General features: G+C 39.4%; 1 protein-coding gene across 1 annotated transcript; it reads left to right on the forward strand.

The window, feature by feature from the left end:
• The first annotated feature begins 13,199 nt into the window (after positions 1-13,199).
• Positions 13,200-225,220, forward strand: LOC102684917 (zeta-sarcoglycan). The gene is made up of 8 exons (XM_006629983.3): positions 13,200-14,341; positions 131,802-131,996; positions 160,237-160,338; positions 183,199-183,286; positions 193,196-193,318; positions 194,604-194,676; positions 213,154-213,277; positions 219,782-225,220. Exons 1-8 carry the CDS (start codon positions 14,303-14,305, stop codon positions 219,971-219,973), a joined length of 936 nt encoding a protein of 311 aa, XP_006630046.2. The 5' UTR covers positions 13,200-14,302; the 3' UTR covers positions 219,974-225,220.
• The last annotated feature ends 63,138 nt before the right edge of the window (positions 225,221-288,358 follow it).

A 288,358-nucleotide genomic window follows, 5' to 3' on the forward strand; every position in this document is an offset into this window, starting at 1 on the left:
CCTATTACTTGTTCCTTTGCAGACTATGCATGCTGATGCAGCTCCCCACCTGAACTACTACAGTATATATACATCTTACACTATATACATATACTGTATGTACCACTAGTTCAGAAATTCTGGTGTGGAGGTTAATTACAGGAAAATATTACAATAGTAATATCACAGGCAGAGTATAGGGAACTCTGCCCAAATAACATTTTAGGCAGGTAACATGTCCCGTTTACTTGTATATCGAAGAGCAATAGAAGATTCCACTACTCAAATAAATGTCCATATTTTAAACAAGACCCTTTGTTTTGGGATTTCATATTTATTGTAATACTGAACAAACGTTTTTACTAAACACATTTATTTTCCTTATAATTTGTCTCCCTGAGTAAGCACACAGTCAGTTTAGCCACTGAACATCTCTGGGAATTCCCAGTTTAACAGCAGATTCAGACACCTGACTATAAACATCAATGAGTGAAGACCTGAATACATTGGTAATTGCTATTAATTGGTAGATTAACTGGTAATTAGCAAGGTAATAAAGCAAAAAAGGCTCAAATGAGAAACAGAACCTAGAAAATGAACAGCAGGAGATTATGAGAAAGTGTCACATATTGCTGATCAAGCCTGAACTTTTGAGGTTCGTGTGTAGAATTTATGCCCATAGAACAGCAAACAGTGAATGTTCAGAAGTTTATCAAGCTTGAGGTGGTATAATGGACTGAGGCTGGTTTGGGAATATTGCTCTTGGAAATCTCCTAAATAATTGAAAGAACACTGACAAATGACAAGCATCTTCATCATTTATTTGAAACAGCATATGTTCATACAGGGGGGTATTTTCCTAGATCAATTCAAGAGAGGCACCTTGTTCAAGGGTACAACACCAGGGTGGCACAACTGGGACCCTCAACCCTCCAGGTAATGTGCAAGCATGGTCTGACTCTGACCCTGACCCCTGCTCACAGGGCTGCTTAATGTAGGAGCTCAGCCAACTAGCGACAGACTAGCCTCCAAAACATGGTCAGGACACCTCAACCATCAACATCTGAATTCAATTCACTTAGGCTAAATTAGATGAGATCTATCACGCTGAAACAATTGAACACTGTCAGTGTGACTCTCAATTTTAAAATGCATGATAACAGTTATTTCTCACAACATTGCTAATGTGATACAGATGAGTCACTGTCGGCAACAAGGCAGGCTTGGCAGCTGTGTGCTGTGACTCTGATGAGTCAGTGCAGCACTATTTAAGGACTCTGAGGCTATGCCTCCGGTGGTATCTTGGGGTGGAGCCGATACTGTTGATGGTGTCTACTAAGGATGCCCCAGTTACGTTCTGCATCAGTGGTGCTCAACTCCAGTCCTGCGGGACCACAGTGTTTGCATGCTTTCCTCCCATTTCTTGTAGTCACCTAAATGAGCTGGACCCTATCTTAATGGGACTAATTTAACTCTTTCTAAGGGTGCAGGTCTGGATTTAATCAAGACCTAGGAAACCAGAAGGATTCCGGGCCTCAAGATCTGGGGACATGTGCCTATAATCTACGGGAGACTGGTTTGGAAACATTCCTGACCAATGTACAGTCAGGTATGGATATTCCTGCTTTAACGCAGCAACCTGGACACAGCAATCTGGAAAAATAAAACCACTTCCATGGGACACTTGGTGTTATCGGGTGTTATATGTGCCCTCTTAGCGTTATTATTTCAAGACCAGCTCCTCCAGTCCTCGGGGCTCATCATAAGGGTAAGATGTCGCGAGGCCCGCCTGGCACCAGTAAACCCTACGTCCGTCTCTTGAGGGCATAGGCCTCATCCCCGACACCTCCCGCTTCCTGAGCCCGGGGTCTGGAGGATCTCGCCCCGTCACCCCTGGACCTCCATGTTTTGTCTGTCCGTGTGCTCCCACCTCCCGGGGATTTTAACTTTGTCGCGTACCAGGATGGATTCCTTGTTGATGGACTCTCGGACTGTGTTTTGACCTGCCCTTGGACCCGTTTGGATTTGGATGCCGTTTTGTCTCCCCCATACACTGTCTCGGACTGTCACTATTATTTTGTGCACTATTAAACCCCTGTGTGTTCGCTTTTACCGTGCCTCCTGTTTTCTCCAGCTCTTACCACATCACATAGGGTCTTCTACAAGATCTGACACGGATTCCAGTCCGTGTTCGTGACACTAATAATGTTCCCAACCGTGTCACACCCTAGCACAGCAATCTGGGAAGAAAATTGCCAAGCTGGAATTGCTGAGAACATGCCACCTCAGGACCATATGGGGGTGAAGACCACATCGCAGACCAGTTAGAGGCACAATCTATTGGTCTTAAATAATTAATGTGCGGAGTAATTAAAAACTAATTCCACTGATGATGCTGATTTCATGTTGCGCTACTGTTTGCAGCTACAATACTGTTCTGCATGTTCTCCTCACCGTGCTACTGCATAAAGAAGCTACAGCAAAGGTACCATTAAAGAAAATAACATGTGCAATGAAATGAGCAGTCTGCAATTGCAAAGAGTCTTCTGTTGACAAAAGGCAGATGATTCCATTTAATTTATAGGTTTGTATTCGATACGCACGGAGTCATGTTATAATTGCTGGTTTGTGCACTTGCAGAGAGCAAATGACATTTCGTGAGCTGAGCATCCTTTTCTCGTTCGGAAGATTCGTAGTCGGCGATTAGGGATTCAGACTTGCTGTCTGATTTGAAACAAGGGATGGTTCCTCTGGATATCACCCAACAGTTTTCTTTCCTGATGTGATGATCAGATGAAACTCTGAAGCCTGCTTGCTTGGGGCCAATTTTAAAAGGCGACTTAAAATGTGAAGAGGGCAAGACTAGAATTACAATAAAAGCTTGAGATTCTGCTTCAGTAACTGTAATATAACACAATTATTACCATAAGTGTTCTACTGCTTAATAAATAGAAAAAAACTGTTGAAACCTGTATAATAACATTAAGCTAATAAGAGTACCATTATTTTTAATGTAATTAAATTAACTCCTTATGTAATGTAAATTAACTCCTTCACATTTCCTCCGGGCTGGGAGTTACATGGAAAACTAATACAAAAACTTAATTTTTTTATACTTTTATACTACTGTTATATAGTAGGTGGGAGTCAGTTTTGATAAATTCCTAACATGACGATTGCACAGAAAAATTTGATTTTGATAAATGATTTTTAAAAATATAATCAAACGTTAAAAAATATATTCTGTCTAAAAAGAGCATAGAATTGTGTATTGTAGAATCCACCTGTGAAATAACAACAGAAGAGTCCCAAGACGAAGTTACTGGGAAATATCCTGCAGAAGCAGGTTCAGTAACTGGTGTGGAACGTTAGGCACCGCTTTTCATTCCAGCTATGTTGGGCAGCAAGAGTGGGTCATACATCACCCGGTTAAAGATTTCTCCTGGGAAATCATGTCTTCAATGATATTTCTGTCTTTATTCAGTTTGGAGCAATGGCTTTTTTTTGTCTAATATAATACAAAACCTCGATACCTTCAAAGATGATGAAACTCTCAAAGAGAAAAGAGGAAAACTACTGCTGCTTCTGTCCCCTCTAACCGGTTTCAGGGTTTTCCCAGTATGCTAGTGAACATCAAGAGATGGCAATGGAGTCAAAGCTCATAAGATAAGTGAGAAATTATGGCAGTTTTGTAGATACCACACAGTACATGTGTGATCATGAATTAATAGCAAATGATTTGCTAAACATTTTTTGCTCTCCTTTGAGAACCAGTGATGTTGTCTTTAGGAGAACTTTAAAAATCTTTGAATATTAAAGGACACTTATCAAAGCTTTTTGCTACTGTCTAAAACTCAGCCCACATTGTCTTCATATACTGTAACACCTTAATTTTCAAAGCTGCTTTTAAGGGAAAATAGCTTATTTTTCCAAACCTACACTATGTTCTCTCCCACAGGATTTGCAGCTTTCAATATTTTCAGTTTGTTCTCTGACAATCCTGAGCAAATCTGCTGTATAGCAAAAATACTTTTTTCCCAAAACAAAGAAAAAACAGTTCTTTAGAATTCTATGGATACTGTACCTTGTGGACCTAGACACCAGGCTTGAGGATCAAGATGCAGAAAGCTGGGAAACAGCTCAGATACTCTGATGCTTTGATACCAGGGCTGGGAAGTCTTGGTCCCAGAGGACTGGTATGTCAGCAGGTTTTCCAGATCACTTCAAATTACCAGCAGCTGAAGATTTGGGAGACGCTATTAAACTGGTCTAGTTAATTAAGTGTTAATTAAGAATTCATTATTGTGGTAAGAATAATTTTGAGACGCATGAGCTCTGTGTTCTCTGGCATGGCTCTGGTGAAAGAGTATTAAATCAGACACAACAGGACAAACAAATATTTATTAACAGTAAGACTAAACTAAATGACACAAAAAGTAAAACATGAACATTATTATATTGACAAAACAAGGCATCTGAGAGGCCTTCATTCTTAAAACTCAGAAACCCAGAATGCTAACCATGTAATGTGAATTCCTATATAGTGCCCAAACAGGCAAGGAAGAGAAATACCCTGTGTCCCAAATTAAAAGAATAGGACTCAGCACTAAATCTTCCTTCTTATAACGTGGAAGCCCCAAAGCAAATCTGAAGCTATCTTCTAATTCAGAAATCATCACCAACTTGGAGAGAACGTCTTTAGCCAGAGGCTTCCCCAGTAAAGGAAATCAGAATGTCTTAAAATAAAGGACGACAAGCTCTCTTAAACAAGGTTCAAATTACTTATACCGCAGAATCTGGCCTCCAAGACTGATCAGAAGACGTTCCTCTCACCTGGTTCCATTCCCTTCCCTGTCTCCCTCTTGTACTCTCTGGAATTTACACTTATTTACTGTATGCCAAAAAATGTCCTGCACTTTAATACAGCATCTACAGGAGAAGAAGCTTTTGCTCTCTAATGCTGCCCTTGGCACCAGGAGGGTCTTAAGGGAGCCCATTATACACAGAGAGTCACACCTGCTCGGGCCACACTGATTCAAGCTAGCTGAAAACACAGACGCACACACGAGCTTTTTACGTCCGCTAATGCGTCTTGCTACAAACAAATATATGTAGAAAGTGATTGATAATCTTAATAGAAAACAATGGGTCGGGAGATGTCACCAATAACATTTACTCAACATCCAAGAGCCATGTGCTTTATCTTTCTAAAAGCATACATAAATGGAGTGATCAGATGCGATGATTATATTTTGAAAACTGCAGTCCATTACATGGATACATCAGTGGCCCTCTGCTCCCTGCTAGTCTGGCAGAAGGGTGTACCATCATGCTATACACATGCCATGTTTTACACATCGTAACAATAATCATGAGTCTTAAGTAACATTCAGTGGAATAAGAGTGCTGAACAGAAACCCAGGAAGAATCATGCTCATGAATGTTTCAGAGCTCCACTGGCTGTTGGCCTTCCCTGCGGTCCTGTTTCTGTTTGGTGACATGCGTCTCTAGATGAAGCTGCGTTTCATAAGACCTGACACTGAAATCATATATATTAAGTTAGGGCTGGACCAAACCGATCTCACCAAAGAAGAACTCTTATATTTGTCTTATAGCAATCATCTCCTTTATATCAGCGGAAGTCACAATGTGATTTGAAAGATACTCAATAACAGAATAAGACTACCACTGAGCCAGAGTCTACCTGACAGTTTATTATGAAAAGAGTCTGTTTCTATTGCAATTATATCCCTAAGGTTTATGTGAATTTAATACCTGTAAAAAATTAAATTACTTATTCATGAATCTTAGACAGAATCATTATAAATAATGCAACATAAACAAGGTTATACATTCACAATGAATACTGGCACATTCAATTAAGCTATTTAGGGTAATAATAAAGATACACTCAGGAGTCCATGGGAATTCCACTGGCTGGGGTAAGCTTGTTCTTACTGCAGTTACACAACAGGAAAAGTAATTGGCTGTGCTGGTCTTCTTGGATGAGTTCATCACCAGCCCACGTGTTCTGGGATTCTGTCCTCTTAAATCAGGTGTGCACTCTACAGTGCCTCATCACATATGTAGATTAGATTAAATAGATTCGAAAAGGAATAAAAAACACTCATTAATGGAAAAGATTTAATTGTTACACTATGTAACAACCAAGCAGTGACATGCACATACTGTACACATCAGTTGGACGATTTATCAATTTTACAAGGGTCCCCTTACATGGTCACAGTTTCTCCTAAGAACAGGCAGTCTCTATGGATTATGGGACTGCAAATATTAATTAGTACTACCATTTCCCAACACTAGAAACCAGAAAAGTCTAAACAGACTTCTAATTCCACTTTGCTTATATAGAGTCAACATTATCAGCCATGGACAGCTACTTTGCCTTACAGCTCTGACATTTACCATTTACTACAAATCCTTTATCTTTCCCTCTCTTTTAAGGAATTCAATACAAGGAGTGACAAATAAGCATTTTAATCATTGCTGTTGTTATTATTATATTAAGTTTACAAAATCCAGCTATTTTTTGGATTCATTTAAATATGGCTGTGCAAAGCACAGAAATCAGTTAAAAACTGCTCAAGAAAATATTTTTTACCTTATACTGTACACTGTATGTACAGCACAAGATAATAAAAAAACAAGTAATCTGTTGTTATTTATTAGATAATTGTCACTGAGTCAATATGCTTATTTTGTCAGTAATAACGTGCAGGTAGGTAAGTACGTTTTTCAGACCATAAAGGCCCATGGGGAATGGGGGGAAAGAGTCACCCCTTTTCTTGGCCATCTGACACTGGAGGTGGAGGTGATGTGGTCAGCACCACGCTCTGGCCGGCCTGTTACCCCCAGAAGGATTAACCCCCAGTCTGGTGCTCATGTGGAAAGCAGGCTGAGTGGACCTGGGAGCCGCCTGGAAGGAATCAGAGCTCCATCGCCTTCCCCTACCTGGGATTGAACCCGGGACATTCCAGTAATAAAGTGTGCTGACAATAAACACTTTCTGTGCAGAACACTGTGATGTGATGCCAAATATATCAGAGGGCTTCACTGGGCACTGCACTTGACTTGAGCTTGTGTCTCTCTTTCCTTCGAATCTTCATCTGGTTGATGAGATGTCTCTTTTCCTACAAAACCTGAAATAATGTGGTGCAGCACTTGTGTCCCGGGTTCAATTCTGGACCTGGGGTGCTGCTGTATCTGTGTGGAGTTTGTTCCACGTGGGTTTCCTCTGCGTGCTCCCGTGTCCTCCCACAGTCCACAGGCATGCTTGTAGGTTAGCTGGCTTCTTGGGAAATTGGGAAATTAGGGTGTGAGCACGCGTGTCTGTCTTTGTCAGCCCTGAGATGGACTGGCGTCCTGCCCAGGGTGTATCCTGCCTTACACTGGATGCTCGCTGGGAAAAGCTCCGGCTCTCCTGTGACACTGAAGTGGATAAAATGGTTAGAAAGTGGATGGAAGTGATGCTTACAGCAGTTCTAAAATGCAGGGCCAGAACCAGAAACTAATGCAGGGATTGATTTTGTGCCGCGTGCTCAGATGCATTGTGTGGGGGAATCCAAGGATTTCATTGTGTTAATGTGGATAATAGTGAGATGAGCAAGACACTCCTGTCAAGTTTATGTTGAATTACCACTTATGACAAGAACAGAACAGAAAACATCAGGGTGACACTGGAGACAAAGAGTAAGCACACCAAGTCTGAAATTAAGAGAGATTTGTTTATATACTGTAACAAGAATGATACTGTACGTTTCATGCAGAAACATGTAGTGAGGGAATTCTTACAGATGTATACTATAGTGCATTCCGGGACTCACATTCAGGAAAAAAAAGATTATACCAAAGAAGCAAAAGTTTTGTTTTAGTAAAACTATAAAACAGATTTAAATGACAAAACAGCGACAATGCCTGAAGTGCAATGCTTGAAGTAATGCATTTAAAAGTAAAAGTCGTCTGCACAGTTCTCATTCACCTGCATTTCTTTCAGCCCACCACTTAGGCCTTGGACACAATTGTTACTGAATGCACATTTTACAGTGATTTAATAAGAATGTGCTCTAGTCATGATAATTTCATACGCAAGCCCTTTTGCATGAATTTTTGATGAAGTTAAAGCAATGCCTCAGGGTGCATTGGCAATGAGCTGAAAATTAATCAAGTTAATAATGATAAATGAGAGGTACCACAGACACAAGGCAGAAATCTGAGGTTTGCACAGTCACAGATGTATTTTACCAAATACATTTGTTTTCGTTTTTTTGCAGAATATTTCCATGTAGAGATTTGACATCGATCCATCCATTGACATTTAATCTCTCCTGCTTAGTGCACTACAGGGTTACAGGTACCTAACACAGCAAAAATGAGCAGGACCACACCCTCGACACCAGTCCATCACAGGACAACACCCTGGACAGGACACCTGTCATTCACAGGACACAGGACAGGGCCACACCCCGGACAGGACACCAGTCCACCACCGGATACAAGACAGGACACACCATGGACAGGACACCAGTCCACCACCGGAAACAAGACAGGACACACCCTGGACAGGACACCAGTCCATCACAGGACACAGGACAGGGCCACACCCTGGACAGGACACCAGTCCATCACAAGACACAAGGCAGGACCACACCCCGGACAGGACACCAGTCCATCGCAGGACACAGGAAAGGACACGCCCTGGACAGGACACCAGACCATTACAAGCAAGACAATTTAGACATCAAAATACCATGTCTTTGGTCTGCTTTCCTGCCACAGTCCATCCAGTGAACCCAGAACATCCAGAGTCCACACAGAATGTCTCTGGCTGAGGAGTACACACCACCACATCACAGTACCTCCTGAGACCTGACACACTGGAATTGAAATGACCATCACTTCAGAATTACAAAGACTGGTCTACTGAGTTTTAATGCCATTTCCAAATGAAGGAACAGACTGAACAGTCCCAAGCCAGTGGAAGTTATATTCTGGAGCACTTGTGCGGTACATTGAACAGGAGATCCATTAATCTGATGGAATTAGATAGGAAAGCCACAAGACTTTGGAGATGATCCAAAGACTTGATCCAAGGTATTCCCAATAGTCCTCTGTCCAAAGAAAATTATTTTAATATGTATTATCCATATTATAGATTTATTCAGTGTAACAAATTCTTCAATTGTACCTACCTATCTAACATTGAATTTACATCCAAGTAAATTGATCAGACATTTAAGTACATACATACCTGATTAGGTTTCTAGTGAATTATCTAATTTAAGACCCAGAGATTGAACATTTGCTCCAGCAACTCTGCAGCAATTTCGGTGATGGGAAAGCTTCTACAGTCAACCTTGCTCTGTTAACTCTGGCAAGGAGAAAGGGTGATTTGAGCGCCCTCTGCTGGAGAGAAACAGTGCTTCACCTAGGTGATACAACAGCTGAAAAGTCAATGTCTCCTGTGTTCCTCAAAACGGCTAACAAAAGAGAGGTTATAAACAAGAGTAGGCTATTGAGGCCAACTAGCCTGTTTGCTAGTCAGTGGATAAGTGATCAGAGAATCTCATCCAGCTTTTTCTTAAAAGAAGCCAGGGTATATGCTTCAACAGCATGGCTGGGCAGCTTGTTACATGCTCTCACAACCCCTCGTGTGAAGAAGCGTCTTCCATTTTCAATTTCAAATACTCTTCCATGTTGTGTCCAGTTGTGTTCCCTGGTTTGTGTCCCATGATTTATTCTGGAGACCTCCCCTGGGGTTGACTTTGATTTTAAATGCCTGGATCAAAGTACGCCTTTTTTTAAATGAGTGGCACCAGCCTTCACAGTGCCAGGAGTGAGAGTTCGAGCCACCAGATGTTTGGAGTATTTCTGTCAGTCACAGTGCTGCTGCCCCTCTCCCTCAGAATCATAATGCCTTACAGGGCAGTTAGCACCAATTACTGGAGCAGTGCGTCTCTCACTGGCACCCAAGCAGAAATTCTCAGGTTCAAGCTTGTGAGCTCTGAGCCTCTGTGTCTCTGTCATGCCACTCCTGCATCCTTTTAATACTGCTGTGCACAACTGTGGATTTTAAAACTCAGCTTGGAAACCAGGTCCACTGTATTTGTGAGTAGCATACCTATATACTGAACACATTTGCAATCTTACAGAGATGTAAAATACAAAGCTTATTACTTGTCATTTATTTCTGCCTTAAAAGGCAAAGTAGCAGATGGTGTCTTTTGTTAAAGTAGGGGGCTGTGTCAGCGTGCATTGGCTGCAAGAGGAGCAAGTAAAGGTTAATTCTGAGGTGAAAATAAAAAAGGAGAAACAATGTTCAATGCTGACAGTGCATTAGTAACCTAATAACAAAGCTCAAACATGTTGAGGTGCGGTCTCCTCCTGCACCCCAAATTAGTGATCTTTCCTAGTCCAGTAACCAGTAGTCTCCAATATACAGAAGATCCCTATCCGGCAGTATAGTGACTCCAGAACCCAGTGCACAGACTCTTCCAAACAGCTGAACCTCTGGATGCCTTCCCAGAGTAGACACGTACAGTACGCAATGAAAAACATCAGCTATTTTTATGGCTTGTGTGTGTGTGTATATATTCTGATGATTGTGCTAAGCCACAGAAGAAATAGCTCAATTTAAGAGGTTAACCAGGTAACTGACCTCCGACATATCTGTGTAGAGTAAATGTGAAACTGAGTTTAAGAATTAACATGACCCACCAACCACTCAATAAAAAAAAAGTCACTAATTGATAGTAATTCTGGAATTTCTTCCTGAGTGACCATTTCATCTTTTAAATTACCTCCAGACTTTCTGCTCTATCTTCATTCTATTCTTGGAGTTTGGATCCCTTGGTAAATCTTGTTGCTATCCAGACAAGATTTGTGTTGCCATAGATACATTTCTGAGCAAATATGAAAAGATCAGGAACAAGCTTCAGGAAATGGACAAAACTGTATGGGAAATACTGTCCACAGCTGAAAATGGTCAATTTTCAGTCAAATTGAGCATAGAAGTCATGTTCATTTTGTCCTCCAACTCCTGCTGCTTTTCACTGGACATCTACTACCGCATGTTAATATACCAATGCAATTTATATCACGTATTTTCTTTCTTGCATCTATTGCTAATCATTCAGTTTTGCTTTGCAAGTTTCCAGCAGTGGGCTAAACACTTGCACTCTGTCTGAGGAGTGCAGCTCTCCCTGCCCCTGCTGGAGCCTCGAATCCGGAGGCTCATGGGCTCCAGCTCTCACAGCGCCACTCCCTAGCCAGGGGACAGCTCTGCCTCAGCAAAGACGAGATCCTCTGCTGCAGCAGAACTTGACACCGTCTAGATTTCAGTGCAGGAACTGAGCACAGTTACAATACATATGTACTGATTTCAGCCAAGTTCCTTCAGGTTACTTCCATCTGTGGTGGAACCCATCTGTCACGAAGGCGTTCTTTCCGACCCTATGCAGACGACACAATCCGGGGTAGAGCGAGGAAAACACAGGGAAAAGGGCATGCAGGGATCAGGAATGAAAACAGGGGGCGTGTCCATGGTGCGCTGGTGTTTGGGGGAGGTGTGGCCAAGGCAAACAGTCCAAAACTGAGTCCAATGGGGAATCTGAGGAAAGGCAAAATCCAGAACCAGGCAGTCCATCCAAGACAAACAGAATTAAAACTGGAACCGGTTAGGAACTGGCAGGAACAGGAACTTTAAAACCTTGACGGGACCAGGTGCTTCCAGGTCCCGGACTCGCCTGGTACGAAAACCAATACAGAGCCCGGAACAGAGTGAGCGTCCGGCCTTTATAGGACGGGGGCAGGAACCAGAGGCAGGTGCAGGGAATGAGTACTGAACAAGGAAGAGCTGGAGCGTCCTTGAGAGGAGGGGTTTACAATTGTGACACCATCTTTCCATATCAAAATGATTGCAACATAATTAAAAAGATCATGCCTGGAACTAAAGGAAAAAATTAAGGAAAATGCTATATGATTATATGTTCTTAAAAATGAAGTATGCGACCTTAAGGAAACTACTGCTGCTGTATTTTAGCATGGATGACTCTGTGCGACTACATCTGTGTGCACTTAAGAACAAACCCCCATCTGAAACCTTCCTCTTTAGCACAGTCTCAAATTTATGTAGTTTTCACAATGAGCAATGTTCCACTGCTTTCACTTAACGAAAGAAATAAAGATCTCCTGTTTTTCTTTTAGAAACGGCTACCATTAAAAAAAATAATGTAAAAGGTCCTACCATGTATATAAGTCACTTAGTGATTCACTTCTCTAGGTTTAATTCCATTTAGGAAAAAAAATGTTCCTTTGTACAACACTTAGTAAATTTTGGCAGAGATTTCTTTTTACGGGCCAATTCAAATGTAAACCTGTAGATTAAAACTTGAATAACTAAAGTAAAGTTTCCAAAAAGTAAAAAGATTAACTAAGCAGTATAATTGTAAAGCAGCAGTAAATCCAAGGTCTGACTGGTATCTTTTCTATGCAATGAGGAAAAATAAGAAGCTCTTGCAAGCCAGTAATGAACATTTTCATTTCATATGGCCACAGATTAAGACCTAACCAAGGCTAGTCAGCCTGAGCCCATTCCAGTTCGATCCATTGCACTTCGATACAACCAGACCCTTAATTGCTAAATTGATCATCCTAATAGTCAATTAAAACTAACTGTGCTGGTTCCAGCAAAACGGCGTGATTGTTTGAATCAGGGTGGCCCCAGGCCGAGTAACACTGCTCTGAAGAGAGGTGACGAGAAGAGTCCAGACGACTCTTCAGAGTCCTCACCTGTGCTTTGACTCCATCTGTTTTCCTCAGTCACTGCCATACAGTCTGCATTCAACAAATACTTTTGCAAATAGGCTGTTCGGGTTTTCTTTTTGTAAGAAAAAAAAATACCTGGCAGTTCAAAAACTGTGAACATCAATTAAATTTTCAAAGGTAACCCAAAGTCACAGCCAAGGAGCTCAGAACAGTTTCAAGCTCTGAGGATGTTTCAATACAAAAAAAATCGTGTGGTTATGAGTTAAATTAAGAGCCTAGGAGCACAGCTGGCATAATCTTTTTTTTTAAAAAAAAACCAATGCATTGGCCAACTGAGACCCTCAAAAGCAAACCTCAAGAACCACAAAAAAACAGAAAAATCTGCATGCAGTCTGAAAGTTAATAAAATTGGATACTGATGTCCCCTTGTCATGAATATAAACTGGCCAGCCCTAGAGCTCAGAGCTTACAGTAAAGGACAGCACGGGAACTGGAGAGCTTCAAACAAGACAACACCTGCTTAGGACCTGGGCACAAAATGCTTCATTTGTTGTCTTTAGCCAATAATTGGTTCAATGAAGTGGCTTAGACCTCATTTGCTACGAAACCCGAACGAACGAACACGGGACTCCAGGACTGGGGCTTCCCCGGCAGTCGGCTGGCAGCGTGCGCGCCTTCCTTCTCCGGAGTGAAGAGGCATCTTGATTAGCCGAGCAGCGGGCAATCAGCCTGCCACACAGCCGCACGGGGTCTGACCCGGCGTTAGGACCCAGGGGAGCAGCTGGTGAGCAAGGGCAGTTTGCTTTTGGAGAGCCGGAAAAAAATTTCTGTTTTGTGAGAAAGACGGTTGGAGCGGAGGCAGGCAGGCAGTCAGTCTCACCTGGTGGTGAATGACAGTACAACAAGACGGGGGAAAATCTCTGCGCCGCCAGAATTATCCACCTTCAACTCTCTCGGTATATTCTTCATGGGAGGAGAGAGTCCTTCCAGACTTTTATCGACACAACTACAGAATCCCACTTCATTGCCGAGGTAGTGCACAGGCGAGGGTTCTGCTCAGCAAGAGAAGCGAATTGATCATTGGCTTTGCCTGCAACTGATCAGAAATTGAAATGTTCTAATATATTAATGATCAGGATTCGGAAAGGCAGATATAACCGGCACCGGTATTCAGCCTCGACACATTTTTCTTAAATTTGCCGCATGAAGCTGTCCAAGACACTGGGTTTTCAGAGGATGCAGCAATTTGCTGGTCGCTAGCTCTTATATTTGCAGGAGACGACATGATCTCACATCGATGGAATTTGCTGGTTTAATTAGGCTGGCAAGCGATCTGGTTAACGGAGAGAACACCTGCCCATTCATAATTAAGAAGTTCAAGTGAATTGTTTTGGTTATTATTTTTAACCAGTGGAGGCGTGATCCGTGGGAATGACACTGAGAAAGGCTGCCGAGGGCTGGAGGACTGGGCTGAGTTCGGGTCGGAAACTACAAGTCTAGATTTTGCAACTTACTTACTTTATAATTCAATCTCCTCTTAATGGACCGATCAACATCCTTGGACATCGAAGCTCTGAAGGTAGGTACCGAAGACACTGAGTCTGAAATCGGGAAATGCACAGCAGAGCGTACTGTAAAGACAGTACAGTACATCGTATACATAGTTACAAACAGTCTACATACAGTATATCGTCTACGTGATTCGAGTGGGACTGCTGTCAGTTCCTAGTAGTTCTATCCTGTACGGGATGCAAACGATTACTGTGTTTTAGTCGAATAATGTGAGTGTTTTGGCTGTAGAACAGGATTGTATCAAACTTGGTTGGGATCCCGTTGAATACAACGTGTTCCTTTAATCTGCAACCATTTAAAACATTAAAAGGCGTTGCACAGTTGTTTATTTTTTTCTGAAGTTGGTCGATACCGCTGTCAAATGTGTGCTTGCGCAGCGCTGATCTTTTTTTTCTAAACGATTGCTTAAAAAAATGGTGATTGTCGTGTGTTGGGGGGTTTTCTGACCAAACGTGTTCTTTTCTTTTTTGCTAAAATAACCCGTTCATTAGTAATAGCAAATAAGCACTAATCAATAGTACAAGTACATACAGTAGTAAATACACAAGGTCGAAACAGAAAAGAAAGCAGGTCTTTTTTCAAGACCTACAGAGCATTGCTGTCAGGGTTAATTAAAAATACATAGAACGTTGCAAGTTTAAGTGCCGCTAATGAGGATATTAAGGATTGGTTTTGCTATTCCACGCACGGAATCCTTATGAAACAGATCAGTGGTGATGGAGAGCGCTCGTCCCGCGGTTTCTACAGATCCGCCGTGCCTTTGATCCCACTTCTCTTCCTTCTCAAATGTATATTGCATGCAGAATTTGCCTCCCAACTTCGACCGAAACAAGCTGTCTGCCCCCCCCTTTTTTAGCAGAGATAATGCGCTTTTTGTATGTTTTTTTTATGCTTACCTTTTCCTGACAAAATAGTATACAAATATCTGGTCGACGCATTAACCTTTTCGTTAACAAATAAGCACATATTGACTTGGGGTATGCCTTACTTTGGTTTAGGATGGATTTAATGCCTTCATTGTATAAATCTTCATTTTGTATCGGGTTGCTCGGAAAAAAAAAGGATATTGGAACAATGCCCGGTTTAAAGTTGTTTCATCACAGACGAACTAAGAGGTTTTTCGCTGTTCTCTACAGCTGGAAGTCAATTAAACTTAGACTTTGGGTGTAGTCTATTAATATCCACTCATCTTCGGAGGCATTTTAAATTCGAAGCTAACAGAATATGAATTCCACTTCATTAATTGTGGCGTTGTCTATTAAAGTACATCTCGGTCTTGATACAATGCATTTAAAATACTTGTACCCTCTAAAGACGATTACGGAACATACACATTACGTGCTTATTGCAATATATTTAGTTATGGTTTAATACATTTACTGTATATTTTCGTTTTAATTGCATTATTAGAAGCCATATTATACAGCAAAGGAGAAGTCAGATGCCTTGGTTCCTCGACATCAGTGATTTATTTAAAGCTGGTGGCTGAAAAGTTACGTCATTTTAATAACCGTTAAAGGACTTGGAATATTTTTAGCTTTTCTGTCAACACTGTTTAAAACATGGTGCTATAAGTAAAAATATTTTTTTGCACTCTGATACCAGTGGCTTTGCAGTATTGAGTATTTTATCACGGTAGAAATTTGATGATAAAATATCTAATTTTAAAAAAAATCACAAATTACATTGCAGAAATTAATATCGAATACCACGCAGGTGATGGTGACAATAATAAAGGAATTGCAAAGATTTTGTCTTTATCTGTTGAATATGAGAGACGAACAAAGTGGTTATGTTACAGCTAAACAACACAAAACCTATCTGAAGCAAGGCTTCTTCGTGAAGTGACACCACGACTGAAAACTGGACGTTCACCACAGACGGTGCGGTGCTTCACCTCAGTCTTGCGTTTTTCTGGATTTATTTCTGTCGCTGTTAAAATAAGGATATATCGCTGTTTATGATCTTGTAAAACTTCTAACGTTGTCGACAGTTTTACCTATTCGCCCCAGATCTCGTCCGGCTGGCTTGTCACAGGTATTGGTAGGCACGGTGTTTGCTGAGAGGAATAGAATTGTTATTGAGAAGCTCCGCCTGAGATTTGATACACGAACATCTGATTGATTACAAAGACACAATCCTCGGTGTGCATATTTTTCAAACATACAGTGTATGCAAAGAGGAAAAGACCTAACAGCTTGATGCAATGTATTTACTAATTTATATACAGTACCAGATATGTTCAATGTGAATAAAAAGGAAAATATTCATGTATCTACAGGTGGGATGTGTCTTTTGGACCAGTCTGCTTTATTAAGTTAAAGGTTCGCTTTTCATGGGCAACATCCGAAAACACAGCAACAGCATTAATGAAAGTAAAGTACCAGCACATTTTAGCTAGAGCCACCATTTTAATTGCACCTGGTAGGCAAATGGTTTATTGGGATTGGAAACAAAATACAGCACATACGCCTTGATACTGTAACGCAACGGGGGCTCGGGCGGGCGCCCTTGCCGCATCAGGTCGGCCCCTGCACCGTCCGGGGCTCGAACCCGGGACTTCCGCGTCTCTCTGCAGCGACCTAGCCCCGTGAGCCAAAGAGAGATCTCTCCACAGCCCAGTAGCTGTGGTCCTGCTATCACAGGGAAGGGCGGTGACGTCACCCGCTCTGGTACGCCGGCTCTTACACAGCGCCTGTCGGCCGTAAGCGTTACACTCTCCCCCGCTTAAATCGCCGTCCCCGGCGAAGGGCTATCCCATCCCACTTCTGACACCAATGTAACGCAACGGGGGCTCGGGCGGGCGCCCTTGCCGCATCAGGTCGGCCCCTGCACCGTCCGGGGCTCGAACCCGGGACTTCCGCGTCTCTCTGCAGCGACCTAGCCCCGTGAGCCAAAGAGAGATCTCTCCACAGCCCAGTAGCTGTGGTCCTGCTATCACAGGGAAGGGCGGTGACGTCACCCGCTCTGGTACGCCGGCTCTTACACAGCGCCTGTCGGCCGTAAGCGTTACAATACTCTCTCTATAGGTCACACAGACGTGCATGTTAAAGATGAAACAATTTCTGTATCATCTCGAAATCCTCACATCTCTTTTCCCATTAGAGCAGTGAAACTAGGTATTAGCAACATGCCAAGTCTGTAATTACATAATTCCTCAGGTGGTAAAAAAACATGCCCTTCATACACCGTTCATTAAGCACTTAATAGAATACTTATAAAAGCTGGTGATACATTTATTTTAGAAATTAATTTCCTTTATTCTGGAAAGACAGCCAGTATGCAAAATGCAACATATGACAAATGTTGGCTGGGATTTCTGGACCACAGCTGAGTTCATACTTTAGGAGAAGCTGAGAATGGCTTCCGTATGAGAAGACACATCACCAGCTGCAGGAATTTCCATGAGAGCTTTGAGCCACACATTCTGTAATTGAATCTGTAAAACAATTCAAACAATAGCCACTGCAAATCTATCCTAGAAAGGTACAGTACAATAGAACAATTACTATTCACTTACAGTACCACTTTCATAAGACATGTAAACCAGCTGTTAATGAGTTACCAAAGTTATAGGCAGTATTACTGTACATGCTCCTAAGCCCAGGTTAGCCTAAGGAGAATGCTTTGAATGTTTTTCTCATCAAAGACATTGAATGCCACTGCACTAACCATTCAAATTTAAAATCCCGAGCACCACCATCAAATTTATTAAGAGTGATCAGCTTTTTCTTACTGAGCTTATGATCCATTTTTCATCTGGTCCGATACCTGATCCTGCAAGGACTTGTGACAGCCATGTGGCACTGTTTCAGTGCAAGCTGTAAAAAACAAGATGTTACTGTATGTATCTGTTTTTCATTTTCACAGGAGGCTTTTCTTTACAATTTTATTTTTTTTCTCTGGAGTAGTTCATTGCCACATGCACTTGTGGATCCAGGGCTATCCTGAAACGTCTGTGTTATAACTTACTCAATTGGCATTTGGATAATGTCTTCCACAAGAGCATCTGGGTGTGGGTGTTGGCTTGGCCAGAGGTGCAAGCAGCAGCAGCAAAGGCTGAGAGAGGTAACCAGCAGTAAAGTTTGAGCAAAGATAAACTGATGCCTGCTGGCGTGTTTTTGTGATCCTTCTTTTTTTGAATGAAATCACAATCAAAATTCAACCCTTGTTTTCTTTCTTGACTGGGACGTTGTTATTGACCCTGAACGATGGGGGTCTAAAAGTAGAGCTTTCTTGGTGCAGGAATATCTGGTGTGGGAGAGGCAGTGTGCGGTTGAGTACTTCAGCATAAATTGAACCCTCTTGGCAGAGACTGTAAAGTCATATCGGTGTTATCTGTTCATCTTAAAACCACTTACAGCGCTCTCCCTGATCTAAAAAACTGTCATGATTTTACCAGAGATCCTGCGTTTGCACTGCTGCTCAATTAAATGCATGCTCACTGGCTTACAGATGTCCTAAGTGTTACTAGTACTCTTTATTAAACCAGTATACATAGTGGCCCTGAAACATTTAGTTCAAAATCTTACTGTGTTCTGATCTCATGACTTATCTCATAAGTTGGATGAAGTCTTTCAAGAACTCATGTGCTTAGAGTGATATCTGTTGCATAGAGAGAGAAATTTATGATAGTGGTCATCTAGGCTGTCAGTGAGAACAGTGGTGTGCATGTGGCACATTTCACATGTAAAGGTTTATTCCCTGCTGAAAAGAGAAGAAAAGAAACACAACGTTTCGGCTGTGGTGCCTTCTTCAAGTGTAAGAAAGAGAGGACTCCTCAAGAGAAGAGATGGCGGCTCCACAGCTGAAACGTTGTTTCTTTTCTTCTCTTTTCAGCAGGAATAAACCTTTACTTGTTCCTTTGCAGCCTACGCATGCTGACGCAGCTGCCTACTTGAAACGTGTCTCATACCTTACGTTAGAGGACATCTCAAATCCCTGTGTAATATTGATCTGTCCAGCAGCTATGTCATACTCTATGATGATGTGTACAATGATGTGCCATGGTGAGGTTTTAAGGTGTATTATGATTAAAACAAGTTCAGATACATTTACAATGACCCCAATGTAACTGAGTAGTTACTGCAGTCTGACTTAATTAATATTTGCACAGACTGTTATCTGTTAAGGTCCATGTGATCTCCTTTCATTTATGCTCCACAGTAAAACACCAAATACATAATGGGTTAAAATATTTTATTGAAGAATTTCAAAACAACAGTTGACCTGCGAGTACAGAGACCCCAGTTCACCGCCCTGTAAGGTATAGGGTTCTGTAAGGCTCTCAGATTACTTCTTAGTACATTTTCCAATTCATTAGCTCTGGGAGCCCAGAGGGTACTCGGATCACAATGTGTAGTTTCTTACGCTACAATAATAAATATGATTAATACATGTTTGCCGAGGAGCTGTCATGTAGAACGTGTCTTTGGATAGCCCGAAGCGAGTGTTTGAACTGAGGCGGTTGCACAGTGTGCGTTGGTTAAAGGGGGGGTTTAGACCAGAAGCTGGGAGAAGTTCACTTCTAAGATTTGATCATGGATTTTGTTAATGCTTATCTGGTGTAACACACCATCAGGGGAAGTAATATGATACAATGCTTGTATTATCTTTCAGTTATCATACAGGTACCACTACCCTGTCAGTGTGCTAGACTGATGCTGACTATAAGCCCTCTTCAAGTGCCTGAGTCATTTTTTATTCAGAGCTGCAGTTTGCTAGCAAATTTCGTCGAAAAGGCATGTTGAAATACTGCAGCTGAGATTTATCTGAGGACTCTGAGAAAGTGAACTGGACAGACGTCTGCCTTTCACTCTGGATGAGTGTTGGCCTTTCAAGATATTAACAGAGCAGCAGTATCGCAGTTGAGTTCGGGCGTAGTGGGATGAAATTGCCTGAATGAAATAAACAGATTTTGCAATTAATAAGTCCAGTGAGCAAATAGAATAATTTCTCAAGCCCTCGAAATGTACTCATTTTTTATCAACAGAGGATATCCCAGCAGTGTGATTGACAGGGCCCTTGCCCGAGCCAAAAACACCCCCCGGACCATCAACCCGATCAGGAACTCCCGCCGTAACAACCGCATTCCCTTGGTGCTTCCTTACCACCCTAACACACTTCCTATCCCCAGGACCATTAACCAGAATTTTTCCATCCTACAGGATGATCCCTCCATTGGGGCCCTCTTTTCTGATCGCCCTATCATCTCATATCGCCGACCACCTAATCTGCGTAACCTCCTTGTTCACAGCTCCCTTGACCGCCCTCAACAACCATCCACACCAGGCACTTTCCCTTGCAACAGAGCTCGCTGTATCACCTGCAAGTACACAGCCACCACCACACTCATTCAAGGCCCCTCAGGACAATTCCGGATCACCCAGACAGCATCTTGTACCTCCAGCAACCTTATTTACTGTATCTCTTGCAGTAAATGCCCAGCCATCTACATTGGAGAAACAGGAAGGAGACTCGGAGACCGCTTCAGAGAACACGTCAGGGCTGTGAAGATTAAAGATCTCTCCAAGCCCATTGTTTCTCATTTCACCTCTGAAGGCCACGACCACACTAATCTCTCCGTCTGTGTTCTCAAAGACGGTTTTCCGAACTCATACATCAGAAAGACCACCGAAACTAAAATTATTCTGCAGTTAGGATCACACATTCTCCCTTCCCTTAACGACAGATTACTGTTCTTTTAAATTTTCTCCATTCATTGGAAGTTTCATTTCACACCTCTCTGCACCCATTCTGACTTCACACCTCTTGATTGGCCTCTCTTTCTGTCCCCTGCTCCCGCCTCTCACTCCTCCTCCCTCCCAACCTTTGTTCTCCCGCTACTTTACCTTTGCCTACTGCCCTGTCTCTCTCACACCTGAAGAAGGCTCCACGGCCGAAACGTTGTGTTCTCTTTCTTCTTTTTTTCAGCATGGAATTAACCTATTACTTGTTCCTTTGCAGCCTACGCATGCTGACGCAGCTACCCACCTGAACTACTAATTTCTCATTTGCTTGTTCACCAGTTTATTTAGTAGATAAACTTAAAGGCAGTCTATTCATCACATACCTCAAGGGCTTGGGGAATTAGGGTAACTTCAGTGGGATAGCTCTCAATCAGTCTTGAGCCTTTTTCTTAAAGATTAATTCTGGCCAAAAGCAGGCAGTAAAGTAGCAGCACTGTGTGAATTGTCAGTCCAATCACGGAGGCCATGTGTTGCCCACTGAACCAGACCTATTGCCTGACCATCTCCGATTTTTCTAGAAAATCTCTTGTTGGTTTTCAGGTTGGTTCATCGCGTTCACATGTACTACTCCTAATTTTAAAAGCCATTTCCTCTAAGTTTTTGATTTAGCAATGGTCATCCAAAAGCAAAATGATCAGAGAGATCACCCTGGGTTTCACTGAGTTGGCGTGTGCAGTCCCTCCTTCAACCGGTAATACGCAGGGCTTACCAGAATATACTGTTGTTCTGGAAATGTTTGTGGTTCGCTACTTTTGCTTTCTTTCTGCTGGTTTGTCTGATAACTAGTAGACCATGAATATTGCTTCAATATTTGTTACATTGTTTAATGATGAGATGCAGTAAAGAAGCACTTAAACCCTTAAGATGATGCTTAACACATTCTCATGGGTTTCAAACTCTGTAGTCATCCCAGGAGACCAGCTGTTTCAATTTAGTTTCACCTGTTATGGTATTACTGGATAATTCTGCTGTAAGTAGCCTATTACATTCTGCATATCTTAATTTTTTTTTACATTGGTTACTAATTTTGCTTGCTTTTTTCCTTAATAAAACAGGATGCCTTAATGTGTAAATAAAGCTTATATCATGCTTTTCTTGTGTTGTTTTACACCAATCTATTCTTGTACATTTTTGTTGGTACTAACATCCACTGCATAACAAGCTTACTGCCACTGAGCTTTATTATAGCATTTCATGGTAAAGGAGCTTGCTAGCAAGCTGTCAAAACTGCATGCATTTCTAGTTTGCAATTTGTAGCTGGGTCAAAGTTTTGATTCAGGATTTAGTTTCACTAACAGTGAATAACTTTAACGTTCCTAAAGAGTACTATTTTTGCTTTCTCATTCAGGAATAAACAAGTGTAGCAGATATGCCTGTTCCATGGTGGAAGAATAATTAGACTGAAACCTCCTACAGTAATTCTTGTAAATGGAAATGGGTTGCATTTGTCATTTGCATCCAGTACAAGCCTCTGTGAAATGTGCTTTTCAATTTACTCTCCACAGTTTTGTCAAAATGTTATTTACTGAGCATCAAAAGAAACTTATTTATCCACATATGTTTTCAGAATAATAAATTTAAAGGATATTGTTTTTGGTGTCATTTTGATGAATCGATCATTCATGACTGTGTTACACTTGAATGATTTTTGTTGCATAAGCTTTAAATCGCGGATGAGATGATTTGACGTGTTGAATACCAAGCCCTGTGAAAATTAAGAAAAAAACCACAGAAAGGAACCAACATACAGTACCCTGATGTTCAAGAGAACAATGCTTCAGTACCATTGGTTTGTTGGTGCAGGAACAAGTCTGTGCTTTGTTGTTCACCATCTAGGAAGTTCGCAGTCAGCAGTTTCTATCTTGGAAACCAAACACAGTCATTGATCAAACACAGGCCTTAATCAAAGAGTTGCAACACTACATTAAGATCAATGGGGATGTTCAAGTGTGATGGTCTAGGCAGGACTGTCTGTCTGTGCACACCTCCACTTGCAGTGCTTGGTGTCAGCCTGACTGCATGACACTTCAGTCCATGGATCCAGTCCTGGGTCCTCACTGACAGCTCTTCCTGACAGGAGGACATTCCAGCAGGACAGCACAGGTCCTTCTAACAACAGCTTTCTTGGGAGATGAGAATATGGATGCCCTACTGGCCAGACTTGAGACTCGTTGAACGTTTTTGGGACCATCTGGGATGGTGATGATATCTAGGGCCCAGGGACCACTCAGCAGGTGTCTGACAGCTCCAGCCTTGAGTGGAGTGTAACTGAATCCCTCTTACGTGGCAGTTCCTCCTACTGAGTGCAAAGCTACTGTCTCGAATGTACTACCAGCAGTGCTTCCAGTGGCCAGACTTTCTCCTAGCCTGAGACTCTCACAGTTCGTTGTTCTAAAAAAAAAAAGACACCGACTTTTTGTAATACATCTGCATCATTTTTGCTTTGCTTGAATTTGCACAACATTTCGGTGAACTACCTCTTGGTTTTATTTGTGCTCAACATTTTTGGATAGTTGGTCAGGTAGCGTAATGTAATATACATTACAAACACACCCGTCTCTGACTGAAAAACCTTCACTTCCACATCCTAATGCAATATCTGGCTCTCGCTGGCTGACGGACTGTATAGCAGGCTGCAACTGTTCACTGTGAAAAGGAAACCCACACCGTTTCGATGAGGGCATCAATATCTTAATTTCTGGTTCAGATAAACCCACCCATCCGCATGCCACTTGCAATAGAAACTTTTGTTTTTAGAAAGCAAAGACGAAAGGTGGGCTTTTGGTTGGTATAGCACTTCTCTGCTGCAGTATTATGGTTTCTATTTCTAGGCACTGCCTGAGTCGAGGTCAGCTCTTCCTCCACAGACAGGAATACTAATTAGAACGCAGACCTCTTGCAGAGAGAGTACACACGCAGCAGATTCGGCTGTGAGTCCCAGTTTGGGAAGGTAGAAAGTAATTTAACAGATATTTTTCAATAAAATTATTTTGCTGTATGCGCTCTCCACATGGTTTGGCAATTCCAAAGTTGTGAGGAGGGGCTTCCAAACAAAAACAAACAGGATTTGAACACAGAAAGCCAGCTTTGTGGCTGGGATACAGTATGTTCACCGAAGGGTACAACAGAATGATTGGCCTGCAGAAAGACAGTACACCTCGTGTAAATCTCCAGCTCTCTTCACGGCCTTTCAGAACCGAGTGTGAAGCAGCTACAGTACTGTATATTTAATTCTTCACATAAAAAAGCCAAGGTTACCAATTCATGATTGGGAATTCTTCACAATATCCTCTTTTCCCCATCAGAGTCACGATCTAGCCTCCGGCGTGTGGACGGCACTAACACCCTGTGAAACCTCAGTAGAGACTTGTTGGCTGCAGCTCTTTCTTAAACCCCACACATCCAAAGCCACCAAAACACACAATGTGGATTAGACAGGCAGATCCGGAGACACTGGAGGTTACTACGCCTGAGGAGCCACTCGAACAGGACGCTTGCGACAGTCATGTTTGGAAGTAGCTCAGCCAATTAAGTTAGTAGAAATCCATTAGTAATTAAGTAATTAATAACTAACAGCCTCTGGACTGTTGCTTCCCTTGTTATTTTGTGGGGAAGAAAAAACAATGGAAAGGTGAAGAAAAACTTTTATAAAAAAAGTAACCTACTGTGAATATACCATCGCTAGTTTTGCTCTGGTCGTGTACTGTACTTACTGTACATGTTGAATGGAGTCAAGAAGCTAAATTACAATATTCTAAAATGGCCTTTTCCCCCCTCATGTTTAATCTTTTTCAGTTTGCAGGTAGACTCTAATGAACGCAGAGGGGAAAAAAAATCAATTGTGATATTTTGATGCTGTAGCATACTGAGCCAAAGAAAATTAATGAACACGTGTGAAAGCGCCACCACAGGGGAGCACTGGAAAAAACCCTAGCCAATGCAGAATTCATATTTAATGGATTGGTTTCATTCAATCCCTCTGCAATGGACTGCCCTTTACATCCATTTTGAATTCACTAATTTTAATTACACTGAAGAATCACGGCGAGGAGCTACAGGAAACGTATTGATGGTGCGTGTCAGATAATCCATTTATAATGTTTGTACTACAACAAGAGCATTTCTGGCAGCCTAACCATCGCTCCTGAGCTGTAGGTCTGTTCATACACTGTAATCCAGGCATAAAAATGAACATCAATGCCAGGTTAAATCTATAGCACTTGACATATCAGATGCTGTATTTAATGCCTTTGAGCTCTCAGGCTCCGCCTTCTACTGCATGTTGTCTGCTAGATAATGACACCACAGCTCTGCATTGATCAAGGGCTAAAAAAAGTCTAAGTTTGATAGGGTGGACAGTACTTTGGCAAAGGCTTTTCTTGGTTTTATGGCTGTCAAGGAAATGGAAATTTCATCAGAGGATGCAGCGACACCGCTCGTAGAACCATAATTTTATTAAGCAATAGAGCAAGTGGCCTCCGTAGACTGGCTCGATGACATATTTACATGAACTGTGAATATTATCTGCCTCATCTAAATTAATACTGAATAAAATACAGAGCTTAACTAGGCAGCGTTCTCTGCCAGTGGAATAGATCATCTCCCAATCATGTTCTCTCTCGAGCCGCTCGACGAGCGCAGGAAAACACAGGCAAGCGCCCCGGCAGTGCAGGCCGAGCAGGTCTCCCACATCCAGGCGCTCGCTGGATCTCGGGAATATAAACTGCGTTCTCTGAGCAGGTTTTCATTTGTCAGCCTTTATTGATAAAAAAGGTGTTTAAGAGAAATCTTCCACTCAGCTGGAAAGAAATGTTTAAAGTCGTAGCAATCCGATATCTATCCACTATCCTTTAAATAGTCGGTTGTTAATTAAGAATATGACACTAGCACATCGAAATATTATGCCAATATATTGTTAGAAATTATGTTTAAATTTCAGATAGCACCCCTCTACTTCAATCCAGTCTCAGTAGCAATGAAGACACTTAAATACTTCTCATGAATGCAGTCAAGACCACAGAAAAGGGATTATCAACATGCAGCACAGTCGGTGGACTGAAGCCTTTTAAATTTCTTACTACCTTAAATTGCCATATTTGCATAACAGTTGCATGAATGTTATTCAGAGAGTTTTCGTATGAAATATTTGCAGGTACTTTGAAACAGGTTAGTCCCCGGTCCTCATTGTTCTGTAGATTTCCCTGTTTGTAAAAAAATGTTTGAACATTTTAATCTGTAGTGACGGTGAGAGTATGCAGTGGTTCCTCTACTGAATATGTTGAACTTTCATTCCGGTTATGGGGAAACCCTAAAACACTTAATCAGTTTTTGCTACAAATTGAACAAGTTCCTAACCGTATAAGAAATAGAAAACTAAACCTGACAAAAATTGCATTCAGTTTTGCTGCTGATTCTTGATTGCTTAATAACCCTACTTTCAGTGACAGAACGTCCCTTTTCCTTGCTTAATTTCAAAAGTGTCCTACAATTTAGAGTGACATTATATCATATTGAAGTTGCTGTGTGGTGATTATATTTAGGATCAATATCAAAATCTGCTGGGGATTGGGGACCTTGTGGTATTTGTGTGTGAAGAGCACTCATCTGAATATCCTTATCTTGATAATACTTCTAATCATGGTTATAAGCCCTAGAAGGATTTATGCGAAAGTGATATTTTGTTCTTATATTTCATTCAGAAGATACAGTATCTAAATATGTAGTATGTTTTTGTCTCTTATGATTATGATAGTGTCCACTGATACTAGATTTGCTTAAGTTCCTGGATATAGGCAAAGCCTAAAGCTCACGTAGTGAATAATATAAAAATAGGATCTTGGGAGCTTTGATGAGTGTGAAACTTAAGACTTTGGGGCTTATTTGCATAAAGTGTCACTTGCATTCTTTCCTCTTGAGCTTTATTAGTGGAGTATTTCTTGGTGCGAACAAACGGATTAACTCTTTTGGGATGACTTTTATTTTCCCGTCTTTTAAATCAGTGATCCAGCCCTATATGTTTAAAAGCCAAGCTGCAAATGAATGATATTTCAGACTCCTTGCACGAAAAAGAGATCTGAAGTGTTTTTTTTTTTCCAATAGGGATGTCCCTGGCAAAAACAGATACATTCTATTGAAATGACCCGGAATGCAATATTATTTCGGTAACCCATGGCACTATCAATTTCTGTTATTGTTGTTGACTATATAAAGAATTTGCTTAGTTTATGTGCAGATTGGAAACATCCTTTCCGAATTTCCCTGTGGCTGAATAGGCATGGTGATTGATTGTTTTAATGACCTGCTGCACAGTCCACAGTGGATTCACCCCATCCAAAACAGTGTTGTGTTAATAGAAACTGCACATGGCTCCGAAAAACACTAAATCTTAATCAGGCCAGTAGAGCAAGTTTGGTGCTATTACGGCACAGGCTAGGATTTGCTTAAATCGAGAATATTTGGCAACATCTTAGTGGAGCTTTAAAGAAAATAGTTTTTCCCAAGACAGTCGTGTCACTTATTGCTGACAGCCGAATAGCGGATCCAATCGATTATAGCACCGCTCCGATCATTTGTTACAGAAAAAAAAATGTGGGAAAAAAGGGACAAATTTGATCTTCCTGGCTGGTATAGGAAGAATTGCACATTTAAAATTCAAATGGTGCATGATGCTGAAGTGACAGGGCTGATCTACCAAGAGAGGTGTATGTGTTGGCTTCTCTTCAGGGACAAAGAAGACATTGTACTGTATGTTTCAGAGTATAGATCACTTCCTCTTTTCCTCCTTTTAATGTAAAGCCGAATCTTCTTCTTCTTGGGTTGATGTTATTTAGAAATTGTGCATGAAGTTCACTTTTGTAGTTTTTTAGCTTCTGTATCACTATGACTTTTAAAAAAACTGTTACAGTTGTTTTTTTTAGATTGCAATCTGGAACCAAATGACTGTCACTCAGTGCTCTTGAGATATTTCATCTGACATGCAGTTTAGCTCATCTTGAGTTTTAAATACTCAGTGAAAATCATAAGTACATGAGAGCTGTTTCAGCAGCACCATTTGATTCCTAGACAGCTGCGCTCTGTGATGTCTTGAAAGCTCAAAAGAGGAAGAAATGCACACTCTTTTTTAGAATGATAATCATTAATTCTCGTAATTGTTACAAATCTGTTTATAAAACTGAAAAATTAATGTTTTTTTATATTACACCCCTAACCAGGCAGTCTTCTTATGAGGAGTTCTGTGAAAAGAAAATCACAGTATATCATTGGGAAAAGAGGCACATCAAGGCACATCAAGGCACAAGCCTGGTGTTTGCAGTTTGGATAGTAGTCAGGACCATATCTGTATGTTTAGTTAATGGGCAACATTAGTAATTATGTGTACCTGATGTCCTGCCTACTGGACTTTGTGGAAAGCACTTGCAACTGTTCAGCTAGGCTATAAATAGAGGACCATTTGGAAGTGATATAATTGCAACACGCAACATTTACTTTACAAAGATGTATAGAGATGTTTTCAGAATAGAACAATGCAAGCACTGCCCTACTTTAATTTCTCAGGAAATCCCGAGAGATAAGGTCAACCAACAGTATTTTTTAAAAGCCAAGAAACTGTCATGTCTTGAAATGCATTGAAATGAAAAAAAGACACAACTCTGGAAATTAATTAACTGATTTATTTATACTTCAAAGTGGCTCGCAGAACACAAACCTGGAAAACTGGAAAACTGCTGAGAATGTTGCAAGAATACTCATTAACCTCGTCACTTGTCTAGATCTAGAGGGCGCTCCTGCTCTGTCCTGTTCCTATTTTCCCTGTGCTTGACTCCTTCTTCCGGTGTGTCTTGTTGTCGTGGGCTTCATATTACCGGGTCTCCCTTTCCTCCTGGTTCGGCGTTGGGATCGGTTGTCGAGAGGCTCGCCTCACGTCTGCTCCGTGAGGGCTTGTCTTGTCCCTGACTCTGCCCGATGCCGTGAGCCCGGAGCGAATCCCCATGTTTGCTCCGTTCCTGCCGCTTCGCATCAGGTCCTCCCGTCTCGCCGGTCTCTCTCCACGGCTAGCCCCTGGCTTCCTTGACAGAATGCCGGGCCACACACTAGACCCAGAGAGCAGTTTTTTTTATTTTTGTTTCCTGTTTTTTATGATTTTTATTTTTCTCCTGGTTCCGGGCTTGCATGCCCCTTGCTCTTGTGTGTTGTTTGTTATGTGTTTTTTGTTCCCCTGTTTATTTTTGTTGTACATGCTCTTTTATGTGTTTTGTCTATTATTTTGTCTTGCTCCTCCGGAGCCCCGCCCGGCCCCCCCTTCCTCTACTCAATTAAGGTTTTTACCCTGGAGGAGGGGGTAGCTCTCAGTCGTGGACTCCCAGAGGTTTCCTTTCAGTTAAATGAGGTTTTTCCTCCCCTAGTCCTGTGCGGCTCAATAATTTTCGGGGCATCAGCAGCTGCCCTTGAAGAGTGCGTGAATTTCCAAGCCAGTGATGGGAGACACACTCTTGTGGGAGGAGCAGTCCTTTGGATGCGCCAGTAAACTGAGATCCTGATTACTTGGTCATGAAGAGCCCACGGCACTATGCACAAGCACTGTACAGTAGGTGTGTTAACCTTGGTAACTGCTTAATTTCCACTCTGGGCTTAGTCAGTCTAAATTTCCCACTCGGTTCAAATGGTGCAGTAATTTGTCACTTCTCTACCTGGTCATACTGTATATTGTGGATGCTGAATATCACCGTGGTGGAAACTGCATTTCAATGGTGTAAGTGAGCTTCCTCCCACCTGCAATGAGCTTTGGGAATCTTTCTGGATAAAAAAGTGCCTTATTCAATGCAAGAAATTATTACTTCTGTTATCTTTATGTATTATTGAAGCCTGTACCAAACATTCTGTAGTCTCTCTAGGCATTCTCCATGCAAGTCTCCTGCTTCATTAATTCCAACAAAACATTATTATACTGAAATGCTTCAATTTGCTAAATGTACTGCATGCAGTATATTCTGTATTCATCTATTCATTATTTTTACATGCTAAAATGCCTTTAAAAAAATCTACAGCTTTGCAGGGGAAATAAAATGTGGGGAAAGGAAAAAGGGGAGATTGTGTTTAAGTAGGCGTGTATTGACTACAGTAAACACCATTATATTCAAGTGTTTGACTGTGGTGTTATAATAAATGGATCCTGAGGTGGTTGTTACAGTAAGCAGGTTTTAATCTTTATTGTAACAAAGATAAAAATGATGCCTCTCGTTGCTGTCATAGTGGTCAAAACGCACAGTAGTACATCTGGAGTTGGATTAAAAAACGTCAAGGTGAATACTGTCGTTTAAAGGTCCAAGGAGACATGACCTTGTACATTGATGGTGTGCAACACTGCACACAGAGAAAAGCTAAAATACCTGTCAAAATAAAAATGGGAACTCTTTCAAATCCACAGATGAGAGTCCACACAAAATGTCATTTCATTTAATGTGTGTTGGAACCTCTTTGGGCTTCATCCTTTTAGGGTTTCTCATTTTGACTGTCTCACAGGCATTTGCCAGGCAGATCACTGGCTGTCAGCTAACATCTGACTTTTCTCCAGATGTGCTAAAACATCCACTACACAGTGTGCAAACTGATGTGATGGTAAAGGGCAGATGTTCTGGCATACCGCATGATATGCAGCAGTAATTGAAAAACTGTGCTGTTAGTGAGAAATACCTGACGGGTTGAAGGTGCTTTGGTGCCTCTGGTGCTGTCTCCTTTGCATTTTTGAGTTCTGACTGGAGCCATGAAGGACTAGAGCAATCTGGGCTTTCAGTTTGGTAAGTAGGTCTGGTGTTGTGCTCCTGCCCTTAACCCTAACCCCAGGAAATCTAGAGCAGGGAATTATTTCATTCAGTAAACCCCATCAATAAATTTAACAGAAGATAACCAAAGAAAGTGGCAGATTGTACATCTTTACTTGCTTTCCAGTCCTTGGATTATTTTTTACGTGACGTACTGTACCTTTTCCTCTTGCTTGTATTGTGCCTCAACAGATATAAGCACAGTCTCTTGAAACCCAGCTGGAATTGGGGGCTTTTACATAGTTGGCCTCCGTTTTCTTCTGGTCTTTTAGCCAGTGCATCTGAAAAGTCGCAATCCCAACTCCTGTCCATAATTTTCTTTAGTTTTTTTCTTGTTAAAGGATGTTAATGAGCCCATGTTCTAAATGCCTGGTGAACTGTTTAGAGCTCTGTGCACCAACCCCCATCTCTGTAAAATGGTGTCTCTTGGTTGAATGGTCTGATTAAATAACTCCTGCAAGCTTATGTAAAGCGTTCATGTTTCTGGAAGTCTAAAACCATAAAAAAATCATTCAAATGATTTGGACTGTCCTGCATATCCTGACTTGGCCCCTGTGGGCTCATTTCTCATCTTCCAAGTAACCGAGTTTACACGTGCCGGTGGGACCCTGGCAGAGAATTGTTGCAACGTTAAACTCTTCGTGGTTAAACTTTCCCTCATACTGCAAGAGTGACTAAATGGGAGCTTGTGCAGACGCCGTTGTAAGGTGGAAGAAAAGCAATGTCCACGCTATGCTGAACCTCATTACCTTCAGTTGCATGTGTGTGGATTACGAATGAGACAGTGTGTAGCAAAACACAGGCTGTGGGTTGTTTTTTTTATGATACTACCTGAATTAGCTGGCTTGCTCTTCCACTTTAACTTTTAGTTAGGCTGAGTTGGGTTGGGTCAGTAAACACTACAATAAGTTCCTACTGGATCTCTGTAACCGCTCATACAAATTACTTGAAGACCTCAGGCTGTGCAGATGTGAAGGCAATGAGAAATCCAGTCTCTGCTCATGGAGGGATTGCTCTCCAAGTTCTTCCTGTAGGTCGCCATTACCATGCATTATGGCAATCTGTTTATGAACCACCTTATGAAACACCTTGTCCTGTCTCCCAGATAAGATAAGATCACTTTATTGGCCCTATACAATTTCTTGTATTAGGAATTTGTCTTTTCACATACCCCAGCTTGCTCTCCATGAGACACACGTACGGGGAGAGAAGCTGGGGGTCAGAGCGCAGGGTCAGCCATTTATACGGCGCCCCTGGAGCAGCTGGGGTGAAGGGCCTTGCTCAGGGGCCCAACGGAGTAGGATTCCTCTGCCAGCTGCGGGATACAAACCAGCAACCTTCCAGCCACAAGGTGCAGATCCTGAGCCACAGAGCCTCCGCACTGCCTGGGCAACGTTGCAACGCATTGCTTCCCAGAACACATTGCAGGCGCGTATCTGTGAAAGTTTTGTCCTGCGACATAATTTCTATGACCATAATAACAGTCATGGTTAAAATCACAGCTCCTTTACTGCTGCCTCATCAGTACAAAGGAACTGGCAGATGTTTTTGGCTCATCTAATCAAATGAAAAAAAGTCTGGCAGTAGCCTTGCCTTAGTGTTTAACTGTTATTAAACCTGCAGTCTGTAGCAGCTGAAAAATTAAGCTTTTATTTTAATTAGATTGAATGAGGAGTCAGTTTCTTCGTGGTTTAATAATGGTTATGCTCTTTGTTTCATGTTCATATTTTGAAATTTGCCCTTTGTTTTTGTTTGTTCATGATGTTCTACACAAATCAACAGTAAAAGTGATCTGTCTGTTGTACTGCCTCTCGTTGAGGAATTTCATCATTCCCATCGATCCTGCCCCTCACATCTGTAGCTTTCTCATCTCTGGTGCTCGTCGGTGAGTAGTCGCATTGTTTTTTTTTATTTTTCACCTGTCGACAGCCCACGGTGAGTGGGCACTTCAATTTTTTACTTTGTTATGGAAGTAGGGCCTGATAACACAATGCAGTGCATGTCTGGAAATGATCTCCTGCAAAATAATAGAATTGTTTTTAGTGGAAGATGTGTTTCGTTCAATTGCTTTGGGTTCTGTATTCTGTGTTGGGTTAGTATTATCTCTCCATTTACTGTAGCACAAAACCTCTAAAAAGCAGAACGAGTGGATGATTTTGTTGACCACTGGGATTCTTCCGTATTTACATGTATTTGCCCTGCTTCAATGTGTGAGAGCGCAAGCCTTTTAAATAAAGCGAATAAGGAATGTGTGCAATGAACTGGCAACTCTTGTCTTCCTTAGGTCTGGCCAGGTGTGTATTTTGTTTCAGCATTTTGCAGCACCAGGGGATCTCTAAAGGGTACAGTACTGTATGTGCATAAACCAGGATGATCACAAATACATGTTTGAGGTGCCCACAGGGAGAATCACCTGTGCTATAAATTGCAATGTTAATATCTTCTGTTATATGGGTTGATTCTGATGGCGTTTGTACAGTAAGTGCACAGCTCCTAATTGGAAATGTGATTGCATGCTTGCTATGTAGAGGAGCTTTGTGTTCCTGAGAGAGCAGCAGCATTTCACACAATTACTGTCATGAGCTGGCCCACATCACAAACCAGAAAATGAGCTTTTTAAAAATAAAAAAGCTGCTTGTTACAAATAAGGCTTTCATGTGTTCTGTCAGAGTGTCATGCCCCCTGTGTTAAAGCTCGGCCACAGAGGGCTAAAATTTGATTTTCTCTGCAGATTTTTTGGCGAAATTAGATTGGATAAAATTCAGTTTCACAACTGTAGTAACTATGTTGACACTTTCTGACCAGGTTCAGCAGGAATATTGACTCCGGCTTCTTGTATTTGTGGATTGGTAAGTCTTACAGACAGAAATTCAGCAATGGTGCCAATTATAAACTGTACCTAATACTGTATACTCGTGAAACACAGGCTTGCACTCAAAACGAAATCGGTTTAAACTGGAAAAAAGGCAGGGCAACCAAAGCAGGGCACCACTAAAGATGAATTAAAATATAAGTATTACAATCTGAAAGTCAGTGGGTCTGTTCAGAATCTTTATATCTTAATATCTTCTTGACTGCTCATCCAGCAAATCTGCAGTTGGGTTGTTTCTCACATCCCAGGACTTTTCCAATAGAAAGATGGACGTTGTGGGCTCAGCGGCTCGCCCCGGTTCCCATGGCGATGAGCGAACGGGGGAGGGGGGGGCACAGTTATACAGCTGCACGGACTGGGGCCGCTGCTGTGAAACACCTCGGCAGTGGAAACCCGCCTGCTGAGTCCATGCCTACCCTCTCATCAGTACGTCATCGACCCGGCACACACACAGCAGAGTCAGAGGACATGATTTCCATGGCTGCATGGGGGCGAGAGCTTGGGTCAGGCCTGCAGAGGGAAATCTTTTCTTTTTTGATGCCACAGAAAGGGAAATGAATGCGAGAAAGCGGTTTATAAAACTCTTTTGAGAGCTCGACGAAAGTCGACATCAGCGGTCTCTAACCCTGGTCCTGGAGGGCTTCAGTCCAGTTAGTCTTATACAGTAGGTCACTCGTGTCTGAAGATTAGCATGCACCCGTGTGTTATTGATCGATTGAGGAAGTGATCTGTGCAGAGAACTCCGGTGCTTGAGCACCTGAAGGGCACTTGCACGTTTTTGGGTTTGGTCCCAAACGATCTCTTGATTAATTGACCAAACCTGCCGAGCTGGCCATGTGATGTGTGAAGGCCAGGCATCGATGCCGGCTGCTGCTGGTGTCCGAGCACACACCACGCCCTCCGTAGGCAGGGGGTGAGCCCACCATGCCAGAGGCCGCAGAGCGAAGCAGCAGAGTTTCACACGGTCTCGATTTGCACAGAGCACTGAGCCCGTTTTTGCTCCTCTGCAAAACAGAAGAGATTATGGAGACACACCAGCTCTCTAGGTCTTCGTCTTCACTGTAAATCCAATTCATTTTGATAACTTTTTCCTTTAAATCACGCTACTTGACGTGAAATTTCATTCACATTTGCTCGGCTACAGTCCCACTCTTCACACATTGGAGACCTGCTGGACTGGAGCTCTCCAGGACCAGGGTTAGAGATTTCTCTGCTGCCACCTAAAGTTGCTCCCTGTGCTCAGGGCTCTCCTGATGTTGAGCTAAATGATCCCTCTTTATTATTCACCATTTTACATTCTTAACGTGTATTGAGTTCAGTTTAATTCACCTTTAGTGGGTTAGCAAATGCAAATTGGTTCTGAATCATTTGACATTTCAGTATCCAAATGAAAAGAGCAAGAAATGTTGACCCACTCACACCTTCTGATATTGCTCATTGTTGTGCAACATGAATCACTATTTTAAGTCAATTTCCCTTGTGGAAAGTGTGACTGAAATATTAGTGATTGCTGATAAAATACCGCTTTTGCACGTCAAACAATACACAAAAGCAAACTGGGTACATAGTAGATTATGGTTCCTCTCTTTTTGCTAAAAATGGTTTTACATTTAAATTGCTCAGCTCTAAACTTTGGCAACACAATCAAGTCCTGTCACCTTTATCTGAACTCTGTTAATTCACCTGGAACATTATGTGCTACTTACTAGAGTGACTAGAGTTGAATTTTGAAAGATATTTCTGACACACAATTATAGTGTAATGAACGATGTTTATCATGAAGGTAGGAATTAACTGTCAAAAAAGGAGATAGAAGTGTAACCTCAGGTATTCTTGTAAGCGGTAATCTTGTGGTAATATTTTTTAATTGGGCATGGCTTGATGTAGTGTAGCAAAAAATGTGGATCACTTTAAATATATATCTTTATTTTGTATTTAAATCACACAGTTGTTTGTTTACCTGGTCCACACAGTATGTTTCAGAAAGATAGTGTATTAATTAATCAGAGACCACATCGCAGAACTGCTGCAGGGCAAGAATTTGGAAGGGGAAATGTAAAAAAACCAAAACAGGACGAAATAAATATGTTCCTTGTTATGTTGAAACGGTAGCACTACTAATGGGAATTTTCCTCCACATCTAGTGTGGAGTGAATGGGCATACAGTATACTATAGGTTCTTCAAAGGAAAAAAAGCATGATGCAGATCTCGCCGACAATGAGTGGCAGAGACAGGATTTCAGATCTCTCTTCACTGTGACAAGAAAGTGAAGGCTGCTGGAGATAGAGAGAGAACAGGGGTAGATGTCGCTGGGGCTGGCTCTCAGCTATACGTAAGTGTGAGAGGCATGGATAATACCATATATTCCTGAAAAAAAAACTCTACATGCTACCATTATGCACACATACATTATTACCCTTAACTACACGAGAGAGTGTTAAAGTTAAGTCTTCTTATACCAAAGTGAACAATTTTAAGTTGAAAGATTTTTAGCTTTTGTTGTCCAGAACAGGATCAGCTATTATGCCCTTTTAACCTAAATGCTTTTAGATTCTCTGCAAGTGCAAAAAATGGAAGAAAACTCTTTGAATAAAAACTATGAATACCTGGAATGTGTGCAAATATCTGTATCATAGAAATAAGATAATTTAAGAGAATAATAAAACTTCAAAAACCCAAACTGCCTATATAGAAATGTGTGTACTCTTTGGAACTAAGCCTACTTTTAAAAGAACCACCCCTCCATCATCAGAAGCCCATAAGAATTAATTAATTGCTTACACTTATGTAGCACTTTTACCTTATATAGCACTCAAAGCACTTTACAGGATCCCCTCCACCACCACCAGTGTGCAGCCTCATCTGGATGATGCGCCAGCAGCCATAGTCCACCAGTACGCTCCCCACACACCAGCTCTCACTGGGACAAGAGCAGAGTAATGAAGCCAGTTCAGAGATGGGGATTATTAGGAGGCCATGATTGGTAAAGGCCAGGGGGATATTTGGCCAGGACACTGGGATAACACCCTACTGTTTTCAAGAAACACCCTGGTCAGGGCCTCGGTTTTACATCTCCTCTGAAAGATGGGGCCTTTTTACAGCACAGTGTCCCCGTCACTATACTGGGGCATTAGGACCCACACAGACCTCAGGGTGAGCGCCCCCTACTGGCCCCACTAACACGTCTTCCAGGAGCAATCTTAGCTTTCCCAGGAGGTCCCCATCCAGGCTCACACCTGCTGAGCTTCAGTGGGCTGCCTGAGTTGCAGGGTGATATGGCTGCAAATGGTTGGAAATTATTGGTCCGAGGGTTTTATCCTATATTTTCTTGAAATTAGCCAGGGTATCTGGTTCAGCAACATGGGTTATTTATTGCTAATTGGACAGCTCAAAAATGTGGAGATCATTTTAGAAGACAAGCTTGTTTTATCATTATTTCTGTTGCTGTGTGCAACTAGAAAGGCTTGGCTAGTATATATATATATGTAATGCATAGACCATAGTCCCTTCTTCAGAAGAATTTCATTTCCAGGAGAAATAAAAAATATGCACAACTGCTTAAAATCAAAGAACAGTGATAAAGCCAATAAGACAAATGTAAAAAAATACAGCAGACAGGATGAAGTTGACTTAATTGAAAAATGCCTGTGGTTGAAAATTGGGACATTTTTTGCTTTCAACTGTAGTGATAGTTCAAGCAACATTCAAGTTCAAGTTTAATGTCACTATACTCATATTCAGGTACAGTATATGGTACAATGAAATGCTAACATGAAGTGACCATCCAGTTTAAAACAATCATCAATGAAGTTAAGAATACTCTACATATTTTTGTTTTTTCTTGTGTGTGTTGTGTAATGTGCAACACGGTATTGTACTGTAGGTGTTCTGTACATCAAAGAGCCCAGTTTGGCTACAAGCACAAAGCACTGTGCTTGAGCTGTACAGTATGTGATGCAAGAAGGTGATTGTGTGTGTAACTCTTCAAGGCTATTTAGACTCCAGCCAAGCCCTGTGTTCTTTTAGCGCCTTGGCTAATATTTCTCTCATCGATGATGACATTGACAGTGCCTTGTGTAATTCCATGCAGCTAGTGTTGGGAAACAGTGGCAGCACTTCTCTGGTATTGATGAATTGGGTACTCCGAGCAGCTTAACTGAGCAGATCCTAGCTGCAGTAGGAGGAATCCATTTTCCTTTCTTGTATTCTGCACCCGAGACCTGCATGGTTATGGCGGTCTTCAGTTTCACATTAAAACCTTTTCCCTAAATGCAAAATGACAGGTCAATGTGGCAGACAGAGTGAATATAAATTGTGCTGCTGATCTGCCTCCAATTCCTGGAGTTTCGCTGATCCAGCCTGAAAAATGTATCGTCTGTCAATCACTGGATGTCTTGTAAAACCATACTCATTAATAGACTTTTTATAATATTGTGAAATGCGAAAAGTAAAAGGTTCTGTGCATGTAAAGCATACCCCTGGTGTGAAAATGATGGGATCGCATCTGCAAAAAAGAGTTCTAAATTAAGCCATAAAGAAATGGCAGCAAGTTGTGTTGGTGTTGTACTGCTATTTAAGTGTTTTTGACTTAAATATCATCTTGCTGGTGATCTGAGCTGTACTTACTCTAGACCCTCTGCCATGCAGCCTCAGCTGTGCTCCCTTGCCTCGTGTTGCGCTTTACATTTCAATATTTAAGAATGATTCCCGTTCTATTTAATGGCAGGAAATAAGAAATCCTATAACTACTGATTCACTTATTTGCATTTTCTTTGTGGCTTAAGAAATAGAATATTAGAATTTTACTTTGAGATTGAGTAACAGCAGTTATGAGGGTCGTGTTTGTACAAAATGCTACATTTTAAACTGAGTTATTTATATTTAAAAAAAAAGACTTTTCTTTTTCCCAGGAATTTGACTGTTTCTGGATTTGAGATACGTGACTGAAATGTCAAGCAGTAGCTTGAGAAAGAGCCTTGACAGATTTGCACTGTGCTGTATATATCCGCTGCTGCCTGCCTTTCCGGTCACATACATAAAACAAGAATTTCAATTAAACACTTCAAGCCAGTATAAGAAGGGCAATTAGAAAATGCACATATCTGCAAAGAGAAAATCAGACCTATGAACATTAAGCAAGCAATTACAGATGCATTAGCATAAAACAAGTGTGTTAAATTAAATAATCCTATTATACATCACTTTGTTGAACGGAAAGTACGCGATTGGTGTACCAGGAGAGCCAAGGTCATGGGCATTAAGGGCCTGTTTCATCATGTGCCTTTGGGACGCATGTTTAACATCTTTGGGTAGCTGCATTATGCCATTAAAGTTAAAAGTTGTTTCTCTTGTCTTTGTCATTTTCACTGTTTCAGCTTTGAATATATCATTTGCATTTTGATGTTCATTCAGATTAAGCCACTGTCAATTTCATTCACTTCTCTTGGCTTTGAACCTATTCCTCTTTCAACTGTGGAGCCTTCTTGTGATGAAAGCCACCTCCAAGTACTTCACAGAGTCGGGATTCTGGGGGGCATCGGAACAGTATATACATTAGTTTAAGTGCTATATTATGAGAATTTCCAGAGCACAAGGTCTCTGTGTTATCTGTCCTGAGGTACAATGTTCTGGCGATGATGTGGAAATTCATAAAGCACGGCTGATCCTGACAAGCTTCTTTTTCTCACAGTAAAGCTGACTGAATCTAGTGCTCAGCCTTGACTGTCACTCTTTAAACTGCTGTTTACTGTTCACTGGCTAGACAACAATGCGGGAAGATCCCAGTTTTAATTTAAATGAAAGAAATTGCTTATAAAAAAGCTTTACAAAATTGGTGATTTTCCTCAGAGCAGAGATACCTGAGTCCTCTGAGCTCGAGGGTGACATACCTCACAAAGGCACGTTAATAAATATGAGAAGATATTCATTAAATATTCGGCCGCCAGTTCAAGTGGAAATGGTCATGTGGCTCCATTCCAAAGATGGCAGCCAAATACCTCTCCCTGGTCTTCTGGTTTAGTTGGTGATTGTGGTTAGTAAGCTTGGGTTTGGTCTCCGGCACGTACTGTACTGCCTTCCCTTGGAGGGCTTCAGCAGTATGAGTAAAACAACGTTTTACAGAGCTGTGACTGGTGCTGTGAGTCTGGTGCTCAGCCTTGACTGTTGCCCTTTAAATTGCTGTGGTCCACTGGCTAGGGAAAATTCTGAGAAGATCTTGGTTTTAATTTGAGTGTTAGAAATTGCTTACAAAAAGTGTATACACAGGGAATTAAGCCTACCATAAAGTCCCCAAGAACCTGTGCACGTTCCTTCTTCCATTGTGAGTTAGCTTTAATTTTTGTCTTGCTTGACGTTCCTGCTATTGAGATTCAGTGTTAGATCAAATCTGCATTATTAAGTCATGTTAAATAGAAACACTTGAGGGATTCTCAGACTTATTTAGCTCCAGCTTGTACTACCACTTTTTAGTGTGCATCTGACTGTGATTTTCATGGTGCACTCTGAGCCCAAACCTGTATTCAGCGCTGGTCAGACATGTGCATGGTCCTCTTCTCTCATCAGAAGGCTGCTGCTGGGTACGAATTGGGCAGTCATGAAAAATAAGACGGAAAAGCCACAAGAGACATTTGTTTTTAGAAACCTGGTATTGCCCATTTCATTTTGACATTGACTTTGTTAGTCACAAAGGTAAATGTCCAAAATCAGCATTGGCATCAAGGAGCTGTATATTCACATCGACTTAGTTGCTTAGAGCACTGAAACAATAAATGAATTGAATTGTTCTGCACATCTCATCTCATCTAAAATGATCTGGTTAAATAAAACAAGCTGGACATTTTTCCCACTTTCTTTTCCTAATTCCTTACAGTTTGTCAAAACATTTACAATTTGTCTCTATTATTGCACTGTTATTACCTGCTTAACCTGGCCTAGTCATGTGAATGCACTGTTTCAATACAATTGTTTTTGGATATGATAGGATCACCAGCATAATTTATAAGTTACCTAGGATGTGCTGGCGTTTTTTCTGACAGAAGTCCCTGGTGCTGAATTGCAGAGTAGTGTCATCTGTGCTAGATTTTTCTATCACTTACGAGAATTGTTTGATGTTTCCTCTTTAATCTTTCCACTAAAAGGCCCCGACTTGGGTCTGTTGTGCTTTCTTCTCATGAAGCATGCCAAAGTGTGTTCCCTCATACCATCTTCTAATACAGAAAGTACAGCAAGTAATTTTAGGAAATTCCAAGATAAGTGTAATGCATACACTTATGATGTGATGGAGGAGCATCTCAGTGGAAAACTTAAATGCATGAAGTTGGGACTTTTCCTGCACTCATTTACTCATGACAAGGATTTTGAGACTGAATGTGTTGATTTTCAAGAGCTTCCTTGAAAGAAAAACCTAAAAGTGAGTCATTGTCTTTATTCATCACATGTGAAAATCCCCATTCTTTTATATGACTACCAGGTTATCTAAGAACAGTCAAATGTCCTATTTTACAGACGCTGTGAACCAGTTTTATTTGCTCAGTGTCTCCATTCTTGAAAAATATGAAGCAAGTGAGCCTATAAATGAAAAGCTTTCTATTAGATTCAGATCCGCACAAGTGGCCATTTTAATTGGTCAAAATTAAAAGTAGACAAGTATGTTCTTATTACTTTGATTATTTTTTTTACCATAGCATTTAGATACTGAAAATGTAATTTCTGAGCCGGCTGGTTTGAAGTGAACTGCAGTGTGTAGTTTTCTCTTTCCGTATGGAAAAGGAGCTTTTTAGGCCTGTTTAACCGACCTTCAGACTAATATTCATGGTTTTTGTAGTTCCTTCTGAGATTATATTTTTGTTTCTAAACCTCAATCAAATCCTCAATATCCTTTGCTACTGTATATCATATTATTAACTTCTGAATCTTGTGCTACAGATGATAGTAAACCATGTGCTAAAGATGATATTAACCACAGTGTTATGTATTTTATCTTGAAATCAGTCACTTACTACCATACATGTATAATATAAATGAAAGTGAACACCAGATCAGTTCTGTAACAATCAGATTGCAGTTTTCTATGACCGAGATTGTTTTCTGTATGTTGTTCATGAGTTTTTGAAAAATAAAATTGCAGTAAAATATTAGCATGAGGTTATTCAATCAGATTGTGTTGTTGGGACTTAGTATGTTAGAGGATTGTTACCATCATCTGTCATACCCCTCAACACCCAAGTTAGTCCCGTTTCCCAGACTAGGCCCATTTCAGCAATTCAGTCACTCTGACCTTTGAAGTGTACAGCTTGGAAAGAATTATTGATGCAGAACATGTTGTAGTTGTAAGTTTTCACCTCTGCTATTTAAGGTCAGAAATTCATTTTTAAAAAAGTCCTTTGTGCGCCTGTGTAGCTCCAAAAGTGTCACAGGATGTGCCAGGTAAGACTCACTGAGCAACTAGAGAATGGGTCACTGTACTGTACGTAAACTTTACATTGCTTTAGAAGTAGTTAAGATGATAGTGATAGATGATGTTAAACGGCATAAAAGAATTATACATCAACGCACCAGAAAAATAGTCCAAATAGCCCTTTTTTTCTGGAAGCACAGGGATGAAATCTTGTAAGGTTGTTGTGATCTTTGTTGGCTGCATTTAGCTTGAGTTAGAATCTTTCAGTGTTCTCATTAAAAGCTTTTTCTGCTTCAGACCCTGCTTCATAATTTATTAAAGCAAATGAAATGGTGAAAATCATTCTGTAAAGAAAACAAGAATGCAGAGTGAAATGATGAAAAGTTTTTTTATTTCCATTTCTGTGACATTAACAAGGTTTTTCCATCAAAAGAACAGACATTAAATCTTCTGAAATTGATGTGAATATTTAAAGCTGATGGTTTTTGTTTATGGTTTTGTGCAGATTAAATTGCTGCTCTGGTAGCAGTAAGAACATATGGAAGAACGATGACATTTTACTAATGGACTTGATAACACTCTCATTTTTCAGAGTCCGAAACCGGATTTCTTTTCAAACTGGATTTTCTTTTAATAAATCATGTTATACCATCAAAAAAAACCCTGAAGAATAATTACATCGGTCTCAAGGGTAGATAATTACAAAGCACTGCAAGAGCTCTAAATGATAGCCTGAAAATGACTCTATATGCCTCTATAAAGTATGTTATTGTTTATTTATAGAGTCAATAATGTTTTTGATTATCTGACTGCAAAGTTTTTAGCAAAACTGTTTTTTAGAAGGGAGTGTGCTCTGATACTGTGGTGATGGATGGATAAACTCTCTTACAGTATGTCTACATGTTGTATAACATCCTTATTTCACAGAAACAGCACAACTGTATTATTACCTCAGTCCTGGTATAGGACATGATATGTACAGTATGCACAATAGTACTTGGACTGTATCTATAACATGCTACAAATCAATACAGTCTACAAAAGGGATCTTTAGTAATCAGGAAGAAGCAAAATCCACAGCACAAAGATTTTTATCTGAAGCACAACAACCTTAAACTTGGGGAAACATTTATGGCTTCAAAAATCGAAGCCTTTACATTCCTGCGTGTTTCATCTTTGAGAAGATGGTGATATGGTATCTGTGGTGGACAGTAAACATAGCACATTCGTTTTCACCTTTATAGCTTCTACTGCCTACTGTATTTTTCTACACCTCCTCCTTAGTTTTTAGGTGTCCAAAAGCATGAGACATTTGCTTAACTCCCCGACTCCTTTACCTGGCAGTAACGTTTGAATCCGTTTCTCTGTTTACAATAATACAGACATATTCTCAGTAAAGCTTGAATTTATAGTTTATAGTGTTTGCATTAATTCAGAATCTCCTACATTATTGGCTGTGTAGTATAATGCAGCATAGTAGCTCTGAATGTGGACACATCACCATTATGGTCACTTAAGGCTATGAGATAAGAACAGAGAAAAATGCTTTGTATGTAATGAGAGATTTAATATAGACTGGAGGCACACTTGCTCTTTAGCTGATGTGTACAGACTGTTTTTCCAACAACCTGTCTTTGCACATCTCCTTGCTCAGCACAATGCGATTTTATTGCCCCCACACCAGAAAGCCTTTGCGCCTCTCGCTTCAGATGGTTGAGATATACTGTAAGGTTATTTTATTGTACAAGTCCTGCTCAGGGGGAAAATTGCTATTTTTTGTCACCAGTGGATGCATGGCATGGTATTATAATCTGTAATGATGAGACACTGCTGGAGGCATAAGCATTCAGACACTATCATCTGCTGTACACTGGCTCTCTTGTGTAATCTCTAACATATCCTCTGAGAACTACCATGGCTGTCTCAGATAGCCACTGCGGTACACAGAATGAACTGGAAGAAGGGGCAACAACATTACTTGAATTATTATGATGAAGGTCAGCCGGGTCATCAGCTACCGCTGTTATCAGGACGGTCTCCAGCCTGCAGTATTGACTGCCGAGAGAGGACAGATGGGCAGTAACCCTAGACATCTTAATTAAATCTGAAGGAGCGTCTTGTGCCTGTGTGCACCAGCTTCATTTCCAGTAACACAGTTTCAGGTGTTGTTGCTGATACAGGGCTTGCTATTAAGGTTCATGCCATAGAAACATTTTCCACTAATAATTGGTCTGTCTTGTTTTGGTGAAAATGATTAGTTTCCCACTAAAAGACGGTGGTCATTTGATTTAAAACACTACGCGGCGCATTTGCAGACCCTGATTCGCACTAACCTTGAACTAGCTGATTGAGGTTAAGGTCCAGGAGAGCACAGCTGAAAGGTTTGTCAGCTCTCAAGCCCGTACAGTTCATCCGGGAATCCGGCTGCTGATGGAAAGCTGGCCAGTTTAATGTGCTTGCTTTCTCCTGGAGCAGGCATGGACTTGCATGGTTTTGGAATCTGATTTTGACAGGTCATTCCAATCAGGTTGCAAAGCCAAAATGTAACGTGTTACAGCCTGTAACTAGATCTACAAACCGATCACAAGGGGCTTCATACCCACTTGCTGCCTTGACCAGTGATCCAGGCCTTCTGTAGAAGAAACGTGCTTGTCCACTGCACCAGCAATCCACATCCCTGCAATGCATTCACCTCTGGTAACACAATAGATTAGATCTTCTGTAGAGAACATTTTCTGTGAATGAATTTGATTGATAGTAAAGCGCTGCTAGAACATGAAAGATGCTATATTGAAACAATGATTATTATTTACACTATATATATCAATTCAAATATATGGATGCAATACTTGTGGCACAGTCTCAGTCAGATTATGAAATAAAGGTTCATGAACAAAAGCAAGCAGAAAAATAATCTAAAAAGGGAATGAGTAGTAATCTATGAAAGAATTACAAAAAGCATCTTCTTAATAAAATAACCATATTAAATATTTATCTTTTTGTCTTTTAACTATGATTTGCTGGAGAGCAATCTCCGTGGAGTAATATAGTTTGCTTTCAGATGAGATTGACATTACTAGTTTAATTTATATAGCTCTGCAGTATGGACCGTCTTTTTCCAAAGACCCCATGGGTCTGAAATCTCGTAGAGTCCTTTAAGACTTGCAGTACTTGGTTCCAAAATACAGAACTTGTACAGTACCTGACTTAAAAATGTTAAGAAAGAACAACAGAAAGTGCTGCTGAAAAACATATTTGGGTCTGTAAAAGGTTACTGAGCTTAATACAACAAAATGTGTGCAGGTATTTTATCACACGTGTCACATTTGTAAGAGGCACTGTGAAAATCCCTAGTCTGCAGATTGCAAGATCAAACCACCTGCTGACTGTGGCCTGGAACCCCAGACTGTAGTGCAAACAGGACTGGGACTGGCCAGAAGTAGCAGATGGATTTTCATCTTGGCAGGCAAAAGCACCACTAGTGCAGAAGTCCTGGGAGTTGTTTGCTCTCTGATTGAGACCTAAATCCCATATGATTATATTTCTGCCCGCCAGACCCAAATAAATAACTGGCTTGTCTTTTTTCTCTAGACTTAGGCAGGGGTTTTGCGTCATAATGGTGAACAATATTAGGTGTACAAAATGAGTTATTAGCTTCTTTCAATTAGATCATACTTGGAGATTATACATGTGATGTTTGGTTTTTCTTCAGCCTGAGTTGGAAAAACCTGAATATCACGTACTTTGCTTAGTGAAAATAGATTCCATCATTCGATGATGACGCCCACTATATTGCTAGACCTAGACATACAGTATTCTGTCAATATGTGAAGAGGTAAAGTGTCATACTCTAATGGGTTATGCAACAACTAGTCAATTTATTAATTTTAGCAGTGGATCTCTATAGAGGTTTGACAGTCTCAAGGAGTTAAAAACCATCTGAACAAATGATAATGAATGGAAAAACAAACCTGCTTGCCGGGGTAGGATAACAGAGCTCCTCTGTTTTGGATGCACTTGTGTTTAAAAGTGCTTTACCTCATACCTTAGATTAGGTTGTAGGATGTTAGAGAGCCTTGTGAAGAAGGGTGATGTAGTCGTTGGAATGAAGACTGAAAGTTATTTTCACAAGCTCAGCTGTGGTCTGAAATCACTGAGTGGGTCAGGAAATAGCCACAGCCATCTAGCCTGCTGTATCAGTGCTGTGGTGGTTCCTTCACCATCGGGGATACTGCTGCTTATTACCAGGTTTTTAACACCACTGATGCCTTTTGAGAAAGGTAGCGGGAAATGGACCAAACTACAAAGCACAATTAACACGCGTGCATTGTGAAACACAGGATCCGAGCATCTCCCTCCTGTCTCTGGACCAGTACTGGGAGGTGTAACGGGTTGTGAATGAACGAAAGCTGTTCATTTTGCCACCTGCTTATTGATCCAGGAATGTCATCCCACCACCTCTTTTGAAGGATTCCAGGGAGTTGATGAGTGGGGGGCTGTAATAGTTGCATTTCATTGTTACCGCGAAAGAACAAAATGTGAAAAATAGAGGGAAAAACGAGGCAGTCGATGCTCCATGGGACCTGATTCCCAGGTGTAAAGGGTGGTATTTTCTGCCAGCGAGCTATGTTTGGAACCCCCGTAGTTTTGTTTATGTGACTGTCGGAATTTGATTACTGTATTCCTGCAGCTACATTAGTGGTTCCCATATAATCTGTTCCTTTCATGCATATGCAATGTGCTTCTGTTTAAGCTTGCACCCGGTGAATTATTTATCCATGTAGGGGCAGTGTGTACATCATTCAGCAAAGCAATCACCAGGAGAGTGGAAGCAGTAATGTCTATTATCCCCTGCTATAAAGCCATTCTCCTGATCGTACACCCATTATTCTTAATTCTGTGGAAGACTAAAAGCTCCTACTCCTGACTGCACAGTTGCTGCATTGCCTCAGCTGAGGATGATGTCTGGGGACAGCTGCAAGCTATAGAGCCTCAGGTAGTATATATCATTGGAGGTTACCAGCCTGTGGAAGCCTTGGAGAATTGGCATCCTACGAAGCAACATGCATATTAAAATGAAAGCTATTTTTGCTCATAGAAGAAATGCACTAGAAAGGCTCTCTGCTGAAGGTACCAGTGAACCTCACCTGCAATTAGAACCGCGCTTCCTGATTAAAACCAGCATGCGTGTTCACAGATGTTCAAATGCATCTTCCCCTCTGTTTTTTTTCGGGCGCGGACTGGCGCCTGAATGGCGTTCACAGACTTTGTGGTGATCAAACGGTCCAATCACCATAAAAAAAGTCATTCTCCCTTTCTTTCTGCAAAAAAGAAAAAACATGAATCAAAACAAAACGATTTCAGAAGCAACCTGATCAAATGCCCCCCTGGGTCCGCCAGCAGTGAATGATCCTGCCTGAGGGGTGTGGTTGGAGAGCTGTTGCTTGTGTGTACTCTGTAGCCATGGCCCCATGGACAGTGTTTAGCCTGTACATTGAGCAGGTCCAAGGCCTGCTACCGAGAGAGCTGCTACAGTGTGTAGAAAGACAGAAGGAAAACGCAGAATCTGGTTTTGGCAGTTGTTTTCTACAGTGTGTCTTATTGTCTATGTACATGCTACAAATCCATCATTTTCACTGGATTTTCCTCTAGTTTCCCAAGTTGTAGCTGTATTGATTGCTATTGCAGACAAGGTGTGCTGCCGTGCTATATGGTATTTTTTAGAGCTATATTTAACAGAGCCCGTCTATGCCGGTGTTTTTAAATTAATGTGAAGGTCCTCCTGATGATATATTAATACACTTTCACCATTTTATTTTTCTTAACATTAAAGCAGCTTTTAGATTGCACATTAATTAGCATGGTGAGCTATATTTGTACACTTGCCCTTGGTTATAATCAGTAAGACTTGCATTAAAACAAATAGCATTGTGTTATCTTTCAAAACGTTTATTTGAAAAACTATTTTGCTTTTGCTCATTGCTCAAATGGTTCTTAGAACATTCATTAGGTTTATTTAATTAAAAATAGCTCACAAAACATCACATTTATTTAGAGTTTTCTGGCCTTTGAATAATTAATTCTAGTAATTCATAAAGTGAACACTAGATTTATTCAGGTATTTCTATAACCAAGCCTGTTATAACTCTCACAACTTTTCCCCTTAATATGGGTTTCCATTAAACTTAATTAAAGAGATTCAGAGTTATAAAATATTGTGATTCATACAGGCTTTTAACTAAAAAACCCCTTTGTCATGGCATCCGAATAGTATGTTGTTGAGCCACTTTCACACAAGGTCTGCTAAAGAACCACTTAAGGGATATCGGAGAATATCTGTCATGTAACATAGTGCTACATCTTTGTGCTGAGATAATATCCTCATAACCTTTTCACAAAAAGATTCAAAGAGACCAGCCTGCTTGTGTCAAGAACTTCTCACAAGCAAAAGAAGTGGTAGTGCTTTGTAAGACTTCTGATATTGGTTATCGCAGTTGATATACAGAGAACGAGAGCAGCAGCTGGAGCTCCTGAGTCTTTGGCACGTCTTGTGTGCAGTTTGCATGTTTCCTCTATTTCTTACATGTGTTTTTATTCCTCTGGTTCCCTGAGCAATCTTGCAAGAAAAGGCAGAAAAAAAAAGAAAATGGCAACTTTCCCAGCTAGAGTGACCACAAAGAGGATAGTGGTCACTCTAGCTGGGAAAACATGAAAACATGGCTGATATTTGTTTTTCCTTGCTTTCAAGTCAGACGCTGCTGTATCAAAGGAAACTGAAATGTTAAGAGACATATTTGAGAACCAGCAATAATTGGGTGACTTGGCCCCCAGTGCCCTCTGTCCAGGCAAGGAGAAGGCAGAGAAGAATGACATTCTACCGTGACGGCATTGTTTGGAGACGAAGATTGTTTAGCTGGTGCCTGAAACAAGATGTACTGTGTACTGTATATACATAGAAGACGCATTTTTCCAAGACCTGTACTATTCGAATCTACAGGAAAGTGCTTTTCAGGTCAAGCGTTTGTTTTTCCACATTAAACTTTAGTTAAATGCATAGTGAGGCTAAACCTAAGTAACTGTAATTGAAAAAAAAAATGATTTTAGGAAGAAAGAGCTCTCCCTGTGACTGAGCAGTAACTCCTTTGAAACATGAATTTGGTAGGAAACCAGCATGGAGGTGGTCCATGTTTGGAGATGTCCACTACTGAATGTGCAATTCTGATTTGTACAAAAGGAGGAGCACTTCATTGTTTTGTTTTGAGGAGGTTAATGAATGCGGACTGTTCTAGAAATGTTTGAATAAGACCTTGTATTTACCCAAACATCTCCACTTGTTTGTAAGGTAGGTATTAACATACTGTGTGAAGCCACAGTTTGTAACAGATTTCGTATTGTCTTCACAAAATTGTGTGATTCATTCCTTCAAGTGATAACTTTGTTAGTGTGATTTGATGTTTTGTGCAACAGTGTTATAGCATCTGTGCTATTTATGTAAAAAAGGTCTATAAATTGAACCCATTAATATACTGTAATTGATGGTGTGTTATTTATTTTACAATTTGCCCATTACCCACTAAGTAGACTATGCAGTTTTCAGGACAGTCTGGATTCATTCCAGTCAAGCTAAAGCTCCGTAAAACAAATTACTCTAAGCTCATTGTCTAACTTTAAAAAAATACAACATTGAAAAATATGGCTAAAGCCACAAATGGCAATAATCTGGCATGTTGATGAAGAGATTGCCAGGACACACGTATTCTCTAAACCACAGTGCATAAAAATGCACGTCACCAAATCCTCTTCCCTTGCAGCTCTGTGCTTGGAATAATGTATGCCATTTTTCAAAATCTGGGCTGGTGGGTAATTGCAGATTTGACCATGTTCTCTGGAGTGTGCTTTACAGACTATATTGCAGTGCTTTCCGAAGGTACTTCAGATAGTTCTCTTTTAACCCCTTTTACCTAATTAAAGAATACAAGCAAATGTTTCAGGATGTGTTCCAGATCATTAAGCACGTTGCTGCGAATAATCATTAGGGATTCTGATGAATCCAAGAAGATGCACATGTTATTCATAGTTGCAGATGTGTCACAGCAGGCCGAGTTCCAATCTATTTCATCCCCGACGAGTTGGGTCAAGTTTGTCATGTCCAGTTCGAGATAAATGAGCACGGCAAAATCTGTTGAATTAAGGCTCTACAGTGTAGTGTAGTGTGAACGCATGCAATTCCCAGTTTAACTTATTTTGCATTTAATTTTTACACTGACGGTTTTATCGGGACCTAAGACCCTATATGGTGTGAGATATGAAAGTTTGCCAGTATTGTCCGTAACTGAGTCTGTTGGGCAGAAGTGTGCTGCATCTTGGAAGGATTGAAATGGTTCTCGAGGATCAATATTTCCACAGAGAGGCACCATTCTTCTGTTCGGTATATGTTTGCCTATTTTATGTCATTTATTGAACTAGGAAATTGCTTTTATTGTGTAAATTCATGTGTGGTGAAACGTGTGAAAAAGTGCTTCCACTTACTGTAACAGAGGTAATGTACAGGTGGGCAGTGTGTAAGCCTGGCTGATAAAATGGCTAGAGATAGTTGTCGCTATTATCTAATCAACAATATTGTAAATCCTGTTTTTTTACCAAACCATAACACCGTTCTGAAAAGTGGATAGTGTTTATTTAATTTGTGACTAAAGCAAATGATTGAAAACCATGGAATTTTACCATTGATTCCTGGCCATTGAATTCACCAACAGTAAACATTTTGGATGGGTTGTGTTGTTAACACTTTGTTTCAAACAATACAATTTTGTTGTTTTCAAATCCTTGTTTACCAATTACAATGGTTTGCGTTGTGTGAACACCCCTATGAGGTAATCACAACTCAGCATTTATACAGTATAGTAGCTGAGTCATGATTACCTCACAGGGCAGTTTTCTATGAAAAACAATGCTAGTTGTTAAACTCTAACCTCCATTCTAGTGTAATTTCTTAAATGCCGATATTCCCATTAACCTTAAATTTCCCTGTTCAAGTCTTTGGACCGCATGGTGCTCACCTGAACTAGCTTGGCAGCACCACTCTGAAATACTGATCCAGGAAACAGAAGATCCTTGCCTAGACTTGTGGTCTCTGTGATTTTAGCAGTAAAGGACTGTGATGTAGTTTTTCTTTAAAAAAGAGGAATGAACCTGATGAAGTGCTGTAATGCTACCTGCCTGCTGTCTAGTCTTTTTGTATCTACTGTATGTGCTTTCAAAATTATTGCAACTACTGTTGACTACTGTGGAGAGAGGTATTACATCAAGTACAAGCAACAACTTCTTATTTCAAATAATTGTCTGTTCCTCAGTGTATGGTTTAGCATACTGAAAAAGAAACACGCTTTACCACCTTATTTTAAAACTGACAGTACAGTGATTGTGCCCATTCACGACTTCAAACAATTATTTTCAAAGCAGAGTTGTAAGTTGATGATCTATTACCCTGGACATGGTCCTTGGACCTTTATCTTGTGCCTTATGCTTTTTGATAATTGCATCCTCCTTACAGTATAGTAGATGTAGTTAAATGAATTGACTGAAGTGGTGTACAATTGCATAAAGAGATTTAGGCTTTCTGTTACAATGTCATTAAAATGCTAATTATCTTTGTATAAACAACACAGAGAGGAAAGATTAGAGTTTCTGTCGAGCCAAATCAGCAGAACCTTTGCTGAAAAGTGCAACAAGGTGTTTTACATAACAGAGAAAGTCACCTACATATAAAAAAAATGCACACAGGGAATTCCTAATTAGCAATTGTTCTGTAGCTATAAAAAAGAAATGCTCTTCTAATTAATGTTATTGTCTTCGTGCATATAAATTAGTCCTATAGGACTAATTAAATGTTACTGCGCATTATTATAATTAAGTAATTTTTTGACATTTTTGATTAATTAAAAAAACTGCAAGAATAAAATAAATGAATGCTCTCTCCTGACACACTCTGTAGCTCCTCTACAGCTGGTAGGCTCAATGTGAGCATTACAGTGGCTGCAGGACCCAGTTGGGGAGTGGAACAGCTGGAACAGAAGAATTGTTGTACTGGGGACCATGAAGACAGGGACACATGAAGTGCAGGCTTAGTGCAGGCCTTGCGCAGACATTCATCCAGTCTCCTGTTGGACGTGACTGCTGTCCGTGGGCTGCATGATCTTCACGACCACTTGTGAGAAGTCAGGTGAGGCAGGGAGCTGGGTAAGGAAGGGACTTGAGCTGTTTGCACAAATGTGGACCCAGTGGAATTCACCACATGAAAAACGGTTAGTGTGCACGGGGGCACTGGGAGCTTCCCCTGGGACTTGAGACAGCACGCTGGTGCCAGTGGATATTCCATTGTAGCATTGCTCCTTTCTTGATCTAGCAGCAATGGCACTTACCCCCATGATCAAGCCATGCTGTGAACTTACTCTTGGAGGGCAAGATAATCTGGTCAGAACTGACTTCCCGGCGGTATTTTATTAGGGAATTCCAGTATTTTTATATAGCTTGCCATATTGGCACTAGGGGTAATGTGTTTCTCCTTCCATTAGTTACCAATTAGTACGTTTCTTCATGTTACTTAAGTGAGAGATCAGAAAAGGATAGTTTGTTGGCATTAGCTCAGCAGTCTTTTTCTGGTATTTCTCATGATTGCCAATATTTGACTGTTTTTTTTTGCAAATGTTCCACTATGTTTGGTGCAGGAAGAGATTTTCTATTTCTTCTCTACTAGCAACAGAGCTTTTTGCACTAGGTTTGAATCATGGAACGAATATTTTTTTACCACTTGATATTTTTGGTAATTTGTAATTCATATTGTATATGCAAGGAGGTAATTTAATTGTCATGAATTGATAAATCCAACCTTTTATTATTGAACCACAAGTAGATCGGGAATCAATTTGTTTTAGAAATAGATTATGACTTTAATATTAAAGGGTTCCATGCCGCTACTGTGTAGGTTTTTGTTCAAAAGCAGTAATTCCAGGTGTCAGGCTAGATGAGGAAAGCAGATCAGAGGCTGAGGGGACTTTGCCTGAAGGGAGAAGCCCAAGGAGCACCAATGGGCACAATTGCAAGAGGAATCTGACGCCTTGCTCTGCCTCCCAGGGTTAAAATGGTGGAAGTGAAGCTCGTCGTCTTCGGTGTGCTTATTAAAACAGGCAGGAGAAATTGGCATTTCCTGTTATTACTTGGGCCCAGATTGACAGAGGAGGAATAAAAAACGCGAAACGCGAAAGAGCCTGTGGTGGCAAAGTTTACACAGCGTAATGTGAAAGTGGTTTCCAGTTGGTATTTTCCCTTTCTGTAATTTAATGTGAAAATCTTTTTGTCTTGATATAAGCAAATTCAGTGTGCTTGCCTTTAGAGGTGGTGATCTTTGCTCAGAGCAAAGGCATGTTGATTGACCCTTCAGTGTCCTGCTGCTGGTTGTCTGTAGGACAGAAGTATTAAATGGATTGATTCACATGGATTTGCTGAATGGAGTTCTAAGCTGCATGTAAATAGAAGTGTGTAGACACTTTGACTCTTTGATTTTATTTCCAGGACTCTTCAGAACAAAAGTAAGTTCGTTTGCCATATAATTATTGCAGAAGTAATTATAAAAAGCATGTATAGTACATGGTAATTAAACAGGTAAGAGAAGTTTAAAAACCTTTCAGAAGAGTTTGATCATATGTGCAGTTCTTTTCTTTACAAAGCATTCTTAATGTTTTTCTTTGCTGTTTCTTTGAACATTAGATGACTATAAAATAATAGTCCCATCATCATTTTAAGAAGAAGCCTTTGAAAAGAGTGAATAGAAAGTCAGTTTCATTGATCCTAATGACCGAAGTGAAAACTAATTAGGATGAAATGCAATTGCACTGTTTGGTCACAGATTGTATCTGCAAAGAAAGCTAACAACATTATTTAACATTTTATTCATTTCATATTTCTCCTTAGGGAGCTTGGCCATGGATGATCTTTTGTGGTTTTCATAAAATATGAACTGTTTCACTTAAAGTAATTGACACATTTTTGTGAACAGATTTTCATGATTATAGTATAAAGTATTTGGTGTGTTTTTAATTACAGCTTTAGGCATTACCCTTTGCTGTGTTGTACAGTCTTTGCTAGCTTGCCTGATTGTTTCAGATACCACTTGAACTTGATTTCAGATCTCTCACGTGGAAAATCATAACATATATTAATTTCTTATTCCCCAGGTATGATTTATTCCCCAGGTATGATTTATGGAGTCATCTGCTGCTTTCTCTTTTCTGTGCTAGTGTCTGCCCTAATGTTTCAGCTGCTGTCTCTGTCAGCCCGGCTGAAATCACTCTACCGTTTGAACGTGTTGAGAAAACGAGAGAACTGATTGCATAAAGCTGCAAGCTCTGTCTAGTGGAACTGAGAGTGCCTGTAGTCAACCCCAGTAAGAGGAGATTAACTACAATTAATTAAGAAATATTTTGCTGTATGAGTAGATGGGTTTGCCTTTCCAAGAGCAAGGATTTTCAGAAAGACAGTGGCAGTGAAGAGGAACGCTGCGTCTTCACCCTCTGGCCCATCTCGTTTCCCTGCCTTCGTCATGTACAGTGGAGCTGGTCCCAGTTTTGATCCAGTGAGCAGTTCATTTTCATATCCATCATCGGACAAGTCACTTTGTGCTTGGTAAGGGCCGAGCCAGCTCATTCACGAGCAGAGGGCCGGAGCTGGGGCTACCAGCTGGCCTTGAAGAGTCTACGGAGCTCTCACAGTGCCTCCATATTTCAAAACGGATTAAAGTGAAGCACCTAGGGAAAACCCATGCCAGCCAGCCTGGGCCGACCATGCAAACTCCACACAGAAGGTGCCCCAGGCAGGAATCAAACTTTGGACCCCGGAGCTGTGAGGCAGCACCCAGGACCACCAAACTGTCACATACAGTAGCTCCCTATGTTTAAGAAATACATAGTGACCAGCAGGAATAATAGTTATTTGAAGAGAGCAGCCATTAAAGCCTTGCTGGAATCAGTTGGATAGTGTGTAGTTCGGCTCACTCTACCTGTGGCTTGGTCACCCAGAAGCAGACTCTCTCTGTGCTTTCCCAGCCCAGGTGCTGATGGTTATGTTTTTCGCGAGAGGCAGTTCTCTAGGCTCTCTCCTCTCGGCTTTAATTTGTAACTAGAAGAGAGTCGGTTTGTTGGGTCTGTTTCGTGCACGGGGCTACAGCGCTCCTGTTTTTGTCTTGCAGAGGCTCATGGGACCTAATTCATGCTGTTATTTCTTCTCCAAAAGAGTTGTCATTCGTATGCACTCTGAATGGTAAAATATCCGTAGGAATCTTCTACAACGTATGAGTTCTTGAAGTGTTCATCTGTTTGTGCAGCTGGGAGTTAGGGTGTCTCAGCTATTTATGATGATTAAAAATCATCTTGGTTGCACATGATGCATTTTACCTCCTTTCCAGATTACTTTTGCAGACTTTGCAGACATGAAGGCTATTCCATTTTTTTTTCTCACAGTTGATCAGAGACGCACAACTTTTTGTCATTAAAGTTATTAAAGTGTCTTGTATTCGTATTTGAACTAAGATCCCCCGATGTTGACCAGCTCCTGCCCTACAAATGCCCATGTGTGTGCTCAGCAATGTGCTCTGTCCTGTCAGCCGCTTCCTGCAAGAGGCACACCTGGCTGTCAGATGGAGGACTATTTGGCTGATGGACCAGTGTGTTCACAGTTTTTCAACCTTAACTGGGTTCTTCACCTCAATCAGCTGATGCCTGACTTAACTGGACCCATGTACTGTAACAGCTTCTCCCAGGTTTCCAGCTGCTGAAGAGACCTAGACTTCATCATCCCTCCAGGACAATACCCAGGCCACAGGTTATCCAAATCCGAGTCAGTAAGCCAGTCGGCCGGGAGTTGAGCCAGTTGCTGTATGTTTGGGCCATAAGGTTCGCTAGCTGAGGAAGAAAGCCAGTTCCTGAATTTTGATGCGCAATGTCCATTAACCCCCTTTCCTCCTGCATGGATATTCATTCCATACAGTAAGTGACATTAGCATTGACTAACCATGTTCTGTATTTCTGGTCTGATTCATCCAAAACGATGGGAGGGATTTGTCCTGCTCTTTCAAGGGTGTTTCACACAGTACCTTTTAAGAAAAAGGATAAACATGGTGGCAGGAGACATCCCTGTCTTATCCCACCTGATATGTGGGACCAGTGACTGAGCATGTCGTCCCCCCAGGCCTGTGGTTCTGGCATTGCTGTAGACAACTTTAATTGCTGTCATGGTAAGGAGTTTTGGTTTACAGTGCTGTATTACTTTTATGAAGCATCCTCTTTATGTTATCCTCAGTACCAAAGAGACCAGGACATCTGCCTCATCTTTTCTGTATCTTTTCTTTGTTTTCTTGGAAGCTCGTGAAATGAAGATGAGTAAGTCTTGCTGTCCTGACTGTGGCTGTCCAATTAGGGCAGCTGTGTGCGGTGCAGTGGTGTGTGTCAGAGCAGAGATCCACACTGAAGGGAGTCAGGATGGACTAAATGAGTTTGCTCTCCAGACTGGAGCAGAACTGCAGCAGCATCTGAAAATGTGAAAAAAACAGCAAAAGTAAAACCAAATATATTGTAATTCTGAGTCATTTTTTTTCTGGTCCTTAAACTTAAAAATGCACTGTATAAAATACAGTGTTTTCAGAATTTTGATTTGAGAGTTTCCATCCCCAAAAAGGGTGGAAATGGAAAAGGATACGTTTTTGCCTTTTACAGAGAAGGCTTACAGATATCACATTTTCCACCATTTGCGGTTCAGACCATATTCATTATTGGTAAGCATATACTATTACAGGGAATATCACAGGTGGGTACACATGGTAGTTGACATTGTACGCAAGATCATTGACCCAAAATGTTCCCTGTTAAAATGCCTTGTAAGATGTGTGATTGGGAGTACAACCCTATGTTTTGGGTGTCCAAGTGGCCAGCTGGCAGTACCTTAGTCAGGGGGAATGATTGTTCTCAGTGAGGAAGCTGTAATAATGCTGTAATAGTCCCAGAGGTGGTCGATGAGACGGATTCTCAAAACAATCCTCTGCTTGGCATTGTAGTTCTGGTGCGTATTAATGCCTTTTGGTCCACAGGTTGGTGTTCCTCAGAATCCATGCAAAGCCTCAGACCTCATGTGTGCAGCTGTCAGAGGGTGAACAGCATTTCTTATCAAACTAAATAACAAGGATAAACCTTATAAATATATAAATGACAGAAATGTAGCTCTTGTATAACTTTATTACGGGTAACTAAAAGCATGGAATTAACTTAATGTATAGCTGGTAGTCCATGGGTCCCTCCTTCTCATCCAACTCCCCCAGGACGACGCACCTGGCATCCTGCTCCACGCACCCAACCCCAGAGGCGTGTATTAAAAGTGGCTTCCCTGCTCTGTCTCTTGTTAGCAGTAGGAGTCAGGGAAGAGTGATCTTTGCCATTGCATGCCTTCGTGCCATTATGTTATCTTCTCTCACACCGTACTCTACCTCGATGTACACAGCAGTCCTTTTTTTGTCAGGGGACAAACGAACTAGACACCAAACAATGGGAAAAGTGATCGGGAAGTGTGTTTAAAATAGAACAGTAGGCACTTTTTACTGAAGTACTGTGGGAGTCTGGAAGAAGCTGCCCATCCATGCTGTCTTAAAAGTAGCAATGATACCAGCTTTGACATGGTGAGATAAAATCCTTGGATCAATTATTTACTAGAAACCAAATACCCTGGATAAGGATGAGCTCTCTCTTCTTGTTTATTCCATTATATTATTCTGAATTTTATTCAAGTGCAGTGCGTAATAGTAATCCATCTACCAGCTGTTAAAAATCCAACTGCAGTCAAGCCAACTGTCTGAAGCCAGGCTTTGACTGCAGCTTAATGCCATTCTCTCACCAGCTAGCTTTGACTGGGCAGAATCCACTATTACAGAAATACTGCTTCAATTAAACATGCATTTTAATGTAAGTCAATATTTAGAATGACTGTTTGTATTTGTATCCAGAGTATTAACAATTGCAATTCAAAGCAGCATAGAAATATTCTAATTGATTCTCTCATCAAGAGCAGTAGATCTGTGAAAAGGAAAGACCATCGACTCTGAAGGTCAGATGCTGGGTGTTACACAGCAGAAAAATAAAAACACAAGCTTCTCTCAAAGGAAAGGCATTAAAGGCTTCAAAGAATATATTCATCTTCGCTACATTATCTGATTACTCCATATGCATATAATTTCATATCATAATTGTTTTATGTAACAACTTGTAAATGTGTATTTAATGCTGTTTATTATTATTTAAAACTTGAAAATACCAACTATTTCATTTCTTTACACCTTGGTTTTTTACTCCACCAATTCTTAACCAGAAGGTAAGAGATCACAAGTGAAAGGCATCTTAGTCATTGGGTTGCTAGTACACTATGGATCCAAAGATCTTGTCCAAATATTTCCTTCACCTCTGCTTCCCCTACAAGCCTTGCTTCAACACTTGCAGAGCTCAAGACCTTTTCCAAAGCAAGGACTCTCAAACTGCTGCAAACAGGACAGCTTGGACGAACAGGTAGTCCTTGAAGTCGATTTCGTGGGAAGTCGAAAATCGCGATCGCCTGTATCGTGATACTACGACCACACGGATGCGAAAAAAATTAATCATGCATAAATGCTACATTGTGTAATACGGCTTTGATATATCTTTCACTAATTTTACACTTTACTCATGGTAAAATAATGCAAAGTAGAAATTATAAAATGAAATACACTAAAAGTAATCAATAATTCCATTTTCACTATTGTGTTCACTTTGATTTCTAAATCTATTGTCTTTCGCTTTGGTTTTTCCACCACCAGAACACTCAACAACCCAAACAATATCATGCGGCAGCACGGGGTCGCGCAGGCTGATGATGTCATCAATGTTAGACGTGCTACGATCAAAGGCCGGCGAGCGAAAATAATACACATTACTGTACAGTAATACGATTAAGGGGACGGCCGACGTAAGTGCGAGTGGTCGTTAAGTCGCATACTGTACGTTGTAAATCGAGGTCTACGTGTAATAATAATTCCTTACACATAAATAGTGCAATTCTAGACACTCCACTCAAAGGCTTCACAGGTAATGGGGATCCCCTCCACCACCACCAATGTGCAGCCCCACCTGGATGATGTGACAGTAGCCATAGTGTGCCAGTACGCTCCCCACACACCAGCTTACACATGGGCTGATGAGGAAAGAGGCTGTATGTTTAAAGACCGCAGACTGGAGGCAGGGGGTCATTGTTGGTCAAAGATCCCAGGCAATCTGAACGTGCTTTCTGCCCACTCAGTTGTGTCAGCTCCTGTAATGGCCACAGATTTTCAATCACAGACGTAATTGAGAAGCAATTATTTTAGTCATTAAGTGAAATACTGGGTATTATTGTAAAAAAGGTTTGGGATTCTATTTATAGACAACATAATTTGTTGTAACAGCAGAGTCATAAGCTGTCCCATAAGAAATACAGCACAGTAGTGTTAATGTTTGTACTTGACCCATTATCTGTGCAGTAATTAATGATTCTGTTATCGTGCGTGGACTCCTGCTAAGGGTTCTTACTGGATCTACTTTTTGAGTTACTTAATGAGAATTTCCCCATTGATGAACTGAATTATGCACTATGGTACATTTCACTGTATGTATTTTCACTGTATGCAGTTTTTATCGGTGATAATTGAATATGGGGGCATACACCATTAATTTAACAATGGTCATTAATTTAGAAATACATTCCCTTAGGGGTCTTACTTGAGTTTTATGTGTTTCCTATGTTTATCATCAGGGGTGTTTTTCCTACAGTACTTGCATATTGATATATTTAAAAGAACTACATTATTTTCACTTTATTTAAGCAGGTGTCAAATTTGAAGTTTCTCTCAGGTGAAATGTACAATATACAGTACACTACAAAATCTAATGTTTACAGTACAAAGTACTGTATATAATACTCTAGGTTGTATAATATGGGCTTCAGGAAAATAAACTTTTCTCTTTTTTTAAAAAGGTGGATACAGTAAGTAGCTTAAAATTGAAGTATGTTTTATACAATTTGGGAATATACAGTAGTTCTCAGCACTGATTTAATTGTTTGGTGGCACATTGTGAAAAGGTACTATATTAACTTTCTTGAGATATGTTCTTGGATTTTGATCAGCTCAACCCCTCAGGTCCTGGTTTGGGCTGTTGTACTCGTTCGGTGTATTAAATTTAAAAACATGAAATTCCTGTTTTTTTGTGCGGCCCATGGACGAGGATCTCCCTGTACCTTACAGCAATCAGCAGTGGTGTGCAGGTTGTCAATCACAGGCTTTATTCCTTATTGTAAGCATTCCTCCTTTACATTTCTCCAAAAGAAATAAAAACAGGACAAAACTGGAATTACAATAAAATACTGTCATTCATGTTGTTTAGTATCCACTTCAGTATTTTTCATTTTGTAGTATCAATTTCCTTTTAGGAAAAATCCATTGCTTTGTACATAATGTACATGATTGGGTCAGTCAATGGCTCTTGTTTCTTGCCTCTGAAAATAATACAAAATAATATGGACTATTGTCTGTTTTAATTACAAGTTGTGCTTCACCATTTACAAAACCCTTGTCATTGCAAAACTACAAGTGTAATTAATAACGGTCTGAGCATTGCTGCTAAATCTAAGATGAATAAAAATATCTGTGAATGTCTGGGCTCAGCTCTTCCTACTCTGCAGGATTTTTTTTACCATTTTGTAGCTGTGCTTCTGAGCACATTTTATGTTTATTCTATTATTTTACCTATCAGAGGATGCTCTAACCTCCATGCAGAGCAAAGCTCACGATGAGTGTAAGAAAAGGCTGTCAGCACAGGGCTGCTGACACTACTTTTTATTGCCTGAGAAATGTTAGCAGTGGTCTAGGTTTGTTGGTAACATCTTTTGGTGGTACTCTATTTTTCAGTTTGCAATCCACAACAAGCTTCAAAGTGCAACTTTAGCAAGGGAATCATGAAACTTGGTTACTTGGTTCCCTGCTTTAGGTTCCTGCAGTTATGCAATGAATGTCCGTCCTGAGAAGTTAAAGTTCTGCCAGGCCATGGGGGGGGGCTCCCTTGTTGCTTGGCAGTGGCCACAATTGCATTTCAATGGCGATGCCTTTCTCTTTCATCTCCATTAGACCTTGGGTATCGGCGGTGGGAACAACGTGGCGTCTGAGTCTTGCGAGCCCGGCCTAAGACTGGACTGTGTAGAACTGGCTTTCTCAAGCCAGTGCATTTTTTTTAGCCCCTTCCCAGTGCAAGGTCTTGTTCAGGACCTGTGCTGCACTCGCTTCAGAACCTCCGGGTTTCTGTCCTGCGGCAGTGAGATTTCTCCAGCAGGCAATGGACAAGAAACCCAGGCTTGGCTTGTGTGAGTCATTGAGCCGTGGGGTGTTAAGAGCTTATCAGGATCTCTCATGCATGCAGAGGCACATTATTCTTATTCACTTTTTTTAACGAGTTCTGCCTTGACCTTTATTCATAGGTGCCTTACTTGTTCCATATCTTTTCCAGACCCTGCTAGAGTTTAGGTGCCCATACTGTATGCCAGTCTGTGCTTTTCACTGACCCGTTGAACACTTTGCTGTCCTGCTGGTAAAAATAAATGGCTCTGTTTTCAAAAGCAGGGTTAACTTCCTTCTTACTTCTTACTTCCTTGCACTTCTCATCTGACTTCACTGTACTCCAGGGGGTGCAAAAGTCCTGCTAATCTTTTGTTATCTTTGACAACTTTGTGCGCCTCATATATAGTCTGGGCCATTGTGGAAGGAAGTAGTTTTGTTGTCCACAAGATCTCGGTGGCTTGGATGGAACCTCTTTGATACTGTTAGTGTGACAGCATTAGAACACAAGGGTATTGATAGGGGGCTAACATTGGGGTGTGTCTTGAAACTGTGGATGAAAAACAGTGGATTAGCATGATGTTATTATGATGTCAGAACAACGCTGTTTTAAGACCACAGATACCTAGAAAGCCTTGTATCACGGTACAGTTTTGTAATGAGCTATGGAGGGATTTGTTTTGTGAGTGTGTGAATTGGTTTGTGATAAGAGCAAAGATGTTGTGCAACAGCGATCAATCTGTGAACAAATATCATGGAGGGCAGCAAGATGAAAAAATACACAGTGGTTCTTGGGCCTTTTGATATTGATCAACGTGAACAATGTGGTGCGAGAGGCTTTTGAACAGCACAACATACAGTACCACGTGAGGAGTGCCTTTTCCACATGTCACCAAAGCAATGGCAAGTTCTATTAAGACAAGGGAACTGGGACCCTGCACACAGTGGACTTCAGCAGACAGGCAGGCTGCACAGCTGTGAGCATGATGTTGATATGAAGGTCTAGAGACTTCACTGAAAGACGTAACGACCGGGTGTGGGTTTCGATGGGGGTCCTGCTTGGCCCCAGTCCCAAAGGGTGGAGCCCGCTGTGCTGTCAGAGCTGTTCTGCTGCCTGTCTTCCCCAGGCTCAGTTTCAATGGGCTCCGAGCGTGCGTCCTGAAGCCACAGGCAGTGCCGGGTGTACTCTTACAGTACTTTCATGTGCTTGGAACATTTCCTAGTCTTCTGATGTATTGCATGTACCGGTCATCCTGTATAAACTGAGCCATTGAATCCATCCATTTTCTAAGCCCATCATCCTACTCGGGGTCACAGGCAACTGGCACCCGGCAGGGTACACTACACCCTGATGAATGTATTTAATTAGGACTGGTTATTATCGTTAACCATACTGGAGACTGGTTATTATCGTTAACCATACTGGAGACTGGTTATTATCGTTAACCATACTGCAGACTGGTTATTATCATTAACCATACTGGAGACAGGTTAATATCGTTAACCATACTGCAGACTGGTTATTATCATTAACCATACTGGAGACTGGTTATTATCGTCAGCCATACTGGAGACTGATCATTATCGTCAACCATACTACTGGAGACTGCTCATTATCATTAACCATACTGGAGACTGGTTATTATTGTTAACCATACTGGAGACTGGTCATTATCGTTAACCATACTGGAGACTGGTTATTATTGTTAACCATACTGGGGTCTGGTCATTATCGTTAACCATACTGGAGACTGGTTATTATTGTTAACCATACTGGAGACTGGTCATTATCGTTAACCATACTGGAGACTGGTTATTATTGTTAACCATACTGGAGACTGGTTCTTATCATTAACCAGAAATAGACCTATTGTAATTAATCAAAGATTCCTGTGTGTGCTTTTTTTACTATGAAAACCTCGGACTCTAATTGCATGAGTAACAAAATATTGTATGTTGCGCCTTGGAACGGGTGAAAGCTATTGGCAGATGAATCAGTGCCAGGCTGGCACCAGAGTTTGCTCAGTGATTACACTCATTCTACCGCTTGTGATGTGAGCTCAAGGGGACCCGCAGAGCACACATGGTTTTCAGGACAAAAGTGTGGAAAATCCCACTTCAAAACACAGCTAAAACTGGCACTTTATTAACCCTGATAACTCCATCTGTAGACATCAAGCGAATTCAGCTGAAATTGTGAAGTCTTGTGCAGTACCAGGTTGAGGGATGAAAAGTATTGTTCAATTTGTAAAATACCAGACTGTTCCGGTAAAGGCGTGTCAACTTATGTAGAGATGAAATAGATACTGGTGCTGAGTGGAACTGGAAGTATTTTAGACATGCATGGATCACAGCAGGAGCAAAGATCCTGACTGTTATAAAGAAGGGAGAAATGTGGTTCTGTCTCAGGAATATGGGCAGTAGAATTTATTGGTGGAGCCCACAGATCTAGTCGAAAGACCTTGGGCACAGTGAATCTGTAAAAATACAAAGGTGGCTCTGTGAGTTCCTTATCCTGTTTGTGCCTATTTCAAAGTTACATTTATATGGTACTGTAGCTTTCCACTTTTCAAGATCTGACTTGTACATTCTCTTTTCAAAGAAGATGACCTAAAAATAAATGTCACACTGAGTAAAATTACTGGCAGTTGAAAGTGGTTCATGCTGTGAAAATTGAACAACCTGTAACGGTGGCTTCGAGCCAGTTAGACTTTGGGTGGGTTTTCTTCAGCAGAGCACACGACACAGCGGTCTGCAGGCTCTCCCAGCAATTACTCTCACTTCCCAGACACGGGCTTGTTTTTAAGAGCTAATGGACACCTTCCTAAAGAACAGAAGGCCAGAGAGGTGAAATATCACACCTCCATCACAACTTTGATATTTTTCTATTCCTCACATGCCTTTTTTCAAGGGCACTCACTACATGCATTGCTTGAAGGAGAAAAAAGTAATTTTTTATGAGGGTATAGTAAAAAATAAAATACCATGTTCACAACATGACACCAGTATTTTAAATCAATAGGCTGTATTTTTACTTATACTGCCAATTGATATTTTATTTTTTTTATATTTTGTCAAATTATTTCTTATTTTCGATTCTTGTTGGCATGCATGAATATGATAAATTTCTTCACCATTTTTTACCTTTTCTTATGCTTTCACATAATTATTGTTTCTGTGTTGTACATTCTGTTTCTATACTTGTTACTTTTCCTTCATTGCTTTACATTGAATGAACTGCACAGGGTATCAGGCATGCAGCCAAGTGCTGGGACTTCTGGGATACCCTGCTTACTGTTGTTGGGCTTTTGGGGTCTCTGTGTTGGTGCTGGAAAACACCCTTGTGTTGTTGGGCTCCATGCTATGTACTGTACATCACTTCTTTTGATGATGTGTACCTAATCCATCTAGGATCTGACTGGTGAAACACATCACTTGGAAGCTGGCATTCTGTTACTCACAAACACAAAAAGCCCTGTGAGAGAGAAACCTGATGCAAGACACAGGGATATATAGAATATGTAACCTGAGCCAACTGCATGAGTTGTTTTGATCTACCAGACGCTAGATATTATATCTGGTATTACTATATTTGAAGGATGTCAATGATACTGTTTCCAAGACAGGAGCTCTAGAATAGTTTGGGATAATTCAGGGCCCATTAATTCACAGGTCACACTCCTAATTTGATTTTTGTAAGGACCTTGCAGATACTTTTCCTGTTACAGCACAAATTCACAAAGCCTTATTAGTCACATTTTGCACCTGTCCTAGTCATAAATATGAACCAAAAAAAAGATGCAACCAATCTTCATGTGTAGTGCCTCTTCACAAAAGATTATCAGTTGCACTGTTGGTACTTTATATAAATACTGTTGGCCTTTTGAGCAGGTTTCACACTTTCATTGTTTTAATTGAAGGTTTTTTTTAATTAAGCAATACATTTCCCCTTCAGCCAGAAGCTAAAAAGTAGTGGGTACAGTTGTGATACAGATTTGCCCTGATCTAGTTGATCCTATTGCTTCACTTTCGTTTTCACAACGGGGGACTCTCTCTCATTCCTAGGGCCAGGAAGAGCAGACTTCTTGGCTTGATTTTCGGTTTTTACATTTAGATTTTGGTTTTGGAAGGGTCATTGCAGTACAACCTCAGCGAGCTGTTGTTCCCAAGGAACATTTCTGACGCTATTGACGGGGTGCAGACCACTCCCACCCCAGTGCTGCCATGCGTGTTAAATTGAGGGTGTTGGAGTAATATCGCAGGGTGACACAATAGTGCTCCCCAGCCCCACGCCTGTATTTGAGAGCAATGCAGCCCATTAGTGAGCAGAAAGAGAGTGATGTGACTTGTGTTCTAGCAGTAGATTCTGTCTTCAACCATTTCCATAACAGGCCTGAGTGTGCGAATTCCTTAAAATCCAAAAGGTTTGTGAATGAAGTAGAATTACAGCTGTTCTTTAAATTGTTCAGAAAATTGAATTCCCATGCTTCTTAATTGAAGCAGCGTCACCTGTGCTAGCGGTAAAGGAAGTAATATTAATGTAATATTCTAATGTCTTTCAAAAGGTTTGTCTATTCCCCTCAAAATATACAGTACATACTGTATAAGAAAATTAAAGTTAGGATATGTATTTGTTATACACTGGCTTTACAAACCTCTGTAAATAAAGATGAATACTTTTGCTGTTTTTGATCTACTGTGTAAATATGGTCAGATTGGATAAGGAAACCAGTTGAAACAAGCTTCACTTGGCATTTTATTATAAAGTGTAATATACTGAAGAGATATGAAATTAAACATAATTGCTTCTGTCCAAAAGACATGAATAACATTAACGGAGATTTCTCTGCTGTCTTTTGGGGAGGAATTGTGTAATTGATATTTGTTTTTTCCTATACAGTTTCCTGTACTCTCAAATTCAGTTGAATTCAAGTAATAGTCCTTGGCTATTGGATACTGAAATCTAAAGTTCCTTCTCACCCTGGTAATGAGTCACCATTCAAATTGTAAGTCAACCAGGCAGGACTGAATAAATGTACACTGTACATGTACAAATGCTACAGTAGGTCAGTTTAAATCCAAGATGTTCCTGGTAGAACAGCATGCCATGATCAGGTGTGGGATTACGTTTACCCACCTGTAGTATAATGTACATGAAACCTGGTTTGATTTAAAATGACTCCAACCTAATTGTCATTTAAAGATGCTACATGGGAGATCCGCTTTGCTCCTGATCCTCTCGCAGCTGCCTAAGCTCTCTTCATTACGGTGTCGTCTTCCAGCCACAACATCACGCTGCTCTTTGGACCTCTCTGCACGGGAGATGAGGATGGATTCTGATGCTGTAGTGGAGATGTAAGGGAAGGCTGATGCTGCTGATTAACATCATCATACATTAATAATATCTCATTTTCTTTCATTAGATGCTTTTCAGCTGTGCCTTGTGCCTTTGCATCAATTCCTATTCGCTAAGAAAAACAGCTTGTGCACAATCATTTCTCGAGTAATTGGTGGCGATGATGAGCAGTGACCCAAGACTGCAAACTGCCAGGTAATTGCTGGTTTCACCGTTTTCATCTGCAGTGTTCATTATGACAACTGACAATACCCTGGATTCGAACGACTCAACGCTGGTTTTTGTAAATAAGGTGCTTGATTACTTCTCGTTGAAAGGCTGGCATATGCTCTGATTTTGCCATATGTACTGTACATAAGCCATTGCTGCGGTTTCTTAAGACCCAGACCATCCTACAATCATCTGTGCCAATGATGTAACCTACTGTAGAACCCAGATGCATAATCAACCAGAACCCCCCATGGTTCTGTTGAATTGGAGTTTGTCTTCCTGTGCAGCCGTATTTCTGTTCAAGACTAAAATGTACAGTGTTTGATTTAAAGGCTGGTGAACGGAGTCCATGCAGTTCATCTTTTCATTTGGTAGCCCAATCTGCAAGTGCCAGTCCTGCCCCTGCCCCGTCACTCATTTGTGTCCCCCCAGCATACTGTTTATTTGAACAGGGGAAGTTTGTATCTCCTTTATTTTGCTTTGTATTTTGCATCCAGCCAAGTGCACTGATGTTTCAGCTGTTGGGTTGACGACGACCCAGGGTGTGTAACAGCTCCCAGAGAAGGATACTTCATTCTCAAAGACTTGGCCCAGACTAGCCTTCAAACCCATGAGTGTCAGGGTAGACTGTACACCCTAAGTCCCATCCCCCAGCTCAACCTTGCATTTAAACCAGAGGTGTGTCTGGGACTGTGACCCCTTACAAAATGGTGGATCAAATTTAGACAACAGTAGCCGGAAACACCGTGAAAGGCAAAACTACAGTGCTTAAAGGAAACATTCTTATTTGCAGTATAAATATAGATATTGACACAATTCTGTGTTTTTTCTTCTGGAATAGCAAAGATGAAACAGGTAAGTAAATAATAACTTCTCCCATCACATAGTTCACAGTTTTTAAAGTAAAGTGAAATGATCAAGTGCAGAAAACATGTGCTCATGAATACAGGCTTCTTAGTGAATAATTCATGTTTCTTGCAGTGCATTGGCTGCTTTGTTTTGTATGCAACTAGTGATGTTATCTTTAATGAGAAAAAAATACTCAGAGACTGGCAAAGATTCTCACTGCAAAGATTAGGTGTTTTGCAGGTGAGACATCGTACAGCTCATTTTCTCTGTCTCTCTTGCTCTCGGTTACCATACAATAACAATTTCCAGTAGTGGTACTTGACACATTGTCTGTGTAGCAGATGTTGGGTCTTTTTCTTAATTGTATTTCAGTGAGCACACCAGGCAATCTGCACTTTCAGTCTCCCAGCGGCAATGTAGCAAACTTGTTATATGCTGCTTTCTTTCCCTTTACAAAAGCATTTTCTTCTTTGATATTCCAGGGTGGAAGAGATTATGTTTAAAATAATCAGAAATAATTTAAATTTGGTTTAGCCTACATATACAGTGGTGGTTCTGTTTTCTTTTTCTGAATCTTTCATTTCCAATTTTTCAGCCTTGGACATTTCACAGCACTGCAAACCTGGATTTTTCTGAGACAGCTTAGGTTTGCTAATGGCCTTCAAGGTACAACTCTTTAATTATCCTGAAATCGGCAAAAATATCATGGCCATAAAATCTTACTTTTCTTTTTTTTAATTTCTAAAAATGGATTTGTGTTGGTGCCGATTTAATTTCAGCTCTGCAGCCCATGGGTACATGGGCACTGTTGTTGAAATGTAGGGAAAAAAGCCCTTGATGGAAGAGTGGTAGGAGGAGGTCTCATGGATTGGTGACTCAGCCCCCAGTTACAAAAAAGAAGGCCCAGTGTCACCCCAACAGTGCCGTATCTGTCTGAGCTCTGCAGACGGGAGGGCTAGAACGGGGTCACCTGCCTTTGCCCACTCCTCCTGAGTCCGATACACCCGGACCGGGAAATTGGGAGTCATGAGGGGAAACCTCCTCAACTCTACAAGGACGGTAATGCATTTCATTAGCCCAGGGTAGTCACAGCCTTAATGTCTTGCTCTGTAGTCACCAAAACCTTTTTCCTCCCTCTATGCCTCTGTTAGCCAAGTTGCCAAGTCGTGTCGTATTCGACAAACGGGATCTTCACTGCTGTCTGCTGTTTCTGCAGTGTCTGACAGGCTCTAACAAGGGCCTTTATCGGGGCCCTTTTGACACATTGTGTAGTGCTTGATGGACATCCAGACCGATGCCAGGCAGCTGTAATGCCATTGTTGTTCATCTGGATGATGATGTTATGCACACATGCGTCTGACAGATTCAAAGCAGTCTACTGCAGGGCCTGTGGTAAAGGGAGGAATATCACTGATGCGGTGTGGCATTTTAATCAAGCATGTGATGTTCGATCAGCTCGATTTCCCTTAAATGTCCCTTAAATGCTGGGCAGTTTGGGAAACAGGTAGCTCCGTAGTGTTCAAGGGTGCTTGTTTTATTCTGCAAGGACACGGCCTTTACAAGCGTTTACAAAAATGCCATTCTTCCTTGTTTCATTTTTCAGGATTTGATTTTTAAAAGAACTCACCTGTAAGATCATGAAGCAATAGCTACTGTACTGTACTTGCTGTTGTAATCTTGATTTTATTTGACCTACTTGGGTGAAATTGTGTACAAGGCTATAATAAGCACATGATTCATTTTAACTATCGAATGTGCAATGTTACACTTTTAAATAAATTACCATTTAATTAATTTAGAAGAGTTGAGTACAGTTTTTAACATATGACTTAAGATGTGCTCTGTTGTAACTGCAAGTTAATTGCCATCTCGAGTCTCTGATATATTTAAGCCATAGAACACATTCTGCTGTTTTGAAAAGAGAATTTTTGGTCCGTCATCTTCTGCAGACAGAATCCAAGGAGAAAAAGGGAAACACATAGGCTTAAGCCATCGAAAGCATTTATTACAGGGGGTATTTTTACAACACTAACACTAGGGTCTTGGTTGTCCTGACAGTTTATATGAATTTGATTGTTTTGCACATTGGGAATGAGTACTCTTTGGTTAAATCAAAGATCTGTTCATTTTGATTCTGTCATGAAATCAGAATTTGAACAGCTCCTGGCATTTTAACCATCTCAGTATTTAGTGTTCCTCTCAGGTATTTTTGTAAAGAAAATGGAAATTTATATATAGACATGTCTTACTGGGTGTTAATTAATTTTTTGCAGATATTTTTGGATCTGTTGTTAATTTTTCTTACTGTTCTAAGAGAACCTGGAAGTACTCTGTTATCTAACTTCTTTTTGTTAGGTAATATCTCTTATATCTGATTAATGTTTGAGCCTGAGGACCAAGCCACATAAACACAAATTATTTTTTCCCTCAGTCCTAATAAAAGACCTTGTCATTTTTTGCAGTGTCCTTTACTGCTTATTTTCAGTTTATCGGAAACCCTCAAGAGTTTTTTTTTTTGCACAAGATTTGTTGTTTTCCTACACCTCTGTGGCATTTTATTCTTGATCAGGGGAAGTTGCTACCACTTTGGGAAATCATCAGAGCTTTCTTAACAGCCATACCAAGGAATCATGCGCCTCACATTTATCATCCAAGGATACCATGAGCTTATCCACACTCATCGCTCTCAGAAACTAATTAACAGATTAGGCGTAAACAATGGGACTTGCACAAACTAATTTAGAGTTGTAAAACAAGTCATTAAGTTCTGCAAAATTAACAATTACAGAACGTGCAGAATTGGAATAACTTGCCAGGAAAGGACGTTGGGAGTAGTTGTGAACTTGGGAGAGGTGACAGTCCACTCTGGACGGCACTGGCCTGACAGTAAGGTGAGTTATTGTTATTTATATCAATTTGCACATTTAAAACTGCAGTTACATACTGCTTTCCATTCCAAGGATCCCAGCATTTATGAGAAATAAAAATGTGTATTGCATCCCTGCTGTAGATGCTTGCTGTGGCTTGATTTGTTCTTTGAGATCAGGTCTTCCCATGGTGCTCATTAAGGAGATCAGAGCAGCAGCCCCCTCGTGTGCCAGATTTAGCTTTGACCTGATTGGTTAGTAAATCCGGTGGAACAGTGCAGGTGTGGATGCAGCACTGCGCAGTTCCTGCATTGGCGTGTCCACGCTGTTCAGCCTTCAGAGCTGCGCTTAGCGCTACGGCACGGCCCAAATCGTTTGCATTAGCGTCAGGTCCTTGGATGCGTCGACAGCAACGTTCAACAGAGCCAGTCCTTGAGCCCCGCCAAGCTGACAGCAGGGCGTGAAGCTGGAGCACAAACCTGCAGGCTCTTCCTGCTCCAGAGATGCCGCAGCTTCCAGCTCACTAGTTCCCCTGTTGTAACAAAGCCAGTGCTGAGAGCCAACCCGCTCATTGCAGAAAAAAAATCCATAGCCCTCACCCTGGAAGAGGCTGATGCACTCGAGCTTGCGTGTCGCTGGGAGGTGGGAGGAAGCTAGAGAACCTGGGAAACCTCATCTGGGTGCAGTGCAGTGAGAACATGCGGACTGCACATAGACAGGGTCCATGAAACAGAATCCAGCCTGGGACTCCTTGTCTAAATTATCAATTAAAACACTCCTGTTTACGTGTTGGTGCTTATTCTACAGTTAGAGAGCATCTGACTTCTTCTGAATCATTGAGTCTCACCTCTGTTCTCCATATCTAGTATTTTGCTGAATTCCTCAGCCCTACCCAGAGCACTTCGGTGTCCCCCAGCTTTGTATAAGGTTTGGACTGAGTGTATGAATTCAGTCTCCTCTTTGTCCTCAAGATCTTCTTGTGATCAAACGAATGTTTTGATTTTTGCAAAATCCTTGAGGACAAATGCCTAACTTTGCCAGAAGCTCACTGTACGTCTCTAAATATCTGCTTATTTAATAATGACACAGACTGAACTGACCTTCATGGGCATGCTTTCTAATACAATAAAGTATCTTCTAGCCTCAGAGTCTTAGCTCCAAATGAAGACCTTATACTGTAGCGGTCAGCGCTCTCTACAGTCATGATTGATGGACAAGGGGATATGGCTGAGTATGAATATTTTTGGCTTCAGGAACCAACCACCCATTTTCTAACAATTTCATTCTGTACAGGGTTACGGGAGAGCTGGCGTCTCCCAGCCAGCAATGGGGGCAGGGCAGGATACACACACCCGGGATGGGACACCAGTCCATCGTGGGGGGAACACACACTCACACCAGCGCCAATTGTGCCAGAAGCCAATTAACCAACCAGTATGTGGGAGGAAACTGGAGAAGCCCAAGCAAACCCACAGGAACATGGGGAGAACATACAAACTCCACACAGATAACACCTCTGGTCCAGAATCAAACCCAGGGCCATGGCAGCAATGCTGACCACTGCAACTCCACACTACCCTGGCCCCTGATACCCTCGCTTTTAAATTCATCATCTTTCTTTAGCAGTTTTTAAACTGTAGGTGATCTTCTAATTTCCATATCTGTGGAAGCACCATACTTATTCTCTCCTAATGATTTATCAGCTTCAGAAGAAATTGTGTGGTGCAGAGAGCTTTTATAATACGTTGGTGAAATACTTCATATTTTAAGAAAAAATAAAACTTTTGTTTCAAGATTTTAAAAATCTCCATACCTGTATAATACGCAACAGTACCCAAAGGTACTGAACAAAGTTGGAACCTAACTTTGGCTTGGGCAGCAGGCAATTGTGTTGTCAGCTAATTAAGGCTCCATCCACTGGGAAATTTGTGCCTTTGCATGGTGATCTCTGAATGAGTCTTGCACAAGTCATTGTCATAAAGGCAAAGACCTGCAAGCAGTACTGGATTCTTTCTCCTTATGTGGTGCATTGAAAGTGGTCATGAGATCTAACTGACCCGGTACGTCTTTCCATTAAAATTCATCATCTCACATCTCTGCTGAAATCCTTAGGATAATCCTCCTTGCTTTTCTCAAATCCTTTGTTCTTTAATTTTAGATCAAATGCATAATTATGTATATAACCACTTACCCAAAAAATCTTCTTTAAAGTCCAGTTTCAGATTCTTTGTCGTCATTATCATGACTATATTTTTACTATTTTAAAAAGCATGTTTAATACCTTTTATTAATTAAAACAAAAACAAATGAAGAGAAAGGGCTTAAATGGAGTCAAAATGTGAAACAGTGCTAGATTTTGATAGCTCCTTTTTCTACAGTACATCTAACAAACTTGGTGTGGGTACAGTATGATGACACCTTAGAGTGAATCAGACCCTTTAAAGTGTCCAGTGGAACATCACAGCCCACCAAGTTGCTGACTATGTTGTCCTTTGCTGTCTGGCAAAGAGATAATAGATTGGCAGACGTATTCCTGAATCAGTAGTATTGAGCAAATGATTTTGCTTGGAAGAAGTGTCACAGTTCATGGAAAGAAAGGCAATCTATTCTATCCTGACTGCAGAAGTAAGACATTGATCCTCAATGATGACAAAACAATGGCATATACAGTACAGTACACGCAAATGGAAGATTATTGTGAAGAGCAAGTTCTGTGTGGAATTTTGTGTTCCTCATTCTTGGCCACTCTGACCAGTATGCTTACTGTATGCGCACAGGAAACTCATACCAGTCTTTGTAAGAATTTTAACGTGAACTTCATAATGCATGAAATGTTGTTCCTCTCTCACAGTCAACCTATAAAACCTCCATTGGTTTTTTTTTTTATTTTCTCTATTCATGCATGCCTTTAGTAGAAAGGGCAGCAATGTGGACTAGTGGTTAGGGCCTCAGGACTCGGATGTATTTATAGATGCTGCTAAACAGATGCCACAGCTTAATCATGCTCTGGACTTTTACCCTTAAATGCTAAGTGAAGAGTTGTTGCATAATAATAGGTCGAAGTAGTTCAAGTGGGTACTGTAGCTGAATCAGCAGGCGTAGGCTGCAAAGGAGCAAGTAAAGGTTTATTCCTGCTTAAAAGAGAAGAAAGGAAACATAACGTTTCGGCTGTGGAGCCTTCTTCGGATGTGTTAATAATAGGTCATCTGTCTTTATTATTGAGGAACATGGCTCAAAACCCGTTCTGAGAAGTCTATCAGCACTGAGTTTCTATTTAAATCACTTTGCATTACATGCACTATAAATAGCAAATCCCATGATCAATAGAAGTTAGGAGGTTTTGCAAACTCAAAGGTGTTAAAGACTCACCCAACACAGCTGTGAAAAGCTCAGCAGGAAGCGTTATGGAAATGCTCCAAGTATAATGCTGTTTCTGTTCAGAGGGCAATAATACAATTGCAACTGAACCATTTACTGTAACTAAAAATGGATTTGGTTTTGTTCAGCCTTTGCCAAGGGTGGTGATAACCATTTCTCGAGGTCATCATGTCACATGACACCTGCGATGAATTCCGGTTCATGCAAGCAGGTGGCTAAAGGTCTGTCTCTTCTCTCGCCTAAGCTTTCCAGTTTGCATTCCTTGTGATCTCAACTGCACTTAGCAGTTAATACGATCCCAATCATGACTTCTGTTGCTACTGAAACCTTTATTTCATATCATTTACACCCCATCACGTTGGAGGAAGTCACCAATTTGTGTGCTCCTCTGTGTTTTTTTTCCACAATTACATTTGATTCTTTACAAGTCTTTGGAGCCTGAGGAATGTAAATTGAGCTTGCATCCATCTGTTCGTATTAGAGTAAAAAGGGCGGGTTTGAATAATGTGTGAAGGTTATGTAATGTGCTTGTGTTTTTGTAAAGTTACTGTATTAAAACGCTGAGTCAAACCGTGAAACACATTGAACACTGCCTGTTCTAGAATACAGCTCACTTTAACACTGCTGCAGCTGTTGAAATGATAAAATATATAATGCATTTTCAATTAGATGAATAGACTTAGATTAAGGCAGCTGTGGTTCTGCATATTTCAAACACATATTGAAGTTAATCAGGGGTGCCAGTACTAGTGGGTATATTAAGAAGACTTTGAAAGGCATTTAGAGAATGGAGATGGGGTGAAACATTAAGATAATTGCTTGTTTTCCAGAAACAAGTATTAGCGGAGGAATAATATTCCCAACTTGAGTGTTATTATTGGTGTAATTGATATGTCTGAGAGTTTAAAGAATACATCTGACATGATTTAATGATGAGTACGTTTAAGACTTTTAGTATTGGATTTCTCACTTATATAATATAATGAGTACAATATGATGAGAGTATGAAATACACTTATATATTTCCTAATTATTTTATATTGTATATTGTTTCAGATTTTGTGTAAGAAAGTGTGGGATATTAGGTCATTAGGGCTCTAGGCTCTTGACAAATGTTTGAAGGGTTTGATTATGAAACACATTATGGTCAAACAAATACCATTTAGTTTATGTTACTGCATTTGAACTGTCTTAATTGAAAAAAGATTTTTAATTCTTTTGACTTCCTATTTAGTTTTCAGTATGTTACGTTATTTTTTTGCTTTTTAATTGCAGCTTTCAGTGAGCTATGACTGAAATTTAAGGAAGGTTCTGTAGTTATAAAGATAAGCCATCTGTATATTGCTTCAGGTCACAAGCTTTAATGTGTGCAGTTATTAAAGTTTGAGTCCTAGGAAGGACCTGTTATCTTTCACTCTTTTTGTAATTTTCATTTTCTGTACTTCATTGAACATGCTGCACAATATCAATTGTGTGTGATAATGTATCTGACATAATTTTATAGATTCATGGATCTACGCTGGAGAAACTGATGTAATCTATAAAAGGATGGCATCCATTAAGCGCCAGAAGGCCTACTCTGGAAATGAGGGCAGTGTTAAGCACAATTTATCAAAGGCTTCTAGACCCCCTGTATTCTAATGTACTGCTATGACAGTGGTACTACAAGGTCTGTAAATTATGTTGCCAAACTATATTCCTTTATATAAGAATAACTGCATATCGAGATGGATACATTCTTCTTACAAATATGAAATATATATATATTACTTACAGTGTTCTTATACTGATATACTGATGACATAAAAACTCTATGTATCCGATTGCACTTTTGTAAAGCTAGTGTGACACATTAAAACTCAGCTCCCACAAGCATTGTTACAAAACAGCATGTCCACAATACAGAATAAAAACAACCTGTAAGATAAGCTAACAATCTTGCAGATTTTTCCAGTGTCCTGCAGATGCGATCTGATTGTTGTTTTAAGAAACAGAACGGGTCAGTGTTGACGCTCCGTAGCAGCGCACAACGCTCCTTTTTGGCAGAATATCTGAAGACTTTCCTCGGTGTTTTAAAGTCGTCTCAGCAGGGGATTGGGATCTTGTGGAAATTTACCTTTGGCCGACATCCTGGACATTCTGGGAGCGAGCCATTTCTTGAACGTTAAAGAGAGCAGGAGTTTCCAGTTCTCTCCGATGACTGCCGGTGAATTCTGTCCCTCGGTATGTTGGCCGTTTGGAAAGACGGCACGGGGTTCTCAGCTGAAGCTAAATCCCCAGTCTGACATCCTGTATGCTTGGACATCCACGCACGTGCACTGTTAATCCGATTCGTTTAACACAACTGGGGTCACAACGCAACTGACCCACAACCAGGGGTGAGCCCTGCACATCGGTCACCCAGCCTGCTGACCTGGGTGTGTGGCCGCAGGCTGGACAAGGGGTAGTCGATGGGCCAGGCCTTTAACCAGGTCAGAGTGACCGCCTGAACGCTGGGCAGCTAAGACATAGGGGCACTGTTGCAGGCTGATCCCAACTATGAGCTTAGGAAGCTCAGGCGCAATAAGGCTTATCAGAATAGTTAAAAGAAGGAGGTGATGGGAGGGTAAGGAGAAAGCAAGAAAGGGGAGGACCAGAGGAAAGAAGCAGTGTCTAAAAATTCTCATGGAGGCCAGCAGACAAAGCTGGTGTTTTAAATATAGGGCAAGGTGTTATTTATGGCTGTAATCACAGCCGCCAGTTCTCTGGGTCAACTTTATGTGCCTGTAAAGGTTGTGAGTTAAAGTTTCTTTTTACAGCTCTGCATTTTTTTCAGCACCTAAAACCAGGACTGTGGTTTTCGGCTCCGTGGATGGTAGTATCATTGGTAGAGTACCTTACAGTATCTCTATTTAAATTGTCCAGGTTTTATTACTTGGGAATTTAACTATTTCTGTTGTAGTATGGAATGTACTGTATAAGCAGAATGAATTCTGCTTATGGAAATTGAAATTATAACCTGAAGTATCTGTCAGGCCCTTAAAGAAGATGTTTTTTATGATCACATATTCTGCTCATTTTCTGCATTGACATTGGGAGGCATCCATTTAACAGGCATCTAATCCTTGTGGTTTAATTTTACAACATGAGCCAATACGCCTACAAAAGGAAAGAATTCATGTACTGTAAATATAAATGCTGATGTAGATAAAAATTCTTAACTGGTTCTTAACAATGGCCTTAATGCTAATATTGCTTCAACGGGCTTCTTTTAAATATATTAAATACATTTTAATAAATTAAAAATGTAAAATAATTGTATTAAGTATGATAGATTATACAGACCAAAAGAAAAGAATTGTTTTGTTGTGTTCCACAAAGTTGACGGGCTTTTATCTTTTTAGATTTGGTTTTTAAATAAAAAGCAGAAGAGAAGAGAGTTTCTTCTGGAAGACAATTTTGCATGAGGAGGCTTTTGATCCCTTGTACTCACTCTTCTCCCTGAACTGTCAAGTCCACCTTTAGATCCGGTCTTTTCTGTGAACGCCGCCTGTGTGTCTAGCGCAGAGAGAGGACAGCGTCGGCCGCGAGCCGTTCCTCTGACACGTCGGACCCTCCCTGTGCCTGTCAAGCTACTGCTGGCCAAGGTGTTGTCTGGCCGGCTGCCCCGCCCCTGCTGGACACAGCTGGACAGGCAGGCAGGGGCTGGGTGGGAGAGCGACTGTTGGAGCCCACTTGAAAAGGCATTCCTTGCCCTTCCGTAGATGTGCTGTCTGTTTAATTAACGAGGGACTCTGAAGCACTTCAGAATGACATGCCTTCATGAGCGGAACTGAATGCCGGAGTATCCTTGTGTTTTATGAACATGGCTTTAAGTGTGTCTTTTGCCCAAAGCATTATTATACTTGAATTCTACCAGCTTATCGTAATTTCTTGTTAAGATCATGCTGTTGAGCTAACAGCTGTTTTAACTGCAGGTACGCCTTTGACCAGCATGCCCTTTCTCCAGATAGATCCAGCTTTCAGGATTCAGCCTCTACAGTCTGATTTTTCTTTTTACTTTGAGTAAGAAAGGACATTAGAGATAATGATCTTTCATTATAAATATTATTAATAGTATTTTAATGTTTGCTTTCATTTCTGTTTATTCTTGTGGGTATTTAACTGGAAGAGGTACAGTAGGCACAGATATGATTTAAAAATTAAAGGAAATTGAAATTTGTTAAATTGCCAGATCTTGTTTTCTCTATAAACAGTATACTACATCGGGAGAGAAATGAACCCGCCTTTTGAAAACAGTTCAGAAAACCCTAGGCCAGGAGAACTGACTCAGAATGCAAGGATCTTCATCATATGGGGCGATCACGCCTTGAGAGCTTAAGAAGAACATGACACACAAATGTCAGAAACTCTGGTAAATCATTATATAAACACCTCCACAGAAAGCCCTCTTTGTTTCATACCCCTGGAGAATACATTAAACAGAAGCACTGGCATGCTTTGAATGCTCAGTTGTAGGATCAGAAGAAACCTTACAAACAATGTATTTCTCAGTATGATATGGAAAGAGAAGAGGGTTATACAGTATGTACTCAGCTTAGTTCCTAAGACAACACCGGTTTTGAACATACTAATTTTTGGGGTGTTTTTTGCAGCAATTCTATTGATTTGGACTTTCTTTAAGGACTTTCCACTCAAGCATTAGATTAAAGCTTAAGGTTTTCTGTATTTTCCTAGAAAAGTCATGGTCTTGTGGTTTAGAATTGCACATTCCTTCTCTCCATACTAACTCATCCCAGGACCCATTTGGGAAAGTTTCCAGTTATACAGTATTTGGAATATCTTTAATTCTCAGATTGTTTACATGACTCATATTATGAAACAATCAACACGAGTCTGTTTTGTGCATATGAAGATATGAAAGGTTATTCCAAGGACTTTATTGAAGATATATCCAACATGTACCTCAATGGCTGAAAAGTGATTTTATTATTTGTAAAACCTCAAAATATTTATTGGAACTGGAAATGAAGGTCAGGAACTTTATATGAAAGGTTAACTCATCTGTACAATTCCATTTTATCATTTGTGTCCCTTTAGAGCAGACAGCTTCACTTGAAAAGCTTGAACAGCATTTTGATGAGACAAACTAACCTCTGCTCTTAAGAAAAGTGTTTTCATTGGCAAAGTCAAACTTAGCCACCTGTATTTAACATTTTACTGACATTTTAATGGAAATTGGTCATACATTTAGGAGTTAGGGTATTATCATTTTTAATATATAATAGACTTGCAGTATACATCAAATATCAAAACTTTCTCACCAGTTTTAGAATTTTAGTTTTCCTAGACTTGCCTATTTAAAAAATACACTTTTTTTAAAAAGTCAATGGTTTAGCATCCCTTTCGGGTTTTGCTGCCTCATCTGAAGAGATATTTTTAAGTTGCAGCCCCCCCTGTCTTTCCGTCCCCTCTTCTCTTTTCTGGACAAAAAACTGCCCCCCGTTTAATTCCTCTCCTTGTGCTCGCTTGAGACTCAAGCCAGTTGCTCTTCTCCACTCGTTTGAGCTTCCCTTGAAGAAAAAACATTAATCCGACACGAATGATCTGAAGTGAGAAATGTGGTTTGTCTGTAGGCCTTTTGCATGGTTATTTTTTCCCCCATGATGCCGTGTTCAAGATGGTGGATGAACAGTATGAATGGCAAGGGGATCTAGACAGCCCCTTCCGTTATACAGTAGCTCTGGCATGGAAAGCGCTGAATACCTGCAGCTTCAGCCTCTTTGGCGAACTCACTCCGGCCTTGTTTCCCATGCCTGATGACAACAAAATGGTGCAGAAATGTGCAAAAAGAATATTATGTCAATTAAAAAAGGTGCACGTTGGTACTCCTAGTTTTGTCTTACAACAACACCCAAGGTAGACGAGAACATAAGAATGGTTACAAACACGAAGGGGGCATTCGGTCGATCTCATCCAGCCAATTCCAGAAAGAAGGCAGGACAATAAGACTGCAAAGCAGCCAAGCTGCAGTTCCTTCAGCAAATCACCATGATGGCTACATGGACACACAGTTTTCATTGTAGACGGCAAAGACATTCAATTGCCAGCTATTACTGCTGCACGCTGTATTGTTGTGCATTTGATAAATAAACTTTGATTGACTGATTGAGCTGGTATCCCAAGGTACATCGCATTTATAATTTAATATAACACGTTGAGTGGTTTCATGATGACACCCTGAAATTATTCGCTTCTAAATTACGGAACGTGGTGAATTTTCCGGGGGGATTTTGTCTAAGTGGTTCGTGTTTAGTCTAATGAATTATCCCAGGGATAACACAAAAACTACTATAAAAAGGTGAAAGCACTTTCACAATCTAGCTACAATTTGTTTCATTCATAGAAAGCAATGAAAGTGTGTCACTTGTTGTACCTATTGCTTCCATGTTTCTCTGTTGTAAGTGCTAACAGTTGGCTTATATATAACAATTAAAAAGGCACTTAAATTGTCAATGTTTTGACAAGTGGGATAATTAAAAATCATAATTGCTTCATTGTTTCACTTGTCATCCTAGTTTGTCCCTCTGATTTACCAAAATGTAATTAATACCAAGGTGTTAATAGATAATCTGGAGTCTTGAAAGCTGGTGAGTGCCAGAATGTTTCTGTGTGCATGCATGCTGACCTCTGTTTGTTTCTACTGTAAGTGCTCACTAATTAATAGTCAGGAATGACATCCAACTCTGAAACAATATACGCGTTTTTTTTAGATGAAAACTTTTTCAACTACATACACTTCAGCAACAATGATGTCTTTCAAGAAATGTCTGGATGAGTTCACGTAGCTACAGTAACAATAGCCAAGCAAGCTAGGCTGGCCTGATTCCTTACTATCACTGATTATTATTTTAAACTGTGAGTAGAAAGAATAATGTACTGTACAGTATGTGTGACACACTGATGTCTGTGGCATAGTTAATGGTCTTGGTTGTCATTTACAGTATACTGTTCCGTATCAGTTAATGTAGGTGATAGGAGACATAAGACAAACAACAGGCATCTGTGACAATTCTGAACTAAGCCTTCAATCAAATATTTTAAACAAAGAAAGGAAATAAAATTAAATGTCAATAAGGATAAAGTCTTTATGAAATAAAACATTCACCAATCTGTATAAATCTGTCAGTGAAATTCAACAAAATATCTGCATGAAGATAGCAAAACACTGCAAATGCATTTGCATTAATATTTACAATTTTTATCTAATCTAGTTCCTAGTATTGCAGATGAACTATTTATTGTAACAACTGAAGGGGCCCATCTGCAATTCTGCAGTACTGCACATTGCTACAGTATAAGTGATGTGATGTACTGGGTTTTCAATAAGGTAAAGATGATTTTACACATCGGATTGATGGTGACAGATGAAGTCATTAATGTCTTGCATGAGAGTCCTCATGCAAAGACTGAGAAAGGAAAATGGAGAGAAACTGTGACTGCTCTTGTTTGGAAGGAATCCAGAGGCTTTCTGCTAACTCCTTTGTAGGACCAGGCTTCGTTCCTGTGAGACAGTGCTGAACATTAGCTCTTGACTATGTCTGTGTGCCTGCCAATGTGTTCTTCTCTGTGACAAAAGCCCAAGTGTACAGTGCTTTTTTTAATTTGTCCTCCTAGTTTTGTCTTAAAATAGCACCCAAAGTACTGTAGATAACAGAGGTTACAAACATGAGAAAACCAGGCAGTAGTTGGTAGCTAATTGTATCCATCCGGGAGTTTTCTAAAGGAAGCCAGGGTATCAACTTCATGGCTGGGCAGCTTGTTCCACACCCCCACAACTTGTTAGGTAAAGAAGTGCCCACTGTGCTTTTTTAAATATACTTCCACACAGTACCCTCCTGTGTTTCTAATTCTTGTTTTACTGAGTTAGACTTTGTAAGTGAATTTGAGAACTTTCAATATTTGTGTCAGGTCCCCTTGCAGTCTTCTCTGTTAAAGGTTCAGTTTCAGCCCTTAGCAGATCTAAATAGATGTTAATTTGTGTGCGTGTTGAAACATTTCTTCATGACAATGTGCTTTAAAAAGTGAAAAGCTATTTGGTTCTACGGACAGCATTTAAACTCTTTTTTTGTAACAGTAAAATTGGTGGACGTTGTCAAATTGTTTGTTACAGAGCCTTGTTTCTGCATTGTCAGTGAGCTAACATCTCAAGTGGAAGTATTGAGCACTGGAAATGTACAGGAGCTGTACATGTCCTCTCATTACTCTGTGTCCACATTTAGCCTTGCTGCAGCTGACGTTCTGACAAGCTTTCAGCTGTAAAAGGTTGAATTCAAAAGAAGTCTGGAACATGAGATGGTTATTCTCTGTGCTTTTGGAGCAGGGGACACAGCATACATACTCCTCTGATGTGTCCAGTGGAGATTCCTATTGCAAATTGTCCATACATTTTCCTGTGCTAAATTGCATGACAAACACAGAGTATATAAGCAGTGTGTACATCACTGGTTTACCAAAGAGTTAAACAATAAATAATAGTGGACTCTCTGATTTAAAAAATCAGTTTATATGATAATGACTCTATTTTCAATGTTTTTGTTTTAATAGATGCCTGTCGTCAGTAAGCACAGGGCACATTAACCTTTGCACTTCGTATTAAAATATATACATACTGTATATATTGCTGTATATGTACTGTATACTGTATGTGCTGAACAAACTCAAAGAGCAAAATGTCAGTTTTTTGGGGGGGTTATAAGATGTTCTGCTTTCATTTTGCAATGCATGCAAAATATTTACTTTAAATTATTGGAGTTTCGGTTTCAATACTTCTCTCCCAGCTTTAGGAAATGTGACTCAGCTGGTATAATATATGCGTTAAGCTCAGTAAAGAAGTCATGGGATCATCCTGCAGTGGGAACAATGGGTTGCCATAGAAATTAGAAGGGCAGGAGAGAGGAGTTACCTTAGCAACAGAAGCTTCAAAATAGCAACTAAAAGTGTCCAGTTTTAGTGAGTACTAGACACTAGTTACAGATGGAAAGTAACCCTGAAAAAGAATGAGCTATATATACATTTTACAGAAAAGCTATTTTGGAGTTCTCCTAGGCTTACGAGTTGGTCTGATGAGGTAAAATGCAGTCAGACAAAGTGATCAGGCAACCCACTGAAAGCAACAGACACTAGAGCAAACATTAATTAATGTTGCTAAGCAATCTGTTAATCCAGTGTTTTGCATTTGTTAATGTTTCTGTCACATCTGAATTACAGTTCGGCCAACGCCGTGTTAGGGGGCTGACATGACTGCAGTTGCGATGAGAGGCTCTGATACAGGAAAGGCATTACTTTGATGGCACACCATTCGACTTATCTGTTAGGTATTTTTACAGCCGTCTGCAGCTTAAATTCCAGAGCACTTACTGTGATCTGTGTGAATTTGAGGTATATTTTTCTTAATGGCAGACAAATTGCACATTTTTGTCAATCGGAATTGTGATGGCAGTCCCCATGGGAATTTAGATTGAAAGAATAAGCTCTGCAAAAGTCTTACAAGACAAGACATCTTTAGCTGTTCTGGTAACATAAGATTTTCGATTATCCACAACAATTTCCAGTGTAGAGCTGTATTATCGGAGATCCACAAATCCCTTGTGACTGCTATTAGGAAAAGTGGATTAAACAGGAACAGATGTTAATCAGAAGTAAATTAATATCTTACTATAAACAAGCATAATGTTATTATGATGTGAAGTGTGGAAGTTGAGGTGCTAACAGAAAAACCTGGCATGGCGTTTGAGAAATTAGAGAGGACTTACAGACAACATACACACAATTTTTGATTGTGTTATTTATTTTTTTTAAAGCAAGTGGATCTTTGATTTATCCCAATTAATGGCCACAAACCTCCGCTGGAGTGGGTGGGGGGCAAACACCATGGCAGGGGCACCTGGATCTTTATTCTCACCCCCTGGCAGTCCTCCTCTCCTTTGTGCCCACCTGTCTGCTGGCTCTGTATGGTCTCCTCCACTGCTGTAAAATTCTGTCAGGCGTTCTGTGGACAGCTGTTGTGAAGGGAGCTATGCTAAATAAACCATGATTGATTGATTGATTGATTGATACTCTGATTAAGGTGCTGGTAAGGGTATAGGCCCAGGATTGCATACAGTGTGATTCCTCTGAGCGACTCGTTATAGGTGATGCATTGATATCCATTTCATTAATCCCTCTGAACTCTCTCCTGATGCAGTGCACTGGAAACCAAAAAAAAGAGGCAGCTGCTTAACACGATTCTAGATCGGAGCCCATTATCACAAGAGCTTACTGCTGCTTAGTGATACAGTGACAATGTGCCACAGTTCTGTCAGACGTCTTCTACTCGTGTATTAATTAGCAGTGTCCTGTAGAAGCTCTGGATAGTTTGACTCTTGTGTCCGATATCAAGTCTGATGGATGTACTGTATGTTGCACTTATTAATAAAGAAAAATCAGTGACATTGGTTTTAAAAAGCTGAGACTTGTCACTACTTAAGACACAAAGGCAGCCCACCTTCATGCCTCCTCTTAGTCAGCATTGGGCAAATTAGTTGAGTGACTTGTGACCACGCACATCTTTTACTACAGGCAGATCCTAAACTGGATCCGATCGCAGGGCAGAGACGAAACCTTGTGGAATAAGGCCTTATGTGTTAGAGTGAACAAAAGAAAAACTCTGAACATATTTCACTTTTTTTCTTTGCAGTGCAGCTCCCTCAGGTCCTTCCAAATCAATTTGTAGAATATATACAGTACAGTCTTGAAAACAACTGCCTCTCTCTTTCATCTTCATTTGTTTAAAAGAGAGAGAGAGCGTGTTTTTGATCAGTAGCAGTTTTTTAGAAAAATCTATTGATCAAAGAGCGAGAGGGACTGTATGGCTGTTTCAGGAGCCTGAAAGCTGAACAAGTCCCATCACTGTCATGACTGATAACCTCAGCTCCAGCAAGCTCAACTTTTCAAGCACTGGGAGCACTGAGCTCTAGAGGGGTTTACTCATGCATGCAGGAGTGGTGTGCAACAGTGAAATTTATTAAACATGAAATAAATTAAACTACAAACTGTTTTTGCAGTATTATGTATTATGGCATAAGGAGATCTGGTTTATGGAAAAATACTGAATGACAATACATGGGAATGAGCTGACAGAGATCATGAGTGATTTTAGGCTCCACAGTTCAGCTGCATGGAACTGAAAATATAACACCTCAAATATTACACTGGTTGGCAACAAAGCACCTGAGTGATTCTGCAAACATGTGACAAAAGTTTCTGTGGACTGACAAAGTAAAATTGGAAGTTTCTGGACTGGTTGCAAAGTGCTACAGCTGCTGCAAACTCAGAAAAGAGTGCGTCACTCAGTCGACACTACCCCTGCTGTCAGGCATGGTGGCGGAAGCATTCTGTCATAGTTCGGCTTCTCCTTGGCAGAGAGTGGGAAGCTTGTCAAGACTGATGGGAACACAGATAGAGCAGGGCACCGGGAAATCGTAGGGGAAAAGACCTGCTTCAGACCTGAAACTGGGGAAAGAAATCGGCCTTTCAACAGAACGATGATCCATAGCATGAGGCCAAAGCTACACCAGAGTGGCGTAAGAAAGTCCTTGGGTTCTTCATATAATTCCACACTCAAATCCTATTGAAAACCCGTGGGAAGAAAACCCTGGTCAGGAAGTGATCCCGAAGGAACGTACAGTAGAAGGGCTTGGGTAAACCTGGCATGAAGAACGGGCAGAGGCTGTTCCAAGCTGGGGGAGCAAAATTGGTCGAGACTTAATAAAAAACACCTGTGACTGTGATTACTGCCAAAGCTGCCTCCACCCAGTATTGATCAGGCTTATAATACTTATGCCATGCAATTATTTCATTTTTTCCTCTATATTTTCTTTGATACAATTTCATGTTTCTTTCGTCATATTTTTAATACAATTTACTGTCTTCTCTTACCCTTAGAAGTCTTCAGTTTGAACATTCAGATTTTAAATAAAATCTAAAGTTTTAAAAATGTGTTTCCGTTTCGCTAAATGGGACATTATAGGAAGTCACTCCTTAAAAACAATATTAATAATATTATTATTATTTATATTAATAATATTGATTACAGTATGCTACAGTAGATGTAAATATGTGATACTGTGTATTATTTTCAGCAATGTACTATATGCCTCTGAATGCACATGTTTCTTGATCTATTAAAACCACTGCTGTCTGGTGATTCAAAAGCTATTTGTACTGTGCTTCTTACTAAACTGAAATATTCCTTTATGTGAAGTGAAGATTAATCTTTTCAGGGTTGCGACTGGATACTGAAGGTTATTGATCTACAGGGCTGCATGATGATATTGTGCAACTCTCCCTGAATACATCTGTGTTCATTTTCAGAGTAAAATAAAAACCTCAGGTTTCTTTAAAAGCATTAATTATGCCTCATGTTTTAAGCATGTTGCACAGTATTACTACATTTTCTTGTAATTAAGTTGAACATTTTTATCATCTTAATCACAAACTACATTTGTATCAGGGGCTTTTTTCACAGGAGTCTTCAGAAACCACAATAAGCCAAGTCAACACTTCGGTCTGAAATGGGTGGCTGGAGTTCTGTATTCTTCACTATTTAATGTTTTAGTAGTTTTAATCATTTATTTTTTATTAAAATTCAGGTTTTAACCATAGCTGATACGTGTACATACTGTAGACCTGCACTGCATAAACTGTTTATGCGAAAGGACTGTGCATGACAGATGCTAAGTTTGGAGTTTAAGTGATAATGTAAATGTGTAATAAAGAAAGTCCATAATAAGTTCCTGAATGTGACTGAACAGACCTTTTATCATCTGATGTGCCGTTTAGTGCTGTCACGGCTGTAGTGATACAGTATTGATCGCTGAAACCTGTTCTTCTTGGATTTTGGCACTGGGTTTTGAGATTGAGTCAAGGTAATGCATAAAGGTCTCTGATCATGGAGTTTCTCAGACAAAACAGAACAGGAATGGTCTGCAGTGAAAATGATTGATCACTTCATAATCTGAACATATTCTGAGCTAGATACATTCTGTATATCCAACAGTGACATAGACAGAGAGGCTTTTCAGAAAATCAAGCTGAAAGTTAATTAAGTCTGACTTGTTCCTTACAGAATGAAATATGTGAGCTTTCAACCATATTTGCTGTGAAGCTGGGTTCGTGGTGCAGGCATATTTAAATAGTTTACAGCACAATTGTTTGAGCACATCTTGTACTGGGAGAATAGACCTACTGTACAACCTTATACCTTTCTAATGCAAAGATTAAGTACAAAATAAAAATGCAGTAGACAATAATTTTTTGTCAATGTAGAAAAAACCTAACGATGGTTTTCAGGAAAAGGCTGGATGAGATCCACTGATCAATTAGTTACTAACTAGCAGACTGGCTCGAACGGCCTCTCATTTGTAACTGTTCTTACATCAGCATTGGGATATAAATGCAAGATGAGATAAGTTGTTTTTTTAAGTAATTCAATTATTGACCTCATACATTTCAGCAACTCAATCAAACTGAATCTTCAACATATTTTCTGAGAGTGAAGAATTTCTTTCAAACAAGTTCCCAGTTCCCAGATTTGAGCATCTATTTAACACAACTGTGAAGTATCTATAAACATGGATGTCCCATTGGGTCTTAAACTTAATTAACATCATATTGTGCTTTAGGCAGTAGAGAGCATTGCTTTGAAGTCCTAACAGAAGCAAGAAAGTAAAAGCTATTATCAAGCTGTTTGAACTAAGTGCAATTTGACAGATTTAAGTACATTTGGTCAAGTATTAATTTAGGGAAACAAGTTTATTATAATCACCTTGTTCCAGATTGAATTAAAGTTTTTTATGTGTGAGCTTACACTTATTCTTAAGCCTTTTACTTTTAAAATAACTTTTTGAAAGCCATACCAAGAGTGTGGTTGCTTGATACAGAGACATTAATCTAAGTAGGGGGCTGCGTCAGCATGGAAGGCTGCAGAGGAACCAGTAAAGGTTAATTCCCTGCTGAAAAGACAAGAAAGGAAACACAACATTTCAGCTGTGGAGCCTCCTTCAGGTGTGAAGAACATCAGAAGCACATCAGAAGAAGCCTCCAAGGCCACAAAACATTGTGTTTCTTTTCTTGTCTTTTGGACATTAATTAAAGCATGCAATTGCAAAATGGCTACACTTCACATTTACTTATTTAAATTATCATCTTTAACTGTTACTAATTCATGTCAGTGGTACAGAGCTCTGAATCCCAGAGAATATCAAAGCTCTTTACCTACAGGAGAGGATACAGTACATCCCCCAGTGAAGTGTGGCCCCAAAGCACAGCAGCCATTCCGGCAGCTGCAGCATCACTACACACTAGACCAGGTGCGAAATTGCTTGCTGAATCAAATTAAGTGGGAACTTTAGGGTGGTCCAGTTGTAAAAGACCAAATTGAAAATTAGCCAAGACACTGTTCGCACCCCTACCCTTGAACTGTGCCACGGGACCTTTAATCACACACAGTGCTCCCGGTTACCATACTGGGGTATTGGATTGTGAACTCTGGGTTGGTGGAAGAGGGCTGACAACTACTGTAGTCCACCAACAGAACTTATAACAGCATTATACAGTATTTTCCCATTCTAGTTCTGACCAGGCTTGCAACATTGAGATCTGAGACTGAGGACTAAGTACTGCTACTCCTTATTTTAATCGAAGTTCTTCCCATTTTTTGTAACGGTTTTGAAAATGGCAACATTTTGCATCTCTGGCAGTCGCTGAAATGTACACATTGCACCAGGTGCTATATCACTATCCTGTACAGCCCGTTTCCCTTCCGCAGCTATTCAAAAGCACCAGCCAGCCAAGAATTCCATGTGTTGTGTTAACCCGGGTTAATAAACTGTTTCTGAAATGCTAATACATTTCAAACATATGCAAATACACTGGGAAATGTGTTCTGACGTATTTTGGAGATTTAAGGTATTCTGCAATTTTTTTTATCTTTTACTGAGTGCTAAAAGCATAAGTGTATGCTTTAATTGTTCACTCAACAATTGCATTAGGAAGCGATATTTAGATCTGTTGCATTTACCTTTATATCATGTTCATTTTAAATGCATGGTACTTAACCTTTGGAAAACACAGTCTAAATTGTTAATTACACAGGCATCGTAGCTGGCTTTAGACATAACTTCATTCATTGCAGCACATTTTAGTGGGTCATTATAAGTTTGCATTTGTTGCAATACAGTTTGGTATTTTGCTCACCTTGTCTACAATGTTTAGGGTTCAGGTTAGGGTTATGTATCGTTGAGGAATTCGACAAGTATTTAGTGTGACTTGGATTCATTGTGTTTTGGCTGCTGAGTTTTATGTGGCTATGGTGAGACAAGAGCTGAATGTTAAAAATGAAACTATTGAAAACTTTCTCCTACTGGGACTATCAATATAAGATAAATGAAAGATATAAGACTGGATACTGGCTGTAAATCATATAAAGCACATCTCATCATATTGAGGAAAGAGAAAATGACATCCATGGTGAGCATTTTGTATTAAAGATGTGGCGTGAGAAAGCAAAATATGATTAAGCAACAGTTTGTGAATGAAATTTGCAGTGCAACACGTTAAAAATTGGAATCTCCTGCTTGTTAATTGTCCATGGTGGTAGACAAAGTACAGTATAAACTCATTCTTGTTATTAAGAATGATATTTTTGAATTATTGTGTTCAAAAAGAAGTCTTCAATAAGTCCATTTCGAAGTTTAATAATAATAATACATGTACGTCTTAATATGCTTTGATTTATTTCACTTTCTTTTGAATATAACAGGGACAGTGTTAAATGACATCAGATGCCAATAATTTAATTTCCGTCATGTGAAGCAACACCACACTTTATTACTTGACGATCTTTCGTCCCAAACAGATTTTCTTTTCCCTTTGCTTTCTCACGGCACCTAACAGAAAGCTTGTTTCAGGGATCCATGTGGTTCCATAATAACCACTCCTCACTGCAGGGCGTGAGCATGCAGCAGAGAGGCCGGCTCTCTCTTTGTGCTGCTCATGACTGAACTTTGAAAGGACTGATGACATAGTTAATGTAGGTGAGTGACGTGTGGAAAATAATCATTGGAGCGAAAGGTATTTTTAAGGTACAGCGGGAGACGTGCAGTGCTGGTTGGTGTGGCGCTGTGGTGCTCCGGGCTGCTGCTTCAGCTGGTGGATTCGGGGCTGGATTCTGGCCGTGTGGAGTCGACACGTTCTCCCATGTTCACAGTCGTTTTCCTCCTCCGGTCCCCCTCGCAGGCAGGCTGATTGGGTTAATAATCTGAGGCCTGTCTTTGTGCTTCTGTTTGTGTGTCATACGGTGAGCTGGTGTCTCACTCATGCCACCCTCTGTCTACTTACTAGTAACAGGTGGATAGACTTTTACAAACTCAATATTTATTAAGTCAAAGCGTGAGATTTTTATACGTGCCAAACTTTTCACTGCTTTGGGGAACATCAATTTCAGTTAAACATTGGAGGGGAAAATTAGTTCTAGTTAAAATGATCTTGTCTGAAAAGACTATTTGGCAATACAAATCATCCAGTAACTGTGTTAAAATGAATGCAGTTTAACTACCCTTTAATGCAGTGGTCCACTATACAGAAAATGGAAATATAGGCATAAGACTTGAATTGTTCCAAAAGCAATCCTACAGTACTTACAAAGGAGTTTCCTAACTTCTGGTGACCTACTGTAACAAGTAATTTGCACTACTTAATAACATGGCAGTATATAAAAGGAGACATAATAGGCAAAATGCCCAGTCACATTTCTTCTCTGTGCAAATGATAATAAAACTGCTACTCAATTGAACAGACATATCTATGACTTCACAATTGATTTCGCCATAGCTACTCAAAATTAATCTGGCACTTAACAATCAATTCTTCTATATGTGATAAAGCACATTTTACTGGTGATATATAGGATTTGTAGTACATAAAGTTGGTAAATTATGCAGTGTTGAGGAAGTATACTGTGACTAGAAAGATGTTTTATTAAAGAGTTACGGCAAAGCTTTTTAAAGATCTTGCTCATTGGTGTGCCTTGTAGTGCTGAATATGAACATGCTTCACTCGACCTTCCCTCTTCACCTGAAGCTCCTTAGGCCATGAGGATCTGACTTTTTCCTGTCATGATCCCATGTCAGTTTTATAACCTACCATTTGCTCACTCATTGTGCAATTTAAAAAGCATCACATTTCATGAGCGAACCCCAAAGGCATGCAGCGCTTTTGTGTGCTGTTTGCAGATAATTGTTTAAGATAAGCGTGTGGAGACTGACCTCCCTGCCTCTGTCAGAACCGAGGACTCGCCATCTACCGCAGTCTGAAACCACATCCCTTCAGGACACAGCTGACCCCAGAGGCCTGTGACTGACCCTCACTTACTGACTCTGGCCTTATACAGTATTCCTGCTACCTGTCTGACAAGCAACACTGAAACTCCTTCGCAATTTGCACCATTCCAGCACATAATCATCACTGGACCTACAGTACTGTTCTCTTTGGGTTTTCTGCAGCCTTTGCATCTTGACCAGGTGTGATTGTCAGTTGCTTTGGTTGAAAGTATCTGCCAAATGAATAATTGTAAAAGTAAAATGTTTTCCCACAACACAACCAGAACGGACATTTCTTCAGCTGCTTTTTTAAATTTTGTTCTATCTATTTAATGCCTGATTAAAGTTTTGGGTTTCAGTTTGATAAATAAACCTGTGATCTATATACATTTCCACCTGAAGTGCAGCTTAATGGGCATCCAACAGTCAAGTTCATACATAACTTACAGTACTGTATGAGCAAGCACTGTATTATGTTTGCAGAGCAGTGTTTTACTTCCAATTGTCTAAAGACTGATGCCTGCACATGCAAACTTAAAAAATCTACCTCAAGTTACCTCAAGATTTAATGGAATTGTTTACATTGCCATTAATTTCTTGATCTTTAAGATATTTTATATAGTTCTGCCTTGCTTCCTAACCTTCTTGTTAAACTTAAATGCTGAAAAACACATCTCAGAGCTGACTGACAGGTAATGATACAAGTAACCACTTAAATGTGGTTAAAGCACATCAGTGTGCATAGTGCCCCTGTTTCCCAAATTGCAATATGCTGTTCAAGTTGTGCTTCGGTTTGATTATCTGCAGCACTGCAAGGATTTAACAATCCTTAGGGAGCAGGCAAATAGCGTGTGTAAAACCACATGTGTACCTTACAATGAAGGGCAGGAGAGATGTACACTGTAAAAGCTCTGATCCATTAAAGACATAAGCACAGTACTCTCGTGAGAGATTAGAGCAATTTGGCAAATTTAGCAGAAGGGAAATTTTAAGAGTCGAGAGCTGAGCTAGTAGCCCACTAGCAGATGAGTAATATCAAGTTTTATAGAAAGAGAGGGACTGGAGTAAACTATCAATGCAATATAGAATTCATTGTGAAACAGAACCTGCTCCACCAATTGACGTCTTTGGCTGACCGGAATTCTAATTCCTCTAAACTGATAAAGATCTTATTGAAAAGGCTGGTTAACATGTCCGACATGTTTAAGAAAAAGCATAAAAAAGGCAAGTCTCCAAATAACAGGACTTTCAAAACAACAGTAAGTCAGATCATATGAGTATATGGAAACAGCATTGAAAACATTTTAATGGATTGCTCAGAGACCAAGAGACTTTGGTCTCAAAGACCAGGGATTAACTGGTAAATTAGGACACAAATTGCTGTTGTTGGCTGTGGCTGCTTTAGAAATCGCAGTGCAGAAGAAAAAGGCACAGTATTCCTCCAGTCTCTACCAGCCATCGTGGAGAGTGCTGCATCTGTCCAGTAAGACTGCTGATGGTGTTCTGAGGGTTATACAGTGTTAACTGCTGTCTTGTTGTTGTCCAGGTAGTTTTGTTAGAGCATTTTGGATAGTTTTCGTATGATGTAAGACAACTGCTTAATAATATTTGTTTCAAAACACAGTAACTATATAAATATATATAATTAAAACAGACTCCAGATGAGGTTATTGTCTCATGGAAAGAAATTCAGATTTTTGTTCCAGAGAATGTCCCCTGGTGTGTTTTTAAAGCTGTCTTCTAGTCTGAAATGAATCTTCTCTTCAAGGTCTGTCTTCATCTGCCTCAGTTCAATGTACAGCCATTGCAGAACAATGATACAAATACAAAAAAGAATATATACTGTAGGTCTCTGACATATGCAGTAAGTCCCAAAGACAGTCAACCTGAGCTGCTGTATGAAGTACTGTACACTTGGGTATTTCTGAATTCTCAGAATTGTGTGGTACTCCTTTTTTATATTGTAAATTGCATCACAAAAACATGTAGTACCGTATACAAAGAAGTAAATGAGAAACTGGCAGCATGCCCATTTGCTTTTATTGATAGTGCAGCTTGCCAATTTACTTTTACTGCAAGATCAGATTTTATTGCACAGTGTAACACAGTCCCTCTTAACAAAAATGAAAATCTTTGCCTTTGTGTATGTGCCCGTTTGAATTAGCTGATGCGTATTGAAACCAAGGGCCCTGTTTAACCCACGTCTGGCACATCGAAGAGAACCCAACTTGCCAATGTGCCCACAGGCCAGGTAATAGAGATATTAAACAAGGCTGAATGTAAAAAAAGGGCAGCTGTTGGTTAGAAGGGACAATTTTCTTGACTTGTACGCGTTTTCAAGAAGTCACATATCACTTACATTGACCAATAGCCTGTCAGTTGTTCTGTTGTTAATTGGAAGATGGGATTCTCTGCTTTTACCTTGTTTTCAGTACCAGTCCTGGATAACTAGGAAGAAAACTCTCGGCCAAGTGAAATGTCTAAGCGTAACATGCCTGTTATAGGTTATGTCTTTGGATGACTGGTTAGTTTATAAACTACTGGTAGAAAACCAATTACAAATCAGATTACAGGGCATTAATAAAACAGAAGCAGGGTGTTTACGTACAGTATGTGGTGTGTGAGGTTGGGACTGTGCTAAATGGGCTCAACTGGTTCATAATATGAGTTGCGTCTGAAAAACCACCTAGAACACATGATGAGTTTGTGTCGAGTGTTTGAATATCCTTATATGCAGCTACTGTAAATACTCATTATATCTCTGGCCGTGATTAGAATCAACATGTTGACACTCGGTGAAACTAATTTAAAGTATGCTGTATGTCAATTTGTGCTGAGTCTCTAATATTGAAGGTCTTAAATATTTGTTAGAAATATCATTGTATTTGTAAACCAATAATTCTTGACTAAAGTTTTAAAAAAATGAAAACACACAAATTTCTCAGCTTCACGGGTTGTGACTATCCTGCTTCCCTGCTGTAAGTCTATTATATCTTCATTCAGCCTCAAACATAACATTCCGAGCTGTTTTGGAAAAATGTACCTGTACTGCGGATACATGACGTTTCTGTTTTCTCGTAACATTGATCTACCCTGGAAAATAAATATTATTCTTGCTCTTTCTTTCCTTGAAACACTGCACTATGTGGGTGAAGCCTTCTCTTGCATAACATTATCCAGAGGTGCTGCACTTGAGGCTTTTAAAATATGCTAGAAAAAAGGAATTGAAACGTTGATCTAAATGCACAAAATGTGCCAGTTGAATGTGTTAAAAGGCTCAATGACGAAGATACTCTAATCTTGGGTCTTCAGATTCCGAATTTCTTCCAGTCAGTTTTTCTTTCTTTTTACGATTTCTTTTTAAAAGAAATGTTTTGGCAACACCCTCAGTCAAGGTTGAAAACGTGATTTTATTTCAAGTTCTACATCCTCCTCAAATTGCTGAGGCGGATTGCCTGTAGCATGAATATTGAAAATACCAATTTATTGTAGATTATGTGCTAACGTCCATCCCAATGGAGACCATATGTGTGCTGTAACAGTGAGCCAGAATCGGTGTGGATGAGGGGATGGTGGTACAGTAGATTTTGCTTTGTCTAGGCCCTGATGCCAAGGCTACAGCTTTGAGAATGAAATCATAACACCAATATAAAACAGGAAAAGGTTAAAAAAAAGCTGCCTTAAGGCTGGCTGAATGCTTCATCAATAAGAACAGATGAATCCTTACTGCACGCTGAAAGTGACTAGAAAAAAGGTGCTTATTTTTTATTTAAAATAACAAAGACAGGGATTAAGATACTTTGAATATAGAAGAAATAGAAATTCTAAGAATACTGTAGGTTCCCTGCATGAGAAGAAGATGAAAAGGCTGTTTTAGGAGTAGGTAGGCAGTGGTGTGCCTGAGCCAGACCGCACTGGTTGACTTCTTCCTGAGTGTGTTTGAACACAGCTGTGAGGTTCTCATTCCTCTCCATCGGCTTCTTCCCCCACCTCTGAAAGGTGCAGGCTGCTGCAGTGAAATCAAATCCCATATTCTGTTGTCCTTGCAAACCATATAATTCTTTCTAACATTATTTTAAGCAACCCAAGACAAAGATAATGCAGTCCATTTACTATTTGATGTTAACTTTCTTAGTTCCATGGCTTGTCAAAACATACCCTGAAATGAAAAGAGTCTGATGAAACCAAAAGTCTCATTTTTCAGCATGCAACATTAGAAAATGCTTGCCCTGTTTGAGAAAAAGTAAGAGATTAAAGAAGTTATGGGGAAGAAAGCTATTAGAGTCCATTTAAATCTTCTGACATGACAGTAACCCTAAGCACATTGCCAAATAAGCCCTGGAAATAATGTCAAGGTGCTTAATTAGCCTGGAACTCACCCAGAGTGAGGTATTTTGGGATAATATGAAGATAGCTATGCCTGCCAGGCACCCACGGACACCAAAAATACAAGAATAGTTTGTGTTCATGAATATCATTTCAAAAGGGCAGAGGCTTCAACATGTGAAGCAGGAGAAAATGAGGATGAAAGTTCCTCAACCAAATTCAGAATCAGCTGCAAATACGAGCTCTATTCATTTTGACTTTTGATTTATTCTGTTCATCAAAAAACTATCATACCATGTAGCCAGTCACAAAGTAGTATAAAAAAAGGAAGAAAAACTCAGATACCTTCTAAAATTCTGAATGGATAAACAGTGATTTGTATTTAAAAATAATTATCATTAATCATCATTATTTTTTAACATTTTAGTATTTAAGCATTTATTGAAAGTCGAAGGCAATGCTGCTCCTTGAGATTCATTCACCTCTCCCTGGAAAGAATGTGGAATTTGGCTTCAGGTGATTAATAAACACAAATGGCATAGCAGAAAAGATGGAGGGTTTCTAGGGTAATTCAACAAAGAAAAATTGTGTTGTAAAAAATTCTTCTGCTGATAGCTTGATCTGATGTATCTGTTTGGATAGTGTGGCTACATCATCTAAGCTCTGTTTCCACAGGGACATCTTCTTGAGTTCAGTTTCCTATTGGGGACACATACGGTGCGGTGTAACTTCTTGAGAGAAATTGCAAAGCGAAATAAAAGCGTTGCAGAAAATATTTTTTTGAAGGGGAGTGAGAAAAATATCTCCGACCGACAGAAGTGGTTGTTTTTTGTCTGGAGATGGTCCAATTAGCCTACTTTAGTTCTAATTAGGTTCTGCATAGGTTCTTCAATCCTATTTCACTCTAATTAGAGTGGCTGGAACTGCACTGAGATCATGAACGCCTTCTCCATCACGAAAAAGCTTTTTTTTTTCCGATACCCCCACCCCCCGCCCCCCTCCTCCTGCAAAGCTCTCAGTTCTGGAGAAAAACAATTGACGTGCCGATGGCACATTAAGGATATCCCATTTGTGCTTCATTAATTGCTGCAAGGAAACAGTGATGCCTGATAACTTCACAGCATAATTAGCACTTTCATTGTATTTGTTGCAGCTGAAACAGAATTGTTCTGGGTGCAGTTCTGTAAACAGAGCTGCAGGTCTACCAAGATTGCCATTTAACTTTAAAGGCACAGTTTTCCTTAGTAAATGAGTATTTCTTGTAGAAAGGATGAATATAAAATCTCATAAATGACTACCAGCATGCTTATAACCAACAAGATGATGGGTTAAGTAGTCCTTATATATAAGAGCTGATTGGTAATTTCTGTAGCCTTGCAACATTGGAACATGACAACTGAGAGTGCAAGTAATAACTAACACACACACATATACATTCACTTAAATGGTACAGTTTCCTAGCTAAAGGCTGCTTTCAAGAAAAAGGCATGAAGAGACTTAGACTTAAAAAGCAGCTCTTCAGTCTTAACACAGAGATAAATGCTGTCCTGTCCTCACTGTCACAGCATTCTTATAGCACCCAACTAGGAAAATATGATCCTACCATACATAGGTTAGGAACCAGAATAGGCAACAGAACCTTTTCTAAACTTAGATTTTTACTGTAATACTACCTTCACAGAACAGCTGTATACTGTATGTCTATTTCTTTATTTGTCTATTGTATTTTGAAACATCATACATTTTATGAGGTTAAATTGTGAATTATATGCAGTATATTTCATAAGACAGTTTGATGTCAATCTGCAGCAGTGAAGGAGCTGGTTGAACTAATAATATATATCTATTTCTATAATTTAATCATTATAAAAAAGAAAGCAACTCAGATATCTGAAAAGTTCAAGGGATGAAGGAACTGTCTCACAGACGTTATAAAGGAGATCACAAAATTGCAAAACCTGAAACAAATCCCCTGTAATAAAGGCTTAATTAAGGCAAAACTTTAATGCACTAAAGTTTTGAAAATATGGCCATTGTTTTTTCGTCCGGCCTACCTACAGACATCTTTCATTAAACCGGAGAATTTCCAAAGCTTTTTTTGTTTTCACCAGAGTTTGTGGAAATCCGTATATACAGGATGTCCGAAATCCTTTGAAACACTTTAATCTCTATTCTAGCTGGTTCCTTCCTTGGCAGCCCAAAAGTCACTGAGATTTTTAAAAACATTTTTCCGTCTGGCTGAAGATGTTGTGAAGCAGCGTGGATTCCGGGTGATGTTGTAATGGATGGGAGACTGCTTGAGAACTGCCTGATGGTATTCCAAGACCTGTCACAGTTTGGTAGCTTCTGGTCTGATTCATGAGGTATTAATTGGCCCTTGGAGCTCGTGAGCTATAATGCTGCCACTTTTCCTGTAGATCTGTCACTTTGATGCACAAGGTAATCAAGTGTAGTAATAGAGTCTTTATGCATGTTAATGACTTGGTAAATTCAAACAAGACACCATAAGCTGTGGTTTACTAGGATTTGCACCACACTGCAAAGGTCAGAGTTGACTTAATCCATTCACATCTAATATTAATTTTAGGTTAATATACAGTATACTGTACAGGTATATATGGGCAACATATACCAGTTTATCAGGTGTTATCGCAAAAGTACAGAGGATAGTTTACAAAATAAGTTCCATTTGCCGCACCTTGTAGCAGCAACAGAGGTCACAGCACATTGATCAAATGGGTATGTGACTGAATGCCCAGTCTTACTCTCCTGCATACTGTATACAGGATGGCAGTGAAGTGTCAGTTAATGCACAAGAGTTTCCCAAAGGCTTTTAATCATAGGCATGCCAGATGACAAGCTTCGCAGGAAGGCACTGAGAAGGTGTGAGGCTGAGTATGTCTACTGAAGACCTCAACAGCTACAGTGCAAAAAACACAGGTGTAAAGTTTGGCCATGTGTTCATGGCCCACAAGCAGTGCGACTGGCATACGATTTGGCCATGCCCCTCGGACCACACCTACACCATCTACCTCATTGTAATTTCTTATTTATTGCACATCTGCAGTCATTGTGTACATGTCTGCATTGTTTACATTCAAACTGTTTACTTGCTTACTTGTACATCATCTACTGTTTGTTTGTATATTGTCTTGATGCACTGTCTGCATTTCTAAAGACTTTCTGTAAGTAAGAATTCCACAACTAATTTAGAATTCGGAAAACTCACTGGATGAGTGAAAACCTTGGACTCTGTCCCTTGACTCTGTCTCTTGACCCTGTCTCTCTTTGAAGCACAAGTAAAGTGCGCTGAGCTGGTTCAGGCCTGGGCTGTGGCACTAACAGTGTCACTGACGTCCAGAGGGACTAACCGTGGGGAGCAGGAGAGCAGAAAAAGACCCATATGCGTAGCGGCGAGACGGGAAAAAGGCCCGGGCTCATTAGTGCAAAGAGTTCAGGAATGCGGTATTGAAACCTATGCCCTCAGGGAGCGGACGTGGGGCGCCCTGGTGCTAGGCGGGTCTCAGGACATCCGAACGTCAATGCTGAGCGAGGACAGAGTGCAAGACCCGGAATTATATAGCCCAAGGGAAAGAGAGGGACCGGAAGGACAGCAGACCGGAAACTAGGGACAGGACAGAGAAGGAGCGCCCTCTGGCTGCAGAGGGCGTGACAAACAGACTGTGAGCTGGTCTCCCTGTGCAGCTGTGCACATCTGGCTGAGGGCCTCAGGCAGGGGGCAGACATCACAGCGAACGTGCGAGGGGGAGACCTGCTTTTCCTCCAGGTGTGCTCACTCTGCCCAGAGCCAGGGGCTCTGACATGCCTTCGACACTGAGGTGGGCGTTGCCAGCTGGTTGTTGGTGTGGCACCACCGTGACAATATGGGCAGGTATAAAAATGACTTCCAGGAAATTTCAAAATACTTTCACCTATTGTAACACACAGTATGAGCATGACTGCCAAATCTGAAACATCTGAAAATGCCATTGCACCTTTTAATTCCTTGGTTGGAATTTCAAAAGATGTTCATTGAAACATCCACCGATCACACAGGGGCCGGATGGGTGTGGTTGTATTTGAGCATCATTGTGTATAGAGAGAAGATGAATTCAATAATGCTGAGTCTGTGCCTGATTTTGTTTTTTGTTGGACAAGTTTTAATACTCCCATACATTATATAGCAGTAATCTATACAGTAGAAAACATTACTTTTATTTTCTGCAAAGGGTAAGAAACACACAAAAGATATTTGCAAACTGCAAAAAATGTTTTATTCTAAATGTTTTCCATTAATTACTGATCTTTAATTGTTTTATGAATCGGGTCCAGATGTTCAGAGAGAAGAAGTGCGTGTTGGGATAGTTCTAGAGTGGACTATTCGTGCTTATCTGTGGTTTAAGACACCTGCATCAATAGATACGGCTGCAAATTATTTCACCATGAAAGCAAGTTTCTTCACTGCTCATTGAGGTGGAAAAATATGAATATTTTGCCTTCAAGCATGTTTATTAAAACACAAGAAGCACTGTCACTTTCAAATTCTACATTCCAAAAGTTTTCTAATTCTGTAAATTGTACATAACTTTATGACCCATGGCTATAATCCACATAGAACAAAATTAATTTGTACACCTTCTGTATGCTCTGAGCAGAGAGATCTGAAACAGAAACAAAATTGTACTTGTTAATGCACCTAGTAGCTCTAGAAGAAAAAATATATTTGCAGAAAACCCAAGAGGAGGTTTTTAGTAAATTGTGGATTCTCAGAACACAAATTTATTTTAACCCCTGATTGTCTCAGACTTTACAGGGTGGTATACACACACCTATAAAAATATTTAATATTAAAAATATAAAATATTTGAATGCCAAAACAATTTTAAATATGTTTAATGTAAAACAGCTTCACCCCCTATCGTTCCTCATAAAATGATCATAATTGTGATTTTTATATTAAATATTTTATACAGTATGTAGCCCTAACTAATGTCCTTTATTTACATTTCATAATTCATACATTTTATTATTTTCTAAAGATATGTACTGTAAAAAAGGACTTTATTGAGAATGTGAATGGCATTTCAAGTTGTAAAACTAAATCTTTAATCTTTAATCTTTGACTGAGAAAGCTCTAAAGGGCTAAAGGTTGTCTTACGTACATACTGTACAGTATGGTACCTCAGTACCTCCACTGAAAAGTCATGCATCAAGGCTGTTCTATAAGAAAGTGTCGGAATAAGTGAATATGCTGGGTGTTGCATTGTTGAGACCTGGAAGAAGCAAGAAAAGAAACGAGCCAGTTTTGAGAGGTGTGGCACAGTATCTGCTTTTGTAGCCAGTTTTAAAAAGAGGGAGCTGGAGGAGAATGACAGGCTGGGGATGCTGCATCTCAAACCAAAAGCTGAAATATTCTGTTTACTCCAGGATGTCAGAAATCCAGGGCAAATAAGTATACACTTTCTCCCCTGTCTGTACTGAGCAAGATTTGTCTCAATAACGAAGTCCCCCTCAACACCCTCAAGAACACAAAAACAGCAATGTAACATTTTACATTTTACTATAATAATGTTCAAGTGCAAAAGCTATGTTTTGTGTGCAATCTCAGTAATGGTATTATTCTGTAACTCTTTTAAAACCAGGAATATTAAAAAAAGAACTGGTTAAGTCTTCCTATCACAATTGAATTCATTGTAAACGTTAAGTACTTTAAATACATAGAGTATTACAGGTTAGATTTCTATCTTCTCAGCAATAGTTAAAATAAAATGTCTTGGTCTTGTTTTTGTATGCATAAAATTCATTGCCTCAGCACTCCAGGGTCCTGGGTTTGAATTGTTCGAATGGGATTGTTGTACACACTGCCCCTGTCAAAATATTTAACTAAAGAACTTGCAATATGTTTTAAGTGAGAATTATTCTCCATTGACACATACAGTATGCATAATTTAAAGCTGAGTAACTTCAACAATAACCTGTGAGAACTACAAATGGGAAATTAGTAGATCAGAAGGACTATTTTTAGTGAATTCAAAAATGAATAATACATCAGTATCCAAATATCAATGCTGTGCAGCTACTGCCAGTGGGGAAACAGGCTGTGATTTAGTAAATGAAATGACACAGGATTACATCTTTAAAAATATTCACCAGGAAAACATCTCTGAGAGATCTCATTGTTTACAGATGGGACTCTGTGACAGGTTGAGTTAGGGAGGACATCATGAAAATAACGTTTCATAAAAATTCCAGATCATTTTGTGTGAATGTATTACTTTGTCATTTCGGCAATAGGAGTCGAGCTGAAATAAAGGGTCTGTAACAACCAGACGTGAGACAGGTGAAAAGAGTTGCCTGAAACGAATTCACAAAATAAAAATCTGTTAAGGATTACCCAGGCATCTTAATCAACTATGACACACAGGAAAACTGCTACATTCTCACACAGAGAAGCAGATTATACCTGTGTAGTTTCTAAATCATAAGGAAGGCAATATGGGTTAATTTAATACCAATTGTAGAATGAAAAAAACACAATTAGTTTAAAGATTCCTGAGAAGAGATTATTTTAACTGTTTGCCTCTCTCAGTCCTGCTTTTCTTTTGTTGCCATAAAACTTTTTTCAGATACTCAGCTACTGAATTGCTATTATAGAGGTTAGTCTTTTATAAGATATCCACTATAGCCAAGGGTTCTTACTGTGAATAGAATTGCATTTCACTCCAAAGACGATCAAGCAGTAATTACATCTTACACTTTGTATGGTAAATATGATGATATTAACCTAATTCTGTTGTATATTCTATATTATACAGTATACTGCATGAACTATAATTATAATTGGGTTTTTAAAACAAATCCATGATTGGATGACATTTGCATGTACACTATTCTAAATGTATTCAGGTAGTCTTGAAAGGGAGATAAAGGTATGATACTCTCTTTATAAAGATTTCATGCCAAAGGTGTTCCATGCAAAATGTGGCATTTTAATCCCAGTGCCATGCAAGGCCCAGATCCAAGTTCTCCTGCTGTTTTCACAGGAAGGTCTGCGAAATGCTGTGTCTGTGTTCTGTATACAGAAACATGTACATAACGGTCTCAGCAGGCATTCCACTGCTGCCAGGTGACTACGATTTAGATCAACTGTGCGGAGTTCAGAGCTACGCTGATGTGGTGCAGCTGTGATTTCTGTCTGCCTCGTGTCTGGTTAAGAACCCATTTGTGCTCAAAATGATTTCAGATATAGTTGGGGAAGAAACGTGTTTTCAGTAGTAGATGTTGTTTTGGTCTAATTTATTCTGTGACTTGTTTAGCAAAGAAGATGTGCCTGACAACCAGCAGAAAGGAAGAGATTACACAGCCCTTTCCCAGATAACTTCCAAGCATGCTCCCAAGGTTGTCTGAATAGGGAACAATGGAGGACTTTGATTTAAAGACTGAAGCTTTTAACATTACTTATAAGTCTAGCTGTTTTCTTTACTCTAGGGTCAATGCATACAGTAGGTAAAAACGGTTCACTGTAGCATATCTGTAGCTACTGGGACTTGTGCAAGTCTATTATATACTGTAAATAAAAGAGCATGCAATACAGCTTCCGTGTGAAATTACTGCTTCCACACGAAAAACAGCAGGAATTCAGGACAAGGACAAGGAGACTGGGCCCTAGGGAATACAAGGGCTTGTGTGTTTTAGCTGCTGGCCTTGTATGCTGTGTCACTCCTTACTCGAGCACAACCAATGCAAACAGTTAATGAAACGCAAATTAAAGCTCTGCTTGTGCTGGAAATAAAAATGTGCTAGGTGGAGCAGGCAGTTGCTGGGGACTGGAAGATGATGACATTGGGCTCTGTAACAAAATGATTTTGTATTTATAGAGCATGATGAATCATCAGTCTTCTTGGAGGAGGCTCTGTTGAAAATGTCCCCCCCAAAGCATCAGGCAATGGAAAAATGTGTGTCTGCATGTTATGAATGTTACCTGAACCACGAAACTAAAAATAACAGAACAATTGAACAAGCTTCATGCACTTTGAATTGTCTGAAACAGCAGAAGTTATTCAAATCTGCATCCAGGCAAACCAAGCAAAACTTCTAGGTATAAGGTGAATATAGGAGAATAAGGATTGCAATAGAAGAGGAAGCCGTCCAGCCGAAAGAGTCTGTTAGGTGTTGAGTAGCCAGTGTATCAGCTTGAGCCTCTGTATATCTTTTTCCAGATTGTGTACAGAAGTGCTACTGTTTTACATTTCCAATTCATTTCCATGTGATTTCCACTTGTGTCTTGTGATCCATATTTCACTGTTCATTTTAGAGAATTACAACACCTCAATTGAAGCGTTTGTCCCTTATTTGTGACTTCCTTGTATCGACCTGAAGAATCGATGCAATCTGAAATTCAACCATAAATGACTTCAGCACTAGTCCTCCGAAAGTCTAAATATATCGTATCATATGCTCTGTATCTGTTATGGCAGTTGCGTGTTAAAAAAATTCAGCCTTTGAATTCAAAGTTAATTAAGCAAGACTTGTGTTTTTAGATCCATACTGGGTATGGCACACAATCCTGTGTCCATACAGATGATCCTCTGCTTTAGTTCTAATTACCTATAATCTTATTTCCGTAACCTTGCATAGTAGCTGGTCTATAATTGCTTTAAACTTGTCGCCCTGGATGAACGCCACATCAGCAGTTTTCCAGCCCATGGTTACTATTTGAGTAATTGTTGAAAGAGTTTGTCACGATCCTCATCCCTCCTGCAGAGGGCACTCCGACCCCTTTGTGTTAGGTTCATTATCACGTACAACTGTCCCTGGACTCACCTTCCTTTATTTAAACCCAGTGCCCCGGAAGCTCGTAGATCTTCACTGGAAGATGGACGCCTGTTTCTGTTCCGGATCCCGCTCTGGATTTTAACGCTGTCTCGTCTTGGATGGATCACCCAGTTTTTGGACTTTGGACTGCGCACAGATTTCCCGTTTTGGACTTTCCTGGACCTGCTCGCCTGCGCTCCCCACTTGCACCTGATCACTGTCGGCACCGCCCCCTGTTCACCATCCCTTCCTTTCCTCACCGTGTTTTCCCTGTAGCCCTTATCCAGTCACTTCCGGGTTATACCGTCTGCACAGGGTCAGGACTGGCTCGCATGACAGAGTTGTGTTCATGGCCTTTACTGTATAACACCAAATAGCATCTCTTGTTTTTCCCAGACGTGTTTCCATGACATGCTTCTAGTACCTGTAACACTTCTGTCTCTCCTGTGTTAATGCCTTTTAATACAGAGCGTTATCTTCTCATTAATCCGAGGCACGTTGAATACTTCAAAAAATGAATATAGGTGTAAAATATTCATTTTAATATGTCATTCATTGTTACTAAGCCGTTCCCTTCTAAATGTTTCCCATTGGAGATATTTAAAGTCTTTTATACAGTAGTTTAAATACAGTAATTTTCCATTTCTAGACCATCAGTTTGTGGCATTAAAATGTTTTTAGGATGTGACAGAATACTGTATACACCAAGACCCACTTTTGATTTCCTAGGTGAGATTTGGTTCAAAGGTGAAAATTTGAAATAGTGAAGGACCTCTTCAGAATCTCTTAACCATCTTCACACTATTAGCACTCCGGAAACTAGTGGAGTTTGAAAGTCTGAATGAATCGTTCTCTGTAATTCTGACGAGTACCAGTGCACATCTGTCCTAGCAGAAGTTCTGACCAGGAGAAGAAAATTAGAGCAATCAAGTGAAGATAAGATTAAAATATACATTAGTCTCTTTTCATCAGTGTAGAGATCCAGAATTTCCCCCCTTTCTTATTAGCAGCTCAGAAAATAGAATTCGACAGTGCTAGCAACTTTCAAAACTAGACATTGATCAGAACCAAAAACATATCAAAGTGTTTCATTGCTATGGTTCTACTTCGATTGGCACGTGATGCAAGTACAGTATGTAAAGAACGTTCAGTCAGTACGCCTTCGACGTCCAAATACATTAGAGTCATGTCTTGTCTTTGTACAACAAGTGCAATATTGTAATGTCTGGTGCTTTGCATTTAAAATGTAAATGTACAAGGAAAATATGTATGCGTATTATAAAAACAAATTAAGAGGGTGTTTATGGATTTAACTGCTGTTGTGAAGAAAGCTTGGCAGCAAAAGTAATTTCCTCTAACTTGATTAATGTGGGCACTTGGTATTGCTTTGCAAATGAACTTTAGAGAACTCTACAGCCTCACTTACCTTCTTTTCTTTTCAAATACGGTGTGTGTGCTGGGGTTCGTTCCAGCAGCTTGAGACTCTGTGGTGGTCTGCATGGCTGTTCATTACCCCAGACCTTAAGTTCCCCAGGGCTCTCAAGTTGTGGCAAAAGGTCATGGGGATTTTAAGTCATTAAATCGATAATTAGTTTAATTAAGTATGGCTGAAATGAAAACTGTTTAGACAAGAAAGACTAGAGGAACCTGCAGCCTCAGATCAGGACACAACTTCTGTACTTCCTGATCCTTGAGACTTACAATCCAAGAAGGTATCATGGGTCACCCCCAAATCATAAATGTTGAAACAGTTGAAAAAATTTTGTTACGATAATTAAATTATTTAAGATGTTTAACTACTGTAAGTAGCTTAGGGATAATTTTAAGTTAAAATACCAATGCCCTGTAGCTCTCAAGGACTGTAGACCACAGTTGGCCAATCCAGAATTAATTCATCTTATCAACTTCTTAAAAAAGCTTTCCATATTTCGAAAAGACCCATAACAGTTTGATCTGCACCCTACAGTTCATTCATATGCATGGTGATGTTGGCTAGAAACATTTGTTCTGAAACCCATTTTTCATCATGCAGAACAGGGACATTTTGATCTTCTTCCGACAAAAAGATCTAGATTACATCAGGACAGCCCACAAAACATGCCAAATCCTTCTCATGGCTTAGCCAACAAACACTGCTGTGAAGCAGAATGTCCTTGTACATGCTGTCCATCGCCCTAAGCAGAGTTTGAAAATGCCTGTGCACGAAGACAGGTCAAGCACCATGAAAATTCACTATTTTTTTACCACTATAATCTTAATCACATTATTGAGATCAAAATTCTAAATGTTTGCACATATATTTTACTTATGAATAATATTTAGCTTTTTCTTTGCTTTTGCAAGTGCTATAAAGAATGAGTAAATAAACCAATAAACCAAGTGAATTGTATCTTTCTACATCAAAAAGCCATCACTGGGTATCATGTTGTAGAGAAATACAGAATGACCCCTGTTTCTCGGAACTCTTTGTTCCTATCTGTTGTGTGTGGTTGGTTGGTTAATTTGGTAAAGGTTTTTACCCTGGAAGAGGGGGTAGCTCTTAGCCGTGGACTCCCGGAGGTTTCCTTTCAGTTAAATGAGGTTTTTCCTCCCCCCCAGTGCTGTGCAGCTCATTTGGTTTTTGGGAGTTTTCAGACTCCTACTCTGTCCTGTCCCTAGTTTCCCTGTGCTTTGCTTGTCCTTCCGGTGTGTCCTTGTCTGGGGCTAGTCTCCTCCGTGGCCTGAGGGCATAGGTTTCTACCCGACATCGTCTGACCTCCTAAGCCCGGGCTTAACCCCCGTTCCGCCGCTACGCACAGGGTCTTTTTTGACATCCGTGACACACCCAGAGGAAACCCAAATGAACATATGAAAACCAAACAAACTCCATGTAGGTACTGTAGAACCTCAGGTCTGGAACTGGACCCCGGTCCCCTGCACTGAGAGACAGCAATCCTAACCACTGTGCTGCCCCATTCATAATACCTGTTCAGTAAAAGATTATTATAATTCCTTAAACTTTAATACCACTTTTTTTGGACAGTCCACTCAAAGAGCTTTACAGGTAATGGGGATCCCCTCCACCATCACCAGTGTGCAGCCCCACCTGGATGATGCACCACTACTCTGCCCACACAACAGCTCTCAGTAGGGAGGAGGGCAGAGTGATGAAGCCAATTCATAGGTGGAATTATTAGGAAGCCATGATTGGTAAAGGCCAGAGGGGAATTTGGCCAGGATGATGGAGTAACACCCTACTCTTTTTAAGAAACACCCTGGAATTATTCATGACTGCAGTGAGTCAAAACCTCAGTTTTACGTCCAATCCGAAGGATGGCGCCTTTTTATGACCCACACAGACCGCAGGGTGAGCGCCCCCTGCTGGCCCCACTACACCTCTTCTAGCAGGAGCCTTACAGTAGTTTTTCCCAGGAGGTCTCCCATCCAGGCACTGGCCAGGCTCACACCTGCTGAGCTTCTGTGGGCTGCCAGCTGGAAGCTGCTGGGGGAAATGGCTCCTAGCTAATTATTATTATAAAAAATAATAATTTTTGAGAAAGAGTTGAACTTGGTGAACTCAATTGGTGAACTTCTGAATTAATTTGTCAGTGGTAGGATCAGTGGGAGTATGGGTATTAACAGAAATGTCATGGCTAACTTTATTATTCACCACAGTGTGTATATTAAAAACTCTGAATCTGAATCTGAATATCAGGCCAAGCTCAGAATTCCAAACTTTTGAATAAAGGAAGCAAAAGATGTGATTAATTCTCAAGATAATGTTCCAGAGTCATTGTATCATACTGTGCAAGTCCTACATAACACAGCAGCAAATTACAAATCACATGGTGGTAAGTTCAGCATTTTAGCAAAAAAAACTTACACCTGTGATCTACAGATAATTGCCATGCTGCGAATGAACCAATTTTGCTGTGTAGGAGTAAATACCAAAAGTTTAAATAACTCGAACAACTCATAAAAACCTTGTATTGTAAGTTTCAGGAGAAACCTATACCATGGCCCTGCCCAAAAAAATTTCACACAAGACAGGACCGCAGATAACATCTGTCGTTAACAAGGTCGATTAGCAAGGAGTCTACTCTCAAAATCGTAGGACGCCACTACTGGAAAGTGTGGCACATGCTATGTGACTGGTTGCAGCTTCTGACTTGTGGGATTCGATCTCATTCCTCTCAGAGCCTGGAGAAGTACTGACTGTTCACTGGTCCCTGAGCCCAAGACCCCACAGAGTGTTCATGTCACATTCCCAGCTTACAAGAACTTCTTTCTTTCACCAGCAGCCGAAGGATGTGTGTTGCCATTTTATTGTGTTGTGTATTATTGTAGCCCTTTTCACTTTTTCTCGAATAATCTGTGACTTTAAAAAAATGTAGTCTATTTTTTCTTCCCTAAGCAATCACACCAGATTCCTTGAAATAACAGCCAAAATATTCAGCAGTGCTGGCTCTTAAAGGACATGAGAGGGTAATTTTCAGCTGAAGTGTGTAGTGTGACAATGTAAGCCTCTTTGCTTTCTTATACTGTCAATCTCAATGTGTTCAAATGTTGGGTTTAAAACCAAGGGGATATCTAGGATGTTCAGTTTTAAATCCTTAAAGCCTGGTAGTTTATGCCTTCAGAATCCTAACTATTCTAGGTTTTGAACTTCTCACGTTTACTGTCTTCCATTTTTCCATTTCTTCACAGTTTTGAGATGGCAAAGATATTTAGCAACAAAATGGGAATTACTAAATATTTTCTGTGAAAGGAACCTTTACCACAATCTACTACACCGCTACAGGATCACTTGGGAATCTTATTGAATTACTGTATGATTTTTTCAGCAGCTTTTATACACTAAAACTCTGTACACATCGGTGAGGGCTGTAGTGTCTTCTCTACCATACTTCTTGTTTGAGAGATTGATTATGAACAATCGGTTATAGGTTTGACATTTTGTACTATAAAATGAATTTCATCCTGATGTTTAAATTAATGTTGGATATTAATTTAATGGAAAATGTCGGGAGCTACATTGCTTAACCCTCTTCATTAATTTTCTTAAATCGAAATGGAATGTTGATTAAGAGTAATGTAATGACAGGATGAGATCCTAAAATCAATTAACTCAAAATTAACTACAACCAAACAGGTTAGGTGGGCTGAATGGCCTCCTCTTGTTTGTAACCTTTATTGTCTTAAGGCACAGCTTTACGACACTTTCTAGAGATTGCTGGTGCGTAAGGTTTGTCGAAATATGAACATTATATTTACATGCATATAATATATTAATATAGGTATAATACAAATTGTTAAATATAATTATGATATTGGTGTGATATTAACATCATATTAATGTAGTATATATTGTACAGCATTTAAACAATTCATATTTAATTAGTTATTAATATGAGATGGAGAGGTGTGAAGCATGGACAGTCAGGCACAAATTGAGCACAACCTGATCTATACCCAAGAGCTTTCTAGTACCTTAGCTCTTCAGAAATGTCCGTGTTGTCTTTATGATTAGAGAGCTACTGTATATAATATTTATATATAAGGGACTGTACTGATTTTCTGACACTCATATTGGCAGTCAGAATTGTGGGTGCACTTGGGCACAGTGTGGGAACACTCAAAACCCGAGCTGCCCGAGACAGGAGTGAGTATTTCATATCTCGGTGCAACATTTGGTTTAGCTAGAAATGGCTGTTTTGAGGTGATGCTCAGGTTCATCGTACAAAAGGGATGTGCCCCTAATCTGAGTTCACATCTACAAACTGCAAACAATAATAATGCAGCAGTCAGAAAAAAAAAATGTGCTAGCTAATTTTCTAACCTCACATCTTGGGAGCATGCTTTTTTTTAAGAAGCTAATAAATAATTCAGTAATTTAGTGCGTCTTGTATCAGTTCAGAGAAACCAACATGTTTAAAATGCAAGTACCGTACCTTCATTTTAGATTAATACTTTTTAGAAATTAATAGTGTTTGTTTTGGTTGGGGCAGTACAGTGATCTGCTTTGTTTTAGGTTTGCCTAGTTTTGAACGTGGTCATTTGGAATAATTTTTAAAGGCGGTCTGAGATTCTGCGCTCTCCGAGAGATCTCAGGTCTTTGGTTCTGGTCCATATCTGGTTGTCTTTGCCATGTGTGTGTCCAATTAATCATACAAATGAGTTTGAGTCAGATTTTTGTCCTGGGAATTCATGTTTAGCTGTGCGTCCACTTCATTTTCCTCAATTCCCCTGAAGTCAGCATTCCTCGGGATATCTCAAAATCGTCGCAGGTGGTGTTTGAGAATATAATCCTGTGCATGAGTTAATTGCTATTGGCTGCCCATTCTGGTAGAGGCAGTGGTGATTACACAGTTTCATGCTTTAAATTCAGAGCAGGTGTGGCTGTAAAATACACCATGATTAACAATTGTATTAAACTCTACAGCTGATAACCATGGGTATAGTTGTCTGTGCTTTCTAGGAACTAACACTGAGTAATCACGCCGTAATTTGTATTGAGAAGAGAAGCCATTTGAGGTGTGTTAGATCCTGATGTCATGTGGACTTGCTGACCCCAGTACTTTGTTAGCTACTGTACATCTGTGCCTACAGGCAAGTTGCAGTTGCAGTGGCACAGGTGTGAAAATCCCTCTGCCATTGCTTTTAAAATGCTCCAGTCATCCCTGTGGCTGCATTTGTACAACAGTTGTCACACTGGCGATGTATTATATCACAGTTTTGATGTGCTTAATTTATTTAGGACTTTTTTATGACCTTTCTCTTGCTTCAACATGATGGACAGGAGGGAAATCCAAACATTCTTTTTGTGGATTTGCTGAGCTGGTACTTCAGTTGATGTTGATTACAGCATGTGAACACATTTTGGTGATGTGGCAGTGCTCAGTCAGTGCAAAGGTCTTTTAGGAAGCCCTGGGGATGTTTCAAGTAAGAATTTATGTTGTTAAATACTGATGCAGTATTTTACTTTTTGATTTTATGCTGTCCATGGTGAAGTCCTGTCTTGTGTCCTGTGATGGACTGGTGTCTGAGGTGCGGTCCTCCATTGCTCCCTGTGAGGGACTGGTGTCCTGTCCGGGGCGTGGACCTGTCTTGTGTCCTGTGAGGGACTGGTGTCCTGTCCAGAGTTTAGTACAGATTGCAACAGCAGTCGAAGTGTTGCAGCTGACATAAATATGGGCCTTTTCTTATAATGAATGTGTATTGTACAGTATATATAGTATGAAAGAAAGAAAGAAAAACATATTCGATAATAATTCTTTTTTTGACTTCTCCTTTGAAATTGTTATGTAGAAATAAGCAAGGTTATTTAAGAGTACTTCCTGAGCTCACTCTCTTCTTTACACACACCTGCGTTATCAACATAAGCTATACTGATGCTATTTTGATTGACTGAACATTTCAGAATGACTTTAACTGCTGCATAATCACCTCATTCATGAGAAAGGTGAGTGGGAACAAATTATGAGGTGATTTAACGTATAAAATGTCAAGCTTGGTGAAAATCTAGAAAGAAAAACACTGAAAGGAATCAATATGCTCCACTTAGCCAGAGAAAAGTGCCTTTGTGCCATCGGTATCTTCTCAAGTGACTCGCCAGCAGGGGAGTCAAGTCCTCTTCAGAGATCAAGTGGATGACCTGTGCAGGAATGTTTAGTCGTTACCGAACTCCGTTTGTAGTAATTGATGCAACTCTTCCTGACATAACAGGGGTCCAACTTTGCATCACATGTCCTCATGCTTCTTCTGCAGCAACAGATGACGTGTGAGAAAAGAATGTGACGAGTATACTCTGGACGTCCTGCTTTCCAGACTTGAGCCCCATGGAGTGTTTAGGGTTAAAGTAAACCCCAAGTGCTCTAACTTGGGTTCAGAGACCAGTGAACGAGCACAGGCTTGTCCAGGCAGAGCAAGGAGAATGGAAAAGACAGCATCTGCAACCTGGTGCAAAGCATGGGTCTCGGATGTGCTGCTCGTGTGGCCAAACATTTACAGCTGACGGAGTTAAAGTAGGGAGCTGCGTCAGCATGTTTAGGCTGCAAAGAACAGGTAAAGGTTTATGCCACGCTGAAAAGAGAACAAAAATAGAGACACAATGATTCATGGAGCCTTCTTCAGGTGTCAGTTGTGAGGTGAATAAACCTTTACCTGTTCATTTACAGTAGACACCCACTGATCAGAAATATTCAGTCAAATGTATTTACAGTACCTGTGTCGCATTTGTTGAACAAAATGTCAGTGCACCTGTTACTGTACATAAAGGATCGTTATTTTCCAAATAATAATGAGTCTGTTTAACCTTATGGTGTTTTGGTGCCAAACCCACTGTGAGAAAAAATGATTTTGCTTAAAGAAGAAGTCCATCTTCCAAACTGACTAACAAACAACTGTAAGATTACTGAGTGTACAGTGCTTCAGATTGGCTCTTTATGAACCATATATTCTACCACTGCTGCTATTATTGGAGTCTTAGACCTGAGTCTTGATTTACAGTAAGTGGATTTTAATGGATAGACGTCCAGCAAAAGCACTGTACTTTTATTAAATTGAAGGGAAAATTCAGAAAGTTGGAAATTATTCTTTAACTATTGAAATCCATATAAAACAGGAAACATATTTTACTGATTCAGTTATGTAAATCTAGACATAGACAGAGCATTTGCAATTCTATTGTCACAGTATTTTGAGATGTAATTCAGCCAATAACCCCAGTGAGTGACACCAGAAGGTTTACTGTACCAACACGCAATTAATATTGTGTTTAATTGCTGGTTTAATCTGCTGTACTTTTTGTTTCAGGAAATGCTTTTGAAATCCTGCAAGTAATCAAAGTGTTTGTTTGAAACCACAGATAACCATTAAGACCAAAAACATTTCCTGCTTTTGGTGTCACTGAAATACTGTAGACGAGTAAGTATTATCTTGCATACAGGCACTGTTTTACATAACTGTCAACAAAAAAATGTCTTTTTCAGCATTTAATGTAATTACGCAATCCAGTCTCTCTAGCACATTCAAGACTGTAATCTTCAGAATATGGCTATTCCATACAGTATTTTTGACAGGACCTCAGCTCTCGGTAGGACACAGCTGCTGATAGTTGCTGCTGTGAATGCACATATACTGTACAGTATTAATTATGATACATATTTTCTTTTAGATGCACAGGATATGTCCATTATTTAAGTCCAATGGAATTACTCAAAAATCCATGCTTTTCTGAGTTCAACATCTAACAACTGCTAGCTAACTTTGAACTGCAGCAAAGACACCTACACTGCATAGCTTGCAGCTGTATTGGCAGAAGCTGTGGTAAGTCCTTTTTCAAAGGTCTTACCTCTGTCAGAGCTGTGGCGATCGCAGCATGCTGCACATTCTAGGGTGTGGGGATGTATGTTTTCTCTCTGAGGGAAGAAGCTTTCTAATAGGGTGGGTGCACAAAAGTAACTCTGTATATACAGTACATAATGAGTTCTAAAGGGTGATTTTAACATTAGACTCCAAGACTGGCGCTGATCTGGTTCTGTGAAGCTAGTGATGTCTTTAGAAAAAGCTTAGCCTGTGTGTATATCCTGCTGCTTCACTACTGCATGTACTGTAGCCTAGATGTGTGAGGATCCTTTGAAAAGCAGAAGTACTAAGCAAATCCACCCTTTGCCCTTTATTAATCTAGTGGTGTAGCTTGTCAGCACCTGTTTAATGCAGGGTGCTGTGATGATACCCATTGCACAGTGAAATTTATCAGCCTTTGCTGATCTTCTGTATCTTGACCAAGGCTGTTTGTAACCCAGTTCTTGAGTCTGAACAGTGAGGCTTACAGTAAATCGTAAGGGAAGTCAATGAAGGCTTGGAAGCAGCTACAAAAATAGCTTCATAATTCAAGGTGGTGTTTTCCTGGGGCACTTACTTGTTTTATACCACAAATTATGTAAGAGACCTTAATGGCTAATTCTGTCCTGCAGGTGTCTTACTCATTATCACAGTGGTCACCTTGAGCGTGGCTGAAACGTCCCTCTTCATTGATCACAGGTGAAGTGGGTAGCATTTACACCGGTTGTAAACAGCCCAAATGAGGCTCATGCATGTATGAATGATACTAATATTATACAGTATATAATAAATAACATAATATATATATATATTATAATATTAAATAAATTAATATTATACTTTAATATAATATTGACAATACAGAACAGTAACTGTTTCCCCTGTCACCTTGCATTCTGAGCGCCTTTATGTACTGCTGGGGTGGTTTATTATGAATTGGTAATTAATTGGTTTTACAACAAAAGCTACATGATGGTAACAAGGAATATTGTCTCTTCAGCATTAATAATTAATAAAAATAAAGACCTGGTGCAGCTATTGATTATTAACTCCATTTCACAGCTCTTTCTCAGTCACTAGTGGGGTTCTTGATAAAATATAAAAAGCAAAAGGATGCTTAACCTAATAAAATGATAATTTCTGGTTTTACAATACACTGCTGATATTCGTCGTGTTTGTACAGGACACTGAAAATGCTTCTGCACTCACAGCACAGAAAGTCAATTGAGTTAAGCAGGCCTAAACAATTCTGGTTGCAGCTTCTGTTATGACATTTACTTCAGAACATTTGTATAAAGTGGTACAAAAATGCCTGACTGTACTGTATGTGCTCACTGTTTTTCACACCTGGGATTTTATTGTTCAATTGATTCATACAGTAGTTTCACATAGGACCATGCAGCCATTCCCATATACAGTACAATGAGTATTCAGTTTAAACCCTATTATGATTTATTGAACTTTTTCAGTGCTCAAGTGCTACTCTATTACTAACAAGGAAAAAAAGTAATTTAAAAAAAATTAAAAAGTAATAAAAAGTTTTTAAAAAAGTAAGTAACTCTGTTTGTGGGAAAAAAAGTGACACTATTCTTTTTTTTATAGTTAAGACAACCGCGATGCTTCAATACAATTCAGGTCAGCATACTGTATAGTAAGATGACCCAACATCTCAGGTTCTGTGAAAGAGCTTGGATTTTCTACACACAAACAAATAAAATATCTGAACCCAAAGAATTAACAACAGGGCGATATTCAATGCAAACTTCAACCTCCTCTCCAGTCCCAGCATTCAAAACATGATAGAAGCTTTCCTCCAGACAGAGGTTTCAGAAGCACCACCTGTCAGAGGGCCATCACTGAGTATCAGGTTGACAGAACATTATTTTCTTTGGGGATTGGGCTGACTTCAGGCCTTGTTCTTAAAGCCACAGCACAAATTCATTTCAGAACAATTCATAATGTTAATTTCTAACCATTAATTTAGCATTGGCCATATTAAGGAAACAGATAGCCAACCTGGTACCAGTTAGGCAGTGTCTCAATCAACTATCCAAAATTAAACAATTGTCTTAATGCACACTGCATTGCTCTGAGCTCTGAGAGTTTCAACCATATTGGTAAGCGGTGAAGGTTTACACAAAGTGCGTTTCTGTAACTGAAAGGAGATACTATGTGCACAGACAATAGTGTGTGCTGTAAGTTGACTGAATGTAGCATTTTTCAGATTGTAGACTGAATGATTAAACTGCATCTTCAATCAAAACCATGGTTGAGTAATTAGAGGCAGCAGTGTGAAGGAGTGGTTTGGACTTGGCACTAAACTTGTAAGCGGAAAGTCATGGGTTCATTCTTCTGTTATCCCCTTGAGCAAGGAGTGTCACTCAGAGCGCTTAGCTGAAAACCCAACGCTGTGTAAATGGGTATAGATGTACAGTACGTGGCTTTGGATAAACAGATCTGCCAAATACCTTTGGAAATATGAAAGTGAGCTCTCTGACATGTTTGAGAAGCAGCATGAATGAGTGAATGATTGTTTTACAACAAAAGCTACTGAACCATAAGTCAAAATGTTTGCCTAATTTACCTAGATCCTAGTGAGAACTAAAAATAAAAGCTGCACTACAGATTTTATTTTTTGTCTAAAGTAGCTGCTTAAATAATTCATTATTGTAAGATTTTGATGAAAAATAATGTTCTGAATTTGAACGGTTACGACTAAAATTTTGTTTATTGATTTAATTATTTCACAATTAATTTGATAGAAGTCTAATGTTTCTCCAGAGTATGCTTACATCCTACTGAATATTAAATATTAATTTTGACAGTTACTACTATACAGTCAAAGCATTCTGGGTATTCAAGGACTGTGTGCATTTTAGCGATTGGAGATGACAGTTTGTATGTGTAGTGATATTAATTTAAATGCACAGTTGAGCATGTAATGTGTTAGTTTTCAGATAATTTTTCATTGGGAAAAGATCTACAGGTTGAGATCAATAACTCTGTCTGGCTATTTTTCCTTATTCGTTTTATTGTATTACACTGCATTTTGCAGAAGTTTGCAGCTCAGCTGACAATCTAAATTGGCTGTCAATTTGTGTAACTCTTCAGCATAACACACATGGCTGTCTATAGCATTATACTGTATGTGATTAACAAAAGACAAGATGGTCTTTGTGTTCAGCACAAATTAAAGTCCAATACAGTACTCTTGGTGTTGATTCCACAAGGCTTTACTTTTTTTGAGCAGAGCAGATGTAAATTTAGTCAAAAACGGTTTCTATTATCCAGAGATAAACTAAAGTGTGCTTATTTTAATGAGGATTTACTTACCAAATCATCTGCTTGGAAGAGACAAAACTGTATCTTCAGTGCTGTGCATCTATTGCAGCAAAGACAATTCTGAGAAACAGTACTTAAGGCAGGCATTTCTCTCATGCTTAATAATCCCTGGCTGATATACGTTTTAACTGTATGTTTTGATATTGCATCTAAACTGTTAAAATCTGATGTGGGTTTGAGGTTGGGTAGTAGGTTGTATCATAGTTTCTGGGCAGGGAGTGAACATAAGCTGAATTATTTCTCTGATGTGGTCTTGAATACCACTGAGACATTACTTTATGACTCCTGGTATTACAAGTCTAATAATATTTTGTTGAAAGTATGTCATATATGTAGAAGGCTTTTACTGTACAGTATGTAATGTAAGGAAGGCTAAGAATGATTTATTTGGGAGAAATGTGATACCTTTTGTTAAGGGATTGTATCTGGAGCTAAAACTATTTGCTAAAAGAGTTCAATTCTTTGTAGAGTAACTGACAGTGGTCCAGAATAAGAAAAACGTTTAATCGTGCGTACAGTAGTTCAGCAGTCTTTAATGGGACATACTGTACATGCAATTTGAGGATTACTTTGCTTAAGAAGCAACCATAAAGAGACAGTGACAATAGCGCTGACATTAGCAATTCTGCAAAATGCACAGCCCATTTTTATGTTATTTACAACCCCCATGTTAAAAGGTTATGTTATTGCTGGTTAGAAATGAGAGACAAGTGAAAGCATGTTGGTTTTTCTAACGTTTTGTCACTTAATTGTTATGACACAGCTAGGGTAACATCTGGACAGAGATGCTCTCATAAACCTCTGACATTTTGAAAAATGAACCTGAACCTCCAACATGCTTCTGCCATTTCTGTCCCTGTCAAGATAACCGCGGAGCTGCATTTCTGTGTCTCGCAGGTGGCTGTGTGGGAAAGGTCAGGGTCAGTCATCCTGATCCTCAGTCTGAGACACGGGAGACGCCACTGGGGCATTAATCTTGGAATGGGTGCGGAATATCAGACCCACAATACACCCCTTGTGTTTGGTAAACTATGTAAAATTTCGTCATGCTGACCAGCACTAGTCCAAATGTGCTTCACAATGTGGCATGTGCTTTATCTGAAAATGAAAACTAAATGCATAACTTTAGTTTTGTATAGGCTCCTACATAAAACCTAAGTTCTTAACATATATTATTGTAAAAGAAAAAATCATTTGTAAATTGAAGACTGTATTTTTCTATCTAGTCAATTTCTAGTTGCCATAATGGATCCGTATTTGAAGTGGAAGTTGTCCTTCACATAATTTTCACAGTATAACGGTTTTTATTCTTACACTGAAAAGTGCCTTTTTCTGTCTGAGGAAATGCGCAACAGCATTGCAGGCAGCTGACTGTGGGAGACAGAGATTCCTGCAGTCCACTTTCCCCCTGGATAGTGTCATCGGAGGAGTTTAGATGTGTGTTTGGTGTCCTAGTCCTGACAGCTTCTGTTTCAGTTATCTGAGACTGTGCTGTAGGCCACCCTGGACACGTTCTCCAGCATCTGGATCTGCATCTGTACCTACAAACATCAGTGCTGTCGCCTCCGTATTGTACAGGGGGGTGTGGACACACCTGTTTGCTGACAGTTTTCACCACATCTTTTCTCTCCTGTAGGAGCGAAACAAATTACATCTCGGGTTCACAGGACGACTTCCCTGCAAAAGAGCTCCTGCATTATGGTGTCTTTTTTCTGTTGTCAGAAGCTAACCTTTTCATCTTGTTTATCACCCTGTTCAAGGGCTTCTTTCAAGCACCTCGGCCATGAATCCCCTCTCTTTCATTCAATTTCTTTCTGGTTATGTTGACACCTTAACCCCATATTCCTCAGCTGGCTCCTGCACAATATCTGAAGCCCTCAATTTTCTGTTTCTCCTGACCTCAGTATCAATAGCAAGGTCTTGTTTCTCCTTTATTCCCTCTTTTCTTAGATTCTTCACTTTCTCGGACTTCGGGGGGGGAGGGGTGGCCTCTGTAAGAGCACACTCTCTGGTGTGGTATTCAGAGCTTTTTACCATGTCTCCTTGGCTGTAACCTCCACTGCATGAGGTTACTGCTTGCGCATTGTCAGTGTAACAGCACTTTGCCCTTCTCACTGTTCTCAAGATGAATAGCACTAAAAAGTGCCTCTTGTCCTACTGCATTTTAACTGTCATTTATAAGTCCATCCTGCTCTTAAAAGCATCACTATCGGCGGATTTTCATGAAACCCTTCAGAAATACAGGAGTCAGTTTGCATGTCGTAAATCTCATTTGGAGGTATCTGGTGATGTTCATTAGCATGGATGGTCATTGACATTTTCCATTGTATGTAAATGACTCTTAGTTCCATGTGTTAGGCAAGTGGTGCTGCTGTCTGTAAACCTACTACTACTGTAGACCTACTGACCAAAACACATCACCACCAATTAGTGACTGAGGCCTGTGGTGTAGAATTGGCCAGACGGATGTACAGTTTGTTTTCAGTTCAATGATGTGTATGATTATGAGCACCACACAGAAACACACCTATGCACATATGTACAGTACAGTATGTGCAAATTCCTGAAAATGTCTCATTTATGAAGTGTGTATGATATCATCTTTATCTTCGGTCACAGTGCTGCTACACTGCATGGATACTTACAGTCCCAATTTTAGAACTCCAGATTTTACACAGTACATACAGTACAGTAGTTACTATAGTGTGTTTCTTGAATCAAAGCAATACATAATATTTGAGCCCCATCTTACAACCATAAAATCGGTTCAGAACAGCCCTGCTGTCCAGTTTAATTACTAAATTAAAAGCATAAAGAATCATCCTGTTTGCTCCTTTCAATATTGATGACTCTGTTTTCCTCCAGTGGCTGCAGTGGCCTCTTGCCTTGTGCTCGACAGGCTTTTACCTCATTTCAACAACAGGAAAAACAGGCAGGAGCTAATTCTGACTTCAAGCAGCTGCATAATGTTGCTGAAAACTCAACAGCATTTTAATTTGCCTTATCTCTCTTATTGCCACAAAAAACAGTGCGTCACAACACTGTATAAATTACAGTTTCCGTAATATGCAGATATGCGTAAGGGCTGTAATATTCGTATTTTGTCACATCTGGATCCACATTTTACTTTATTTGGCTCTTTTTTTTTTCACTGGGTTGCCCTATGTATAAAGTCGCTCATTTTCATTTCGTTATACATGGGAGAAAAGGCATACATTTGCCATGACTTGCTAGTTCTTGCTTTACAAACCCGGTTTTGATGTGTGGCGGATTGACCTTACAAGTCATGATACCATCTTCGGCCATGAGGGGGCTGGGCGAGTTGTTTCAGTAGCCTCTGAGCTTCTAACATGGAGCCTGGGGAGCATTAAAAGTACAGTATGCACTCACACATGGAACACAAGTAGATACCAGAATGCAGTGCAGCTACTGGAGCTCGTTGTAACAAACCTGGAGTGAAAAGGGATGGGGGAATTGCACAAGGATGACTTAAATCTTCTAGAGGACTCTGAAAGCTCACTCCCTGTGGAGCCGGCGTGTTCCACTTCGAATGAGAGGGAAGCTCTGTGGCTGATGGTGTCAATTTTAGATGCACTGTAGGTTAAAGGTTGATAAATCTCTCAGGTTCTGAGTCTCTGGCACACTCCTGCTGCTGCTTCTTCAGAAACATCCACGAACCTTCAGCTTTCCCACATCCGTTCTACACAGCTTCTACTGTGGGCCCCAGTGCTCTCCTGCTTATTCTCTTGCATCCCTCTTCATCCGCCCACTCCACCTCGTCCAGAAGTCTGTGGCTCAACTTGTCTTTATCCTCGCTGTCTTTCCTCATGCTGCTCCACTCCCTCCACCTGCTCTCTCTCGCCACTTGCACCTGAGACCCATATTCTCTCCTGCCACCGTCTCACGGATTCTGCTCCTTGTCTCTCCCCTCTCACCCTCTTTGCTTCTCGTTCACCCATCTGTGGCCTCTCTTCCCTCTCCCTCTTCTAGAGTCTGTTCATCCTCCACCTTCGCCCCTCAGAGATGGAAGGAACTACCCACAACACTCAGAGCTGCTCTGTTCCTGACCACACGGTTCAGACACAGTTACAGAATCTTGACAGAACCTGCGATCGCCCAGCTCTCAGCAATTTCCTGCTGAAAAACATTTGGAAATATTCGTAATTTACTCAGATTAAAGGGAGTGTGCCAAGCCAATGAATAATTATGATGCCTGCTTTGCCCATTGCAATAATGTCACGGTTGAGAAAATATGGCTAGACACCGCTCTCTGGTGTGTTCCAATGGTCTGGTAAGCTGCAGAAGATGCTGGCAGAAAATCAACCAAATGAGAGACAAATATGATCATGCAGCTGTAATAGCCTCTTCTAAGATGGTGTGCAACACTGTATCTCTGATGACTGCGATCAGTCTACAGACTGGAATGATGTTTTCCAGAGGCTCTAGGTACCCAGAAAAGTTTGACTTCTTTGCTTTTCCCTTAAAGTTCTTCATTTTGACATTGTGAGTGTATGTGTGAAGCATTTAGGTTTTTTAATATCTAAGTGTCTGAAAGCTGTATGTACAGATTATTGAATGGTAATATTCTTCTCCTGCTATATTATTCATTCTATTCAAATGGGCCTGTTTTTTTCCACATTGAGTATGATTTTGCGTTTGCTATCTTAACAGCAGACAATGGGCTCCTTCCTGAGACAAAATTTCTATCTTGTTGCACATATCACTACTTAGAAATTAATCATTTGGGCTGGAACCCCAAATTAGAAAAGATAATTTAATTTAATAATTAATTAGAAAAAATGATGTACTGTAGATACTGATTTACATGAACAAACTGACATTGATTTATACTGTATGAAGTTTTATTTCACCTCTTCAAGAAAATGCCACTTTAGATACTTTTTGTCTGGCATTTTACTTTTCTCAGTACCCTTTTCACCACAAAAGGCATCCAAGTGCACACATACATGCGTGCTCATACTGTGCATACTCACACGTACACACGTGCACATACATTAAATACAAAATCTGGCAGAGCTGGCGACCCTGGCAAATGTTTTTTTGGTTGATGTCTTGCAATCTCTTATCCTGTTCACACTGAATGCCCTCACCTGCATATTGAAATGAACCATTTTTTTGATAGTGAGTGATAATATCAGCTTTCTGGACGTTATTGCTTTGCTTCCTGTTTGGAAGGCATTTTTTACAAATACAATTGTATTTTGTGGTTCTATTTCAACATCACATCACTATTTAATGAAATCTCCACACTGATCTAATTATATTGACCTAGTAAGGGAAAATACTAACATCACAAAACTCCACTGTCAATATGAGATGTTTTAATTTGCATTAATCCCCATTATAAGTTATTTAAATCTGTTCACAGTCGGTATTTACTCTTTATACAGAGATCAATAAAATAATTTTAGAGTTAGTTTAATGCATGTTGACCTCTTTACTTTGTAGGATGTGTGAAGTCCTGTTCAATGTGCATTGTGTAGGATGTATTAAGTTGTTTTGAGTTTTAAAAAGTGATTAGTACACATACAGTACAAGGCCCCTATTTTCTTCCCAGCGAAACCTCCTGTCACTTAGTTAATTAGTATTTACTGTGGAGAAAAAAATATATTGTAATTTCTTCACATAAATAAAATAAGAGGTCAGCTCATGAGCATATATGTTCTTAAAATACTGGAAGATTCTGACTTTGAATTTTTAAGAAGACCCCAATAAGATATTAGTTATTATGAACATTCCTGAGGTAGACAATAATACAAAATTGCTATCAATTGGAACTTTACCTAATAGCATGAAGACTTTAGTCTTTATTCAGCATCTTTTTATTACTTAGCATGATTATTTACAGACTAATAATTCAAAATAAAAATAAACCTGGAGTGCAACATTTCAATATAAGCACAGACAATGCTGTAATCAGCACTGTAATAGTGCACAATGGTGTTAAAGTAATGTCAAGCTGTATGTAGCGCCAACAAAAGTATTCTCCATAATGTGAAATGAAAGCATCATACAAAATAGGTTTAGTCTGAGTACAACATGGTGGCTCTGAATTGGAAAACACTATAATGTCATCTGAGTGAGACCTCAAAAACGTGAAATAAGGTGTTTCAGGAAAATTGTAGATTTCTCTTAAGTATTGGAACGTCAGTAGGGTTATATCATGTTATATCACTATAGATATATTTTACAGCACACATCCTTTTTGGCAACCAGACAGGCTATTTGAATGGTTTCTCCCTAGCTCTGACACTGCTATTTGTCTGGCATATAAATTCTGACATATGAGGAAACAATTGCTGAATTCACAGGAACGCTGTCGGTTTTTACTAAAATTTCCCAAATGTCCCCAGGGTTGCTTCTACAAAGACCTGCTTTGAGGGCAAATGGCAAATATTGTGTTCACTGAAATGTGAATATCTGTCTGCCAGGATTGTAGTACTAAAGAGTATTCAGTTTGTTGCCAAGGCACCAAAGACTTTCATTTCAGAGGGCTGATACAGTAGGTGGGTATTCTTGGACATTTGCCTGTCCAGATAAAGGTTGAAATCAGACAATTGACTTGTTTGGCATGGTTGGAGGTGATGGTTGCAGTGTAGATAAAAGGATAGAGGAAGATTTGTCCCTCACAAGAATATCAATCACTTAATAACTGAGTTTCTCCATCCAAAGTGGGGATATAAAGGTAGTCATCTCTTTAGATCTGCTGTTTCCTTAGAAAAATCTGTAAAGTTGTCTTTGCAAATTGCATATATTAATAATAATTCCTTACACTTATATAGCATTTTTCTGGACACTCCACTCAAAGTGCTTTACTGGTAATTGGGATCCCCTCCACCAGTACCAGTGTGCAGCCCCACCTGGATGATGCGACCGCAGCCAGAGTGCGCCAGTACGCTCCCCACACACCAGCTCTCAGTGGGGAGGAGAGCAGACTTGGAACATTAGGAGGCCATGACTGGTAAAGGCCAATGTGAAGTTTGGGCAGGGGGGGAATTTGGCAAGGATGCTAAGGTAACACTCCTGTTCTTTCCCAGAAACACCTGGGGTTTTTAATGACCACAGGGCGTCAGGACCTCACTTTAATATCTCATCCGAAGGATGGTGCGCCTTTTTACAGTACAGTGTCCCCGTCACTACACTGGGGCACTAGGACCCACACAGACCGCAAGGTGAGCACCCGCTGTTGGTCCCACTAACACCTCTTCCAGCAGCAGCCTCAGCTTTCCCAGGAGGTCTCCCATCCAGGTACTGACCAGGCTCGCACCTGCTGAGCTTCAGTGGGTTGCCAGTTGTGAGTTGCATGGTGATATGACTGCTGGAAAATGTGGGTTGTATATAAAAACCCAAATAAGTAAACCCTCTAACAGAAAAGAGAATTGGGGGATCAGGTGTTTTATTTTTTTCCAAGTAAATCAGACCATTAAGGATAGACCATATCGGAAAAGGAAAAAGGGATGTATATAGTATTGCCCATAGCATCGCAGTGAGACATGAATCATTGATATTGATGAGAGCAATCTCTGAGCCTGGTCTCACAACTCACGCCAGCAGCTCTAATGGCAAGCTGACCAGTGTCGTGTCCATAACGTGAATCGTTTTCATGACCCCATAAAATCCAATTCAGGGTGACCATAATCCTTTAATGTCTGAAAATAAAAGATCATACAGAACTGAGGGTGGCATTATCTACATTATCTGCAATCTGAAGTAACAGCTGTAGGTTATGTGAAGCTTGAATAAAAATCCATCTGGTTATGATGCATTAGGGAAACAATTAGAGGATCTTGCATCATAAAACTTTAGACTTACAGAAAGAGAAAAGTTTTCAGCTGGAGAACAAATTTGGTATATTAGTTGAAGAAAAGAGGGCAGCACAGTAGTGCAGTGGCTAGCATTGTGCCAACAGCCCTACCACCCTGCAACGCACCACTGGAGCTCAGCAGGTGCGAGCCTGGTCAGTACCTGCATAGGAGACCTCCTGGGAAAGCTAAGGTTGCTGCTGGAAGAGGTGTTAGAGGGGCCAGTAGGGGGCGCTCACCTGTGTACTGTGTGGGTGACAGGGACACTATACTGTAAAGGGTCAAAATGTCATTAAAAATCCCAGGGTGTTTCTCAAAAAGAGTAGGGGTATTACCCCGGTGTTTTGGCCAAATGTCTTATTTTCTAATATATGTCTTGATATCCGTATCAGTTATGCTGTTTATCTCCTTACAACAAGTGATTTTTATTAACATTCCATAATATTATTTTATGTTATATATAATGTGATGCTTTATTTGAGTCTAACAATATATCCTTTACTTACCTCTTTAAAATGCAAAGGAATTTGTAGAATAATTAAAACCACATAAGCAGCTGAGATTAATGTAACGGTGAAAAGGCTGAACCCGTGAACAAAAGTAAATCTTTCAGGGAGAGCAGCATTTAAATGTGAGCCCTCAGTCTACCCGCAGTCTGACTCCCATATCTGTGGGAGGTGCAGTAGAAGTTACACTTGCAGTGTTGCATAACAAAGTTCAAACAAAAGATGCAAGAGACTGTGAAGATAAGAAAAAAATGAAATGTCTGGACAATTCAGTCTACCCTGTGAAAATCTGTACAGAACAGAAGTTTTCAGTGCCATTTTAAACAAAACGTGTCTGCAGTGACATTGTCTTCAGTGAATTAAGCATTTCTAAGGAACAGCAGATAGGAGGAAAATGGATAATTAAGAGCAGAATCCTTGCCTCTTTGAAAAGTTCAGAACACTGAGGACCATGTGTGCAGCACTCTCCTGTAAAACGCCTCAGTCATCCACTGCCAGATCAGGTTATAATGAGCCTCCCTGCCACCAGCAGACTTGACTTCCAGCACGAACGACAGCTGTACTCGGTAAGCGAGCAGTTTGTCAAATTGCACTCTGCTCTTCAAGACGTGATGTTCTCTGTCCAGTGGCTGAGGAGAACAAAAGGGGAGAGTTAACTTTTTTCACACTTCTTGTATAACTTCCGAAAGACAAATGCCAGCAACATCACGTTCCGCATTAGAACAGCTCTCTTTTTAAGGTCCTTCCATATTGATGGTTTTAAACTACTGTACATTAGCGATCTACGTAGGTTTACATTTGTGTTGTTAATATTATGTATTACATAATGCCGCTAATATAGGCAGTTCATAACAGAAATGTTTTGCTTGTTCAATGGGGGTCCTTTGGTTACAAATTCGTACTGTATTTCTGTTGATATTTTACTGTAGTAATGCGCAAGTAAACAGGTTTGCGGCAGCGTGGAACATCCCTTCCTGTCAGGGTCAATCATCAGACCGTGTCTGTTCCACAGCAGACAGATGTTGCCAGCACCACTCCAACCCATTGATGTCTTGTCTCTCACTTGCTTTTTAGCTCAACCTATCCTGAAAGCTGATTAGATCGGTACCCTGTCTGCCACTGGTACAGTGTTTTATTGAAAAATTCTAACACTGAAGGCCGGTCCACAATATTAGGTAATAAATCCATGGAGAGAGTTAAGTGTTTAAGATCTAATTGCAAATAAGATCAAATAAACAGCAACAATATCAGTAGATCAAGAATGGGCATGTGTTTTCTGTACAGTATAGACTGTAAAGTCACTTTGTGTCCTTTGACAAATAAGAGAGTGTAGTTTTATGTTGTTCTCACAAGCCTGGAGTGTTGTAATGTATTTAAGCAAGCCTTTTGTAATGTAACAATAGACATTACACATCCTACAACAGTTTCAGAGCCCATTTGGTCCTTTGTAGCTTAATGTAATCAAAAAGAGTAGAAACTATAAATAACTAACAAATGCACTGCAATATCAGTGACATGGTTGAGTACTGCATATTCAGAACATAGAGAGTGCTTTTTCACTCTGGAGTATTAGCCATGGCACAGAGTCTCTACCCGAACCTCCGGCCGCGGTTGTTGTTTTGTATGTATCGTTTTCAGTGTGAGCGGCTCGCAAAACGTGTTTCAGGCCTCCAGCCCCTGAGGCTTAATGAGAGTGAATCCGATTCACAAGGTGACGTGAGACTGACAGTTAACAAGCTGGCACAGGGACTTCACTGTTCAGGATTCTGTGGCTCAAGTTGTCACACAAGAGCAACTGCAGTGCCTCACAAACGAGAGGAGGCCATTCAGGTCATCCAGCCCATGTAGGACTAGCTGATGCCAGGGTCCTGGAAGAGCATGGTAAGAGCACATACTGTAGCTGGGTGAGGTGTGCCATAGGTGTGTAAAAAACACACAGTTTTTCAAAGCACTTCCATGTACTGTAGTTTCCACTCACAACACCCAGGTTGCGTTTCAGGAGAGTAACAGACTAAACATTGCCTCGCCATGTCACACAATGCAATTCAGTAACGTGTTTAGGTGAATAAATACTGTAATTCCTAGGATTCTATTCATATAGTTAGTACGTTTTGAAAATCCGTCAACCTGTGATCCATCTCATTGAGAAAAACTGCAAATTCCATGTTAAATTAACCGAGCTTAGATGGGGGTTCGTTACGTATGCCCCAGGGAGTTCTGTATCGGTGTCTCAATAAAAAGAGCTCCCAATCAAGGTTTACAGCGCTTTTGTTTTTTGATTTTCGTTCTTTATTGAGATCTAATAATTTCGCATCACTGCACTGAGTTGTGAAGGCAAGAACCTGTGAGGGCCATCGGGCTGAAAGGCCGACTTGTTGTTCAGTTTTTGGGTTGTGAAAGCTGGTAGCAGCTTTAGCTGAATCGGCTTATTTTGCTTCAGATCCCCCCCTTTCATGTTTATGGAAATCGCCATCATTTCCTATCGATTCTGAAGCAGGGTTTTTGAAGACGGAATTTCAATGCAAAGACGCGAGGCTCCACAGCAGCTGCTGGTTTAGAGAGACATTGTGATTCGTGCAGCGCCGATTCAAATCAGCTCGAGCAGGAGGTGTTCTGACTCCATCTTGAAGCCCAGATTAGAGGCACGTGTGGGAATCTGGTGATATTTGATTAAGAAGTACAAAGGAAGAAGCTTTTTCCATCCCATGGATCCTTTATATGCAGTTGAAAGGGTTTGATCAGGCTTATTACACCAAACTTAATGGTTCTTTGACCGAGGAGGTTTTTCCCCGAGATCCGTATTCCTCAGTGGAGCCACTGTGAACTGCCCTCTAATTAAGTTCATCAGGTCAAAACAAAAACTGGCTTGAAGTCAGCACTTACATTAGCTTGGAAGTAAGTGTTGGTACCATGCAAAAATCAGGAAATGACAACAAGCTCAGAAGTCTAAACAGCATCCTCGGTGATAGTGGGAATGAAACCAATTACTTTTCTGCTCCACTGAAAACATCTCACTCGCCATCAATGCAATTAGATTTTTTTTTCACTCCTTCATTGGGACTTAAGTGCTGATATGGACAGTATTGTCAAAGACTGGAACATTCACAGTTTGCCTTTCGTCTATTAAAGGGAATTTTTTTTGTCAAGTAAATCTGTTCATTAACACTCCAGTTGATTGCATAAAGGTTCAATGATCTGGCAGGTCAGATCGTTGCTTCATCTGAGAACTGTCATACTGTATTTTATTTGGTCTTTTTGTGTTCTATGATTCTAGGAAAATCTATTTTAAGATTTTGCTTGTGGCTTCTAAAAGCTACATCTTTAATAATGTGTTAGACAAAAGCTGAAACCAGTGCAGTCTTGGTTCCCAGGTAAAGAAGATTGAAGAACACCGATGTCAACATTGAAAATTGTTCCCTTTTTTTTTTGCGTTTTATTTGCTGGTATAAAAAAACAGCCAGAATGTGTCCATAAAATTATTAAATGTGACTGGAAACCCATGAAAATGCAAAACAGTTCTCTTCTGTCACATCTGCATGCATGCTCAGGAAAAAAAAGAAGAGGGGCAATTTGAATGTAAGAGACTGTTCAGTAACTTATTGTATGCATTACAGGAGGTATTTTAGCACTACAGTTTAGGATAGTCAGAATGTAATTTTAATAGTTAACAGGAGAAACAAATGTGTGTGTCTGTGTGAAATATTGCTACCACTTATTGAAAAAAAAGAATTTTATGTTGTCAGCTGAAGGTTGTGAGGAGGATGATGTGTGAAGGAAAGCAATCTAAGTCAATATCAGTGTGTGATGCACTATTTGGCCTCCAAACAGTTGTTCAGTAATGTCAGCATTTAATTAGAATTAACAACCATGCAAAACAGCAAAATCCTACCAAGTGATTTAAATTCTAATAGCTATTAAAAATGACCTTCAAATATTTATCAATTCATTGATACTTCAGCACTTTGACATTCTGAAATACTGTTGCATCAGTTACTGAAATATCATCAGGAATGGATTGTCTAAACTAATTTGTGTTGCAAAGTTGACAGCAGTAAACCTGTGACTTTGAGTGTTCCTGAAGATAAAGTAAATGGCCAGGGAAACTAGGTCTGCAAAAGGTTGGCAGTGCGACTTGTCTGACGTATCCATTGTCCTAGCGGTCTCTCTGAAATATTGCATGGTTGAGGTCGATAAGGGGAAGACAAGAACAGTGTGATAACAAGAGTTAAGCTGGACCAATATAGGCATTGCCCTCGCTGAAAAATAGGGATTTATTTTTTCCTTGTGAGCACCCTGTGGATAAAACACCCATTTCATAGGGAAAGAATTAGATGGGAAATTTGTCCATAAACTGCTCACAGCAAGAAATATGCCAGAATTGCAGACAAATAAGTTATTTCTGATAGCATGCCTCAGCAGGAGGGACAGAGATTTACAATAATTGCACAAATTCTATTGTTTATGATAAAGAAATTTCACTTACTGAGAACTCTTAGTCCTATTCTTATAGCTGCCTCATTTGAGGAAATCCGTTTTAAGGATTTAAAATTGTCTGTTTTTTTCATAATTTTCTTGTGTGTTATCTTACCGAAGTGCCCAAAGAAGTGCTTTCAATGAGGGGATATTTATATGGAAAAAGCAAGCAGCACAGCAGACCTTTGAGAAAAACTCTTATAGGCAACTGCTGACATCAAGCACCTGCATGTTTTTTATGATTAGTCTGGACTTTAAGACTGGCTGCTAGAGTAACAGCTGTAACTTCAACAGTGCTGTGCAGTGGTTCATTACTTATACTTCCACTTCAATGGAATCATTCCACTATGTGGGTTAGTGATGGCCAGGAACTTGAAAATACATAGGGTTGTATCACTGATGAGTCCCTTTCTGCTGAGCAGAAATAATAGCTTTGACATTATGATCACATGTCCCTCTTCTGTGCCATCTGTCCCTCTGTTATTCAATCGCAATAATATGTAGATAAATCGCGATCCTTTACTTATCAGTTTCAGCATACAGTACCTGCTACTAGCCCTCAGTATTAGCTGTATGAATTGCTTTGTGTAACGCTTGTGAAGACACAGCGTGCACTTTGCTGCAGAGGAAGGAGTAGAGGTTAATTTCATGCTGAAAAGTAGAAAGAAAGAGAAGACAATGTTCTGTCCTTTTTCCGGTGAGAGAGATAAATTGCAGGAGTGTAAAGCAAATGGCCATAAAGGACAGAGCAGGTGAGGTAGGGCACAGTGGGTGAGAAAGAGTGTCCACATGAAGGGAGAAACAGGCAGAATTGTTTGTTGAAATAAGAATGATGAAGATAAACTGATTTGTACCCTTTATTGCTAGATAATATGGATTTGGTAAAAAGTCAAGGTGGAGACTGCAGCATCCTGCTCTTCATCCTGTTCGCTATGTTGCTGGATCAGGCTTGTTCCAGACTGATGCAAAGCCATATGAACCTTTGTGATCCATCACTGTTATTCCAGTAAAAGGGAAGCTGGTGCATGAGGCTCTCGTGACTGTTAAAAGGAAAAACACTATTTGGACCTTGTTGCCTGGTGTGGTTCCGAAGGTGAATTCAGCCTGGCCAGTAATGGCTGTTATTAAAACCTTTTTTAATCCTCCCAGGGACGGTCCTGTGCCTGCAGAGGGAATCTGGGATGCACAGACACAGAGCCCTGAGTCTTCTGACCCATTTCAAAGCCCACCTGGCCTCATAGTCCAGCCTGAGGGAAGGATGTCTGTAGAGTACAGAAATCTAGATCGCTAGGAGGGTTTTCAAGATTTTATACTTACAGTACAGTATACAGTATACAGTATGTTACAGGTACAAGTTGTTTTTCCTCTACCAGCAAATTAATGCCAAAAACTGGTGTTTAGTAAAGGGGGGTGCAGTATGCAGTTATGGGAGTACTAGAAAAAAATAAATATGGAGTCATAATAAAACTCAGAAAGCGACATTTACTTGTGAAATATTTTTCCGAGTTCAGTCGAATTCCTGCTTGTGTTTTGCAGATGACCCAGGAGCAGTACATCCTGGCTGCCCAGCCCAGCAGTCTTCAAAGGCCAGGCTGTGCCCCTGTATATCCTGTGGGAGTGTACGGCTGGAGAAAAAGATGTTTATACTTCTTTGTCCTGCTGCTGTTGGTCATCATGATTGTCAATCTGGCATTGACCATATGGATCCTGAAGGTCATGAACTTCACGGTGGTAAGTTACAGTTTAATTGAACTAAACAACCATTTAACTAACTTAAATAATAATAAATTAAGTTGGTTGGTTTATTTTTGGTGCTGTATAAAATAAATATTATTATTATTTCAGCGTTTTAGGTATGACTTAATGGAGGATTATGTGGATGTGGATTAAGATGTTGTGTTGAAGTACATACTGTATACAATTTTTTTTCTGAAAAAATACGTTTTGAAATTGTTCAGTGAATAGTGTTCATTTCTTACTACATCCGCGTCTTCCAGTTCGGGGTCACAGGAGAGCTGGAGACTATCCTGGCAAGCAGCAGGCACAAGGCAGGGTACACCCTGGACAGGACACCAGTCCCTCTCAGGGCACAAGGCAGGGTACACCCTGGACAGGACACCAGTCCCTCTCAGTGCACAAGGCAGGGTACACCCTGGGCAGGACACTAGTCCCTCACAGGACAAAAGGCAGGGTAAACCCTGGGCAGGACGCCACACAGATACACTCACACCAGGGCCAATTTTCCCGGAAGTCTTTAGACTACAGAAGGAAATCAGAGCACCTGGAGGAAAATCACATAAACACGAGAAGAACATACAAACTCCACACAGATAGCACTCCAGATCCAGAATTGAACGTAGGGCCTGTTCTTAGTATGGTATTTTCAAAGCTTTAAAATGTTTTTTTTACTAGTATTTGTCATTTACAGTAACCACTACCATTCATATTGATGCTGCACAGTCAGCAGGCATTTATCTCTGGAGATCAGCAGGATGATCCTAAACTGCTCCAAGGGCGATTATTCTTTTTTTCTTCATTATGTCAGTGTTTTTAAAATTATGTTAAATGTCGGGCAAAGACAGCACTAGCAGATCTTTGAGGAACAGTGTAATTGTGAAAGTCTAAGTTTTGACATGCTTTGTTAGGTCAGACAGAATTTATTTACTGCTTGTCAAATTAAAGGTAAAGGGCAACTTCAGTACTCTGGTAAATACCATTTCCAAAGACATCAATCCCAGTAAAGTGTTTTGAGAAAATGCTTTGGATAATTTTACGTGACCTAATAAGCTTGCACACTTCTGTAAATCCTATCACAAACATTGTCTGTCTTGGTGGCCCATTTTACCCTATATTTTCATCTGTACACAACAGTTTGTGATTAACCTCCCTAAAATAAATCTGACTGCTTTGTGGTTCTGAAAGTTTAAAAGCAGCTACGGTTTGTATAACATTTTTGCAGATGTATACTAGCAATCCTGACAACACAGGAAGAAAGCAAAAGACACATCTTTGAATAAGCATTGGCGCCAGGTGCTTTATTGTATGGATATTTGCAGTCAGGTTCAGGGGGATTTTAAAATCTGTCCTATAAAGAAAACCCTTGGGTTTCCAACAGTACAGTAGATGCCTTTTGTTTTCTTCCTTAGAGATGTGCTCTGTTAATGAAGCGAAGAAGAGTCATGTAACTTTTTTTAGGACATACTGTAGGTGTATGTTCCCAACCTTGCCCTCCCCCTACAAATGTAACTGTAAACAATGTATTTAGTAAAGAAAATTGAATTTCCTGTACATTGAAATCCCATTCCCTGCTCTGTGTTGGGCATGCCTGAAACATGCTGTCCTAGGGGAGCTCCATCTTTACGGTCAGATTTATTCTCCAAAGGGTGGAGCCACAGAATGAAAAGACATGTTTTTATTCATGTTGCCAGGGATCTTAGCATAATCGATTATTCAATGGGAGGCGAAATTTCCTCCCACTTCCTTTGACCAAGTACAGCTGATCACTGGCTGGAGGAAAAAGAATGATGGCCGAAGCAGGAACTGTAAGAGATATGGTAACGTCGTTGTTCCAGATTATATACTGTACATTTCCAGGCTTTTGTGTAATTCGTTCATTCACCATCTTCATCATCAGCCTTAATCATCCCACTGGTGGGCAGGACAGGCCTCTCTTGGATTGATTTTCCCTTGGTTTGCTTGTTTAAAAAAATGGATTTAATTTAGATTCAAATGCTACCTACAGTACAGGAGCTCTCAAGAATACTATTATTCAGAAGAAAAAAAATTCTGCTGGGGAAAAAGCTGAAACAAACATCCAGCACTGGAAGAAATGGAAGGCAAGAGCATATCAATAGACATCTTCACAGCCTGTTACTGTACTTACTGCCGTTCAGCCTGTGCCAGGGTCAAACAGAAACATGTCTGATGATGTCTCAGAGATAAAAGACGCCTACGTCACGGCTGTCTAACATACTTACACTTCAAGGATTTATTCCAAAAGCCAAGGGCATCTAAGTCACATCTGTTTTTAAACTCAGTACAGCGCCTTCGAATAAAGACACGCCTGCATAAGAGGCTTGTTATGTGCACTGAAGTTTGTTGCTGGAAATGCAGTATGGTACTGTAGTTCCCAGAACAAAGTGACAAAGTTTAGATTTCAAAAAAACGTTTCTGGTATATTTTAAAATGTGAATTTTAGCTTCTTATCCTCCACTTTCCACTACGGAAGCTCAATGATTCCTGTGAGAGAAATTCATTTTGATTTTAACAATGCTCCCCTAATCATAATTATTAAAGAGCCTTGGGGTGGGCAACGCTTGTCATACTAATGGTCAGAAGCAGCTTGGTTCAAATCCAACTTCATTTTAATGCACAGAATAGTCCCCAGAGGAGTTCAAAGAGGCACTAAGGCCTCGAGTTGAAATTAAAATGTAGTACATTTTACACTGATAATAAAGTAAGTTTGTTAAAGTAGGATAAACATCAATATGGACTGAGAAGATGTAAATACTGTATCAACTTCCTACTGTAGTTAGCTGCAGTTCCTTTGCTCAGTAAAGGCTCCAGTTCAACAGTGATTTTTTATATTGTTTTTGATTTTCTGAAGGGACTGAAATCCATTGTGCGCCCCTATCCCTGTCCCCTGTAACCCCTGTGCCATCAGAGGCAGCCGTCGTAGCCCGATCTTGTGTTTTGTCGGAAAGTTTCATTCTTCCTGGTGTGGAAGGTCTGTGATGTCATCGTTCCTCCCCCTCCCTCCGCCCCCAGGGAGGGGCCAATAGCCAGCGTGCGCACTAATGAGTGATGGTTTAGGGCAGCAAGCTCTCCTGTTCGGGTTTTGTGGTCAGTCAAAAAGATTAAACAAATGGATATCCTCAGAGAGGAAAAAAAATAAAGTAGGAAAATGTACTGGGGAGAAGGGACAACACAATAAGGATGAGACAAGATTTTGAGCAGCTACTGTACACTCTCACTGTGACCATTTGGTGCTGATGATCTTCTTGAACTATTCTACAGTATATGGCATCTCCCTGGTGATGCTCCCTGGTTATGTATGACATACAGTATTTGCATATCATGCAAGTTTCTACAAAGAGTATTTATCCCTTATCTTTACAAACATAAATATACATGGACAGATCATTTAAAGTGCAGCTAGAAAGGTTTGGATTGTGTCTTCAAAAGGAAAACAGGACTATTGTTGTTGTTGTTCTTTTTCTGGAGCACATCCTGTATGGTGCACATACTGTACATAAGTTCAAAATATATTAATTTCCATTTTGGCAGAGGAGGTTTCTCAATTAAGACAGTATTTACTGTCTTTAAAAAACATGAAATTGTAAATCTGAGTGAAACAAACATTCTATTGTATCACTTGAGCTGAAAGATGCTTTATTTTCAGTACATTTCTAACAGGGCTGGCTGCAAAATGTCTTTATTTTCCTTGATAGATTTGTCACTTTTTCCCCATCTTGCACTGCCTCTTTTGTAATTTCAAACTATGGCTGAGTCCATCTTACAGGTGGAGGTCAGCACCTTCCTAGGTAAGACAGGGACGGCATGTACAGAGCACAGCCTCTGAGACCTCTGTGGAGCCAGACCATAAGAGCAGAGCCTTAGTGCCATCTGTAGGATAAGAAGCAGAGGGTTCCAGCACGCTTGGGTCTGAAGACCTCTGTATGCATTCATTTCAATCAGTTATCTCAATAGTCTGCCTCTCTCTAGGTTGGATGAATATTCTTTTTATTTAGTGATCACATTAGCTTTTAGAATATAAGTATATATTAGCTCAAATAGGGAGCTGTGTCAGCACGCGTAGGCTGCAAAGGAACAGGTGAAGGTTTATTCTCTGCTGAAAAGAGAAGAAAAGAGATACAACATTTTGGCTGTGGGGCCTTCTTCAGGTTTTAGATGCCTTCGTCTTCATACCTGAAGAAGGCTCCACAGCCGAAAAGTTGTATCTCTTTTCTTTTCCTTTCAGCATGGAATAAACCTTTACTCCTTCATGTATTTATATTATCTGTCTATAATAATAGATATGTTTAAACTGCAGCGCCACCACTAGTACCCCGTTCAGTTGAAGCTACAGAGAGATTCTGAATGCAAGGTGGTCCCCACAGTTTCTGGACTTGTTGGGTGTGATCAGCTTTGAGTTGAATAAGAACAAGATCTCAGGAGAGGAGAAGACATGTCATCACACTGAATTTTGAGAGAGAATTTTGAGTGAAAGCACCAGTCCTGTCCCATGAAGCTGAAATGGAGTTGTCTGTCTTAGGCTTGGTGATAGTCCTTCAGAAAAGCTAATTGCTATAGTAAGTTTTTATCTTTTATTAACTTAAGATATTTTACTTTTTAGTGCATTGATTTGGCTTTGTTTTCCTCTTTCAGGTGTGCTTACCTGTGCATTTCTGTTTATAAAATCACATCCCTCCAGCTTGTACATAACAGATTGTGGAGGGTTTATTTAGAAATGGGTGTCTGTTACCCCTTAAAGAGAGTGTGAGCTTACAGCTCAGCATCATTATCATACAGTACTGTACGTGAATGTAAAACAGGAAGCAGAGAACAGAAGGCTATCCAATTTCTAAACAAACCTAGCTGAACATGAACAAAAAGCTACTTGAGATCTCTAAAATGTATACAAATGTAAAAAATATCTTAAAGACATCTTAATGCATAAAGATCTGCAAAAATACATTTACTACATTTTTGTAGTAACATTTGAGGATATGTAGACAGGGTACCATTCACCCCCTTCAAATGATGCTGATATTTTGTTGAATTACAAATGTACAGTATAAACATGTTTTAAAGGGAATATTTCTTAATCAAACCTTGAGTTGAGTGCTTAAACTGAATGCTGCAAAAACTGAGAAGAAAAATCCAAAACTTAAATTTGGTCAATGCCTAAAAGTATTAACCCCCCCCCCCTGCTCCCCCAAGCCAATACATGACAGAGGCCGATCCTTGTAAAATTAGCTGGGACTGCATTTTAAAGGAACCCGTGTGAAGGTCAAGTTAAAAAGCACATTATCACAAGAGTTAATGTTTGTACTGCATATCCGAAGTTAAACATGATGCATATTATAAACTTTCAGCTCCTGCAGCTGTATGCTTTCGGTTTTGTTTTTTCACGTTTTCTACCAGATCTTGTTTGAAAGAGACCCTGTTGTGGTGTGAACAACAAGTATTGCTGGTAATTTTGAAAATCATGTCACATTTGTTGTTTCGAAGCCTTACGTTGAATAGTGATCCATCAATGGCCATATGCAGAACAGCTGCTGATTCTTCTGATTGTGTCAAACATCTAGACGTGAGAAAAAAAGACTTTAAAAGCTAATCCAGTCTGTGGAGGACGCAGTTACAGTACGTGTGTGATATTATACTCATATACAGTATTTTACCTTTTCATGACATAGCAGGGGAATTCCGTGTTTGGAATGAGAAGACAACCCTGTCAGTTCAGGACTTAAGCGAGTGCAATGTTTGTTAAAAATAACCTGGGCAGGTTTTTTTTATTGTGAGGCCACACATGCTTGGAATGAATGCGTTTTAAGTACGGTTGTTATTTTGGCTCACTTTCTTTTTCATTCCATGCACATTTTTTGGAAGGCTGGTGTCTTTGCTGAGTCTCACCACATTAATAGCATTCATGGTCTGTGCAGCTGTCAGCCCGGCGTGATTCTCTCACCCCGGATCCAAGGCATTGCTCACTCTGCCACTCAATGTCATGTTCGCTCACAAAATGCGTAGCGGTTTAGCTTAAACATGTTTGATGTAGTGTAGAAATCCCCCCCCCCTTTTTATACGGTAGGTGTCTTAATTCAGTGTATCGAAAATATACAGCGAGCTGGATTCAATAGTGAGATTCTTGATGAAACACTTTTTTTTCTCTGACGTGCATAACAGAATCCTGTCTTTGCACCCTGAGTCTCCCTGCACAGCCCACGCCAGCCTTCATTTTTTGGGGGTGGATTCAGCCGCGCAGCTGTGATTCTGCTCGAAATACAGTAGGTATTCTTGCAAATAGGAAAGCAAACTTTCCAAAATAAAAAACAACAGATGCGAGACATGGAAAAACCATGGCTGTCATGCATTTCAATTGGGTTCTTGAATAACTTTAGGAGCTAGTAAAGGAGAACACAAGCATAGACACGTATAGACCGATAAATTGCCAGTGTCAAGACGTGTGGAGATTCACAAACTCACATGGACGAAGATGTCAAAGTTGTCACTTATGGAACAATGTGCATATGCACATTTAAAATGCAGCAAACACCTTATTTGGGTCCATATAATTGTCACGAAGTGTAAAATCAGGACCCTCTGCAGATGGCAGAATCCAGAAGGGAGTGAAACAGACACGGGGTGGAGACGACGAGGAACTGGAGTGAATCGGACACAGGGGAGAGAGGACTGGGAGATGGGCTGGTAGACGAACAGGAGGGCGTGTCGACGGTGCACTGGAGCTCGGGGGGGGGGTGGTCCAGGTGAAAGTGCAAAGGGAGATCCAGGGTGAAAGCAAGTGTCCAGAACCGGGTAATCCATCCACAATGGACAAGACAAAGGTTAAAAGAGCCAGAGCGCCCTTTAGAGGAGGGACTTACAATCGTGACAATAATCATCATCATCATTATCATTTCTTATATAGTGCCTTCAAAAATACGCACTTTACAGCAGGTGTACAAGATGTCCACTTGACTGTCTGTGTACAGTATGTATCAGTAAAGGAATGTGTCTTTCTGGTGTTCAGATGAAGTTGTCTTTCTTGCCAGAAACTGACCCCAGGCTTTAGCTAATTTTTTCCCTTATCTCTTAAAGTGCAGTTAGAGTCACTGATGAAGCTTAAGCTCCAATACCTCTCTGTCTTAGACACATGCTGTACTGTATGCTTCAGTCTTTATTATAGTTCATACTCGGCAAATTCTAGAGGAATGTTGCATTATGAACATTTTGCTGCACTTCAGAAAGGATCAGCTTTACCAGCTTTAACCAGCTGCAAAGCAAGGCAGACTCACAGGTTTCTGTGACACCATTCTGTCCCAGAAAATTGATAGGTTCCTTAACCACAGAGTGAAGATATTTTCTTTTCAGAGCAAATCCCTGATGTATCTTGCTGGTCATCCTCTAGAATGCAACTGTAAGAATCAACAAAAGATACCAAACTTATCCTCCATTGCTTAACAATGTGATTTGAGGCACAATGTGCAATTTGAACCATCTCCATGCTGTTTTTGAACTGGGCATGTATTATAAGAAGAACATTGTTATTAAGACTGCTGATTCACACATTCACCCTGCATTCCACAACCAACAGCTGTGAACCCAGACTGAACTCGTGTCTAGAGTATATGTTGAAATTGATAACTCATGTGACAGCCTGTTGTTGTCTAGGATCTGAAAGGAAAAGCAGTTAGTTTTGAGTATCAGACAAACCCTTTTTGTTAGAGTTATTTAATGTCATATGCATTCCATCATGTACAGTACAATGTACTAGGAACCTCACCTCATAGCAAACAAGTGGAAGAAATTTGCAGTGACTGAAGGAAGAATGCTCAGTTCTCTGAATGAAAACAATTTCAGGTATAGACCTGATTTGTTTTTCCTCTCTGTAGGGGTAGGGGCTGAGGTACTGTATGTTGACCAAAGATTTATGACAGAGTGGAATGAGTATTTGATTTAATACCCTGTGCATTGACCTTTTTGTTTTTCTCAGGCAGGCTATGACATTCATCACTACTCAGGTGTCCTGTACTAATTGATAAAAAATATAGAAACGTTAACCTGGACATACAGGTTAATATTAAGCAACCGGTTCCACAAAAGCAATAATTTAACTAATGCTAGGGTCTAGAAAACAAAAAACATCAGTACATAAATATCCAATTTAAAAGTAAGGCTGTCTTTACAATGGTCAGGTGACTACTTTAAAGAAACTACAGTATGCGAAAACATCTGTATTCATCACAGTCCAAGAAGACATCGCCAAAATCACAAGAAGAAATAACATTATCTGGCCGTTCCTAGTCCCCATGAACAAAGGTCACATGTGAGATGAACTCAGAATACTTTAAAAGTCAAAGCAATGATTTTCGAAAATGTTTCTAGAAAAAAGGTTTTTAGAATATACTGTAGTTTATACTGTATAGAAAACTGTAGAGTTCCAAAGTATGATTCAATACTATCTAATATAATGTATTAAATTATTGCATTTTTTAGTTGATCATGCTTCATATTATTTTTGTATCCATTAGCAATAGTGAATGCATCTAAAACAGCAGATGGAAATCCAATGAGGAATAAAATTGATCTAGGACAGAGCAATTTAGCTGCTGATGAAAATGACAGCTCTGAGGTATGATAAATACAATCTTGATATAAGCACTGCAAGACAGATGTTTTACAATATGGCCCTCCTACTTTCAGGCTGTTTTAGAATGGTAGTTTTGTGTGCCTGATCAGAGAGAGGGGTTTTTGTGTGTGTTGTGGTGCCAAATATGTGGGCTGATAATCCGTTATGCAAGTGGTCACTTTTTTTAAGGAGTTGTTCTGTCTGGAAACAACTATAATCAACTTACCAAACCTACGTAGCTCCTGAGACAGTCCTGACACTGTACAGGCAGAATAAATCCTTGACTCTGTGTACTTACTGTATCACTCCTGTCCACACTCAAGGCACTCTCTCATGAAAGGGGGCCAAGCGCTCTGGGTGGCTGGGAGTTTTCAGTGTTGCAGGTCATAGTCCCACCATCCCCCTCACTGTACTCAGGGCTCACAGTGTGGCAGGAGGAGGATGATGGATTGACAGGTGGCATTTGACAGCATGTGTGGATGCAATGTGCACCTCGTCCATTCTGGAGTCAGCTGCAAAGCTGTGCTGTCTTAGAGCTGCTGATTCCAGGCAAGGGGACTTTTTTCACTTCATTGTGCTGCTACTATGTAACGGCTTGCTGTTTCATGAGAAAGCCGAGTTGCTTTGCAATATTATCTTTTAATCCAAAACTCAGAAGCTACATAGTCCTTTTGCATTATTAATATTTTTAACTGTTGAAATATGGTTGCATGTGAATGTGTGGCTCTAGGAATTAGGCCTCTATCCAAATAAAGAGCACTGGAAGGTTACAGACAGACATTGAAGATCCTAGGAAGCTGCAGCTCAGTGTAGAGAAGAAACAATAATGAAAACAATCAGTGCAAAAATGTCAGAATTCAAAGTTCAAACAACAAAATCCTGAATTTATGCAGACTGCAGAATTCCAGTTATTTTTTAAAGTCTGGAATTTTAAAAGAAGCACTTTTGTTTTTAGAAATCTTTATGTGGTTAATTAAAAGAACAATTTAATAGTCCATAGTAAAAATTTCACAGATCAGTGAACTTTACTAAAAATGAATGACAGTACTATATAATAACAATTGATCATAAACATAAAAATCTGGAAATCTATGTTCTTGTCTGGTATAGTACACTTGTGTATTATCAATAATTTGTAAATGAAATAAGTAAATTTGTCTTTGTCAAGCATTTAAGCACAGACTCTTTACTTCAAAATGTTTTTTATAAATAAAGGATAAAAAATTATATCTTTGCAGTTGTGTCTCTATGTGCTCACTCTCTAGAGAAAACCAGAGAGCATTACATCATGTAGAAAATAATTACAGCAAAAGCAAAAATAAAATTTAACAATCAATCATTGTTTCTCTATGTTTATGCTCTCAGTATACTGGTAAATATTTTGTATATTCTTCTTTTGTGCTGATTACCTTTCTGATAAGAACTTTTAATTAAATTGTAATGTACTTTATGTTGTTTGGAGTTAAAAAATGGTCAGCTTGTACATTTTGGAGAGTGAAATTAACCTGGAGAGCCTGTGCTTGTGGAGTGCAGAGGTTCCCTTTCAAACTTAAAGTGCAACTCTGCTAATCCAAAAGGCATTCAGGCTTAAAGTCTTAAGATATGGGTGGTCAAGTAGGAAATGACCTTTGAGAAAGTCTACAACACTGTATGGGAGATAAAAATATGCTGCAGCAGTAATTAAAGCGAAGTGGAGGAAAATGTATATATGTATAATCATGTATATATGTATAATCACGCTTAACTTAATTCTACTACTACTGTAGCAATGTTTCAAATCATCTAGAAAATTGTGAAGAGTATATTATGCAAGCAGCTCCTAGTATTCATGCTCATGAAAAAATAGCACAAATTAAACATAACATAGTATTTCCAGCTTTATATTGTCAATATTTTTATCAAGTCAACATTGACAACAATTATGTCCGTTTCCCTTGAGGGCAATTTTCCATTCATGGAAAACATTCTCTGGGAATTTAGAATGTAACAAAGGCAGCAGTTGAGAGGAGACTGTTGAAACTATCTTGCTTATTCAGTAGATTAGCAGGTGAGAGAATAGAAAATGATGTAAAGAATAATAAAACAAATCATTTTAGGATGTATAAACCACCATACAATACAGTACCATTTGTTGTTTGTAGTTTGTTAATTGAATGTGCTTTTGCTGATTTTTCAAATGTGTCTGGTTTGCCTGGTGATCACAAATGCACATGAAAAATAACAGAACCAAGCTTCGTTTTCATCAGTTCCAAAGTTCAAAAGTAGTTTTCATACAGTAAATTGATCCATGTAGTGTCTAGTGAGCGTGTGTGTGGGAAGTGTCCTCATGCTTGATGAGCTGCGGTTGTGAGTTTTAACCATTTCACCTTTGTTCTTTGCAAGTGGAATGAGCTTCAGTACTCCCTCACACAAGTCACTTGGTGACCTTACCCTCCCTCAGATTAGTACCGAAGTGTAAAACTAGATCTTTTTAAGTATGATACATTCCTAAGGGATATCTGTATTGAAAATCTAATGCTTAAATTCCACAGGCACCGGGATGTTTCAGTTATTAGATTCATGTCTACGGTCAACAGAGACCTGTGTGTAGACAGCAGTTTCTTCAAGAAGGTAGCATTTGTGGGCTTGTCACCTGAGAGAATCCCTCACACCTTTAAAACAAAGTTTCTTGCACAAAGTGCAAATCTCAATGGCATTTGTTTCTTTTCAATGTCTTTTTTTTTTTGCAGGTTAATAATTTATTTAGCTGATGAGAAGTGTCTTGGGAAATTTCTTCACAATGAAAAACATCTTATCTTTGCAGATATGTACCTGAATTCAGGCTGCTTCTGTGCTGAAGGGTTTGCCTTAAGTATTACTTTCAACTCCTGCTGTGCGTTTTGTTGAGTTTATAACAGGTGGCTTTCCAGCTTATAGTTCCATAATGCTATGTATAAAATATAGCATAGAGCTGACACAAGGTTAAAATTGCAGTTTTTATTATGTAACCATTATCGCTGCATTTCTGAAATGCTGATGCCTACCATATGACTTTTAAATCAGTTTATGCCTCAGTAAAATCTTCACCACACGTTCTATCACCCATCACCTTCAGATATTCAGCTCTTATCTCTGATCCCTCACTTTCTTTCCAGATTCCTGCCTTCATGGCCTGAATGAAATCATGCTAATGTCCTTCTACTCAAACTGTAGATTAACAGATGGAAAACTAGACAAAAACTGTTTTTTTCTAAATCATTGTGTTTAAAGAATGATTAATTTGTGTTATATTCTGTAATACTTTACAAAGTTTAGTTAAAACTTTGTAACATTAACACAATCTAACTTCTTTAATATTTTAAATAATGGTGCTGATTGCCCATCCCTTGTACTGGACTTATTTACCTCCTTCAACACTGGGGAGAGTGCAGGCCATGAGAACCATGAATTCTTTGTACTCTTGGTGTTAATGGGCCTGGTGCACTCTTTCTGTAAAAGTAAGAGTGCAGTGCAAAAATTGTTTTTGATTTGGATCAGTTTCTTAACATTTGTTTGTCCTTTATTGCTCTCCATTCAGGCAGATCTCTCAGATGTGTATGGGAGATGTGTTTCCTGTTTGTGTCTACTGTGGAGGGAAGTATAGGTTCAGTTGAATGCTTTATTGAGCTACCGTCATATCTTTAGTATTAGTGTTGCTATCTATATTTAACATTGAGAGAGGTCTATAACTCCTGAAGTTAAAGGGTCATCCCCTTTCGTTTCCAATAGTGTTTTTGGTTTCTGTGCACTGCTATTGCGCCCTTGAGCAAGACACTTCACCTGAATTGTTGCAGTAAAATACACTGCTGCATATATGACAATGTAAGTCACCTGTGAAAAAGAGATTATCCAAATACATTATTAAGTAAAAAAGGTTCTTCTGTCCTACTCATCAATTTATTCAAGTAAATAAGCTCCTTTGTAATATTACAAATACATTACAAGTTTTTTGTTGTCTCTGTGTTGGCTCTTGCCTCATCATGTTCCAAGAGAGGTTCTGCAGACTATACTGCAAGAAGAGATTACTATTGATATCAGCAAGAAGACATCCAACGAAGCAGGCTTCCCAGATAATCATGCTGCTGCTACCAAAAAGTGCAATTCGAATACACAGCCCTCCAGTTATCTTTCACTCCTACTGTACATGTCCAGGCATTGCAAAATGAGACAGAATGGAAATTTATCAGCTGCTTCATGGCATTATAATACATGTGCCTGCATCCACCCTTAACAATAAGTTATTTGCTGAATATTGATGGATTTATGGGTCATATAGCCTGTGTAGCTGTGTACTTGTGGTCACAGCCATTTTGGAGTGTCATTACACAAGGCTGGCCAGATCTTGCTTGAACATTGGTGTTTTGTATCAGTTGTTAGTTGATTTCACATTGTGAAGCATCCATATCAAGCCGTAATTTCTTTAAAACCATTGAATGTGTATGCCTCCTATGTGTGCAAAAGTCATATGTCTTGTCACATGGCACTCAGAGAGAAAAGTGTAATGCAAAAAGTCCTAATCTCTAACATCTGTTAAGGCAAGTCTCAACCTCACATAACATCATGACTTACAGTCATTTAGCATTGAATAATTCATAGACGTGAGAACAAATGTTGTGTTTTAAAGTGTTTCTCCATACTCTTATTGTTAAATAATAAGGGGGACAACGGTGCATTAAGTTAATCTCAGTGTGACTCAAAGGGTAACGAGATCAGAATGCCTTTTCCCAGGAGACAGGAATGCAGTGTTTGACAGAACAAATGGTGGAGGATCTGCAATGGTCCTCAGGGCCACAACAGCTGACGTTCTGAGTTTTCATAGTGCAATTAATTTACAGTTAATCAGTGTACATTAAAGACCCTGGATGCTGAGCATGTGTGCTTAGTTTGTATATTGAAGAAAATTGGATGAGGTCTTGAATTTCAACTTCTTGACACTAGCGAGATGAAAGGGATTATTATTAATTAAAAGTTAGTTGACTTATTCAAACAATACTAAGTGTATGTTTGTAATGTGGAGAAATAATTCTCACACAAAAAAGAAGACTCAAACGACGTGCACATATCACCAGTTGAATCCCACAGTGCACACAGCAGGGTAAGCAACTGATGAAGTACTGGTGCACATCTGCAAGCACACAGGCACAACCAGGCAAGCCACAGGTTTGTTGTTGTATAGTAAACCAAGCCTACCTTAGCCAGCTCATGCCCAAACTGCCTCTGCAGCACCTTGCCAGTCCTCTGGCTTAATGTGTGACACCTCCAGAGTAAGCACATTACACTTTCAATGAGTACACCATTGTGTATGAAGAGGAGTGAATACTAGTCCTTCCAATGTCTTAGAAGGAATGAAAGCTTTTGTTTTTTTTCTGCCTTAATTATTGTTTTATTGTGCCCAATTATGATCACTCGGTGGATTAAGAATCCAGGAAAGATATGGTTACTGCAGCCGAACAGTTGTTTAGTGCCTGTAGACTTGTTTCCAGTATGTTATTAGCTCCTGTTAAGTTAAAATCTCACTATAGCAAGTCTTAAAGTCTTTGAATTGCTTTAACACTGCCAAGGGATAATACACAGTACAGGAGCATGGAAATTTAAAATTATGCTGAAAGTTTATATTATAATAAAAACAAATAGTCAAGTAATATTGTAGAGGCTGTGAGCTGGACTAGATGCTATTGCCATCTATCGTGGACTTGAATCACAAGCTCTAAGTAGCTCACTATATTTATGTATTATACTTGTATGGTTTGTTATTAATTCCCTGCAGTATGTAAGGGCTCATTGACAGGATGCTGGGTTGTTACAGTGTGCTTATTGGCCTTATTTATCTGCAAGCTGATTTCAAAAGAGTACGTCTTCCAAACCTGCTTTCTGTGCAGCAGTCTTATTAATTAAGCCTTTGAACAGAAAATGTTCTAGAGGACAATTTAATTAATACATGTTGATTGTTGGGTAAAAACAGATGTTTCGCCTTGTAAGCAATTACTAGTTGCTCTAACACAATATGTATTATTTTCCTCATCTTTGAGTGGTTAATTCTGCACTGCAGTGACCACTGTTTCAGAACTCAGGTTCTGTCAGGCACCATCAGACAACTCCAAACCAGACTCAAACACACTGTAGGTAGTCTGATAGTATACCACTGTATACCATCACTTTATACTGTGTACACATCTTTCAAACCTATTCTTCCACAAAGGCTTATCAGAAGATCCCAGTCTTATTGGAATCTACCAGTACTCGCTGACAAAACAGTCCCAGGCGCCACTGCCAGACATATCTTTCTCAAATCCTCTCCCATGTCTGTGGGCTTAAATGGAGCTTTAAGCATAAGACATTTTCCCTACAGTCTCGTTCTGTATATTAATATAACTTTTCCTGTGTTTTATATTAAGAAATTAAAGATATTTAAGCATGCCTACGGACATTCCAGGTCAGCTTTATTGCTTAGTACTGCTTTTTACTCTAAGTGATTTATATGTCAGTTATGGCAAATTAAAATGGATTTCAAGCAGTTTTTTTTACCTCTTTAAGAACTAGAACAGAAGTTCATTGAAGGACAGGGTACTGATTTTCGAAACATCGATCAGGAGAAACTCTGGCTGAAGCTGGAGTGAGCACCTTTTCGGAGTGCAAATGTGCTTAATAAACAGCTCAGTCCCTGGTGAAACTGCCTTTTTGAACAACCTTTTCATACTCCATCCCCCAAAAAGAAAAAGAACAAAAACTGTTACCAGCATAGTTGTTCTGAAAAAAATAATTTATTGTTGAAAACTTTACTTTATTTCTACTTTCTTTTCTTTTACTTTCTAGTCCATTTGGAAAAAAAAAAAACAACCTTTGCTGAGCCTTTTTACAATATTGCTCTTCAATGATGTGGCAGAAAGAGTTGCTTGTAGTGAAAAGGAGATCTTCTCCTGAGTCAGCAGCCAGGTCCCAGCCAGGTCCCAGGGGCTTGGTGATAAGGGCCAGGAGCCATAGAGCTGGTTGTAATGGATGAAACGCGAGGTGGATTTTAACCTGGCCATTTAGATAAAAGACACTGTTATTGCTGTCTTTTTAGCAGCGCTAAAACAACTTTTTACCACGTTCTGCTCTGTTGTTGATGGAGTCTTTCCTCCTTCTTCAGACAGCGGGCCCTCTAACGCTGTACAGACATACAGTCTCAAAGTGGCCAACAAGGGGGGGAACTGGGATCCAGAAACTCTAAGAAAGATTTACAGCCTGTATGAAATAATTGGTCAAATAGAACTTACTGCAGTAATTCATTTAACTGGAAAAGCATAAAATGAAAAACCTAGTTCGGGTAGCTTATGTATTAATAACCTCTCTTAAAGTTATTTGAAGAAGGCAGCTGGGCAGTAGATTGAATTTCAAGCTATTAACTGCGTTGCTCAGGACCGAGAGCACACAAGTTACACTAACCCCTCAGCTCCAGCTTACTCAGCTGTGCTCCCTGTTTCCTCTCCTAATGTCTGGGCTTATCCTGGCTCCTGCTCTGCCCATGGGGCACAGACCTGGCACTGAGCCAGGCGGCGAGGAAGACCTCGAATGGAGTTAGATTAAAGGCACTGCTGCTGTAGTACTTTTCACAGATACTGTAGGTGGCTGGACTTGACATAAAGAGAGAGACAAGGCCAGAGTTCTTATACTGCAAGGCCTCCAATGAGTTAGGATGTGCTATTGTCAAGTTTGTCCTCATGGTCACGTTTGTTTCCTGAAAGTATTTCCAGTTTATTTTTGTCCTGGAAGCAAAAAAGAGACCATTGTCCAATCACAATTGGTACTGGCCCTACACAGGAAGCTCAACTCAGACCTGGAATTTAATGAATGGTGAAACACTGGACAACAGGCATTTTTAACCTGAGTGGCTCCGAATCACTCCACTGTTTCCCTTGTGGTTATTTCCCTTTCCTAATAATAATTTTAAAGTAAAAAACCATGAAATAAAGTTCTTCAGAACAACCAGATTGGTCAAATACAGTAACTTAATATTATTTTAATGTGACTTGGAAATAGCCTAACCTGCCCAATGTACTGTACCTGCCCAAAGAGATTGCCCTGATACCATATTACTGATACCAAGGCTGCCTATTTTATTTATTTTTTATCATTTATGGAGCACATTTAACACTCAGACTGTAGTAGTTATTTTGACTACAATAACGGCAAGACTGGTACATTTCACTAATAAAATACTAGTATGAGACATTCAAAAATCTAACATTAAAATGTCTTGGAGTCCTGTCCTGTCTCAAGATTTTGCCCTCAAACTCAGGACACAGGCAGTGATCATCTGAGCCTTGGCTCTGAAGTGGGTGTTTATTTTGATCATCGTGGATAAATTATTAGAATTTCCTGTTCTTTTTAAAAGTCATACTTTTAAAAATGTGCAAAATACATTTATCATACCTTAAATCTAGAAATGTCTTAAGCTTTCTTCCAGTAGCACTAAGCTGACAACATTCATCTTTAAAAGAAAGTAATAGACTGTCTTTCAATACCCCATTCCCTCTTTAATCTAGATCATTGTATGACAGGATACTTTTCGGACTTCTGAGAGCCTTTCGCCAGAAGGAAGTCGTGCAGCTGAGCCAAGCTGGCACAGAATATCGGGACCTTGTCTTAGAAGATAGATTTTGATTAGCTGTGGCTGCTTCTCCCCTGCAGCTTTAAGGTGCACGCATTCAATTTAACTTTTCGTTTATGTTAAAAAAAAACGTCAGATTTACCCTTAAAACAATGTGGAGAACAAACATTTGTCAAATGTCATATTGTACAGTACAGTATGTTATTCTCATGAATGAGGATTGTACTATATGTACTAAAAGCACAACTTTGATCTCACAACTACAGTGTAACAAAACGGACATCTCTGTTAGTGCAGTACTGTATATCTGTTGCTAGCATGCCCTATAGAAATTAGTTTATAGGAGGCCTGACAAACCTGGTGTTGTGGAAGGTGGCCAGATTGGCAAGATAATTGATTGCTAAAACACAAAGAACCACACAGTTGTTTTTTATTGTTGCTTTAAGGTTTTTGAACAAAAACACTTTGAATAAACATTTGAGCTAATATTTCTACATTCTATTTCTATGTCTGAACAAAGAAAAAAACAAGCATTGTAGGACAGACATGACTACCACGTACTCAGCATCCTCTGATATTACTATGCTCTCTTGAGAATACATTGGCAATTATAGCATTCTTCCTTTTCATGTGGAAAACCTGAAAAACCCTTTGGTTGATTGTTCTGTTGATGTGCAGATATAATGGTGTTCTGCTCATACTGTATACTGTATGCTTTTGTGGTAGCAATTGAAACAGAAGTTGTGAGATGTATGATTCTGAAACAGGTGGCACTTCTCCAGAAGGTGATGGGAGTGAGGAACAAGCTTTTCAGCTATACAGTATGTCTTGCAAGAAAAAACTGGATTGGGATCCTTAAGCTGTGAATTTAGCAAAAGGGCTGGTTTTTAAACAGACCAACCCACACAAGGCTTCTGGCCCTGATGCTATCCCTGGCCATGTTCTGAAGGCATGTGCAGACCAGCAGGCAGATGTCTTCTCTGACATATTCAATCTTTCTCTAGCTCAGTCTATAGTTCCTTCCTGCTTTAAGAAAACCACCATTGTCCCTGTTCCTAAGAAACCCAGAGTCGGCTTTCTGAATGACTACCGCCCTGTTGCACTCACATCAGTTATCATGAAGTGCTTCGAGCTTCTGGTCAAAGCATCCATCACCTCCTCACTGCCTGACACCCTAGACCCACAGCAATTTGCGTATTGCCAGAAGAGATCAACAGAGGATGCTATTGCCTCTGCCCTCCATACTGCCCTCTCACACCTGGATAAGAAAGGAACATATGTGAGAATGCTGTTTGTTGACTACAGCTCACCATTCAATACCATAGTGCCCTCCAAGCTCGTCATCAGGCTCCAGGACCTGGGACTGAACACCTCCCTCTGTAACTGGATCCTGGACTTCTTGACGGAACGTCTGCAGGTGGTGAGGGTGGACACCAACATATCCTCTACCCTGACTCTAAACACTGGAGCCCCCTGTAAGCTGTGCGCTTACCGCTCTCCTCTACTCCTTATTTACCCATGATTGTGTCGCCAGGCATAACTCAAACTCCATCATTAAGTTTGTGGACGATACAACAGTCATCGGACTGATCACAGATGGTGAAGAGTCTGCGTACAGGGAGGAGGTTGAAACAACCTCTCTCTGAACATCAGTAAGACTAAGGAGATGATCGTGGCTTACAGGAAACACCGGGGAGGAGATCACACACCTATCTATATCAATCGGACTGCAGTGGAGAGGGTCAGCAGTTTTAAGTTCCTGGGAGTTAACATCACAGAGGACTTAACCTGGATCCAGCACACCAACATCGTGGTCAAAGCAGCACGGCAGCACCTATTCTTTCTCCACAGGCTAAAGAAGTTCAGCATGCCGTCACATATCCAGGCCAGCGCCTACAGGTGAGAGTATCCTATTGAGAGTATCCTGACTGGTGTGGGAGCTGCTCCACCCGGGATCGCAAAGTACTGCAGAGGGTGATGAAGTCAGCACAGCTCATTACCGGCTGTGAGCTACCAAACATCCAGGATATCTACTCAGCGAAATGTCTAAGGAAGGCCAGGTCCATTCTCAAGGACCCCAGTCATCCCAGTCACAAACTGTTTTCTCTCCTACCGTCCAGTAAACGGTACCGAAGCATTTGGTCAAAGTCCAGCAGATTACGGGACAGCTTCTACCTCCAGGCAATAAAACTGCTAAATAGCCAATCTGCAGCTCCTTTAGCAAATCACTGTAATGGCTACATGGACACACAGTTTCATTGTATTGGGCACACTGCACTACTTGGACATAATGTATTGCATACACCCTGGACACATAGCAGCTCTATTCACTGTATAATGAGGTCTGTCTGAGTTAATTTTGTTCAATTTCTATTGCATTTTTATCTATTATTACTGTACATAACCTTATGTTGTAACCTTAATTCTGTGATTTTTATCCCCCCCGGTGAGCTCGTAGAAAAGACATTTCATTGCCAGCAACTACTGCTGCTGCTGTATTGTTGTGCATTTGATGAATAAACTTTGATTGATTGACTGAGATGCTCCACTCTTGTTTGAAATCTTCCTTATTTTCTTATGTGATTTTTTAAAATGAAAAGTCCTGTTATGTCATGTAATAAATAACATTAATAATAAAATCTCTGCCATAGCTGCATCATGTTTATTTTTTTATTTCAGTTTGCTGTCTTTCATACCTTCTGTTGTCCTTTGTGTGAACAATAAAGATCCCAATACTGTAAATTGTTTTAAAGATGAAAGCCTGTATCTTTTTGAATAAGCAAGGGGTAATGCCTTGGTTTTTTTTTACGAAATATGAAAAGAAGGAAAATATTGAACTTAGCCAATTCAGAAAGTGAGCGTATGAATATATCCTACTGTGCTTTCCTTTGAAAAGAGAGACAAAAAAATATCAATCTCTGTTAATACACATTTCTATGAAAGAAACATCTGGTTTCATGGCACAGAATTGGTTAGCTTTTTCATATTGTCTGAGATGAGAACCTTTTTAGGCTGCATACAGTAGCTTCTGAGTTGCTTGCATTATTCTTTTAATGCAGTTTTTTCAGCTGATACATACTGTAGATGAGCTCCTTGACTAGTGACTAATTATTCCTAGCTCATATAAGGGATGGGAAGTAGTGTGTTCTAACAAAGACAGGTTTCCTTGCATTGCTTGTTTTTTTTTAGAAATATAGCAAAGGCAGTTTGAAACGTCCGTAAATACAAACCCGTTTGAAGAGGCACTTTGTCAGATGACACATCTTGTGTCCTTGCTGTCCCCAGAAACCCCAGAGTCCAGAATCTGTTTCCGCCCCTGGTGAGCCCAGGCCTGAGTCCTTATAGTGTCTTTATTCCTCCTTCTTTAATTTGTGATCCCGGTGCAGGGACTGCGATTTCCCCTCTCACTCGGAAACATGAAGAAACCCTTCGGGGTGAAATTGTTTCTCTCTCCCCCCCTCCCCCCCCTTAATTTCAGTAATTTTGTTGCCATAGAGACAAACTGATTTTTGTACAAAGGCCGAAGGATAGAATGGAAGTTTGAAGGAGAGATTTTTACTTTTCTGCTTTCTTTTACATTTGTCCATTAACAGTACATCATAAAAGAACATCATTATAATATGCATTTAAGCACACAGCATTATTAGTATTTTTATTCATAATATTGTAGTAATTATCCTTACATATTTTCCTTTATTTCCAAAGGTAAAATTAAAATATAGTGAGAGGATGAGATTGTAAGGGACGGTTGTAAGAAAATACAGAAAACAAGTCTATAAACATTAGATTACGTAGCCCCCTTCTAAAATAGTAACGGTATCAACAGTGCTTTTGTTTTTAAACTTTCAATATTTAAAGGAAGTTTCCTGTTTGCATAGTGGGGCAAATTAATCAAGCACACAAAACAGCCTGCTCCTTAAGATCTCCTTCATTATAGCAGTGTCCGTCTGTTCATGTGAAATTAAAAAAACTAGAGGAACATGTTTGTAAATCCTGCAAAAGTGAAACTGGTTGGGTGGACCAAAACATCATGACTTAACCATCGGAGGAGGAACTAACCCCTGAAAATTCAAGTCAATTTCACATACAGTAGAATCCCACATTTCATGAGAAAAACCGCTAATGTATATAATATATAATATAATGTATAATATATAATAGAATTATTTCCTTGGTATCTCTCCAGTCTTACAGTATCTTGCTGTGGGTTTTCAGTTGGTTGAACTGCAAACTCTGGGCTTTATTTCTTTCCAAATGTGTTAAACTAAGGATGAACCTTAATCTCAATCTCACCGATGACATATGAAAAACGACACAATTAAGATTCTGTTCAGTAAATATTTAATAAAAACACACATATGCATGAGGAGCAGCTTTGTTACACTGGCCTACAGTACATTGTGCACTTAACAGTTTCATTAAGACAGGAAGTTAACTAACAACCACGGGTTTCAGATTGTGCAAATGTTTTCTGCATTTTTTATACAGTATTTCAAGGAAATGTGCATCCCTGAAGGGTAACTTGGCACAGGGCAGCTTTTTGATGCCTGTATTTGGAATCAAACTGGGAAATTCAGATAGCCTGCTTCTAAGTAATAATTCTATTGGATCTAATTTTAGTTGTGGGGAAGTTATGGGTATTTGAAAAAGACTAGAAATCCACATAGTCATATCTCTGAACAGGATTTAGTTTCAGAGTTTGGAGCTTACTGGTTACCTAGGACCATTCACTTAGTTTGCAGAGGCTGTTTTTGAAGTACACAACAAAATGGTGTGTACAGTACATTCATTTGTTTACTGCTCTGGATCTCTGTAATTGTTCTTCTTAAAAAACAGGTTCACATACCAAATAAATACACTCAATTTAGAATTAGGCATCCATCCAAGTGTCTGCAAGGAGTCTGTTAGTACTAATAATAAAATGTTTCTGGCTGATGCTGTGCTCGGCACCCTGGATCTCAGAAACTTGCAGATAGTTGCACAAAACACAGCAGCTATTTGCAGGCTGCACTTTATGTTTCAGGACAGCTAAGGATTAACGAGGCGCAGCTGAGACCCAGTAGACAGTATCGACAGTTCTGTTGCTTAAAGGACTCCTTGCCAGTTCGCCAAAAAACATTAAAGATCCTCAGTTATGTATGAGCTGTGTGATGTTTTTTCATTTTCTATGTTCTCTGTTGTGTACTTTTCACTTCAAAACTGAAGATCGGTTGTGATTTATTCATAAATGCTCACAGAATTGCTTGCAGAATTATTCATATTATGTAACCGTTCTTCATCTACGACTCTAGCAGTCAGTTGTGGGGGATAAAACCCCTCCTCCTCGAATATCAATATCAATAACAATTTCTGTTTTACATGTTTTCTAAGTGTTTTGATTGTATTGTCATTAAGAATACATTCCCATGATTCTAATGACTAAAGTGGCTGAATTGAATCAAGGGGTGTGATCTGAATTTTTACAGATTTTTTATAAAAGAAGTGGAGTGGTCTTCACACCATAGCTAATCTTTTCCTACTGTCATTGCTGGAGAGCCGTGTCAGTGAATTAGTGAGAAAGAAACTGCTCTCAAGTGGATACACCAATTTGCATGTATATAAATCATCCAAAAACTGAGAGTCAGAATCCAAGAATCTGAAATTGTACACAAGAACATAGGATCTTGAATGACATGAGGCAACTGATGTGTCACTAATTAATTTTCAATTGTCTTGGAAAAGAGGTACTGAATTAACATATACTGTAACTTTCTGGGAATTTATTCCCACCTAAAGCATATACTCTATACTGTATATCCTACTCAATACAGGCCTCTGAGATTTGTGGGGGCAGAGTAGAAAGAAAAACATCAAGTGCAAATGAGATATTTTTGACAAACAACCCATATACAGTATATGATATATGGTTTCTAAAAAGACTAAAAAGACTCCTTCAACCTGACAGTGCAGGACATTCCCTTTAGTCCTGCTCTGGGCCCTGAACAGAGACGAGTAGGGAAGGAGAGAGCCTGTCACAAGCAGTCAGAATCCTCAGAGGCATCGACAAAGTCAACACAACCCAGAAGGTACATGTGGAAACTGTGTGGAAGTGCGTTTAAAATCAAGAACAGGAGGCACTTGTTCACCCAAGAGAACAGGCCGCCCAGCCATGTGGTTGGTTCTGACTCTCTGGCTTCCATCAAGAAACAGCTGGATGAGATCCTGGGATCAATTACCTACGAACTACCAAACGCACCAGAACAGCGTTGAATAACCTCTTTTGTAGCTCGTCTTAGGCTCTTCATACAGATGCAGCCATTCAAAATGCACGGTAAAACCCTGTACCATGTGAAATTATCTACAGTTTAGCGCGTTATACCGCAGTACATGATTGGCTGGCCAAAATGACTGACAGGCGGCACTCGTGGTGCATTGGCTGTTTCATTTAATCTCTTTACTGTGCATGTAAGTAAGTAAGTCCACTTAATATTGAATATTAATATGGAATTTTACAACTAAGGGGAATTTTTAGTAGCTGAGCATAAAAAGAAGAGGAGCATAATGTGTCTGAAGGTCATAAACTATATTAATTTAGGAATATAAACATTATGTAAACTGTGTTTGTGTAGCTCTTCATACAGCATATATACAGAATACAGTATGCGTGAGTGTCTGAGCTAGGTTCTTAAACTCAAAGTTGTACTGTACATCTCTATTTCCCTCGGCACCCAATTAATTTGGATGCGCGATATAATTTTTAAAGTTTTCTGTAGACTGTAAAATAAATATGTTAGTCTATTACAATGAGGGCTGGGGTCAGGGCTCCACCATCAGCATACAACATGTTGTCTGTTTATAATACCCTACTTGTAAGAAATGTGTTTCTGTAGATAAGAGTTTTTTTTTCTCCTTTTTAAGTTTGTTGAAGATTTCACAGAGCTGTTAGACTTACCAAAACACATGTAACTCAGTGGGGTATAGTTAAGTGCTGAAAGTGAGGGAGACAAATTATCCTTGAACACGTGGTTTTCTCTGTGACTGCAGAGGATAATACCAATTTGAGAAGACAAAGACACTCACTGATTTGAGAAAGCAGCAGGACTTCTTTCAAAATCTTTTTAATTATCTCTTTTTAATGAACAATTTTCCGTAATAAACACAGAATTATTAAACGGCAAAAAAAAATATTAAACAGTTGAATACAATGGGGGCTGTGATTTGTTCAGAACATTTTTCTTTTGTTATGAAATGTGTAAATGTTTCATCAAATGGCAGCTCGGGCTTAACAGCATGACTCTAGGCAATAAAATATCTTCACAATATTATTACCTCTTTTCTTTTAAGCAAAATAACACAATGTGCCACTATACAGTAATGCAATTGATTGTGTACAAAGGTAAATGTGCACGTAACAGGATGTATCAAGGGGATTTGAAGAAATAATTAGTTTTTTCCACAAGTCTGCTCTAAGGTAATGCTGTGAAAATATATCCTAGATGACCATTAATAGCATTCAAAGAGAGACAAAAACCATCTTGCTCTAGTAGAGCAGAAAAGCATACCTACACCTACATAATTCGCTCAGTCTATTTGAGACCATGCACAGTACATACTGTATATTCACCCCCACTTAAGCAAACCTTGATCTCAAGCGAATATTTGTGAATGTCCAATTATCCTGGGCTCCAGGGGTTCCTACATTCTGTTGTCGCCATGACTACTCATTACGCCCCAGGGACAGAAGGAACTTCATAGAGTAAAGCGATGTTGTATCACACGCAACCAAACACACAACCCTGTAGCCTAATATTTGAAGAAATAGCATAGACTTTAAATGAAAATTCTCAACTGTCTGAGGATAGGCTGGCTAATTAAGGTCTGATAAAACAGCTTGGAAATTTGATTGGGAGCCGTAGTTTATTACTGAGGACAGAGTAAAAAACTATGCTGTGATCTCTTAGTTCAAAGACCTCGTTTTTGTGTCTTAAACTAAAAGAGAAAAGCTGCACTGCAGACTAGAAAAGAATGTCTGGTTACTCAATGCAATCCAGAGATGCCTAATCAATAAACAGTATAGGCTTTCCTTAAATGCTTCCATCTAAATACTTCTAAGGGAATCACTGTTTGCCAGAAATACCGGTTTGATCTTCTCTAAACGTAATCACAATGGCCACCAAGTCATAATCTGCTACTGCTCTCTTCATAGTGTGAAATGCATGGTGAAACATTTTTGGACTTTTTCTTGAATGGTGGGTTGTGCTAACTGGCCTTAGATAGACAGGTAATAGACTTTTATTTCTAGAGCTGTAAAATTACTGTTGTTTTAATTATTACAGTGTGTTATTCAGGTATATGTGTAAATTATTTTTTAGTCTCATATAATGTTGCAAATAGTAACTGAATACATTTTTTTACTGCTTCTCTACACAATTAGAATTTGGAAACAATGCTTTCATGCACAGTACTTACTTAGAAATACACTATGATGAACTCAGTTGGAGTAAGAGAACTGATTTGGGTTTTAATATTTTAGCTACTGTACATTGCCTGGGGTGTAGAGAAATGCCTTCTCTATGCACCCTGATGCAGTCAGTTTAACATCTTTATACAGGTATTACATACAGTACATTGCTTGGAAGGAACTTTTAAATTCTGTGTTTCAATTCTGAAATGAAATGCAGAAGTACATGACAGAAAGATTATCTTTGTCACTTCTCACCTCCTGCTGAAAAATGTTAATACCAGAAAGACTTGCATAAAAAGAAAGTTATTTTACTGTTCATAGAGGACTTGAAGTTATGAGTTTTTAGTTAAATACAGTCCACTTCCCCATAAAAAGTCATAAATGATTGGAAAATAAAATACAAAATATGTCCTATAAGTATACATTTGTACAAATATAAAATGTTCAATTTTCTGCACACCTTGTATGCGTTGAAATATTTTGTACATGTACTGTAGTACTTCACTGTTTTAGAAATATCTGGTCGTTTGTCAAAGCTGCTGGCAGTCACATCGACGAGTAGAGGATATAAAAGCAGGCTGCACAGGCAAGCAAGTAACCCCCTGTCATTAATCATCATGGAGGAAGTCAGAGAGTTTTCAGGAGGTCTCTGGCAAAAGCTTATCGACTTCCATAAAATGGGTGAGGGCTTTAAAAAATTCACAAGAAGGTGAACATCCCAATTTTAATGGTCCATCAGCAGGATGCTCAAAGCTAACGAGGAGGTTGCTACTCAACCAGGAAGCAGTTTTACCAAGCTGACGTTTGGTGAGTGTATAGTGCATTATAGATTACGGCTGCTGTCACATCATCCAGGTGGGGCTGCACTCTTTGAGTGGAGTGTCCAGAAAAGGGTTATATAAATATAAGGAATTATCATGTCATTTGCCAAACTACTTTATACCATAATGTGTTGTGGGAAGCCAGAGCCTACCCAGCAAGCAACAAGAGCAAGCTTATCTCTTATGTGGTCTCTGTAGGCGTTAAGAATTTAATGCTTAGTAGCAGTCTGGGGCTTTCTGATTATTAGATTATTCTGATTATGTCAGGCGTCTGAAACGCCTTGTTTGTACATAGCGTAGACATACAGTAGTAACTTGTTTTGTTGTGTGTAGTGTAGTTTGTTTCTTGTCATTGTTAATAAACATTTGTTTAACCAAGTGTGTCTGGATTATTACTCCTTTCACCAAAGCTGTGCCAGAGAATAAAGAATTCACGTGCCTCTAATTATACCAACTGCTTGGGTATGTTCTGGAGAAATCATTAAACGTTGGGGGTTATGAATATTTATTTCACTTACTGAGTAAATGGCTCTGTCAATTTCTGATTTTCACCATTTTCATAACCCCCCATTTGTAACAAATGTATCAGGATATTTCCTCTGCTAAAAACCTCAAGCTTTAAGACAAATCTAAACAGCAGGATAATGACCTAAAGCACACTTCCGAATCTCCTGCCAGATGCCCAGGGCACCTGAAGTCGGTGCTCTTGATTGGTCATCACAGTCTCCAGAACATCTGCGCTGTGAGCTAAAGGAAGCAGTTCACAAGATAAAGCTGTATGATCTGATGGAGTTGCATGGAGGACTGGTCAGCAGTCCTGACTGAGACGACTGAACTTGAACGTACTGCATTAAAATACAGAATATGGCAGTGTTATCAAGTCAAAAAAGGATCAGTAAAATACTGATTGCTGAGGGTGTCAGTAATATTTTCACTGTATTTTAATGTATTTCAAATGCTGAATACACACTTGTTTGTGCTGGAACTATTATTCGGTTACATGGATTTTTTTATAATATACTGCAAGTCTTTCTTCTTCAATATCACTGTGCAAACCTGCAGTACACTCGGATGCACACAGACCCCGTGAAGCTATTTATTATCTTAAATCTTAAATCATCAGCTGTAAAAATATTTGAAAAAAAAAACAAAATATAATTAGCACAAGGAATGAGAACTCAAATAGAAAAAAAAGGAAGAACTACCAGTTTGAGGGTTGGAAGTCAGATTGCACTGGAGCCTGACCTTACAGGTTACAGAAATGGGATGCAGTACAGCATTGTAGCTTTAACTCTCTACAGTGCATTGTTGTTTCTACAGAACTGGTCCAGTGCAGCTATGCTGAAGGGTGCTTGTAGAAATGCAGATTGCAGTCTTTCAAATGTGTTTAGTGTTTTTTTTTATCAATGACTAGAAACTCGCTAAACTAGATCGTTTTTGCCTTTTGTGTCTTTTGTGATTGTTGTGACACACGTGTGCGTATATTTCTCTACTGTGAGTTTTTTTTAGAATGTTAGACTTCTAGTTCTTCCACATTTCAAATATTGATATGCGTGTTCAGCATGAAACAGTTGATCTTTTTTTCCGTCTTTAAAGGCATCTTTTAAAGATCCTTTGAATATAAACGGAATTTTCTAGTATATGCAGACTCTCTCTTTATTATTTCAGAATGACCCTGGTGATGAATAGTGTGTTATTTTTGGTATCCATTATCTGATTCCATCTGATCGGTTGTTCTCTCTTGGCAGGATGGAATGGGCAATCTCCGTGTCAACAAGGAAGGAATAAGGCTGGAGGGCATTTCGGAGTTTCTTCTTCCGTTATATGTTAAAGAAATCCAATCCAGAAAGGTAAGTGTACTGTACTGTATTTGTGCATCTTACAGTGTGCTCTCCATAAAACCCTCTCCCTTGCATTATAGACCTCGCCTCTGTGTCATCAGAAATCCATCCTTTCTAATTGGCCAGGAGCAGGAGATGCAGGTCGTACTGCGTTGTGACAGCTGTCACAAATCCCTCAAGCTGGTCAATCACTTTTGTTTCTAGTTTCTTTAAAACAAAAGTGTAACGAAAAGAGTAAATAAAACGTAGTGTGATTGAAGGGGCTTATTTACACAGATAGCAAGGTTTGTTTTAAAAAAGCCCTCTCTACATAAAAGAAGTTCAAAATCCCTTTTTACTTGTAGATTGTCGATTTTGTTTGCCAACACTGAAGTAGGAAATCATGTCTAATTTGACAGGGATTTAAAACCTTAGTTTCAAAATTTTAAAATGTGGCATTTGTATTTTATTTTAAAAAATGAAAGAGAACAGAGTGGTTTGTATGGATGTACGTTAACATTCTCCGGGTGCTAATGGTTGCACTGCACACTGTCTAGTTTGCAAAACACTAATCTGATTGTGTACGAAATAGAATTACAATTCACATCTGTTTTCCAGCATTAAAGTCAATTTGGTTGTAGTGTTAGGTAAATAATTAGATTTGTTGTTCTGGCTAAAGTAGTGCTTTCACAGTTTTAAAAACGAAAGATCTAGATGATGTTAAAATGTGTAATGAGGGTAATGTTAAGACATGTACCTCCTTAAATGCTGTCGTGGTATGCAAAATTGACTAAGTCCTTATTGACTATCGCCTAAAATCGTCCATCTAAGCACAATATTCTTCAAGAATCAGATTAAAATTGATTTTCTAATTCCTTTCAAGTTAGCTTCTGTAATTACTTCAGGTTGTTTTCTTCACTACTACAATCTTGTAGTTTTGCGGTTCAGATCCCACTCTTGATAATGATGACCATCAAAAACGTTTGAGTATATACAATATGGCAGCGTAGACAAGGTCAAATCTTATAACATATCCTGTGGAATGTTTGCATTTCAGAAACCGGGTAGGTTTCTATGATATAATGGTTTACAAAAACAGCAACAGATGTTTTGAATGTAATATTAACCAGCGAGTGCTGTAGGAGCTCTTGTGAATATCCTGCTTTTTATATTAAGAACGATGTCTGGAATCCAGCCTTAATATCATGTGTAAAGTCGAGTTTAAATTAACCATTGCCTTCCCATAATTTAAGTCCTGCAATAGATTAGGAAAAGATAGATTACTTACAATACTCAGTTTTCTGCTAGTGGCACCTTGGTGCAGTCTTCCACTAACAGTCTCATGTGAACCTCTTGCAAAATAACTCTGAAATGATGAAGGTACAGTATATATGTTCATCGTTTCTACATACTGTAGGTGACATGATAAAAAAGTTGTTTTACTGTTCCTTTTTGAATCTTTCAAATACACACACTGGATATAGCCTGGTTTTGTTTAACAAAACAATCCAACCAATGCCATGATGTTATTCACATTAAGTAGAAGTGAGCAAATTTATTTTCATGGATAATAATGACTCGTTAAAACCCACTGTGCTTCTAAATTTTAAAAAGGATCCTGGGCAAATTGTGCAGTGTTCTCCAGTTACTAGAACCCATTATGAACTCTGAAGGTTGAGGCTCAGTTCATACTGATGGTCTTCATACTTTCTTGCAGCTGCAGGGCCAGTGTGCAACCTTTGTCATTTTAATTGCATGGTATTGCTAATGCACTTTCGCTAATAGTAAGGCATTCTTGAGCTGCCTGATCATTAAAGCTTTCAAATGTTTGTAAGTCATCTTTAAGCTAGTGATGTGGTGCCATCTTGGTATTTTAGCTGATGTATCGGGGCTGTCTTCCAACACAGACCTTTATAATTGTCCCCCTAGGGATGCAATAAGAGTCTATCAGCTGTGAGTGAAGAATAATTCTTGTCTGCTGTCTTAAGCATAATAGCTCCTCATAGTGACAGCAGTTCTACCCTTTTTAATACACTTTGTTGATGTTTTATGCTTTCTTTTGCTACAAGTACAGTGTAATTAAAAAGGACTAGATCAAAGCAATGAACCAGGGCTTGGACTGTTTAAGCAAGGGTCATTTTTTTTCTGTTATGTTAGATTTTTAAAATGACAGATTCTAAAAATCTTTTAAAAAACATGGTCAATCGTGGTTGTGCATCACTTTTTAGAAGGTTAAAAAATTAAGACAGAGAAACTTGATTTCTGAGAACTGGATTAATATTCAGTGGTACTGTATGCGGTGAGCACTTTGAACATGAGTGTTGCTGAAAAATTCTGTTTCTGTGCAATACATATGAACGCAGACAATTACATACTACCTACAACTCAGTACAATATACCGAAAGGAAGATCTGCAGGTACTGCACACATCATACTATACATACACACATTATTGTTAAATATCTCTTAATTACAGTATGAAAGCAGTTGACTGTTCAAATAATACCCATCAAAGAAGAATTTCCTGCAGTGTACAGCAGCTGAAACAAAAATTGTTTTTAATTGTCAATTTGCTTCTAAAGGCCTGTGAAATAAATGCTGTTCAACTGCTCTAATTAAACCAATAATTAGCTCAATTGGGTCATTAAGAGCTGGGTTGCAATGTTAAATCAAATAAACTTAATGTAGCAATGAATTGACCTTTTTTATTTATGGAGCAGATTACAAAATTGTCATAAGAACATTACTTGTGCTAAAATTAGGAAAGTAGGAAGAAGACAGTTTAAACTCTCCTTATTTTTTTTGTTTTGCAACTTCGCTTACCACTCAGAAGAGCATCTTGTTGGGTCCAGGGCGAAACACATTTCAGTTTAAAAATAATACAGGTCTTGTATTGTTTTTCCAGATATAGAACTTCTGAGTAGCGATGAGAGCAACAGAATGTCAGCCTCCTGATGAATATACAGTAACAGCAAGTCTAGGTCTGTGAGAGACGTTTCCATCTGTTGTCGCCTTCCCATTCAGTAAAGATTCAGACCAAGACACCTGGCGCAGCATTTGTGATTCCTGTGATGGGACTTTATCAGCCTGATCTTGTCTGACTGAAGGTAGAGGTGCTAAACATTAAAATGTATAAGGGAACCGAAGGCTTTCTTAACTTTATGTACTGTAACTGGGCTCAACAGGTTTTATTCTGATCTCACAAGCTGGAATATGAAAAGATAAATGCCTCAGCAAAAACAAATTCTCAATGTGTCCCTCCAGTGGAAAGCCTTGCAGATGTCCTTGTCATTTAAAAAGGTAAGAGGCTTACAGCACAGATACATTAGATGCCTTGTTATTCTGAGAATAAATGTCTGAGGTATGCAAAGGTGCTTACTGTTCTGTACTACCTCTAAACGCTTTCTTGTATAGTATAGCACACAATGCTGGAAGTTAGCGTGACTTTGCCATTTTGTCCTTGCTTTATCGACATCCTCATAACTACAGTACATCACTGCCTTTGAAGTAGGCCAACGACTGTGGGTGCAACACTTTTGAGATAAGCGTGGTACACTAGGGTGTCCTTAGTGAGTACATAAACAATTCAAATACAAATTGTACATGTACTGTAACACCTAACCACATTTGGAGCATGAGAACTATTTATTTAAAAAACACTTGGTATAAATAGAAAATGTTAAACTATTTGTGTTCTTTTATTATCACTGGGTCTTGAATGTGGTACACTACATAACAGATACAAGATGATATGGAAAGCATGTTTGTTTTTCAAAGTGAAAAAAAAAACAATTTTTGCAACAGAATAACACAATGCAGGATAAGGGCTTCTAGAATGTAGCTAGCGAGATCTTGTTTGAAATACTGTAGCATATACAGTACTGTATATCGGCTTTCTAAGGCTCTTGGAAGAATAAATTACTAATACAAATACTAATAACAGAATAGCAATTTGTAGACTGAATGAATGTGGTTTTATTTAAATGGTAAAAGAGGATCTTATTTGGATCTTATTTCTGAACGATTACAAGTTGTTAAATTTAAATTAATCATATTGTATAGTCACTTAAACAGGAAAAATCTGATGCTTTTATTAGGTTTCATAAAGGCATTGTTTGATGAACTTGCAATGTAGCCTACACTACATATTGTGAGCAAAGTTTAATGTACTGTAGTTGCTATAGCCACAATCTAAGAGTAGATACACAGTGTCTACATGATCAGAGTTGCTATATTTTTTTCAAATATATCTTGGAAAATGGTGGGGTGAAAGCGATTAGTATTTGTCAAAATTATTTAGCAAACAGATGGAGAAAACTGACATTCTGTAATGAGTTGTGTTTAATGTTCACTGAACCAGGCTGAACTGGAAGAGCATCTGAACAGGATAAATGTCATCTTGTATTTGCCTTTTTAAAAAAAGACACTGTGTTCACACCCAATCATTCAGGATAATAAATGACAGAGCACATCACCGAAAACTACGTGTGCACCCTCCTGTGAAGGATTTATTAGGGCGGTCAGGAATGGCTATTGATTCTTGCCCCTTGGGGTAATTTGGGTAGTTAGTCAGAGGTGCCTTCTTGGCTCGGGTCGTCTGATCAGACAGCAGCCCAGGTTCGCTTGGGGCCGGGGGGATCAACAGGCTTTGTCCAGCTGGCCAGCCGGCTCCTGAAACCCCCCCCCCCCAAAAAAAGAAAGAAAATCCCTTTGATTTAAGAAGAAGGATGGAGCAGAGAGAGATGAAGGAAAACTCGAGGGAGCATTGCAACCCATCTTCAAAACGTGGGATTCCTCATCAATGAATGTAATCGTACCCAGTTACTGAAGTGGATGTACTGTATGATGTTTCAGCGAAGCAGCAGTGTCTCTTTGACGTGGTTTTATGTGTGGAAGTTTTTTTTTTCCCTTTTCTTTAAGCATCAGCTTAGACTGCAAGCTTTCCAGCGGATAAGTATTAATTTTATGAGCACAGACTCCCAGTTAAAGATTTCTGCCCACTTCCGAGTGTGAGAGGGATTTGTCGATGTTAACGATCTACGGGGAAGGCTGGATGTAATGTGTTGGGCTCTAGAACTCACTCCAATTGTAAATTGGTTTGTGTGATGCGCGTCTTGTTGTGTCGTCTTTTATAGTAAATAATTGTCTTTTAAGCTATTGCCTATTTCTTTTTTCCACTACAAAATTATTCACAGAGGGGAGCTGCATGCATTCTCTGTGTTTTCTGACCTGTGGGGTGTTTTATGCTGTCATTTTTAGAAATAGCCTCTAATCGAGATGGTGTCAGGACTGATTAATATTTGGATAATACTTACAGGTTATTGCACCTCTAAAACTGTTAATACGCCTCCTTGTTTTGTTTTTGTATATCTGTGAATCCATCTCCCTCGCTCCGTGCTTGTCCAAATCTCCCTTGGTTTTTGTCTGCCCCTAGGCAGTGAGATGCTTATTTAGGTATCTAATTCCCCATCTTTCTGCGAGGAGCTCCTCGGTGTGTTTTGCTCATTTTCAGACCCGCGAGGTAGCCGGCTGTGCTTCTGCTAATATTGGCAGCGTATGCTACAGGCAGGGCTGGGAAAGTCACACGGCACTTTCTACTAGCACATGGTGACATTTAAACAACTTGTGAAGTTGCACAGGTGCGCAAAAATGGTTCTTCCCAGCGCCGATGTCACGCCCGACATCCCTCCCTAGAGGGCGCTCCAGTGCTCTCATTATTGTTCGTATGATTTAGCTCTCCAGGTGTACCCTTTTAGCGTTATTATTTAAAGACCAGCTCCTCCAGTCCTCGGGGCTCATCATTAGGGAAAGATGTCGCGAGGCCCGCCTGGCACCAGGAAACCCTACGTCCGTCTCCTGAGGGCATAGGCCTCATCCCCGACACCTCCCGCTTCCTGAGCCCGGGGTCTGGAGGATCTCGCCCCGTCACCCTTGGACCTCCATGTTTCGTTCGTCTGTGTGTTCCCCTCTCCCGGGGATTTTAACTTTGTCGCGTCTCAGGATGGATTTCCAGTTTATGGACTTTCGGACCGTGCTTTGACCTGCCCTTGGACCCGTTTGGATTTGGATGCCGTTTTGTCTTCCCCGTACACTGTCTCACGGACTGTCACTATTATTTTGTGCACTATTAAACCCCTGTGTGTTCTTTTTACCACGCCTCCTGTTTACTCCAGCTCTTACCGCATCGCATAGGGTCTTCTACAAGATCTGACACGGATTCCAGTCCGTGTCAGTTACAGCCGATGGTGATGTCTAACAGTAAGAATCCTATACAATCAAGGAGAACTGCACAAAAGGGGCAAGGACAGTGTGCAGTGATTCAGCCCAAGTAGGTCCAAAGTTTACGAGTGAGTCTGTTACTGAGGAGCTCCTGGGAGGCCAGACCCTGGGAGCCAAGTGGTTGCCAATGGAGTGACCCACCCAGAGCTGAGCCAAGGGTAGGAAACAGTATCAGGAGTTATTCTGGGGTGTCTTTTATACAATACAGGGTGCAAATTCTTCAACGATCAGGCATTAGAAAGGTGTGCAACAGGACCAGACCTCTGTTTCCTTCCCCAGACTTTCAGCTGCAGCCGTCAGCGGCCACTGGCTGTCCAGGCAGTACCTGAGGCTGGTCGTATTCAGTAATGATGGTATTAAGAGGACTCCTGAGCAAGAATGCATGGGATCTGTACTGGTATAATATTGTATCTTGTGCTTTGGAAGGTTTTTGTCTCAAAGCATTTCACAGTTTCGTCTGTGCAAGTCTATCCTTTCTTTTTTAATTAATGTTGTTAAAATAGGGTAATAATTTTTACTTAAGGAAAGTAATTAAGCCAGGGCATTTAATTAATTAATGCCATCAGTTGACACTACATTTGTACTTGCCCTCATTGACATCAATTTGAGATTTATCTTCCACGTTCCTGATAGCATTTACTACGAGTGCTGTGACCTCTGTTGGGGCATGGTTAATGTATTATACTTAAGATTACACAAAATTATATCACACTCATAAAAGTGCTCAGGTACAGAATGTCCTTAAGTGATTTGAATCTAAGTTTTCTGTTTTTCTCATCCACGATGACCTATAAATCTTCTGCAGCACTACTGTGTAAAGTCCTGTTTGAATCTTGCATTTTAGTTATAATGGTCAATAGATTTTTACCGATTAGGAGCTGCAGGTTACTACTGTAGTCAAGCCCAGATGCAGGAGACTGTCTGTACGACTCAGGGCATGGCCATGAGGGGAGAGACCGTGATCTAGTCCTGGCAGTACAGGGGCAGTGCTGTGCAAGCCTCATGTGCTCTGCACTTGCTCTTTTTGCATGAGGTCAAAGGGTAGCAAAGCCCTCTTACATCATCGCCATTAATTTAGTTCCTGCTTTAAGCTGTAATGGCCTGAATGTTTGTTGTTTTGTTGTGAAGAAAAGTAAGAAGTGCTTATATTATATTGTATCTTTCTGGTCAGTGCGTAGCTCAACTCTGCAAATCTAATCTCATTGCTCACTGAAAATCTTCCCTTTCTCCTCGTCGAAGCCCAGGTTCAGAGTTCGTAGACCTTTTTCTACTGCAGGGACTTGTGCTGTAAAGCATCCATGTGGTGGTGAAATAACTTTTGATGGCTCTTCATTTCCAAAGCAGTGTATAAACATAGGAATCTGTAGATATTGTAGATGGGAACAGCAGATAAGGAGATGTGGTCTATTGATCTGATCGAAACATGAGGAGTGTCACTCTGTATGGAGAGATTGCACAGTCTTTCCCCACTGTTCAGCTAATTTAGGACATTTAACATACAGTATTAGGAAGGCAGGTTCCACTGGTCAAATATAATTCAGTTCTTCTGTATTTGTATCGCTCATGACATTTGGTCATTCCTCTCTGTCTTCTGTGAAATTAGTTGGATTAGTTTAAGTGGCACCTGGCTGCAAATAATGAAGCAACTGCTAGTTTATTGCATTATGACGTATACAGTAGAGCTCGCATACTTTTATTGCACTGTTGAGTTGATACTGTACTTACTAGTACGGAGGTGGAGCAGTATATATGAAATTCTCCAACCATTGCATAAATAACACTGAAGCAGCTCAGTTGAGCAATGCACACAAGTGTGTTATCTTCATCAGGAAAAAAACCTCTGTGTGTGTCAATAGCCTTCTTTTCTTTCCTGATAAAGTCACTTCAAGTGACAGTTCAACACAAGCATGTTGTAACTGCAACATTCACGAAGGAAAACTTCGATGTTTCTTTTAGCCTTAAGGACTTAATCGTAACAAAGACGTAAAAGGGAAACCTTATAATATTTTTTGCAGCATCTGCTGCTTGCGCGCATGTTTAACGTGATGCAACAGCATATTCATTTAGTTGCTTCAACTATTCTCTTTATTCTGTGAAGTGGTATTGATCTGCTACTTGGCAGCTGATTCTTTCAATAAATATCAGTAGTTTTAAAGAATGGAAGCTGGAATGCTTGATATAAAGAATTTAGAATTTCCTGTTTGCTGAGACCATGGTTTTGGTCGTGTTTTTTGTTTGTTTAGTATGTTAAGCATGTTTAAGAGACCTTCACTGGGACAAGTGGACGAGGAAGTGCCGTGAGGAGGAGCCCAGTTTCACTTGTTAAACGTGTGCTGCCACAATGCCAGCTGTGACAGCAGAGAAATCTCACAATCTCAGTCAGACCCCAAAGAAGCAGATAACAGTGACAACAGAATGAAGCAGGAAAAAAATGAAGGGCTCAGGTGACAAAAGAGACATCCTTATCAGAACAAATTTACAGACCTTGCTACAAGAAATACAGATCTCCTGGTCCAAACAAAGACTGGAAAGGATTTCCAAGACAAGAAATAACTAGAAAAACCACCTGAGAGATCACATTTCACAAACTACCTGAAAATAGATGCTAACCAGAGGATCGAAGAAGACTCTTGAAGACACCTCTATCTAGCAGGGGATGTACAGTATATGATGTGTGCATGAACATATATGGTATACAGTATATGTAACGCACACAGGGTCATGATGACTTTCTCATGAATGTGCAGCTTTTGCAATCATATTTATACAATATATTCTCTCACAGCCACCTCCGGTCATGCTGATACCAACCGCCTGACCATCATATGGACCATTTTAACCATTTTATTTTAAATAACAAACACTGAGAACTTGCATTTTTATGAATCCTCAAAAAACTTGAGTTCAGCATTTTGTTTTCCCAAGGAGCAGTGCAACAAAGTCCACAGACCTCCCTGCTATTGTGAAAAACAATATGCATGTGCCCATTAAGCTACTGATGTACTGTGTAACATAGCTTGTTATATTTTCACTGTCCATCGTTATTTTATCATTTTTTATTAATATATTATGGAAGCTCTTTTCAGAAGGCACAGACTAACCCCAATATTTTTATTAAGATAAAGAGCAAGTTGTTTTTAACTTTAATTGGACAGATGATCCCGTGGCAATATGCCTGAGGCAGTCAGAACCGCCCAGCAGTGTGATGAACACCGATACATTGTGATCTGTTTGTGATCTAGTCTGTATTTAGACTCTGAAGAGCTGATGGTTTCCAGGATTTGAGGCTTGTCCCTCTTGTAAACTTTCATTACAATCCCCAATAAATCGGCGCCCGTTAGAATTCCAACTTATCTATTAGCATTGCTGTGATACTTCTTTTCAGACGAGCTCAGATCAGATCTGACAACCTGCGTAATAAACAGATTATCTGCAATTCTTTAAATTGCCACTGACACTCATGTTTGTAACATCATTTGTACTGTAATAGCAGTTAATTAGTATCTTAAAAAAATCCATTTACATAGCCAAATTCAATCTCCCTACTGTTATTCACAACCTAATACAGGCATGAGAATGAGATGTAATCTGTGTAATAGTCCTATCTGATAGTTCAGCGTTTGGAAATATGGTGTGTTCTATTTTGCTGCCAACTTTATTGATCCAGACATCAGCTGATTTTCTCCAGGTAATCTTCATTGTGTACATTTCTTGCTTTTAGTGCTCTGCCGTTACAATTTCGAGAAAGCATAACCTGAAGTATACTGTGAAGCTTTTCAAAATGAGTTAAAAGAAGCACCAGATTAAGAATCAAATTAGAGATTATAATGAAATAAAATAACATATTACATCTAAATATTTACGAGATCTGAAATTACATGTAGTGCATATTTCAAATGTCACAGGAGAAATTTGCTGTGCTATAATTAGAAGCAAGCAGGTGTGATTTATTGAGCTAATATATTTCCCTCATAAAGTTTTCACTTGGTTTAATAAACATGGAAACAACAATATAAGAGGGTAATGAATAGCAGGTGTCCCACTGTTTAAAAATGATTTAGATGTGGATGACTAACAAGATTCATGTTGCACATTTTAATTTACCGTACACAACCAAATGAAAGGGAAACACGTGAAAAAATAGGTCACCTGTGGTTTACTTTCAATACTGGAAAATAAATAACTCCTGTGAACCTGCAAGCCTGGCATAACTGTTGATATATTGACTTTGTCCTCACTGGGGAAGAATTCATTCTTCTGTTATTCAGAAATATTGATATAACATTGCTGCACTGGTCCTTCAAAAGTGTGTTTCTGTACAGTGGTGCTGCATTTATAAAGAGGAAATAAATTCTTATTTACAAGTCACTAAACTAAAAATGCACTTATGTATTATCTACAAAAGCAGATTCACATTCACATATTGTGCAAATACTAATACATTAGACAGACAAATAAAGCTCCCCAATGTACTGTAAATACGAAGGAAAATTAGCCCTGTTGTTTTTAAAAATTAAAATCCTTCAATATGGTGTTTCAATGTTCCAAACTGAAACATTAAAATCATGTCTGGGTATTGTTTGGTGAAGGGTACTGGTTTCCTTCAAGTTAAGTACAGGAGAAACGAGCATTTTTTTAGTTTGTCCTAAATAACTGTTGATATAAAATCAATGAAAGGACACACATAAAATTTCCAATAACATTGCAAACAATGGTGCAAACATTACTTTTTTATGAGACTCATGAAGAACTATTATTAAAACAGTAATCACCAGAACGCATTCTAAGAATCTGGGGTCCAATCATGGACTACATAAAGAGCACCAACAGAGCCTGACTGTTATTTTCTTCCATTGTATACTTAGTAACGTACTGTACAACCCTGACAGGTTGACATTGGACTCGAGGGTAGTGAAACTCATACAGTATGCATAGCACCTGGATATTAATTCTTTAGTTTATTTTGTCCATATGTATGAAAACAATAACAATCTCTAAAAAAAGACTGAATGGCACTAGAATTTGGATGTGTGTGTCGAAAAAGCCTGTTATTTGAGATCGTTATGGCCTTCTCTCAGTTCCAAATGCGAGGCTCTAAATTCTGGAAGACGTTTCTGTTGCTTAAGGGCTGTGGAATGATCTGCAAGCCCATATCTGATCTTGTCAGTCAGCACTTTCACACCCGGTCTTAAGACTCACGTGTCCTGGATATGCTTGCTTTGAATTCCGTCGAATGTGCAGTTTCAGTTTGTGTAGAATTGTCTCTGAGGTTTGATTGTTTTAGCGTACAGCACCTTGAGATGGCGGAGCTGTGGCAGCTCAGACCGCAAGGGTGTCCAGCGCCTGACCGGAAGGTCCTGGGTTCAATCCCAGGTAGGGGAAGGCGATGGAGCTCTGATTCCTTCCAGACGGCCCCCAGGTCCACTCAGCCTGCTTTCCACATGAGCACCAGACTGGGGGTTAATCCTTCTGGGGGTAACAGGCCGGCCGGAGCGTGGTGCTGACCACATCACCTCCACCTCCAGTGTCAGATGGCCAAGAAAAGGGGTGACTCTTTCCCCCCATTCCCCATGGGCCTGAAAAGGGACCTACCTCCCTTGAGAAGGAACATTATAAAAGATGCAAAATATTATATATAAAAAGCAGTACTAGTGATTGCAAATACTGTATATTAGGAAAGTATGTGTAAGTAAGCAATCCTGTAGTTTATTTAAAAAAATATTGAAATATTGCATTTTAGGCATTTATTAACCGAGTGAATTATAAATCATTTAAATCACAGATTTTATCAATTGTAACTGTAATTTATAGAAGTTTAAAGCAGAAATGAAAATTATATTTTTACCATGACTTCACATCAAGCTTTCCAAGGCAAAAATATTCACATTGACAAATTAGTCATTGTAATGTGTTTCTATCTATTCCACTAACGTAATCTCAAGATCTAGGGTACAGGAAATGAGTAGTGCAACCACCGTAGTGTTAATTATAGATCAATTATATACAACTTCTGTACAGGATTATTAACTGTCTGAAGTTTAAGCATACTGTATGTCTGGATATGAAAGCATCCTCCACCTTCACTTTTTGCTTTTCGCTTGACCTTGGTAAAGAATTACAATGGCTCCTGACATTTTAATGAGCTCACAACAAGGCCCCAGATATCAGCAAAGAAAAACTGGAGAGCCCCAGAGAAAATAATTGAGCCTGGCAGGTTTTACAGCTCTAAAATACTTCAAGGGAAATCCGTCTTTCCTTGTTTAGCGTCCTTTCTGCAGGGAATGCAGAATCCTTCTGTGGAGCCTTTGTCTAGATAGACTGTCCGTTTAGCTCCCATTCATATCCCTGATCCCCACACAAACCCCTTAAACAGATACGGTAACAATAAATAACCGCTCCCCAGCAATCACACACACGCTAGTCGATTTGTTAGCATGAAATGTTGAAAAAAAAAATCAACCTCGGTATACCCAGAATATACCCAGAATGTAAAGAAATGACCGCACCCTCCCCTACCCATTTGGAGACCTATTCTTTGTGAACAGTGACAGCTGGAAGCAGTGCTGTGATTCTGAGCTGTTGTATTTTTATTATGGGCTGAATTTGGGGTAATTGGCAGTAAACATGGGTGTGTGTGTTGGAAATTATGGAGGTTCGACTCTACCAGCTTGTGATATTAAAGCTATTTTGACTGGGATTCTTAATTCACAACAGGCTATTGTTTGTTTGTACATTGTCTTGATGCACTGTTTGCACTTTGTTTTGTTTTTTACACTTGTTTTATAATCGAGAGACTTTCTGTAAGTAAGAATTCCATTGTACCAGTACCGGTTACATATGGCAATAAAGTTCAAGTTCAAGTTCAAGCTAGTGCTCTACTGCAGAATGACTCACGTTTAAAAATTAACTTAAAACTTGTGATGTCTGCTTCTTGGCACATTTGTAATCTTGCAGTGAACAGGATTGAACAACATCTGCAATTGCAAACAGAGATTCTGCGAAAATAAATCTTTTAAAAACCCTGAAAACTGTGAACACTGAATAATCTTCCAGATTTTCAGACATCATTTATTTGGAAAATGTCAAAATGGTGACATGCATCCTAAAGCAGATTCCATAGATATAAACATTAAAGTGGCAAGTCTGAAAGACAAAACATGTCATTATTATTTCATTTCATTATCTTTGCTGTAATTGTGAAAGAAAGTGTACAGTAAACTAAAGAACAAAAGCATTACAAAGTGTATCCTCAACCTCTATAGCTCTCTCACTGTCCAGTTATCTGTCAGATATCATTTTCATGCTGACTATTAAAAACTAAAAACTGTCAGATGAAATAGCTCTCCAGATCTGTGCCTGCTAATTCTTCATGCTGCTAGTCAACTGTCCTGTTGCAGTTTCAACAGATTCTTCACAGCAGATACCTCCATTCATGACATTCCATCCCAAATAATCTGTATTGTTGGGTTTTGAGCTATCAGTTTTTAATAATACAATTTCTCATTTTACTAGAAAAAACAAAGTTTTAAATACTTACAATGACCAGGCGAATGAAAAGAAACAGCCCCATTAATAATGTCTGTTTAATTCCACATATTTAGTATGTATTTCCTTTGTCCACTTTATATATGCACACAGTATAAAATTATCTTAATTAAGGGAGGTAACAAACCATCCATCCATCAGGAAATTTACATTTTTTTCTTTTCTCCTAAAGTCAGCTTGCTGTGAAAGTTAATCACTTCCTGAGAAACTGGGACTGGTATGGTTAGATTATGGGTTTCATTATGTACAGTATGATTTAGGTCTTCTTTGTTGAAAGTGGTAGAATTTAAAAGATACGTTATCTTCGGTATTATTCAAATATTGGAGGGACAAAGGCAAACATGAAAATGCTGATTGAACATCCACTTATGTCAAATGTATGCATTTCATCTTGATAATAATCACTTTAATCTCCACAGGTTTAGTGAATATGACAATTTGTCCTGCAGTAAATTTAAAGTGAACAGTATGTTAATATTGCTTGTAATTTATGTACTTTTCCAGTCTTTCCATTACAGTGGAACAACTGGTCCTATAGAAACAGTGCCATACTGCTTTCGTACCCAGCTGGTGTTAATACCACAGGGACTTTCGTTTTTTAGTTTTAGCTGCTGCTGAAGCATGTGAAAGAATTAAATGTGCTTGTTTCAACAAAGCAGAAGCTACATGACAGAGGCACTCTAAAATGAAAACTGGATTCTCCCTCTGGGCTCTTCTGCAAGGCCCTGGAAGCTGTGGTTAATGCTGGTTTTCAGTGCTGATGAAATATCCAGTGTGTCTCGGATAAAATGATAACTGAAATAAAAAAAAGAAACAGCAAAACCCTGACAGGAGTTAGAAATGCTGAGATCGTCCAGATATCAGTTCTCAGCATGTGATACCGCTAGAAACTGTTTTCATCAATAAAATCTGTCAGTTTATAGAAGTTTTTTAGATAAAAATAATTGCCTGTTCACTGCATCCTGCACTGTGTCTTTAAAAAAAGGGTTCCACACAGCTGGAAAGTGCTTCGCTTTAATTTTTGGAAGAATAGTGGACTGCCAGTTGCGGCATGTACCAACTTTGATCTATACAATCTCCATGTACAGTATGATAAGTGTTTATGTCCAATCAGTTACCTGTCTACAAAGTTCATATGTCCCGCATTACTGTAATGCCACTGTGGATCAAGTTCGACCCCACAAAAAGTGAAGTTTTTTGACGTGACTCCAAACGCGCTTCCATAACGCTTAACCCTGTAAGGTCCAGTTTGCATTTGAACTTCCTTTGGGCTTCCACTGGTCTCTTTGTGGGATGTATTGTGGAAGCGCATTGTATAGGAGAGGTGGCATATTTAAAAAATTTAAATCAAGACAACTAAAACGGTTTCAGTGACGCAGAGGATATGGTTTATACACGTCATTAATTCGGTTATTTAATACAAATCTAACAAAAACAGCACTCTGTGATGGGTGATGGGCCTATCCCTAACATTGGCATGCTTGACAGAAGCAGACCCCCACGCGGCCTCGCTAGGACAGCAGCCGCAGCTCTGAGCCAGCCTGAGCCGAGCACCAAGCTCCGGCTGTGAGTGCCCAAGGAAAGCTTTGACACGCACGTACTGTATCTGAACTCCTTCGTGGTCCTTGGCATCGTCACTCTTACGAAATCACCTAGATCTTTTTAAAAAAAAAAGTAATGAATGACGACTTGTCATATAACAAAGGTCACTTCTCTCCCAAGAAGAATGGAAAATGACCGCCTATCTAAAAAAAGAAAACATCAATTAAGCTTTAAACTAATGAAAACATTCATTAATCTGTAAGACATTCTGGCTGTTTTTTTTGTGAAACATGTGTCTCTATTTAGTGTAGGTAGTTTAAGATGAAAAACAAAATCACTGTTATCATTTATGACCAAAACCTTCTGGGCATGACTATAAGGTCAAAGCACAAGAATTATGCCAAAGAGGGAATGTCAGAACAGCTCACTACAGTCACAAAAAACATTGGAGGTAAACTTAGCTCAGTTGTAACAAAACTTAAAAACACAGAGAATGTGTATTGACAGAGGCTGCCTGTATGAAAAGTGTGAATGTTTGAATATTTTCTTGTTTCTGTGCAGATAAATACTCACCCTCAAAATATAATGAATGTGTTAAATAGAGGGACATGCACATATTCTGGGCAGGGTTGCTGTTGAAATGCTGCTAACAGTGGTGAATGGAGCATGCATTGCTAACTAGAACTAGGGTTTTAAAACATAAACACTTTAATGTGCTTGTCGATATACTGGACGTTTTTTTATATGCACATTTTTATGGAGCTCATTTTACTGAGCATATGAAATGACATAAAATGTGGGAGTCCTTTTAGAGGCAGATTTTTAAAAGCAGCAGCACATTTACAAATGTGTGACAAAAGAAGAAGAACTGCAGAATGACATCCCGCCGTGTCCTATTAGTCTGACTGTGTGTCAGTTACTGGGATGATCCTTTCACCTTTGACCGGAGAACATTTGGCCCTACCAGCTTACGGCAACGCGCCACTTCACTTTTTGGTGGTTGCTCCTCTGCAGCCTCAAAGCTGAAAAAATATCTGTCTTCAGCCTCTCAGTTGTAGGTTCTCTCTGAAGCCAGTAGAGACACTGAGGGCAGAGCAAGTTATGTTTTTGAGGAATAAAAGTTCTGTAAATAAAACTGTAGCCCAGACCTCCCTTGGCGCTTCATCGCACCTTTTTGGGAACATTTGACCTTGCTGATGGCATCGGCTCCTCCTACCGTAAGTAGCTTCAGAATTCTTTTGCAGCTACTGTGTGCTTTAGATTTCCTAACTGCAATTTAAGTGGAAGAGATTTATGAGCAGCTTTTTTGTTTACACCCATTGTGCATGCAGTATTGAAACAGAAAATCCAGATATTTGAAAATTAAAACCAAAAGTTCTAAAAAACCTAAAGTAATACATTTCTTATTAACTCCACAATAATATGGTTTAAAGTTTAGTTGTGGCAGCTGCTTTTTTTTTGTTCTTGAAATAAAACGGTTTTTGAATGATTGATGCCAAATAATTGACTAATGATCATAGAAAATAATCTAAGATAGAACAAATGACTTGGCCCCATTTATTTAAAAAAATCATTTTTCTAGATTTATTTTAATATGTTTCTACAAATCATTTATTGAAAGTGTCTTAAGATATTGTCTCACTTGTTGGCTTGGCAACATTGGCACACCAGTAATTCAAATAGGTTGGCAAAAATTGTGCAAATAGGTAGAAGCAACAAAATGCAGTAATTGTCCACCAACAGTGTATTTACATTACTCCCATCTGGGAGACACCTCTGTGTCCCCAGGTGTAAAAGTAAAGAAAATCTTTTATCCCCACTGCAATATCTCCCTCAAACAATCGAATGTAACTCTCTTATCTCCTGTAACGCTATTGTATGGTCTTCTCTCTTGGTAATGTTTGTCTTCCTTGTTGTATTGGCCTGTGCTGTAAAACCAATTTCCCCCAGAGGATAATAAAGCTTCAATTGAATTGAATCGAAATTGCAATGTCACATTTTTCTGTGCAGACAATTTTCAGAGCCATTGCCACAAAGGATCAGAAGATACTGTATCTTGAAAACCACAAAACCCCATGTTGTCCTTGAGTTGAAATGAAAGTTTCTCTATGAAGCACATGTTTGGCCTTATGAGGAAATGCTTGTGGGAGCTACTGTGCAGTGCTTGAGCAAGACTGTTTATAGGGTTATAGTCTAGCATCCAGCTAGGTCACCCAGTTTTATATTCAACGGATGGAGATATTTCTGGGGTTCCTATCTTTGAATGGTTCGCCTGTGTGAGCAAGTATGTGCTGTACATAGTGTAGAGTATACAGCATATAAAAAACAGCCTGGATGGATACAAGTATCATAAAAAAGTGGCCTGTCAGTATGCAGAAATACACATACTTGCACAGGCACACACATTCACAATGGTTTGGCCTTCATTCTGTCAAAATTAGACATACTATGATAAATTGCGCAATTTGAGATGACTGTACTTATCATTTTTTGCCAATTTGATTAATGTACCACTCAAATACTCTTTCAATTTGGCATTTAGAGTTTGAACCCACTAAGGTCCATTACATAACTACAAACCATTTCATATTCAAAGTCACTTTTCCTGTTTTACATGGATATCGTGGATCCTGCATATGTTAAATGCAAATATTGTATATAATAGAAAAAAAAAGATTTTTTTCTCTTGCATAAGCAAACACTAGGTAGAATCCATTGCCCTGCAAATTGACCAACATTGTAGCTTAACATCAGGATAATCATGTAAATGGGGGCACTACACTGTTACTGTTCATTTTCTGATGCAAAACAAATGGGTGTAAAACCTTAATATTAATGACAGAAAATTGTCCTAAACTATATTTACTGTATCTATACACCTCCATGTTAATCCTTAAATTCTCATCACATTAAACTCCATGTTTAGTTATCTATTTAAAATCAGCAGGCAAGCTAACAGGGAACAGTAATCCCCAGTCTGTGGACTGAAATTACTTACTGAGTAAACTGGTTGTTCATTTTAGAAAATCTACCATTATATGATTGTTTAGCCTTGAATCCAGGACAATCTAAGCAAAGCTTCTTAAGTAATTTGCGTCCCTGCACACATCTTAAAAAACTCTATTATGGTATGTTTAACTTAATAATAAAAAGGGATAACATTTCATAAATCCAGCAATGTATTCTTGTAGTTAGATCTGTGTGTGCTCTGACTTTAAACCATTTGTAAACTACGTTTAAAACTGATTTATCGAAAACAGGTATAGTTGCCTAAACCCACTTACAACTAGCATAGAAAGCTGTAGAAGTGCATGCAGACGATATGACAGACATCTTAAAAATATATATTAAAAATAGTGATTTATGCATACAGCTATTACAAGTATTTCTTTGCACAGAATACAGCATCAGCCAGCCATTCAACGGTCTGTAGCCTGTGCTATTTACAGGACAAATGGATGACGTCTCTCTTAGCAGGACTGCTGATGCTCTAATTTGTCTTTGAGATGAAAAGGCTGACCCCTCCACTGAATTGTACTCAGAGCACTATAAAAAGCCACCTTCTGAAACATGGCCATCGGTTTCTTGCAGGATTAATCATTTGAGTGCTTTGGTAACTACCTGGGAAACCTAAAGCGAGCATAATGTGCCTTCCGTAATTGCTGGGCTACAGCGATACCCCAGTTCTACAGCATAAGAAGTGACATTTACGGTAAGCAAGAGGAGCAGTGGGGATTCATCCTCTTGGGGTGATCAGGGATGCATCACTGAGAGGAACTAGTATTGTGATTAATAAAAGATGCGATTTCACCTAAAGCAGGTTTTTCTGTCCATTTTCAGAGGTAAGTTGTTTGTCAAGAAGGTAACTGAATTAGGCGAGGTGATCATCTGCATTCGTTATTTTTTCAGGGCTTGGGGCTGGGATACAGAGAACAGAGTGAGTGATTGTTGACCCAATAGATCTCCACTGGACATCACATAGGGGGCGAGTTTCCCCTAAAGCGATGAATCTTGGAGATTAACGAGCAACTCGTACAGTACAGTACGTGCAACTTTTTCGAGTGTTCCCCAAAACCCCTCCAAAATCGGTCATTTTACAAGCGAGTATCAAGTACTCCTTTGCTGTCACTTAGCAAAAAGCAACACAGGTCGATTGAAACAATCGATTGTCAATACTTTCATTATCTGGTGTCGTTTTTGGTCCTTCGGTGGAAGGAAATAAAGTTGCGAAAAGGAATATGGCATCATAATTTAACAACCAATCGTGGCAAAGCATATACAGTAGATAGGCACAAAATCGGACACCCATTGTTTCCAAGAGAAAATAAAATAAAATGACAGACATGCCCTAAAATAAAGCCACGACTCACTGCGTGGACGATGTATGCGTCTGCCTCTGCGTTTGTGATTTAAAGCAAGAATGTTTTGGCACGCAGCCATTGTTAAGAATCACAGTGTTTCATGAGACAATACTGCTGTTATTTATAGTTATTGGTTGTACTGGAACTACATTTTAATTGGTCTTATGACATCTGGAAAAGTTAACTACTAAGCTTGGCATGCGTTATTCAACAAATACAGGACCTATAACCAAATTTAAAAACAAGTACAGTAGATCTAAGCATTACCCTCAACAATCACGACGGTACGTAAAACGGTATTCGAACTTAATGCATTACTGCATTTCATCATGAAAATCATCATCTAGTCGAGTATAAATCTTGGTATGTTTTTTAAACTTAAATGTATTGCAACTGATTGGGGGGGGGTTCTCTGGGCACATGCCCTCGCCGCTCCCACCCCAGTTTGTCCCTCCACCACAGGGATCGAGCCCGGGTCTCCAGCATCATGCAACAGGGAACTTGCTGGCTGAGTTAAAGGACATCTCCACTGACCCAAGCGGCCAATGTATGCTGTCCCTTTAAACCTTTCAACGATCTCGTAAGGCTCCGTCTCTGGTCAGTCTCCTCACAGACGGACGTTTCCACTCTTTTCTCCAGCCCCTCACGGGGTTTCTACAGCGCCCATTCAAGTCTTTGCTCACTCATACTGTACACGGCGGTACGCCCTTCTAACACCGCCCCGACTAGTAGCGTCTCACTCCCGGCTCTCTCTCACAGCAGAACCTCCACTTTTCTCCTCTCACCACTGCAGCCCCTGCAAGGGCGAGGTCCTGCTGCATCTTTCCCCCTTTAAACCACTTCTACACCTGCCGTTCATTCACTGATTCACGTCAGGTGTGGTTACCACGGCAACGCGTCCCCTCCCCCCCCCACACCAGACCCCCCCTGCATTGCACTACAATAAATACATGTTCTTTTTCCAAATTTCTCTTAGTACAACAAAATATCAAAATCAGTTTTATAAAACCTTAGTTTTCTGAATTTTCCAGAGAACTGTCATGACGTGAATTTAATGTGCTTTGTCTGGCGACCTCTGAGGTAGCCAAGTTAGGAAGCACTTGGTGAGTAACAGATTACTAAGGATTTAACGTGCTACTTTAGTTTCGATGGGTTTTAGGAAACACTCGTAAATTAACGATCGATCTTAAGATCGAGTTTATGATGTTCTTAGCGCTGCGGTGCTTTTGGGAAACTCACCCAGGGGGTCATTTACACTAGCAATCATGAGCACAGGTGCCTTTGCTGTTGCTCTCTACAAATTCTAAATTACATGTAGAATTGCTTTGCAAAACTTTATTTTAAATGAATAAAAAATAAAAATAATCCTACAACAGTCGGGCCCAATGTTAAAAAAAAATGTTCAGGAGATAACCAGTTTACAGGATGTTTCCTCTTCGTATAAAATCTGTACCATCTTTCATTAGTTTCACAACTCTGTCATTATTTTGTATATTGTAAGATAAAAAGTGTATGAATAATGACAGGACAACTTAAAAGTACATTAGTTGTATTTCCTGAAGACATATTCTGTGGTTAGCTCTCATGAGGGAAACCTTTTCATTCCAAATAATTAAACTTTGTTGTAGTTCTGCTGAAGAGCTTATACTTGTATACTGTATATGTCTTATTGAAACTCCTGAATTGCAGATTGCTTTAAAAATACTTTAGCACATTGTTTGTGCCATTCAAAATTATTTTTACCTAAATAAACACATAGTTGTTCATAGTGAGTCTCGGTGTCATTTTAGTAAATCCATGTTTTTGATGTACAGTACAAGTGCTACTGTAGTCTCTGATTTTTAGCCTGGGCTTGCTTGGTTTTGTCATGGAATAGCACAGTAATATTTGCTATTAATGCCTTTTTTTGTTAAATCAATATAATAATGAAATGTATTATGCTGCACACTTTCTTGTACAGTACCCGGTTCTCATCAGTGTTATGAGGATTCTTAATACTGTATCCTACATAAAATGTAAGATACAGGAAGGTGATAGATACTAGCTTACGGTATGAAGAGATAAAATTCCTTGCCTTGTTGAAGTGCACTGACTATCAGGATGTCATGAACGAGATGAAGAAATTAATTCACTTATATTACATTATCTTTAGTATTGCAATGACCTCTGTCTTTGGAGTTTCAATGTACAGTATTTTGAAAGAACCCAATCGACAGTACTAACAGATGCTGGAGTAAAAATAAAACTCTATACGAGCTTGTAGAACATACCGCAAGCTTTTCAAATGAGCAAGTCGTTAAGAAAGCTGTTACATCACACTGTTCAAAGAAAGCTCATTCAAATGCATCATTCATTTTCAAACTCATATTGGGTATTATAGCAGGTGTTTGTTTTGGCTGCTGTCTTGCTGTCTTGTACAGTAGCTTGTTGTGAATAGTTTTATTGGAGACAAGTTAGGAGTTGCATAATCCCAGCAAAATGCGTGACAGGGTACAGAGCAGGAAGAAACACCCCAGGATACAATGCAGTATGGAGTATGATGAACAACAGACACTAAACCAGATCTCTTTATAGATGCTTCACCTTTCACCTGCCTGAAAGTTCGGCTTCAGGTGCTGAGCAGAAACGGGCCATGGTTCTTTCTAGAAGCAGGATGTTGTAAAAATAGTCAAACCGATGAGAGTGTGATTACACCTGACATTCCAAGTGGCTTCTTTCACTACTGACATCCCTTCCAGACAGAGAAAAAAGCACTTCTACAGTAGGCGATCCGGTAGTGTTTCACCTCATGTTCAGTGAAACGCCATTTAAGCACCATTTTAGGCAGAATCCCATGATACCTTTCAACCTTTCAGGCATTGGGTTAGTCTGCTGCCTCCTGTTTTTATCCATCACTACTATAACTAATCGCGGCGATACAGTCATTCAGGACATTGTGTGTTTAATCCATTACTGTATTTGTTTTCACGTCCGAGACACACCAACACACACATTATGATAAAGGGGGACATGGTCTGCTACATTCACTGTTATCTGGTGCATTAAAGGTGAGGCGTGTTTGAATAGCTGGCCATGGTATTGAATTTAATGAATTTGCTTATCTCTGTCTCTTCTCTATCCTCCCCCCCGTTATTTTTCCTTCCTTGTGTCTCTTCTTCCTCAGGACAGCCCACTGATCTTGCAGTCTGACAGGAATGTGACTGTGAATGCACGGAATGACCTTGGGCAGCTTACAGGACAGCTCACTGTTGGTGAGTTCATTGTTAAACATATTCGACTTCGGCTTTCAGTTTCAGTCCCTTTTTGTTTTTAGCATGGAGGCTAAACATTGAGTTTTTTTTATTTGATTTATTTTTCCTTTATTAAACTTTTTTTTCTTCCCCCCTCTCCACCATGGTCATAGGAGTATTTAGGATTCTGATCTCCTTCCTGCTTTTGTCAGGCAGGTGTAGAGACTCATTCTTGCTCCTTGCCTTAAAATAATAAACTCCTCAGGTAACAAATACTGAAGACATTTTGTACGAGGAAGAAATATTCAGTTAACTGTTACTAGAGTAGAGCCGCAAGTGTAATTACAGCTGTTGTAGGATCTTTTTGTATTTTGTGCTCCTTCACTTATAGTTTGAAGAACTGGAAATAAATATAAGCAAAGTAATCCTCAATTCAGGTTAATTACTGAGCTGTTATGTACAGGCAGGATAATGAGCAACCCTTGTCACTTTATAATTTTTTTTCTTGTTAAGTCTTTGGATTGACTGAACTGAAGAAGAGCGGAAATTAATTAATCTAATTAATTATATTCCGAAGGAAGCGATGAGTGTCTACAGTATATCTGCATTAGCTGTTCGGCAGTTTAAAGCAGGCTAAACTTCAGTTTTGAATGTTAACATCAGGACTGCAGGACAGGCATATTTGACTTTTTCCCCTCTGTCTTTGGCATGGACATATTTCCAGGCCCAGTTCCTATTAATGAGTAGATATTTGCAACAGATCATTTGAAATGCGCAATCTCTCTCATTATTTTAGGGATGCAAATTGCTTGGTATAGGTCAGACTTTGAATAGGTTTTCACTCCATGAATATAATTTTGGAATGTTCTTTAATCCCCGAGTTAAGTACATGACTAAGGATCTCATTCACACACAGTTCCTATTGCACAAGAAGCTAGTCATCAGTTCACCCTTTCATTCCGTGTTGCCTGTCTGGGTGAGATGTTGGGTGATGCCACTGACCACATGGTGACCATGGTGAGGACCATGTGTCTCCGGATGCCACCTCTGCTACAGGTCCCAGCTCCTCCTCCTGGGGGATTCCCAGGTGATGCCTGGCCAGGCAAGTAGGTGTCATCCTTAAAGGATGAAGGTGTGATGATCCCCAGTAGTTCGCCTGTAAGCATATAGAACATATTCAGGATTAAACGCACAGAGAAGTCCTGTGTTTCATGCAGCTATTAGGTTTGTGGAGCTACAGGAAGTAAGCAGCATTTCATCTCATCAGAAACTGAATCTCCAAGAGGCATTGTTGGGGTGCTGGACAGTACCCTTATGCAACATACTTTGTTTAATGTTTCCTTTTTTTCAGTGACTGATACCAACATACGTTTAAGAGGTCTCTTACCATTTTAAGTGATACTTGGCAGTCTAAAACTTACTTCAAGTGGAGAATAGTCAAGATTTGTCAAGAAATGCCAACCAAAAATTGAATTGACTCTTTCAAAATAAAATTCACAAGGATTCCTGGTTTCTATTATCATCAGACTAATATGTCCCACTGGAATATATCAAGTGTTTTCTCAAGATTTTTGGCTGACGTTTTGACACATTCGATAATTTTGTGGGCAACCAGTCGTGTTTGTCATAATTTTAGCTGCATCATGGGTTAAGGAAAAGCTATAGTTCTGTGGTCAGGGCCCAAGGAGCGATTGTTGTTGTCATACGCAAACCTGAAAGGTGTGACGTGTATTTGTTTGAAACAACCACACAAACCAGAGGAAGTAACGAATGGCCCGGTACTATACTGTACAAGTGAGATGATTAACAACCAGTGGCTATTGGGGACGAATGTAATCTGTTTTTAAATATGTCTTTATTACTCTTTTTTCCCTGTCCTATTACAGTTCAGGGAAACTTTTAAAGCCTTTTTTCAGTCAGAACATTGAGGAGCTGTTAAAATCTTTATTTTGCCTGTGAACCTCCTAGCAGCAATAACATTAATCTGAAAATAGGACACTACATCCACTGAGGAAGGTACAGTACATCCTGGGAGCTTGCCCAGGGGAGGCCCTGCTGCATTGTAAAACATAAAAAAGTGATTTGCCACATCTGCTCAGGTATAAGGTAATTTAATAAATGCAAATTACTATTGACGCTTTTAATTATAATTTAGGAGGTGTAAGTGTTTTGGATATTTTCTTTGGCTTTGACATGCAAATGAAAAGTGAAGTATGACCTCTAAAAATGAAATTGCATTTACTGGCAATAAGATGGAATATTCCTGGCATATCATGACTTTCAGTGAGTTACTAAGTACAATTAAATTACTTGCAGACACTGGTGCTATAACCAGTCCTTGAGAGGGCACTACACTTTTATTGTTGGCTCTTCCTTCTATCTGACAATCTCATTAATCTGAGGAAGGGCCTGTCACTCGTCATTTGAATTAGGGTCATAAAAATGAAAAGTGAACTTGTGTTATTGTAACACACCAGCTTCAATCAGGGGACAAATACTGCGCAGTAAATCAGTCAGGCCATCGGTGTAGAAGAGGGGGTTCTTAGACTCTCGCAAAATCATTGCTTGCCAGTGAGCATTTAGTGAAAATGTGTAACTTAAATACAGGAAAGGCTTTAATTTATTGACTTTTATGGTCTGACATGGAAAAGTAGATAATGAATGTGTTTGCTTTGTTCAGATGGAAGCGTGCATCAACCTTTACCGCAGTAAAGATTTTGTCTGGCACTCCAGGGGAGACTTGAGCACGCCTCTGAGACCATTGTACGCGCCTGGCTGGCGGTCTGAGGCCATGGACAGTGGCAGTCCTCAGGGAAGCCTTTTAAGTCGGCTCTGCGGGTGACCGTTAACTGAAAAGCGCACCAGACTGACAGGGTGAGAGGGGCCGGAGTAGATCGCCACGCGGCAGTGCCCTTTATCCGTTCTGCAGAATTTCAGACCCCACGCTGCTGTCTTAGCCACCCTTCTGCGGCTCATTGTGCCGCCTTTCTGCCCTCATCTTCCACTGGTCAACACCTTGAGCATCCCGCCCAGACCCTCGCCTCCTCCCTCCGGCCTGCTGAGGGAGCTCCTGGGCGGGCTGTCTCTCGTCCTGTGGCTGGCCGACTCACACACCTGCTAACAGGAGCACACTTTCAAACAGAGAGGAGTGCAGCGGTCTGGCTTTGGGATCCTGGGGACCCACAGGCCTGTCACACAGGGCTATAAGAGCTTTGAATATGTGAACATCTACGCACCTGCCTGGGTCAGTTATGATCTCGGTGAAACTGATACAACACAAGACCGGGTTCCTTAAGCTCACAGTTTATGCCCTTTTCTGTTTTGGGACAAAGGGCTCTTAGGAACTTCCAGCTCTTGGAAGGGGTTTCGATGTCTTTTCCATTTTGGTCAAGCCGTTGGTGTCTGTTGCTTCCTCCTCCCGTGTTGGGATAGTTTCCAAGGAGCTCTTTGGTGGGACAGACCAGGCAACTGTGATAGTGCAGCCTGTTTCACTATACAGTAGCACCTTGTCCACACAAAGGCATTAATGACTACATAAGACCTGTCAGACTCATGTAATAATTAAGGCCTGATATATTGTAGAAGGAATACAGTGGAATGGATCTGGGAAGACATTGTTTCCTATTTGAAGTGCTAATTCACTAAAGACTTACAGTATGTTTGCTTAACTTTCTACTGTTTGGGTTTGTAGGTTTCAGACTAAAGCCATCACAGAATGTTTCATATAACAGTTCTCTTCTATACTGCAGAGCCAACCTGTCCTTGTTGCTCATTTTTACTTTATGTTCCAGTGTTTAAAGCCAACATCAGCAGCACACTGACACTAAAATGGACAATGGTAACCCTGTTGAAACCATGTTCTCAATGGTTGACGCTAATTAAGTTACATGTGGGACATGAATAATTAATCTGTCTGGGAAAAACATTTAACTGTAAGCTTGTGTTGAAATGTTAAATGCAAACCGCATTGTCATTGGTTTTGAGAACAGCCCCAGGCACCTAGTTGGGCTCAGTGATATGTTTCAGATGGATTAAAGGAGTTAACATCACTATTGTTTCAAAACTTCAACCCTGATGAATCAAATAGGGCCATATAATAGTGATATTCTTTGTGAGGGATCATAGATTTTCTAATGTAGTAATTGAAACAGGGTTTATAGTCCTCCACAGACCATTTGCTTGTGACTTCATGACTAAAATAATTCTCATTAATATTCTCTGCCATCCATCTTATTTGATTTTGTACTTATCCCATTATGTAGGCTTAATCATTCGTTAGTATTTTTTGTAGTCTTCATGACTATTTGCCACTGTGATATCTTTAATAAATTAATGGTATATTTTATCCCTTTTAAATTCCTGCGACTCTTTGGGGAGAGAAATTGTCTCATTTTCATTGTTCTTTTACTGAGTATCTTTTTTTATGTATTGCATATAAATGAAATATAATATAAACAAACAGCCGCTGTCTTTAATGTCAACAAAGGTTATGTTTAGATATGTACTGAAAAATCTATGGAAAAATAATCACTGGGTTTTGAAAAAAACTACTACAGCACCCTCTATGGTAGCTGATAAAAATGAATAATAATGTAATTACAATTACCTTTAAAGTTTCGTTAGGTATTGCCATTAAAAAAGGCATTGAACAGACACGAAAATGGCTTTTTTAAAATTCAGTAAACCAGCTTATTAGGTTGACAGAGAGACGCAGCTTTTAAAATGTTCAGTAGTAATGCACGTTGTATTATGTCAAAATGTAGATGTGCCTCACATAGCATATCACTGAGGGAATAACAGCTGAAGGTGTAGGGATGTCACATAGAAGTGATTCCTAAGGGCTTGGTTTCTTAAATAATAAAGGATATCGTAATACATCACGATCCCTCTTGTCAAGGGTGATCAAGGGGAGACACCCTGTAAATAAATATCCAGAACAATCTATTTTCGTTAAATTGACTTCACCTACAGTATGTATGGAATCAACCATATTTTCTTCTCTCCCTGATTAGCGTAGGTGGTATGAATGTCCTGATTTTTTCCCCCATTTAATTAATGACTGTAATCAAGTTTATGTAAACACTATCTTTTTTCCCCCAACCATAAATCATTATTTGTTTTGTTTTTTTGAAGAACAGTAATGCCTTGCGGTGCAGTTTTCTTTCTTTTAACCTTTAATACACAAGTTCAAAGTTGGCCTACTTTCAAAAAACAATTTTCTTTTCATCTCCTTTCATCTCCACACACTGAACCTAGAATATGCTTCCGATGCGTGTTCATGTGGTACACAGTGATCTTACCTAGCAGTCGAAAAGATGCTCAGGGATTGGAAAGGTCACCCCCCTCCACAACAGCACTACCATTTATAAAGAAAAAATCATTTGAAATGCTGTCAAAAAAGTTTGGATGTTCATGTATGTGGATAGTTTCAGAGAATACATATGATTAAGCTATTTTTTACACAAGAAGAAAATAACAGTATTAATGGGCAATAATTTACTTCTGAAATTCTCTGAAATAGTTTTTTCAAGAACCATTAAAGAATAACTAGGAACGAAATTAGCATTTCAGCTACATGGAATTAAAATTATTTTAACAGTGATGTACACCCTCCTAACAATGAAGTGACACTTTGGATGACTTTAAAATGATCTTGAAACATCATCAATCCCTTGCTGAGACAAAAAAAATCAATATCAATTAATGGTCATAAGAAGGCAATTTGTGATCTTATGTGCTCATTAATCTCGTTAATTACACTTATAATTTATTTTAAATGATGTTTTCCTTAAAGAACATAACTTCTACTTTTCAAATATTGGCGAGTTCTTAAATAGTACATTTTTTATGATGATCCTTCAAAGTGTAACATAAAATGTTATTTGCACACAACATCTCGAAACCTCAATAATTGCATTGCTTTTCTAGACTTTGTGGATGCTGTCAACTATAGTTAACAGTGAATCTGTACAGTAGCTGTACTTATATTCATTCTGCTCATGAGCTTTAACTAAAAATTAAGTAAATGTATATCATGCATTTTCAAGAATGATTTTGAAAGTGATAATCATAACATTATTTACATGATAAAGTTTGTAGTCAGTATTATTAGCATAACTGTAAAAAAATACACCTGTTGCTACAAAGTGTTCAAATGTACTTGTGCCCCTTTTGAACTGTAAAGATGTTAAAAAATCATTAATACAATTAATAAAATATATTTCACGGGTCAGAGTTAGCTGTTATCTGATGAGTCCTAATAAGGCTGAAATAGCTGTCTCCATCTTTGACCTTTAACTCTACAGTATGTGCTTTCTGCTCAGTTCTGCTTTCTGAAAATATCTAGAACAACAGTATCTCGCATTGCCACTTTCTAGCCTGGCCTGATCTCATCAGATCTCAGAGCCTAAGCAAGGTTTGGCCTCCTCAGTGCTGGGGCAGGAGTCCTGCAGCACTGTTTTTGAAGACTACAGGTGTAAATCACGGTGCCCTGGCTAAATTTAACGGTAGGATTCTTCAACCTGGCCTTGCTCAAGTTCCTCTTTAATACAATTGGTGAAGCAGTTTCAGTCATATATTGCAGATCTCGCTGTAGCTCGACTGGCTGCTTCCCTGTTGAGTGATGTTAGAGGCCTGGGTTCGATTCCCCAGCTGGTAGGGTGCATACCCATGTGAGCCTGAAAGTGCTACATTATCTGCAGTTTCCCTCATGGGATCAATAAAGTATCTATCTATCTATATTCATAATTGTTAGGCAAGAAAATATTTTACTAAAGAAAGAATGTTTTTCTTTGTATTAAAGTGTAGTCAGCTTTTTGATGAATGCATTGTGCTTTTCATAATTGCATAATAAGAGTGTTTATTTTAACAAACAGGGTATAAAGTAAATGTTTTTAAAAATAGTTTCCTTATGTACTCTTATTTTTTATGCTCTCTATAACAATAAGGGATTAAAAGAAGCACCAGTGACTTGCAAAGAATTACTTGCAAAGTGGTAATAAAATCTTACCTAATTATGAATTAAGGTAATTAAAAAGACTTTCCTTTGAAAATGGCAATACTCCTAGCTTGTACCAAGGGTGTCCTCAATTATAAGGATTAGCCATCCAATCTGGAACCCAGCTCTCTTGTTTTAAGCTTCTGCTCTCCAGCCATGACAGTGGGAGACAGGGAGATAGGCAGACCAGCTCCTCCAACACAGCCACCAACAGAGCCACAAGCCATTTTACACACAGTGCCTGGCAGGAGAGGTCGCATGAGCTGGAGAAGGGGCATGTCCCTCAGAGAAGTCACTGCAAGCTTGTGTGCACTTGGCCAGTCACAGGAAAGCCAGTAGAGCCCCATCGAACTAATCGTGACCCATTCCTGGCAGCACTGAGCATATCTAGTGACAGGACTCAGGCATATACAGTATTAGCAACACCTAAAGTACCTCAAGTGGGCTCATTCACTCATTGAGCTCTTCTGAAGCCAAACAACTTTAATCTTTCCTTGGTCTGGTGTATAATTTTAGTAATGTGCTAAACATAGTGTAGACATGGCTGAAGCACCACACCTCCATCCACATAAAGGCCAATATCCCACCTGTCGTGCTCACCCTGTCTGCATATGAAACTACCCAGCATCTCTGGATGGCATTAGACTCTTAGAGCCTTGCAGTGAGTGGATTGAGATCTTTTTTGAAGTCTGTATTGAAGTCTGTGACTGCAGCTCGGCCGCGGTGTAAAATTTAGTCCTTACATGATGAATAGTACAAAAGGTCTTTGTTTTGGCATCAGAAATGCCGTTTAGTTCGCCACACCAAAAGGCAAAGACAAGTTGTAATGAGCCCCCAAGCATGACCTCTGAATTTTCCCCAAACATTTCAGTTGCGATCTGAATAAGTCACATGGCTTTCATCCCTATGCAGTTGCCAACTCTACATCTGTTTTCACTCAGTTTCGAGACAGCACAGCTGATACGTGCTTAGTTGAGTTATGAAATGTTACTGTCCTTTTTACTCCCTGTACAGCAAATCTAAAATTATTTTTTCTTTAATAGTATGAAAAGGCACAAGAGGATTATACAAGTGTAATTTTGTAATCTGTGTTTTGCTTGTAATATAAGTTTCTCATTGAATTAGTCATTTCACATGTAGGAGCAACAGTAATGTACTGTAAGTTGCTGTTTACGTTTAATCAACACCCGCTATATAACATTATGTTACTATATAACAATAGAGTAGGAGTTAATGTCATTATTTCTGTTGAAACTGAGCAATTCGTTTTTTGTGGTTTACCAAAAATCTTGATGGTGGCTGTTCATGCTTTGTTTTAATATTTGGCATTCTGGTGTTGTAAAAATATATTTCATCCATATGATGTTAACCAGATAGTAAAAACTGAAACGCACATGTTCACAATGACAGTGTTTATTTGGGCGATCCTGTGCCTATGTTCCATTATGTTTTCTTTTAATGGGGTTTCAGAGCTATTGCTTTTCTGATAAGCAGATGTTAACAGCAGCGTACAGTTACAGCTTCTGAAATAAGACATAATATTTGAGGTTTGTTCTGTTTCATTGATTTACAGGCATGCCTTTAAAACAATCTTGCTTTTTTTAACTTTTTTGGTCGGTATTATACTTTTTTTGAAAAAAGAAAAATAAGACCCGGTTTCTTTTTTTCTTCTACCAAATATTTTTAGATTTGCTGGGTTCTTTAATAAAAAAAAATATCAGACATCCTAAATGCGAAATGTTTAGTTCATGTTTACTGAGCCAGATGTGCATAATGGGGAAAATTGTCCAATTAAAGCAAGTGTAATGTTACCATGTTGTCTAACTTCCAGTCTTCCTCCAAAAAAAAAAAATTGCCTCCTCCAGTGATTTTGCTAAATCTCTGAGGAGAGTTCATCATATTAAAGGCGCATTGTGTGATCAAAGAAAAGCCACACATGCTCCATGGTTGTTATGTTTTATGTTAATGAAGATCGAGTACTTGCTTTCCGCAGAGCGACTGTATTAAGCATAATTTTCAGGATGTATATGAAGCCTTGGGGGCTCTTAAACAAGCTTCAGTCACAAGTTCTGGTTCACATTTTAAACGCTTGTAATATATTCATCATCTGTTTGCCAGCCATTCTGCGTTTTTTTTTACCCTGTTTTTAGTATTAACAAGGACTTTGTTTCTCCTCTGGACAAAGAGATAAATTTGAAGTGGTGTTAGTGGGGCCTCCTAATAATCCCCATCTCTGAACGGGCTTCATCACGCTGTTCTGCTCCTCACCGATAGCAGGTGTGTGGGGAGCGGACTGGCGCACTCTGGCTGCTGTCACATCAACCAGGTGGGGGTACACACTGGGGGTGGGGGTACGTTACCTGCAAAGCGCTTTGAGTGGAGAGTCCAGAAAAGTGTAAGGAATCATTCATATTTCCCGTTTGAATGTGTTCTTTCTCTGTCTTGAACACGAGAAATTTCGGCCAGGACGGGAGACTATTTGTTGGAGAATCCCAGGAGACTGTGCTTGGTGGAGAGGTTTGTTCCCCCCCAAGTGTCTCTTGTTTCCATCCCTGAATGCACATCAGTTTAGTCTGACGAGTCATGGCAGCAACGCAACGGTTTTGTTAAATGACCCACCTTCTTGGGGGACCGATATCAAATTCAGGGAAGGTGAGGAAAGATGGGGAAATACGAATTGCAATTCTTTATCGGAAATTTGTTCATTCAGGAGCACAGTTTCCACCAGTGAATATGTAGCGTGTAGCATGTGCCTTTCTGTGTCAGGCCAGCTGTGGCATCAAAGAATTCATGTTACTGATTGACAGTCATCGCCTTGGCATTTCTTTTCTCTGCTCCTGCAGATGACGGGGAAAGGAGGGTGTCGGAGATGGGTTCGGTACGAGGAATCCCTAACGTGAAAACTCTGTGTTTCATCTCTGCTTAATTTGCAGGATCAGAGACTGTAGAAGCACAATGCCAGCGATTCGAAGTGAAGACCAGTGACGGGGGAAAAGTGCTGTTTTCTGCTGACGAGGAAGCCATCAGCATTGGCGCGGAGAAACTGAGGGTGACAGGTAGGAAGCGACTCTGTTCAAATGCGTGAAGTAATTGTCCCAGCTCGCCGTGGAGGAATCGCCTCAAATTATTTAAAAAAACTCTGAAGGATCCCTAGCTGTCATGTTGGGTTTTAGTTAATTCTTTGTATGTGGCAATTAAATGTTAAAAAGGAGACACTTTTCTCACTCTGCATGCGGCTTGAAGAACTGAAAGAAGCTCCCCCAACCACAGTTTACACACAAGACTTCCATACATACTGTATAGAAGGCAGCCCTGAGCACAAGACCAGCCCCCCACATCACATCACTGGCGGGAGCTGCGATTGATGCTGGTGTTCTGCTACTGTACATCCCTCTTTCTCTCACATTTTTTTTGTTGTTGTTCAGATATATTATGTCAGTGTTGCCAACACTTTAGGGGCCTGAGGTGCTGCGCATTTTACATTTCTGGCAAACATTTCCGCTTGTAACAGCATTGACTGTAATGAAGAGGAAATTAAAACAGGGGATAGGGACATAGGGTGCTGGAGCGCCATAGGGTCTTTTGGTTTGGATTCTGCCTAGGCTGTCAATGGCTTAATTGATCAGTTATTGACTTAATTCGTCTTAATTACCTCTGTTTCCAAGTCTCTGGCCAGAGAGTAGCTGGTGTTCCTTTTTTAGCCTGCAAGATCAAGAGCGAGGGTCTTGCTTCTTGCATCTCGCCCCTTACGTTGTTTATTCGCCCATGTTGATGACTCACTCAGTAGTTCTCTCAGTGATCTGCATCACCTAGTCACCCTTTTTCACAGGAGAAACGTTCGGCGAGCACGAGGTCAAGTAACACTGATCTTGGAGGGATGGTGTGCCTGCAGGTTTTCAAGGTCTCCTCAAAGCAGCTGGGAGAAGCTGTAAAACAGGTCCAGGTAACCCAGTAATGAGCTGACTGAGGTTCATTTGTGCCGAGTCCACTTGAAAATCTATGGACACACCAGGTTTCGGGATCAGAACTGCCTGCAGTATATCAAGGGTTAGAGGAAAATATCTCTAGATGTGGAGGAGGACCTGTATTCCCCCCGCCTGTCCTTCCCTTCACTCGAGGAACTCTAGAAAGTCAAAACACTAAAATAGAAAATAGAGAAAATCCACGAGGAAACAATTGATCTACAGTTGCATCTAAATCATGCTTGGCTTTAAGTCAAGCCAAATAATTCCGAACCACATCTCTTTCCTCCATTTTAAAGGCAAGGTTCTGGTGTTTGTTTTTTTTCATGTTTTGTTTGATTTTCGTGTTATTCAGTGATTCCTGTCGAATATCTTTCAGGTACGGAAGGAGCAGTTTTTGGGCACTCGGTCGAAACCCCGCATGTCAGAGCAGAACCATTTCAAGATCTGAAGTAAGAAATTAAGAAATTCTCTTACTTGAGAGTCCCATTTCTCATTTTGTACAGTACTGTATATCTCTCTGCAAAAACCCTCAAATAAGTAACAGACCTCTTCTCAACAGCCGGGTTCGTGGCCACAAAACGAGTCCCACGTGGCGTAGTGGCAACATCCTACAAAACACAAACCATTTTGTTCCATATTGAAACAGGAAAGATTGTGACATTTTGTTTAACATTTATGACAATTTGTTTGCACATTAAGTACAATTCTTTACTCATACAATGCCGAAAAAAAAAACACTAGGTTGGTCCTAGCCAATGTCTCTGGACCCTAGAATCACTCTAGACTCTAAAACAAGTCAGCCTGCACCACATTTCATCTCATCTCAGTTCGCATGCAATTTGTTTGGGCATTAAAGCGGTTTCTCTGTGAAGGGATGCGTTAGAATCTTTTTAAAAATCCCACAGTACACTATTCCGCTGAAAACGCAGTCTTGAAAGCATAGGATTTAGACAGAGACACTGTTCATTTCTGAACCCTTCAGAGCAGCATTTTCACACAAAATCCAGGAGGAATGGGGGGTTCCCTTTTCTTGTTTTTTTTAAGTCTTTCTAAATTAGCACACACACATTTTGTTTTTTAAAAGCCTTGTGGAGAATGTGTATTATCCCGAGGTGATGGGAATAGCAACTCTGGCATTTGAACACCAGGGATTAAATATAGGGAATCTATTCTGCTAGTCCTAAAATGTCCGCCTATGTTTGTTTATTTAAATGATAAGATAAGATCACTTTATTAGCCATATACAATTTCTTGCATTAGGAATTTGTCTTTTTGCATACCCCAGCTTGCTTTCCATGAGACACAGACAGGGAGAGAAGCTTGTGGTCAGAACAGTTGGGGTTAAGGGCCTTCCTCAAGGGCCCAACAGAGTAGGATTCCTCTGCTGGCTGTGAGACTTGAACCAGCAACCTTCGAGCCACAGGTGCAGATCCTTAACCACAGTGCCACCACTCCATCTGCTAATGTAAATGTAAAGAAGATGAACAGCAAAAAAAAAAATACTTTCTTTATTCTGTTCAAACTTTGAATATTTATAGTTTCTCTAAATGGAATTTGGCATAACCACGGAACATAAGATACAGTAAATGAGATAAATATTCAGTTTACAGAATGGGAGTGAGTGTCATTCAGTCAAGTACTTTTGCTCATCTACAGTAACAGAGAATAAAAAAAATTCCCCTTTTAGTCTAAAAATATTCCATAGGTAATCACACGCTTGGTCAGCCTTATTCACTGAAAAATACAGCAAATTATAGAGGATATAAAAAAGCAAAATGCATGTATTTACTTTATAGGTTTGTTGAATAATTTGTTACATTTCTTTTGCACCTTTCATCCCAAAGCTGTTCATACAGATACAGTGTATGCACACCCAGCACCCTGACACAGACTGTCCTGTACTGTACCCCAGACACGAATGTTACACACTTTCTTTCTGTGTAAAGAAAGACATAGGCATGACATTCGCAGGATCATTTAGATTAAATTTAATGATAATTTAGTGTTGATTTAAATGACCTTTCTTTGAACCTGTTCTTTCAGCTGTATTGCACCCCCTTCAAAAATGTAGCAAATTGCACAGTCAAACTAAATTGAACATGTAATGATTTGATAGAGACTATTAAAAGGTAATGACTTATGTTATAGCTTTATGGATGAAATTTAAATTACACTTTCTTAAAATTGACTTGACGGTTGTCATTTCCAATGTGAGTTTTTTTAGCCAGCTCTTTCCTGGTGTTTACAGTGCCTTTTTGCTTCCTCAAGCAATTTCAGAACCTACGGTAACTATTAGCAAGGCTGTATTCAGTGAATAGAGGAAGATTGATAATTAAAGTCATTTCTGCCGCATCTCCTTGCTTTTACCCACATGCAAAAACCCAGACTGAAGCTGTGGTGGCTTGCCATTTTCACTTCACGCTGCCTCTTGACAGCTTTTAGTTTTTCTTTTTGCACAATGCTAAGAGGTTCTTTAGATAGCACTATATGTGCATCACAAACACCCCCCAAATTCTGCTGTTGCTAGGTTAGAAGTTATTTTGCTGAAATGATCTCAAGTATTTACTTTCGACGGTTTTCAGAAAGTGGCGCAGCCTGAAATATTTGTTTGTGTCTGTACGTTCACGCCTGGTCGTTGTTTCTGCCTCATTGCTGCTGGGAATAGGTGTTTTGCTTTCACATGAGCTACTGACTGAAGTGTCTGCTTCCCTGCTTGTTCTAATTTTACTTGGGACTTTTTGTTTGTCTACAGCTGAAAAATAGAAGTGCACCTCTTGGGCTTCCTTTGGTCATGACTAGGTTTACTGTATTTGGAAAGACCTGCTTCGTACCTGATGCCACTGAAGTGAAAAGCCTGGGGCTGGTCCAAATGTGCATAGAGCTCTTGGATTGCCTGCTGAGAAAAGCTGGCAAAATATGGTTTCCATGCACAGATAACATTTATAAGTAGGCGTCTTCCCAGGAAGATTGTCGGAGTGAACCAGCAGTGTTAATCAGTGTTAAAAATCACAGTGTAATGGGGAAGCAGGTGGTTGTGTGGATAAATAACATTTCCCATAGCTTGTAACATTGTTAACACTGGAAACCATGAGCAGCACTGATGAAAACTGACAACATTAAAATGCTAAAAAAATGTTTAACACTTACTTCCTATCCGCACTGGACTGGCGTCCCATCCTGGGTGTGTCCTGCCTTGAGCTTGTTGCTAGTGAGGATAGTTTCCAGCTCTCTTGTGACCATTTGTTGGCTGAATTGGTTAGAAAACGGCTGAGAGGAATTACTTTAAGTATAAAGGTTGATATCTAGAAGTATGCATATATCCAAATATAGGTAGCTACTGGGGAGTGGGCGTGCATTCCTTTCAATGGATACTACTGTCACATTACTGGGTGGGACACCTAAGCCCAAATACTCGGATTACTCCAGGATACCAGTAGTGATGAAGCGGATGTCCCATCCAGGGACAAGTCACAGGGCTCTGGTGAACCTCGTATGAACTTTGGCTTTAAGTAGACTTCATTGTACATATATGCTACAAATGCTGACCTTTTGTTTCGTCATGAATTTGTATTAAAAGTAGTTGATGTGAACAATTTTAGATGAAAACCAGCCTGGAAAATCATAGAAAAGCAGTCCCATAGATTGTACATAACTGGTAAATCACAGACTTTTTAAATTATGGTGATATAAGAAGGTTATATAGAAGAAAAATACCCCATATGTATCTTATTGATTGAAAACCCAAGTACTAAGACACAGGAAAAAAGACTTGGAAAGTAGGAAACTTAATTAAGATTACAGTAAATACCGTATCTCCAAAGAAACAAGCTGAGAGACTAAATTTCTTGTTGGAAAGAAAAAAAAAGACAACTTTCAGTTGTTAAGCCTTCACCACATGCCTGAACAGGGCTGTGGCAGCAGATGGACAGAAGCTGTAGAGAATCTGTAGCTCCAGTTTGAGTGAATGAAGCTTTTAGTCAGTCACTGAGGGTCACATATCTACAGAACCAAAGCAAAGGAGGCAGATTCCAAAATGTGTGCACCGGATTTCCAAAAATTAATTTAAAGAATTATTTGCAACTCTCAGAAAAACTTGTGTTTGTTTCAGAACAAATTACATCCACACACTTGTACAGTATACAAGATCAGACTAGAATTTGTCCTGCTGGGACTCTGATATTACCGATTACTGATCGCAGATAATGAGATGTAAAAAGAATTAAGAAAAATATAAACAGGTGCTGTACTTTATTTTTAATTCTACCTTGGCAATATGTTAGCGCCAATATTACCCTAAGGCTAGAAGATGGTGTTTACACTGCTAAATTATAAACGTACACACATAAACACTGCTGTCGAAATCCTTTCTTTGCCCCATGCCTACTGCGGCCAGGAAAGAGAGCATTAGTAACTGGTCCCATCTGGAGGAGGTATTCCTGTGAATTCTGGGTAAGACAGAAGATATTACTGGGTGGAACAATTTCTGAGAAATTTACAAGGCTCCCTCCACCTCAGTATTTTTATATTTTTAAACTTATTGAAAGGCAGCTGAATGTTATGACGGGCCTTAGCTCAGGATTTTCAATGATGAATTTTCCCCGATGTCTCAAAATTAGTCATTTGCTTAGGAAAACTGTATGGAAGCCCGACTCATGCAAAGCAAATGACAGTTAACCTTTCTGAGCTAAAGTCTAAGAGAAATAATTCAGGACGGGGACTCCACGTTGTCTGGGGCTGCCAACGAGCGGGTTTATGGAGGATTACAGGATCTGTCTTGGTAGGATTTGTTTTGTTTTTTTTTTCCGTTTTTATCTTCCACCAAAAATTGCAGTGTTTAGTAAAATGTAGGCCCAGTGTTGGCCTTAATGGCTCCTGCAGGCCCAGGCATAACATCTTCTTCATGTTTTCACTGATGGCTGAATGGAGGAGTGATCTGGCCCTCAGTGATAACAGTGAAAGATATAAAACTTATTAAGAAAAAGCCTAACAAAATCATCTCCTAATTCACCTCACACCCACAGACCCATCAATGAAGGCTTACTGGCTCTGGTTCCACTTTTATCCCAACTTCCTGTTGAGGGGGTCCCTATAAACACAGTTTTTCTAAGGTGGACATTTAGAACTGGTTTGAAGTGGATTCGAAAAATGCTGGACACAAGGCCTACTATGTAATTCTATACTGTAGGTTCGTAAAATAATTTATTAAAATAAGTGATCTTTAGCAAATAGGGAGGTAGGGAGCTGTGTGTGATTTTGGAACACTGCCCATCTTGTAAGCACAGGGAAGCCTGATAGATAACAGAAAAATATTTAATATTTTATTTTTCTAATTTAATTACTTTGAGAAAAATACACAGAACATCTCTGCGTGTTTCACTCTCACGCACATGAAATAAAACTTCTTTTAACTTCAGAGACAGACTCCTGACTGTCTTTTAAGGGGAAGCAGATTCTCCAACAACCCTCAAGGAGATGAGACACAGCAACTGGCTCTTCCTCTTTCACTGGTCTGCTGCACTAGACAAAGTGACGTTTCTCCCTATTTTTACAGTGCAACTAACCATTCACCTTTGTCTTTTGTGAAGTAGGTCTGTGCACAGCCTTTGGCATAGTTTTTTCCCTTCCCCTGAAAAATCTCCCCACTAGGAAATTATACTGTACATTTTACACAGAAAACGGATGTTGGGTTTTTGTATCTTGCATACAGTACCTTTTGTAACTTCTTTTTTTTTTAACAGAGCAATTTTAGGACTTACTTTTTATAATCTAATTAATAGTTATTTCATACCTTTGTTAATTACCAAGTGTAAGCATCACAAATTATGGTGTATTATAAAATGGCAACATAAAAGTCCTTTGTAAGAGTTTACTGTATATGCTGTTTATTTGTACATTGGTGGAGAAGAAGGCTTGTACATTTTTATGTATGTGCTTATCAACACGTCATTAATTAAGGCTCACATCATTAATCAAGGAAATGAAGGAACTTCTCATGGCATAAAATTACCAGCACACGGCCTTGTGTTTAGGCTTCCGGTGTGTACTGTGGAAGGAGACCCTTATTCACACAAGGTTCTGTGGAAGAACGGAACAAGCTATCCCACCCTGTTGGTGAAGCTGATTCCCTGGCATCTTTCAAGGAAGATCCCGGGACCTATTAGCTACAAATGACCTTACACTTAGGTCCTGATGCTTGGTCTTTAAACATACTGCGGCACTCTTCGTATGAGAAGGGAAGTTAATCCCAGTATCCAGGCTAAATCCACCCTGGTCTTGTGCAGTCTGGACACCCTGAATCCCCTTCATTCAATCGGTCAGGTAATTAATCACTTCACTCCCTGAACAGAAGGAAATGGTGGAAAGAAATCCTTTGGGGTGAAAAGAACTATAGATATGCATGGAATTTTTTAATTCATGATAATTTTTTTCTTTTAATTAATTATTATTCAATGTTTACAAACATTTTCTTACAACCTCTACAGGCGATTCAGTAACATCCAATCCTTTATATACTGTACATGTACTGTTTTTAGGAATGTTTACTGCTATTTAAATTTGATATGAAGAATCCATTATTGCATTTTCCACAGACCTACTGTACATAAGCTTCTTCTGTTTTAAAATACTTTTAAGCTAAAAGATAAGCTAATATTTCCAACTAAGAAAGTTTTGTCTTCCCGAGCTCCTCTCAGGAGGTTTATCAACTTGGATTTCTATATTGTATATCATTACCAGAGTGATAATTTAGATTTTGCACTCCTATATAAGTCGCTTCTTAGAGAGCTACTGTACCTACAGATCTCTCAGGGGTAGGTCATACTTCCATGGCTGTTTCAGTATCAACACTGACACTTCTCATTTCCTCTAGAATCCTGCAAGATAGCTTTTTTAATGGAAGTTTTATTAACTAAACTGTCTCCTATATTTTGTTATTCTTTCAAGAAACTGTTGTTTCTGCTTGTTTCAGAATAAAGCAGCTGTCAGACTATCAGTTTTTTAGATAATGAAATGTTACTTATGATAGGATTAATCCTATGAAACATACTTGTATTCTTTCTCATTTGTGAAGTTTTAACATGAAAAACACAGCTCCCAGTGAATTGTGCTCTTTTTCACTCCTGTAATAGGGGGTTAGTTACTTTGTTGTTTACTGCCTCTGTAGTCCTATAGGGAGGGGTGTAATATCAGCTTTAATAGTGTTTTAAAGTTGAGAGGTGTGCACCATTGTATGTCAGCTAATCCTGCTGGCTCATGCTGGATAGAGTGAGATGGAAATTGATCAGGCTTCTTGAAGCTGACACAGGGCTGGTGAGAGCCCAAACTCATTCCAACCTGCAGAGCAAACATCCGCAGTACAGTCAATACTTGCTGCAAGGTGTAGTTCTTCTCTTAGTCATAGAAAGCTGCTCCGAGACCCCATGGCAGCTGGCAAGAGCACACTTGGTCATTTGCTTTAAAAAAAAAGACTTGAGTCATTGCGTTCCTGACCACCAAAACGTTGGTGTCACAACAGAAGGCAGGTGTCACGGGATCCCACTGAGGAGGGGTGATTTCCAAACATCAAAAACTGATTCAATGGAAAGAGCCTTGAATGGCTTAACATTGCAGTCTCACAGCACTGGGACCCTGGGTTCAATTCTGGACATGGGGTGCTGTCTGTGTGGCGCTTGTACTGTATGTTCTCCCAGCATTCACAGGGGTTTCCTCCCACAATCCAAAAAACATACTGACAGGTCTGCCCTGCAATGGACTGGTGTCCCATCCAGGTTGCACCCTGCCTTGTGCCTGCTGCTTGCTGGGATAGGCTCAGGCTCACCCGTGACCCTGCAGTGGATAAAGAGTTTAGTGCCTTGCTGATACAGGCCTCCAGAGCCAGTTTCCATCTGGCATTTTCTCCCCTAAACCATTTTGTTATCTCTGTGTGACCGTCGCGGTTCCGCGCGGGCTCGTGCCCTCCGCCACCCGTTTCGTCCCGCAACACCTGGGGCGCGAACCCGGGTCTCCGGCGTCATGCAACAGGGAACCAGCCACATCAGCTAAAGGAGACCTCCCCCAGCGCAGGCGGCCGAGGTCCCTGCAACGCGCAGGGAGGGCGATGACGTCACCGTGTCCGAACGAGCGCCGCTACATCTGCAGCAGAACATAGCAGAAGCCTGGTTCAGGTCTTAAATTAAAGCTAAAGCCCTTTGCATTAAATGTAAACAATTAGTGTTATTTTATTTAAAATTATTTCTTAATATGTCCACTCAGCAGACAAATATACAGAAAAAAAAAACAGCAGGCAATGCTTTCTGTATTCAAAGATTATTCGAGGCGGTCCATTTCAAAATTCAATTCCAATAGCCAATACCTCTCCGTTTCCTCCAAGTCTGGAGATGCGCAAGATTAATGATAATCGCAAGACACTCCTCTCAAAGCGCTTTTCAAGGAATGGGGACTAGAGGTCTGCATGGGCATGAAATTGAAGCCCGAACCTGGCCCGTACCAGAGACCTTGAGACCCAACCAAGCCCAAATGGTACTGCCAAGTTTGAAACCTGAACTCTCAGAGTGAGTAAACACACATAGAGACCGATTCTCACAGAAATGGTTTTACAATGATCTGCTTGGCTGGTATGCGCTCAAGTTAATAGAAAATGCTATGCGCTGAGAAAAAATGGTATTTAGGTCATAATGTTTCCATAACGAAGCTGTCCCCGACTCATTTGGCATTTTGAGCAGTTCTCCCTTTGTGAGTTTTTGTTTTATTTCATCTATTGCGAACAGTTACAGTAGGATCTGTTACACACATACGAGGGAGAGAGAGAGAGAAAACGAGCGAGCATACAAAATGAATGAATGAAAATGAATTTCTTAGAATAAAAATAAATTTAAAACAAAATATTAACTATTCATTTTCACTTATTAGAAAACAAAACCTGAAGTTGTACAGTATGTGAAAAACCGAACCGAACACAGGCCCAAACCCGATACTTTGTTGGGTCCCGTCAGGCTTGGGTAGCAGACACCCCCCTCCACCACCAATGTGCAGCCCCACCTGGTTACCAAATGTTACCCTTTTGTGGATAGATTTCTGGTCTTACGGATGCCCCAGATAAGGTAAAAACAGAGGATTTTTTTTTTGCTGGTTTTTGCAGTCATGTTTTGCTGGGATATGGATTACTCATCGACGCACTTTAGAAGTTTACCATTTATCAAACGGTGTTGTGATCGATTGCCTTGGTGTATTTCGGATCTGAAAACAGTTTTGTGAATCTCCGGTTGTCTATTATTTCTGATTGACATAAGATTTTTGGGTTTTGTTGGTGAAATACTAGGAAATGTGATGTTTGTCTTAAGTCAATAATGACTTAGTGCGTCAAATGCTTGTCCCTGGGGTGGTACCAAGGGATAGCTACTTTTCTGGAGGAAGTCAGGAAAGGTTTATGTATTATTTAAAAAAAGGGGGTTTCGTCGGTTTGGGAACCTCTAGTTTTGTTATAGTTTTGTTATAGTAAGAAACAATACAATCATCCTTGCCGTTTCAAATGGTTTTGTGTTTGAAAATATCATTATTGACCATAGGGCACCACTGCCATCCCCTGCTTGGAATAGCTATAGTGCTGCCCTCTTGAGCTCTCTCATTGGGCAGCATGTGAATACAGACGTAGGCCTCATCCTCATTGGTCAGGCAGAGAGCCTATCAGAATGCAGCCTCCAGCTACACAGGGCTGATCGACCTGACAGGAGTTCAAAGTTCAAAGGCCAGTGAGGTCACAGACTGTGAGGTGTCTATCCTTTCCGCATATTCTATGTTATTTAAAGTCCTTGCACTTTAAAGTTGTTGTTGTTGTTGTTTTTTCACTGTCCTTTTCCCGTGGGTTGCTGATTGTGGTTGTTAATCAGAATACCTGTTGACTCTAGCAATGGCTTGAAAGGCTCAAAATTAGAATTCGGCTGTAGGCAACTAAACTGGGAAGGAGATACGATCTTAAATTGTTGCTACGCTTGAAGAATATCCTTAAATGGGTATCAACACGGTTTATAAGAATAAAGCAGGCTTGTCTTTTATCATTTTTAATTCACACTGATCACAAACCTCAAGATCACAAGGCAAACATGAGTAGACATGAGCTGCCAGTATACAGTTCCAGTACAGATAATCCATCACATTTAACAATCCAGTCTAACTGACCCATTGCCAGGTGTTCGTCCTTAACGTCATTTGTCCAAAACACTAAATGGTTGCTTTTTGTACCATACAGGTCTTACAATTTCAGTATACCCCTATAGAAATGTGTTTCTGCATTAAGGAGGAGAGGAATAGATTGAAATAACAGAATACAAAATGTACAAGAGTTTTGCACAGTTGTGTAGGAACTGTAGAATGTCAGTTGTCAAGTAAGAAAGGTTGAGATTCCCTTGCAGTATGCAATATATTCCCCTTTGCAGTATTTAATCTTACATTTGAAACAAAACCCCTCTGAAATTATTTTTGTAGGATTGCTTTGCTTTCTCTAAGCTATTTGTCTGGAACCACAGATCACTGCCCTGAGTTCCCTTTTGCGGGAGTGTGGGGTTGATTTCTCATGTGGCTCTGGACCTCAGATGGAAGTATGAGGTTTGGAGACTCCATGATGAGGGGCAACTTGGTTTGGTCAAATCCCCAGTCATAACTGGATCCTCTTCCCCTGAGGCATCGCCAGCAGCACAACTGGGAACTTCCGAAGCAAGGAATCCCCATGTCTCACACATGGTGATCTATTGATTCGAATGTGTTTGAGCAGAGCAGAATAAACCACACGGCACTTCCTACAGCTCTTACTGTAGATGTATAAAAAAGCATGACTATACAGTATAGACACACACAGTACGCATGTGGCAGGTTTTGAATAATAAAAAAGCACCTCAGTGTTTTGGGTACCAAAACAATTAGTATTTAGAAAATAGTTTTTTTGGAGTTAAAATGCTAAATCTCCACATATTTGAAGTCACTAAGCAAAGAGTACACAGTGTGTTTTAATATTATTACAATATCAATAATGAATAGTAAATATAATTCTATCCTACAAAGCTGCCTTGTATCTTTGTTTCCAATGTGCATCCATTAGTGTTTTCTACTCTTTGAACAATTATTATAACAGCTTTTCATTTTGCAATATTTAATCCACATTGATCTTCACAGCAATCTTTAAGAACTCCATCACAACAACCAAGATAAAATAGACAAAAACAATCAATGTGACTTATGTCTGTAGTAGTTAATTCATCACATTTTACCAATTAAAGGCAGTTGACTTATTGTTGGGTGTTCCTCATTAACATCATTTCTCTTCTCTACAAATCCACAAAGCTAAAAAGCTAATTTTTCACTACAAATTGCTTATCTGCATCTGCATTGGGTTAGCTGTTGTCTTAAAATATAATTACCAAAAAACATCCGTGGAACATTGTCGTGGAGGTGTTTCTGCATTAAGAAAAATGTGCAAAACCCTTTCTGTAAGTCTCATGAAGACAGATGAGATGTTATAATGGGAATTATTTGAGAATTTCCTTGCAAGTATATACTATAATTTAGATTAGCCTCTTTCTATAGCAGTTGTTTCTATCTAAGGAGGCATTTGAGTTCAGAAAGCTTGACTCTCAAATGTTTGTAATTTACACCACATTAGTGCTGTAATATGACAGTGGCTCTGCTGTAGAGGTCTGACCTGCTTTTTGGTGCAAATAAGTGTTTAGTAATAGTGTAGTCAGAGGGAAAGAACTGGACTACTTTGACAAACTAGAGTGGTTTCTGCTTCACGTGTATGCAATTTAATTAAAATTTGTGAAGGTATTTAGAGTTGAGTTCTGCATCTTTAGGATAGGATTTGTCTATTAACTAGATGTCATATCAAAACTATAAGGAGTTGGCTTGCAATACATGGCAGATATGTATACATCATGTGAGTACAGGAATGAGAGAAACATTTATTGATCCAAGAATGTCATCTGTCTGTTTCTTGCATTAACATTATGGCTGTGGTTTCTTCCACATCACCAAAAACCCTTTGTATAAAGAAGAGTCTTCTCTCTAAAGCTTGAATGCACATTAATTTTTACTTGGCATTTATAGGACTGTTTATCTCTAGTTGTCCTCAGGAAGTTCTCTCAGTTGACTTCAATACCTTTCAGGATTTTGAATAGTGCACTTCTGTCAAGTTCACTTGCAGTTGTCTTCATTCAAGATTAAGAGATTCAATTTCTGTAATCTGTCTTTGTGTGACATTCCTTTAAGGCCAGGGATAGCTGTGTTGCTCTACTTTGAACTGATTCCAAAGCACCATTGTCCTTCCTCTGACATGGTATCCTGAGCTACTGTACAGTACTGCACATATTGCTCTTAAATATTTTCCCTCCTTTGGTTTGCATTCAGCGTATTGATGATCTATCATTTTGTTGGGCTTTTTAATGAGCTCCTTCGTGTTACAATATTGAATTAGATTTTTGTATCATTATCTTACTTCCATATAACAGCTAACCTTTAATTAAACCTTAAACTTAGACTGCTTGTTAATAGTGAAATCAGTTATGTGTTGATTTACAAGTAATATTAAATCCTATTACAGTACTTTGGGGATAGTAGAATTAGCCCAATATATAATATGATTTGACTTCATACTGATCGAGTTAAGTCAACCTTTTTTCTTTAGAAATGAGAAACAGCTGCTTTGCCACAGCAGTTTAAATGCGATCAATATGCCTACTGTTGACACCCATGTTGGAGGCTGATATTTTAGCTTCCCAATTAGTTGCTAATGATCAGCAAATTGTCTCATTTGTACACAAAGGCCCACCACAGTTTGCATGCAAACATTGTGACTTTACTTTATATTCATTGAGAACATATGGAATCAGTGACAAGTGCTTTGCAATGCAGCAATTACTTATCTCAGATTTCCTTTCATGAGTCTTGTAGCTTCTCTCTTGAAGTCTGAAAATATCAGTCTGATCCATTTGCTGCCAGCATGAAATATCCCCCCTTATGAAAAGGCTATGGAGAAAGCAAAAACCGAAACAGCTTGCCTATCTACTGTGTAACCCGTGTAAGGCAAGACTGTTACAGTTCAGGAGAACAACAAGTGCACTGTATGACACTTCTTGTGAAGGAAATACTTTGCCTCACTCTCAGAAATGGTCTGAATCTAATTGACTGAAAAGAGTAGTAACCCAGCCAATTGATTTCTTGTACAAGGGATTTAATTTAGAAAGCTTACAGGCACATGGTGAGCATTTTCTATTTGCAGCAAACCTTGACGTGATCTTTCCTGGGACTCATTTTGGTATTAGACGGCACTGCTCTGAAGTAGATGGAATATATTTTTACTGGATTTGTCCAGGAAATCTTAAAAGAAGAGAAAGCGTTTTGATAGGAATCAGCCTTAAGTCCTTCTTCGACCTTCCATTCCCATTATTTTTAAATCCCAGTACATGAACCCTTCTGAAAAATTTCTGTGCTCCACATTGCCTTGAGCCGACTCCATAGGGCGCATCTTCCAATTAGACTTGTCTATGCAAATGCTCCCTGTACAACACACTGACTTTTGACTGTGGCATAATGTAGTTTTGTCGGTCACCTCCTCATTTAGAAGGATTTAAAATGCAAAACCAAAATCCATCCATCCATCAAAATGCAAGGCCACAAATCCATCCATTATCTGAAAGCTGCTTATTCCTGAAGAGTAAAATCAATTCCTTTAAAAGGGAAAACGTGTAGAAAAAAAAACCTGAAACTGTTTTGTCCCTTTTGTGAGCAGTTTTTTGAGTTTCTGACGTGGTGAATCCAGGCATGCTTTTAAGACAGTTGACGCGACAGGAGAAAGGCATTAAGGGATAAGCATCTGGGACATTGCTTTACATTTCTGTTTATCCAGAGCGACATGGGGTTGAGTTGCAAAAGAGAAGCAGGAACAAAAATTACTTTTCTTTTGAAAATCCAACAGAAAATTAGCTGTGACAAGAAATGCTAGCTAATAATGGCATAACACTGTTTTGAGTTATTTCATGGATTTTATCTAAAGGCATTTCTAAGCCATTTGATGCCATGAACATTAATTAATTAGTGTGATCAGTGGTTGTTCTTGATTGCTAAGAGTGTATGGAAAAAGGGTTTGCATGCTCAAATATTACTTTAAAAGCCTTAAATTTTATGTTTTTCTGCTGCTTTATGTGCTGCCTTCCTGTTTTTTTAAATGCACGAGGGACGATTTTAGTGAGTTGTGTGGAGTCCATTATCTGTGGTATCAAAGGAGCCATCTCATTAAGGAAATCCAGATTTCACAGCTAATAAAGTCTTCAATTCTCCAGGTGCCTCATTCATGGAAATGTATCATGTATTTACATAATGATTTTCAGATCAGGCAAGGAACTCTGGAGCAATCTGGAAAATTTATTAGACTTGCATTGAGATTGTTTTCCAAATCAAAGGACAAGGAGGTGAGGTCCATCGTATACATACGCATGCCATTGGACAGGGTGCACCTTATCACATAAGAACTTTAGATCCAAGCCCTGAATCTGTTTTAATCTACCAAATTATACCACATTTTACAGTAAATCTGCAATTACTTTACATAATGCTAAGCATGAGGTACTGTTCAGTCACCATGAAGTCATCCTAAACACAAGCGTAGGTGTTAGAGCTACAGTATGTATTAGCATTTTACTACACTCCCTTTTTACTGGCTCTGTGGGTGTTTTGTGTTTCTGAATTTCTCCTAATTTCTTGGTCTTAATGACAGTTTTTGGCTTAGAAACAAGTCGAGTGCAAATTGTCATAAACGTTTCAATTAGCGTCCTTCTATCTTCTGTGGATCTCACACAGACACTTTTCATTGACCTTGGATGAGTGCATGTTTTGTATTGATTGAACCTTACAGACACGCACAGAAAAGAACGCAGTCAATTAAAACATCACCAACCTTCCACTAAGTTTTTTTCTTCAAAGAAAGGAGAGAGGCAGAGGGCACATCAGTTACTAAAACGGTTATGATCAGTGGAAAAAAAAAGCAATTTGAAGAAGAAAGGAAGATTAAAAGAAGCATTTATAGGGAAATGGGTGTGATAGCCGTGTCCCCTTCCTATTCTTAAAGCATGCCTTCTGTTTTGTGAGGTGCTGTAAGTTGAATGTGACAGACCTTGCCTTTACAGAAATGTCCTGCTTCATGTATTCTAACTCACACAACATTCAAACATAAATAATTAACACGCAGGACCTCAGTCAATGCGTCTCTTCTGTTTGAGGAATGATTTCTACTAATACATGTTCATTCCCTTAACAAAAAATACAAATACAGTAGTTTTCGTCTCCCTCTCTGCTTTTAATTTTCCCGTTTGACTTTTGGATTCAAAAGTATCTGCTTCCCATTTGCCTACACACAGGAATGTCTATTTTCGGAGCGACATGGCATGAGTGCCTTTTATTGCATTTCTTCCAGTAAGACAAATATGGACTGACCTCTTGTTCCGGATTTTAGAGGAGTGCAGTCAGGCCAGTAGAACAAACACTGTATACAGGTACTGTTGCATAGAGTGGGGTCGAATACCAATTCTATTAGCCAAGCTTAATACTACCTCTGTAAAGTTCAACAAATCAGTTAATAGTACTACTGTATCTCTGTAGAACCCATTCCTTTCTGTATCAAGTTCCTTAAGAGGATTTTTAGACACCTTAATAGACATACAGTAATTTGTGCTTAACAAAAACACACATGAACATCTCCTACTGTACTTAATTACTCCGTGCTTTTTTGCTACTGTATATAGAGAATGAGGTATTTTCAGCCACATAAAAAGCTTTCTTAAAACTTCCTCACTGGGCACTGGACGCCATCTTCACTAGCAGTTCCAGCTAACAGTTTGAAGAAGTGCTGTAATTGTGGTTACTGTAAAATGACTTTAGATTCGAGATCTCCACCCCTGGTCCCAGAGAGCCGAATCTCTTAAGTCTACAACAAAGGAGACTAAAAGGAGATTTGATCCAGGTATATCAAATCCTAAAGGGCAGAGAGAGGGTCAACACAGGGAGCTACTTCAGACTCAGCAGACGGCAGCAGCAAAGGACAGTGGCTCAAAAAAAGTGTCGAAAAAAGGCCCCTGCAGTCGCTGTGTGGTCTAGAGGGGTCTATTCTCAGCCATGCTAGTCTTTTTCACTTTTCAGAACAAAAAGAATGACAGCTATTCACTTCTTCCAGCAAAAGCACTCAAACCTCAGATGTGCAAAGTCAGGATCTAAAAGTATTGTGGTGCTGAAATACAGTAAATGAGGACCTACAGTAGCATCTCTCATTTCTGAAGACTTGGAACGATTTCAATGTAATCAGTTAAGCAGGTCATTTGTTAAATAATTTGGAGATTAGGGAGCAAACTTTATTGATCAGCATCTTCACAGGCCTTGCTGATCTTTAGAACTGGAGGAACTATAAGACAAACTGGACGGGGACTCTCCGGGACCTTTACATAATGCAATGAAAGTATAGAAGTATTTGGCACTGTGTATTGGTCTCAGAAGAGGTGTTAGCAAACTGAAACGGAATCTGACTCAGATTTATTTATGCAAATAATTACATATTGGCTAACGCTTCAAAGTCTAGATACAGATCACACTGTGGTAGGGCGTTAGATTAATAAAATAATGTAATGCCCTAATGAATCTGATGCTGCCACATTCTGTGTCATCCCTTGCATTATAAACCACTGTTTCTGTGTGGGCCACATGTGTTGCTGGAAGTTATTGTCTGTCAGAATCACAATGCCCATCTGTTCAGACATCAGGGATGTGGCGTATGGTAACCTGTGTCTTTCAGTATCGATTAAACTGTCAATGGGATACAGTGATGCGTGAAATTACTTCCTATAATTCCCAATTATGTCACTATTTTTTAATCGGCATTTAATCATGGTAAAAGGTGGTTTATAAATCATTGACTGAACAGAAGTGGTGGTCCAGGAAGTTGAACAAAGCAGTGATGTGGCAGCTTTGAGTGGAGGAACAAGCTTTGAGATTTTTAAGGATGGAATGTTTCGTCTTCAAAGTAGAATCATTTATAATTCAGGTTTTCAGTTCTGTTACTACACTTTAAAAAGACAGAAATTTCCATCCTTGAAAATTCATTTTACTCTGCCATTTTCTAAAAGTTAAAAAATAATCTTCCTCTGACAAGACTCATGGTCAATTAAGGTACTGAGAAATGCATAACACTCCAAATCTGTCACATACTCTGGAATTAATCTAAAAATACAATTTGCAGTAAATGTATCTTTCTTTCATACAGTATGAATACAACAGTGTGGGATTGCTTTGGACCTTTATGAGGTAGATTCCTGGGAGGTATGCAAAGCAGCTGTTTGATGTCAAACTTCAAAATAATAAATCAGTTCTGAAGCAACAGATTATCCTGCTTCTAGCAAAATAGTTTCTAGACCTCAGTCAGGCACCAGTCCTTTCCCACACTTCAAACTCCATGATTGATCTGGGGCTGCCTGTCCATCGGAGAGGGACCCTTCCCACCCTTTTATTGATCCGGCCTACTGTAGGCGACAGACGGCATGCCCCTCACTCGTGCCCCTCACTCGTGCTCACCGCCTGCACCACTGCAACCTAATGAGGATCATTCTCTTCCTAGTAATCCTCGCTTCTTATTGCTTTCAAAGGACGAACAAAGCTTTCACCCACCACACCACGCGAGTACTGTGTTGTATGAATTTGTTCAGCAGCCAGGGAAAAACGAGTGTGGAAATCCCGCCAGTCCTGCCTGTGTTCGAGACACAGAATTAAAGATATTAGTTCAGGTGGGCAGCTGCGTCAGCATGCGTACGCTGCAAAGGAAGGCTCCACGGCCGAAACGTTGTGTTCTCTTTCTTCTTTTTTTCAGCATGGAATAAACCTATTACTTGTTCCGTTAAAGATATTAGCTTACGAAATAAAATGAATCATAGGTAACTGAGACAATTACTGGACTTTATATGCGGCATTTCAACATTAGATGGCTGCTTCCAAACGAGCAGTGTTAAAACGTTATTAGGACAGAAAGGTCACCTTTGTTTTAATTTTAATGTAATCTTGTCTCACCACGACGACTTATTTCCTCCGGTGTAGATACAGCTTACACAGTGGGGACTGATTTGTTGTTGGTGTGGGTAATTTTAGTTTTCAAATTACTGTTCAGTAATTTCTTTAATATAAATTTACCAAAATGCACAATTACACTGCACTCCAGAAAACTATCACAACCTTCTTTGCTATTGTAGTGTTCAGGGTCCCAACAGATGTTTCCACAGTGTGAAATGTTGGGACAGCCTAGCGTAATGAAAGAAATTGTTTAAGTTGTCATTTGTTTTTGTTGAAGTCGTGTACTAGGCAGCAATTCAGACTTTTCATCTTCCTCATTTTTCTTCCCTTCAATAACAGTGCTGAATCTGCAGTACCCTGTTATTATCAAAAATACACATTAGCACTCGTGCAGTTAACAAAGAGAAGAACAGACAAAGCTTTTTCTTAAACCGTCAGGCCAGCGAAGGAAGGGCTTGGGATCCAGGTCTCACTTTATTCTTCCTCTGCCCGTTTCACCCCACCAGAACACTGCTGCCATTAACCTCCACACACCCCTCTGAGGTCATTTCAGTACGACTTCAGATTCTATCCTGATCCTGAGAGTTTTAGTAATCATAATCCAATCGATAGCAAAACATTGCTTTACATTTGGAACTGTATCTAAAGAAGGCTGAGACATGCTGAGCAATTATACCCCTGTTTCATTTGAACAGAGAAGACCTGTGAGTCAGTTTATTGTTTAGAGAAACCCATAGAGCAATCTGTTCTGCAGGATCGATACCACAGAGGCAAAATGCATTGACATGGGGAGGCATTTTGAATAGCTTGACATTTATTCATCAATGCTTATTTTGCAGGCTGGAATCGCCAACGAGGACCCTCACAATGGAGGCTCCTAGGGGGGTTGAGATAAGTGCGGATGCAGGAGACTTCAAGGCTACCTGTCGAAAAGAGATGCAGCTTCAGTCTACAGAGGGAGAGGTGAGCTTGTGTGCGGCTTTGAGGGTTTCATCAGTGTTTAATTAGAGCATCAATCAAAATAACCTTGTCCTTTTTTGACATTTTAATTAACACGTGTGGTATTCATGGGTTATGTTGGTCTTTTCTTATTTGGAGTGCCGGGGTACAGAACATACGTGTTAAAAACACAGCACATCTACTTTGCCGGCTATAATCCCCCTTTTTCTTAATTTTCGGAGGGTAATCTCTTCGAAAACATTATATTCAATTTAAAATTGAATTACCGACTCATTATTTGCGGCATGGTTATTGGTTTTTTTGTGGAAACGCACAGTTCGTAGTGAACGTTACTTTCATAAAATTGTGAAAAACGATTTGCACTGCAGTAAAAAAAAAAAGGAAGACCAGAACGTTGCGCACCTTTTAAGAAAAATACGATTTCCAGTTTATTTCTGTGACAGCAATCTGCGCAGATCTGCCGTAGTTGTCAAGAAGTTATTTTTAAAGAGAAATTATTTAGGAAATAATGAATTCAAATTAGTGGAGCTCGTACCTATTTTCTTTTAAATTTATTTTGACCTCTCAGTATATCCAAAAGAAAATGAGGCTCTCTTATTCATGTTCAATTCCTACTCGCTGCCCTGATAAATGGGGTAGGCTTTTCGTACTATAAATATATAGCGCCCTTCCTCCCAGCAGAAAGTTGCCTTTCATTCCCGCACACATTTAAATATTCTACGTATTGGCTGGGGAATTCTGAGGAAGGGCTCATTCTCACCACAGCTGCTCCCAGACAGTGGGTAATGCGTGGACAGCGCCGACGGGCCTGAGCCTGAATTACTGAAGCACAGTTGCATTGTCACATCTGCAGACCTGTGTTACTCCAGAAAGAGGGAGGGGTATTTATTCAGCTCTGAAGGAGAGGAGCAATACATCACTGTAACTGCCACTTAAACTAAGAGAGCTTCAGCTCTTTTATCTCTGCCGCCTTCTTGTCCACCTTTAGACTGGATTATACCCCTTCAATTACTGTTCACTCGGTGCGGTGCAATGTTACGGATGTTGTTGCATCATTCCTGCTATTCATTATATAAATGCGTGTTTAAAATTAGCATATAGACATATTTGGGATGATGCACTCACAAGAAGGCATTTAATCCTCCAGAGTCGGCGTGCTGGGCTCGGTGGGACCCTTCTTGAATCAGATGGATATTATGAACTGAAGGACCATGAACAGGCTTGAGGCCATTTTTCTCATTTGATGCATTCAGATGCTAATGCTTAAATTATTTTCAGTTATCTGTCTTTAAAAACCCAATGTATAATGTAAAGGCTTCCTTGATGAACATAAATTGCTAAAATTGTAATCCAAAAGTAACCTTGTAGGGGGAGCAAAATAAAGGCATGGAAAGTAATATTGTTGATATTAATTTTGTTCCCTTAGAGAGGAGAGACATCACAGATAGTTCATGAAAGCAATGTTAAACTTAGAATAATAAGAATAAAGCAATGGATAATCCCAATATTAAGACATTTTCGCAAGAACTATTCAATTTATAAAATCATTTACAATTTTGGAAAGAGCTTCCCAATTTATGTAGACTTCCCCTACTAAGAAAATTAGAAGTCAATTCTGTAAGCATCTCTGAGAATCACAGAGCTGTTTCAGAATAAAAAATATCTTATGCAGCAAAATCTCAAATCTGTCTCCATGTCTTTCAGTGTAGTCAAATTGTGTTCTACAGTACATGACGTTGTCACCATCTATTCCAAATAACCTTTTAAATGGAAATGTGGCGAGGAATTTCAAGGAATTCATCTAACAAATCTGGCATATACTGTACATGTTTATCAAAAGATTTTTTTCTTTGCCTTGAGACACTTTCAGTGCACCTTGCACACTGAAGGTTTGATGGAAGATTGGCAGGCAGTCAGTTAGCTGTCTCACAGCTCCTGGGTTCGAATGTGCAACGGGCTATGTGCCATATTTCCATGTAGGTTTTCTCATGGGCCAAGTTTCTGACCTGTGCTTCCAGCTTGCTGCAACGTATAAGTGACCTTTAGATGATGGACGAATGGATAACACCAGAGACAATGCAATGCGAACTGAATCAAGTCAGTTCAATTCCTTTCAAGTACTGTATATTATTGTATTTTTCTAATGGTATTCTGGCATTTTGTATCAGAGTTTCCCAAATGGTTGGAGGTTCTGGGAATAGTGAGAGCCGTATACACCTTTGAAGTAATAAGGGTTGTGCTGTCCCTGCGTTTCTCTGAGACTGACGAGGCTAGAGTTGACTAACAAGGGCTGTGCACAGCTACAGATGCCTCTTTACTAGCTGTCACTCTGGGTAGTGCTTTTCAGACGGGATCCTTCACCTCTCTCATCCCCTCCCACCTTCAGCCTCGCCGTGTTCCCTTGTTGGGAATTTGCCACTGGCACCATCAGGGCTCTCTGCTGGTGTGGTCTACCTGAAACTCCCGAAGGCCTGCAGCTGCCACTGTAGCTCCTACTGGCACAGGGGCAGCGCACAACCACAATGGTTTTCAGTTGGTTGAGAATTCTGTAACTCATGTGGTCTCTGAAACCTCTCTTTAAAGCTTTTACATCTGTTCTTGGCTTCATTGAATCCATGAGTTTTGTCTTTGTTATGCCAGTTATGGTCAGTGCCTTTCTCAAAAAGAGTTTCAACAATACAAGCGCTCAGTAGAAATACCAATAATAGTGATGATTATTGCAGCTGTTGTGAAAAAACATTGACGTACCATTTCTTCTTCATATTTTACAAAAAAGTGTGTTACAATGCAGTATGTATATCGAACAGTGAGGAGCCAAAAGAAAATGGTTAATTTATTACATGTCATGAGATGAAAGGCTTGTGTTGCCCGTTGAATAGCTGTAATGCTACATCTATGTATTTTACTCTACACTGCTTTGAGAATATTCATCTTTCCCCGGTCTTATTTAGCTCTTATCACATAATCACATTTCATCCACATGCTTTCAGCACTCAATATGGACCTCAGTATGAAAGAGAAAACATACCATCTGCTGTAGGGACAGTAATTTTCTTTTGTATCTGAAAACATACATTACACAATATTCCACACAAGCAAAAATATCCAGAATCTTCTTTAGTATTTCCTGAAGAAACAGGAAGAGCCCTTTAATGAGATTGCATTTTCTGATTTAACTTTGGTAACATAGCCCAAGTTGCTTATCAGACTTGGGTAGGACAGCATGGTGTAGTCAAGGATAAACCCTATATTCCATTTAGCGTCAGGCAATTCATCCATTAAAACTGTTTTGAACCAACATAATTGCAACACTTTCATTGATCATAAGAGCATCACTGCATAAATATAATCTGAAAGCACCAAGTCCTTTCTAGTGACAGAAACTAATAGCTTCAGACAGGTTTCACTGGCCTGTGAAACAAGTGTATCTCTTTTGTAGCAATATTAATGAAATGTACACTTCCAATAGTACCTGAGCTTTTATTTTTAATAAATATCATGCTATGGTTAAAACCATTTATTACTTTTGGGGAAAATGCAGAATTCTACCAATTAAAAACCATCTAGGCTAAATTTCAGTTTTTCCAAAGCCTTTTTCAGCTTTCTGCTTTCATTAACAGAAAGGATCCATCCCAAATCCTTTCACCGTCCATATTTTAATTAATCCACAGGTGCAAAATCCCGTATTTGTGCACCCAAACAAAATGCATTGCAACAATCTAAATAAAATCCAAAACTGTTTATTTCACTACACAATGTGCTCTGATGAACAAGGAACAGAGCTCAGATAACTGTGTCAGTGTTGCTTAGCCTGCTGCCCTTCGAGTCCAGTCCATTATGGGATTTTGCTACAAACAGCTGCCTCATAATGTGATTGATAATGTTCTGCGGAACCACCTGAGGGACCGTACTTGGTCAATACTTACTTAAGACACACATCACATTTCATAGTATTTTGCCAAAAAAAAACCTTTACAGAAATCCTCATACCAATCAAAAATAGACAACCTTAGCTTCACAAAACCTTTTTCAGAACTGAAATACAACAAGGCAATCGATCACAATAACACTGTTTATAAGTAATCAATAACCCAGCCAAACATAATGGCAAAAGCAAAAACCAGCAAAAAAAATGTACATATCCCACATTTTTTATCTTATGCGGGACATCCGTAAGACCAGAAATATATCCACAAAATGCTGTCCTTACTCATCTCCAGACCTGGAGGAAACTGATAGGTATCGGCTATCGGAACTGAATTTTGAAACTGACTGCCTCGAAAAAGTTAGTCTGATTGGTGGCAAACGCTGTCATTCGTTGTAGTTTAAGCCAATCAGAGCCCGTAAGGGGTGGGATGTCCTCTGGAAGGAATTCTAGCTGTAATCCAGCTGTCAATTATTGACACAGCAGAGGGTAATCAATCAAATTTTTATCAGTGGTCATTTTCTCAATGCCTAACAGCAGAAAAGGCTCTTTAGCCAAAAAGGCTTTTTATTGCAGTTGCAATAGCTTCTACATATTTTTTATTGGCTTTCAATAACTTTTATACATTTTGGGGGTATGCGAGAAATTTAATTCCAGATCCAGTCTTCACAAAAATTCTGCAGAGTTTCTTCAAATTGATCAATTTGTCTCAATTTTTAATCAGCATTTTGAGCCAACTGATAGGCCTAAAAATGGAAAAATGTGATCTTTGAAGACAAGAAAAAAAATTTGCCTGCTGTTTATTTTTTTATACGTTTGTCTGCTGAACGGACACATTAAGCGATAAAATAAATGTGACTGTTCACAATCAATGCCAGGGGGGTTAGCTTCAATGTAAGAAACCAGGCTTCTGCTATGTTCTGTTGCAGAGATATAACAAAATATTTAAGGGGAGAAAATTCCAGGAGGAAATTGGCATGTACCATTAAGGGGTTTTAACAGGATCAATTTAGCAATTAACGATCTCCAGGTGCGTCGGAACAATTGGAATGGGTTGGAATGGTCACAGGTCGAGTAGCTCTGGTGTACATTAGCATTTACAGTCATGATAAGCTTTAGCTGAAAACGACCACATTTTTATTGTGTTCATGGAGAGAATTGAAATGACAGTAGATTCAGAGCTGCTTTGAAGTTAATTTGAGCCATTTTACATTTGACTTTGCACTGCGGAAAACTGGATTTCCTCAGCTGGTAGGCTTATTGTATTTATAATATGTATGCTCTACCACTGCATCTGAAGACAGCCCATCCAGCTGCCTTTGAATATAAATCAGAAATACAGCCTATCATCCTGCACCTGAAGGAAAACACTGCTTGACTTAATAGAATTTGGTGGATCAACATGGTTTTCTTGGCATAACGAACCACATGAATCATCGCGCACACCTGTGAAATGCTCCTCTGAGGTGTGGATTGTGAAGTAATATGTATTCCTCTTCCTTTTCTCTAGGCAGCCTTACTGCATCCATTCCCTGACACTTTGATAGGCTGCATCATAATCCTGCACGTCTCGTCCATAGAACCTTGGAAGGGCTACATTTCTTACACCTTTTTTTTTTTCACTTGGCAGGTTGAGGAATAAAAAAAATCGGCATTAACAACTGGTGGATATTGCATGTGGATACAAATGCCAAAGAAATAGACATACTGTACTGTATATACTGTATATATACCATATAAGTGCATGTACAGTATGAAATACACATTTCCCCGAATTTCCCCTTGGCCTTTATCAATCATGGCCTCCTAATAATCCCCATCTCTGAATTAGCTTCATCCCTCAGCTCTCCAACCCACTGACAGCTGCTGTGTGGGGAGCGTACTGGTGGGGCTGCACACTGGTGGTGGTGGAGGGGAGTCCCCATTACCTGTAAAGCGCTTTGAGTGGAGAGTCCAGAAACGCACTATATGTGTGAATAAGAATAAGGATAAGAATAGCAAGAACCGCTCGTGGTAGTTTTATTTCTATGCTCGCAGACTCACACGAGTGTACTGTATATTCGTCCATTCATCCATACAGATTCAACCTGCATTCCCTGAGTTAACACCCAGGACGGGCTCCAGGAACACAGCCTTCTCACAACAGTACCCTAGATCACTTTTTTAGGGAGACGCCAGCAGCAAATAGTCAACATTCTTTATCGTTCCGCTTTTGCAGCGGGAATATCATTTATTGTTAGTCAGCGGAGGTACCATAAGTCTCCCCATTTTGGAACTGACGTTCCTTTTCTGCAAACAACGCAAACAAATATTTCTCTGTAATGAAATACATTGCAGGCGATGAGTAAAAGTTTCCGGCAGAGGCACAGCAGAATTAAAACCCATTTTTGAACACACCATTTAAAAGCTTTAATGGTTTTCTGTACTCAGGTGTGTTTGTTTGGCCATACTTGGGGTTGTCTGCATTAATTTGGATTTTTGTTTTATGTCCAAAGAGATTATGAGTGACATGGTGCCTGTGAGTCAATACAAATAAACCAGTGTGCTCCATTTAAAGTACAGTATGTTTTTTTTCCCCCTAGATATTTCTAAACGCGAATACAATCCGACTGGGGAACCTTCCACTTGGCACTTCGGCGGCTTCTCTGGGTTCCACCGTCCCGAAACAGACAGTGTACGAGCTGTGCGTCTGCCCCAACGGAAAGCTGTACCTCTCCCCAGCCGGGATGGGCTCCACCTGCCATTCCACAAGCAACATTTGTCTCTGGAGCTGAGAGCGAGCGGATGAGGTTCTTCCACCAGAAAGGCCTTTGGTCACTGTTCTCTCAGTTTGGCTTTTTCTCTGCTAAGTGAAAATCAGGAAAACTGCAGGTGGCTTCCAAAGGCCGCATCTTCCAGACTGCGCAGGAGCAAAAATGTTGCCTTTTTTAATTTTTTAACGAACACAAGGAGAAGGTATTGCAGGCGAGGAACTTGAACACAGCGCACACGGTGAGGCTAGGATCTAGTATATATTTTCTAAAACTGAAATGAATACACAGGTGCCTTTGCTATTCTCAGTAAAGCACATCATTTACAACCTTAAAAGAGACCTTCAATACATGTTTTTCTTCTGTTTAAGGAATTTCCGCCCCTGAATGACATCAACAAGACTTCTAACACAGTATGCATTTCTCTACTGTTCAACTAAAAGCACAATAATGCCATGTATATAATCCAACCCAAATCAATAATAAAATAATACGAGTTTTAAATAATCATTTATCTGAGAATGCTTGGTAGTACCTTATATTATTTAGTTAACATAGTCATGTATATTTTTATGTCTTTGTTTTGGGCTTTCATAATATTTTGAAAAATCTTTTTCTATGCTTCACACCATGTACTGTACATCTAAAGATGTTTGCTGGGACGTTACTTAAAGGAAGTCATAAATAAGGCCGTATCTTCATTTCAGCTACATTAAATGGCTCTGTTAGATGTTCAGGTTGACACATGGACATTTGTGTTTAAGTCAGAGCTCCATCGACAAGCCGTAGTCTGCTACACGTTCATCCCAAGCCAGTCTGGTGGGCTTGTTTTCAAGCATTTCATGACGTCAGCTGTAATTGCAAAAACAGATTAAAGTCCGTGATACAACGTCATAAAGTCACCCATTGTTGCCGTGTCAAGAGTGTGTTGCAAACATATTCTACGGCTGGCCTTCCAAACTGCACCCAACAAGGCTGGAAGCAACAGACAGACAAGAAAGTTCCTGTTTCAAAATTTTACTTTTCTCGGCCACGCATTGTCTTTTTAAAGATCAGAATAACGTCCTCAGTGTCTGCAATGCACTTACAGTACCTGCAGCCTGTTCTATTATAGAGTAGCAATTGTCACCTGTGATCGACACAAGCAGGAGGCAGTGGCTGTGGGGAACAGAACAAAAGTCTAACATGTGTCTGTGTGAAAAAAGTAGCATCTTGTCATCAGACTTACCAAACAAATACTGCACTAGAAAGACATTTTAGCCTAAAAAGGTAAATTTATATATGTTCTCTTGTGACAGTACTGTTGTGATAAATTGTAATGACATCAAATATTGTTTTTCTATAAAGGTAATGAGATTACCAATACAATACATGACATCCCAAATTAAAACAAAAAGCAAAAAGATGAATAAAAAAACAGGCTTGCAGTTCTTCTTTGATAACCTATTGTGCTTTTCTAGACACTAAAACACCCAAAATTCTTTCTGCTTTCTTGCCATGATCCCAAAACAATAAAGTGATTGTGGTTGTCCTGTAGGCCGATGACATCTTTCATGCAGAGTACTAACCCCACATGTGCTGCATCTGTGTCTCTGGCTGCTTGCGTGTTCTCACCTGCACAAGTCACACATTCAAGAACACGCACTAGTTTGTTTGTTTTTTAAGGAAAGAGCTTCCCCTCTCAACAGGATTTTGTTTTTAATTTCTCATTTAAGTGTAGGAGTTTGTTGGTCTCGTGCAACCGACAGTCCTGACAGCTTCAACAATCTTTTGACCAAAAATGACATCAGGAAAATGGGACAAATGCACCCAGGGGGTCATTCAGAACTGCATCCAGAGGGCTTCCCTTAGGCTCCAAGCTGCAAACTGCATAAAGACCACCTTAATCCAGATCTGTCCCTGGTGTCTTCCTTGAGTTTCAGGGTCCTGCAAGAAAAAACATTACACACAGCAGCCTACAGCCTAGTTCAGGGGTAGAGGTCTCCTAATTCAATACAGAAGGTATCAACCTATCTCTGGTCATTAAACAACCCAGGTTTTGATGAAGAAATCAGCCTCCCTAATCCCACCCATCTATTTCAGACCCGGGGAGTCTAGACTCATTTTCTGAATCAGAAAGATTTCAGAGCAGCAATGCCTTTCATTTTTAATCACATGGGCTTAGGTCTATATGTACATCCATCTACTTAAGATACACCGTGAGGCACTGAAAACACAACGTGAGGTTTTTCAAATCAATAGAACGCGTTGTGTTTTGAAGCCTCCTGGGTTATGATGGGAAATAAGCCTTTTGTAATCTGACATTTTGACATTTTGTAATCTGGTACTTGCTTGATTGTTTCTGAGTATAAATTAACCACACTACACAGTGACCTGACAGGTACTTGCAGGGTCACAGTGCAGTGGGTGAGGGATACCCCTCTCCTCCAATCCGTGCTATGCTGCCTGTGACTTGTTAAAAGAAGATTTGCTCAGAGGAGGGCGGGCCTGCATTCTCCCCTGTGTGCTGTTGCATGGTTTATAACTGCAAGCCAAGACGTACTGTAAAAACCACACAAACAGAGATTCGTGAATTGGGTGTTTTGAAAAAGAGGATCAGAGATGAGCTGCAAGTTGTTTTTTTAGATTTTTGGGGGTAAACTTTCCTTGTTCCGTGTGTTTTAGGCGGGGTATATAATTAATAACACTACTTATAGATGGTCTGTCTGCTAATTGTCTTAAGTATATCAACTGAAACCCATGTATTCAGGGGTTAATGTCAGTACTGAGTATTGCAGAATAAAACTGGTCTGTACTATCATTTTTATTTGCTTATTATTTATGTTTACTACTGTAAATTGTAAAATAAGTTAAATAAGGACAGAATTAAAAAAAAACTATTTTCTTACAGATTCTATGCAATACATTTGTAAGATTGCAATATTATTAAAATGACAAAAGCTGTGCTTTTGTATTTTTCCTTGCTTTCTGTAAAACGTGCATTTTTTCTACTAATATCAATTGTCATCCTTGCCCATTGTATGTGATGTCTCAAGAAACGTTTGATCACCTGTTGTATCAATGTGATGTAAAAAGCAAAGTTTGGCAAACTGTTTTTATTTTTCTTACAGTATGTAAGGTTTTGGATGTGAGTCTAGCTAGACTTTCCCCTACAGCTGTCCTCACATGTAACCACCCAAAGTAATGAACTTGTCAATAAAACACAATTTGGTTTACCTTATGAACAGATCATCCTCATGTACTGTATCAAGTTTCAGTTTCATAGGTCAATCAAATGTTGGATGTTTTTTTATCATCACTTTATCTTTGAGGCAAAGTTTTCCATAGAGCAGCTGCCATTAACCATGCAAACAGCAAAAGCCATTGGCAAAATTATAGTTCTTGTTTTCCTTCTGATAATGTCAAGAGACAAAATTGCTATAGAAATTTGTAGTAGCTAATATCCTTGTGGAAAACCACTTTTGAGTAAATATATTCAGTAAGGTTCTGAACAGAATGATTTTTATGCTTTATCAACTCTAATTTAGTTGATTGATTAATTACTGAATTAATTTAGATGACAACGCAGAATATGGGACTTTAATGATCAATTATCAAGGATTTTACCGAACCTGGTAAAACTGTTAGTTTCACATAATGCATTTAAAAAATGGGTTACATGTTAATTAAGGTTCCTGTTATAGCTATCTATAAGCAGTTTATTACTGTTTTGTTTATGTTGTTAGAAACAGGTATAAGCAATTATTAGAAAACCTAGTGAACATCACAGTTCAAAATTCTTAACAAAACTTTTCAGCACTTGAAGTTTATGGGAACTAATCTGCAGCAAATAAAATGTTTGGATTGGAATCTCTTTTTACAGTCTATTAGTCCCTATAATGGCGTACTGTATTTACCTTTGTGATAAAAAATCACAATGTCTCCATGTAGTCTTCCTGAAGAATAATATAACAGAGGAAGACATTTATTTGCATAAAAATTGGTTTCAGAAGAAATGCAGGAGCTTGCTTTTGTGTTGTTATAATATTGTGTTTGTTGTTAAATGAACTTTAAAAGCCTGTCATGGTTTGACAGAGATCAAACTCTGCAAATTCTACAGGCCTTGTGTTGCACACTCTAAGCATTCTGTTTTCTTCAGTAATAACATCTGCATCACAGGCTCTTGGCTGTAGAACATTTCATTGAGGGTTATGGTAAGGAGTTTGCATAACCTGATGGTGTTATTTCTAAGGTCAGTAATTCTGAGAGTTAAGCATGATAAGGTCGTTATTACCTTACAATGGTTACTCATTTGTTGGGACTATGGTAAGCAAGGAAAAATGTTAGTAAAGCCTTTCATTATTATTATTATTAGTAGTAGTAGTATTAGTATTATTATTATTATTATTATTATTATTATTATACATTTTTCAGTTTTTTGTTTCCAATGGCTGTTAACATTGCACACGCCCATGTGTGTAAGTGTAGTTTCTTCTTGGCAGGTAAGATGTCTTTAAATGTCTGTCTCTTAATTTAAATTCCCAATGTTTATGTTGTGCTGATTGTTGTCAGTGTTAACAACATAAGTCAAGTTTGAGTAATTACAGCTTTTCAAACTTTGCATTTTACCGTACAAGAATAATTTTGTTGTAAAATTTTATTTATAAGTAGACCGTTATGCAATTGTCATCGTATTAAAAAGTAAGAATTAGAGATAGCTGCCCTTTTAAAGGCTGTTACTCATTTCAGTGCATGTCATTTCTAAATGGGAATAATACTCTTTGACGGGTATTAAAGTAGACATAAAAGAGGGAAATGTGAATTTATATCACACTAATTAAAGCATAACCTGGTTCACTGCTCGACTGATCAAATGGAGTAGAAAGTGTTCACTGAGATTTTCCTATTGCAATAGCCACATTGTGTAATTGGAACAATTAATAGGTCTATTCCGTGCTGAAAAGAGAAGAAAGAAAACACAAAGCTTTGGCCGTGGAGCCGTTGTGTTTCTCTTTTCAGCATGGAATAAACCTATTACTTGCTCCTTTGCAGTCTACGCATGCTGACGCAGCTACCCACCTGAACTACAGTACATTATGTCATTGAAATACTGTATTACTGTATAATATGTCTTTCTTTGAAAGATTGTGTATTGTTCCCTTTTAGGAAAAGAATGCTATCAACATTCATATCATAGTTACCAGATCATAAAGTGAAAAGTAATTATCTCTAATGTACACATTTATGATTGAATACCTTACACAGCCATGTAAATAAAATAATTTTAATAAATGGTGTAAATGTGTAATTACTACATACTGATTGTTCTTTGAATTTTTATTAGTTTTCTGTCCAACAGGGAATGTTAAGCTCTTTCCTTCCATTTCTCAGCAATACCTGACACTGGTTGCTTCTCAAGAATTCTGTCCATGGCTGAAATGAGACCTGGAATAAGCTGTTCCACAGATGTTGTATTTTCGCTGTATCAGGTTACCTTTAAGACAACTTCGACAAAAGTAAAGGACACAATAATATACAGTAAATAAACAAAAGCAAGAAAAGGATGAGAAAAATCTTTTTAAGCTTTATTGTGTTGTGCCTGTCATCAGAGTAGCTAAATATATTGCAGATTAGTCAATATTTTTTTCAATGTTGCATAAATGTATTACTGTAATTATTTATCATCCAATACTGACCAAGGCTTTTGAGATTGATTTTAGGAGAGATGGGGATGCCCGAGGATTATGTCCCAACATGAGGATGTTTTGCACATACTGTAGAGGTGTTAAAAAAAAACAGTTCCTCATTATAATGACAAAAGGTGTTGCCACAGATCATCGAAAATAGGAACATCATCAGGGCCCATCCTTGCACCATCTCTGAAATGCGCTATCAATTCACCCAAATTGCCTGTGACCAGTCCAGACTCAATCGGATGTATCAACCCAATGACAAGACCTTTGGGAAGAACATTAGGGTCTTTCCCTTCACACACGTGACAGCTCCAACTGCAAACACATGAAACACTTTGTTTTCAATTTCCTAATTCAAATCCTAATACATGCAAAGAAACATTTCAAATAATGTAGGTTTCTTAAGATGCTGGTAAAAAAGGAATGATGTTCTAATCACACAAAACGAACACAAATTACTAAGTTCTGCCATATTATTAAATTGTAAAATGGTTCATTCCCCTCTGAGATTTTCTATCAAAATTTTTTATGGAATATTTTATCTACATACTGTATTTGTTCTGGGGCTGCATATAAAGTGTGGACTTGTTAATGACAGATTTTGGGTTGTGCAATTCAATGAAGTATTTTACCCAGTAGCTCCAGTCCACCGAGCTGTGTACAGTAAGTGGGAGGAACTCCCTGCAGTGGACCAATGTCCCCACCAGGGGGAGTCTAGTGCTCTCTAGTCCTCTGAACTCGACAGGCACCAGGATGAGCTCTGGCCTGAGCAGGCACTCTGGCTTTAATATAGACTTTACCTTCGTCTTAATATACATGATCAGAAGCGTTTATTCTTCACACCATTTTCTTATCAAACCGATCAAGGTTGTGGTGGCCTATTCTTCATGAAAAGATCATCACAGTTACGGCATTCGAAATCAATGCCCCTGAATTTAATGGAGAATGTGAAAATCCAGCGAGACACTTATAATAATTGAACAGGGCCAGTCTGGGAAGCATAGGCTCTCATTTTTGTATAGTCTCCTCACTCATACTGCAGCAAGAGGGAGCATCATTAAGCATCTAGCCTTGAAGTAAACCCCTAGATCTTCATGCAGTACAGCCACACCAAGTCTTTACACCACCTCATCCCAGTCCTGCACACCTAGACTGAGCTGACCCACACCTGTCCCAGTCCCACTGCCACTCACACAGTCATCTGCCTCCCACTACACATCTCTCTCACACACAGAGACAGGCAAACAAACACAGTGGGCATACAGACCATGCCAGGACAAAGCACAAGTTAGCAATGCCCTGGCGTCCATGACTTCTAGCCAGCAGGCACGAGTGTACTCATAGGCACAAAGCCACTGTCCCATGAAGCCAGCAGCCTATGAATGCAGCACCTGTAGACAAAGCTACAATACGGGTGAATTGTTATTTCCTCCCGTTGTTAAAAGACCTAAAATCATCTTTATCCTCACCTAACCTCTTAACCTCTCAAATACTCTTCAACCTCCTTCCCTCCTCCCTCTAATTCCTTCCCCCTGTTTCACATTTATCAACACATGGATACACTGTCACCTTCCACAGTTATTTTCCTCCTGCAAAAAAGTCTAGTGCTACTGTAGATTTGCTGTCAAAAGCAATTAATTTTAATCCAGTATCAAAAATAGCCTTCTATTGAATTTTGCTCTTTCAAGCAAGGGCTAACAGTAAAATTAATTATTAATTTTCAGCTCCTGTGGTCTGTCGAAAACTGCTCAGAAATATTTGGTTGCATCGCAACTTACTAATTAATCACGCTGATGTTAATAGTCAGAGAGGCACTTGGAACAGGCTTGAACCTGCAAAGTCAAATAGAAGAGCTTACTTTTTTAGAAGTGTGATTCTCATTGCATGGTGATTTTCCTCACCACATCAGCTAACTTTTCTTAGAAATGTGAGCACATTCCCAGTAGAGGTAATTTAATGACTAATCTGCTGTTTCTCCCCATAGTGAGAATAGTACTGTCAATTAAAAAGTTCAAAAAGAAATAGGAAGTGTTTTTCTGAAGAAAAACACAACACAACACTTTCCTTTAGTTCTGTTCAGAATCCTCCTGTGAGCTGAGAACACATGAGAGATGTACTGCGGTTGTATTGCACATATAGTACAAAATCTGGACAATGAAATGACAGTGCTGAAGGAAATTTCTTTAACATGTCTCTTTGAAACCAAGGGAGATAACGAATTCAGAAGAATAGGGAAAAAATACAAGACTCTGTCCATGATGAAGCATCTGGAACTAACCAGAGACTTTTTTTCTGAAAGAAACAAGCTTTCCTGCAGGTTTCACCCCAGAAGATGTTGTATTATTTTATCACTTATTGTGTTCAGGTACTGTACTGGTGAAATAACGTTACAATTATTATTTGCCTATGTTCAGATCACATCAAAACATATTTTTAATTCTAACAGATGCAAAGCTTTGCCTACAGATGTAAACTAGCACTTACATTTTCTGAAGATTTCTGCAGGAGCAGGACATTTCATCATGGACATTAGCAGGACATCAGTATGGCACAGGAAAATGCTTCTTCCTTCACAGAATAGTCACTGTCCTGATCCCTAAACCACACAGGTCGGTTCTGAGACAGATATGTCTGGGAACACTGCATCAGAATATGAAGACGAATGGTGGAGTCAACATGAACATCCTGTCTCTCACAGATGATGAGGAGCTATAAATCAGACTAAAGCCTGTGGTAACTGTTGACATATCTTCCAAAACCCCATTTCAGGCCTCTTCATCACCCTCTTTTTCTGATTTTTCCAGGTTTTCATCGGATATTGGACAACATTGCTTTCTACTACTGCATCATTAGTTCAAAGTGCTTGGTCAAAATGGTCGTTTTCTTGACTTAAGCCAAAACACAACACTTCTTAGACCTGGCTAGATGAAATCTTCAGCTCATTTATCTAGGAAAAACCAAACGTGCTAGACAGGCTGAATGGCTTCTTCTCCGTTACAAACATTCTTAAAGATGTCCTGGTGGACTGGAGCCTATCCACTCCCAACAGCACATGGGCAGCTGTGCACCACCACTCCTGGAATTCAACAGTTCGGCAAAATCCCTGAGGATGAGGCTGAAAGCCCCCCCCCTCTTCACAAGGAATGAGCCAGGGTGCTGCTGTAAGGGTGAGGATGTGTGAAAGACTTACAAAAGCAGAACTCTTGAGGTGAGATATTTCAGGGTAGGAGGTTTAGGACATTGGGTATTAAGTCTTCTATTGAGCTTCTGTTTAAAACACATTTTAGAGAGCAAATTGAATTAATTATGCATATACTACATGTTTGTATGTTTTCATATCTGGCCCTACAGTACATAGAATCATTACAAAACATCAATGGAAACATTTTAAATGTAACTGGAGAAACTGTTACTGAAAATGCACAACTGTGCCATTTAGCTCACAAGGTCAGTCATCCTGCTGTAAAATCAGTGCTCTTGTGGCTGTGGAGCCTTCTTCTTACACCAAAACAAGGCTCCACAGCCAAACATTGTGTTTCCTTTCTTCTCTTTTCAGCAGGAATAAACCTTTACTCGTTCGTTTGCAGCCTACGCCTGCTGACGCAGCCCCCCACCTGAACTACTTTGGTGCTATATTTAGTGCATATCATAGATTGTTCACTAAAACAAAAGAAAAAATGGATCATGATTCCACGATGTAGAACGCAGTAACACATAGTCTCTCACATCTGAACAGATGCTAACTTTCAATTAAAATCAGTGAAGCTAGAAAGATGAGATGTTATAGACTATCATGTTCCTATTATAACATTGAATTAAATCTTGCACATTTATGGGCCAGTTTTCTTTGCAGGAATAAGGAAATTTTAATTCTGAGGAACAATACAATGTAAAAATCAAAGGCACAATGTTGTCATAACAAACATAAGTACAGTGCTCAGCAGATTTGTCCGTGTGTAACAGGTAATTTGAAAAACATCTTATGGTTTACTAAAACGTGCTGATTGCTCTCCCTGCTGTGTCTCTGTTCCTTTACATAAGGCTTATTGTTGTCACAAACAGTATATTTTAAAGTCATTAAAGTGCATACACGATCACCCACTTAATTTTAGCAATTGTGTTGAGGTCTGCAGGTCAATAATTATCACACCCCTGAGACATTTGGGTAATCAGTCATGTTCTAATGCAAGCATTAAGGATGCACTTGACTGAGTGCCTTCAAGGTTCCTTTTTACCATTGAACTTGAGGATTGAAAATCACCTTCATTATACATAACAGCACAACACACGCTAAAACACCGCTCCCAAGTACCATTTTGAAAGGATCGGACGTGACTTGGGTATTTCTGCAAAACTATTGCATCCTTTCCAACCTGGCGGCGAGGAATCCAGCCTAATTATGCATTCCTTGTGTTCTGACAATCATTATGAAAAAAGAGGTTTCTTTCTTCTCTAAATTTTTGTCACCAAATCCTGTCATTATAAACACCAGCAACAACACATCTAGGAGTAATTTGCAAGAAGCCCAAGAGAATAAATTACGTAAACAAACCAAAGCATAAAAAGATGTTCTACTCTCATGACAAATTATTTTCATTTCATTTAATATGATGAAATTTCTATTTTAAGATAAAATTGAAGATTAAAATAGCAAAAAGAAGCACTTTGCTTTATTTTAAATATTATAATATTAGCATTTTTTTTCAGATTGAGAATCAACAGTTATTCCTATTATTTGCACCTGAACTGGGATAACCTGTTGTGTGTATTTTCAGTCACAAACCCTGTGACCGCACATGGGGGAGGGTGCATTCAGACACCTCCTGACCCGCCCACGTCACAGGCAGCACAAACCCATACCTGAGGTCCAGGACAGACCGGAGAAGACTAGACTGTAGACTGGATATCGTCTCTCTGCCTACAAGCTGCCGGGATGCCATGGGAAGAGACTTTGGAGCTGCGAAATCCCAATATTTTTGCCGTGTACTTTATGGCATTTTGATCTATCTTTGCTGTCTGGAGTTTGTATGTGTTTTCTCTGGGTGCACAAGCATCAGAAAGAAAGATAATTCTCCAAAGACATTATTCATGAAAAATAGTTTTACTGATATTTTCTTTTCAGTTTAACAGTACATAGAAAATAAAGCAAAAACATTTCTGATGGCATCAGCACCTTATAATAAAAAAAAAAACGAGATTTAGAAGTAACTGAGGCTGACTTACAGGAACGCCCCCCTTCTCCGCTGTTAGATTAAAAAGTTGAAAAAGTGCCCAGGAGACACAGGATCTGAAAACTAATGTGAAAGAATTCAGAAGTAACATATGCTGAAGTTGGATAAAACAAGATTAGCAAGACAGTCTGGAAAGATTTTCAGTCATTTTATGTACAGTATGAACAATAACACTGAATTTCATGGTGTAATTGGGATAAATTTAAACATAATGCTCTGAAATTTTGCATTTTAATATATTATATGAATTATTATAAGACCATGTATTATGTTTTTTTATCAACAACAACAGTATATGTCAAGGGTATATATTACAACAGAAAATCTCTATTTTCTTTCATATTACAATTCTTTTTTGTTTTTCATGCGTGTAATGGAAAAAACTGGTACCTCTCTGTAGCCCTCTGCCCTGTGTCTGCAGGCCTATTAGGATTTGTAAACTAGTGAACAAAAGATGTAGGGTCAAATTCACCATGAAATAGAGCACCTTCAGAAAGCAATAAGGTAAAGGGTGTGTGTTTACAAGCACCCTTGTAATGGCATTGCAAGAAAGAGTCCTGGAATGATCTCTCTGCAGTTGCATAACAGCACTTTGGACCCCAAAATATTTATAGAAAGAGCTCTGTCAAAGGAAGGTTTGAGTATGCTAGCTGGCAGAATAAGATTCTCACACCATTCTCTCGGTGGTAATTATTAGATTGTGCTTTGCAAGAAATAATATCACGCAACACGAGAATGTGTTATGGAATTTTAATTGAAAATCGAGGCACGAGAAGCCCTGGCACAACCTACTTGGTAGAATCCACAGGTCAAGCTCGTTGGGTCCCCCATGCAGAGCAAAATAATAACCAAGGATCAGCTCCACAAGTGAAGATGAGGAGGGGGGATGCAGAAAGGAGACTGTGAGTAAGAAAGAGTAGCTCATTGTGATATTTACGTTTTTCTTTCCAGGAAGTGACATCGTACAGCATTACAAGTTGGAACAGCAGAGGTGAGGAAGACTTTGGCCAATGTCACTACTCCCGGAAAAAAATGTGACACCCTTGAGCGAGCTACTGCAGGGGCAGGGTTGGGGATAACGGGTCCCTCGTGTTGCTCCAGCTCGTCCCGCAGGTGTCCAACAGGGCTCCGGCAGGGCGTGGAGGACATCCATTACAAGACAGACAACGCTCCGCCAGAAGCCTTGTCCTGCTGGGATATGAGGATGTGAGTCAGGCTGACACCCATCACTACCAGTGGGGCTCTGTGGAGAGCAGACGGCCCTGCCCACACTGGTCGCTCATGGACCTTACCAACAATAGGCCCGCTGTACAAGTATCAATCTGCACATCTGCTTCACACATTGTCCATCGGGGGGGTCAACACAAAACCTCGAGTACCTGCCACAGAGGACTTAACCCCACTGCTGGTGAGCCTATCTGAAAGGACAGCCTCCAGCCAGCTGATGGCTCAAACCTCTGTTCTCTGTGTCCTTTTTTCTGTGCTTTTCTTTCTCGGTCTTCATACACGTGTGGCAGCTTAGATCACCCCATTGCCTTTGCCCAGCCAACTCTCAGAGGTGGTGATGTATTGCTTTTGCATGGTATTGAGCGAGTAGAGGGCACCTGAATGCAAAATAGTCAATCAATGATAAAGATCCAATAATAATGATGCCTAAAATCTTTCAACTGACAGCTAACATTTGTTTATTTTAGCTTTCTCAAAATAAGCAAGCATAAATAGAAGGAGGATTTCTTTTTGATGCTTGATATCTTTAAGTCATAACACTTTAGCCTGGCAGCCAAAGCATGGGCAGGGTAGCATTTTAATCCAGTGTTTGGATTTTCGTTCTCCAATTCCCTGCTTTTAACACTATCCAACTGCCATGGGGCAAGCTGTCAGAGGAGCAGAAAAGAAAAGTACTGAATGGAATGAAAAGAAACAGACAAAGCACCACAACAGGAAGGCCTGAGTACACGCAGGTGTAGTAATTGACAAGAGGGTTTTCTGTACAGTATATTGATGATAAATGAATGCAAAACAACTCTTTTAAGTTTTTTTTGTTTGAACAGACAAATAAATCTTACTCAACAGATCATGCTAATTATTGCTAGTTGCATCTTTGTCCAGGTAGCATCATAATTGTAACTGCCAGTTACACACATTCTGAAGTGAGACAATAAAAGGATGCAGCATTCATCTTTTGGGTTTGTTTTTAAACCAGAATAAGTACTATCTGCCCTATTACCCCTCTCCCATTTCTGAGAACATTTGCTTTTGTGAAAACCCCAGGTATCATCCCAGCAATAAGTCTGCACTGGCTTTCAGTGCAATGCTAACAGCCTGTGATGTTTGGAGTTTATTTTGTATTTTTTTACAAAATGAGCACAGCAATGTTCCGACAAAACAATAAGGGAACACAACATAATAAAGGCATCAGAGCCAGGTTGAGGACAAGCACTGTGTTTGAAACCTTGCAATATCCACTCTACAAAGGAAGAAAAAAAATAAACAGAGCTTAGATGTTTACCTTTTCAGAATATGTGTAAAAGGTCATTTCTAAAAAGACAGCACTTATCTTTTCCTTGTTTGGGGTTTTCAATTTTAGTTATAATATCAGTAGACTACACGAACTACAGTATTAATTAAATTACAATTAAAAAATGTCATTTTGTCTGTTTCTCTTGGGGGCGTGAGAGACCGGGGTTCTTGGAAGAGATTTTTTATTGGAAGGGGAACAATATCTTCATTGTTTTCTCTTTATTTCCTTTGATCAGAGGAAATAAGTGTATTTACGAAGGGACTGTTAGTCCTTAAAGGCTGGCTGGCGTCCCTAGGGGATGGGAAGCCCTTTATGAATACAAGTGCAATCAATTACTTAAAAACGTCATCAAAATCGGTGTTTCGTTTTCTTATAAAACGAGAGGTGATTGTCAGAATTGTTTTCCATACGCTATATCCTCTGCAGTAATGTCTGGGTTCATCCTGACAGGAATACATATGCATGCTTTATTTGGAAGTTATTAGATGAAGGTTGGAAGGAATAACAACAACCAGTCAATTACACTCTGCTCACAAGTCTCATGAGAGGACCCTGCTCTTCCAGCCAATTAAAAAAGTAGGAGGAAAAAAAACCTACGTCTAGATAGAGCTACTTTCCATTCAATCCGTTTTCCTACATATCAGTGAAGTGAAAACAGCGGCAACATTTTAGAAATAATCAAAAACGGAGTGAAGATACTTTACTATCAAGCCGTCGGCACACAAAGATACAAAACTGCTGTAGTAAAATCTTCAGATCCACAACAGTGAAAGTTCAACGAAAGATGTTCTGGAACAGAAGTTTTTTCTAAACTGCAGGATACCACTTCAGGATTTTCAGACCAATTTAAAATGATGTAGGTCTAACAGACTACATGGGTACATAGTACGTAATAAGTCCTCAAATAAGCTTGAAAGAAGTCACCTAAGACAGAAAGGCAGATGACCTTTGGCTAATCAGTCTTATGCCTGAAGGAAGACTGGGGGCTGGATCAAACACATGTTGTATCAAAATGTTTAAGTATCCCTTATAAATCTCATTCAAATTGACAGAGGCAATTTCTGGGACAGCAGCCAAGTGTATAGTGTGCGTTATGTTAACTAGTAGCATAACAAGATAAAAACAGGTGCAGGGATGTCAGTTCTAAACACATTTATAGGAAACAGGCCCTTTTACAAGTGATTGTAATCTTGTGAATTAAAATTACTCACCATTCCTAATATGACATTCCTGAAAGACGCTGGACAATTTGCAATGTTTGATTGCTCCTTGTATAAGAACGGTAGTACATTTTTTGTGTATGTTTTTCACCGTCAATTGCCTCAGGTTTTCATTAAACCTTGCACTGCGAGTTTAGGGGGTTCTATAAAATAAGCTTAATCTCTGCAACCCTATGATTACAAATACGTTTATATTGATCGCATATTGACTGATGCAGTAAATTAAACAAACTGCACGTACAGATGTGGATCTCAGTTGTATCAGGTCTCAGGAGCTTAGCAAGGCCGGGCCTGGTCAGTACCGGGTTGGGAGACACCATTCTCAGTGCCTAAGAAAGCTAATGTCTGAAGATTATAGGCCCATGGCCCTGTAATGAAAGTTTCTGAGTGACTGGTTTGTAACCATGTATCCTTTGCAGAGTTGGACACTTACGGGTTCACGCACAGGGCAAACAGGACTGTGGAGGGCGCTGTTTCTCTGTGCCTTCATTCTGACATGCAGCAGCTTGAGGCCCCAACTACCCATGCAAGGCACCTGTTTATTGACTACAGCTCAGCACACAATAATACAACTGAGCCTCTAAAGCTGTGTGATAAACTTCAGGGGCTGGGCATCAGCCAGTCCCTGTGCCTCTGGATCCTGGAGTTTCTGTCTGATACGAAACAGGTGGTGAAGATGGGTCCCATTGCTTTCTAATTCTCTAATTCTGAGTCTCAATACTGGTGCTGCACTGTCACCACTCCTTTACTCGTAATACACAAATGATTGTGTCTCTGCTTCAGAGTCTGTGAATACAGTACAATCCTCAGATGACAAAACATTAGCAGGTTCAATTACTATCAATAATGAAACAGCATGTAGAAGTGATGTCAGTGCACTGGCCAAGTGGTGCAGTGAGAATAATTTGGAGCTTAACACTGGTAAGACCAAAGAGCTGGCAGTGGACGTTCATAGGGGAGCAGGTGTCTGTCACCCGTAGTCATTAATGTCCATGAAGAGAGAGGACTCCTTCGAGTATCATGGCACGACCATCTGCCACTCACCGAAAGTGGGACGTTAACACTACCCTCATAGGAGACTGCGCTCCTCATGCAGCAGGATAGGCCAGTAAAACAAGGTTTGAACGCTCCCGTTTCAATTCCGTCTCAACCTTAACGGGATACTTAATTTCGAAATTAAGCAGGACAAGGTGTCCTTTTTGCTCAACAATAATCTATATGTGGGTTACTGTTTAAGCTCATGCTTAAACGGAGTCCAAAACATAAACTAAAATGTATTGCTGTCCTCCAAAATACAGTATATCCATGTTTGAGGATTAAGAACTGGGAACTGGGTGGACTCAGGTCAGCACTTAACTTGGGAAGGAATGTCATGAAGAACAATTTGTAATGGCGGTGTGTTACGAACCCAACAGGAGCAGGGTACAAAAGAACACAAAAGTTGAACATGTAACACTGGGGCAAGAAAATGACAAGACAAGGATGAACCCACAAGCAAACGAAAATACAAAGAAACAAACAAAAAAACCAACAAAACAACAAAGACAAAGGTAAACGAAAATACACACACACAAAGTAAAACAAACCAACAAACGAAGCCGAAGCAATAACCCGAAGCGAAGCGAAACCAAACGGGACCGAAGTCAAACCAAAGGCCTCTCCTTGCTGAAAACCTCCATGTTATATAGTGAATAAAATGAGTTCTGATTGGCTGAGGCTGATTGATGATGACATCATATTGAAACAGTGGTGTAATGGTTGGCCAATGGGGAAGGGAGAACAATCAAGGGTCAGCAGTGTGGACATAACAGAAAAAACACACACAGAACACACACTGGGACGTAACACGGTGGGTGAATGTAATATTATATACTGTACTTTACACCAGAAATTATCATATAATCACATCGCATTCCCATCTTTTATTTTCTTACTCTGAAAGCGAAACACAGACAACAATAAACTGTTTCTCTGCTTAAGTTTTCTTTTCCTCAAAAGATAAATTAAAGTACTGATAATAAAGATTTATAACTGCACATTAATAAATCATTTATTAAATAATGAAACAATTAAACATCTAAAGAAAACTAATTATTTTATCAGATATTTCCTGTTTTTGCTTGTTATTGTTATTGTTTTTTAAAATATTTGTACTGAATCCTAAAAGTCAAGCAGAGTTAATTATTTTTAACTTTCAAGAGGCAAGACTTGAATGTTAAAACAGACAATTCAGATCCAACAGTCCATCAACATTTCCACAAGCCTTTTACCGATTAATTCACATACAGTATATACAATAGCTAAAATACTTTTAAAAGAAGAAGAAGCAAGAATCTATATTTTCTAGGTCCATTTGCTGTATTTTCAGAAACAGCATTGTAAAGGTTCATATTTCTTCTAATATTATTAGAATGGATCATTTGCAATTTGACTCGATTTAAGGAATTTTTCAAAAACAAAGGCAATAATATAAACAAATTATTCTGTTTCACAGTCTTACCTTAGCAACACTCCTGCATTCATAAAAGGCCATAATTTGCATTAAAAATAAAGGATGAGTAGTAATCTTCTATTGTCAACATTACTTGTGTTTGACTGAATCCAAATAGCATTGCACTTCACTTCTTGAATGTAGATGTGTTAAAGTGCTGTATTATTAATTCTTGCCTGCAAGTGTATTCTGTACATTCAATCTAACTATTTTCAACAAGCGAAAAAATATTAACTAATCTTTGAAAAATGGCTGTTTCAGAGGTTTTGAAACGAGAATAAGAGATAGTATCTGTGTGTTTTTAAATGGGGTATTTAAAGTCTTTGATCCTTAGGGAATAGAATTTTATCAGATTTAGCAGAGATAGCAGTGACAGGCATAGTTATTTATTTAGGAACTAAGGCAGGTCTTTTTTCATCTTGCAGCATTGTGAAGCCTTTTAATATTGAATAATGTAATAGAAGCTATCTCACTTCTAGGATCCATATTTGAAAAAAGGAAAATTGTTACTGCTAAATATAAATCATTCCAAATCTGGTGTAAAGAACAGATAGCTTATCTTAAGAAAATTCAGTTTGTCCACATTCTTAAATTTGGGTAATAAATAGCCTTTTCTGACCATCAAACAGCTGTGTAAAACTCAAGGGTTTTCTCTAATTTAAACGTATGGCTTTAATTAGATGGCTTGTAGTGTTTCACAGTATCTCAGAACTTTTATCATCCTCAACTGAAAACACAATCTCAGAAGAAAGAAAAAAGGGATTTTTTTTTTTTGCTTTGAGATTTTGCTCACTGTTAAGGTGGGGATGGCTCGAGTAGTCGAATTTATCAAAGGCTTTGACAGGACTCCCAATGGACATCTCCAGGAACAGCAAACAGCAAATCATGAACCCGAGGACACAATTGAAAACAAGGGCAATTTAATTTAAAACAAAAGAATGGGAGACACAAAGGGTTTGGGGAATGTGGAACAAACTATCCAGCCATGTTGCTAAAGTTTTCGAGAAAGGAACTTGATCCACGTTTCTCAGATCAATTAGCTACCAGCTACCTAAGAATCTAGATGGGCTCAATGGCCGCTGTGACTTGTAATCTTACTTGTTAAATGTGTAAATAATAATGCTTCATAACAACATCATAGAGTCTTTATTCAAAACGATCTTACAATTTTTATCATAGTGTGCAGTAAAAGAATATACTGAAATGTAATGGAATCTCATAAGATCTGAATTTTTTAATGAACATTTTATATAATTCTTAGAGAACCCCATACTCCAGCCGAGGATACACAGGAAACCTGTGCAGTTCAGCTGCTAGTCCACTTCAGTACAGTGGCTCAGTGGCAAGCTACCTGTCAGTAAGAAGGATGTGTTCTACAGTGATAACACTGAGAAAGTTTAACTTCGCTGTTCAGTGAACTGAACAAAGAGAGCAATTGAATGAGGAGCTGGGGGAGGATGAAGGCTTTTGAAAACTGAATCAAACTACTCTAAAATCTAGGAAATGCAAGAACCTTGTAATTTCGATGTCTATAGTAGAAATCAGATTCCTTTATATATTAATTCAGACATTTTAAATAAGTTATTTTCTGTTGCTTGAAAATCACATCTGCCTGTTCTCTTGGAATGGCCGCAAATCTGTACAATTTTTGACATGTCAATGCAACAATTGCTACATTTAATTCCAAAATATTAAAAGAATGAAAAATCTCATAATGAAGATTGCACATTAAACACCTGTACTTGTAATTCCATTTTCCAAAATGATGTTCCCCAGAACCGTCTGAGGAATGACCTCTCAAACTTCTGTCGCTTGACAACATAATGGAATCGACGTGGTAACAGTTCAAAAAACGGGAAGCAGAGGCTTCCAGGGGTGGGAAGCCTCCGCTGTCTAGGAAGAGGGCAGAGCCTCTGTTACGATCGTCATCCCTCCTCTTAAGCGCGCTCCGACCCTTTTGTATTTTAGCTCAATACGTGCACCAGCCCCCTGTTTAGCCTGTCACTATTTAAGCCTGGTGCTCCCACTATTCCAGGCTCAGCGGTGGGAGAAGGACGCCCGGAAACCCGCTTACCAGCGGGTCCAGGAGAGGCCCAAACGCATAGGCTTCAGAACAGCGTCCTGACAGTCTGAGACCGGGACTCGGAGCTCCTGGCCTCGTTATCTTGCTTTTAACTCCCTGTTCCTGTTCCTCTTCCGGATTTTTACTTCGTCTGCCTCGGATGGTTCTCCAGGTTCCTGGGCCCCGGACTGCGCCCCGGATTTCCCCCTTGGACTGTTTGGACTTGTTCGCCTGCGCCACGTGCCCCGAGCACCGGATCACCGTCGTCACGCCCCCCTGTCTGTCATCCCGTCCGGATTCCTCATCGGGTTTGCCCTGCTGTCCTTCTCCACTTACTTCCGGATTATACCGTCTGCATAGGGTCCTGAACTACGCTTCACGGGAGCCTGGACCGGCTCCAGTCACAGCCTCTGATTTGTGCTGCACCAGAGGGAGAAGGGACCAAGGAAGCAACCAACTAACAAGCACTTGGGCTTTATACCTTGGGTTCAATGCTTATATTGTGCAATACCCTGAAAACAATACTGCATAACCTGATCACACATTCAGAAATTCAAATCTGCCATTACTTGCAGAAATTGTACGTATTTGCAAAATAACTTTTGCCTGCTGTCATTTACTAATATATGGAGAGAAGTGTAGTATCTAGATTGCCTCTATGTGAGTGCCCTGCCCTCTCGTCATATCTTGGTATCCGTGCTTGCAGGATATGATCTGGAATAAGTATAATGGAATAATAATAATGGAAAGGTCATGAGAATATATAGTGTTACACATGACGTTCCCTTTGTTGGTTAACTAAGTAAAATTAAGTTAATTTTACCCAGGAGTTTTTTTCTTCTGCATTGAAGTTAATATTTTGTGTTAATAGATGTGTCTCAGTGGTTTCTCATCTTTCACTGTCTCAAACATCTGACACATCTGTAAACATGGATTAAATTAATTTGAAAGTCGCCATTTAATGACATTTAATCTCAAATCAAAACAGCACAGGAATAACACAAAACAAACCCTTCTGATAATCCCATGTGTTGTGGTGGAATTCAGTGTAAATTCAGAATTTGTATTAATCATTGCAAGGTGATAACAATTCACAATCTAGTAAACACTTTTCTTCAGCAAACTCGTATGTTATTGATATTTGTTTTAGATTGTGCTGTAACTTAATTAAATTTTCATTCTTGATGTTTAATTTTAATTGGCAGGCATTCAGTGAGAGTGTGTAAGATATTCATAAAGTATTGATGTCTAATCCCCTCTCTCATTCTGCTTTAGTTCATTAGGTTTTTATTAGAAAGATCATCAAGGTGTGTGAATGAATCAGGCAAATTAAGTACAGGGTTTTTAATGCAGACAGGGCTCGAATGTAATGACTATGAAATACGCAATTAAGTACAAATCTAAAATTTAATTCATCCCCGGTATTACATGAAACCATCTACCCTATAACCACTTCCTGATTTGATAGCACTGTAACACCTTGCGTGTGGTGATCCTCGGACTGGGGACCTGCTCTGTTCTCTGGCTTATGAACCAGTGTGTTAAATCAGCCTGAAGGTTGGTCATCAATTACGCTACTAAATTAAAAAAGGTACAAGCACCGGGACAACACATACCAAGAATATCAATACCTAAATAATTGACCATACAATACTATTGCAATAAATGAGTACCTAGGTTGAGCAAAACACAGTTTAAATGATTAGCAGTTGCACGCCAATTACTTTCTTGATGTGGCAGCCTGTGGCTACACCAATCCCACAGGATCGTTTCTGCGGTCCTGTGAAGGGACTTGCCTGGAACCTTCATCACTTCTTTCATCATCGGCACTGCAGGGGCTGTTCTGTGGGGAAATCTGAACAGCAGGACATCCGGCTCTTTGTATGTAATTGAAAATGATGGAAAAGAGCGTTTTACATGAATGTCAGGTACTTTCTAAACTAACATTTCAGGGTAAAAAAAAGCTTGTGCTAAAAAAAAATCAAACAACGTATTAAAAAGCAACGCCTGGGAGAGACGATAATTACTTCACTCAAGGTTAAGGTTACCCCTAATAATAGATTTTAAAAAGGAAAAGAAAGAGCAGATTCAGTTAATTTGTTAACAGACCTAGCTGTTAGATCAAAATGGAGGTGATTACATTTGCATGTTAAATATTCTTTCTTTTACCTCAGAATAGTCTTTTATATCCTAATTACTTTTTATCCATACTTAAATACCTTAGTCATGGTTTCCAACCATTTATGACAATCATTAATATATTAGTCAGTGGTTATTTTACAGATTGTACACGGTGTGATGCTTTACCGCTGCGTTGACTATTCCAACAAATGCTGTATGTGAAGCTTTTGTCAATAATTTTGCTGTACAGACCATTTTCAAACACAAAAACATCCACTTTCTAACGGCTTCTTCCAATTGAGGATCACAGGGGACCAGAGCCTATCCCAGCAAGAGGTGTGCTCAAGACAGTGTACAACCTGGAAGGGCCGCCAGTCTATCTGAGAGCAGACAGACACAAACACAGTCACACCAGGGCTAATATTTCAATCCATGTGAGTAGGATAGATCATACAAACTCCACACAGACAGCATACCCAGGGCAGCAATGCCAATGACTACGCTGCCACGCCAGCCACATAGAATATGTTGCTCATGGAAAATTATACTCTGTAAATGGTGGCTGTAAAAAGATGTGCAAAATTCCTTTGAATGATGTATGGACAGAGAATTCGGAATCTTGAATAAAGCTGAAATGGTAGTTTAAAGTTTTTTTTTCCGTTTAGTCCACAAGGGGAAAGGCTTTTTCAAAGGCGTGTTGATCCATGCCATTGATCCTCCATTCTGGTCCTTCTGTATAGAGCCACACAGTCTTGTGTTTTCTGGAGTACAATACATTATGGATGACAAATATGGCTTTGCGCAATGCTATTCAGATTGCTATGTTACATTTTCTTTGTTTTATAAGCGAGACATTATCCAATTACTATTTGCAAAGTCATCTTAAAAAAATTTGAATACAAAATTATTTTTTAAATATAAATACACTCTCCCCTCTCTCAACACAACATTATTGTCTTATTCCTAAGGATACAATATTTTCATAGCAACTCCAGTTAAGCTCAACTCAGTGTTGCCTTGCCTCTGGTGTGAACAGAATATATTAAAATAATTGTATTTATCTGAAATTGAAGAGAAGAGCCGCACAGTGTTATGCAACATTGCTTCATGTAGTGCCTGACATGAATGCCTTCGTACTGTTCTGCATTATTTAGAAAGAGTAAAGCTAAAAAAAATGGTATTTTTATAAATGTTTTTTTCTTTTTATGATGTTTACTGAAATGCCATTTAAAATAAGTGCAGAAGAAAATGATTGACGATGAATAAGACTGTACACAATATACTGTACAGTACAGTACACACACACACACTGCTGTGCAAAAGTCTATGAGATTTAGAATTGTGTGGCACCTCCCATAAAGAAAAACAGATGTATGGCAATCTACCGACATTTGAGCCACTTTGTTTGAAGATAACAGATGTTAAAATTATTATACAGTATAGATAAACTTAGTCACGTATTCTCAAATCTTGTTGACTTTACAAAACAGATGTAGCACTGGACAAAAAGCATTATAACTAAACTTAAGATCATTTTCATTCAAAAACGAAGATCATCCGCTTACTATGGTTTACAATATAGTAAGGGCTGTTGGAAGGGACTATGGAGGAGACTTTAGAGACAACAGTCAACATCCAGCTGGTGTCAACATTTGCAGTTCTTCAGCGCAAGAAAGGAACTGAGAAGCAATGCAGCCTGCCATTCTGTTTTTCTTAAACAAAACTCTGATTTCCTTTTCAAAGAGTCCCTCGGCTAAAAACAGACCCTCCTGTTTAGTGCATGCGTTTTTTAGAACAGGGAGATGTAAGTGAGAGATTTATCTCTAGGTTGTATCCTGTTTATTTAGAGGGCAGGTCTATGTCTCTTGTTGGCCTGTGTTAGGAGTTATGTAGGATTTGAATATTGGTAGCAGTCTGTTTTATTTCTGGTTGGACAAAAGCAGGGCGTTGGGCTCCAGGATGCCTTGTTTGTAAATGGAGTCTGTTGAAGTGTGATATTGTCATTGTTAATAAATATTTGTTTAACTCCGTGTGCCTGATTTATTACTCTTTTCACCAAAGCTGTGCCAGGGCACAAATAACTTACAGTAGGTACGTCTAATTATATCCACTGTTTGAGTACTTTATATTCTTGGCATCATCTTTATAGTTTGGGGGTTACAATTATTTTATTTATCAATTAACCCACTCAATCTACTTCCAGTATTTACTGTATTCTTTAACCTCCTGTTTGTAATAATATTAAAACAATTGCACAGCTGACCAATATAAACCCATATAAAACCTTGTAGAAGACATTTTAAGATTAATTAATTAATTAATTATTTTAATTGCTTTTGCACTTCTGCGTGCCCTATTTTAGTTACTAGGTGGCTTTGATGATACTGTACATGTATTTAGAAACAGCAAAAACAAATCTAAAGCACTGAGACAAGTTCTCAGAGATCTGGGCAGATAAACATAAAATGACTGCCTGGTGCACATTTATGTGGTATTATCTTGTTATGAGCACCAAACCTAACAAACTACGAAGTTTAACCAATCAGCTTTTGGCAGCAGAGCTTTAAACTCCTGATCTCTCACACTTTACTAACAGACCAAATCGCAAGGACATGCACCAGGGTACTGAATTATTTCTATCAGTATTGAAGTGTAAAAAAAAGTTAAGAGAAATGCAAAACATTTCTTTGGATGAATTTCAAGGGAATACATTAAAATACTGTACATGTGAAGAAATCCAATATTTCATTTGAACTGTAGATCTATAATCCCCTGCAAGTGCAGCCTCTCCATGGCAGGTACTGTAAGTGTTCAGACATGCTGGGCCACCATTTCTGCTTGGTCAGTGAAGTCATGCAGTGTCACTCTGCAGGTGTTGCCCAGGGCAACAGTTCTCTGTCTAGACACAGAATGATGAGAAGGGAACAAGACCATGTACTGATCCCCCCATCTAAGCATTGCACATTTAAGAAACTCCATTTCATATTGTTTCTACTCAATATATATATTCAGTTCTGTACAGCACATTCCCTCTATATGCTCTAGGTACTTGATGCATGTTATAAAACTATCCCATGTGAGACTATGTACATACAGCAACAATCAGCTACAGCATATGCTACAATACAGAGATTGGAAAATACAATAGGATTATCCAGTGTTCATTAAAAATGAAAAACCTAAATGATTGTGTTTTTACAGTATATTAGCTAGAGAAGGACAAACAGTACTGAGGAGTAGAGGTTAGGGCTCTACTTCGAATGCTTGGTTTTGCTGTCGCACCCTAGAGTCAATCAGCTCACTCACATGGGATAGTTTTATAACACCTGGTTATAAAATTTGCATCACCTGGTGAGCTCCAGGTTTGCATCACAATTTGCATCACCTGGTGAGCTCCAGGTGTGCAATGTGGGTTACAAATATACAGCGCAATGCAAAAGTGTTTAGCCCCTTCACATTTTGAGAGCATAAAATGATGCGTTCACGCATTTTTAACTTCATATTTTATTCGAAACCTGAATGTTCAAATGGACAGCTTCTACAGGTCTGGTGATTTTCAATGGCCTCATAATGGGCTTTAGGATATTGTGCAGATACCACGACATCAGCAAGCCCCCTGCTAAAACATGGCCGTCTGTCCAGGTCTCCATGACAAACGTTTATATTGAACATTTCCTTATCCACATTCACTGTGGAACCCCTTACTCCATTTAATTCCATTGTATACTTGTAGATGGCTGGAGTGACAAATAAACGTGAACTTCAACTTGAATTTACTCCATGCAGCCACCACTCTCTGAAAGGGACTATCTACCAGAACTACAACTGCCCTTGCCAACAGCACATGATACAGATGGCCCCTGACTAACCCTGCAAGCCCTAGAGGACTGGTCCAGCAGAGATCTCATTGTCATTGCAGATGAGACATCATGACCTGATTAGCCAGGATCAGGGAAGTGAATCTCACACACTGTTATGACAAAGTCTCAGCCATTCATTCCCAGTCATTTCACTCTTTCAAAGGGCTCCCAACTTTATGCAGTAACACAGTTCTTCAATGATCTTTTACTGAGGTTTTAGACATTTTAAACTAAGTTAATCCTGATTGTTTGAACACCTCAGAATGTGTCAATGAGATTTGATAGATGAATGTTGGTATTAGGTTTTAAATGATACCTGGAGAGCACATTAAGATTTACTTCTGAAGTTTAAATGTAAAGAGTACGCAAATGTTTCAGATTATCAGATTACCTGAAATATACAAGCATGGTCCAAGGTTTTTTTTTTTAAATTGCTTTTCAGACATACAGTGTCAGGGTAGATGACTGTTAAATGGAAGAAACTGTTGAATGGTCACAGCTGCTCTTAATGAGTAATTAGCACTCAGAGGGAGTGAAATTCAACATGAGGGAAAGAGGCTGATGGGAGAGGCTCAGTGTGTGATTCGTTACTCCTCTGCTCTAATTGCTAGGCTTTTAAAAGCAGCCTGCAAGAAGCAGGTTTTTTTCATGTCCAAGATCTAGCATCATAGGGGAGGATTAAAGAGAGCTGTATTAGGAGGGTGTGTTTTCATAGCATTCGATTGAGCTGGTTAACATCCTTGTTACTTAGGCATACTTGGAAAAAAACAGCATATTTCTGCACTGAAGGGGTGTCATATGTACTTGAGATTATTTGCCAGGCTCACTGAGGGATGAAGTGATTTGGAAAAGCAGGGTGGGCCAGCTGAACTAGGTGTTCCAACCTGATGACGTTGGGCATTGCTGGCCAACGTAGCATTGTACTCTCCTCTAATACACGAGAAAGACAGGAGTTGAGGTGATAGGAGGTGGAAGCCTGAATACTCGGTCTCCACGTCCATGTATACTGTAGATGGATATGCTTGACGCTGGCTGATACTGGCAGGGGAGTGGACTCGGATTACAGAGCAGCGTCCCTGGACAAACTGGATCAGCTGAGTTCGTGATGGTCGGCAGGGGGAATTAGGGGCTGATGATCAAGATGTTGTGGTTATTAAAGTGAAGACTGGCAAAAAAACAGCTTTGAAAGATTTGATGCTTCAGTGTTTCTGAGTGAGTGACGCTTTTAGTGAATACTCCAAATGAGTGACATGGAGTTGATTGAGTTCACTTTTCCAGTGCCTGCGGATGTAAAACTGATTATTGAACAGTCTGTGAAGATGGGTGTCATGGAGTGAATACGGATGATATAGTTCCTGATCATCTGTTGAAGAGGTGGTGAGAAGACGTAGTGATTTGAGTACAACCAAGTGAAGAGGACTTGGCGGTCTTCCCTGAGGGGGGGGGGGTGATAGATAGATCAAGGAACCCCGAAGGGATCAGAAAGATAAGGACAGTGAAAAACAAAGCACTGACAGTGCTGGTCATTTGCGATTGAGTGTGGAGACAACATCGCACGAGAGTATAGTGAATTGCTTTCCTGCGTGCCCTCTGAACCTGGTCCTCCAGTCTGTTGGCTAGCATTCAAGAAGTACATCTTAGGCTTCTGTCTTCCAGCATCCAGATACATTACCCCTCTGTCACTTTATTCTTTTGACCTTTATGGGCATTTCTGAGCCAGTGAAATTAGGCAGAGCAGTTGAAGGCATGTTTTTCATTGGATTTTTGGAACAAGACACCTCACCCTTAGAAATACCAGGCGGTCGCAATGAGCATTTGTGGATTAAAACTCAGATTGTGGGTCAAGCTATAAAAATCTGTGATTATATATACAGTATACAGATTTTTCAGCTTTTCCTGGCACTTGCAGCACTGTAAACTATACATTAAATACATCAAGGGGTTTTCACAAGCTAGTTTCACTACATTGAACTTTCCTTTGATCCACGCACTTCAGTGGACATTTTGAATTTTCTGAAAGAGGTTCTGAAAGAAAGCTGCAGCTTTGATGGTGCATATTTATTTCATATCTGTAAAAATACATTCTAAACCATTTTCTATTGTCATTCATCTTTTGGTACTAGATTTTGTTAGTTTTTTTAATGATAAAATGGGAATGTCTATGGTCTTGGAGACCTAAGAAATGTCTTAACATTTAGGGAAATGAAATCATTGAGCTTCATGCATTTTCAATTTAAAGCAAGAGCCTGTCTGGTATCGCTGTGGGATGAAGGAATAGTCAGCACTCAAAAATATTCTATTAAGAGGCCAAGCCATATCAATTACAGGATGCTAATGGACTTTTTAGTTAATATGAAACAGTGCATATGCATTAACTTTCAGTGATTGAACTGGAATCAACTAGATATTGAATGATAGAGTAAAATGTCAGAAATAAGTACAGCATGATTTCCATTTCCTTTCAAACATTAATTTTCACATATGCACTTGCAGGTTTTAACTAGTGGGTGCTTCCAAAGGTTTTCTTTATTGAGAGCCAGTGCCCATATCCAGAAAAATGTATCAAGCATTGGTCAAAATGGTCATCGATAAATCTAAATGTCCACTCCTGTAACAACAGCACACACTGTGTCTTCTGTGCCATTCTCTGTTTGCCATTAAATTTCAATTCTGTCAAATGCCTCTTTCTTCAGAATGAACTGTGAAACATGAACTAAACTAAAGGGCACAAGTGAAAACTACACAGAAGTGCATTTATAACTGAGAACAGGGGGTTGATATCATCCTAAAAGATTGTTGGAGCTTGTCTGGATCAAGAAACCTACAGGAGCCATGTTGTTGAAGCAGTCAATTAGACTCATCTGTACTGTCCCAACTACAGTACCAAACAGGATGGAGAGTCTGAACGACCTCCTCTCATTGTTAACCTTCCTCACGTTCTTAAATGATTAATTAAAAACAACGTGATTTTTAGAGCTGGGTTTTATCCACTGTTTTCATTTCAGGCGTCAGGTTTTGCTTTTCCATCTGCCTGAGAGCTCTGGCACACAGGCCACAGCTTCCATGTCAGAACGGAGCCCGTGCTGCTCAGTCATGCCTGTGCCACCTCTAGATTGGACTGCCCCAGCTCCGTTCGCTGATCTCTCCGCCGGCCTTGCTTCGGCACACTTGAGCAGGTCCGGAGTGCTGTTGGCAGCTCTGGGTTACACGCTTTCCTGGGGTGCCCTTCCTCAGCTCTTAACTTGCCTCGCTGGCTTTCACTTCATTCTGGAATTGCGTTTGAGTTATTAGGCTTATCAGCTTTCACGTGGCGCGCTGGGTAATGCGCACACTGAGTTGCACATAACCTTGCCGGGTTTTTTTCCCCTGCATTTTCAGATTAACGAAGACTGTGTATCCATCCCTTATACCTGCTCAAAGTTGACAAGGGTTGGCTTAGCCTCTGTGTCACTGTATACAGTATGAATTTAAACATTCAGCTTTCAGGAGCAGAGCATGTCAGTGCCTTGGACATTCCGTATTGTAATAACTAGGACACATTAATGGACTTTCCCAACTGCATAAAAATTGTAGGTTATGCCGTGGTGTCTGCATTGTACTCTGTATGTGCAAAATGTGCCCTTTTTTGTTATTTGCTAGTTGCAAAATAATTTCAGTTTGTTGCAAGGATGACTAAACCTGGTGCTGCAGAGCCATAATCCAGCAGGTCTCCTACATGTACGTCACCTATAAGCCTCCCTTTATAAAACCATGGCAGACATGTGAGGCTTGGTCAATCTGCCCCATTTCATTACCTCAGCTCAGTCAGGAAGGGCCAGTGGGGGTCCTTGAGAGCTACAGTGTGTAGGGATTTATTTCTTCAAATCGTTTTTTGGCCTAGCACCTGTATTCCTTACTGAATGTCCATCTTTATGCAGTATGTCCCTATACGTGACCTGAGATCTGCAAATACTGTCCTTCTGCAAATACGACGTGTGAAACACAGAAATAGTGGAGAGGCCGCTTTTTTTTTGTTTTTATGCTTCTAAATTCCGGAACTCTTTATCACTCTTCATTAGGCAGTCAAGCTTGGCACACAGTTTTAAAAAACATTTGAAAACATCTTTTAAAATTTAGCCTTTAGTTAGATTGTTTTTTTCTGGGTTTTTTGGGTATTTATCTTTCTATCTTATTTATTTATCCTTTCTTGTTTTTATTTTATTACAACTTTTTTTTACAACTGAATGTATATCTTTTAATTTTAAGATTTGAGTTTAACGCTTGGTTTGTAAAGCACTTTGAGCTGCTATTTGTAGGTTAGGCACTCTATAAATGAAGTTTATTATTTATTATTATTATTATTATTATTATTATTATTATTATTATTATTATTATTATTATTATTATTATTATTATTATTATTATTATTATTATTATTATGAACAAACCCACTGCTCAACCAGTCATCCCAGACAATTATCCCAGACGTTTGGAAGCTGATGATTTCAAGCTCACCCACAAAGCCGGCTGGAATATAGCTCTCCAGGATGAGCTCGACAAAACAGTAAAAACTGAAAATACATCCTGCATAGATCTGTTCTGGAAGATGGTGTGAACTGAACAGGATACAAACGATAGAGGAATGATACTGTACTAGGTCTGTGCAATGACTGCCGAGAAGGGAAATATTTCTGTGAGGCTATAAAGGGAGACAAGTTCAGATGGAAGCAAAGCGTGTCTCTCTGCTGCCCTTTCTCTGAAAGGGCTGTGCATTGCCATGTGATCCCACAGCTCGCTCCAGTCCTGCCTTTGAGCACCTCCACGTGGTCCTCTCGATTTCTCTGCCTAATGCTGAAGTGAGTGTTAAAGGTTGACAAAGATCTCATAAAATTATGCCCCTTATGTATCTGCACAAGAAATTACAACTAAAAGCAGAACACAGGAAACACAGCAGTGCATTTGGATACACACATCAAAGGCACATAATGAAATTGTCTGTGAAGGTTTGTATCAGTATATAATATAAGAAAATTATATTTCATACTCAAGAGACATAATAGTTGTCTGAGAATGTCTCCAAGAATTTGTAAAGTTAAATTTGCCTCTACCACTTAATTTTACATCCAAACTGAAATCCTTCATATTGCAGTAGTTGTGTAATATTATAGTACATATATTACAGAACTTTAATTGTCTTCATCTGGAAGATTTCGAAAGCTTTTTAAATCACTTTCACTGTCATACGAGGCCTCACATGAGGCTCTAAACCACATGCAGTGGGGATCATTTCTCTTAACTGAAGTTAAAGCATGTCAACACTTACTCTCAGGATGGAAAATAAATTGAGAAAAATCAAGAATTCTCGTGCCTCAGCACGGCAACTTTTAACACAAATCTCCTGAAAGGAAGAAATAAAATAAAGTACCAAATTAAAAGCTGGGTAAACTGTTATGGGACAGAGTTTATAAAAGGCATGAGAAAACAAATTTTGCATTTTTCATTTACTGGCACCCAATAATCATTCATATTAATTAAAATGCACTTTAAATTCTATCAACAGTTTAGAATATGTAAAATACTTTAATGTTTAAAATTCTTAACATCCCCTACAATTGTCACAACACAGTTTTCAATCAGGTTTTTACCAAGTTTGTTTTCTCCCTGTGTATGCTTCTGATGGAACCCTATTTTAAAGTGCTCTGAAATGTCAGAGTTCAGAACTTTATTTTGGCCTTGGGAAAAATAGAAAATCTGAAAAATAAATGTTTTGACAGGATTGACAGCTGCTGGTGAAATTGCAGTTCTTTAGAACAACAAAAGCTCAACATAAGGTTAGGTTTTATTGTTAAAATTGTCAGATACTGCTTTTGATCCAGATTTCGACAAACCATCAAGTGAAAAAGAAAAGTATGCCTGCCAGGTACAGTCCAAATACAGCTTAAAACTGTACCGAAAATAAATTAGTCTTTCTTTTATCAATCCAGCAAAGTATTATGGCATTAATAAGTAAGTTCTTTGTGAAACATATTTAATATATACAGTAGTTTAATGTTTAAACTAATTTAGCTCAAGCAATTTCTTGGAAGTAAACTTGTTTTTATGATGTATTTAGAAATTTGTGTTTGTGATGCAATTAGACATCACCGGCTGCTGTTTTGTGCATCTTGAATTTAAATGGTCCATTTTACTGAAAGATTGAGTTTGTGGAATGATGTCAATTTGATCTAAAGGAACAGTTTAATATACAGTATCTTGTTTTCTGGATGGTTTTGGCTCTGATTTGCTGTGGATCCTGTTATGCTTGTTCTGCAAGATGCTATCCCTGCAAAATTAGCTTATGAAAACATTTTTCAAAACATGTTTCAATAGAAATGTAATGGAATTTAATAATGAAATGGAAGTAATTTGCTACAGTCACTTAGATAAATATGATATTAATAACATTGTTTATAATTTTTCTCTTTTGCACTCCGACTAAGGAAAACAAATTGTTCTTTCAAAACTGCATTTGCATATTAATACCATTTGCTTTGACCATAATTTAAAAGTTGATCTCTTCCTATGTTTCTCTGCAATTACATTGTTTGTTCTTATTCAAGGCTTATGTACGTTTTTAAAGCTGTAACAGGGAGATTAAAATGAAATGTCAGTCTTGTGTTAAAGCTCTTAAATGATACACAATGTCTACAGCACTTTCCTATAGGAATTTGGACATCACTACTCTTCTGTGCGTTCATGATAAATCTAAAAAAGCATTAAGTGAAAGGAAAGCCAACAATTCACCTGAACGTTCTTAACACAGTATGGGAAAGATGGCGCTTCAAGTGAAGGACTATGATTATTTTTCTTCTAATTAGAGGCAGGAGAGCCATAGAGACAAAAGCATCACCCTTCTTCATGATTAAATTAGCTACAACAGGATTGTAGTGCTCAGAAACTTATTGTACTGCAACTGTGCAGGTATTTGCAAAATTATTGCTTTAATTGTGTTATATACAGTAAAATAGTTTTTTTTTTCACTTTTAGAACGTAAAATGTTGTGAACAGGTAGAAGTATAATCTTGCCCACTTCTGCATATACATTTCGGACATATACGTGAATGCACATCTTAATATTCAAAAACAGGCACCTCTGCTCAAACCCCTCACTTGTCCCCTTCTTCAACCCTGCAGCTTCCTGAAATTCTCAATTATTATTGCGCTTTATTATTAAATTAGGAATTCAAAGGGAAGCCATTGGTGTTGTTCCTTATTTATGCTGCAGAATTGCTACCTGAATACATTCTACTGTTGAAGGAATGAAAGACCAAAGGCAGAATAGAATGGCTTTAAGAACAGTCCAGATTCACACACCTGTCTGTACTTCAAGCTGCAGCCTTGACATGGTGTACAGGGGATACACAGTACACAATAAAATTAAATAATGAATGCATTTACAATACTTTTGTCATGCTTAGAATCTCACGTGAAAGCATTTGTTTGTGCTTTTGTCTTTTGCTGTTTGCAGCTGTAATGATTGCTTGGTAAAATGCATGAAATATGCACAGGAGAGACAGTTTCACTGCCAGAGAAGCAGAATTGCAATGAGATATTCAGGGTCCTTGACTTGGGCTCAAATACAGCAAATAAAAAGTCTAAATAAACTTTCACATTGCCTTCATTTCATGATCCCTTTAAAAAAAATAGAAAATATGAATTTCTAATGATTCTACATAAAAAATAAAAACATTTTGAACATTTTTTAGCAAACCATAAAATAGAATCCTAAGAGATTTGATGCATTTCCAACTTTTTGCATTTTCTTGTATGGAAATGTACTGTCCTGGTGAATGTGTGTGACTTAGAGCCTCACAGTGCAGTATCAGGCGTTGATCGACTTACAGGTATTGAGTGAAAGAGCACTAACATCCACAAGCTTGCTGCAAATACACACGGTCGATTTAGACCTTGTACAACCCTGGGAAATGCACGTCCCTCAGGGCATGCTCTTGCCACCTGATGGCACTTCTACCCCAAGCTTGTGTTGGTCTTGCATTACAGTATTTGTTTTCTTTTTGTTTTGTGGTGGTTGTGCTTTGAAAAACATCTTGTAATTGTCTGCTTCTTGCCCACGACACAGAACATAAACACACTTCAGTTTCTTGGTATTTCCTCTGTCCCCAGCATGCAACGAGCAAGAATAAGAGGTACTTGTGCAAGGTGTGCAATAAGAATATCTTTATAGTTCTGTTGCACCCTCTTTATTGTACTAACCTGTAAATTAGAAAATTGCAAGGCAATACGTACTGTATCAAACATCATTGCACTGCTTTGATATTTGTTCTTGAAAATAGTTTTGAAAATAAATTTAGTGTTTCTTAATAGTTCTTCTTAAATAATGGCCTTAGTAAGATACAATCATAACTTGCTTTCCCCATTTTTTATTTAAAATGCAAAAAATTCAGCTTTGTTTTGACAGATCTATTTGGACAGAATTCTTTTGTAAGATTGCCTTTTCACAAGAATTCACTCAAGCCATTCAATCCCAATCACATTGCCTACAGTACACGCATGCTGCCTTTTCATCAGATGCTCCTTTGTTTGCATTAAAAAGGAAAAATAAGTGATAGTTTCTTTTTTATCATAACAGACTATTGAAGAAAAAAACTCAGGGGCCTCGTTTATTTCAGTACCACAACAATTTTAGGTCCTGACTTTGAAAATCTAAGGTTTGACTGCTTTTGTTGGAAGGAATGAATGGGTCTCAGGATCTTCTTTGTGAAAAGTGAAAAAGACTAGCATGGCTGAGAATAGACCCCTCTAGACCACACAGCGACTGCAAGGGCCTTTTTTCAACACTTTTCAAGCCACTGTCCTTTGCTGCTGCCGTCTGCTGAGTCTGAAGTAGCTCCCTGTGTTGACCCTCTCTCTGCCCTTTAGGATTTGATATACCTGGATCAAATCTCCTTTCAGTCTCCTTTGTTGTAGACTTAAGAGATTTGGCTCCTGTAACCCGTCCGTATATAACAATCCCCAGAGACCAGGCTTCATTCTAGTTTCTCTTCTTTGAACTCTTTCTAAGGCTATAATATCCTTTCTGAGGCTTCAGCATAACTTCCCTGGATTTAAATCCCACATATTTTCTATATATCTGAGGATACTCCTTGCTTTTTGTTTGCTTCATTACATTGTCTTGATGAAGACACAGTGTAGATGAATCAACATAAACACCCTTTCACACACAGCTTCCTGCAGTTCCAAGTTAGTAACTACACATGCAATATGTATAGTTATTGCTGTACAACAGGCACACATTTGACATGACTTGCTGTTTCTTGGACCTGTATTATAGATTCATACAGTTTTCATTTGAGAGTTAATTATTTATCAAAAACTTCCTGGAATCTACAGTAAGTATATAATGTCAGGAGGTTTAGTGTTATCAACTGTTTTTTTTGCTTAGTCAAAGAATTCAAGCATGTTAGTTCAACAAAAATAACAGTCTCTTAAATATGCCAGAGTATTTTTTAATATCCCGCCATTCTAATACATTTAAGAGAAACCGAACTAAGACTGGTCCATAGCTTACTGGCTAGGTTTTGTCTCTGCTTCCATCTTCAGGGACTTGAATCCTAGGAAGGAGTCTATAAATAACATCTCTCATTTCCTTAAGAGCAGTGAGGAAGTATTGCATCAGTCCTGGAAATCTATTCACACTTGCTTGGCCCCCATCAAACTTCAATGTCAATCAAACTAGAAGTACCTGATACCGACGCACATCCTTCTATGATGCTGGCCTTGTTATTGGCTTTGTCTGATGTAAAAAGACACAGGAAATATTCACTTAGCATGAGCGTCATACTCTGTGTTAGTCCAAATAAACTAATAACTCTGTTTTTGTGTCTATTGTTCAGAGGATTATGGATATTGAATAAATGTTTTTGACAATATTTTGATCAATTGACCACGATACATTTGAGAGACACTAACTGTTGATGGGTGTGGACACGCTATAAAAATGTTAGAAAACCATTTTCCTTAAATAAAAAGGACCGAATTTGTTGCAGTAATAAGTGGTTTCTTTTGACGTTCAGTGTAAGATTCTTTTATGCAGTTTGATGAGTGTTCTTTCAATATCTAAGGCCATTCAAGTCACACCTGTAACCTACTTGTCTTGAGCTTTTTGTGACTTTGAGTGAATTTGTTTTTTGAGCCTTTTAAAATAAAGTTTTGATTTAAGCCACAGTTTCTATTGATTCTGGCACTTGTTTAGCATTATCATCAAGCTCTGTTTCTTCGCCTGCCTCTCGACAAATATAATCCCTAATTTTAGGCTCAGCCATTTGGATCATCTGGCTTGTTTGGTTTTAAAGATTTAAGATTTAAGAGATCGAATGTCTGCATCACACTTTCCCTGTGGTTCTGCTGTCTTCATTCTCCCCTGGTAGTTTGGGTTTTAATGGTTTCCTCTCCTGAACACAGGTTCCCATCCTGTCCTCCAGCCTCTCAGAGTACTTCTGTGTCCTTTGTGGTGAAGAGGTGTGGAAGCAGCAGTCTGAAAGCAAAAGGGTGGGCAGCAAGGCCACAGGTAAGCTGTGGAATTTTCAACTCTCACTCAGTCATTGTTTTCTGCCTATTGCTGCCTTTGCAGTTTCCTTCCCTCATATGATGCTTGAGAATGCTAATTGCTAACTAATAACTGCTAATAATGTCATCTGCCCACCTCGGCCCCTCCATGGGGCACTCCTTTCAATGACTTGTATGTTAACTGTTTTAGATTTCTAGTATACAATTAACTAGGATCAACAGCATGCAAGAATTAAGTGTACTGAAAGGTTTATAGATAGATACTTTATTGATCCCGTGAGGGAAATTGCAGCATGGACCATCCTGGCCTGTAGAGTGTGCCCCTGCTCCTCCACTGCTGGATAGACTTGAACTTTTGCTGCTGCAGTCATGCCTGATGGAAATCATTGATGGGAAAATCATGCATTCTCCGAAGTGATTCTCTGAAGGCACCTAAAACTCCTCTTCACTCTAATACATTAATTGAATCAGAATTCACTAAGAATAACAGTACCCAAGACGTAAGTGTGCTGGAAGGATTATGGAGTGTTCAGTCAAGATTCGGCTTCACCCGCTTGGCTGAGGGCTGACCTCCTGGCCAGAGGTCGAGGAGCCTGGGACCCCCTATAGAGTGAGGAGTTACCATGGGGCAGCTGCAGAGGAGGAGATGGGGAGGGGGTGGGATGCAAAAAAGACGCATGATAGGGAGAGAGGGTGATCATGTACAGCAGTAATAGTGTTGTAGGAGAGGAAATTATGTCAGGATTTATTGAGAATTGCTGACTGTTGTCATCCCTCCCAAACCTTCCTCCTGAACTCCATAAAAACAGCAGCTGAATCCAGCTCCAGATTTTAACAAGTCTCGCTCCAGATTTTAACAAGACTCTTGCATGTCTACTGCAGCTCTAATCAGCGCATTACAAGGGTACCCATTCCATGGAATAAACTGAGGCAAAAAGCCAACAGAACTATCAAGTTATATTTTCCTTTCTCATGCAAATTAAATATTTAAGTGAAGCATTTAAAAACAGTCGTTTTTCTTTATAATTACTGTACGTAGCGACCATCAATATACAGTACAGTATAAACTCCCCAAAATACAAAAAAACATTACATTGTCATTGTCTATTCATCCTTAAAAAAACACATGAACCTCAAATTACCCTTGAAGCCCTTATGTGCCTAAAGATACCACGAAGGAAAAAAGAATGTTTCTTTTTATAAGTGTTATGAGCTCTTGAACAATTTACTAAAAATATCGCCAGGTTGTGTGTGAAGGGCAGACTTCAAATCAAGATCAAGGTTATTTTTACTTTCAGACTGAACAAACACTACAGTCAAAATCCCAGACATTCTCTCTTTCAATGACAGAGAAATATACTGAGCAACTAGAGAACACATTTCATGAGTATGAGTGACAATGAAGAATAAAACAAAGTATATGAATTTTGGATGCTGATTAAATGTTTTTTAATCTATTGATCATTCACGACTGACTGTGATAATAAACACTGAATCACTCCGTCAGTAAAAATGCTGATCGGTCGATGAGGTGACAGTTGAATGTCAAGTTTGGAAAAAGAGAAAGTTGGAAAAACAGATTGGGACCCTTATGCCCACCTTATCAAGAGAATCTGTATTCTAGACTGTGCATTACAGCTTGTTTTCTACACAGAAAGTTCATAGGCAGTAATTTCTAACCTGCACAGATGTTAAACACTGCACTACGTGTGTCGCTAACTGAGCCGATCCCCAATTGCTATCTCAAGCCCTCCAGGCATCAGATTTTGACATATTCCCCCAACCAAAAGGCGTGAGTGTGAAACAATCAAAGACATTGATAAAAGCTCTTGCAAATGTATTAGATTCAATTTTTTTGTTGTTGTTGCAACTTTGATCCGACCGTCTGTTTTGGGATACAATTATCTGCAGTGCACCGCGCCATCCAAGCACCAAAAACCTTGTGAGAAAACAAAATTCAAATAGGAGCAAAAAATCACCTGTCCTAAAGCTGACTTGGGCCCAAAAATCCAGAGGTGAGGGTAAAAATTGTCTAAGTGTGTAAGTGCTAACCCTTACCCTAGCTGGGGTAGTACGCTCTCCAAACACCAGCTCTCAGTTTGGAGGACAGCAGAGTGATGAAGCTGACATTGCCAACAGAATATTAATAATAATAATATTATTGTACTATTATTAATGGGGTCTCCCCTCCACCACCACCAATGTGCAGCATCCACCTGGATGATGCAACGGTAGCCATAGTACACCAGAACGCTCCCCACACATCAGCTATCAGTGGGGAGGAGAACAGAGTGATGAAGCCAATTCACAGTTGGGGATCATGAGGAGACCATGATTGGTAAAGGCCAGGGGAAATGTGGCCAGGGCACCAGGGTAACACCCCTACTCTTTTCGAGAAACACCCTGGGATTTTTAATGACCACAAAGAGTCAATACCTCAGTTTTCCGTCTCATCCAAAGGACAGTACCTTTTTGCAGTAGAGTGTCCCCGTCTTTATACTGGGGCATTAGGACCAACATAAACTACAAGGCGAGAACTCCCAATGGCTCCTCTAACACCTCTCCCAGGAGCAACCTTAGTTTTTCCCAGGAGGACTCCCATCCAGGTACTGACCAGGCTCACTTCAGTGGGTTGCTAGTTGTAAGTTGCAGGGTGATATGGCTGCTGTCCATATAAATATTTTAACTTCCTGTGTCTCGCAAAAACATGACATAAAACCATGGTCCCTGCTTTAGCCTAAAATATTGTAATAACCATTTGCCCCTGAGAGCAACAGGTGACTTGATTGCTGTAGTAAAGTGCTTTAAGCATCACGTTGCTATGTGTACAGTACCCATTTTCCTGCTTTAATATTCTGCCGTTTTTGCTGTTGAACTGTTACTTTCTGCAGGTTTGTTACTGATTCATATTCCCGTGGGACTATGTGTCATTTGGGGTTTTGTTCCTCAACCTGTACTTGTTTGAGAGATAGGAGGACAGCATAGGGACCTGGCACACAAGGGTAGCTAACCTATACATGGACACGCTGTGCACTGCTTTTGGGGCGAGGGAATGCCAGAAGCTGAGCACTGTAAATTCAGTCTTCAGAAAACACGCAAGATCTTGTAAGTGCTACAGCGCATCATAAGGAAAACAATACTGCTGCAATTACTTTCAACTCCATTACTCTACAAAACACAATAGAAAGATTCCTCCCTATCAAAGCTATCTGCTTCTCCTTATTAAACTGCAAAGTCCTTCAGAAATCAATAATAGAAAAATTAAACAATGTATACTCAGAGGGTAAGCTCTTGTTAAAGGGGTTTTCAAACCCATAAACAATGTTTAATTATTCTGTTATTGCTGTAGTAGAATGGCACAGCAGTAATAGCGATTCACGCAGCCATAAGGTGCTATTGTGGATCAGAATACGAAAACAAAGAAGAAGAAAAAGAACTGGGGTTCAGATGCGCTTTGAGGAGCTCAATCAGCCTTCCAGCTGTCAAACTGAGCCAACAGTCCATGCTGGAGGGCAAATAAGAGAATGAGCCACCAAGACTGTCAGTTCAATTTGACAGGTAAGGCTATACAATCTCATCTGTAATATATTTACATGTTCCTCCCACCGAAATATCAGAAACGCATTCTGTTTGTATTCCTTTGTTTGTTTTGTTTTATTGTTCTGATCTAAACATTACAGCGGTCAACTGGAGACATCAGGCTCAGAAATATAGCCACTGGCAAGGTATTGCCGATGATGGGCCTTCCCCTAAGCCTTCTGGGAGATGTAATAAGAGCAAGACCAACATCATCTTCTCCCCCACCGTGATGATAGAAAACAAAAGTGTAGTACAGCTGTCTTCTCTTATACTGTCCACAAAATGGAATCATTCACCTGAATAAAAAAAGTAAAACCTTCAGGTGAAAAAACCCAGGCTGCACAGCGTTCTTCCTGAGCTCTGCAGGTTTATTTTTAGGAATCCACGCTTCGGCTAGTGAATTCCTCAGGCAATTCACAATGATCTTGCACTACAGAGAGATTTCGTTTTATAATTGACCATTAGTTTGCTATCTCCGAACATCAGCAGTGCACTGTGTGGCACCTGCTGGATACTTTGTATCTGCAACATTTTGGAAATTTTAGGAATGTATTTTACCCAGAAAAAAGGAAACGAAGATACCATCTTCCTTTAATTTAACTGAGAACAAAGAATTGATTACACTCATTAGGTTAATAGAGTATGTTGTACACTAAACTTTTTGGTGGAAACCATCTTAATTTCCTTGTTATCTGAAAGTCAGTGTTCTTCACTTACCATTTCATTCTCATTTTATTTTAAAAAAAAATATTCTGACCCATTGGAATAATTTTTCCATACTTATCCCTGTGGAATAGTAATAACAGTAATGTCTGCCTAGCTTTCATGGATCCACAGGATGTGAAAGCAATTCAATGCATGATTTGTTTTAGCCACAAGTAACAAGCTAATTAAGCTTTATGTATAAACAATACAGATGAACAGAAATAAAAAGAGAACCTAAAAAGAGTGTAAAATGGTCAGCTTTCACTTACTCTGTGCAATGGGCTGACACTAACCTGATGATATTCTACCACTTGCACTTCAAGAAACATAAATGTTTTATTTTCTAATACAGCTGCATCACTAGATACTGTAAATGGTCTTACAAACACAATTATTGTGAAGCTGAGGTTGTCTTGTCTTTTGTGATATAAAGTTCGTTGTGCTGTGTTTGGATTTTTCTGGTAAAAATTGATTAAATTCCCGTTTCACTGCGCGTGGATGTAGAATTTCGAGCAACACTCATTAATATCTAGTTATTAGGCAGTAGTTTCACTCCTAAAAAAACAAGCTATATTTAGAGGATATTGGCGATCCCTTACAATACTTTGAGATACTTTGTAAAATGATGTAGTATATGTTGCAATTTTCATCTTCTAAACATCCCAGGGAAGCAATAAGATGGAAACAAAATGTAGGATATACTGTATAGTTAAAACCCAGTGTTCGGATCAAGGCATGTTAAGAGCTCAAATCAAGGGATGTTATCCTAACATTGAACAATGTACTGGTTTAGAATATTGGTCTTGATTTTGGTCACAATGCTACAAAAACATATTACCACTGTGAATCATAAACCTACTGTAATACGAGGTTCAGATACATTTTCAAGAGAAAAGAGCAATTCACACACAAAGCAAGTCGGACTTCCAGTTCACAGCAAGTCTCTGTTTCCATTAGTCATCTAGAGCTGTTAAACCTTTTTACCCCACTCCTGCACAGCACCATGAGACACAGGACACAGCCATTAACTGGTACGATCACAAGGAGAGCTAAATTAAAACCTCAGAAGCTTGGTTTTCTGATCATGTTAACAAGATAATAGCATGAGAAGAACTACAGACAAACTAAACACAACAGTGCCTATTAAATACGAGATTAACTTAAAAAGGCTCCTGCGCTTGAAAAAGTTGCCTCTATTTCATTCTCTTTCAGCTTTTTTTCCCTTTTTTTTTCCTGTGGGTCCTGTTTTCATTTCTCATAATTATTCTAATGAAAAATTGTAAAATATTTCTTCTGTTCTGGTGATGCTTATGACAATGATGATTCTTCTTCTTTCCTTCTAACTATCACCGCATGTCGCATGTCCAGTACCTTACAGCAGGAGTGCATCTGTCTGTTTTGTGACCGGCCCAGGCTTCTTGCACTCTTATTAACTCAACAGCAGGCTCTGTGTCTTCAGGAGAATAGAGCGCAGCAGCAGCAGCACAGAGGCTGCCAGGGAAGACGAACACTGTCCCCTGGAGGAAGGGGCCTCCTTCCAGCAAGAACCTGCTCTACAGAAGGAAAGACCAAATTCTCTGGGGACAGAGACTCCCTGCAGCTTGGTGCCTGTCTTTACAGTATGTTCTCTTTATGTTAGGAAGATTAATCGCATGGCCGTCCTTTCGCGGGGACAACATTCACACGCGCTCATCTATAGGGTTTGAACCTGATTAAATTGTTTTTAGTGTTTTTGGCTTTGTGTGGGTGTGAAATGGAGCCTCAAAACACCTCCAGCAGGAAAGGAGCTAATACAGGGAGTGGAGATGTCAATGTCACCGAGCTGCAGAGACACACTGAGATGCAGAAGGGCGCAAACAAAAAGTGCAATAGCAGTGCAACTCAGCTGTAACTCAGCTGGACTCACATTAAGAGCTCAGGAAATGCTTTGCAGGTATTTGTTTTTTTATTTTGACTGTTCCAAGTGAGCCTTTGCAGGAGAGCAAATATTAAGCAGATTCAAATCTTGATCATCGGTGGAGCAGCACTATGACCATGCAACCTGATCTCGTCAGATCTCAGGAGCTAAGCAAGGTTGGGCCTGATTGGTACTGGGACAGGAAACGTCTAAGGAAAACAAAATTGCTGCTGTACTGTAAGTAGTGCTTGTAGGCGGGGAGGTGCTGCTTTTCCATCTGGATCATAAATTCCAACCCAGCGCTCTGCTATAATGCTAGGGGAAGGTGTACTGTAGGGAGTACAGACTACTTAGCCAAGGGGCTCTTTGTAAGGCTAGAGGCGTTAACTCTGCTGTCCTGGCTTAATTCTGGTTTGGGATTATACACGCTGACCTCCCTAAATTTCCGCCTTCATTCAACAGGCGAAGGATGTTCTCACTTCACTCACTGATCTGCTGTGCAGCTGGGGTGCTGCCTCGTGATTGCTGTTCATTGCCAGAGATCGCTGTTGTTCTGCAGTAGTGGATGAAGTGTGTTCTCTCCTGTGTGTGGATCCTTTGGAAAGGAAAGCACTATGCAAATAAAGGCAGTGATACTTGTTTTTATTATGAATAAACATTTAGACTGTGACTTCTTCCACTTCTCTAGTTAGTGCTTTTTAATAGTCTGGAAAAAGACAGAGAGTGAATGAATTCTAATGAAAGTTCCTAATTTACCTATTTCAAATGGAAATCTCTCCTTCTATTGAATGAGGAAAAGACAGTATTGCAAATATAGAGTTTTCTGTAAAGCTTTGCTGTTTCAGGTCCCTCGGATTTCGTACTATTCATTAGGTATCCAGCACACAAAAGTACTTGGCAGGGAGAAACGAAGGAAATGACAAGCTGACATCAAAAAGTCAGTTCATTCTTCATATGATGGGTTGTTTTTCATTATGCTAAAAACACCTGAAAATATCCCAAGCTAAAGCATAGTTAATTTATTTTTCTGTATTTTTGTGTCAAATGTTATACTGTCTTAAAAATTTAAAACATGCTATGGATTTATTTTTATAGAGAGTTTAGTTTAGCTTCCTTATATATCAGATCTTTAGAACTTGTCCGATTAGTTTTTACACAAAATACTTTTGTTTTTCAATAGTATGCATGGACAGAAACTCTAATTGGAGAGGGAACTGCTGTTGGTTATCCAGGTGCCCATATGCAATTATAAGAAACTGGATTGCCTGAAGAAATCAAATTCCCAAATCTGATTGCTCTATTTACAAGAGTAGGTATAAGAATCTCTTTGCACAGTAATTGGATTTGAACTGGATTTATCCACAACATAAGCCTTTTGTGTCATTCCCTTTGGTATTTCATTTAATTAACAGAGACCATGTGACTTTTTCCTTTATGTGAATGTAGTTTATCCTTTAAGGTGGCTGTGAGCGACGTCACTGATCTAGAGCCAAAAATAACTGGCTGCACGTCTCCGAATTTTCATGTTTGATTACTGTTACTGTCTTGTCTATGATGCATTAGGTCATAAAATAAAATGACTTGCTTAAAAATGTTAGGAACAACATATTTCCTCTTAGACTGGTCGGTAGATTGGCGGAGTCTGTGACACCTGTGACGTCTAAACGTAACTAAGAAGAGCTGAATCGTCCCCATTTGTAACTGTTCTGATGCTCTCAAGCAAAAGCACTCTTCGAGGCACTTAATCATGGGACAAGGACGCTAATTTTAATGAAAGAGGAAAAGAATGTCTTCTGACCTTTATGTAGGTGGACATGATCCAACGGTATGTTGAGGGTCCTTCACAATCTACTCAAAGTGCGATGTTGTCACGGTCTGAGCACTGGATTGGGAGAGACTGATGGAGGAGCTGCTTCTTGGCACCAGACTCCCATGGCTGCAGCTACTAACTCAATGGCCATCACCGGCTGCTTCTGGAGGCACCATGGGCTGTGAACCCGAAGCCTGAGTGTCGGTGAGGACAAAAACCCCCGCGTTTTGTTAAAAGGCTGGTGGCTTCTATTGAACCTTGTCTACTGTATGTGACTTATTTTGTGATGCTAGAACATGATTTTACAGAAAAGCCATAAAAAGAATGGTCTGTGTAAGGAAACAACTTCAACTGCTGTGTATGTGTGCAGTTGGATTGATGCTGTTGCCATCATTGCGTTGATCACATTTTGAGATTTATTGTTACACAACATTGGAGACGGCCATCACCAAAACTGATCACTAATCTATCTGCTGCTTTAAGGCCTGTGGCCTGGGTGTAACGTCTAGAGTATGTTTGTCTCTGTGGCACTATTTGCATGCTGATCTTTGAACCCACCGCGGATACAGAGAACAGTTAACAATCACTTTCAAAACTTCTTGTCTCTTGAATTTTTTTAATTATTTAGTTTTTAAAAATGATGCAGCAGTGTCATAAACCTTACGGTGAAATTCTTTCAGAATTATCTATGTTTAAATCCTGACTCTTGTCTATTGTATATGACTATTATGACTATTAAATCCTGACTATATTATTAAGTATGTCAGTTTCGTAATGAAAGCGTTCTTTCGGGACCCTATGCAGACAACACAATCCGGGGTAGAGTGAGGAAAACACGGGGAAAAAAGCATGCGGGAGACGGGAATGAAAACAGGGGGCGTGTCCATGGTGCTCTGGTGTTCAGGAGAGGTGTGGCCAAGACAAACAGTCCAGAAGTGAGTCCAAGGGGGGAATCCGAGACGAGGCAAAAGTCCAAAGTCAGGCGGTCCATCCAAGACAAATGGGGTTAAAATCAGGAACCGGGTCGGGACCGGCACGGGAACAGGAAATAAAAACTTGACGGGACCAGGCGCTTCCAGGACCCGGACTTGCCTGGTACGGAAACCAATGCAGAGCCCGGAGCAGAGTGAGAGTCTGACTTTTAAGGTGAACTGAAAAGGGGGCTTGAACAGGGAGCAGGTGAGGTGTGGGAGATGAGTAAAAAACAAGGAAGGGCTGGAGCATCCTTTAGAGGAGGAGTTTACGAACATGGCAAGTTTATGTGCTACCTGGTGATGTTTCACAAACACTTTTGTAACGTGAGCAAAAGCAAGTTGAATTTCAGGAGGAATTAATTAACCTCCAAATTATTAGATCCAAATGCAATGGAATACAAGAGCACAATTAAGACGTCAACTGTGATGTGCCCAGATGAAACCTTTTGTGATTTCATTCGTGTTATAGTCTATATGCACTATATTAATGTCTTTACAAACAAAAATTGCTGGATAAAAAAGAAGAGAAAAGCTTGTTTGTGATTTACAGCCATGATGAAATCACGATAGAAATGTGGTTCACTTGGGGAAGAAACGCAAGCTTTCTGAAGTGTCATTGCTGCCGGCCTGCTTTTCTCTTTGCTTTTCCCTCACTTAATTCTGTCAGCTTTGCAAAAAGCTGCTGAAGTCTGTCTTTAACTACTCGATTTTCCAATGCTCAACTCCAAATGATATTCTGTTTATTGCTGTTATGTGGACTTTTCAGATCTTGCGGTTGCAGCACATTTGAATGACTCTGGAGAAGTCGTTAAAATGTGCCACTGGTTTGTGCTGATTAAGTATTTAAGTTCTGATATACACAAGGATACCACTTACTGATATTCTTAATATTTCTTTTTTATTATGTATATTATTGTTTAGTTAAATGTTATCTTTCCATTTTGGGGGGGGAAACTTTGAATTTCTCTTCAATTCCCCATTTTTATTTATATTTCCAATAGAAGTAAAAATGTTAACATTTTATTATTACTGCGCTTCTCTGAATTGCCTGCTTTTACTGCATATTAGTTCTTTACTGTACTGTATGTCAGTGTTTCCAGAGAAACACATTTAAATATTTAAGTTATTTTTAAATTATAGATTTTAATTAGAAGCAAAAAAGAAAACAAAACAAAAAAGGCATATTATAGTTTTTATAAGCAGTGCAATAAATATATTTTATTATAAATGTCTCATTTTGATAATGAAGGACCAGTTTCATGGAGGTTTGAAGATTATAGTGCTGGTGTGCTCACAGGCACGCTGTCTCACAGCCATTTCTGAAGCCACATGAAACTGCAGCTTGTTGCACTCAGTGTGCTCGGGTCCCCTGCACCCACTCATTTATCCAAGCTGCTGGTGACAGGAAGCAGTGGACAGCAAAGTCAACAGTGGATGAGCTCTCAGAACTGTGAGCATGCAGGTGATTTCTCAAAGTTTGCGTTGAGGTTTGCAGTCTTGTGCATTGTTCCTGTAATGGTGTTGCATTTGCAATCGGTCACACAGTGCTCTCATGGAAAACATTTGGTCCTGATGCATTTTGTACATGACAAGTCTGAACATTTTACATGGATTGATTTGCATGGACCTTGGTGTTCTCAAGCTGCCCTTACCATACCACACTTCCTTTTTTAGCAGTATATCCACAGAGGTCCAGATGGGTCTCAAAATAGTGTCCCAGGGAACAGTTGATCAGGACTGATCACGACTGAAGTCTAAAGATGCAAGAGTTGTGATCACACACTTCTTTGGCATTACACGTAACCTACTTTGTTGATGTTTATAAGCTTGAGCCAATTTCCGTGCCTCAATAGCTCCTGCCCAGGTATTCAAATATAGTGGGTTTTGGCTGTGTTTGTGGAGAAGTGGTTAATAGTCTGGTCTTGTGCCTGGATGTTTGTGGCTGAGTCACAGGTGAGACTATATTGTTATGTCCTTGGGCAAGGTACTTAACCCAGATTGAGCCTATAAGAAATATTCTCTCTCTATTCCTTATTTATCCTGGATAAAACGTGAGGCAACTCATGAGCTTGCAAAATCCAGCTCTGCTAGACGCACGTGCTTCTGTTTCTTCTCATGGAGGACCATGTCCTCCTAGGTGTTCCACTTTAGAGTTTAACTGTTGGATACCTATTCATCATCTTCTTAGGGATTCAATAATTAAGAAACACTCAGCTGTATAAACAGAAACAAATGCAAGTCATTTGTGATGAAATGGTCACACAAACAATTAATTAATTCATTGCATATTTAACCACACAATTTCTGGAGGTGTATGGAGTAGTGGGAAAGATAATATTTGCAGGAGGTAAAACAAAGCAAGAGAATATTTTCTTCTAAGCAGGGAACAAGTGCATTGATGTGCAACTAGAATTTTGCCAACACTAACTCTAGTGAGGCATCTGTCAGGAAATCTCTCGAGAAAACCCTCCTTGTCTTACTCAATATAACTGATCAATAAACAATGCACCATCAAATTAGGCAAATGGTGCAAGATCCCTTAAGTGCCCTGCTGAAAGGATATTTTTTAGCTATTCATTTATCATCCTTTTCATTCCCAGTGTTACTTTCATTTCTTATTAAAATGCAAAGTGCTGTCACATCTGAATTCTGGAAGTAATTGCGATATAGAAAATTCAAACAATGAACAAAATTTTACCTGTTATGTTCCTAGCACGGAGAGTGAATCTTAACTAATTTATTCATATGCCGAGATCTTTTATTCTTGCTCTGCCTTCTACTTCTGCCATCTGAATGTTTTTTTTTCCTCTGAACCTTTGCAGTTTGCCTGCTTTTTGTACTCTTGCATCTTCAAGTTATTTTTGTCACAGCAATCATAGTGAATTAACTTAATCCTAGTACTGCATCATCTGGAAAGGAAACAGTTTGCTCTGCTGATGGAAAAAAATTGAACACAGAGTTTGTGTTTCTAAAGATGCAACAGTAAGCAATTAACTTTGCTATCAATCAAAGCCAGCTCCCAGTTTTTCATTTATTATGATTTTTGCAAGATTAGGCAACATTAAGATGCAAGCTCAGAAATCATGCACTGCTGCTTTCATTTAACAAAACCTAATGAGGCACTGATGTGTACCAGCCAGATAGAAGCTTTTTTGTAACATCTTCTAGGGGTAAATTATGCATTTCATCCATAAAATGTAGTACAAGGTAATCTGTAATTGTGACATTATGTTATTTGAAATCTTTTCAACTCTATCATAGTAGTTTGTGAAGAACAGAATGATGGATAAGCATGCACTGATATCCATGGAGACTGCCAATAGGATTCATTAGGGTAATAAGGTAAGCAGGAAATGGACAAAGAATAATGTGGAGAAAACATTTCCAGTAAATTAATATTTCAAGAGCGAGCAGTATTTCCAAAAGGACATCAAACTTACATAATTATAAATGAAGCGTATAATACCTAAATGTTTATTTTTAATAAAAGAAATGTAAGTGATTGCTTGATGAGTAATCTATAACCTACGGTCAGCTGCTTGAACGTCATGGAGTCATCATATGCCATACATTCAGCATCCCAAAGAAGTGGTGAACCTATTATGCCTGAAGAGCTTATTAGCTGTAATTTCTTGGGCGGTGAAGTTACTCACCTACTACAACACAGACTGCCATATGGACTCAATATCGTGATGGTGAAGTCATGTCTCAACACTCGTAATGAATCACCTGAACCTGTTTCTTCTTTCATTATTCCCAGTGTCCAGTCTGTAATGAGAGCCCATGAGACAGATAATCACCTTACATGGCCCATATTCTGGGGATACAATGCAGACACACTTTTTCACTCTCAATTTGATCACACACAATTGCTTCCATTACTCACACACTAATGCCCAGAGTGTCAACTGTCTGTGACAGTCAGCAATTTGTGTGTACAGAATTTGGGAAAGTCCTCTCCCTGCCCCACAACCTCCTCTTTGAAGCTGTTAAGCTTTGATGGTGACCCCTGACTACCTGTGTGAGAGTAAGAAGGTGATCTTCCAAACGTGCATCCTACACAGCCTTGATTATTTTGACTTTCACTGCAATCACAACTGGCCGTGTGCACTGTGCTAACAATCCTTTCAAGTGTTGCACGGAATTACATATTCATAAATCCCCTTACATTCAGCCTTTTCTGCCGTTAAAAAAATGATGACAGTGCAGTGCCTGATTCTTTTTTATTTGCATCAACCATCCAAGTTGCCATAAAAAAAGAACAATGAGATCCAGAATATTGTAACTACGCCTTTGAGTGCAGTAGCAAAAAAATAAATTATGGGACCACCTGGAAATCCTACTGAAATGCTATTAGAAAAATGAATAAACGCATAACCTACCAAAACAAGCAAAAACCTGCTGTCCATTCAAATACAAATATGAATCCTCAATACAGGTCAATGGTATTTTAAGTCTTCAATAATTTCAACACCCCTTCCACTGAAGTAAGCATGACCCACTTGGGGAATTTTACTAAGGTAGACCCTTATTTGAGCTTTGTCCAGGGCTTCCCTACATTTGCTTTTCCTAATTGGCTGTCCCGATTTCAAAGGAGCTGAGAAGCCTTGGGAGGCCGCCCCTTCCCCAGAAAGCTACAGAGGGGAGCCCCGAAACCCAGGTGCCCCACTTTAATTAGAGAGAAATATGCTTACAAGACATCAGCTGAGACAGGAAAAGCTAGAACTATTGTTTTTTTTTTTAACCAATAGCCGTAAAAGGTAGAAATTGAGCGATTGCTAAGATGGCTAACATGATAAACTGACTCTGTTGTGGCTGCCGTTCTCAGAGGACAGTCCCAGTGTTGCTTGTTATACAGTATTGCTCTAAGGCTGATTATTACTGTACACTGTTTACACTTTCTGTTTTAGTAAACAGATGTTTAAGCATTTCTAGCCTAATGTTTTCCGAGCAGTAATGATGGTGGGAACATGATTAGTGAGACTCATTTATTCAAATCACAAAGTGCTCTTTGGCTCTTTGCATCAAGGGTTCGAGTTGTTTTGAAGTTGACAGTGCTGGTGTCCTGTTCCCACAGATTCGCATCGCATTACTCGATCCTAAAAATAAATATCTACCTTCTTCACGTCAAAAAAAAAAACAATCCTATTTGTTGTAAAAAAAGTGCTAATCGTTTGTTACATTTTAAATGCATAAATATCTCATTTTTATTTTACTACCCAGACTCAACTAGCAACAACCACAGTGTTTGAGACAACAAAAAGCATTATTAAGTTATTGTATTTGCTGTTTTGACTGGAAAACATCTTTAACTATTCTCTTCACAACTCTCTACAAAACACATCTTTTTCTTCCCAGTTTTATCCAACTTTAATAAAAACCAAAACAAACAAACAACCAAATAAAATTTTCCAGAACATATTCAAGGTCAAAGCAAATGAGAGGCAATACAGAACTAGATAAGAGCTGACAGATATTGTGGGCATAGTTGAATAAAATAAATAATCTTCTTGTAGTGATAATGGAAATGTCAGAGGCAGCAGCTGATGTGAATAGTTCTCCTTGTTTGTCTGTCATTACACTGTGCAGCCTGAAAAGAGAAACTAATGTTCCACTGACCTGATATGGATATAGAAATCTGCTGAGAACACATGTACTTTAGAGAAATTCACATTATGAGGCTTAAAGAAAAAAAAATTCTTATCAACAAAGTGATTGAGTTTTTGTATGATTTTTGAGTTTGTGTAGTCACCTAGTAAATGGATATACAGTACACCTGCAGTGTACCATACATACATTGACTGTATATTTAGAATATCCTTGAGTGGCCCAAAGTCCTGATTTGAATTGAACAGAAAATCTGTTGCAGGAGAATATTGCTGCCCATCACCAATCCCCAACCAACTTGATAGACTGAGTTGGAAGGGAGTAATGGCTGATGATCACACCCTCCCAGTATTCAAGATTGGGAGAGACAGATCCAAAAACAGTGGCAGCTGACTTTGCCAGTGAGAAACAAGTAACAAGCGGCTAATAGATTGTTATTTCTGTTTGTTCGCAAGGTTTGTCAGCATCTAAAAGCTAAATTTCCTGAAAATGAGCTCAAAGAGTGATCTGCTTTTGACATAGAAGCACAGGACACTTTGGTCATTTTGGTGTCATGCTGTACAATGACCTACTCTAATCTGCTGACTTGTCAGTGAAGAGTTCCAGGCCCAGAATCCCATTTTCACAGAGGTCACTAATGTTCAACACATTTACCCTTAAGTTACTCACAGCATTGACATTCCTGATCATAAGACACTCCATGTGCTTCCTCAAACATATACAGTACAGTATAACGGACCTGGGAGTAGAAGTTATTCTCAGTATGACCAGCAGTTAGTGTTTGTTCCCAACAAACCAATATTTTACAGTCTTTTTCTGCTTAAGTTGTATTTCAGTAAAACTGTCAGAGTAGCGTATGACAGTAAAGTAAACCTTTGACAGGCAGCATATACTGTACATACACCCAGAAATAGATTTTAAATGCATGATGTACTTTTTTTAATCATCTTTTTTAAGATGAAGGGTACTGAGCACAAACAGAACTCAATGAATTCTCTGTTATGTGTGAATGCTCTGTAGCATGTCGAGAGCTCAAAAAGACACATAATTATATGTGTACTTTCAGAAAAAAAGAGTGGCATAGTGTTTCCAAGTTCACGCTAATGAATGAGGTGTTCTGGATCTCTTGCAGAAATGAATACAGCAGAAAAAATGTAGTATCTTACAGAAAATTATAAAGCTATAATACATATGTTTATCCTGCTTGAAAATATTGCTATTCATTCAATTTGTGCATCTTGGCAGCAGCAATTGAATAGCTTGTAATGTACCTTGTGTTTGTTTTGTCATCGTCTTCATAGTCCTGCTGGGACTTATATCCATTAATGCTGTGCTTTTCAGCACTCATCATGTCCCACACTGATCTCTATAATTTTACCAGTTCGATGTCTCCAACCAGACCTTATTATTTATTTATGCTAAGTGAAGCATATGTAGGAAAGAAAAGCAACTGATTTTTTGTACTGTACCTCAACAATGTAGAGAAAAAATATTAATACACATAAAGCTGTCATGACATCTGAATAGTTTCATTTGTACTTGACTATGAAAAGTTCATAACAGCTCGCTTAATCTTGTTTTATTTTGTTAGTTTAGGTTGCCCACATGGGATCAGGGTATGAAACATTCTCTTGCAATGGTGCTAAGCTCTCTGTTGATGCTAAAATGAAATTTTTAATATACTGAAACTGAAGTTAATGTTAAAGTCATTGTTTAACATTAACATGATACTCTGTTTTCTGAAGTGTTTTATGCCACAATATGGAAGCACTATAGCATATACGTGAGGAAGCTCCTTCAACAAGGTGATTACAGCATTAAATGGACCGAACCCTAAGCCTTAAGATAAGATCTATATAGTCAAAGGTTTTACATCTCTTATCGTAAATTAATATCTGTTTGCTTTTTTAATATCGGTTTGCTTATTGCTACTACTGTGTCAGAGATCAAAACACAAACATCCAGGATGACATGTAACACTCAATATTCCTTGATGACAGAGAGGTATAATTGCTCATTTAAATACAATTTCTTGCAAAGCAGCAAGCTGGTGTCAATATTTGCTTTTGATGAACTAAAACGAGATTACTGTACGCTAAAAAAAAGTCAAGATTTTGTGACCTAGAGTTCTTTATGGGTTCAAACAAAGTTATTTCTGCATTTTTAAACATTAGTGACAGCAGGTGAAATAATAATGTTTCTAGGGAGGTCTAAAAGAAGAGCCATGTGTGTTCGCTTCAAGAAGAGGTGAATTCCACACTGAAAAGTCAAATGAAAGAATCATGAATTGAAACATTTCAGCTGAATTGAAACATATCAGAAAAAATATAATCAGAAGAGAACAAAGAGCAAACATTTGCATTTCATGTAAAGCCAGACTAACCTGACTACTCATTAACAAGCCAAAATAAGGACATTATTGCTTGTTTTCAGAAGACAAATCTTTTATATGAGTTGCTCTCACTAACGTCTGTGGAATTAAAAATATGCATAAATATATCTCTTAATGTCAGACCACCTGTAGGGTGCATAACTGGAGAAAAGTGTGTACTGATTATCTCCTGCAGCTGCTTTTCCTGACCTTTCTTGGTAGTGAGCTTTGCTATTTTTTACCCAAATCAATGAAACGGTTTTAGTCAGATTTACTCAGTTCAATTTTAGTGTCAGCTACCAACAAACCCTGATTATGGATGAATTCCTACAGTGTAATTCTTGGTACCTTTTTGGGTTTATTCATTTTGTTTCATTTGGAGAAATATCTGCTCTTTGCACTGAAATTCAATCAATATTAAGCTTTGTTCTTTATGAACAGTGGCTAACAAAAGCATCTGTTAACACAGAGTACCTAATATCTTATTTCTTGATCAAACAAAACCAGGAAAAAAGAGTACAGTACTCGCTTCATAGTGAGAAAAATGTCAAAAAAAGTCAAAGGAGCAACAGGCTTTTCAAATCTATGAGAAGATACTGCTTGCACCATAAAAAACAGATTGCTCTGAGCTCCCAAGACAGTCATTCGATTGAAATCCACTGTCAGTAGTGAAGCTGAATAGAAACCAGATAGAAAGCATGGAAGTTAAGTAGAAAAGTTTTTAATCATAGGGAGATAGCCACACTTCTGTGTAAGGCCCTGCAAATTTTATGAGGGAGTTTGAATAACCTTAGCTATCTGCAGTTCAATTTTGGTCTATTGCAGTTACATATAAACTTTGTGTTTCAATCCTTTTATTACAAGCATTCATATGTACTTTGCAGAAAAACAGGCCTTACACCAAACAGATGCATTATGACATTTGATTCTTCAGAGTGATAAACAATTTACAGTGGGACCAAATGCACCACCGAGACAGGTCTGACAAAGTTAATGTTAAACCGTAACTATGGATCAGCTTCTGACACAAATGACTGTTGTACAAATTCATGACTGTCCGGTACAGTACTGTATATGAAACACTTTGGAAAAATGTGTCCAAATACTGTAGCTGTCTAGATTTAGATTCTAGGGTGACATGATTAGCGAGCATATCAGTGTGTTAAACACACCCTTGTGAAGGATTAGCAGTTACAAAACTTCGTATTATCTGCTCAAGTGCAGCTATCCTTGAATAGCTATAGATATGCTTTGGAAGATTCTGATAAATGTGAATTAGAGATTGCTAAATGAGAATACTCCTTACCTGAACCAGCTGTACTAAGCTGTCAAAGTAGTTATAAGGTCTGTTGAGGTACATTACATTACAATCAATCTTTTAACTGTCTTTTGCCAGGAAATTGCGATCTCTCTATTGTAAGTATATTCAATAACGCAAATGTGCCAAGAGATAGCACCGTGGGCCCAGACAACTCAAGCAATTTGGATGCCAGAATTTTTCTAGGGTTCAGGAGGTCCATTTCCCCCATTTCAACCAAGCTAACATGTCTCCCTCTGTATGTAAACCCCTGAAATTGTATCACTCCCCCTGACCCTGCCAAGTGGATGGGCATCTTATTAAAACTTTCAAGGCATACCTCATAACAATTAATTCAAACGCATTGCAATATTTTACAAATTCTGAACATCGGTGTTAAACAAAATTAAACACATTAACCTTTACCCTGAACTGGTACAGATCTTCCAACAAGGATGCTTGCCCTCCACCTGTCATTCAGCCGAAAGCATCAACTTCAAATAAACATGACACGGGCAATCATAAAGCCTTGAGCCATAATGGTGCCCATCAAATGATCTTTTTCCCAGAAAGGAATTACCTCAAACCTGCTGCTTCAAATATAATATTAATAATACATAATACCTGTTCCAGGTGTTATTTTCCTTTTTTCATTTTGCCTAAAAAAATCTGTTTTATTAGCTTTAACATGCTGTAGTCAACATGTGCACTTTTTTAATTGTAAAAAAAATAACCTCTTTGACAGGAGGAAGAAAATGGAAGAGGTAAATTACATTTCTTTTCTTTTTCTGTGTTTTACTTTGGATGTGTTCTGTAGCTCAGCAGCCCAGCCCTGCCGGATGAAGTATTTTAGAAATCCAGTTTGTGATGATGCTGCCTGGCAGCTTATTCAATGTCATTCTCCTTCCGTGTTCCAGCTGAAATCATGTCACTCCCAAAATGCCTGGAGTCAACTTTTATCTGGCATCTACAATGAACAAACCAGTTTACTTTGGTCTAGAGCAGAGGTTCTTAGCCTGGGGTGCAAAGGGGTGTGGGGATAATGAATAATTTAAACATAGAATTTTGTATTTGTCTATTTTGTCTACCCTCAATTATTATTTAACTAATAACACATTAATTTAATAGAATACCACATGTAGTTTTTAATAAAACTGGAAATAATAGAAACTATTGCACCCCTAAGTTTAAAAATGTAGGTGATGTCGAGGAAGAGTAATTTTGACTAATCATACCTTTGGCTTTAAATTCATCTTAGAACATCATGGCACACAGTACACAGGCCTCAATGCTTCTCATTGGGGAAACGTTTTTGCAATGTCAACAAGAAACCATCAAAGCTAAAAGATCATCGTCTATTGTGCACCTTGAGGAAGTTTCAGGCAGTTTTGAGGTATTTGACAGAAGGCCGTCTGATTTTTTTGGGGATCATTGCTGAAACTTGGATTTGGTTCAGTGCAAAAAAACATGTCTACAAGCATCTTACAAGGTTGTTTTTTATTTAAAATAATAAGAAACTACAAACTTTTGGAGAAACTGTTGATGAGCCCTGTGCCTTAGAAATGGTTGAGCTGCTTTGTTGAGTTGAGTTCACTTTGAGTTTAGTTGAATGGTTGAGTTCCTTTGTCAAACGATGTCGTTTTTTCTCGGATTGTCAATATGTCTTTGAAAAGGCTATAGAAAAGAAGGTAATTGTGTTGCAGTCCAGTTAGCTGCTTGTTTTTATTTATTTTTACATTGGTATGTGGACACTGGTACCATAAAAGCAGAATTTCTCTTTTGCAAGCCTTTTCCAGTAGCCACGAAGGCGTCGGACATTCTTGATAAAGTAAAAAAAAAAGTCAGGGCTTGATTAGAAAGAACACCTCTACACAAGACGCACCCATGGAAAGAGCTCTGGATTTTCATCCCTTGTGAAGAGAGAAGCTCCACAAGTCATCGTGACTCACTGCTTCCTACATCAACATTCTGGCTTCTAAATCACTTCCAGATGTTCTGAAAGATGTCCTGTCAACAGTTGTACAAGGAGTCATCTTTGTTCCTGCCAGATTCTGAACCGTCGAACTATTATAGAATACTTTTCTGTTATTTTGTCTTGAATTGAGGAAATGTTTCTATTAAAAATCAATTGTGTAATAAATATTTGTTTTATGACATTGTTTGATGCTTGAAGTCTGAGCTAATAGATTTTCTGTTCTGGCGCTATGCTTGTCTCTCACTAGAGAGACTACAGAACTTCAGGAAGTCAGAAAGTGTCGAGCTAACAGACTGCGAGGTCTTCCTGGAAAGGACACTAGACTTCCATCGATTAAACCCCCTTTGACAGGTCCCCAGCACCAGGCCATGGCAGCTTTAAAATTGGACAAAGAGAAAACTCTCTGTAATGGACGACAAATTGCCCGGAATATTTTTTAAATTTAATCATAATGAAATAAGGTGAAATGCCTCCCCAAATAAGTGTGGAGATCACTTTAGTCTTTTTATGAAATTGCTTCATGTTGTAGTTCAAAGCAAAGAACCTACAACCAGAGTTGAGATATGCAGCCATCAATATGCAGTCAAAATGCACATACTTACAGTCCATTACATATTATATTTAGCTACTGTTATTAATGCAATTCATAAGATTGACCTGTGTTATAGTAAAGAACATATCTTACCTCAGATTGTGTAACTTTAGTTCAGAGTGTAAATACAGGAGTTGTTTGATTCAGTAAAAGTCACACAGTTATGGAGGAATCTCATCTACTATACCTGGAGCGTTCAGGTATTTAGATCTTCTTTAGAATCATACATGGTTTTACTAAATACAGTATGTATGGTGTATCGCACACATCACTCAAACCTCAAACATTATCCTGAACTGGATTAACTATTTTTTTAAAGTAGTGATTATTGTCTTGCTAATTCATAGCGATAGATTTTTTTCTCGGATTTCTAAAACGATCCTACTGTAGGTTCTCAATAATCTATCACACTTTAGTTGGTTAATTACAAGTTGCTTCTTACTTACTGTATACAGCTGTCCTGATAATTAAATGAACTGTGGATGGACTCCAGTTATAGCTACATAGACCTATGCCTTATTCCACTGTTCAATGTGAATTAAGTAATAAAGCGTGATGACATGCAGATAATCAACTTGTTAGTGTAACAAGACCCACTTAGTGGTTTAGTATAATGGTACTGGTCAACTTCAAACAAAGTGAACATATAAATGACTGTATACTGTATGTAAGCTTTGAGGAAAAGCACATGTTTATTAGTGTTTAAAAGTGCATGTTTATTATAGCCAAAATACCCTGAACATGGAACTTACTTTAATTTTTATTGATACAGGATAAAAACAATTTTTTAAAACAGGTTATTAATTTATAGTAAGATTAATGTGAAGGGAAACATTACTTTTGTTCTTGAATACAGTGTTGGGAATAATTATTGAAAAGCTGGCAAAATGGGTGTACTGTAATATAAATTAAGCAAATATACACAAGTCTAAGTGCAATTAATTATTACAGGGAAAAAAATGCACTGTTCAGAACACTGATGTTCGCTTTGGGGGGCTTTCATTTAATCAGAACTTGACAGTGGTGTTCAGACATTGTTGTCTTTCACCCGTGAAAAACTGAGGAAAGTTGTTCTAAATATCCTACAACATTCTTGCCGATGAGTCTTGGCTCATCAAGGTGACACAGCTAACTTTAACCAGTGATAAAAATAAGTAAATACAGTATGTCAGAAAGGCAGAACGAGAATGCTGCTATATTACTCCCATCCCCACCTTGAAGTGAACCTTCTCGTTACTTTAAAGTCAGCTATGTCACGCTGATTATGGCAAACCAGCTGTCTATGTTAGCCGACTTTGACTTACAGTACTGTATATACTGTATATACTCAAGATGCCAGAATGATAAGTCATTAGACAGTTTGGTCATCCTATAGTTAATGGATGAGAATGTATATTTATATTCTGAATTTATTTGTCTAGTGTGACGTATAAAATCCTGTGACAGATTAAACACAAATCACATACAGTAATTTAGTGTCACGATTATAGTCCCCCCTCCTTAAGGGTGCTCCAGCCCTTTCACTTAAGACTTTATTCTGCGCACCTGATTCCTATTCCCAGCCCACCTTAAAAGCCAGGCGCTGACGCTCATCTGGGCTCTGCATCTGATTTCCGTGCCTTGCGAGTCCGGGACCTGGAAGCGCCTGGTCCCGTTCAGGTTTTAATCTCTGTTCCCGTTCCCGTGTTTTGATGGATCTCCTGGTTTTGGATTTACCCATTTGTTTGGATACTCCCTAAAGACTACTCTTTTGGATTGTTCGCCTCGGCCACACCTCCTCCGTGCACCAGCGCACCTTGGACACGCCCCCCGTCTTCAGCCCCGTATTCCTGCATGACGTTTCCCCAGTGTTTCCCCACTTCTTCGGATTGTGTCATCCGCATAGGGTCCGGAAAGAACTGTTCGTTACACTTAGTTCATCTGTGCGCAGTATAACTAATATGACAATACTAGTGAACTGAGCATTATTGATTGAAAATTAAAAATGGAACTATCCAAAAAAGACAAATTAATTGAATAGGTACTTCTAGGGATTCAGAATTAAAACTGTTCTGTATTTTTGCCCGTTTACCTTATCAGCGTGTATTTATCTTTTACGCAATGGAAGTTGAAAAGAGATAAACAGATTTATCAGATTAAAATTGTATTGTATGGTTATTATTTTTTCCAGCCTGAATGAAATGAATCTTCAGAATGTGCTTTCAGGAACTTTGCATAATTCTGATCTTGCACGGGCAAATGTCATTAGGACTCCGTGTCAATTAATCCAGATTCTGGCAGAAAATAAGAACATAATTCTATCCTGGTAACTTCTCCATTCCAGCGCATGAATTATTTGTGCATTCACCTCAAAGGAAGCAAACAGGAGCCAGAGTATTAAAAAAGAGCTGATATGTACAATTGACCAAAATGAGAATGATGTTAAGGATTTACCATGGCTTTATGTAAAGTAGACCAGTATTTGCACACTTTTTGGCTCTTTTGTAACTCATCAGACAGTAACATATGGCTTTGTTAGTTAAATATTAACTCACAGATTTCTTTACAGAGCTGTCTGATGGAAGTACAGTATGGCCACTGATGTGCACGCTGGCTCACAAAGGCAGACAGAGGGTGCAGTTCCTGATTCTTATCAACACATTGCTGTACGTAGCTGGGCCTGGAGCACACAGGGGAGTTACTATACCGTCTGGTCTCAGCATATTTTAACAAAGATGGGATAACTCACCCAGGTGAGGGAGGGCCTTCAGTAGTGAATGATGTTGGCACTCATCCTACTGTGAAGTGCTTCAGCACCTTTTAAATTACTCTTACTCTTTTGCACTCACTCTCACTCTGTTTGTTCTGGACATGCTCTTCCATTGCTAAATGATACACAGGACTGGGACAGAAGACACCAGCTTGAGCCAGTGTCCAGGGACTGTGTGACTCTCTGGGCACACGTGGCAGTAGGGCTGGACGGTGATGCTGCATGATGCTTTTCCTGAAGTGTCTGAGTATTGCGTCTGTGAACTCTCAACCTTCAAACTTGCATCTCCTGTAAGATACCTACAGTGTGCTTCCTGATAGTTTATTTATTAAGCTTTGTTTTTTATTCAGTATTAAAAACTGGATACAAAGCACACACATTTGCAGCCGCAATCAATTCATTTAAAATGGATCTTTAAAGTATTATCAATCTAAACCAGTTCAAAGGCAACCGCTGACAAGGAGACTTGTTATAGAAGGATTGTTTTCTTAATTGACTAATGATTTAACTATTGATCTGCTTTAAGATACTGTATCTGAAGACAAAGCAACGTCCTACTATGTCTATACAAAAAACAGGTTTCTTTTATGCAGTGGATGGTTTCAGGCATCAAGAGAGACTTCATTCCCATTTACAATAAACTTGAAAGAAGAGACTGGTTCAGCGTTTTTGCATCTGGTATTAACTCCAACCATTGTCTTCCCTTGTGACTAAAACAGAAATCCATCTTAAGCAGACTAATACAGAGCTGGAGCCCAGTTGGATTCAAGAGAGTCACTTTTCTAAGCATGAAATAACCTTTAGTTAAAGACAACATTAGGCAGGCTATTTACAGTATATCTAGTCAATCGATACGATTGCAGCTCGCCTGTTTTAATAAGAAAGAATTTGTGCAAATATTCACTTTAATTGGAAAAGCAAGGTGTTAATTCTTACAGAGTCATGTTATGCAAAACTCGGCCCTATAACCCACATTGTTATTTATATACATAACCTTTCCCCTCCCTCAGAAACCTTTGTGCACCTGTATGTTAATTTCTGCTTTGAGAATGTTTTGCTGTGGAAGTCATTATGGCTTTCCTTTGTCTTTCTCTAATTGCCTCTCCTTCTCATCTCTGTCAGGCACCCCTACCTCCCATCATTACAGGTTAAGGCAAATACATTTAACATGTCCTTCTCATCTCATTATCTGCTCCTTTGTAATGCAAGAGAGATTTTATAAAACATGGAATCAGTTGTGTGCAACTCTAAACATCTTAGTGCCTCTTATAATATTCAATGGAAAAACCATTCTCAGAACATTATCCTAAAACAATAGTGTCAAACAATTCTCAAAATAATATGTACTGGATGCACTGTACACTTAGTAAACACTTTGTACTAATCTACTCAGGGTATTTACATTCCTGCAATAGATCCATGTCTTGATTTAGATCCTTCTCTATCTTAAACACTTGGATTTTACACAATTTTGATTTTTTTACTCATTGTTGTACTGGTTTCAGGTTTTAATGAAGTAACAGGTTTTATGTGCCACTTGTTATGTGCAACTCTGGACAAGAAAATTCAAAATGACAAAATGTTATTTTTTTTACAAATTTAGTTCTGATTTGCACAAAACTGCAAACAAATTCTAATTAGACTATTTATAGATCCGAAATAAAAATAGACCAAAAGTAACAAAGAAGCAAAAGCACCAAGCTGTGTTTTAGATTAAGCCTGTAGATAGACTACATAGTCTTCATTGATTGCAGTTCTTTATCACAAAAATGCAGTACTTTAGAGGCACACAGGCAGCTGTATTTATTAAGGACACAGAGTCTGGTACTTCTGTACCCCTTCTGAACTCTTACACAGGACCCTATTACCTTCCTGCATTTTTGTCATCATCAGGATGATCCTTTTGCAACTGCCCATGACAGCGTACTGTACATTGCTGGTGACGATTGTGCTGTCAATGTTTCTTTCTCCTAACAGGCACATTAGGCAGTGAGCTCCTTGCACACTAAGTGTAACGAACAGTTCTTTCCGGACCCTATGCGGACAACACAATCCGACGAAGTTGGGAAACACTGGGGAAACGTCATGCAGGAATACGGGGCTGAAGACAGGGGGCGTGTCCAAGGTGCGCTGGTGCACGGGGGAGGTGTGGCCGAGGCGAACAATCCGAGAGAGTAGTCCTTTGGGAATATCCAAACCACAAGGGTAAGTCCAAAACCAGAAGATCCATCAGAACAAGGAATTAAAAACACGAAGGCCGGGTCGGAACCGGCGGACAGGGAACGGGAACAGAGACTAAAACCTTAACGGGACCAGGCGCTTCCAGGTCCCGGACTCGCATGATACGGAAATCAGATGCAGAGCCAGGATGAGCGTCAGCGCCTGGCTTTTAAGGTGGGCTGGGAATAGGGAACAGGTGCACAGAATAAAGTCTCACGTGAAAGGGCTGGAGCACCCTTAAGGAGGGGGGACTATAATCGTGACACTAAACTGTGTGCTTAGTGTAAGTTGTTTGCACGAAAATCACACAGTGAGCTGTTTGCACACTAGCTACATAGTTTGCACCAGGTAAGACAACGCCACCATTCTCTGATCTTTTGAAGCTGGTTTGTATAGACCCACAGATATATTTAATCAGCTCCGGGTGATGTCAACTAATTCCATTTATAAGATAAACATTAACCAACCTTTTTCCGTGTCTCTTTGGCAATATTGTCTGTGTATTTAATAGAAACACGTTTATGTACATAAACATATGAAATGAAATGATTATTTTTTAAATAATCAATCTAACCCTTCTCACAGCAATGTACTATCAAAGCCACTTAAACTATTATGCAGTATAAACTGTATTTACTCCATTGAATTGCCATACCTTTCTTGGTTTGTTTCAGACATTGAACAAAATCTGTGAAGCAAGTGAAAACTTATTTTGGGTGCTTCTTGGGAACAAACTGCTGATTGGTAAACTGGACACTAGAGTAGAAATGTGCTGCTGCATGCTATGTCAAAATGCACTAAATAATAACTATACATGTTGGAGGAAAAAAATCCTTTATCTCTTTTGGCTTAATCCACTGTACATAAATTGCCGTATTATCTGCAACAAGTTTCCTGCGGTGATTTGTATGCAGTAACTTCAATGTCAACATCTATGGAAGGTGATTTTCTTCATAATTCAGAGCACTTGGTGTAGTTGCTGGATTCACACTGCCCTCTGCTGGGATTACTATACCATATCTGTCTTCTCGCATGCATAAAATGTCTGGTGTCTTCTCCAGTATTTGCAGTTATATCAGTCTTTGGGATAAGGCTATCAATATGGGGGTTTTGTGCAATTGTTCTTTTTAATGTAAAATCGTTGAATGTGGGCCTTGATTACTTGATCACTTATTAGATGAGCTGTATCTCATTATGAATATTCATCCCAGTGACATATTATGAAATATAGTTTGCCACATTGTTTCAGGGTGTTACCTTTTCAATTATTTTAAAGTTTGATTACAGTATATTGTGTAGTGTAGTGTGCAGAGAAGCATAAACCATTTGTTTTGCTCTTTAAAAATTGAAACACATCTGCTTTCATTTAAAATAAATTGCATAAATATTGTAAAAACAGATGTAAAGGTACATTTAGAAAGGCAGTGCAAAACAAATAAAACTATACAAAAAAGTGAACCTTTATATTTTTCACACTGATATTGACTGATAATGATATTGTCAGCTTATTGGTCTGCACAAAGTTTATTGCTTACTAACATAAAGCAGTCGATTCATTTCATGTGAAGCCAGGAGATAGTATCTAGGATTTTTTGTAGACATTCTGTAATTCATTATTTATCCTCCATTATTTGTTTTTACAGTATGAATTCAATGAAACACAGCATTATATTATATGAACTCGTGAAGTTACTTAGACACTTAGTTATATACTTAGTATATAAAAATTACTCATGCTTGAAGTATAACAGCAAATATTCAGTGAACTATCAGTGTGTGTTCAGTCATAATGTGAATCTACAGTATGAATACAAAAACATTATGCTTCATTTCAAATCTGTAAATGCTTTGAAAGGCTCATTGGATTTTCTTAGCCTCGTTTCAACCTCAATTGCAATTATGTCCCTGTGCTTAAAACTCTGCATATCTTTTTGCGTTCTTTTGCTTTCCTGCCTGGAGCAAATCTAATGTGGTGTGTCTGTTTTAGAATTCTAGAAAATTTTAGTATTCTAGAATTGTATTTCATTGGAAAATCACTACAATTATGTAGTCTGATACAAAAGTTTTGAATATCTATATTTGAGCTCTTCTAACTGTAGGAAAATACTGAACACATTTACTTCCAGGGGGGTTTCTCTTTAATAGTTGATGTGCGAAATGATTCAATACAGCAGTACGATGTACATGACGTAGGCTTAAATCTGCTGGGCACTCCTTCTCTCATGATGACACTGCCAGTACCAGATCTATTTCATTTCCAGCGTGTGGATGTTAGTATATCTTTCATCAGGTTCTCCCACATGTCTTAGCCCCATGTTGATTCCAGCTTAACTTCCATACCCTTGTGAACAGAGCCATGGGAACATCTTAACAGCCTGTCAGGAGTGTAGTGCCTGCCAATCAGTATCTCAGATCACCGTATCGGGGCCTTGATTTGGAAATTCTGCCCTAGTGCTCCACCATCACCACATTCAGCACTACCCTGGAATTACGTAGAGGTCTCCCTCCTCAATACCTACTGGATCAACTTTGCTCAGTTTCTTCTGAGATCTGAAAGAATCAGGCTACAGGCCGGTAATACTGTTGTCAAATATCCCATGCTGTCAAACACTAAGGACCTTTGTGCTTATTACCCGATACTACTGGATTGTTTTGTATTAAGGGTGGTTTAAGTGTGGGATAAATAAATGAGTGAAATAAACCACAATATCAAGTCATCCATACAGGTTTCTAAGGAGGAGAGCAGAAAATATTCCGACATTTGGGATGTATTTGGGTGGCATAAGAGTTTTGTCTATGAGAAGTGGGGCCAAACATTGTAATTGTAAAAATGAGTATTGCAAAAAAATGCAAATGACTTTTAAATATACAGTATATCTGAACTTCTCTGGGCTTCGGATTTTGAAATGTTTCCCAAACCAAAAATGTACGAGTAGGAAAAATCAAAACCATTGATAAAAGCTCTTGCAAATGTATTAGATTCTGTTGTATTTGGTTACAACTTCTGATGCGACCAACTCAGGTTTTGGGATACAGTACAATTACTGCACCATGTCATCCAGGCCCCAGCGAGATTCCAAAAAAATACATTTCAGATAGGATCATAAAACCACTCTTCCTAAACCTGACTTGGGTCCCAATATCCAGCCCTGATCTGAAAAATTGTCTAAGTAGTGTGATAAGGCTAACCCTAACCCTACCTGGGTTGTCAACCGAGCATTTCCGCGATCTATATCGGAGCCTCTCTGGGCACCAGATTTAGACATGTTCCCCAATTCAAAAAGTATGAGTGGGGAAACAATCGAGACCATTGATCAATGCTCTTGCAAGTGAGAAAGATTCAATATTACTTAATTACAAATTTAGATCCGACCGACTTAATTTTTTTGATTCGCGAGCTGCACCGCGCCATCCAGGCCCCTAGGAGCTTATGAAAAAAATCATTCAGATAGGATCAAAAAACCACTCGTCCTAAACCTGACTTGGGTCCCAATTTCCAGTGCTGATCTTAAAAATTGTCAAATTTGAGTGCTAATCCTAACACCTCCTGAGGTGTCAACTGAGCATTTCTGCTATCTACAGTAATATTGTAGATCGTGCATAGTTCTTCTCATTTCTGATTTTGAATAGAGATAAATTGATTTAGTAATCTCTGTTGGTTTAGAGGATAGATTTTAACTGCCTACAAATTGCTTGTTTTTCATTCTGAAAAAATAGCTTTTTAAAATATTTAATTATCTACTTTTCACTTTTGTCGTTTCAGTTTGTTTCATTGTCCGAAGCTCAAATTAGTGATTCATGTCAATGGAGCAGGAATAGCCCAGGATAACAGCAGCCAGCTCTGCTGTTTTTGACTATGACCTTGATCTTCGGTGTGGACTCACAAGCCATTCGTAATCATAGCTACAGGACTAGAATTGCTAGCCACTGGCAATTAATAGCAGCTCCTTCGTCATTCATGGTACACTGTTAAAATGCATGCTAATTAATACTTTGTATCTCTAGGAGTATTGCACCTCCATGTTCATCGATACCTGTCTCTGACTAGCCCAACTCTCAACTTCTCATTTAGAGCCATGAGCTGAAGTTGAGACGTTCATTGTTACTTTTTCACAATTTCCACAGCCTTCAGTTTCCTGACTAAACCTTCACTTTTGCATCTCTCAGGTGTGCTAACTATTGGCATGCAGGAGATAGTAATTTGTAGATTTCTAAGGTGTTTTATTTAAAGCTACACATACCTTCTTGGGTAACCCTGGACTTCACAGAACATCTCAGGAGAAATGCAAATATCGAATCCAACGAATCCTTGTGACGAAATATTTCTTATATATATTATATATACAGTGCCTTGCGAAAGTATTCGGCCCCCTTGAACTTTTCAACCTTTTGCCACATTTCAGGCTTCAAACATAAAGATATAAATTTTTTATTTTATGTGAAGAATCACCAACAAGTGGGACACAATTGTGAAGTGGAACGAAATCTATTGGATTTTTTAAACTTTTTTAACTAATAAAAAAATGAAAAGTGGGGCGTGCAAAATTATTCGGCCCCCTTGCGTTAATACTTTGTAGAGCCACCTTTTGCTGCCATTACAGCTGCAAGTCGCTTGGGGTATGTCTCTATCAGTTTTGCACATCGAGAGACTGAAATTCTTGCCCATTCTTCCTTGCAAAACAGCTCGAGCTCAGTGAGGTTGGATGGAGAGCGTTTGTGAACAGCAGTTTTCAGCTCTTTCCACAGATTCTCGATTGGATTCAGGTTTGGACTTTGACTTGGCCATTCAAACACCTGGATACGTTTATTTGTGAACCATTCCTTTGTAGATTTTGCTGTATGTTTGGGATCATTGTCTTGTTGGAAGATAAATCTCCGTCCCAGTTTCAGGTCTTTTGCAGACTCCAACAGGTTTTCATCCAGAATGGTCCTGTATTTGGCTGCATCCATCTTCCCCTCAATTTTAACCATCTTCCCTGTCCCTGCTGAAGAAAAGCAGGCCCAAACCATGATGCTGCCACCACCATGTTTGACAGTGGGGATGGTGTGTTGAGGGTGATGAGCTGTGTTGCTTTTACGCCAAACATATCGTTTTGCATTGTGGCCAAAAAGTTCGATTTTGGTTTCATCTGACCAGAGCACCTTCTTCCACATGTTTGGGGTGTCTCCCAGGTGGCTTGTGGCAAACTTTAGACGAGACTTTTTATGGATATCTTTGAGAAATGGCTTTCTTCTTGCCACTCTTCCATAAAGGCCAGATTTGTGCAGTGTAAGACTGATTGTTGTCCTATGGACAGACTCTCCCACCTCCGCTGTAGTTCTCTGCAGTTCATCCAGAGTGATCATGGGCCTCTTGGCTGCATCTCTGATCAGTCTTCTCCTTGTCTGAGCTGAAAGTTTAGAGGGACGGCCAGGTCTTGGTAGATTTGCAGTGGTCTGATACTCCTTCCATTTCAAGATGATCGCTTGCACAGTGCTCCTTGGGATGTTTGAAGCTTGGGAAATCTTTTTGTATCCAAATCCGGCTTTAAACTTCTCCACAACAGTATTACGGACCTGCCTGGTGTGTTCCTTGGTCTTCATGATGCTCTCTGCGCTTTCAACAGAACCTTGAGACTATCACAGAGCAGGTGCATTTATACAGAGACTTGATTACACACAGGTGGATTCTATTTATCACCATCAGTCATTTAGGACAACATTGGATCATTCAGAGATCCTCGCTGAACTTCTGGAGTGAGTTTGCTGCACTGAAAGTAAAGGGGCCGAATAATTTTGCACGCCCCACTTTTCATTTTTTTATTAGTTAAAAAAGTTTCAAAAATCCAATAGATTTCGTTCCACTTCACAATTGTGTCCCACTTGTTGGTGATTCTTCACATAAAATAAAACATTTATATCTTTATGTTTGAAGCCTGAAATGTGGCAAAAGGTTGAAAAGTTCAAGGGGGCCGAATACTTTCGCAAGGCACTGTATTAATATATTAATATGGTGGTAATTATATGGTAATATGGTAGTTAATACATAACAAGATGAATAGCTTGTTGTTGGATATTACTGCAAGCAAGACCTAACATTTGAGCAATTAGAAGTGCACTGCAATTCAAGCCTGACCTAAGTAGGATTTGGTTTCGTTCTCCAGTATCTACTCCTTTCAGTACACATCTGTAAACATGTGCTGCTTATGCCTCCAGAATAGCTGTAATCAGTCTTATTCATGCATCCATCACTGATAAATGTGCTATTTAATAAATTGAGAGAGTAAAACCGCAGAAGAGTTTCATGTATCAGAATTAAGTGGCGCAAATGCAAGACAGTGCAACAATGCCCCTGTCCCTTTCCCAGAACTTAAAAAAAGAGGAGATACTGTATACTATGTGATATCCATTTTGCATATATTTCATAAATAGGCCCAGATTCCCTCTTCACCCTGTATTGGATAAAACGGTTAGAAAATGAATGGATGAATATACTTCAGAAACATACAGTATTCTACACCCAAAGAAGGCTCCACAGCCAAAACGTTGTGTTTTCTTTCTTCTCTTTTCAGACTGGAATAAACCTTTCACTTGTTCCTTTGCAGTGAAAGGTTTGTTCCAGTCTGACGCAGCTCCCCACCTGAACGTATTCTGTATGTTTTTTTCCAATCTGGTGCTTTGCTAAATTTAAATTTTAAAATATTCAGAGAACAAACTTCTAATACTATGTTATTATTATTGAGAAAAGTGGTAAGAAGTCCACTTTAAGAATCTGAAATACAATATATACAATGCAATGCATATACTGTAATACTGTATATGAGAAAAACACATGTCCTATGAAGCCACAGAGCCTCTTGTAATCTAAGGACAAGGAATGCAGAGGAATGTGAGGCGGCAAACGTGAATTTGCAAGGGTGAGAAAACTATC

Source organism: Lepisosteus oculatus, chromosome 1 (assembly GCF_040954835.1).
Source record: "Lepisosteus oculatus isolate fLepOcu1 chromosome 1, fLepOcu1.hap2, whole genome shotgun sequence".
In the NCBI taxonomy this organism is placed as follows: Eukaryota; Metazoa; Chordata; class Actinopteri; order Semionotiformes; family Lepisosteidae; genus Lepisosteus; species Lepisosteus oculatus.

Coding starts and splice junctions, on each gene's coding strand:
- LOC102684917 (XM_006629983.3), top strand. CDS start 14,303: ATGGACCGATCAACATCCTTGGACATCGAAGCTCTGAAG. Junction 131,997..160,236: donor AGGTCATGAACTTCACGGTG/GTAAGTTACAGT, acceptor CTCTCTTGGCAG/GATGGAATGGGCAATCTCCG. Junction 160,339..183,198: donor AAGAAATCCAATCCAGAAAG/GTAAGTGTACTG, acceptor CTTCTTCCTCAG/GACAGCCCACTGATCTTGCA.